Genomic DNA, 288,358 nt, shown 5'->3' with positions numbered 1-288,358 from the left:
TTCTTTGGAAATATCCAACAATGAGTCTAACATGTCATTCATTGAGACATAATCTTCACTTTGTCTTAGCTTCATTCTTTTCTCAATTATGACATCAAAGGCATAAAACACTTTTGCAAAATATTTATCAGTGTGCCTTCTAATACCTTGTGGGTCAAGAATCTTCAATATAGGGAAATGATCAGCAATGTTTGGTGTTCCAACAGAACTCAAGAGAGTTGACACTATATACTTATATTCATCATCCAAAGACTCAACAAAATCTTGAGACACAAAAGTATATGACAAAAAATTAATGCAAGCTTTAAAAGCAGCTCTTCCAATATCAACAGTTTCACCAGTTAAGCTGCTTTTATGCATATCATTAAGAAGATCTTTCAATTTCATACGTCTAAGTTCTTGACTTCCATCAAGAGTCTTATTAGAGAGTAAATTATTGTGACATATTTTTCTAAGGTGTTGCCAAAGAGGTGAATATGGGAGAAAGACTACGCTAAAATTGTCGTGATTATGAGTAGTTGCGTTATCAGGAACAGATCTATCTGTGAACAAAGAATCATTAGTATGGAGAATTTCTTTGGCCATATCTGATGATGAAATAATCACAGTGGTCTCAGTGCATAATTTAATAAGCATAACAGGACCATAAAACTTAGCAAATTTAGCAAGTGTTTGTTGTGGCTTATAGTATAATTCAAAAACATGTGACATGATAGTGAAAATGGAAGGTCCTGGTGGAAGCTTATTTGAATTTTTGCTTCTTGCATAAAGTGAACCAAGAAAGTATGTGACAACGCATGTCATCAAAAGGATCATTGTACTACTGACATAATCCATATCTGTAATCAATAGAGGAATGTTAATTAAGTACATGTACATCATTATTAATTAACATGTAATTAAAGGCAGAGTAAATATTGATTAAAGCTTGTAATAATTAATCAGAAAGAATAGCTGATAAAGGACTTACTTAAGTACTTCTCAAAGGCGAACTAAGAAATTATGACTTCTTGGAAGGACTTCTTGGAAGGACTTCTTGCAATTTACTCTCTTTGTTCACCCCAATTTATAGGAGGAGATTGGGTATACGGGTCCACTTCAAAACAAATTAGAAAAGCTACAACTTTTACCATGTCATCTTACATGCCATGTAACAAAAGAAACATACTAATTAAATGTGGATCATGATTGCAAAGCTTTTATGCAGTTTTATATGGTAATGAATATTAGTCGTTGATTTAAAATGATCTCAGTCATCGTTTTAAATCGGATGGTTGAAAGTTGTAACTGTATTACGCAGTTAAAACAAGAAATATAATCCCCTAAGCTATGTACTATTATAATGCATCATACTAATTCTGCCCCAAATTAAGTCGTTTTGACTATTTTCATAAATTAAGAAATGTACTTAATTTTATATGAGAAAAAAAAATTATAAGTTATTTTTCAAATTTATCCTCTATTATTGATATAAACAAGATAAATTAAAAATTTAAAGAAGAGAGGGATAATAAATGATTAAAGGTATTGCCAAAAAAAAAATGATTAAAGGTATGTTAAGAAAAATAGCATTAAGCCATTGATACTTCATTGATATTTTTCTTAACATACCTTTAATCATACATTTGGTCCTTTACGTTTATTTTAGGTTTCAATTTGGTCCCTTACTTTTAAAAAGTATCAATTTGGTCCCTTACGTTTATTTTAGGTTTCAAGTTAGTCCTTTCTGTTAGTTTTTTCACTAACACCGTTTGAACAGTACACGTGTCAACAGAAAGGACTAACTTGAAACCTAAAATAAACGTAAGGGACCAAATTGATACTTTTTAAACGTAAGGGACCAAATTGAAACCTAAAATAAACGTAAGGGACCAAATGTATAGTTAAGCCATATTTAAAAAGACTTGAGAAATTTGATAAAATGATTTATAAAAAGACTTGATATTTAATGAACTTCAACTCTCCTAATAATATCTCTAGTAACATTGTTCTCACGTTTTGTCTTTACTCGAAACCATTACCAATTTTTTTTTTTTTTTTTGATAATAAACCATTACCAATTTTCAACTACTATAGAAACTATAACCCTAAAACCATATCTAACGGGTTTCGGACATCTCCGTCCCACCCTACATGAACGATGCATGTATATATAATTGATGACCCACCAGTCCTACCTATCGTTCTTTAGAGGTCCACATGAAAGTTATCCCGGCCCATTACAAACTATGACTAACCATTAGGCATGGAAACATGTAGAGGAATCGAGGTTGTTGTTAAAAGTGTGAAAAACATGGGAAATTTCTTATGTTAAGGGTTCGTTTGGTGCGCAGGATAGCATAGTGACAGGATAGGATATAAAACAGGATAAGGATATGATAGGATAACAGCAGGATAACAATTATACTCAGTTATCATATCCTATGTTTGGTGCACACAAGATAACAAACATGATAACTATTATATTTTGTTTTTAATACATATTTGCTTATAATAATATGATAAGATATATAACATATTTAATTGACAAAATTACTCTTATAAAACAATTGTTATTTTTTTAAAATTATTTTGTAATACTTTGAATTTTATAAATAAAAAATATAAATAAGTAATCAAATAACTTTATATAATTTAAAATAAAAATCATGAGAAAATAATCAAGTTTAATTTTTTATATGAATCATGATCAAATAAATAACTCAATAATATATACATGTTAGATAAGCCAAATAAATATATGATATATCTCATACGTAAATAATAAAACTACTATTGCAAAAAAATTATATTTAATTTTTTATAAAATTTAAATTAATATCCCTATTTGTCAATTTTTTAATAATCATTTTACTTTAAAATATTGTAATTTTAGTAAAATTTTGATTTTTTAGAATATATAAATTACAAAATTACCCCTGTGAGAAAATCACATATATATTTAAAAATTAATTATTTTATTATTTATATTTTATTAATTTTATTTTATGTATTTTAAAATATGTTTTATAAAATAAATCAGTAATTTTTTTTCTTCTTATCCTATCCTGCTGGTAACCCAGCTCAAATTCAGGATAAGAATTATAACTAGAGAGACAGGATAGGATAAACTTCAGGATTAACTTATCATATCCTACTGTATCATCAAACATTGGATTGCGGCAGGATATGATACAGTTATCCTATTCTGTCTCTTATCCTATACACCAAACGAGCCCTAAATATCTGATAAATATGTCAAGGAAGGAAAAAGATATTATTGCCGATATTATTTTGTGAGAGAAGAAGACGGATATGGATAATCAGTAATTTGAATTCAAGCCCAAGCCTGGCGAGACGGACGGCAGCAGCGGCGCGCATGTGTGTGTGATATTCAACATGGTGTGCCCCGTTTATAAAACAGGGTAATCTTTAAGGCGTACATATAAACACTACCAAAGTGTGTGTTTTATCCAATGTGAGACTCGAAGTAAAGTTTTTTAAATTCATAAACTCTAGTTCTTCACTTGTGTTTATTTCTATACAAAATTCTTCATACTAATTAAGTTGCTAACTTGTTCCTGTTAATTCAGAGATACAAACTAGAGAAAGATAAAGACGGCTAGGGTTTCAATAGAATACCATTAGCTTAACATTACAAAAAGTTACTAGAGAATATATATAAAACCTAATGGACTCTAAACTAACAGACTCAATAACATAGCCTATTATTTTATTATCTAACAGTTCCAACTTCCAACATAATCCAATCATAATCCAATTAGAGTAATCCGCACGCACTCCACACTCTGTGAGTTGCCACTAAACCAAAATCATGTGCATGTAATATCTTCTTTATCCATGCAGCCATTTTTTATTGTTATGGAAATGTCTTTTCATTGAAAAGATACTTTGATGTCTTGCTTTTCAAATGGATCAAATGCAATGGAGTATGTATCCATATTGACTGTATTATGTAGTATTAATCTATTCTATTTCTAGTCAGCATCCGTGTGCTTTGATAATTTAAAGATGTACATATACCGTATAATTTAAAGATGAACTTTTAATAAAATAAAAAACAATGTTGTTTTTTTTTTTCTCTTCTTTTAAGTTCTTACTAGCCGTCATCACTTTTAAGTTTTTCTTAGTTTATATAAGATGGATGATTTCAGGTCAAATCACCCATCCAAAGTAGTTTTTCTTTGTTGTTATATTAAATAAGTGTGATATTCACATATTTGTGTGTTTTGTTGTATTTTGTTGTTCCGTTTTTGTACGGTGTATTTTGTTGTCTCGTCTTTGCGCGGTGTATTTTGTTTTTCCGTCTTTGTACGATGTTCATTTATTTCAGATTAAAGGATTAGTTTCGATCAAGTGCAAATTCATTCAATATCGACTATCCTAAGGCACCAATTAACATTTTTCATATTATTATGTTTTTTTACTCTGTGTTGAATGCGTTCAAATTAAATATTGATTGCAATATTTAAATGTTGGGTGTAGGGTTCGTTGGATTTTTCTCATCATCAATTCTGCCGAGGATATATATTACTTAGATTTGTTAGGTGACAACCAATAGATCATGGAAGTTGAAAAATGAAAGTTTGGAAAGTGAGTATCAATTCTTTTAATTCAACAGCTTATAAGTATGGTTATTATTTATAATTAATAACTACTCATTTGAAGTTAGTTTAATTTTGTTAGTCCATTAAGAATCTACCGTTCCTATTGTGACAATATAACGTCCAAGTCGAGGTTTGCTAAAATCAAATGGAATAAAATAAAGGTTTTTTTTTAGTAAAAAAAAATGTATTTTTCAAATTATTGTTAATTTTAAATAATAATTACGGTAATATAATTTATCGTTGTAAATGTTTTTTAGTGTCCTCATCAAAGTTTTTTTTTAACGACAAATATATTATTAACTAGGTATCTACACAAGACGAACAAAATTCAGTAAAAAAAGAAATTATATAACAGTGACGCCGTATATATGCGGACACCAAAAATAAACACCAAAAAACAAAATCTCAGCTAGATGAGGTCTTCTCCTAATCTCATAAGAAGGCACACTCAAGTTTCAGGCCACCAGAGATAACACCAACCTAGTAAAAAAATAGTCACTAGACACTAACTTCCGATTTCGAAGCAAAAGTGATCGGTCCGTTAGAATCCAAATAACAACTTTGTCAGACAAAAGGTTGATGGACAATGGTAGAATCAGAACCTAGTTAGACAAATCTCAGCTTGAAGATAACATACACTTCAAAACCCTCCAAATCTCAGCAAACCGACATAGACACCACCACAGCACAAGGGCGCAATGCTAAAACAGCGACAACCAAGCACCTAAGAAACAATCAAACAGACACAATCCAAGGAAAATCAGTCATCACCAGACGGTATAAGGTTAATCAATTCGCTTTCTTGGATGCAAACTACGAACTCAGTTTCAATTCCATTCTATGATGCAAACTCTTTTTTCATGGCTTTTTTCATCTAGTTGAGATACATTGAGTTTGAGTTAAAAATATTATTACTCGTATTTATAGTGCGAAAAATGCTCACATCCTAAAAAGCGAGAGAGTTAATTTGATAATTAAGAACCATGTGAGGGTTTTTTTTAGACGAAAAAAATTAAATCTCACTTATTTATTGTTTCACAATTAACACGATGCATGTACTGCAATGTGAAGTAATGTGAACCAAAAGTCCAAAACTATGCATCAGGTCTTTCCACTAAAAACAAAAACATGCATTATGTCTTATCCAATATCACGTTTTAACGTTGGGTTAAGGAGGGATGTGGACTTGTGCGGACGTGTAGTGGATAGGGCCCGATGGTACAGACTCCCTCACTTGGGAAGGGATAATGTGTAGTTATAGTTTAACCGACAAAAATATTAAAATTATTAGGTTAGATCAAAATTTGAACCCAAACTCTCTTACTTATTGCGTGAGAGTTTATACAATAATAGTTTTGTAATTTCGTAGATCTACCAAAAACAATATATAAAAAACATCTTGCATTATTACAAGTGTGTTTTTCATTTATGCATCACAAACATATGCTAATTCTATTGACTTGGACACTCTGCTACAAATTGTCTTATTGTGAATATGGCACTCTGATCATTGACAAACCCTCTCAAGTGAAGTCTCAATCATATTATGAGTCCGTTTTTTAAAATTCTTAAAAAATTATTTTTTACGTTTTAGTTAGTGTGTAAGTGTTTTTTAAAAAGTGGTTTGTTATCAAAGTTTTTTTTATGCGGAAAATAAAAAGCTATTTGGATTATTTATTGAATAAAACCAATTTTGTTTAATAGAAGAGAGAAATAAAGCATTTCGTTTTATAATTGTAAACTAAACTCACAAAATAGCATAATTTTCTTCAAAATCCCTAAAAAATATAATGTTTAAATTATTCATATCAAAATGATTTAATAGAAAACAACATTCACAAACATAACTAAAACATAAAAAAAATAATCTTTTTTAAGAATGTAAAATAAACGAGCTCTATATTTATACTTTGAGTAGAAGCTGGCTTAATTACCTAAGCATGCCCACCTAAGTTGGTCGTTTCATTTGTATTTGGATTTTAGAGTTCATCAGCATGGGCAGGGCCGGCTCAAGCCAAAAGCAAGTGAAGCTAGGGCTTTAGTTCCCAAAGTTTTGGGCTCTTATGAAGGCCTCAAAATTTAATAATGTATAAATTAGTTCGAAGAGTAAAGCGTCGAGTCTTCAGTAGTCTAGCGGCTGTAGTCCTGTTAATTGATGTTCCTGGTCTTGGGATTAAAAAGCAGGTTTTGCATTTTTTTTCCATTAAATTTGTATTTTCAAATTTCATATTACTTACCAAAATATCAATAACAACCATATAACTTTCAATAATCCCCATTAAATATCAATAATAAAGTTTGCTTTTTTTTCTTTGACAAAAATAAAGTTTGCTTTTTGACATGTATGATTCATCTTTGCATTATAATTTATTGTAAAATGGTTAAATTATTTCTAACTATTTTCTTTGTAAAATTATTTATACTTTTAATATGAGCACATCACTTTATTTAATTATTTTATCTCTTTTAAAGAAATTGGTCAAACTCAATTATAGTCTAAGACTCTAAGATAGCAAAAAAAAATATAGAAATAAGTATGATAATTATATTTTTAAATATATAAAAATTAAGAATAATGATAAAATACAGCCTCTCAATTCCACAATAATCTATTTCTAATATATTAAAATCGATTACCATCAAATTTATTAATTTATCCTTAGTAGTTTTAACCACGTTCCAGATTTTATATCCTTAAGAGGCTCAGCAAATTCATTACTTCACATGTTGGACAAGATCAAGTCTTTTTCTTATAGGTGGTTGAAAGCGACGAGCAGTTCCTTAACTTCAAATTGTCATAGCTGGTGATCTAGTGCTATGCTTTACTTGGGCTTTGTGTAATTTCTTTATGGTTTTTGTATCTTGACTCTCTTGTAACCTTTATTAGTCTTCCTTGACACGTCTTGTGCTGATGAGGCTTCTTGTTTTATATATATATATATATATCTATCTCATTTTGGCTTGTTCAAAAAAAAATTATATCCTTAATTGTAATTTCACTAAAAAAAATATAGAAAGAATATAAGATAAATACAATAAAAAGATTATATATTAATCTATGTATAAAAATAGGAGCAAAACAGAAACAATAAAAAGATTATAGAAATTATAAAAAAAATTATAGAAAGTTTAGTCAATAAAAATTTTTTAGAAAGAATAAGATAAATACAACAAAGAGATTATATATTAATTTGTACTTTTTTTCTATACATAAAAATAGGAACACAACAGAAACAATAAAAAGATTATAGAAAGTTTAGTTAATAAAAAAAATTATAGAAAAAATAAGAAGAATACAATAAAAATAGTATATATGATTCTATACATAAAAATAGGAACAAAACAATAAAAAGATTATAAAAAATTTAGTCAATAAAAAAAATTAAGGAAAAAATATAGAAAAATAAGATGAATATGCATAAAAATAAGAATATAGAAATAGAAACATTATGCAAAAAAAAAAATAGAAACATAAACAATATTTTTTATTAAAAAAAATATTGTCAATTATTCCGAATAATTGACAATATTTTTAATATTTCTAGTGATTATGTTGTTTTCCCAACGACAATGTGATTATTGTTGTGAAAAAAAAAATATTATAAGGACTGATGAATCCTCATCATTACATGTTATCTAAGCATATTTAAGGCAATTTGTAGGTAATAATGTAAAGAAGTTGATCACAATGAGTGAAAAAGGAGCTGAATCGAAGATTGAGTGCTGCACAAGTAAAACAGGGAAAATTTGAATTCAAGCTGCGCCATGGCGCAGGAGTGTTGCGCATGGCGCAATGGAGCAAGAATTGGAAGCTCAAGTTCTATGTGGGGTGCGCCATGGCGCCATAGGGCTGCGCATGGCGCAAATAAGAGCCATTTTGGTAGGATTTTCTCTGAGATCTGTGCCATGGCGTCACAGGGTTGCGCATGGCGCAAATGAGGATGCAATTGTTGGAGTTCCTCGCTGGGTTCTGCGCCGTGGCGCAGAAGTGTTGCACATGGCGCAATTGAGGCTTAAACTGGAAGATTTGATCGTTGTAAGCTGCGACATGGCGTAGAGGAGCTGCGCATGGTGCAAGATGAATTTTTGGGATTTGGATCGTGATCTGGAAGCTGCGCCATGGCGCGAGAGGCCTGCGCCACTGCGCAGCTGTAACTGCCTCTTTGCGCCAAGGCGCAAGGGCCTGCGCATGGCGTAGGTTAGTGAAATTATAAAAGAAAACAGAGCTTCCAGTGCAGGGGTCGACTTTTTGGATCAAGAATTGACTACTGAAGGTGGTCTCGTGATTTTTTCCTCCCTTCCAGCTGAAGAACCTTGAAAAGATGCTAGGATTGAGAAGATAAACCGCGAAGGTGTTGAAGTGCAAGATTAGGATGGCACACTAGGCATCTTGGTTGGAGGTTTTTAGGTGAGATTATGTAGCAGCATTGATGTAACTTTGGTACCTTCTTGTAATCAATTGAATTCACTTAATCAAACTTCTTTATGTGTAATGCTTCATGTTTCCTAGCTAGCTATGTGATGATTTGTATGATTGATTTGCTATGAGAATAGAAATTAATTGTTGAACTAGGAATGTTTGAATAGTTGATTGTGTTTAAGAGATTAAGCATAATTGATTATGATTGTAGAATCTGTGTTGAAAACCTCGATGAATCACCAATCACCTAAGAGATTAGGGAATTGTGGTATTCAAAAACTAACCTTGGGAATGTGGTTGTGTAATTAATGCATAACATTGGAACGAGTTGCATTTTATACAATTTAATAAGGGTATACAAGAGATTATCTATTTAATAAAGAATAAATTTAAAGAGTGTTTCTTATAAAAAAGACAAAAAAAAAAAATTCAAAGTGTTCCTTATATATATAGGACCGGAGGGAGTACTAATTTTTTTTTTCCATTGATTAATATTTTATTAATTAATAAATTAGTTGAAAGATTTGTTTATTCGAGCAAGTCCATTTACTTTTATTTGATATTTAAGTTCTTCATTATACTCGCTCCGATCCTATATAAAATTGATGAATATTGTCTAGATTCATCAATTTTACAATGAATCTAAAAAGTAAATTATTTCATACATAAATGTGATTTTAGTTGCGTAAACCAGTGCCTTCAGAACACTCTTCAAGCATCTTAAATAGTAAATTTTTATTAAAATTTATTGAAAATATGTGAAGTCAATGTATTATATTTGCTTTTATTTAAATAAGTGAAATTTCACCTAGATTAGAGTTTTCCTATTTTATTTTGTGATTTCTTTACCTAAGTGCGTCTCGTCTTCGTGCTGTATTTGTTTGATCGCCGTCTTTTATAATGATTTTAATTGGTTATATAAACACTTACATATATGATCCTATTTATAGGATAGGACATGACCTTCAAATTGTCAAACCAAGAAAATAAAACGTGATGCAAAATTAAAATTATAACAAACAAAACAAGTAAATAGATTACGAAAACAGTAAATAATCTAAAACAAAGTTTGATAAAATTCAACTAGAGTGTGCAATATAATAAGGGAAAAAAACAGAAATCCAGCAAGTTGGGAAATAATATTTTCCGAAATTTAATAGCTGAAGTCAAATATGTACATTTTGATAGTGTGTGACACTACACTACTACAGCTTGCTCTTTTCAAGCTTTAGCTTGTTAGTGATGTGATGATATTTCCCACTTGCGCAGCCTGTTAAGACTAATTACTTCTCTTGCTTTGAAAAGAAAAACATAATTAGTATTTCATACATAAAAAATAAATTATGGATATATATTTTCCACGACACAAATTAAGAGTTTAACTTTGTAATCTTAAATGACAGATATAGTTGCTAGTTTATATATATATTTTACTTGACAATATATTTGTTCAAAATTATCAAACTTTTCTTTGATTTGGAAACAAATTAACATTCAAGAATATATATGGTTGCTAGTATACATATTCAAATGTTAAAAGTTTCTAATGATTATTTAAATATACATAATTAGTATTTCAACATTTTTTTTCAACGATAAAGATGCTAGAGAAACACGGGGATATTAGGGATTGAGATTTCCTCCAATCGAAAACAATACAGTTTTCACACAGTTTCAGATCTCAGTCAATAATCTTCAAAAGTTTTCTCAGTCAATGATGAGAGTCTTTAAACAAATTTCTTCTTCTTAAAAAGTTTTAACTTAAAAAACTCTGGATAATCTTCAAATCACCACATTAAAAATCTAAGAAGTATATCGACATATGGAAGGAAAAAGAAAACACAACAAAAAATAAATAGACAAACAATGAAATTCTCAGCATTTTAAATTTTATTAGCCAACTCTAATTTACATCCCCATACAAAGGCTTCAAACTCTGGGAGGCACTTAAGCCGACTCAAACAACAAACTAAATTGGCTTACATCAAAATAAAGAAAGACAATTGCACAAAGAGATTACATTCATTAGTTAATCACTTAATATACTTTGTTTAGTGCAACTGGAATAGCTCTTAGAGGTTTGTCCAAGTTCATGCCCTTAGCTTCCATATTATTTTCAAGTTTCCAATCAAAGGAATTGATTAATGATCCCAACATCAAATGTAACATTCTAACAGCAAGTGGTGAGCCGGGACATATTCGTCTTCCACTACCAAACGGTGTAAGCTTAAAGTGTCGACCTTTGACATCGATTTCAGATCCTAAAAATCTTTCAGGTGAAAACGAATGAGCATCATCCCATATGTCTGTTCTACCTATAGCCCATTCATTTATCAGAACTTGTGCACCTTTTGGAATTGTGTAACCTGATATTTCCACATCTACTCTTGCTTTTCGAGGAAGCAACATTGGAGCTGGAGGGTGTAAGCGCAAGCTCTCTTTTACCACTGCTTGTAAGTATGGTAGCCTAGGAATGTCGGATTCCTCAATTGGATTCCCAATTCCAATAGTTTCCTCAAGTTCCTTTTTTGCTTTTGACATAGCCTCTGGATCGTGTACTAGACGAGTCATTGCCCTTTCTAATCCAAATGCTGATGTATCTGTTCCTGCCACAAGCAGATCCTATTGAAAGTACAATAGTCACATGTTAGGTCAAAATTTCATGTAAAATATTGTGGAAAAAATAATGATAGAAATGATAAAATTATTTTCTGAGAATTAATAGCATACATAATATAGACAGGGAGAGGAAAATACATACAAGTAATAGATGTTTAATCTGCTTTTTGTCCATCTTTTGGCTATCTTCTTTGGAAATGTCCAACAATGTATCTAACATGTCATTCATTGAGACATAATCTTCACTTTGTCTTAGCTTCATTCTTTTGTCAATTATTATATCTAAGGCATAGAACACTTTTGCAACATATTTAGTAGTGTGCCTTTTAATGCCTTGTGGGTCAAGAATCTTCAATATAGGGAAATGATCAGCAATGTTTGGTGTTCCAACAGCACTTAAGAGAGTGGAAACTATGTCCTTATATTCATCATCCAATGACTCAACAAAATCTTGAGACACAAAAGTATATGACAAAAAATTAATGCAAGCTTTAAAAGCAGCTCTTCCAATATCAACAGTTTCACCTTTTAAGCTGCTTTTATGCATATCATTAAGAAGATCTTTCAATTTCATACGTCTAAGTTCTTGACTTGCATCAAGAGTCTTATTAGAGAATAAATTATTGTGACATATTTTTCTAAGGTGTTGCCAAAGAGGTGAAAATGGGAGAAAGACTAAGCTAAAATTGTTGTGATTATGAGTAGTTGTGTTGTCAGGAACAGATCTATCAGTGAACAAAGAATCATTAGTATGAAGAATTTCTTTGGCCATATCTGATGATGAAATAATCACAGTGGTCTCAGTGCATAATTTAATAAGCATAACAGGACCATAAAACTTAGCAAATTTAGCAAGTGTTTGTTGTGGCTTATAGTATAATTCAAAAACATGTGACATGATAGTGAAAATGGAAGGTCCTGGTGGAAGCTTGTAATTTGATTTTCTGCTTCTTGCATAAAGTGAACCAACAAAGTATGTGACAATGCATGTCACCAAAAGGATCATAGCACTACTGACATAATCCATATCTGTACGTAATCAATAGAGGAATGTTAGTTAAGTACATGGAATTTTACATATAATTAAAGGCAGATGGAAATATTGATTAAAGCTTGAAATAATCAGAAAGAAAAGCTGATTAAAGACTTACTTAAGTACTTCTCAAAAGTGCACTAAGAAATTATGAGTTGTTGGAAGGACTTCTTGCAATTTACACTCTTGTTCATCCCAATTTATAGGAGGAGATAGGGTATACGGGTCCACTTCAAAATACCATGTCATGTAACAAAAAGAAACATATTAGATAAGACTCAATAAGATGTCAAATGATTTTCAATTTTTCTCAATAACATATGAAATGATTTTCAATTTTTCAATGGATGATCTATATGATATAAACTTTCAATCCAACGATGAATTTTGTAAAATTCGTATTCATTATAATGTTTGTTCATGACTGGTCCACCATGAATCACTTGATGAATGAAGTGGTCTATATTAGAATTTACCTAATACATCATACTACTTCCATCCCAAATTCAGTCCTTTTGTCCATTTTCATAAATTAAGAAGTGTACTTAATTTTGTATGAGAAAAAAAAATTATAAGTTATTTTTCAAAATTATCCTCTACTAACAGAGTGCACCATGTGAGATTCTAATTAACAATACAATGTACTATTTACTTAGTGAAAAGCTTAATACACTTCTTAGTGAAAATTTATAATAAAAAAAATAAAAGGACAAGGGTACTCAAATTGCATAATTGAGACCTCCCAAGTTGGTATTATACCCCATTGATATTGTTTAAAGATTAATACATCACTCATAATACATAATATGTTTTCACATACTATAAATGTAGAGAAATGAAAAATTTGAAGTTCGAACTTCAACTCCTCTAATATTGTTTCGGATAAACTATCAACTGAACTATCCTTATATGACGCTATGTTCTCACTTCTCACTAAAAACTATAACCCCAAACTCATATTTAACGGGATTTCGAATATCTATTGTCCCATGCTACATGAATAATGCATGTATATATATAATTGATGACCCACTAGTGCTACCCATCGTTCTATCGAGGTCCCCATGATAGATATCCCGGCCCATGACAAGCTGTACAATTTTTTTCCCAATTATGGCTAATTAACCAGATTATTTCAAAAGTTGTTCTTTTAGCAAATTTTTTAGGACAAGTTGTCAACTTGGTGAAATGTAGAGTGATTAAAGGTAGTGATTATTTGTGTGTTATGTGAGTTGAAGTCTAAATTATCGGAATATCTGTTAATTTCATCATGTAGCCATATTTCACTAGTCTTGTATGGTTTTGAGATTGTGTCTTCTCATGGTAGGGCTTTTTGAAACTCTTTTGGACATGGGTGTGGTTTGAAAAGGTGTCTTGAGGTGTGGTCGTTAATTTGACACATTATTGTGTGGTTAATCTAAAACTTTTGAGATGATTTAATATTTTCGGTGAGAACTTCAGTTGAATATCTAATAGATATGTAAAAAAATGGCAATATTATTATGTATGACCCTTTAAACGGATCCTTATATTTAAAATGACAAACTTTTTGTTAGGTAATCAATGATCCATTGTTTATTCATTAGCAAAGGTTGCCTTATATAGGCTTACAATGTTGGGCCAAGCCCAATCAATCTAGGCCCAAAAGAGCTTCCTAACATACCCTCCCTTAAGCTTGATCATTACAACCTTGATCAACTTAAACCTTCTAAAACAAAATTCAAACATTACAATTAAAACTGAACACAAAAATACAGTGCAAAGAGCTAAGTAACAAAGTTGCAGTCAACAGCTTGTAAGCTTGACACAAGTTGCAGGCACAGGTTGCAGGCACGCCTATGAGCACAAGCAGTGCAGTAATAGGCCAAGCACATGAACCCTGCTGCAAGCCAACACAGTCAAGCAAACCAGCAATTCCATCAGAAACAAGCAATTGCAGCTATAATCCGGCTGCAAGCCAAGCAAACTCACACAACTAACACATGCAGGCCACACCAATATCCACACCAACCCTTAACTCAATTTTGAAAATTCACACATGCCAATTCCCTCCCTTAATTTGCAAAAGCTATCAAGCTTGAGGGGCTTGGTCATGATATCTGCCAGCTGCTCTTGTGACCTGCAAAACTTCAATTCAATCACACCATCTCTGTTTAGATCCCTCAGAAAGTGGAATCTCACATCAATGTGTTTGCTCCTTCCATGCATAATGGGGTTTTTAGACAACTTGATAGTGGAACTATTATCACAGTTAACATTAATGCTGCCAGCTTGCTCAATGTGCAGGTGATCCAAAACATTTCTTAACCACAAACACTGACAAGCACATGAGGCTGCAGCAACATACTCAGCCTCAGTTGTTGATAGAGTAACAATAGGTTGCTTTTTTGAGGACCAGCAAATTGCACTATCCCCTAATGTAAACACATAACCTGAGGTGCTTTTCCTGTCATCATAATCTCCAGCATAATATGAATCACTCCAACCTTGCATAGTTAATCCAATGCTGTTCTTACATTTGTACAAAATACCAAACTTCATTGTTCCTTTCAAGTACCTCATTATTCTTTTCACCACTGCAGCATGCATTTCAGTTGGTCTTTCCATGTATCTAGCAGCCAAACACACAGCAAAGGTCATGTCTGGTCTGGTGGCTAGTAGATACATCAAGCATCCAATCATCTGTTTGTATGTAGTAGCATCAGTAGCTTTCCCATTTTCATCCTTCACTAGCTTGCATCCAGTGACAATTGGGCTACATACTTTGTTGCAGTCCATCATTCCAAACCTTTTCAGAATTTCAGCACTATACTTATGCTGATAAATGAAGATTCCTTGTTCACTCTGACTTACTTCAACTCCTAAGAAATACTTCATTTTCCCAAGGTCTGTCATTGCAAATTTCTCTTTCATTGAAGCTTTGAATTCATTCATCATTAAAGCATCATTACTAGTGTAGATAAGATCATCCACATATATGCTAACTATCAAAAACCTCTGATTACTGCCTTGCTTGACAAACAAGGTAGCTTCATGACTGCATTTTTCAAACTTTTCTGTTATGAAGTGAGATTCTATCTTGCTATACCAAGCTCTGGAAGCTTGCTTTAAACCATACAGGGCCTTTTTAAGCTTGTATACTTCATCACTCCTACCTTTCTGATATCCCAGTGGCTGCATCACATACACATCCTCCATTAGCTCACCATGAAGGAAAGCACTCTTGACATCAAGTTGCAGCACAGGCCATTTTTCATAAGCAGCTAAGCAAAGAATTGTTCTTATAGTATCCCATCTAGCAACAGGTGCATAGACTTCACCATAGTCAACACCATATTTTTGTGAATATCCCTTTGCAACTAGTCTGGCTTTGTACTTCTCTATCTTGCCATTTTCATTAAACTTGGTTTTGAATATCCACTTAACACCTATTGCTTTTGCTCCCTTAGGAAGGGTGGTCAACTCCCAAGTATCATTTGATTCAATTGAGCTGATTTCTGATTCCATTGCTTCTCTCCAAACTTTTAATTTTGCTGCATCTTCATATGTTTGTGGATCCTCACTTGTGCTGAACATAGCTATTGCAAGGTTTTGTAGCTGGTCAATGCTGTCTAGTTCTTCTGTTCTAGTCACATAATCACTGAGATATCCTGGAGGTCTTCTTTGCCTGGGTGAAAGTGATTCATCACTTGTATTTTCTAAGTCCATGTCACTGTCAAAATTTCCATTGACATTTTCATTGTCAATGTTAGCCTCATCATGATTAACACCTTCATTGCCTGCTGCAATATCAACATTATCATCATCATTATCACTTCCATACTGAATGTTCCTTGATCTTTCAGCCTTTTTATCCCAGTTCCAGCTTTTATTTTCTTCAAACACCACATCCCTACTGACAATTATCTTCCTTTCTTTTGGATCATAGAGCTTGTAGGCCTTGGACTCTTCACTAACACCAAGATGAATACATCTGATGCTTTTCTTGTCCAGCTTCTTTCTCTGAGCATCTGGAATGTGCACATGAGCCACACACCCAAATATTCTGAAGTACTTCACTGATGGTTTGTGTCCACTCCATGCTTCTTCTGGTGTGATGTTTTTTACAGCAAAAGTAGGACACCTGTTCATGACATGAGTGGCCCAATTGACTGCTTCTGGCCAGAATCTTTTAGGCACTTCTCTGCAAGATAACATACTTCTCACCATATTTAATAGTGTTCTATTTTTCCTTTCTGAAACTCCATTTTGTTGTGGAGTGTAAGCAGCTGTCAATTGTCTTTTTATACCCTGAGAACTACAGAAATCATTGAACATAGCAGATGTGAATTCACCACCCCTATCAGTTCTAAGACACTTAATCAAGCATCCAGATTCCTTTTCAACTAGGGATTTAAACCTTTGAAACAGTTCTAATGCAGAAGATTTTTCTTGCATAAAGTAAGTCCAAGTTTTTCTAGTGAGATCATCAGTGAAAGTGATAAAATACCTGTTCCCTCCATTGGACTTAGGGTTTAAGGGACCACAGATATCTGAATGCACAAGCTCTAATTTCTCAGAAGCTCTCCAATTTGCCTGCTTTGGAATACTATCTCTGTGTTGCTTCCCTGACAAGCAATCACCACATTTGTCTTCACTATCTTTCAATTCAGGCAAGCCTCTAACCATCTTCTTTCCAGTCAATACCTTCAACCCTCTATGGCTGAGATGTGCATACCTTTTGTGCCATAGATCAGCTTCTTCCTCTTTTGTTATTTGCAAACAGTTTGGAATTATCACAGGTGCATAGATGATGTACATTCTATTTGCAGTCATAGCAGTGCTAATGATCAATCCCTTCTCTTCATGAAACAATTGACACATATTGTTTTTAAAGATAATAGTGATACTCTTCTGCTGTAATTGCCCTATACTAAGCAGATTATTGCTTAAGCCAGGCAAATAATACACATCAGTAATCACTATTATTTTTCCTTCCATATCCAATTTCACATTACCTTTGCCCATTACAGCCATCTTTGAGTCATTCCCAAGCTTCACTGATTCTCTGAAGCTTTCATCAAATTCAAACAGCCAAACTTTGTTGCCAACCATATGATTGCTGCAGCCACTATCAAGATACCAAGCCACATGCTTGTAGTCAGTATCCATACCAGAGAAAGCCATTAGTAACATTTCTTCTTTGCAACCAAACTCAGCATAGTTTGCATTTGTATCCCAATCAGGGCATTCATTCTTGTAGTGTCCCATTTTGTGACACTTGAAGCATTCTACATGTTCTTTATTCTGACTTCCTCTCCCTCTCCCTCTGGAAGAAGAGCCACGACCTCTCCCTCTACCAGCATTGGATACCTTGAGAGCTTGCTCCTCTCCAGCTGTGACACCATGACTCTTCTTGCCTTTCATAAGCTTCTCATGAACAAGGAGACTGCTTTGTAACTCATCTATGGACATAGTAGTTACATCATTGGATTCAGTGATTGAGCACACTACATAGTTGAATTTCTCAGTCATTGATCTGAGAATCTTTTCAACAACTGTCACTTGCTCCATTCTTTCACCATGTGCAGTCATGTTATTTGCAATCTTGAGAGTTCTTGCAAAGAATTCAGTGACAGATTCAGTTTCTTCCATCTCAAGAATCTCAAATTCACGTCTTAGGGATTGCAATTGCGCACGTTTCACCTTGTTTGAACCTTGATACTTGCGTCTCATTGCATCCCAAATGTTCTTTGCAGTGTCACGTTCCAATATGGTTTCCAAAATTGTTCGATCAATAGATTGGAAAAGATAGTTCTTTACCTTCAAATCCATAAGCTTGCTTGCATCTGCAAGCCGTTGTTGTTCTACCGTCGCATTCACCGGAGCTGCAAGCACTCCATGTTCAATCATTGTCCAGTATTCCTTTGATCGGAGAAGATTCTCCATGAGCATAGCCCAATGTTCATAATAACCATCGAACTTAGGGATGGATGGTTGAGCAAAATTGGAGTTTTCTGCCATCGTGATTCAAAGGGAACGGAAGAATTGAGCTGAATGATGATGAATGCGAGCAAGAAAGATGAAGAAACCGGTTAACAACCACCGTAACTTCCTAACAAACCGCCGTAACAGACGCCGGAAAACTGCAGTTTCCGTTGAAAAACGGTTGGCGCGCGCGGGAAAAAAAAAATGAAGGTCTTGGATCAAGGCTTAGCTGATACCACTTGTTAGGTAATCAATGATCCATTGTTTATTCATTAGCAAAGGTTGCCTTATATAGGCTTACAATGTTGGGCCAAGCCCAATCAATCTAGGCCCAAAAGAGCTTCCTAACACTTTTATTGATATGTAAAGAAATGACAATATTATTATTATTTAAAATGGCAAACTTTTATTGATATAAACTTATTACAAAATAAAGTATGATTTCACCTATATTCAGAATCTCAGCAATGCTAATATATAGGCATAGGAGAAACATTCCAGCAATAATATCCTCTCAAGAATGCACTTTTCTTCTTTCTTTTTTTACAAAAGAGAGGGCAAAGTCTGCATGCACTTTTCTTTTTATTATTGAAGATAATCTACTCTTCAACTTTCATTCATTCCTTGAGTAAAAGAAAAAATTCATTCATTTTTCCAATAAAAAAGGTTTAGATGTTTACAGAAGTCTACTTAGGAAAAATAATTAAACCACAAATCATGAAAAAGAATGATTTTTAAGCCTATAAAATTAACCAACTTAAATAAATATTAAAAATATTTTCTTATTATACCATTACTATAAAGTCTACTTTCCCAACTTGAGAGCACACATCCGCTGACAACAAAAAAAGCCTCCATCCAATTATTAGTCTTCTGATGACAGATCAATAACATCAAAATTTTGTCTGACATAAAAGAGTGTGGTTTAATTAAGCACGTTGTATGATGTATAAGTCATGATAATATTATAACGAATACGAATTTTTAAAATTTATCGTTAGATTGAAAATTTATATTATATAAATTATTCATAAAAAAACTTATAAAAACTGAAAGAAAAAAAAAAAAAAAAAACCAACACAACACATATATAGGACCTGTTTGGATTAACTTATTTTTGAGCTTATGCAAACAACTTATGCAATATAAATTAGGTTTTATGCTATGTTATAAGTTCCCAATAGTAAAAATCGTATTTCTATAAGCTATTTTATCATAAACAAATCTATAATAGCAAAATAATCTAATTTATATTGCAAAAACTCAAGCTAATTCAAACGAACCCATAATCCAATTAGAGTAATCCACACTCAACACTATGAGTTGCCACTTGCCGAAAATTTCTCAACGCACCTCAACATTTCTGCCCCACTCCCTAGCGCACCTAAAAAAATTCGGAAAATACGTTCCGAACTGTTTTTTAGTATAAAATTTACACTATAAAAAATTCGGAAAACGTTTTCCGAATTTTTTGGGGAGTGGGGGAGAAAGTGGGTGGGTGCGTTGAGAAATTTTCCCACTTGCCACTTACCACTTGCTACTAAACCAAAATCATGTGCATGTAATATTTTCTTATCCATGCAGCCATTTTTGATTGTTCTACACTAAACTTCAATCGAAATGTCTTTTCAATTTTCATAAAACAAAATGTTTTGTTCTTTTCAAATGGATCAAATGCAATGGAGTATGTATCCATATCCAAAATATATTGACTGTATTATTGATCTATTTCAAGTCAGCATCCGTGTGCTTTGATTAGTTTAGTTCGTGTTAATTAATAGGAGTAAATTTTGTTGTTTAAAAAATGTACATACTGAATAATTGAAAGATGAAATTTTAATAAAAATAAATTTTATAATAATAAAAAATGAAAAACAAAAATAATATTCTCCTTCAATTATTTTTAAAATAGTTGATAACTAGTCGAGTTAAACTAAGTAACACTCTTTTTGAAATAAAATAATCAACCATTTTATAAATTAAAATCAATGGGATATTGAGGGTGTTACAACATTTCTAATTGGGGAGACTCATTTATGTTTTACTCTTCTTTTTTTTTTGTCTAGTAGTCTAGTGGCTAGACTCATACATTTAAATGTGGAGAAATGTGGAATCCGAAGTTCGAACCCCGACCACTCCAATAATGTCTCTGATAGCTATCATTTGAGCTACACTCATGAAACTCTAATAGGGTACCTATTAGATACCAATGTATACAAAAGGCAAAATTACATTGTAGGTCCTTTATCTTATTTTTTTTGTAACATTTTAGTCCTTTATCTTTTTTTTTTTGTAACACTTTGGTCCTTTATCTTTTTTTTGTAACACTATGGTCCTTTTTTTTATTTGTAACATTTAGGTCCTTTATTTTTTATAAATAATTAAGATAAGGACCAAAGTGTTACAAAAAAAAGGACTAAAGTGTTACAAATAAAAAAGATAAATGACCAAAGTGTTGCAAACAAAAGATAAAGACCAAAATATTATAAAAAAAATAAAGGACCAAAGTGTTACAAAAAAATAAAATAAAGGATCTGCAGTGTAATTTTACCTATAAAAAATAAGTATATGCCCAGGTCCGATTTTGGGTCAGGGCAAGCAGGGCCCAAGCTCAGGGCCTCCACATTTTGGGGGCCTCAATAATTTTTTTTTAGCCCACGATAGTCGTTCTAGTTGTTTGTCCGCATACTAATTACATATGCAAAGAGAGAGTGCGTTCAACTCCCACTTGTGACATTTTTTGGTTTGTTTTATTTTGTTTAAATAGATCAGGTTTAATTTCAGCACATGACAATAAATCAAACTATTTCAAAAATTATCACTTTATAACTCATAAATAACTTTACTATTTTATTTTTTAGAGAAAACTACATTATATTATTTCTTTGAAAAATTTCTTTTTTGTTGATAATATTTAAAAAATTTCTTTTTTGTTGGTAAGGGTTGAAAATAAAGAATTGATTTCTAAATTTTTTTTTTTGGTAACTTTACTATTAAATCAATTTATTTCATTTTCAAAGGGTCTCTTTGTCGAATTTACCCAGGGCATCAAATACTCGGAGACGACCCTGTATATGCCATTGAAGATTGTATAATCATCCACCCATGCATGTTTCTTTGTTTTTTTTAATATTGGACTTACTTTTTCCACTTCATTCTTATTATTGGAATCTTCAGCATCTTCCGTTGGATTTATATTATGTGGGCTCGTATCAACTTATCGATTGCTTCACAATTAACACGATGCATGTATTGCATTGCAATGTGAACCAAAAGTTCAAAACATGCATTAGGTCTTTCCACCAAAAACAAAAACATGCATTATGTCTTATCTAATAGCACGTTTTAACGGTTGGGTTGAGGAGGATGTGAACTTGTGCTGATGTGTGGTGGTGGATAGGGTCCGATGGTACTCCTTTTTCTTTATTATTATTGGATCAATTATGACATGACGCTATTAAGTCCACGAGTCATAGTTTAACCAATAAAAATATTAAAATTGTTAGACGGGACGTTAAGATCAATGTTCGAATTCCGACTCCCTCACTTATTGTGAGTTTATAACAGTTTTGTCATTTTGCTTATCTATCCCAAAAAGAAATACAAAATGATAGATTAACCACTATTTTGGTCCTGGATTGAAAATATATCTAGTTGTCATATTAGTTTATGAATGTATTGGAATTGCAATTAGATCTACAAGTGTCTCTCTTTATTAATCATTTTGATCTTTAAATGTGTTCTTAGGTAGTCAATTTTATCGTCAAATGTGTTGTTCGTTAGTAAATTTAGTCTATAAAATTACTAACAAAAAAAGTAATAGGGATGTAGTTGCAATTTTGATATATTTAGGGACCGATATGACATCGTGTTACACTTTCACATACTACAAAATAATGGTTTTTTTGTGTGTACATAATGGTTTGCCCAAAAATTATTTAAGTACCTTAAATTGACTTATTTAGTGGTTCATATTAAATATATGTACTCTCTCTCTCTCTCTCTCTCTCTCTCTCTCTCTCTCTCTCTCTCTCTCTCTCTCTCTCTCTCTATATATATATATATATATATATATATATATATATATATATATATATATATATAGAATAGATGATCTAATAAGGTCGGGCCTCCACACACGTGCCGGAAGTGCGACGGCATCGGCTCAAAATTTTGAGACCCTATAATAATGGATATATATTTCTAATATTCATAAAATATTAGCTATGTACAATAGATTAATTTTGCGGTCTTATAATAATAGTTATATATTGTCAATGTATATTAGATGTGTATCAATAGATTGATGTTAGACGATAATGTTTGTTTGTCGAAGGTCATTGTTTCAACAAATCCCTACATTGTCATTTTTTCTGTATAATTTTAGATATAGTCATTTTAAAGAATTGATAATTTTTTTTTTGGAAAAATCTAATCATAATTTTAGTTCTAGTCATTTTAAATTAAATTAAAACCAATAATTTTTTTTGGAAATCCTGAGGAATTGAAACTATTACATGTTGAACTCATTAACAAACTCAACCACTAAGTCATTTTAATCGTTGCATCAAATTTAATCATTGATTATAATATATCTTTTTGATGTTATATATAATAATTATTTTTTATGTGTTTCTTATATTATTTACAATTTAAATAGATGATAATTCATTTTTTTTTTATCAGGGATCCATTATTAATATTCAACTGAATCTCCAAATAGTCGGAACCGGCCTAAATCTAATTAAAATTATCTTGCATTATTTACAATTGTGTTTTTCATTGATGCATCACAAACATATGCCTCTATTGAGTTGTACACTCGCAGCCGGGTTACCCTCAATTTGTGCTACTAATTGCCTTATTGTGAGTATGACACTTTGATCATTGACAAAGCCCTCTCAAGTGAAGTCTCAATCATATTATGAGTTCGTTTTTTAAAATTCTTAAAAAAAAAAAAAAAAAAAAAAAAAAAACATGTTAGGTAGTGTTTAAGTGTTTTTTAAAGGTGGGTTTGTTATCGAAGTTTTTTTTATGCGCAAAAAAAAAAAAAAAACTATTTGGATAATTTATTGAATAAAACCAATTTGTTTAATAGAAAACAGAAATACTGCATTTCTTTTTATAATTGTAAACTAAACTCACAAAATATCATAATATTCTTTAAAATCTCTAAAAAAAAATAATGTTTAAATTATTTATATCAAAATGACTTAATAAAAAACAGCATACACAAACATAACTAAAATATAAAAATAATCTTTTTAAGCATGTAAAATAAACAAGCTCTATATACTTTGAGAAGAAGCTGGCTTGGTTACCTAAGCATTCTCACCTAAGTTGGTCCTTTCATTTGTTTAACTTGTATTTAATTTAATTGAGTTTTTTTTTTGTTATAATCAATTGGTTCTTAGAGTTTTTTTTTTATAATCAATTGGTTTTTAGAGTTGATCGGTGGTTGTTTGTTGTCTAAATACATTTAACTGCAACGATATGATGAGATCCAATTATTAGGGCTCGTTTGGTGCGCAGGATAGGATAGAGATATGATAGGATAAAAAGCTGGATAAGGATAGGATATGATAGTGGCAGGATAAGCATATATACTGTCATGTGTTTGGTGCACACAGGATAAGAAAGATGATATCTTTATTTTATCATATCATGTGTTTGGTGCAAACTTAATATTGACATGATAAGATACATGTTTATTTAAATGAAAACATGATTCTTGTAAAACAAATATATTTGTTTATAAAAAAATAAATAAATTTATATTTTCAATTAACATAAAATAAGTAATGACAAAATTATCATTGTGAAATAATTTCATTTAATTGTAGAAAAATGCATCGATAAAATTTAAATTGTTATACACATAAAAAACATAAAGAAATATATTGTCAAAATTTAAATTGTATCAAATTAAAACTTTCATAAACATAAGTAGCAAGAAATCAACGAAAATGATAAAGCAACAATATATTGTCAAATATTTTTATCAAACCGTACTTAAATTATATTATCAACTACTTAACAAATACAAGACGAGTAGTATCATGGCAATCCATAAATTAAAAAAATAAACAATAATAATGAATATTTTTTTATAAGAATATTAATGAATATTAATTATAAAATAATAATAACAGGTATCAATTAAAATAAAAATAGAAAAGTATATAAAGATTAGTGTGTGTTGAGCAATCAAGCAACAGGTTCATAGTAATATATCTCAACGGGAATAAAAAAAAATATCACTCTATCTAAAAAAAAGGTTTCAGGTAGTACATATCAAGTATATAAAATTATTTCGTTAAAAAAAGTATATAAAATTATATACGAAGCAAAATATGTACCCAAAAAGTAAAAAAAAAAAATCATGAAAATGCATTCAGTGGGAATCGAAGTGAGGAACATGTTTATTTTATCCTATCATGTTTCTAACCCAGCTTAAAATAAGGATTAAAATAACAAAGGCCAAGTAGAATAGGATAAGCAATAGGTTTATTTTATCCTTTCCAATTGGTGCACCAAACAAGAGATTTGAATATGATAGGATTGTTTTATCATATCATGTCTCCCTATCATGCGCACCAAACGGGCCCTTAGTGTTTTTAATGAAAAATAATTACTGTAGTATATAACTAAAGGAAGGTTCATATATTAATGTTCATATGCTCAAATCTAGAGATATTCATGGCTCGGGTTAGATCAGGTTTAGTCAAATCTGTTATCCCATTTGATTAAATATAATGGGTTAATTTAGTTGGATTGGTTAAAATACTGCATTTTTTTTTTTTTTACAATGAGCTAGGGATCGATCTCAGGACCTATAATACTCAAACCTCTCACCACTAGACCAAACCTATTGACTTTAAAATACTGCATTTTATATCAAATCAAATTTGAACCCAACCTAACTCGATAATGAGCGGGTTAGTTTGGTTTGTTCCGTAGATCGTTAGACATAATTATTTTTAAAAAATTTCTAATAAAATGATTTTTTTTTTTGAAGCAAAATGATATTTTATTTTATGAAAATAATATTCTCATATACACACACTACACCAAAACAAAGAAATTAATACTATTGCCACTTTAACAATACTGCAGTAGACAATAGTGCAGTAAAGGATTCAAATCCATAATACTTCCTCCCTCCGTTGCAATATATAAAACTTTTTTGCAAAATTTTGTTGTCTAATTTTATGAGAATCTTTTTAAAGTTTAAAGGTGCATTAATTAAATTTTTACAAGAATATCCCTAATTAAATGAAGAAAAGTAAAACATCATTATTTCTTTCTCTTAATAAGTGAAGGGTAATTTTAAAAAGAGAGGGTATATATTATTGACAAATTTAATACAAAAACTTAATTTTCTTAATTATAGTGCATTTGTGAAAGAACTCTTATATATTGGGATATATGGAGTATATCTCAAAAGCGTTGTCAAATAAATATAGAACTATATATAGGCAACGCTCATGAATAGATATGTCTATATTACTAATTTGGATCTTGTAAATGTTTGCTTAAAAACACATGTTAAGAGATTTAAAAGTAGGATTATTGTATCGCAAAATACAATAATTTAACTTTTAAAAAGTTAAATATAGAACTTCTAAGAAAAATATGTTTACATTAAGTTGTTTATCATCACATACTCTTAAGGGACATATGTTAACGGTTGCCTTCTAACTTTTTTTTTGTGAATAGGCTAATAACTTTTCTACCAACAAAAGGAAAATAACTTTTTTTATGCTCTTTTCCATTAAAGAGATTTCATAAAATTTTAGCTCTTGACTTTAGCAATTTTGCTAGCAAGGACATTGTCTCCCCTAAAGCCCAAAATATTTTGACAAGTTTTCTTTTTGGTAAAATTGTTCAAGACATGGAAGTTGATTTTGACATGACCACAAGGCAAAAAACAGTTTTTGGGTGTTTGAAAGCATCACATGCTCAAGATTATCTTCTAGTTATCCTCATTGATATGAGTTAAGCCAACACATGTCCTTGGTATAGTATCGTGTTATCCTTAGGTACCGCCTCATGATTCTGTTATTACCTAAGGATGAGGTTTGTCATGTATGTCGTAAAGCGTCCATAGATACTTTTGGGGAGCATGCATCTCATTGTAGGGAGCTTTCAGACTTCAAATACTGTCATGACCTGGTCAGAGATGTGTTTTTTGTTATTTTTCGACTTGTGGGAATTTATGTGAAGAAAGAGGCATCAATGAACTTTTTGACTGACCCACAAGAAGGGAGATCGACACATCACCCAACAGATGTCCTAATGTATGGATAGGTATGTAGGGGAAACTTGCTTGTGTAGATTTGACTAAATTTTTCCCATTTGTGGGACTCGGGTTGAGGATTTTACTCTAGAACGAACATCACTCAAAGCTGCTTCAAGCAAAATGTGCAAACATAAGAAAGCGTGCTTTGACAATCAACACGTTTTTATATCGTTTGGATTTGACAGTTTTAGCTTTCTAGCACCAGAGACTATAGACCTTCTGAAAAGAGTTCAAAAGGATCATGCATAACAATCTTGCGTCACCTAGATCTATGAATATAGTTTTTCAAAGGTTGTATTTTGTTATACATAAAGGTTTAACAACGCAGCTTGTTCGTCTCTCTTTCATTTATGTGTAATTATCTTATATAAGAATATAATATATTTGAATTTCAATTATAATAATAATAATAATATGTAGATGGTGCTTTTACCTTAGATAGCACTTGAAGCATAGTATGTTCCTAGGAAAAAATAATTTGTCTCAAAATATAAATCCTTTTGCAACTAATACTAGCTAGATGTGTTAATTATTCTTTATACAAATTAAGCAAATATATCCCTAATTAATTGATTTTTTTAAGTAAATTAAGAGCTTTAAGACATCGAAGGTGACTAGTAGACATGATATCTAGTAGCACTAATTCTATGTCTCTTTGCTCATATAATATATATTAAAAAAAAGGAGAAACTATACAAAATGGGGGGCCAAACCATACCCAAGAAAAATAAAAAGAAAGAAAATGAAAAACCAAAAAGCAAAAAGAAAAATAAAAAGCTAAAAATTAAAATAGAAAACAACACCAAAATTAAAAGTGTCAATCCCGCAAAAGTTCCAAAAGTTCTTCATAAGGAATGAGGGGGCAGTGAACCCTTAGAGCGGGTGTGATAAGTCCCGACGCTTTTTGCTAGCCATTGTTGATGTTTCTTAGCTTTTTTTGAGATATATGGCGTGAAACCCTTCCTCACATCCTTCACTTGTCCTGTTAGCCCAAGCTTGTTGTATTTTCTCCATATCATCAATTACCATCCGCGACGATTGTATTTCAGAAACAATGTAGGAGTCAACATCAGAATGAACTTGGTGCAACTCGTTCTCGACATAAATCACATGGCCTGCCTCGCGATTTGGTGCAAGTTGAGCAATTTAAGGAACCAACAATATCTCATTGTCTTGCTCTTGTTCCTCATTATCCTTTGTTATAACTTATGAACACTGATAACCTCCCCATCAATAATGGTTGTTAGTGTATTAGAGTCCACAAATCCTAAAAGAGGATTATTATCCATAAATTTGTGAGCAGGTACATTATTGAAATTAACTATATTTTGATGTCATTGATTAACTAAAACTATGACTAAAGAGCAATTTTAGTACATCATCAGTACTTTTTTTTTATAAGGGTTTGTCTAACATGTGCAATATTGCACATGTTAAAGTAACTAAAATAGTAACTATTTAATGAAAAATAATAATAATTTATTATAAAATCAAACATTTAATATGAAATGTACAAGTTATAATACAAACTTACTATTTTGAATTTCTTAACCTGTGCAAAGTTGCACATGATAGAAAAATCCATGATATATCACCAATACTAAAATATGCAAATTTAATAAGTCATGTTAACTATGTTTGGCGTGGACGGAAAACAGAGATGCGGTTACTATTTAATGAAAAATCCATGATATAGTAACTATTTAATGAAAAATAATAATAATTTATTATAAAATCAAACATTTAATATGAAATGTACAAGTTCTAATACAAACTTACTATTTTGAATTTCTTAACCTGTGCAAAGTTGCACATGATAGAAAAATCCATGATATTTCACCAATACTAAAATATGCAAATTTAATAAGTCATGTTAACTATGTTTGGTGTGGACGGAAAACGGAGATGCGGTTACTATTTAATGAAAAATCCATGATATAGTAACTATTTAATGAAAAATAATAATAATTTATTATAAAATCAAACATTTAATATGAAATGTACAAGTTCTAATACAAACTTACTATTTTGAATTTCTTAACCTGTGCAAAGTTGCACATGATAGAAAAATCCATGATATTTCACCAATACTAAAATATGCAAATTTAATAAGTCATGTCAACAATAAGTCATGTTAACTTGTGCCCTAAGGGCACTTGTTAAGCTACCTAAAAATAGAAATATAGCATTTAATGATACAAAGAATTTAATGTTTAGATAATTGAATACACTACAAGTTCAATAAATTTTTTCCACATTTATCTTTTTAACATGTGCCCTTAAGGGCACAAGTTAACATAATTTATCTTCTTCATGTGAGAAACCACCCAAAATTAATTACTTATAAAAAGGGATCGACAATGGTAGCACCATCATCATAAGTAATCGCATTGTCATAGCAATTATTATTGTCTAGGCTTCTAGCTCGGGCTAATTTGCTTAGAAGGGGAGTCTCTCTAATGTTCATTGTTTCTTTGTGTATATGGGGAAGAATGAGTCTTCACTTAGTTCCGTCTGAATCATGTTAAACTATTTTGTATGAGCTAGTAAATATACTATATTTTCAAATAAATCCGTTTTTGTGGTTGAAAATATTAAAGTTATTTCATATATATGGTTTCTAGCAAAGAAAAATTGTGAGAACAGTGTTGTAAGGGTAGTTCAATTGTCTACCAAAGAAAAATAAGGGTAGTTCAATTGGTATATATTAGGGATATTGAGATGTTGAGATTCGAACTATAGATAGATTCTCTACTTCTCCACATTTATGGAGTAATATGTGAGTATACAGGGGGCGGATCAGACATAAATTGGCCTAATATTTTTTGTCCAAAAACTATATTATATTAAATTTATTCGGCATTTATACTAATAATAATAGTTGTGGCAACTAAACTGACAAAGATAATATATATAGTCTCATGCATTTGTTGAAAATGAGCTAAAATTATATCATAGCTAATTCTATTTCAATGTTTTGAAACCATAATCAACAATGATTTACTAGTCTTTCTAAATCCTAATATTTTAAATTAACAATAATGCAGTTACTAGAATGAATTCTAAAAATATTTCAATTTTCATAAATCCTCCTAATATTTCAAATTAACAATAATGCAGTTACTAGTCTTCCTAAAAATATTTCAATATTTCAAAACTAATTAAAATCACATAAATTCTACAAGGAATCGTTATTAATTTCAGAATAAACCAGTGAAATTATTGTTGGCGTGGATAGAAAACGGAGATGCGGTTACTAATTTATGGCTACAACTGGAAGGGGTAAAGCCGTCGTGATGAGAGGAGAAACGAAGAAAGACCGATAGGAGAGGTGAGCTGGTGACCTATTCAGTGGTGAGAGAAAACTAAAGGAAAAAGAAAAGGTAAATGAAATGCGTAAAGTATTTTCGCTATCAAATAATTTATTTTTATTCACTTTACAAAACGACGTCTTTTTAATATTTATTTTTTAAAAAAATAAAATAAAAATAATTGAGTTGGACTAGTGTGACTATAGCCAGCCACACCTAACCTTAAAGTGTTCCCCCATATAGGCTTAATTAGTAAAATGGTCCCTTAAAGACATTTTTGGTTTCATATTGGTCCCTTAAAGAAAAAAAGGTCCAAATAGGTCCCTTAAAGAAAAAAAAGTCCGAATAGGTCCCTTAAAGACATCTCCATTAATCAGTTTGGTCCTATTTAGACCTCTTTTTAGGGACCAAATTGATTAACGGAGATGTCTTTAAGGGACCTATTCGGACTTTTTTTTCTTTAAGGGACCTATTTGGACCTTTTTTTCTTTAAGGGACCAATCCGAAACCAAAAATGTCTTTAAGGGACCATTTTACTAATTAAGGGGCCCATATAAGTATAGTTATTAACCTATTGGAAAAAAACGTATGAACAATATGTATTATGAGTGGTGTACTAGAGACTAATATAGACACCACCATAAATGCATAGTGCTTAAGCACACTCACGTGAATGAATAAAAAAAGGTTCATGTTAACTTGTGCCCTAAGAGCACATGTTAAGCTAGCTAAAAATAGAAATATATAGCATTTAATGATACAAAGAATTTAATGCTTAGAGAATTGAATACAACATAAGTTCAATAAATATTTTTTACATTTATCTTCTTAACATGTGCCTTAAGGGCACAAGTTAACATTCTCCATAAAAAAAATAGGAGAATGTTAACTTGTGCCCTTAAGGCACATGTTAAGGAAGCAAAAATAGAAATTATTAAATGCTAATTTGTGCATTTTGACTTTTGAAGCATTAAATTTCTTGTATTATTAAATGATGAATTTTTATTTTGGTATATCTTAACATGTGTCCATGTGCCCTAAGGGCACATGTTAACAAGACCCAAAAAAATAAAAGAAATTAATAATGAGTATTTTAAAATAAATAAATAAATAAATAAATAAATAAATAAATAAATAATGTGAATATTTATGTGTATCAGTGTATGTGTCTAAACTCTAAACACTGTAAATTTATATTTATGGCAAGACTTTCTCGGTGTGCTAATCCTTATAATAGATAGGTGCTCTTCTGCTGCATTGGCTGCGGTTGATTTCTCCCTTTGTTCAGTTTGTTGCAATTTTGTTATCGGTTGGGAGGTCAATTATGCAATTTGAGTACCCTTGTCCTTTTTCTTTCTGATATTTTCTATGTTGCATGGGTGCGCTGCGGGTACGGTACCGGTACGTGGTACGGCATTTTTAAAAAAACTAAGGTACGGGTACGTTCGTATAATTTTTTTTTAATATAGTTATATAGTTAAAATAATAAAATTATATTCTTAAAACAAATAACTAAACATAAAAAATAGCAATCTTTAAAAATAGTTATATTGTGGTTTACACGTTAGGAAATTAAGAGTAGTTGTAAGACTATGCGGCTCTACTTTTAAAAATAAATAAAAAGGGAAGGAGACTGAATCGATTCTAACTTTAAACTAAAGTGAATCTTTATTAAAAAATAAACAAATAAAAAAAGAATGGGATTGAAAAGTGTTGAAAAAAAAAATGAGAATAGTTTTTGATGAAATATGTATCACGTGTGTACCCTGAGAGTACCACGCGCGTACCCGGCACCGATACTCTGTCTAAAACGGAGTATCCGTGCAACATAGGTTATTTTATATATTTCCACTAAAAAAAATGGACTGAAGTAAATAGTACTATATCCGTTCTTAAATATATATATGATCCTATTGAAAAATTATGGACATTAAAAGAGTGAATTTTAGTATTAAATTTGATGTCAATTGATATTGTAGCTAAAAGAGTGAATTTTAGTATTAAAAAAGAGAATGAGTTAATATTTTTTCTAAAATATTTATTACATCTATACTTACTATATATAATGAGAATATACGAGTTTTGGTGTGAACTTTTCATAATACCAACAATATCCTTGATTTTTTTAGTAGCAACAACAATCTTTTATAAACAAACTCACCATAACATAACTACATAAGGCACATTTTTTTTAGCATCAAAAATTCACCGTAACATAAGGAATATCTTTTTTTTTTTTTGACATAAGTTAGATATAGGCAGGCGCGAAACGCACCCGCCTGGCCACTAGTATTGTATAAAAGAAATGCACTTTAATTAGGATGTTGCTAAAGTAATAATTAATGCCATTGAAAATTTGAAATGACTCTTGTAAAAAGGAACAATAAAAAACTTAAAAAATATCTTATATAATATCAGTCCCCGCCCCATTCTCAAGCCTGGTTAGGGACCAAGTAGTACATTAATTGTACTCTTCACTATGATCTCACATGGTGCACTCTACCATTGGTTTGTATATACATGACCATAAATTAGATTATTCTACTCCTTCCGTATTAAATTATAAGTCATTTTAACGAAATTGTTTTGAAAATGTTCGAAACGACTTAAATTGGGGAGGTAGTATGATTTATTATACGTATACAGCTTAGTATGTTTCTTTTGTCACATGTCATGTAATATATCGTACTACATCATACATGTATGTTTCTTTGGAAGGTAAGTTTAATTATAAAAAACATGTAACATGTTCAAACTAGTGCAGCGTATACCATATACTAGTTTGGAAGGGAAGAAGCCAAGAAGCTTCTTCTCACTACACTTGTCATGTGGAAAAAATAATATGATAAGTACTCAATAATTATAATAAAGAAGACATTGCAATGTTAGATTTAAAGTGTGAGCGATTAATTCTTACATCGGCTATGTATGAGAAGAATGTTGAATTTATAACAGAGGTGACCCATTAACCTAATGTCTTAAGGTTTTGGGTGAAGATGTGGCATCTCCATCTCTTGTGGTCCTGGAGCATTGATCTCATTGTTTCCCCCTGGTTGCCCCCCCGACCCAATAGGGTGGAGATGTGGCGTCTCCCTCTCTTGTGGTCCTGGAGCGTTGACCCCATTGTTTCTCCCGGCTCCCCGAGACTCCCCAACACAATATATGTCATATAGCAAATAGTAAGATGTATTTAATATATATTTGATGTGAACATAACCTTCATGATCTTCTCCTATAAATTGGGGTGAACAATAAAGCAAATAGCAAACCATCCAAGTCTTAATTTATTTCATTGGTGTGCTTTGGAGAAGTGCTAATTCTAAGTAAGTCCTTACTCCTTAGTTACATTCTTTCTGATTATTTCAAGCTTTATTCAATATCCACTAGCTTTTATATGTTTATGTAACTATTATGTCATGAAATAAAATCTACACTGAATGAATGTGTCTCCAATAATTGATTAGTGCTAACACATTTTTTGCTTGCCCTGTTTATCTCAGATAATGGATTATGTTAGCAGTGGAATGCTCCTTTTGTTGACATGCATTGTCACATACTTCATTGGTTCACTTTATGCAAGAAGCAAAAATTCAAATAAGCTTCCACCTGGACCTTCCATTTTTACTATCATGTCACATGTTTTTGAATTATATTATAAGCCACAACAAACACTTGCAAAATTTGCTAAATTCTATGGTCCTGTTATGCTTATTAAGTTATGCACTGAGACCACTGTGATTATTTCATCATCAGCTATGGCCAAAGAAATTCTTCATACTAATGATTCTTTGTTCACTGATAGATCTGTTCCTGATAACACAACTACTCATAATCACAACAATTTTAGCTTAGTCTTTCTCCCATTTTCACCTCTTTGGCAACACCTTAGAAAAATATGTCACAATAATTTATTCTCTAATAAGACTCTTGATGCAAGTCAAGAACTTAGACGTATGAAATTGAAAGATCTTCTTAATGATATGCATAAAAGCAGCTTAAAAGGTGAAACTGTTGATATTGGAAGAGCTGCTTTTAAGGCTTGCATTAATTTTTTGTCATATACTTTTGTGTCTCAAGATTTTGTTGAGTCATTGGATGATGAATATAAGGACATAGTTTCCACTCTCTTGAGTGCTGTTGGAACACCAAACATTGCTGATCATTTCCCTATATTGAAGATTCTTGACCCACAAGGCATTAAAAGGCACACTACTAAATATGTTGCAAAAGTGTTCTATGCCTTAGATATAATAATTGACCAAAGAATGAAGCTCAGACAAAGTGAAGATTATGTATCAAAGAATGACATGTTAGACTCATTGTTGGACATTTCCAAAGAAGATAGCCAAAAGATGGACAAAAAACAGATTAAACATCTATTACTTGTATGTATTTTTCTCTCCCTATCTATATTATGTATGCTATTTTTTCCACAATATTTTACTTGAAATTTTGACCTAACATGTGACTATTGTAATTTTAATAGGATCTGCTTGTGGCGGGAACAGAGACATCAGCATATGGATTAGAAAGGGCAATGACACGATTAGTACACGATCCAAAGGCTATGTCAAAAGCAAGAAAGGAACTTGAGGAAACTATTGGATTAGGAAATCCAATTGAGGAATCCGACATTGACAGACTTCCATACTTAAACGCGGTTATAAAAGAGAGTTTGCGTTTACACCCTCCAGCTCCAATGTTGCTTCCTCGAAAAGCAAGAGTAGATGTGGAAATATCAGGTTACACAATTCCAAAAGGTGCACAAGTTCTGATCAATGAATGGGCTATCGGTAGAACAGACATATGGGATGATGCTCATTTGTTTTCACCCGAAAGATTTTTAGGATCTGAAATCGATGTCAAAGGTCGACACTTTAAACTTACTCCGTTTGGTAGTGGAAGACGAATATGTCCCGGCTCACCACTTGCTGTTAGGATGTTACATTTGATGTTGGGGTCATTAATCAATTCCTTTGATTGGAAACTTGAAAATAATATGGAGCCTAAGGATATGAACTTGGACAAACCTCTGAGAGCTATTCCAGTTGTTCTAAACAACATTAAGTAAACATACCAATGTATGTTGGTTTGAATGTATTTTACTGTTTAACTTTCAAATTTCAAAGTCCGGAGATGTAAGCTTAATATCGTAACAATAAATTTGCTTCAATTTCCAATTTTCTATAGTTAATATTTATTTTCGTTTAACAATTATATTTAATATTTATTTTTCGTTTAACAATTTTTATGTTTGATAGTAAATACTTTTTATTTAATTTTCAGGACTTCAGATGATTATTGAAAATGAGTATTACTAATGATTTTCTTAGCATGCACGTGTTTTCTAGGGTGTTCAATTCATAGGTTCGGGATCAACTCAAACCAACCTCTTTAAGTTTAAAGTGATTTGGTTCAAGTGATGAGTTTATGATTTCAAATTCGTGAACTCCGCGAATTCAACTCGTAAAACAAACTCTTAATTTATTTATTTATTTTTATAAAATTGTTGATGATATTCAGCCATATTAAGATTTTAATTGTAATTTAAAAACTTTATATGTTAATCTTGAAGTGTTTCCTGTAAATTCAAGCTGTAAATTTTTTTCGAAGTAAATGTTAAAATTTTAATTAGTAAAATTTAATCTCGAATTTTTTATGAGAAATAGGATGTGGTTTAATTATTTGTATTTATTTTGTGAAAAAACAAAAAGTCTAACGATCTAGTACCCAAACCAACCTGCTTATCATCTAATTGAGTTGCTTTGGGTTTAACATGAAAAATATAGATTTATTCTAAACCTAAATTAAATTTAATTAGATCAGAGATAATAGGTTTGGCTAAAATGTTCCAATCCGACCTATGAACACTCCAATATTATTTAAAATGGTAGTACCATTTTTATTTATTTTTGGTACATTGGCAAAATGATAGTAGCATTTAGTAATATGAGATGAGATGACACAAAGTGAGTGTATTTTGGTTATAGAACTCGTTGGTCATTTGTACGTTTCTTCTCATATTGGAATAATTTGTTGGAACTAATTAGACTTAAAAATATAAAACTTGTGAAAGTTAGTTCAAATGTTACTTCTTTTGGTTCATTATAATCCAAAAAAAAAAATACTCCTTCATCTCATATTAAATGTTTTATTTAGAAAATTTGTATGCTTCAAAAAATTATTTGTTAATTTAAAATATAAAAAGAATTGCTTTTATAAATAGATTCCAAATGTTTTCTAAAGAAATTAAATCTCCGTTGACCACAGTAAGCTCACGTTTCCAACATTGTACAAAACATGCATTACTCCGTTGACCATACTATGTGTTAGAGGTTGGGTTAAGGAGGGATGAAGACATGCATGTGGTGGCATATGGATGGGGTCCAATGGTACATTAATGCTTGTCTTTTTTTTTTATGCATATTTAAAAAATATTTTTCTTGACTAATCGTTAGTTGGTTTAGTGGTGATTGACGCTGAACTTTATAGGGAGAACCACGGTTCGATCACCTGCAACTGGGATCGAGAGAAGAGTAGAATCACTTGACATCATAACTGACCTCCAAACTAAACTAAAGTGATGGTGAAAACCAAAATAAAAAAAAAAATATCTAATTGTCTTGTCTTTTTCCTAATCATGTTGTTAATATGACCATCGATATCAATGTATCTTGTGATTTAATTATTAGTGTTTATTTTGGGAAAAAAAAGAAAAATTGCCCAACCCTCTGTAATATTATTAGTGTTTATCATGTTGTTAATTGATCTTACCATTACTATCTAGTTTTTATTTTATTTTTGGCTTAATTACACATTTGGTCTCTTACGTTTATTTTAGGTTTCAATTTGGTGTCTTACGTTTAAAAAGTATTAATTTGGTCTCTTACGTTTAATTTAGGTTTCAAGTTAGTCCTTTCCGTTAGTTTTGTCACTAACATCGTTTGAACAGTACACGTGTCAGTGTGTCAAAGTGTCACGTGTCAGTCCACATATGCAAATTGGCTGCTACATGTGACAAAATTGACGAAAAAGAATAACTTGAAACATAAAATAAACGTAAGGGACCAAATTGATACTTTTTAAACGTAAGAGACTAAATTGAAACCTAAAATAAACGTAAGGGACCAAATGTATAGTTAAGCCTTTATTTTTTTTGACAAAACTAGTACTATCTATTCTAATAGCATGTTTCTTTTTTAGGTTTATTTGTCGGTTTGTTTACGTGTTTTACCTTAAATTGATTGCGTTTTGGTGGAGTGTACTTCTAATATCTCTTTAGTTTTTTAAACCTCCTCTTATACTTTTTTTATATTTTATGTTAATATATAATATATTTGCTATTTAAAAAAATAAATTATCTAATAGTAAGTTTTCATAATACCAACAATACCCTTAATCTTTTTTTTAGCAATAAAATTTTTTATTAACAAATTCGTCATATTATTTTTGTTTTACATAAGTTTGCATAATAGACACCTTGACAGCGGAACGCGCCTATCTGGATGCTATATATGCATAAAAAAAATATGCTTGTGTTGATTTGTACATTCCGTAGTCGGGTTACCCCTCAATTAGTTGTTCCACTTGCCTTGCCTAATCATGCTGTTAATATGACCAAATCCCTATCAATCAGAGTATTTGAGAAAGAGATGGCTTAATTACCTATAATTGGTCCTTTTCATTTGCTTAATTATCTTATTTTAAGAGTTGAGTTTAATTTCGTTGTTTGTTACCATGATGAGTTTTATTTATCTTTAATATAATAGTTGACATTTATTATTTTGTTAACAAAATCATTATTCCTTTTAATATATTATTTTATTTAAACAGCTCATACTAATTTTTACTATTGCAATTCAAGTTTTGATAGTTTATTTAGATGAAAAATTAAAATTAGCATTTGTTAGTTAAAATATTTATTAAAGCTTAATATGATATATTGTTTAATAATTTTAATTTACAAACTGTAATCATTTTCATATGATATATATATATATATGGGGGCTGCTAACTTAGACCCAGTTGGGTCTAAGTTAGCAAGGTGCACCTTTTCAGTTGGACAAAAATATCCATTTTTTTAATTTTTGAAAGAATAGAGCAACAGGGGCATTTCTGTAATTTACCCAACAGTACACGCGCCCCCACCTTCTTTTCCCACCCCCCAGGACACGTGGCAGCGTGTGATTGCACAAAATCCAAGCGCGTGCATCACACGCGCCGACAGGCGCGCGTGGGTGAAGGCCACACGCGGAGAGAGAAACCTTTTAAAAAAGAAAGGCCACGTGTCAGCATATGATTGGCTGCGTTAATTTTTTTTTCATTTAATACTTTAAACTCAATTATTTCATTGTAAATTAATTTTTTATTTTTTTATTTTTATACCAAAATTCATAATTTTTTTTTCTCTACAAATAGAGACTTGGTTCGTTTGATTTGGACACAGAAAAAAAAACCCAATTTTTCACTACCTTAATCTCATTTTTCACTACCTTACATCAACTCACTGAAACCATTCTACCAGGAAAATGGTTTCAGAGTACAAATCTCTGAAACCATTCTACAAGCTAAATGGTTTCAGAAGCAAATAACTAATAATCAACTTACTGAAACCATTCTACCAGCAAAATGGTTTCAGATTACAACTCTCTGAAACCATTGTACCAGATAAATGGTTTCAGAAGCAAACACAATTAATAAATTACTCACTGAAACCATTCTACCAGTAAAATGGTTTCAGAATACAACTATGTGCAACCATTCTACAAGCTAAATGGTTTCAGAAGCAAATAACTAATAATCAACTTACTGAAACCATTCTACCAGCAAAATGGTTTCAGATTACAACTCTCTGAAACCATTGTACCAGATAAATGGTTTCAGAAGCAAACACAATTAATAAATTACTCATTGAAACCATTCTACCAGTAAAATGGTTTCAGAATACAACTATGTGCAACCATTCTACCAGTAAAATGGTTTCAGAAGCAAACATTAGTTTTTAATTACCGTTTTATCTCATTTAATTAACTAAAAATAGTTTCAGGTCTCCAAAAATTTCATAAAATATACCAAAAGTTCCAGAATATTATCTACTATTTTCCTGGTATAATGGTTTCAGTGAGTTGGTTGAGTGGTGCGTGTTAAATTACAACACACAAGTAACGTATTTAGTAGACAAAAAATGAGATTAAGGTAGTGAAAAATTGCGTTTTTTTTTCGGTGTCCAAATCAAACGAACCAAGTCTCTATTTGTAGACAAAAAAAAATTATGAATTTTGGTATAAAAATAAAAAAATAAAAAATTAATTTACAACGAAATAATTGAGTTCAAAGTATTAAATGAACAAAAATCACGTCCAGCCAACCATTTTCTGACACGTGTCCTACTTTTAAAAAGCAAATGTTTCTCTCTCCAGGTTGTAATCCAGTGTGTCGCAGGCGCTGGAATCTGATGGATCAGGATGATCTGGGCTGTCTGATTGATCAGACAGTCTTGATGAGATCAGATCTTGGCTGTCTGATGGAAATCAACGGTCTGTAACCATGGTCCTTCGGTACGCGCGCGACACTGGATCCGCGTCTATTAATGGTTTCGGACGGTGGGGCGCGTGTATATGGTTGGTAAAATTACAGAAATGCCCCTGTTGCTCTATTCTTTCAAAAATTAAAAGAATAAGTATTTTGGTCCAATTGAAAAGGTGCACCTTGCTAACTTAGACCTAACTAGGGTCTAAGTTAGAAAACCCCTATATATATATATATATATATATATATATATATATATATATATATATATACTCCCTTTTTGGTCTCAATTTTAAGAAGAAAAAAAAACCACACTTTTTATAAGTTGAATAAATAACTTATATATGTCTGATCAATAATTAGGGGCATCGAAAAAGATCTATTTAACAAGGTCCTATATTTTGTTCTTAAAATTGAGATTTTTGTTCTACTTTATGATCCTTTCGTGAGATTTTTGTTCGTCATAGCAATATTGTTGTTAAACCTAAAATCATTTTCTTCTTTGGATTTACGATGGATCTGAGAATGAACTTAATACTACTCAAATCTCTTATCACTAAACTAAATCTAATGGCTTAATTTAAAATCGTTTTTTTTTTTTGAACCAAACAAACTTACTGCATTTCATTAATTATCAAAAGTTCAATACATGAAGGAATAATCTCAAATCTATGGAAACTAGTCCAAGAATTGGCCGCCCTAGCTAAGGTGTGAGCAACCGAATTCACTTGTCTCCTAATAAACTTAACTTCAAAGTTCACACATGATAACATAACAAGAATAATTTCATTAACGATTGAAAGAAACTCTAAATTGCCTCGCCGTTTGGTACGAATAGCATCAACCAACACTTGAGAGTCACTTTCAAACTGGACGCTTTCAAAACCTCTACTCTTAGCTTCATTCATAGCTTGCAATAGTGCCCATGCTTCACCCTCCTCTGTTGATAAAGTCAGTTGTTGCCACTGCGTAATTCCAGCCATAAACTCACCAGAATTATTACGAAAACAAGCACCCATCGCGGTCCTACCTGCACCGACAAAAAATGCTGCATCTACATTGCACTTTAACCATCCTATACGAGGTTTTTCCCACCGAATGGTGCTGACAAGCGGAACATCATGATCATCGTTACTTCGCAACTTATGGACGGCAATCCACTCGTTCCACTGATCAAACGCAGCCCGGCCAATTTGGTTTGGGCTTCTAACATTATCGTTCCAAATTTTATCATTCCGGTTATGCCATATACTCCATAACAGCATAGTCACTCTACCTATAGTAGCGTAATTTAAAATCGTTTTAAACAACTAAATGTGGGGAAGGACTTGGCCTGGTGGAAGAAGACCAACGTACCATTTGAATGAGATCGTCCACTTAATAAGATCCATGTATACCCACATTATTGGACATCGACGTCCTTATTTATAGCATCATTTTTTTTTTACAATAAAATAAACTTCGTTCTCATGGCAAAAAAAATAAACTTCGTTCATATGCTAAATAGAAACAATACAAGAGATGAAAATAGTTAAATACTCAATAGAGATACATATAAAAAAATTAGCCGACAATATAGCGTTAACAAACCTAAATCTTAACAACCAGACTAAATTTTTCCATCTTCTTATTTCTCTCTTTTGTAAATCTACCTAAATAAACATAGTGTGTCAAAAATAATTTGAGATCCACAGTCTTTGATGGCATCCAACTTCGGAAAAATGATATTTGCATGTGTTCGCACAAAAGTTCGACTTTATGTGGTCTTTGAGATGACCGATTCTGCCACATTCTAACAAAAAATTTGCGAAGTTCAGAGAAAATCCTCGGTGATAACAACCATAAGCCTCACTCGAACTATTGTATCTATGCCTCTAAATTTGTATATCATTATTTAATTTGAACATGTATAACGAGTCAATGTTTATCTATCACTTTGATCAAACAAAACACCGCACTAAGACGGGATAACCAAAAAAATGTCACACAAAACGACGAACAAACCAAACAACGTTAGGTGACAAAAATAGAAAAATAATAATTCAAATATATGTGAATTACACTTATTTAAATGGATAACGATAAGAAACGATGAAGAGGGTGATTTCGGATTAAAAAAAAATGACCAAAATCACCCCCTCTCCAATGGATGAATGACAAAGAAAGGTTAGAGAGTAAAAAAAAATTAGGGCCGATAGTGAGAAAGCACCAAGTCACACTCGAGTATTTGTTGTGTATTTCATTAGCTAATTCTACCTTATAATCCTTTCATAAGATTTTAGTTCACTTATTGTTGTTAAACTTAAAATCGTTTTTTATTTTATTTTTTATAATGAAACTGAGAATTAAACTCAGAATCTTTTATAATACTCAATTCTTTCATCATTAAATCAAACCTAATTATTTAATTTAAAATCGTATTAAATAAACAATCGTTAGTTGCATAGTGATTGACACTGAATTTTGTATAGAGAATTACGATTTAATCCTCACCACTTGATGTCAGAACTGATCCTAAATTATATATATTAAACGGTTCAATGAACCGAATACTAATAGTTAACAAAAAAAATAATCGTTTTAAACAACTAAATGCGTGCAGGGAAGGACTTGGCCCGATGGAAGAGCAACGTACCATTCGAATGAGACCATCTACTTATTAAGATCCATGTAAGTATACCCACACATTATTAGACATCGACCTTATAGCGTCACATGTTGCCTATTTATTTTATTTACGGTATAAAAAAATTGGACCTCATGGAAAGCGTGATCAAGATATATCAAAGTACGGTAAAAGACAACAATAACAATGATATTCAATTATTTTATCACTCATTACTTTAATATTATTGTGAAAGAAAAAAAACTTTTCATAATTTCTTTTGTCTATATATTGTGGGTAAATTCTAATATGAATCACTTCATCAAGTGGTTCATGGTGGACCAGTCACAAATAACATTATAATAAATACGAATTTTATAAAATTTACCGTTGAATTGAAAGTTTAGATCATATCGATCATCCATAGACAAATTTAGAAAAATTGAAAATCATTTGATATGTTATTGAGACACATCAAAATTAACGGTTTATTAAATAACGTAAATCTTGATGATTCTCAATTACATATCAAATGATTTTCAAAAATATTTAAAAAATTTATGGATAATCTATAGGATATAAACTTTCAATCCAATAATAAATTTTGTAAAATTCATATTCGATATATCACTTGTCTATGATAGACTAATTATAAAGGTGGTACACCATGCATAATGGTTAATTATATGTGACGGCACATATTGTTGTTTTTGTGACGGCATATATGTACGTCATAGACTCCTAGGTTGATTTGAAATCACATGCCCTGGAAAGTACAAATTAGGTCACTTGGTTGAGGAGTTGTTTCACAACCTAGAGAAACTTGGTTCGAGATCCGGTACCGAGAGAATTCATCTTTTTATTTTATGGATCTTTTAATGGATAATAGTCACTGTTAATTATACGACGTTAAAAATTTATTACATATAACATAATAATAAACCTAAAAAATTAATTAATTATTTTATATGATTGGTTTAATATTTGAATTATATATTCTTATCAACAAAAATATTTGAATTAAGAGGAGGGATCCGTTGACTCTTAAAGTAAATGTATTGAGTTACTCCAAATCACAACCATCTATTTTATTTTAATCTAATGATCGAAATTAATTATTAATCATGTTATGTAAACCCTAGATTATACTATCCCACACTCACTACTAAATTATACTACTATTTTTCTCGGAATCTGCGACTCACATGGTCCTCTTTCGAGTCTCTTCTTCCTCCTAAGGGGTATGGTTATGGTGCATAAGCCCAAACTTATGCACCATGCATAAACTTGCTTCCTACACCCACCATATTTGCTTCCTACACCAAAAGTCAACCAAAGGTCAGCTCAAGCCCAAAATTAGGCAATCCATTACTCGCACGCCCCCCATATACTACCCCATTACTTGTGCCCCCCCTTTTGCTTAGCGTACCCCCCAATTTTTTTCTTCCTTTTTCTCCTAAATTTTCTTGTGAGACCCCAATTTTTTTTCCTCCCCTAGATTTCTAGCGCGCCCCCAATTTTTTTCCCTCCTCCAAACTTCTAGCGCATCCCTCCAAATTTCTAGCGCGCCCCCCGTTTCCAATTAAATAATAATTTTTGTTCCTTTGAAGTATATATTATAAAAATCCATTTTTAATTAATTTTCGTCATACACCCCCTCGAAGCTCAACATAATAACGAATGGTTCATGTATATATAAAACATACTTGTCAAACATACAATTTAATTTTAAGTTTTATCAATCATAATCACAATATAAATAAAATTTCATACATTAATTACATATATATATATATATATCGATTTTTCTTTACAATAAAAAAATGATCGAATCTAATATCTCATGCATACTATCCAAATTTTTTTCAACTAAACTAACCTTAATTGCTTTATATGATTTTTTGCTTTATGTAGCATGATTTTGTAAAATGGTTATGTGATGTTTTACTTAATAACAATGGTTTCAATGTATAACATCTTGACACTAATGCTCATATGAAACAATTTAACTAAAATAATGGTTTCAGTGTATAACGCTATGAAACCATTTAACTAGACTAATGGTTTCAGTGTATAACATCTTGAAACCAAATAACAAGACTAATGGTTTCAGTGTATAACGCTATGAAACCATTTAACTAGAATAATGGTTTCAGTGTATAACAATATGAAACCATTTAACTAGACAAATGGTTTTAGTGTATAACATCTTGAAACCAATTAAAAGGACTAATGGTTTCAATGTATAACATATTGGCACTAATGCTCATATAAAACCATTTAACTATAATAATGGTTTCAGTGTATAACAGTATCAAACCATTTAACTAGACAAATGGTTTCAGTGTATAACATCTTGAAACCAATTAACAAGACTAATGGTTTCAGTGTATAACATCTTGACACTAATAGGCATGGCAATAAAACCCATACCCGCGGGTACCCACCCAAACCATACCCGCTTTGACGGGAAAAACCCGAGTTGACTGGGTTTGGGTTTGGGTTTTCCCCGATTTCAAAAGATGGGTTTGGGGCGGGTAATGGGTACATTGATACCCAGCTCGAACCCGTCCCCGAACCCGCCCCGCTTATACTAAAAATTAGATTTCACCTAATTTAAATTAGAAACGTTTAAACAATCTATTAAATTACGTTCATATATTTATTTTTTATTTTAATTTGAGTATTAAACAATCTATTTTCTCTATTTTTTTTCTTTATTTAAAAAAATATTGTTGAGAGAAAATAATTTTGGACATTTAACTTTTTTTCTTAATAAAAAAATACTAAAATATAATCTAAATTCATGTGGAAATGGGCGTAATGGGGATACCCGAAACCCGATGGGGATACCCGATCCCCGTTGGGTATGGGTTTGGGATAATCATTTTTATCCTCGCTCGAATTTGGGATGGGTTTGGGGAAACCCGAACTTTATGGGTTTGGGTTTGAGGAGGGCAAAACCCGTCCCCGCCCCGCCCCATTGTCATGCCTAGACACTAATGCTCATATAAAACCATTTAACTATAATAATGGTTTCGGTGTATAACGCCATGAAACCATTTAACTAGACTAATGGTTTCAGTGTATAACGGTATAAAACCATGTTTGCTGTGGAATGGTTTCAAAGAGTTGTTCTCCAAAAACATATTTAACCCTTAATAAAAATTGTGAAATAAATTTAAATTTTTAAGACGATATAAAACCGAAGAGAGTGAGGTACCCCCAACCGTTCCAAATAATTCAAAATACCCTAAATAAAATTTTGGGAAAATTTTATTAATATCTTATATTTATAAAAGTATATTTACCTCATTTAATTAACTACAAATAGTTCCAGGTCTCAGAAAAATACCAAACTGGTCCCAAAATTCTCAGAAAATTATTTACTATTTTTATGTAAAAATAATAAAAAAATTTGGAGTCTCCTTGGCACCGCACGCGCCCCCACGCACCTCCAGTGAGAGTGGGCGTGGACGCGCGTCACTGTTCATCATCTTCTTCACCCATTTTCTGCAGAAACGGGTCACAACGACCCGGTTCGTCGACCCGGTTCGTTCTCCCTCAATAATCAACGAAACTCGACGTTCTTTATACCGTTTTGATCGTCGTTCGATTTTATGAATGTTTCCGGTATTAATTTTCGAAATCGGTGATCGAATCGCATGTAAAATGTGGCTGAATTGAGCGAGCAAAAATATAAAGTTCTTTGGTTATGATTATTACATGTGTAAAATCATCTGATGGCTGTGAATGACTTATGCACCATACATAAGAAAAGACTTATGCATATTTAACTATTGTCCCTCCTAAGCATGTTCTTATTACATATCTCTTCTTTGTAGACGCGGCGGTGCCCTAACTCCATTACATATCTATACGTCTCTATAATTCTCTCAAGGTTGTTCCGTTGTTGCCACATCCATTGTTCCCATCCCATAAAAAGTAAAAATATTTCTTCCACTTTTCTTTTATAATAATCGATTAAAGAAAACAAGGGATAGCTAGTCTCTAAAAAATTATAATGTAAAGGTCAATACTAGAATTCATCAATCAATAGTTATTGGAACAATGATAGCCTCCAAAAAACTCAATAAACTTACTCTTGGAGTCAATTGATCCTTCCTCTCTCTCTCTCTCTCTCTCTCTCTCTCTCTCTATATATATATATATATATATATATATATATATATATATATATGTTGTACAATATATTATATTATATATTAATTAATACAAAAACGGAAACCGTACAAGAGAATCTTCAGAACAATAAAGAGGTAAATTTTCAATATTTATTGATTAAAGCCGAACCTGTTTTACATCCCATACAAAGGCTTCAAACTCTGGGAGTGGGATGTTAGAATTAACTTAATAATTTAATCATATACATGCTCTTAATAACAAAGATTAAATCTATAATCTTACTTTAGTGCGGAAGCCAAATAAATACAAGCATGTATATAAAATAGGATCTACGACATGTTGATTTATCAAAGATCATAGTAATAGGAATACCTGGATGACGAATCCATTAGATGAACTAACCGTTGTAATCCTGAAACACAAAGAGAGAGAGACGGACGACGAGCATCCGTTGGCTTGTGGTTCTTCCTCAACCAGGACTCCTTATGCCTTTAGGACTCTTCTGATGGGGAGAAGAGTCAATATGCAGTGTGTCCGGTATATTGGGGACCATAGCCTATATATAGTGTGATGGCCAATTAGGGTTCCCATTATTCCGAAATGGGCCATCCTGACATCCACTCATATTGAGACCATATCCAATTAATTAATTACTTAATTAATTCTAAATAGAAATCTAATTAGCCTTTTAACTTTATTTGATCACTTAATCAATTAAGGCTCCTAATTGATAAATAGCTAATATAATTATATAAAGATATTTGCCCACATAATATTATTGGAATACTGTAAAATATTCCAACAATCTCCCACTTGGGCTACATATCGTTATAATTATATCATTGTTCCTTAGGCGCGCATCCGAATGCTATTTATCTTTAGATTTCAACTTTACAATCTGGTCCATCTCATACACCAATAATGGGACCACCGCGGCTGTCGTCACTGACGTATAACGTGACGGAACCCCGACGACCACCACATCAATGTACTTGACGACATAGATCTGATATGGATGAGTGGCATGGAAATTTCATGCAATGTGATCTCTATATCATGCCTATTTCCAACTGGTCCAACTGAAAACTTTAGTGAGATCAAACTGAAGTTTGCAAATTCAATATTTGCACCAATGATACAAAACCGATTATTAACAATAATAACCTCAAACTTTATTTCTGCAGAAAACCTTAACAAAATCTGTATCAGTATCAAAAACCAAAGTTAGAACACAACAAATTAAAGACTCCCACTAATCCAAGACATCCTTAGTGACAAAAATAATATGAAAGACCTTAGGTGTCACGTCTTTGATTAGTGAGTCAGCTAGCATAAATTTTATCTTTGTATGTTCTATCATTCAACAACAACATTATCTGACTAATTTATGTCACCATATAACTTAATTTGTCTTTCAAAACCTTTTACTTTATGCAACCAAGTGACATAAATACCAATAGTCATTTCTTGAGGTAGAATGTCCATTAAATATAGACATTCTAAAAGGATCGGAGTCAAACATCCTAATGATCTCCAAATTGTTAGATCTCCGATATGTGAGCATAAATTATCGTTCTCTATAACAATCCTTATGGTTGCCACATTTCAACAATTCAAATTTAGAATTGCTCAAGTATCTGCCAAATGATCTTATTATATACACTATTTCCGAATGTGTATAAGTAAGACCGTATATAAGTTTCTCAATGCTAAAGCATATGAAAAAATACTTTATTTTCTAAATTTCCAGATTTTCTTTTGATCAATAATTGAGACTAAATAGTCTCCCTTAATGATTAAGGCAATTCCTTAGTTTGTTGACTTTCATGTCGAATTTATTTTCAACTTTATTGATATAACTCTTTTGTGATAACCGAATGATACATTGAGAATTCTAAGTATCAAAATGCCCAATACAAAAGAGATGTGCCCAAGATCTTTTGTCACTAAACTTTTGTTAGTGATTTCTTGATTTTGCACAACAATCATATATCACTGTTGACTAAATAAAATAAATTCAACACATTAAATTTGGAATATAAACATACTCCCACTGAACCTGTATAATCCACAACTCTCCATAATATACATCTCAAAAACCAAATGAGACAATCACCTTATGAGACTTTTGTGGTATCAATAATGAGACAACTTTCTTAACAAATTAATGGATTTCTTTTGTTTGCACATTATCTACTTTGTGTCTATTGACATAAAGTTTCATCTGATTGCACTTTATTGTGTTTCTTGATGTTGCCATTGAGAAACACTATCTTGATATCCATCTTATTTAGCTCCAAAAAACTATAATAAGTAACAAGTGTCGTGACTGTCCTAATAGAGTTTTCAAAATAAAACGAATATGATGTCTCTTTTCAATCAATACTTTATGACACTTGATACTTTAATTCTTGAAGGTATTGAGTTTGATCTTCATGAATTAATCTCTTAACTTAATTGAGAGAAAGAACATTAATGTCCTTATGAGGATCCAAATTTACTATATAAATAGTAACTATATGAATTGATTTAGAACCAATTCTTCCTCACTCAATTTTGTTCTTTTACCATATCTCTCCCCCAAACTCAATATCTTCAAGAGACTTGTAGTTTTTGTCTCAAAATGTTCCTTAACTTGGGACCAAAGTTTATATTTCTCAAGATTTTCAACAATTATAGATTGTCACAAGTCATAACTGAATTGATTATAATAATATTTGAATTTAAAAGACAAATTGAATCCCTCGTTTAAAATAATAATAAAGAATATATAACATTAAAGCAAAGCTTAATTCACATGATGATTCACCAAATTGTCTTTTAAATACAAATATAAGTTAGTAACAACAATCTAACAAATAGTTAAAAAACCATCAATCTTCACCGACTTATTTCCCCGCCAGATTAATGTGTCTTTCAACATCATTGGAAATTTGTCAGTTTAGATCAAATTTTCTTATTATTCTTTATTTGCCTTTATCCTTTGCGGTATTTACATAATGAGCACTATTTTATTTTCTCTTGCTTCAACTGTTTCTTTATTGCACACTTTATGAAATGTTTCTATTAAAGAAACATTTCTAACTTTAATAGTTATAAGACTAATTGTGCAAATAGAACACTATATGCTAAATTTTTGACAAAGTAACTTGATTGTCAAAATTATATCGCTTTATCAAGATTAAATAGTTACCTAATGTGCTCTTGAGATTTTCTTTGCATAATGATCCGAATGAAATATTATCTCTTCGACGAGAGCTTATTTTTCCCTTTATTGCTTTAGAAGCACTTTAATTTAAGCAAAGAAAATATGACAAAAAATTGTGTCATCTTAAATAATACCTCAAATGTCTCTGGGATTCAAAACTTTATGATCATGACCTATATCATTCGGAGTATACTCGCCTTTTATACTTGAGTCTCACTTTAAGGTTACCGAATAGTGAGAGAATTTGAGTTTCTCCATCTTGACATAAGTTTAGATCCAAGAACACAATATTCTTCCTTTATTTCTAAGCGCTAGAATTTTAAGAATTTAAAATTCTAACATGATTTTGCAGATACATAAACTATATTAGTTTATAGAGAACTAAAAAATTACTCACCAAAATACCTAATACACCATTGATGTCAAGCCCTTAAAAAATAACATCAATTGCTAGTGGTATTTCATGACAATGATCAAACACTGACGATCAATATTAAAAAATAATAAATCCTTATAATCGTCACATGTTTACCATTATAAGTGTGAATGCAATTCACTAAATACTTATGTGGATTTACACTAACACGTCTTTATTAGGCACATCAATAAATTATGATAGAGACATGCTCAACTTTATTTGTAAATTATAAGACAAACAAGATACCAAACGCACCATCAATCCCCAATCTTTGATTGTAAGAATTAACTGCAAGCGGTACTCTCAACGTAATGATCAAATGTTGGTAATAAGTCCTGTCAGATAATGTGCGTCTTTGACACCAACCATTACCCACATGGATAAACTTAATAATTACTACACATTTATCATCACAGGTATGTATATTATTCGGCCAAACTGCACGTCTTCCTTTTGGCCGACTGTAACAGCTCGCATGAATAATCTCATACTAAATCTTTCATAATTTCAATTGAATATAGTCTACGCACCGGAGGTTGCTTTAGGCAACTTTTTTTTTTTTTTTTTGTTTCAACCAGCTCAATCAAAATTACTAGACAATTTAATAAATTGAATATATATGTATGTAATTATTCGGCCGAACTGTGTCTACCTTTTGGTAGACCAAACTAGTTTGCATGAATAATTTTATACATCCTTATGTGATTCTAACTGAATCAAATCTACGCAACAGAGGTTACTTTTGCAACTTGTTGTTTCAACCAAGACAGTTAAAATTACCTGACAATTTATTAAATCAAATGGGAAAAGTCTTAAATTTACAAGGCACTACCCACAAAATGTAGGCATTTTCCTTATGATGTCACCTGATAATCACAAGATTAAAAGACATCCCTTAGTGTGAGAACAAACTCACAAGCAACCTAAATTAGCATGAAATATATCCAAAGAGCATGATAAAAGAAAATTATTGTAGAAACTTATAACAATAAACTCAAACATGCTATAAATCAAATATTTAATTTAGAATTAAATTAAATCTTTATATATACCAAAAAATATTCATGCTACAATTGATTCACATATACTAAATGATTCTTTAAATAAATGAATGAAAATTCTATACTTGTGTTTTCCAAAACAGAAGAAAACCAAAACTTTATATTCTATAAATAAACAAATAATTATAGAATCTATATTTTCCCAAAAATTTAAAGAATCAAAAACTTTATTTTTTGTACATATCAAATTGGATCAAAATATTTTGAGAATCCTTATTAATTGCTATTTGACGGCAATTATTCTTATACAAAAATATAATAATCAAATATTTATATATATTTACTAAATCTTGATATACCTTATTTCTCAAAATAAACTTTAAGTACAAAATTAATGTGAATAAATAGATATGTCAAATAGGAAATTAAACTTCGAATCATATTCAAAACCTTATTTTCAAACTTAATTGATCGGATCATAATAAATACCGAATAATTACAATTCCTTAAATTTTGAACCTAAATAAAGCCACCGATTCACGTTTGCTCAAAAAATTGCCAAAGACCAAATGGCATAAACCAAAACCAAAATTTGAGACTTCTGTAATAAAATCCTTATTACTTATAGTTACACAAAATTATGATCATGACAACCAAACCTAATCAAAAGAAACAAACGTGTAAACTCTGAAATAGAATATAAATGAACCGAATTTTATTTTCCATAGCTTTATAAAAGCAACTCAAAATCCAAATATGCTTATATATATCTTTATACTCAAAATTTTACAGGATTTATATAAGACTATATACATATGAAATTATGTATTAATCCAAAAAGCTGTAATCACAAAAGAAGATGTGATTACAAATAAATTAATCTTCAAAATTAAAGCAAAACTTTATGCTTGATGTAGAAAAGCTTAATTCTCATCAAACTGAACTACTTCACGTTCATGATCATAACCAAAAATACTTTCTTGTTATCTCCTAATTTTCCATGATTCGAATTGCCTTTAAATTGCCTACAGTCGATACTTATTTCTTTAACTAAATGAAAATAAGTAAATTTAATTGAAACACAAGACCCCCAAAAAATTGGAGTATTTGTACAGAACAAAAAATACACATGAACAATATCATGTATGCAACAAATAATTGTGCTAAAGATTGACGACTGGACTTTACAAAATAGAAAGAATGCATACACAGCCATATCGATTACCCGAAAGTTAGAGTTCACGAGGAGATTTATTAACCCAAGCAATTACCGCAAGCATAAATTATGCATAATCCCAAAAAATCAAACATGAAGACCCGCTCTGATACCACTTGTTAGAATTAACTTAATAATTTAATCATATACATGCTCTTAATAACAAAGATTAAATCTATAATCTTACTTTAGTGCGGAAGCCAAATAAATACAAGCATGTATATAAAATAGGATCTACGACATGTTGATTTATCAAAGATCATAGTAATAGGAATACCTGGATGACGAATCCATTAGATGAACTAACCGTTGTAATCCTGAAACACAAAGAGAGAGAGACGGACGACGAGCATCCGTTGGCTTGTGGTTCTTCCTCAACCAGGACTCCTTATGCCTTTAGGACTCTTCTGATGGGGAGAAGAGTCAATATGCAGTGTGTCCGGTATATTGGGGACCATAGCCTATATATAGTGTGATGGCCAATTAGGGTTCCCATTATTCCGAAATGGGCCATCCTGACATCCACTCATATTGAGACCATATCCAATTAATTAATTACTTAATTAATTCTAAATAGAAATCTAATTAGCCTTTTAACTTTATTTGATCACTTAATCAATTAAGGCTCCTAATTGATAAATAGCTAATATAATTATATAAAGATATTTGCCCACATAATATTATTGGAATACTGTAAAATATTCCAACATGGGAGGCACATAAGCCGACTCAAACAACAAACTAAATTGGCTTAGATCAAAATAAAGAAAGACAATTGCACACCTTAAAGTAGAGGTGTTACACAAAGAGATTACATTCATTAGTTAATCACTTAATATACTTTGTTTAGTGCAACTGGAATAGCTCTTAGAGGTTTGTCCAAGTTCATATCCTTTGCTTCCATATTATTTTCAAGTTTCCAATCAAAGGAATTGATTAATGATCCCAACATCAAATGTAACATTCTAACAGCAAGTGGTGAGCCGGGACATATTCGTCTTCCACTACCAAACGGAGTAAGTTTAAAGTGGCGACCTTTGACATCGATTTCAGATCCTAAAAATCTTTCAGGTGAAAACGAATCAGCATCATCCCATATGTCTGTTCTACCAATAGCCCATTCATTGATCAGAACTTGTGCACCTTTTGGAATTGTGTAACCTGATATTTCCACATCTACTCTTGCTTTTCGAGGAAGCAACATTGGAGCTGGAGGGTGTAAACGCAAACTCTCTTTTATCACTGCGTTTAAGTATGGAAGTCTGTCAATGTCGGATTCCTCAATTGGATTTCCTAATCCAATAGTTTCCTCAAGTTCCTTTCTTGCTTTTGACATAGCCTTTGGATCGTGTACTAATCGAGTCATTGCCCTTTCTAATCCATATGCTGATGTCTCTGTTCCAGCCACAAGCAGATCCTATTAAAAGTACAATAGTTACATGTTAGGTCATTATTTCAAGTAAAATATTATGGAAAAAATAGCATACATAATATAGATAGGGAGAGAAAAATACATACAAGTAATAGATGTTTAATCTGTTTTTTGTCCATCTTTTGGCTATCTTCTTTGGAAATGTCCAACAATGAGTCTAACATGTCATTCTTTGATACATAATCTTCACTTTGTCTTAGCTTCATTCTTTGGTCAATTATGATATCTAAGGCATGGAACACTTTTGCAACATATTTAGTAGTGTGCCTTTTAATGCCTTGTGGGTCAAGAATCTTCAATATAGGGAAATGATCAGCAATGTTTGGTGTTCCAACAGCACTCAATAAAGTGGAAACTATGTCCTTATATTCATCATCCAATGACTCAACAAAATCTTGAGACACAAAAGTATATGACAAAAAATTAATGCAAGCTTTAAAAGCAGCTCTTCCAATATCAACAGTTTCACCTTTTAAGCTGCTTTTATGCATATCATTAAGAAGATCTTTCAATTTCATACGTCTAAGTTCTTGACTTCCATCAAGAGTCTTATTAGAGAATAAATTATTGTGACATATTTTTCTAAGGTGTTGCCAAAGAGGTGAAAATGGGAGAAAGACTAAGCTAAAATTGTTGTGATTATGAGTAGTTGTGTTATCAGGAACAGATCTATCAGTGAACAAAGAATCATTAGTATGAAGAATTTCTTTGGCCATATCTGATGATGAAATAATCACAGTGGTCTCAGTGCATAACTTAATAAGCATAACAGGACCATAAAACATAGCAAATTTAGCAAGTGTTTGTTGTGGCTTATAGTATAATTCAAAAACATGCGACATAATAGTGAAAATGGAAGGTCCAGGTGGAAGTCTGTAGTTTGATTTTCTGCTTCTTGCATAAAGTGAACCAATGAAGCATGCGACAATGCATGTCAACAAAAGAAGCATTCCACTGCCAACATAATCCATTGTCTGAGATAAACAGAGCAACCAAGTATTGTGTTAGCACTAGGGGGGCAAGAACTTTGAATTTATTGTTACATTAATTAATTAATTAATAGTTAATAATATATGATATTGAATATTATAGCCAGAGATTAGGACTTGTCACATAAGTTTAAGTATAGTACATATATTGTATATATGAGAATCTAAAAAGAGAGATGAGAGGTATAATAAGGTAAGAGTTTACCTTTGAGAAGCTTGATATCAATCAAGAGGGATGCCAAACTACCAAAGGACTTGTTACTCTTGGTTTGCTACTCACGCACTTATCATATTATATAGAATGGGAATGAGATAAGGTTACCGGGTTTTACCGTAAGTTCAGTAAAAAAAAAATTGGTTTTACCGTAAACAAATGTAGGGACTAATAATATTAAGGTTGTGTTTGGCAAAAATAGCGGATAGTTGATAAGGTAGTTTATGTCTGGTGATCGACTGATACCTTATAGCTGATGACTGATGATTGGTAGCAGGCTAGCTGCTAAGCCAATTAAAGTGTTTGGTAAAATTAACGGTTCAACTAACTGATAAACGTAAAATGACATAAAAAGATATTTTTATTTCATAATAAAATTGATATTAATTTAATATTTAAGAAACTTTATTTATTTATAATTATTTATTTATTTTAATTATTTATTTATACTTAATTTTTAAACAGTTATATCCTATTTTAATTTTATTTCAGATCAAATCAATATTAATCTTCATTATTTTTACGTAAGATATTTATTTTCATTATATGTAAACTAATATTGTATATACATGTATTTTTCTATATTTATGAGTAGTAAATATTATCTTTGAAATGTAAGCAATGGCAATTGCATTTTCTTTCAGTTTATTATGACGTGGTCGAAGTTTCGAACAATGAATTTAGTACAAGTATAGATATTGAAATTGAAATATATAGTGTCAAAATATAAACGTAAAAAATATAAGCCCCGGAAGTAAAGGAATCGAACATGTACATGACTATATTATATAAGTAAAATGATAAGGGTAGAAATGGAAGAAAAAACGATGAAATATAAGTTATAAGTCCATAAGTTACTTGAAATAGTATCTGAAAAATAAGATATAAGTCAGTAAAATAAGTTAAAAGCTTGTGGTGAAAAGATTGTTACCAAACAGATCTTAATCCATATTCACCCACTTGTCTGACCCACCCCAATTTTTTGAATTGGATTAAGTGGGTTTGACCGGATCGACTAGATTTGCTCAATCGATATACACCCTCATAATGAGACGAAATCACTCTAATCTATAAGTTTGATAAAAAATATCTTTGAACATGTTTTTTTTATTACTAGTCATTTGATGAAATAAAATACTCCATCAGTTCCTTTTTAAGTGTTCGTTTAGAATAGTAACATCAAATTAAGAAAGTGTTCCTTTTTAAGTGTTTTTGCAGTTACTGTAATTTTATTATTGTTTTTGTCAAGTGGCTTAGTGATTAGAAATTTCACTCATAAACTAAATAAGTGTGATGACCAGGGTTCAAACTCCAAATCTCCGACCTCTACATATATAATACAATATCCTGCAATTAAAATAAGCTAACCGGACAAAATTTTAACTGCATTTAATCCGGACCATATATATTATTTATTTTTTGGTTAGAAAAGAGAAAAAACCATATACATTATGAACAACCAGGTATTCTTACTTGGACACAGATACAAGAAAAAAATATTTAGTCACACACATGTACAAAAAAATTTAAATGAAAAATGATTAAATGATGTAACAATTAAAATTTTATCTTAACTTTTTATCATTTTTATGTGTGTGTCTAAAAATATTTTTTTTGGGTTTGTACCCAATAAGCATTTCTCTGTGAACAACATGTTACATGGACCACGCATTTAAATATTAAAATGACTATTTTCACATGCATGTATAAATGATTGCTGGCTTACCAACCCTACCTTTGCCCTTTTAGGTCCACAGCCCGGACCATTACACCCTGTATACATTTTTTATGTTTATAATAATTGATCGTGCATTAGATATACGTAGAATTTTAATTCTAACATGCACAAGTGCATCATGTATTTTATGGTGTATAAGTTTATGATATAATTATAACGAATACGAATTTTATAAAATATATTGTTGAATTGATAGTTTAAATCATATAGATCATCCATATCAAATTTTAAAGAAATTGAAAATCATATGATATGTCATTGAGACCCATCAAAATTAACTGTTTATGAGTTTTATTAAATACCGTTAATTTTATAACTCTCGTACTCATTAGCATTGTGATTCTATGAAACTCTAATCTCCATTTGTCTTCTCTATACTTTATATCTCTGATTCTAACACTACTCGCATATAGTAATCATATACTTTTATTTGTCAAAAAAATAAAGTAATCATATACTTTTATGTTATTTTGTACTTATAACAGTTAAATTTATCAAACACTTTAATTTTATTCTACTAATTTTTTAGCTATTAACTAATTTATAGTTTAATTTTGTCAATATAAACTAAATGGACTTGACCCAAAAATGTTCAATTATATTTTGGATTATGTTTTCTAGGCCCGACTCATCCAAGACCGTGAGCTAGTGGACCGGACATCAACCTGACATTTTTGACAGCTCTATTATACAAAGATAAATTTAGTCGTACAATCATTATAAAAGTAACTCTGATCTGACACTATAATAATGTATATATGTTGTCATCGTCGAGTCTGAGGACACAATAAATAGTAGTGGCCGTATATTGAGATCATAGACTATTATGCAGGTAAAGTTTTATAAAGGATGAACTTGCATTGCATGTGATGTGATGTGATGAGAGACTATTCTGCAGGTAAAGTACTTCAAACACTAAGACTATGTACAATGGTCTCAACACCATTTTACATTCAACACCCACTTTTTCACTCTATATCATTTTCTCTTTCTTCCACCTAATCATTCAACACACATTCAACTTTTACCCTCTCCAATGGTTTTTCTATTCAACACCATACCCCACCACTTTCTCTACCCCACCACTTTCTATTTCATATTCTTATTTAAATTTTAATTTTTGTTTTTATGATTAAATAAAATTATAATTATCGATTAAAATTAAATTAAAATAATACACTTAACAAAATTTATTTAAATATTTTTTTATTTTCTTAATTTAAAATCCAATACATCACACAAATAACGTAATTAGTACGATACAAATTAACTTAAAATGCAATACAACACACAAGTTACGTAATTAATACGATGCAAATTAACTTAAAATACGAAACAACACACAAATACGAAACAAATCATCTTTAATCCTGAAACATTCCAAATTTTGTCCATATGTGCTTCACTAGATCTGCTTGCAATTCGTGATGAGCTTTTTGATCATGGAACTCAGATCTAGCACGCACATGATTTGCAAAAGCGGGTAATACCTCGGTTGAATATGCTCGGGTACTATAACGTGGTTGATCACGGAGAGCATTCCATTCTTCCATTAAAGTGAACCGAACATTCTTCCCACATGCATATATTTCCTGCGCTTTTGCCAAAACATCATTCTCGGACCAACCACTTCCTTGGAGACGCTTAGCGCCATCATAAGCGCCAATCCATTTACCCAGTATTTTGTTCATATAATTAAAACGGTTTCGGCATGCAACTCCATCACGCGGAGGATCGAATGAGCAATGCTCATTACAATAGTCAGCAATTTGACCCCAATATGTTTCACATTTCTGGTTTTTCCCGACAACACTGCTTGTTCCAAATTTGATCCACCCACTAATTAGCACCAAATTTTGTTCAGTGTTCCATGATGGTTGCTGGTTTTTCTTGCTCTTAGGAGTTGAATCTTCATTAGCAATAGTTATTTGTGTTGAAAATTCGGGAAAGTTAGTTGTACCACCACTCGAAAAAATTTCATTAACCATCGGCATGTAACCATTAAACGGGGGTGTTTGAGATAGATTTCTCAGCATAGTTCCATAATATGGATGAAAGTTTGGAACAAAGGATGATTGGTTGAAATTTGGGGTTAAACCAAAATTAGGTATGTTTTGAGGATGTTGATTGAAAAATTGATTTGAATTTTGATAATTGTTGGGATTTTGATAATTGTTGGGATTTTGATAATTGATGGAGTTTTGATAATTGTTGGGATTTTGAGAATTGTTGGGATAATTAGAAGAATTGTTGGGATCCATTTCACTAAAAAAAGATTAAAACTTCAAAAGAAAGACCAATTAGAAAGATAATAATAGATTAAAATAGTGAAAAATTTGGTTTTTTTTTTCTGTGTCCAAATGAAATGAACCAAGTCTCTATTTGTAGAGGAAAAAAAATCACGAATTTTGGTAAAAAAATAAAAAATTAATTTGCAATGAGATAATTGAGTTCAAAGGATAAAAATCATAAAAATCCACCGGACCAATCAGCAGCAGCCACGTGGCTGCCTTTTATCCAAATTCAGTTTCTCTCTCCGCATTCCCTGCCTTCCACGCTCCCTGTCCGCGCGTGTTTCACACGCGCCAGTCCTGGCCAACGAAAAATCGCCACGCGTCCCCCATGTCAGGATTCAACATGTTGAATGGATTCATCTTCTCCCTCCGCCAGCAAGGTTTCAACAGGTTCCCCACAATGGTTTCAACACCCATATTCACCTTCAACACCCACAATTCAACACCATTGTGGGTAGTCTAAGATATGCTCATATATGCAAATCTATCTATAATATAAACCAAAATGAGTCCTATTATTACGTACAAGGTCTCAATAAATAGAAAGGTACAATATGGGGCTATGTATAAGCGGAAAAATTCAATTAAACCAGATCCAATTTGGAAAAAACCAATTTTTATGGTTCGGATTAAAAATCAACCTAATTAAAAACCGATGTGATTTAGTTCGATTCTCGATTTCAGTTTTAAGAATCAATTGAAAACTTATATTATTAAGTTCATAATTTGTTTTAGGCAGCCCATATCTATTAAAAAATAAAACATGTCCAACTACTTATAAAAAATACAAATAAAAAATGCTCACTCACATCAGTATCACAATACAAACCTTAACTTCAAAAATCTTAGATTTTCTCTCCCTTACCGTCATAGCCGCAAACAACCTCACGCTGCTCTCACCTCATTTCCAAGCTTCTCTCAACATTGCGCAAACGACTTATGAACTTAGACTTGAAGTTTTATTTTTGTTGTACTTTATTATTTGAAGAACTTATGAACTTAATTTTAATATGGTTGTATTTTGTATTTGATGAATTTATGAACTTAATTTCAATATGGTTGTATTATGTATTTGATGACCTTATGGGAAAATAATTGTATTTTTTTTTATGAACTTACTTGATGAATTGTATTTTGTATTCGATAAACTCATGAGAAAAATAATAGCATGGAATACATCGGAAAATAATGCATTGTAAAATTGATTAAAGTATCCGAACCAAACCAATCAATAACTCATTGGTTCGAACATTGGATTCACTCAAAATCAATCCAAACCGATCCAATTACACCTCTAGCTATGTATGTCTTCTTTTATTAAAAAAAACTATAGAAAGTCATAAAATTCGATGAAATTACAATAATACTCATTAAGAACTTCGGTTTTCAATTTCAAAAATTATTCACTTTTATAATTTAATTAATCAATATCATTAAGTCGTATGTCATGTCATTTAAAATATATTAAATTATAATTTTTAAGTATAATTTTCTTTTTTGACTAAAGTACTGACGGTGGTTCTGCAAGTGTATATAATCGCTACAAAGTAATAAAGTGATAATTTTATCGTTATCCACAAGGATTGTGCCAAGGTTACTAGTTTCGCTTAAGAATATGATAGTTGTCTTCGCTTTGTTTGTTTGGAAAGGTATCTTTGCGGGTAATTAGTAAATTGCAGGAAATAAAATGCTGAAAGTAAATGACAAAAAATAAATGGTGTGTGTGTGACCACACGGGGTGGTTAAGTGTCGGATCCCTCCCTTGCTCCTGCTTGGTGGTTATTCAATTCTTTCCCTCTATCAGGAATTAGACTATTGAAAATAGGTTTGAAGCAATATCTGTTTTTGTTTCTATTACAAGCTGTACATAGTCTAGTTAAAGGTTATTTAAGCATCATCGCCCCAAAGTTCCACTTTTTTGTATATAAGGTTGGTATCATTACCTCGGTGACTCCGTGTGTCATAAGCCATCACACGTGTGTCTCTAACTAGTTATAACTTTGTAAGGTAGAAATTATCGTGCGTTCTAACCCTATACTAAGGCCTCAAATACTGAATTTAATGGTCGCATGTTTGGCCCTAGCATACCGTCCTTCATTCGGGATTACTAGCTTTGTTTCCTATGCGATATCTACTAGGTCCTTAGATTTTATTCTAATGTGATCAATATTAAAATAAATATAAAACCATACGATAAAAGAGTTTGCAATAAGAAAGCAATTGAATTTATACCCAAATTGTACAATATACAAAACCAAGCATTCGTAAGGGAGTTCCTCGACTCCATCTAACCTAAGAAAAATAAATTACAAAGACAAAAAGAAAAGAACCTTGTTGGCCTTGGATTTCTTTGGTCTCCTTGCCTTCTCCTTAGAGTTCTCCTACTCTAGAGTGAATATTCAATGTCTCTGAATATTTTAGAATGAATTGGAATGAATAATAGTGGATGAATGAGACTCTATTTATAGTTTTTCAGCTAAGTTTGAGCTTTTTCTGCGCACCCATCGTGGCCACGATGGCGTGTATTTTCGCCTCATCGTGGCCATGATGGATCTTATCGTGGTGCGATGGAAGATTTTTTCAGGATTTTCTGCGTGTTTTTCAAGTCATCATCGTACCACGATGACAAGCCATCGTGCCACGATGGAAAGATTTTCTGCAGATTTTCTTCAATTAAACCGCATTCTCATTGCGCCACGCTGAGGTTCATCGTAGGTACGATGGTTGCGCTGTCTTATTACATTTTTGCACTTTTTTGCCGTTTTTTCCACTTTTCTTGCTTCTGAGCCTTGTAACTTCACTTTTCCAGATATTTGCTTGCTTTTGGGCTTTAATTGTAATTAAAACTACTCAAATTTACTACTAAAAACATCATATAATTGACTGTCAACAAGTATAAAAAATTTATGGATGAACTAAAATTGAATGATTTTAAAAGTAGGAAGACCAATTTTATAAATAAATGAAAATAGAGAGAGCAAAACCGTAATAAGCCAAAGGTAAAATATGGCCCCGTTTGGATTAGCTTATTTTGGAGCTTATGCAAACAGCTTATACTATTTTTATTAATTATTTTAAGTTTGTCAAGACAGTTTATGATAAAATAGCTTATAAAAATACAATTTTCACTAGTATGAACTTATAAAACAGCATAAAACCTAATTTATAAAGCTGTTTGCATAAGCTCAAAAATAAGCTAATCAAAACGAAATTTATGACCATCAAGAAATTGGTACGGAATCTGATGAGCAATGAGTGAATAAGATAATAACATTTTAAGTGATTTTTTGGTAAGTGGGAAAACACATCTATATTTTGGCCCAATATAGTGGATTGTGGTAGTATTAATTGAAAGTGATGAAACACATTCTATAATTTAAGGGCACATGTTAAGATATTTCAATATAGAAACTCAATATTTAATTATACAAAAAATTTAATACTTCGAAAGTTAAAATGCACAAATTAACATTTAATAATTTCTATTTTTGTTTCTTTAACATGTGTCTTAAGGGACATGTTAACATTCTCTTTAAAAAAAATACTACTCCTTGTTATTAAATTTGTACTGAAATTATGCAATCATATTAAAAAGTAAAATAATGAATAAGGGTACTTTTGGAAAAATAATATTAAATAAAGTTAATTTTAATAACTTTTGCTTATATTTGAGGCCATTTAAAAAAATTGCTTATAAATAAGGTCGGAGGAAGTAATTCAAAAAGTCTAACTCAATTGAAAATACTGATATTATTAGGCTGAACATTTCACTCAATACTTCTCAACTACACATGTAAATTTCAAATTGTGTTTATCATTTTGCCTAAAAAAAAAGTTGAAACATTACTAGAAAAAAATTTAGGTCGGGTTTAACTAATGGGTGTCACATTAACTCACGGGCTTTGTATAAGGTAAATGCGAAATATTATCTTTCCCCTCCACTTCAATACTCTTTTATCCCTTTCGAAATTAAATCTTTTTCCCATGCAAATAAAGTTTGGAATGTATTTTTCAAACTTTTCCAAGTAATAAAATTATTTTTAACGGAATTTTTTTTTCCAAAAAAAACGTTTTGAACTTTATTCATATTGTCAAAAATATAATTTTGGAGGGATACAAATACAATAGTGTTAGGATGGGGAAGAGAATTTTTTGGCAAATGCAAAACCAAAAGAGGTTGGCCCATCTATTGTTATGGATAGGATGGCATGTTATGGACTCGTAGAGACTGGTTTATAGTGTATGTAGGGGGTGTAAAAGTAGCTCTCCAAATCTAACACGTCAAGAAAATTTATGTGAAAAAGAAAAAGAAAGACTTTAATGCACTTTTAATCCCCCTATTTTGAAAAACCTAAATTTTTGATCCCCTTATTTTAAAAGTCAACTTTTTGATCCCCCTATTTTGAAAAACTTGAACTTTTGATCCCCTATTTTAAAAGTCAAGTTTTTGATCCCCTATTTTGAAAAACCTGAACTTTTTATCCTCTATTTTAGATTTTTCTGAATTTTAGTCGCCGAACTCAATTTGATCAAGTTTTTGTTGATGTGTCAATCTCATTAATGATGTGGCAGTGTCCATGTTGACAAAAGTATTAAACAATTAAATAATTAATAATAATTAAAAAAACACAAGAAAATTAACCGCTATACATATATATAATTAAAAATCCTTACAAAAAATATATATAATTAAAAATCAATAAATTACCAAAAAAAAACGATTGAGAACAAAGTCAATGAACGATTGAAAGTGAGTGAACAAAGACGAAGGATGTTAACACAAGCGTGGTGATTTTTATTTCTGACTTCTTTGAATAATTTACTGATTTTTAGTTATATAATAATAATGTAAAGAGGTTTACTTTAGTTTTAATTATATAACGTAAAGAGATTTATTTTACTGTTTTTTAATTATCATTAATTATTTTAATATTTGTTTTTTAAAAAAGATTAATGACATGAAAATGTTATGTCAACATAAAAACTGCTACGTCATTAATGAGATTGACACATCAACAAAATTTTGACCAAATTGAATTGAGGGACTAAAATTTAGAAAAATCTAAAATCGGGGATCAAAAAGTTGGCTTTTAATATAGGGGGGGTCAAAAGTTCAGGTTTTTTAAAATTGAGGATAAAAAAGTTGGCTTTTAAAATAAGGGGATCAAAAGTTCAGATTTTTCAAAACAGGGGGATCAAAAGTGCATTAAAGCCAAAAAGAAAAGAAAAAAATATACTCTCAAAACTTCAATTTTATCCTTTCGTGTATTATTTAAAAAAAAAAATTATATTTATACCTATATATAAAGAGGATACAAAAATGTTTTTTAAAAAAAAAGATACAAAAACTTTTGGTGTGGATGAGTGTGGAGTGTTGAATGAGTGTTGAATTATTAGGTGGAAGAAAGAGAAAATGATGTGGAGTGTTGGAAATTGAAAAAGTTGGTGTTGAAACCATTGTAAATGGTCTAACATAAGTCATGTCTGTTTTTTTTTTATTAGCAGCAAATTTTTTTTATTAACAAACTCATCTTAACATAAGACATAAATTTGCATAATAGACACAGACTGGCGTGAAACACGTCTGTCTGGCGGCTAGTACACCATAAATAATAGTAGTTTATGATAAACAAAATGTATTTGTTAGCTACAAACTAAGTGAAATAGTTAGATTTTTTTATCTTGAAGAATAATTTGTTAGTTATATATTCAAGATATTATACATGAATGGAAGGCAAATAGGTAACAAGTTGCGCCGTTAATTTCTTTAGATGACAAAATTAATCTTTTTGAACACAATATTGAGATATCTAGGAGATACAATATTACTATGCATATGACTCTTTAGACTCTTTTCAGAAGATCCACAACTTGTGTTATGAAGTTAAAAGTATCAAACGCAAATGGTATAAAAACATCTTGATCACCCGAATACGTTTTATCGTATTTGACCATTTTACTTAAAACAACTTCGAGGACTACATGTTTCACGTTAAAATTCTCATTCCTTAATCTCATGTTAGATTTTTTTTTAGCCAAGAATGAAAACACTAATAAAATTCACAATGAAACTTTATATAGGTGATCAACAATATATATATATATATATATATATATATATATATATATATATATATATATATATATATATCAACCATGCAACCATGCATTGCTATTGATTTATCACAAACCTAAACAATTTTCAACACGCATGCATCAATATTCACAAAATTTTTATCCTCAGTCATGGTTAAGCCTACAAAATAACAACAACAAATGGCTCTGGTCAAACATTTAGGCCAGTGTTAATTTTAAGCCTCTGAGCATTTAGTGTTATATTGTTTTTTATACCAACTCTTCAAGTTCAATTGTCCCATAAGGTTTTACCTTTGTTGGATATGCCTTGAAATCTCGGTAACAAGAAGTCAGAAAATCATGTTTTTGGGAGATTCTGCCTGCTCACGCCCAGGCGTGGGAGCTGACGCCCAAGCGTGCAGAACTGGGATCAATTCTGCCTTCTCACGCCTAGGCGTGGGAGCTCACGCCCAGGCGCAGCGCGTTTTGACAGCATGTGTTGTTTTGCTGTTTTTTTTGGAAAAATCTTTTCTTGGAGGGTATTCTGACTTTGATTTGTTTTATTTTAAAATAGATTTGTTACTAGTTTTTTGGCATATATTTTTCTATAAATAGGGATCACTTTATTCATAGAAAAATTGAGTAGAGATGTAGAGACAAGGATTAGGGTTTGCCACCACACAAGGGCTAGGGTTTTAGAGAGGAAAAAGAGTTTTCTCTTGGTACAACTCTAGGGTGGGCAAACTATCTTTGTGGTACACCTTGGGAAACACTTATCAAATTGAGTCTCTTGGCCACGGGAAGAGATTCGGGTTTTTGGGTAGAATTAGGATTAATTCTTGTAACTCAATTGGAACTCTTTGTAAAGTTACTTGTTTGATATAGTGGAACGGAGGGGCTGCTCTCTCCCCCAGACTAGGTCATTATTGGACCGAACTGGGTAAACAAATTATCGTCTTCTTTCTTCTCCTTTATCTTGTTTATCGGTTATTATTATTATTATTGCTTATTCCGCTTGTTATTGGTTGCCGTTCTATTGCTCCACACATCAAGTTATTCATTGGTGTGATTTTACGACGAATTCACAACAATTGGCGCCCACCGTGGGGCAATTGGAACAATTTAAAGCGAGCGCCATGGGTTCTAAGTCGGATATCGAGGGACTTTTCGAAAGCAATTTGGAATTGTGGAAAGTGAAGATGGAAGCAATTTTAATGTTCGGGATGATGGGTAAAACATGGAGTGTTGTTACCCGGTGCCTCGAAGATAAAGAGTTAATGGAGATTGCGAAGAAGGTCGGCCTGGAGAGGCGGTGGTAATAATACTCGGGTTACTTCTGAAACAACAACTTTATTATGAGGATGCGGAGGTGCTAGTGGAAGTTGGGAATCGTTGGAGTGTTGAGTCATCGACATTGGATGCTCCAATCACATGTGGTCAAAGAATGAATACTTTGAGACTCTAGAGTTAGTTCAAGGTGGATTCGTTCATCTTGAAAACGGAAAGCTTGAAGGTTCAAGGTATGGGTTCAGTTTGTCTTACGAAGTTTGACAATCGTGAGTTTCTTTACACGATGTGAGGTATGTTTCTGAACTTAGATGCAAAGATAGTTGGTCATGCATCTATAACTAGTGGTGATTCTCATAATGTAGTTGAGTTGTGGGACTTCGGGTGGACCTGTTAGTGACATGAGTTTAGTTGGACTAGTGAACAAGGTTTACTAGGTGTTGAACTGAACTGGAATTGTTGGAGACTAACAATAGCTTGAAGTATGTTTCAGAGGAGTTGAAGAGGTCTTGCGTGTTACAAGGTGGAGATCATGGTGGGTATACTTTGGTGGAAACTCAGTTTGAGGTGGAGTCTTCCAATAGTGGTAGACAGTCAACATTAGCTCTTGGCTATCTAATCGGAGATAGGGAGGAGAGTGGTATTGTTGAACCAAAGGGGGATGACCATGGAGACCTTGTGGATTATGTTTCAATTGTGGCTGAAGAAGTGCAAGACCTTGAGAGGATCTTCAGGGAGGCAATTGAAAGCAACAGGTGATCAGACTTGCTAACTTGTGAGACTGCTGGAGGTAGTTGGATACAAGGAGAGTTTGATGTTGCAGCTTGTGGAACCGCCTAAAATTCCAAGGTTGGTTTGGAGCCAAGCAAAACTTCGAAAGTACGGAAGGCATTCCGGGGTCGAAGAGTGGTGAAGGCTTGTAGGGCTATCACAAAAATCCATGGATAGTCGGAGGCAAGCGATTCTTCAGGAGGACGGAAAAGGCACAATCCGGGGGCTGAAGAGGGATGGTGGAGCTTGTTAAGCTATCTAAAATGCCGATGATAGTGGGGAACAAGCGTTTCTTCAGGGTGGTACGGACTTGACCAGTTCGGAGTCTGAAGAGGGTGCGGTGAATCTTGTGGGGCTACCTAAAATCCTATGGTAGTGGGATGCAAGATCTTCATGAGAGCGGAAGGCATTCCGAGGATGAAGAGGGAGGTACAATCCGGTGATCTTGAATAGAAGATTCAAGATGGAGAGAGCAGCACGGTGGTTGATGGGATCACCATCGATTTAAAGGCAAGGTGGAGAATTGTTGGATATGCCTTGAAATCTCGGTAACAAGAAGTCAGAAAATCATGTTTTTGGGAGATTCTGCCTGCTCACGCCCAGGCGTGGGAGCTGACGCCCAAGCGTGCAGAACTGGGATCAATTCTGCCTTCTCACGCCTAGGCGTGGGAGCTCACGCCCAGGCGCAGCGCGTTTTGACAGCATGTGTTGTTTTGCTGTTTTTTTTGGAAAAATCTTTTCTTGGAGGGTATTCTGACTTTGATTTGTTTTATTTTAAAATAGATTTGTTACTAGTTTTTTGGCATATATTTTTCTATAAATAGGGATCACTTTATTCATAGAAAAATTGAGTAGAGATGTAGAGACAAGGATTAGGGTTTGCCACCACACAAGGGCTAGGGTTTTAGAGAGGAAAAAGAGTTTTCTCTTGATACAACTCTAGGGTGGGCAAACTATCTTTGTGGTACACCTTGGGAAACACTTATCAAATTGAGTCTCTTGGCCACGGGAAGAGATTCGGGTTTTTGGGTAGAATTAGGATTAATTCTTGTAACTCAATTGGAACTCTTTGTAAAGTTACTTGTTTGATATAGTGGAACGGAGGGGCTGCTCTCTCCCCCAGACTAGGTCATTATTGGACCGAACTGGGTAAACAAATTATCGTCTTCTTTCTTCTCCTTTATCTTGTTTATCGGTTATTATTATTATTATTGCTTATTCCGCTTGTTATTGGTTGCCGTTCTATTGCTCCACACATCAAGTTATTCATTGGTGTGATTTTACGACGAATTCACAACAACCTTTCTCACAATGAAGGGTCTTGATCATTTGAATTACAATTTTGCAGGGAACAGTGTTAACCTTGAATTAAACAACAACACTTGTTGATCTTCTTATCATGATAACCTTTTACCTTTTCTTTGTACTATTTGGATTTGGATGATCCATAAGCATTGAGTCTTAATTCTTCATGTAACTGAAATTTACTTTGATCTTTATCTACTTTTTCATCAAAGTTAAGAAACATTATTGCTGTTTTATATTCTAGCTCAATTTTTTTTGTCGAGTAGTATAACGGCTATAAAATCCACCTTAAAAGTGAATAAGTGGAGTGTCCCGGGTTCAAATTTGGGCTCCTGCACATATAGTGTGATATTCATATCAATTGAGCTAAACTCACGGAGACTATATTCTAGCTCAATTAATAGATGGTAAACTCTCTCGTATACCATCTGAAATGGAGTTAGTCCGAGGAAACTTAGAAACGAAATATCTTATCCGTAAAAAAAAAGTAAAAAAAAAGACAAAGAAATGTCTTGTATGCAACTTTAACGACCAATCTTTTTGTAATGACGATACTATTTTCTTGTCGGGCTCTACTTCGGTTGGTTCGGCTCTTTCTCCTTTCTTTCTAGTTGAGTTAGGGCCTTCTCCCAGGTCAGGGTGTGCTTGCCCTTGATGTTTGGTGTTTTTAGTTTGCTTTCTCCCCATCCCCCCCTCCCCCCTCCATCTTTTTTGTTGTATTTGAGGAGTATTTCTTATACTTTCATTGTTTTTTTTTGTTCTTTTATTGTACTCGATTGTCGTATTCTTAATTTCTTTATATATATATATATATATATATTGTCATTCAAAAATGAAAATAAAAGTGAGAGTTCACCATATTCGTAACCAATAAAAGCCTACAATTAATAATGATAGTCCTAAAATTGAAGGTATAAGTTTTAGAACTATAAAAGTTATCTACTGCCTGTCATATTTTTGCCCACAAAACTTTTTTAATCATCTCTAATACACATTCTTATTTTCATTTTATTTTTTTGACAAATATTTTCATTTTATTTTAGATAATCGAAAAGGACGTATCAACACTGCAATTAAAAAAAAGTTAAAAAAAGAAAATTTTGGTTGAAATTTGTTGAGTTACACCTTGATTACAATTAATTAAGTATGATATGATATTTTACTATATGTGCGGAATCATATTAATTACTAAATGTGTAAAAAACATATTATTAATTAATTATAAAATAATACTAACCTCGCCTACCACTAAAAAGTGATTATGAATGATTAATTATTATTATGTGCTGAACAACAAATACAATACAACCCTCTTTTCTCTTCTTACACACAACACAATAATCGAATCAACCAAACACATTTTGGGATTTTGATTTTCTTCCATGGCACTCTCGCGTCTTCGTCAACCCATCATCTCTCATTCTCTTCGTATCCTCACTTCTTCCACCAGATCCATTTCGAGGTACTCTCTCCAAAATCATGCTACGCAGTTTTTTTTTTTTTTTTTTTTCAATTAGTAAATTTTTGATTTTTATTTGATTTTCCTTTCATTTGCTCGAAGTATCTTAATGGGGTTTTGAGTTTTTAGCTAATGGATTAGTTGGTAGGTTGCTTTTGTTTTTGATATTCAGTTAGGGGATTTATGAATTATGGACATTGATTTTGTGATTGTGATTTCAACTTATTAGGTTTCTTATACTTTTTAGTATTGTAGTTGAAGTGTATTTTGTGATGCTTTCCGTTTGAATTTGCTTTGTGAGTTTTTTTTGTACTCAACTAGATGATTATAGTGCTGAGTGTAGACCCTTTTTTGATTAAAAAATGGTTCTTTTTCATTTGTATAAGTTTAGGTGTAGCATTTATCATGTGAAATTTAGAGGACTGGTTAGTAGTTTAGGGGTTTATTCTCCATTTGGATGATCACCAAACTGAAATAGTGCCATTGATCACTTAGTGTTAGGGTGCGTTTGATTTGCTAAAAAATAAGGGACTCGACAGGACAACTCCAGTTGTGCTGTGTTTGAATTTAAAACTCTTATTGAGAGGCAAGAGACTGGACAAAAACTGAAATTCTTGTCCGTCACTAAACTACGGGACAACCTTTTGTCTTAAGTACAAGTTGTCTAAATTACCAAGAAAACATTTTGTCCACCAAATATGTACAAGACAAAAAGTTGTTCAATACCATAAAGTTTTGTGTTGTTCTGTTTTGTCCTGTACTTACCTTTTGCAAATCAAACGTATCCTTAACATTTTATATTCATGTATACTATAGACGAGTCATTGTCCTGGCTTCCATTAAGTGAATTGATACTAATCTGAGATGTTGCTAGCAAGTGCTCAGTGTTGACATTTTGTCAGTCGTGTTTACTTTTTTGTATTTGATGAATCCATCCATAATTGATAATATCATTTGGTGGCATAGCATCTTTTGCTTATGATATGCCATTTATGAATTGCTTTCATTACTTGAAAGAATGGTAGGCTTTTTTAATTTTCTTAGATTCTTTTTTTTTTTTTTTTGATAAGCAATGTTCTTAGATTCTTAATTATTGCAATTCTACTTTGGTGCATTTTTCTTCTACTTCTTAGAATGTTGCTTCCAAGTTTTAACACACCGTTTTTGTTTATCATCTTGGCACAGAACTCCTAATTCAAGGATTTATTCTGTCGTTGGTAATGGGAATCTAAGGTTTGCATCCATTAACCTTTTAATGTTATTTCATTTTTCTTTGTATGAATTGTTTATACTTAGAAAATTGGGCTGGACAGAAAAATAGGGAAATATCTTATTATGTCTATTTGGATAAACGGTGTCCCCTTTTTCGACCACCAATCACTATTCTGCATTAAAAAGTCTATCTGTCTCTTTAAAGCCATTTTCCTGGATTGAGCATCTGAAATAAAAATATAACATCTTTCTCTATTTCTCTCTAGTTCACCCTCCTTCCTTGTCTTTGTACGATCTAATTGGCAGTTTACTAATATGATGATGATGATGATGTTTATCAGGCCTGCATCTTGGTCTGGGCTTACTGGAGTTCGTGATAGACCTTTGAAGTCAAAGGTTAGTATTTAAATAGATAAAAAAATTTCCAATCATGACTATGATATTCTCTGACAACAACCGTCAATATTTTTGGCAGTGGATTGATGTCAAATTCTTCTCATCTTCAGGTACTTAATGTTCCAGTTAGCTAATTTTGAAAGCTTCTACTTGTTTAGGCTTTTTGTTTTATGGTTTATCTTTTAAGTTTAATAGCTAGTTAATGGAAGCTTCTATTTTGTGTTGAGAGATTACAATGTATTTGTATTGGATGTTTGCATTCTTTTTCATGACATATTTAATATGTAATTATCATCCGTCATAAATCTAATAAGTAGCAGTACCATCGTGTTGAACAACTTCCAGTCTTATTTATGCTTTTGTATCTTTACAAAACATAATATTAGAGAACCTTATGCTTAGAAAAGTAAAGAGACTATGGTAGTTTGTTCATATACAATAGACGGATATTTAGTTGGGGGTGGGATAGGAGGAAAATGACACAGCATGTTGTTTTGGCTGTTAAAGAATGTGATGTAAATAATTTTTCGTTTTTCATAGGTGTTAGTAATTGCTGCTTCAAGGCAATTATGATCTATGATTTGCAAAGATATTGGGCATTCTTGGTATATTCCTCCTTCTTGTTGTACCTTCCCCACTAATAATTTTTTTCCTGGCTGATGAGGTTGTTTAATATCTTTTTATCTCGAGTAAAGAACTATAAAATTTAAAAGGCCTTCTAGGGTTTTCTTAGGAAACCCATATATTTTCTGTTTTTCCATTAGGTCATAATGAATTGCAGCTTTGGATGCAATCCAACCCAAGAAAGTGCATGCTTTCTTTTACTAGATACCTATATGTGAAATACACCTTAGTCTAAGGTGCAACCCATTCCAAAGGGTACGCAAGTGATTCTCTTTCATTACCATTGATTTAATATTCACAAAAGATTGAAATTTGCATTGGCAATTTTTAATCATAACCATCTGTGGTTTTTAACATAGTCTGATGATTATATACAAGGGAACACTGATGATCTCCTTATTATGAGTGAACAACGTGGATATTTCCTGTGAACTATTGATAGCTCTTCTCTATAACTATTCTTGAACTTATGTAAAAAAAAAAAATTATTGTTGAATTCTTTTTTTTGGGTGAGGGGCGGCTTCATAAAAGGTTGTTTTGGAAACCATAATATCAAGTTTATCTGATTTACCAAAAAAGGTTAAAATTAATATTTAGGTGCCGAAACTATTTGGGAATTTGCAATTAGCTCCTGTATTTTGAAGTTCCCCAAATCGATAATGCTGCACCAGATGGGGTAGAGTTAAGAATGATAGTGTTAAGAGTCCCACGTTGGATGAAATATAGCCTAAACATAAGTAAGTGTGGGTAGTCCTCACCTTACAAGCGGGTTTTCTAGGGACGATTTAGACCCAATATAAAAATCTAAGATGGTATTAAAGCTATCCCAGATCCCGTTGGGCTACCTTCTATCAGGTCACTGCTATTGGGCCACCTGAGTCATGCTTTAGATGTCCAATCGTTAGCGTGGGGTGTGTGTGTTATGAGTCCCATATTGAATGAGAGATGGCATGAACATAAGTTTATAAGTTGGGACAGTCCTCACCTTACAAGCCGATTTTGTAAGGATGAGTTAAACCCAATAGAAAAATTGAAGAGATAGCATTGGAGGGAGTTGTTTTTTGTTTCATTCATATGTTTTGGAAGATTCTTCGACCTCGATTCTCTTTTCTTTTTTTTGTTTCATTCATTTGTTTTGGAAGATTCTTCGACCTCGATTCTCTTTTTAATCTACTCTTTTCATTTCAATAAATTTCTTCTTTTGTACAAAAAGTTTCTTGATAGTTTTACCATTTTAACTAAATTTTGTGATTAAAAGAGGATAATCTGCAAATTAAGTCGCACACATCTGGTTATGTTTTGATCATTTTCCCTCCCTCATTTGATAGATTTTCCGCACGAAGTCCTTGGGATGCCAGCTTTATCTCCTACAATGGTGAGCTTGGGAAACAAATAGTTTTTTTTCCTCCCTTTTTTGATCTCTTTTTGTTTAGGGCTTCCATGGAATTTTGACCTCTTCTCTTGATTTCAGACCCAAGGTAATATTGCAAAATGGAGGAAAAAAGAAGGGGATAAGGTCGGTTAGTACAGAGTTTTTCAGATCATAATTCTGTTTGCTTTGATACTTCCATTTTGGAAATTGACTTCTTTGAATTAATAAGTTTCTCCTACTGTTTAATCTTACAGATAGCAGTGGGTGATATACTATGTGAAATTGAAACTGACAAAGCTACACTTGAATTTGAAAGTCTTGAAGAAGGGTATTTTTTTTCTTCTATTTACTTTTTTCTTCTTAAGTTCTGGATGACGTTTAAAATTTGTAACTTGAGTTTCTTACTGTTGAGGTTAAAGGGTAAAGAAAGACGGAAGATAGATAATAAAGATTTTGAATTATAATAATTTTTTGATTGATATTTTATGATACAAAAGACTAACCCTTGTTCATACTAAAACTAAACTCCTAGTCCTAAGAAAAATGGGAACTAATCATGACAATTACTAGACTAGTAGACTCCTAATTCTAATTAAATAAGGGAAAAATCATGAAATATAAAGAAATGTGAAAACTAATTCTTAGAATGATATTTGTTGTGATCAAACACAGCTTAAAGAACACTTTTGGTAGAGTATAATATAAACACAGCTTAAGGGTGTCCTACTTGTTGCTTATAACACATGTCGCATTAACTGAAACTAGAACATTAGAGAGTTGGTGGCAAAGATCAAAACCTTAAGATTACTTGGTGCTATATGAACATCACAATAATACTCATCTAACAGGTAAGAATAAACACGGAGATAACCACCTAGGAATCGTAGTCACTCACTGTTTCTCCACCTCACTGTCTTCTGCACTTTATGTGTTAGACATCTATCTACGTGTCTGTTTAAGACAAATATAGTGTCTTTGATGTTCTTTTTTTCTTTTTTCTTTCTTTTTCTAATTGTTATTTTGTATTTATGCCTATGTTGGCCTTCTATTATATCTGGTTCACTACAACTGAACTGATTTTGACCCCAGAATGTAGATCATATGAAATATACAAACTTTTGCGCACAATTAAAATGTGTTGTAGTGATTCGATTATTCCTGCAGATTTCTGGCAAAGATATTGGTACCTGAAGGTTCAAAGGATGTGCCAGTTGGACAACCAATTGCAGTAACAGTAAGCCAAACCACCATTAAGTTCCAACTCTTGTATTGTTATTTGTTACTGTTATGTGGAGGCCATTGCAATCTTCACTTCCAATATTATTGGATTCTGAAGATGAAAGTAGCTTTCATAGACAAAAAAATTAGTATTGTAATTTTGTCCTTCCTTCAACATTTCTTTAGCCAAATGGATTTATTTAATCCCTTTTGACTAAATTGACTCAACAATTGTTTTCGTTGTGTGTTCCAATGTACACCTTCGTGTTTTTTAAGCTGCTAATGAAAACTTTGCAATTTATCCGTTGCCCACTTCATCTGAAACATGATCTGCTTTTACTTCTTTGTCTTCTCCAATTTAATAAAGTTGTATTACACACTAACTATCATTGGCTTAAATATAATAAGCCTTTTTTATAATATACTTGCAATAGGAAGTTTATTCCAGATTCTACTTGTTTAATGGAAAAATATAAACTTTAAATGTTTTGATTTTGGTAAATATTAAATCTAGCAACTTTTTCCACTCATTTAATTGTTAACTTAATAATTCTAACCTACAATTTTTAGAGTTCAAGTGATATTTGTATTAAATATTTGATATGTTAGCTCTAACGGTGGGCCTTGACAAGGTTGAGGATGAAAGCGACATTCAAAATGTTTCTGCTGCTTCCGTGGGGGGTGAGAGCGGAGTTGAAGAGAAGAAACCAACACATCAGGATGTCGCAGATGAGGAGAGTAAACCAGAATCAACTTCTACAATTGATACATCAGATCTTCCACCTCACGCCGTTCTTGGAATGCCTGCTTTGTCCCCAACAATGGTAAGACCATTTTGACGCTACTTGTAACTATTTCCAACATGTATTTTCTTTCTATCCATGAAATGATTTTCAATTTTTTCTGCACAGAACCAAGGAAACATTGCTAAGTGGAATAAAAAGGAAGGAGACAAGGTTAGTTATGTTTTCAATATAAGGTTTAAAGTGAGATTTCCTTTTTAATGTATTTTTGAATATTTTAAAATTCGAAGAATGCGAGTAAGTCATTAGCATTCATTTTATTTATTGTCTGCCATGAATTAACATCTAATTATGTAACAGATTGAAGTTGGTGACATATTATGCGAGATAGAGACAGACAAAGCTACCCTTGAATTTGAAAGTCTCGAAGAGGGGTAGGTATCTTTCCTTTAACTAAAAGCCATTCATTATGAATAGTGTTGGGTATAGTTGCTTGCTCGCATTGCAACGTGTGTTATTGGACAAAGTTTTTAGGCCAAGCTGTTGCGTCTTAAATAATGTTTTCACACAGAATGAAGACTTGCGACGTATGTAAACATATTTATTGCATAACTTACCTAAGTGTTCACCGACATGCCTAGTACTAATCAGTTTCCTTCTGCAATTTCTGGTAGATTATAATCTCTTTCATTTTAATCTTGCCAATTATAATGTCAAATTACTGACCAGTTTTTAGCACAAAGCTGACATTCTATTTGGTCTATTTTATAGACGAACTCTATTTGTTCTTTTTCTTCTTCCCGATAAACTTTTGCCATCTAGCTCACCAATTTATGTGTGGCATTGGGGTGGACTAGGTACCTTGCTAAGATAGTTGCACCAGAAGGTTCAAAAGAAGTGGCAGTTGGACAGCCTATTGCAATAACAGTAAGTGTGAAAATACTTTATAATTTCTTCTACCAACACAATGTGAGGTCTAACGATCTGACATCTACTTTGAAATACAAACTAAGCAAATCTCTGATGATGTTCAATAAATTTTGTCACTTTTTGCTTTTCTCTTGAAAAGCACTGGAGTGTATAAATACTTACGTTGCCTGTCATTCCACAAGGTTGAAGATGCAGGTGATATTGAAGCTGTAAAGAATTCTATTAGCAGCAGCTCAGTTAACCAAAAGGAGAAGGCCACCCAACAGGGCACTAAAAGTGAGGTCAAAACTCAAAAAAACAATACCTCACGAATCAGTCCAGCTGCGAAGTTGCTAATTTTGGAATATGGATTGGATGCATCAACATTGAATGCAACTGGTCCCCATGGCACCCTACTGAAAGGCGATGTTCTTTCTGCAATTAAATCAGGAAAATTGTCTCCAAAACCTGCTTCATCTAAAGCAAAGGCATCGTCATCATCTCAGAGTCATCAAGTTGCGGCTTCACAAGAGTCAAAGTCTAACTTAAAGCAATCAGATGCTTATGAAGATTTTCCTAATAGTCAAATTCGCAAGGTGGGTCCATGAAAATTCTGTTAAATATGAATATAAGGTTCTTCAATTCTTGCACAGAATATGTTGCATGGTAATGAAAATATGAAAAGTATTCAAAATGGATTCAGGGCAGCCATTATTTGGTGTCTATTGTTGGGAGTTGAATGCTCAAAAATCTTAAGGAAAACCAATTTTATTTGACCTAATACGGGGTCAGAATTGTTTTTGTCGGCTCTATATAGTGCATCCAGCATATTGTTTTTTGATAACACTTGGCCATTCTTGTAGATGCAGAGCTCCGTTTAGTGATGTTTTTGTTTGTGCCTATCTATTTACATCTCTACTACCTGAATACTTTGGAAAATTGATAGTTAATGAAAGACGAAATTTAAAGTCTGCTTCCTTCCACTCATTTCATCAATGTATATCCTTACCTGTATATATTTTTTACTGTTTTGTAGGTGATTGCCAAGAGGTTATTGGAATCAAAACAAAATACGCCACACTTATATTTATCATCAGGTTTTAATCCCTTTATCCCACACATATTATTGAAAACCAATATATTTGTGTACTAACTAATTCATGAGTTTTTATTGGAATGTGTTAGATGTTACACTGGATCCACTTCTTTCCCTTAGAAAGGATCTTAAAGGTATGGACTTGATATTAATTTTTTACTGGCACATGTTTGATTTATGCTCTTCGTCCTTGTACACCTGCAATCCAATTTAATCTTTATCTGCTCCTGGATTGCAGAGCAGTATGACGTTAAAGTTTCAGTGAATGACATTATTATCAAAGTTGTAGCGGCCGCTCTCAGAAATGTACCAGAAGCGAACGGTAAATAATTTCCTCTTATTGTTCTATCCATTTGTGTTGTATTTACCTTAATTATCTTAGGTGGCAAAAGCCATGACAGATTCAGAAGGTGCACATATATAAATTTATAGCTATTAAAAATATAAATAGCAATTTTTGAAACAAATATACTAAAGTATTATATACAATACTGTGAATGTTGACGAATTGTTGACTTAGGTGTTTCACCTACAAAATCACACCTGCAAAATCTGTTTCAAACAAACTCAGGTAGTATACTATAAACTAACCTGGACTCCCTGAACTGAATAACCATGTGGCCAGATGGCTGTTGGCGATAGGTCGCTAATGGTAGAAGTAGAACATAGAAAGGCTTACTGGTCTGATACTTTAAGCACCTATAGTTTGGAACATTCAGAGTCCGACTGTAGGATCATATTGGCAGTCAAACCTGAGTACATGTAAGAAGTGGAGACGGAAACTGTGGCAGACAATGACCGTCGCCAAAGAGTAAAAAGTAGGTCGAAAACAGATGACACAAAACAATAAAACTCCTTATTTTTTAAACTTAATAATAGAAGAATAAGAATGGATTAGATCATGGAGAATTGTTCTGGCGGATACCAGGTTGAAATCAGATTTTTTTTAATCCTCCAAAAAGTTAACTTTAAGATTTGATTGAAAAAGAAGGGATGAAAGAAACATTATATGTCACTGATAAGAGGTTCTCAAAATATAATAAGTATCAAATACAAAGCATCGACATTTATAGTTGTTGGAAATTTGCCTTAATTGCAGCAACTTTAAACTGCCTTTATTGCAATCTCCAGCCCCTTCTTTGTGCTAGATATGGCCTAAGTAGTGCATAAGGCTTGAGCGTTCCTCATCTTACAAGCCGTTCTGTGAGGATTAGTTAGGTCTTAAGCCTAAATTGTCTGTAAAATGATCTAGGCCAAACGTAACTAACACAAGTAACCTAACCCAATAAGATTAATAAAATAACTAGGTAACTAAACACGAATAACCTAATACTCTTACAGATGCCTATTGATTTTTAATTAAGATTTGTGTAGCCAAATCATATTTCCTTTTAAATTGGTGCATATGGATCTATCTACTTTTTGTTTAATACTCGGCCACAGTGATGTAATCCAGTGTTAAAAGTTATTGCACCATAAGTATATAATTGTCTGAAGAATTTGGTGCTTTTTTCCTAGGTTTGGGATATAAAGTCATGGTGCATTGTATATTGTCATATGTCTATTATTCCTATGTACATTATGTCCATTTCTTTTGATTTTATACCCAATATACCATGACTGTTTCGAATGACGGGAGCCTACATCATCATGTATAAATCAGCCGGCCAATGTTTATTTTACCACAGGCTACTAAATACAAGTTTCAAAATATTTTAAGATGTTTTCTCTCCCGACCCTCGCCTTTCTTTTCTACCCCCCAAATTTCCGTTTTTGCCCTTGGGGGTACTTTGGTATGTATGAACTGAATTTTTTGTCATGCTAAAAAATTTCGGTTAATAAAAACCGAAATTTTGTGTTCCAAATTTTGCGTTTCGTCTGCGTTCCAGATTTCCTGCATAAATTCAGCATCAGACCCTCAACTTCCACAATTTATTTGAAATACTAAACGATGTCCGATTTGAGTAAACGACCACTCGTTGGAAAGCTTAGGGTGTCAAGATTACAAATATAATTTTTGTTTTGAGGGTTAACAATCCAATTGGTTCAGTTTAACCAAATAATGGATACTGATACAGAAACAGAGCAGAAACTTTTCTCAAACTTGTAGGTAGATTTTCTCATACTATACTTAATGAAATTTAACAATTCCGGTGTCAATCCTGTAGTAAATTTTGTCTTCTTTACACTAGATTAAAAATCATTAGCATACGACTTATATTCAGAGAGATATGCTAAATTTACCACAGGTAGCTCTACACGAATTTTCACATAAATCTTTCTTCTTTTCTTAACACTTACGGTATTTCGGTTTATATAAACCGATTTTTTTTCCATGCTAAATTTCGGTTTGTAGAAACCGAAATAAGTTGGCCAAATTTTTTCAAAATACGAGGGGCAAAATGGGATTTTATGGGGGTATAAAAGAAACCCTGGGGTCGGGAGAGAAAACGTCATATTTTAAATTAGATGTATAACCGAAGTCAAGTGCTCAATACTTGATTGTGCTATATTTCTTGGTTCATTCTTTAGGGTTGTTATGTTTATTCCTACAATTTCCTTACCTATTCTTAGAACTGAATTTTTCTCTATAGAAGTCTCTAATGCTTAAATCCAACTTACATTTTGGCAGCTTACTGGAATGAAGAGAAAGGCGAGGCCATCTTATGTGATTCTGTTGACATATCAATAGCAGTTGCCACTGAGAAGGTAATTGGTGGTTGTTTAGCAGTCATTATCATTTTACAAAGCACTCAAACTTTTTGTGTTGCTTTAGGGCTTGATGACTCCAATATTAAAAAATGCCGATCACAAGACAATATCTGCCATCTCCTCAGAGGTAATTTTATGTCATTGACGTAGGTTCCTAGTTAATGTCTTTTTTTAGGACTCTTCAGCTGTTTGTGTTTATGCATTTTTATTTGAAAATAAATTAAAATATTGGAAAGTGATGTTCTTTTTTTTTCTTAATCAACTTTAATACACTATCGGTACTTTAGGTCAAGGAACTTGCTGCAAAAGCACGTGAAGGCAAGTTGAAGCCGCAAGAATTCCAAGGGGGCACTTTTAGGTGAGTTTACTACAATATACGTATATTGTCGTGCAAGCTAGGAAATTCCCCTATTTATCATTTTTTTTCGCCAAAACCAATAACTCCGAACTTTGTACAATGCCTTGCAGTATTTCAAACTTGGGAATGTATCCCGTGGATAAATTCTGTGCTATTATAAATCCCCCACAGGTTCTCTCTCTCTCTCTCTCTCTCTCTCTCTCTCTCTCTCTCTCTCTCTCTCTCTCTCTCTCCTCTCTTTGTCTCATACACATTCGCACACAAACCAACATTTATAACATCTAATTTACTGGACTTGTGTAAATGTCAAATTGGTCAACTTTTTACTACTTTGTATTAGGGGTGAATGTTGGCAGTTAAGAGACAATAAGCAAATAAGCTTACTGTCACAGAGAAGAGAATGTTACAATGAATAAGTAATTAGTTACACAAGATACTGTTACTTACATATACAATCGTTAAAGAGAATGTTGGGTGGCTCCCATTATTGCAAATATAATTGAGTCTTCTCTTAGGTGGTTTGGGTGTGTGTGGAGACCGAAGAAGACCCAGTGAAGCACCAATAAGAAGAGTTGATTAGATAGAAGATTGTCCAATAATTAAAAGTAGATGAATTTTAAAAAGAAAAAGACAAGACATTATTACACTGTAACTGTATAATTTCATGTACCCAATCCGGTAAAGTCTTAGTTGTTGTCATTGTTGTAGTGAATATAGTTGAAAGGATTGTGAATCTGCCTTGTGCAGGTCCAATTCCATTCAAATGCCCATAAATAGACTAATGAATATATACAACTTTTTATTAAAAGTAAGACTTTTTTCCATAATGAATAAGTTTCTACAGAATTATGTTACATTTTGCTTGTGATCTCAGTTAATTTCTTCTATTCTTTTAATACCAATGTTTATTCATTCGTTTTTTAAAGATGATATGATAAACCAATTTATATCTTTTTGCATTCGGCTATTTACCATTTCAACGAAGCAGAAAACTATCATGGTGATCCAAGGATGTTTTTCACCCAATTTTATGTTCTTTAATAGAAAGAAGAATGCGTCAAAAAAAAAAAAAAAAAAGAAGAAAGTAAATAATAACTGAAAAGTTTGGTTTTAGAGATATCTTAATAGTCAATTAGTCGCAGACCTTTCATGAAATTATTCCTGTTTTTTGACTTATTTCCCTATTTTGTAATCCTATCTTCAAAGAGGTTGTATTTCGAATGCCTGTTTTATCGTTATTCTGAGAAACAGTTACCTGAGTAGTCTGGATTTTAAAATGATCAAAGTGTTCTGTTGCTTTGTATTAATGTTTTATTATATTCTATATCATGTGCTGCAGGCTTGCATTCTTGCCGTAGGGAGAGGCATCAAAGTTGTGGAACCAGTAATCGGAGCTGATGGTATAAATTTTATTGATGTTTCTCTATACCATTTATGCTTAAACTTAAGTTGTTTTGATATTGATTTTTCTTTGCTACTAGGAATTGAGAAGCCGTCAGTTGCTACCAAGTTGAACTTAACATTGTCTGCCGATCATCGCGTCTTTGATGGCAAAGTAGGAGGTATGTGTAATTATAATACTTCAATTTACCCAAATGGCATGTAATACTTTACCAAGCCACATAAAATGTTACTTTCCCCTTCTATTTTGCAGGTGCATTTCTCTCTGCTTTGCAGTCAAACTTCAGTGATATAAGACGACTTCTTTTATAATGACACAACAAACTTTCTTAGTGTTTGATTAGTGTGATTCTCATGACAAATCATGTGGATTAACCACAACATGGCTTCGAGTTGCATAACAATCATTTTTGTCCTACTTATATCTTCGCGGAAACAGTTTTCGACTGTTGTACATTTATCGGTTTTTGTAAAATAATATCTTGGGTGTCATAACCCATCATATCTTGAGGAAATACCCACCAAGGTACTGTCTAACATTAGGCTTCCAACAAATGAGATTCCAACAATTGAGATTATGTTGGTAATTTTCTTCATTTGGCAATTTGCTGCCCTCTGATGATTAATAATTTTTTATGAACAATTTTGTATAGACTGAATAAATATCAACATTATTTTGATGAATAAAACTTCCATTCATGTGTAGCATGCCTTACCTAAGGTGATGCTACTATTTGCCAGTTATTGGTGTTTCAATGTTCAGTTTTTGTACCAGGATTAGGGATTTTTTTTTATTGGATATTGGATTTGATACATTGTTTCAATACATTCATCTTAGTTTTTGTACCGGTAGTTGACCTCCCGCTGTGGTAGATAAACTCTCCAAATGTAAGCTTTGAACGTGCGTTCATGAAACAAAATCACAGTTTGCACGCACTTAGCATCCGTTTGGAGCAGTGTCTAATATGTACAAAATCACGATGAATTATCACAGAAGCGCAAAATCTTCATATAGTAGCTTTAGGAATTTCACGCTGAACATGCATCGGCACGCATGTTTGAATGTAACACACAAATCCAAACAGGCTATTAGATGTTGAATAGGACATTCGAATATGAAAATTTTTGGTATTCAGTTTTTCAATATGCATCTGCAGATTATAGTTGTAGATTTGACCTTAGCTAGTTCATTGGTGTTCCTAGACATTTGTTGTCTCTTTATAGCTTTTTATTTTTTAGTTTATTAGCAATATAAAGCTGAGCCAACATTCATAATTCTGAACTTCTGAATAAACTTCCTGAGTGTTAATATTCAAAACCTAAAAGTGTAAGTAAATAAAACATAATTTTAGGAACAAGATTGATATATGTTTCGATTATCATACCATTTTATTTCAAAACTATAGTAGCCTCTTAAGCAAAACAAACAACAAAGGAGAAGCTGCAAAACCATTTTATCACTCAACAACTAGAAGTCTATTACATGAGTCAAATTAGCAAAATGAAGGATACCACACTATGTCTATAAGACTATAATGTCCATCTTTGGTATATATTAAATGAGTTTTATTATGCATTCTTCAAATGAGAAAATTTCTAATCTTCAAGCTCAATAATCTTCACAACTGACGAGTCACCAACTTTCTGACAAACAACAACTCGGTCATGTGACTTTATGACGCCAAGAGCCTTGCCGTGGTCTAAAGCGACCTTCAAAATTGATTCATTCGTTGCGCTACTTGACTCAGACTGCATGCAAAAGACAAATTCACTTGAGGTTAACAACTATAATCTAAAGTGAAAAATGAAAAACACAACTCTGTTCCATTTGAGGTTTTAATATTGTTCACTTACGGGGTGTCGAGGATCTGCCAACATAGGGAAAAGACCTCTCACAATAAGTGATTGCCTAGCCTGCGACAAGGTCATAAAATGAAACAGATAGCAACAGAAACTTGTTAATTTCAATGTCAAATAATGTTAAGCAAGTCGTGCAAAGACAGGCTTGTTGATTATATACCTGAAAAGCGCCGGTGAATGTCCATCGAAGTTGATTTGTCTTCAATTGAGGAACGACAACAGATATCACAGGCATGGTTGGTCTGTACTTAGCAAGCAACCTACATAAATACACAAAAAAACAAGTAATTAATTATATGTCAGCAAGATATGAAAATCGCACTGGAATCGAACATGAATGTCATTTCTCACTAATATGAGAAGTTATTTTAATAAAGAGAAGTCATAGGAGATAAAATGAAACCTTGCTGCCCTTCCAGATGAGGTGAAGCAAATGATAACCGAGGCCTTAACCTTGACGGCTGCTCGAACCTGTATGTTTTGGCAAAAACAAGTTTACTTACGTATATTGTTACTTGAGCAAGTGAAAGAATTTTTAGTAATGAAAATAAGAAACGTACCGCAGAGGAAGCTATTGATTCTATGTGGCTCATTGGCTCTCCCACATATTTAACAGTCTTCTTAAAATACAAATCTTGATTGTAAACTTTCTCTGCCTGAAAAGAATAGCAGAATAATCAGTTTACATTTATCATAGATCTATTTCAGTTTACCATAATGATAAAATCATAATGTAATTTCAAACTCAACATGCTGTTTCGATATCTAAACTCTCCGCCTCTCCGGTAAATATGAGATGGGTTGACAATAGGAAAGCTTTTATGAATGAAATTGAACATACTTTTACTCCAAATAACTAACTGACAGGAATAAATTTGTCGTGGCAAAAAGTGTGAAAGAAGTGTTGTTTAAAGGGAAAGCATGAACTTACTTCGGCACAAATTTTTCCGACTGTAGATATGGTTTCTACAGGGTATAATCCCGTTAGGGTCTCAGCTCCAAGGAGAATTGCATCAGTGCCTGATATAAAAGAAAGAACAATTTAGACAGGAAAGTTGCAATACAAGGCATTTTTATGCATAATGTGATGAACACCATAAACTAATGGAATATTGACGAGTAGTAATAAATAAGAGAAACGTGCACGTGTATCATGTAAGAGTTTAGATAGACAAATTGTTACCGCAGTCATAATCAAATAAATGATACAGGACTCTTCAAATATGATAAAAAGGAACTTAGATCAGGGAAAAAATTACCATCCAACACTGCATTGGCAACATCGGTTGCTTCAGCACGAGTAGGCCTCAAATTATCAGTCATAGTGTCCACCACACGTGTGACAACAACCGGCTTTCCAGCCATGTTACACTTATAAATAGCTGCTTTTTGGAATAAAAACACCTGTCAAATCAATAGACACATATTCAGCATTCTATTCAAACGTACAGTATACCAGAGAGAGTAAGGATTCTGAGAATCTGACCTTCTCAGGTGGGAGATCTATCCCTAAATTTCCACGAGAGACGATGATACCATCTGCTTCTCTCAATATCTCGTCAAAATGTTTTAATCCCTATACAAATTTCACAGAAGAAAGATTAACTTTACAATCACAATTGAGCACACTCATAAAAAAGTTTGAAGACAGCATTTGAACTACAGAATTAGTATAAAAGACGAGAGTCTATTGTTCAAGGAACATCAGGTTTCTTACCTCTACATTTTCGATCTTTGCAAAAATATGTGTCTGCTTGAGATCTTCGAATTTGGAGATAAATTCACGGGCCTGCAAATGAAAATTGGAGGTATTGTTTGAGTTTTTAAGGGTGAGTAATACAAAAATGCAAATGATTCACTTCATTAACAATGTTATAAAATCTAAGCAAAGTTATAATTTGAAAGTTAAAACCAATCAGGTATATCTCTTACATGGCGAACATCTTCAGCGTGCCGGGTGTATAACACAAGGAAGTCTATTTTGTTTTGAACACCCCATGTGCGTATTACCTGAGTTAGAGAGTAAAATGTCAAGAGGAACATTATGTGAATTTCACTACTTTATGTACACAAAGTTCTTTTCTTACCTGTTTATCCTTATCAGTAAGAGTAGGAAGATCAATACGAATCTGAGAGACATGTAAAGTATACAATGATCCAGAAAGTGTAGCGTCGTTTTTTATGACACAAGTTACATCATCACCATCCACTTTACTGACCTGCATTGCAAAACAGATACTACTTAGAGTACAAAATAGAATGGTTTTGATTTTGAGTATCAGCGATATTCTGCATTCTGTGTCCTATAGTGGTTCCTAGAAAGCTAACTAACTGTAAATACAATATAGTTATTGCAATAATATATAAAAATGAAATTATTAAGATAATCATATAATCAGAATAAACAATCTAGAATTAATGCATTGAAGATTGAACTATGACTGCGTTGCGTTACCTCCAACCATACAGAAGTTGTTTCACTTCCTGTAAACAGGTATTTACCAATAAAAATAGTATCACCCTTCTTAACAGCCTGCATAATAATGGATACCTTAGTTAAAGCGGGTATCACGCCGTAGTACACATAATCAAGGCTAATATGAAAGTAAAGTACCAAAAAGTAAACATGTAGTCCGAAAAACTCTCGTAATAACGAAAAACATGGAAATGGTATACTGACTGACCTTTGATAGTCCGCTAAAATTTACTGGTAAGAGATTTGAAGTAGCTTCTTTGTTTTGATCCGGAGTTAAGACAAGTAATGTGTCTGCTTCGAGTGTAATTGGTCGATCAGTTTTATTCACAACTTGTAATTCTGGACCTACAACATCTAGCATAATCTGAAATTGGACCAAAATGTGTTACATTAATTACCCTTCAGAGGTATTTGCACATACGGAAAATAAATTGGATAGAAGCTAATGTATTAAAATTACAATCATTTAATAATATGTCACAACTCACAAGTCATCATATACATGTATGTCACACTATGAAGCACAGACACGGACACGGAAAACGGACACGACACTGACACGACGACACCGATGATAATTTGAGAAAATGACACAATTCAATGTAATTATAAGTCTAGGTGTAGGTGTCCGACACCAGGACACACTTGATCTGCGGAGTGTCTGTGCTTCATAGATGTCACATAAACAAGTAAAATAACAGCAAACATGTGGCAAGTTTACCGCGCAAAGTTTTTTTGTGCCTTTGATAGCAGCCCTTAAATTTTCCAATGTCTCTTGGTGGTAGTCTGGATCACCCCATGAGAAATCAAACCTTGCCACTAGCACATGGTGAGAAAAGAAAAATAAGATGACAAAACAAGTTACTCTGATTACAAACAATGAAAGGTTTTAATGGAATCATACCTGACATTCCTGCATCCAGGCATCGAGTAATTGTATCAACCGATCGTGACTTCGGACCAAGTGTGCCTACAATTTTTGTCATAGCTGGAAAGAAAGTCTACAGAAAGCACATTTTAAACTTTAATCACAATCTTGACAAACACTGAAAATCTTCATTGAATAAAAAGACAGTAAAAATTTGTTTATGAAATGCATATAATATAAGCCTTAATTTAAGTTTCTTAAAACTCCATACTTAATTTCCATAACACAGACTAATTGTTTTCTTGATTTACCATAACTAATGTATAAAACAATGAAACAACCTAAAAACACCAAAAACAAAACTCTCTTAGCAATCAAAGCTTAGCAAAGAAAACCAGTCACATGTATGTATGGTTTCTGCTGTGAGAAGAATTGATTTTGAATTAATTGATTCTGACTAAAATTGAGTTGAAGGTAAAGTGATTTATGCTTCAATACATTCATGTAAAATTGAGTTTGAAGTTTGAACAATAAAAATTTGAGCCTAAAAATCAATTATAGAATCAGAAGCTACAATTTTTAGCTTCAAGTATAATCAAGAAGGTAAAACAAAACAAACATGTCGAACCAAACATACACAAAATTCCTTAGCAGTCAAAAACAGCTGCACCAATTGGAATACCAAAAACTGATTTTTTATTTATCTATCATAATCTCAGAATCTGAGTTATTAAATTATTAAATGAAGGGAAGATCAACTGAAACAAAACACAACCCATCTTAGCTAAGATACCAACAAAACCAAACTAGCATTATCAAACTTGATCTACCACACTATAAAACAAAAACCACAAATGGGTCACACAAAGTATATCTTTCTCAATTCTCATAATCAACATCAAAGAAAGTAAAAACAAAACCAAACAAAAAACATCAGAGAGAGAGAGAGAGAGAGAGATACTGACAGGTTTGGATGGCTCTAGGATGGATGCCATCCTAATTGGTTCCTCAAGAAGCAAAGGACTTGACTGCATTTTTGTTGTTTGAAAGTGTGAACTGTGAAAGCAGTGATGAAGGAGAAAGAGAGAGTAAATATAAGAAGAAGGTAGAGTAATAAGAAAGAATGCAAGAGTTTTCAATCAAACCAAACCAACTGTGACTGAAAAGGAAACTTAAACTAAACTAATCAATACTAATGAATCAATGAATGAATATATAACCAATCTTGTCAATCATGTAGGGAACACTTGTTCAAATGGAAAGAAAACTACTACTACATCAAACGGTGATCGATGTAAAAAACCATTTTTTCTAAAATAATTTTACTGCATAGTTTATTATTGTCTTATTACATAGGCTTCTACCTACCCTACTTAAAAACTCGTCGTTTTTACAAGAGACAAGAGACGGCTGAATCAATAAAAATTGATATATCTGATCACATCAACTTTTAAAGTTTTGAATGTTGGAATATTTTATGACATTCCAATAATATTATGTAGGCAAATATCTTTATATAATTATATTAGCTATTTATTAATTGAGTCTTAATTGATTAAGTGATTAAATAAAGTTAAAAGGCTGATTAGATTTCTATTTAAAAATTAATTAATTAATTAATTAATTGGATATGAGTTCAATATGAGTGGATGTCGGAACCCTAATTGGTCACCACACTATATAAAGGTTATGATCCCCAATATACCAGGCACACTGCATATCACCTCTTATTCCTATCTGAAGAGTGCTTAGGGCATAAGGAGTCCCGGTTGAGGAAGAACCACAAGTCAACGGATGCTCGTCGTCCGCCTCTCTCTTTGTGTTTCAGGATTGCTACCGAGAGACTATGCGGTTAGTTCATCTAATGGATTCATCATACATATATTCTTAATACTAATTCTTGATAAAATCAACTTGTCGTAGATCTTATTTTATATATATATATATATGCTCATGTTTATTAGGCCTTCGCACTAAAATAAAATTATAGATTTATAATCTTTATTGTTGTGCATATAATTAATATTAAATTAATTCCAACGTCGAAATGAAACTATTATTAAGTACACATGTCGGTAAACCATATATCAAAATGATCTACTAGTAGTAAATAAATACATACTAGTAATTTGTTACTATATAATAATAATATAATAAATGTGTGTGTACGAGTGTCCATTACCAGTGGCGACAGAGCGTGTGCCTTGGTTTTATATGTGGGAGTGAGAGCTACGTCCACGATATTTGACTCACTCATAACATCATCACTAATTAAACAACGGATGTAAAGAAAACGGTATTGTTATGTTAGCTAGCAAAGATCTAGAATGACCAGCTTTTTCTTGCAACCAAAAATTTTGAGCGCATCTCTTTTGTTTGTTTGTTTTGGATTGGACCACAACACAAACGTGCTGCAAATAGTACTATATATACTTTCCATTTTTTAAAGGGGTGTACTCAAGGTATGTGGTTTGATTTTTACAGAAGATAAAAACTCTATTAATGAGAGGATAAATAGATATATTGTCGGGATTGTCTACTAAATACGTAGAAAATGGGTCTAGGATGTTACAATAACCATATTTAGAGGGTGTATAACATAGCAGTTTTTATACAGTGGAGTAGAAAATCGAAAGAGTATAATCGAAGTTGTTTTTATTATGAAGACATACCACAAAACATCTTAAAGGGAGCGATTTAGTCTACAACTTAGCCTAGTAATATCTTTACTTGCTAAAAATATTTTCAAAATTCAAAAAACAACAATTAATGGGGCAAAAGCCTAAACTAGAAATACGTTAAAATCCCCAAGAAATGGTAATAGTTAGAGATGCCCTGATTGGCGCTAGGCAACAATGAGGACACCTTGATTATTAAGTAAGAGATTATCACAACTCATAAGACTCACAATTCACAAACTTTTTTAGCCGGTAGATGTGAAACAAATCTATATGTATTAATTTTAATCCAAAAATTAGGTGGATGAGACCAACAAATTGCATTTGACATAGAAGTCTATGTAGAAGTCTTTTTAACCCTTAAGCAAACATTAATACTAATACTCATGATTATTGGACTAAACACGTTTCATTTTCTTTCAAATTCCCCTCTGGAGATTTAAAGCACTAGTCACATGACTCGCATCTCTTATTTTCGGGACAAGGGTATTGACCACATTTGTACTTGGATTGAAGAACTTGAAACCACAACCACAAGGCATCATTCTTTCATATTCCATCTCCTAAATGTTTGTTTATCATATGAGAAAGTATTTCCACATATACAAAGGACAAATAGGTAAAGAGATAATGTGTCTCCTCTCCTTGCCTAATGCCTCTTTGAAGGAGAAAACTCATCAATGGTCTCACACTCTCACCTAAAAATTTATATGAAGGAAGGTGTTTCATGGTTGCTTGGTGGAGCTATGTGAGACTTATGAGATGAACCTCGTATACATGGTCCGTTTGGTGGTCAGGATAAAAAATAAGATAAGATTTTCTCGATAAAAGAAAATATAAACTTTTCTGATTATAGGATAAGATTTTTTTAACTGATTATTAGTCATACATTTATTAAGATAAAATTTCCAACACATGCTTCCCGTGAGTTTAACCTAATTAGTAAAGAACATTATATTATATTATACAGAGGCCGAGTTCGAACCTTGAATACACTACTTATTCACCTAAAGGATGTAATTTCTAATCACAAGACTACTTAAAATAAGTTTTCAACCTATGAAAAGTAAAAGTCGTGCGGTAAATTACGTTAAGATACATGGATGCAGGCCCGGTCCAGACACATGTACAACATAACTCTTCTCTTCCGACCCCCCTCATTTCTTTTCTACCCCCTGAATTTCCGTTTTTGCCCTTGGGGGTACTTCGGTTTATACGAACCGAATTTTGTGTCATGCTAAAAAATTTTGGTTTATATAAAGCGAAATATTGTGTTCCAAATTTTTTTCCAGCTTTCCTACATAAATTCTTTATGAGACCCTCAACTTCCACAATTTATTTGAAATACTAAACGATGTCCGATTTGAGTAAACGACCACTCGTTGGAAAGCTTAGGGTGTCAAGAATACAAATATAATTTTGTTTTGAGGGTTAACTATTCAATTGGTTCAGTTTGACCAAATAATGAGTACTGGTACAGAAACAGAGCATAAACTTTTCTCAAACTTGCAGGTAGATTTTCTCATACTATACTTAATGAAATTTAACAATTTCGGTGTCAATCTTGTAGTAAATTTTGTCTTCTTTACACTGGATTAAAAATCATTAGCATATGACGTATATTCAGAGAGCTATGATAAATTTACCACATGTATCTCTACAACATTTTCCAGAAACTTTTCTCAAACTTGTAGGAAGATTTTCTCACACTATACTTAATGAAATGTAACAATTCCAGTATCAATCTTGTAGTAAATTTTGTCTTTTTACACTGGATTAAAAATCATTAGCATACGACTTATATTCAGAGAGATATGCTAAATTTACCATAGGTAGCTCTACACGAATTTTCACATAAAGTTTCTTCTTTTTGGGGGTATATGTTATTTCGGTTTATATAAACCGAATTTTTTTTCATGTTTAAAAACTTCGGTCTGTAAAAACCCAAGTTTGTTGGCAAAAATTTTTCAAACCGCAAGGGGCAAAATTGAAGTTTTGGGGGGTAGAAAAGAAATGAGGGGGGTCGGGAGAGAAAAGTTAAGTGCAACATGTACTGTGGCATCGGGCCTCCTAAAAATGAAAGCCTCAATTTTTTTTAAATGTAGTAGTATTAGTAAATTAGGGGTGCAAAAATTAATATATTATACAACAAATTGCAAAAGTCCAATTGTTACACTCATAATATCTTTTATGGAGTTGTAGTTTTAATAAATTAGGGAGTGTAAAATTTAATAGATTACTTAATTGACGAATTTTCTTCAAAAAAATATTTCAAAATGACTTATTTTATTGTTTTTTTTTTAACGTAACTTATTTTATTGTTTTTGATAGAGAAAAATTACTCGTTTTAAGTAGTTAGAAAATATTTTTTTTATTATTATTGATTAAACTATGACTTTTTTTACGTTAATTGCATTGATGATTATTTTTTATGCTATTTATAATTTAAATTAAGGATAATATTTTTTAAACAAAATTGCATTTTTATTTATTAAAGAATCATTTTTATATTTGCATATAACCTCCAAAAACTCAGGACCGACCCTGCATGGATGCAATTGAATGCGAGTGTTTGCAGTAATGTCTTAACGAGGCTATATTAGTAAAAGCATGCAATTCCGTGTGATTGCCACTGAAAATAAATGATTCAATAAGCACCAATTACAATTGCATTACGCAACTGCAATTTAACTTTCAAACACTTTATCTTTTCCGTCGACACGTCCATGCAATTGAATTGAACATTTCAACTTAGTTTTTTTTGGACAAAATTTCAATTAAATAATATTATTACTAGTATGTTCATTACTAGTAATATGGGAATGGGAAAGGTGCTTTATTTTATTTTTTATTTTTTCAATCAAAATCAAATGTCCATAAGTATTTTGTAATTTCATGTTGACTTAGACAATTATCCATTGACTGACCATAACTACGGACATCAATGCTAAGTATTCATTTTTAAGGTTGCTTTCACAGAATTATAAATCCCATTCATTAATATTTGAAAAATATTATATAAAGAAAAATAGTACGGTGAATTAATTTCATCGCCATCAAATATAAGAGTTTAAATGGATATGTAATGTTGTATAAATTAATTTTATACTCACGTTCGGTAAGAATTATTTATAGGTGAAATGAGTAGTTCAACTAGTTTAATTAATTAAGGTTAAAGAAATTTGAGGTCAAGGGTTCAAGTATTGACAAGGTGTAAAAAAAACTAATATAACAATTAATATACTAAATATTTGTCATTAAAAAAAATATGAATCATAAAATTCTCTATGTCATACATAACAGGATATAGTAGAATCATTTGGCAGAATACACAAATGTTTTTTTTTTTTTACAATGAGTTGAGAATCGAACTTAGGACATATATCGTACTACCTAAATCTTTCACCACTAGACCAAACTCAGTGTGACTTATTGGTCCAATATTGAATGATCGTGTAAAATAATCTTACATTATCGTATAGTGAATATATATACATGTACCATTATAGTGGATATCGTGGAATCATTTGGACCTTTCTTTTAAATAATATTGGATGATCGAGTAAAATAATCTTACATTTTCGGTGCGTATTCTATTTTCTCCAAATATTCTTACACCATGATCAGCTAAATTCAATTGTTTATTGTTTATGTTTTAACCCTATTTTTAGGACCAATATTAATAAGTTGAGATCTACCGTAAGGTACCTATTGATAATTTGAGAATATTAACAAGTTATCAAAGTAAATTTACAACTTATCGCCTTTTAACTGGTATTCTATGTGTACAATTGTAAAACCTAATCTCTCGAATCAGGTAATTAATACTGCAAACTTCCCCTCGAAAGATATATATATATATATATATATATATATATATATATATATATATATATATATATATATATATATATGGGAGAGATCAAATTACATCGGTGTAACATTTGAGTAATGTTACACCGCTCAATAACGTTTTAACGAATACAAATTTTACAAAATCCACCGTTTGATTTAAAGTTTATATCTTATAGATCGTCTATGTTAAATTTTACAAAAATATAAAATCGTTTGATATGTTATTGAGATCGATGAAGATTAATGGTTTATACGTTTTTATTGAATACCGTTAATCTTGATCTATCACAAAAACATATCAAACGATTTTATATTTTTATAAAATTTAACATAGCTAATCTATACGATATAAAATTTCAATAAAATGTTGGATTTTGTAAAATTTATATCCATTAAAGCGTTATTGAGTAGTGTAACATTCGATTTAATTTGATTCATCCCCTGTATAAGTGCTAAGAGATTTGAATTCTTTAAACAAATGATCATAAACTTAATTTTTAGCTTGTACTTATTATGGAGAAAATTGGGTTGAAATGACAGAACTTATTTTATATGTCTAAGAGACTTCAATAAAAACAATAGTAATAAATAGATACTTCATACTTATAACAAGATAATAAATTTTCTAATTTTATTTGTAATATTTAAAACTAAAATTTAAGGAAAAAAAAACCAGTATAAATTAATTGACATTGTCGACAAAAAAAAATTATAACTTAATTGAATATAATGTGTGAACAGGGAATAATAAAATAACAGAAATTAAATTTCTTTTCTTTTGGTCAAGTAGGTTAGTGACTAGAAAATTCACCTTAAATATGAATTAGTGGAGTGTCTCAGGTTCGAATCCAGACTCTGCACATATAATACGATATTCATACCAACTGAGCTAAACTCGTGGAGAAAAATTAAAATTCATTTTATATACTACTATACAGTACTACTGTAATTTCTGTTTATTTATTAGTATTTTGTTGACACGCTCACTTTCTTTCTATTTCTGAGCAATTTCCGCTAAATTTTCCATTCACTGCACATTTTGCATACACTTCTCTTTCTCTCTCTCTTTCTCACAGTTCCCATTTTCCACTTGTGACCTCTCACCTCAACGATTCGTGCGTGTTTGTAATCGGTGAGTTTCACTTTCTGGGTCTTCTCTTTTTGTTTCCATTATTATTTCACTAGCTCAACTGTTTTTTATGTAAATTAAATGCTTCACAATTTCAAAATTATGCTTTTTATATCTTTTTTATGAAAATTAAGCTTTTTTGGAATCTGGGTTTTGCTGATTTACATGATTTTTTTTTTTTTTTTGTGATTGGAGTGAGAATTTGTTGTGGCTCAAAAAGAAACAATTGAATCTTCAAAATTTTGTCCATGTCATGTTGTTCCTTTTTTATTTATTTAGTATATTCTTCAATAATATTACCATAAAAGAACTTCAAGAGTTGATGTAACAAATTTACTAATTTTGTTCAGAATGATATATGTTCATGTAAAAACATATAAAATAAAATGGAAACTATATTTAGTTGTTTTTTTTTTTTACTGGCCTATTTAATACTATATTTTTATTTTCCTAATTTTTTAATTCACAAGTCACTCATTCTCTAATATTTTTATTTTTAGTCTAGCATCATGGTTGATAATTTTACAATATTATGATTAATCTTAAGTTAAATTGAATATTTTTAGCCAAATTTGAAGTCAAAATTAAGAACTTTAAGGGGATTATTCAATATTTTTTTCAGCCTCACATTCAACAAGTAAAGATGGATTGGTTTGCAAGAGGAAAATGATGTATTTTAATTCCCAAATAATTGTTGTGCTTTGAAACATGAAATTTTCAAACCTACAAAAGATAATATATTCAACTTTTAAACAAACAAAAAAAAAAAGGAATAGTTTGGCATGGGTTGATGTATATTAGTAGCTCTATATTAATATTTTTTTGGTATTAACCCTCTGGTTCTCTGGGGAAGGGGGTTGCAGTAATTTAGAGTCCGACCGTGAGGTAAGTAAAGTCTGGGCCAGAATTGTTCTCACCAGGAATCGATATTAGTAGCTCTATATTTAGTCGACTTTTTATCGATATTTTGTTGCCTGTTATTACAAAGGACTTTTCTTAAAGGATTTTTTGTTTACGGTTCTTAGGTAAGCGATGGTAGCTGCTGAATCATGGTTTCGAAATCTATGGAAGACTCATCGTAAAGATGATTCTAATTCTGAGAAAGCAGTGATTGGAGTGTTGGCATTTGAAGCTGCGAAATTGATGTCTAAGCTTGTTAATGTGTGGCAGTCATTGAGTGATAAACAGGTTGCCAAGTTGAGAGACGAGATTTCAAATTCGGTTGGGATCAAGAAGCTTGTTTCAGATGATGAGAATTTTATCGTTCGTCTAATCAGTCAAGAGATGCTTGAGAGTATGGCATATGTTGCCGAATCTGTGGCTAGGCTTGCGAAGAAATGCAGCGATACGAGACTGAAGGATTTCGAGAAGGCCTTCGATAGGTATATAACCCGCGGTTTTGATTCATATGGGTGGGTAATGTCTTCTAAAAAAATGGAAAAAAAGGTTAAAAGGATGGAAAAGTTTGTATCGATTAATGCAGGCTTGTACCAAGAGATGGAAATGCTCACTGATCTTGAGCATACACTTAAAAGAATGAAGAATTACAGTGAGTCGGACGGCCCGAATTTAATCGAGTATCAGAAGCAGGTTGCGTGGAAGAGGCTCGAGGTGAAGAACTTGAAGTCTAATTCTGTGTGGAACAGGACATATGATTACACTGTACACTTTTTAGCGAGATCTTTATTTACAATATTCAGTAGGATCAACAATGTCTTTGGAATTCCCGAGATAACAAATGTTGGTAGCATAAATCGCAGTCTTCCAAATTCTGGTCACATTCGCAGCAGTCATTCGGTCTCGGAATTATTGCAATCTTCAGGCCATCCATCCCAAAATAATGTTGCCAGATTTGCTTCAGGACCCCTTGGTCCTTCTACTGCTAAATCAGATCAAAATGTTAGAGCAAATAAAACTAGCATTTTTCATTCTGTTGCCGACTCATCCACAAAGTCAGGCCCGATTTCAGGAAAGTATAGAGGCATCAATTTTTTCTCAGGTCCTCTTGGAAGGAGTTCGAAAAAACCAGTCCCGGATAATGGAACAAGTAAAAACAACAAGTTTTGGAAGTTTAATAATGGCCACTCAACCACTGCAAGTGGGAAGGAAAATAGCATAAGGCACAGTCGAGCGACTCAAGTAGGACCGTTCAAAGGCTGTATAGCTGAAGATAGTTCCTCGGTCATCGACTGTCACACAAACCTAAATGATATTCCCTTAGAAACTAAGAATCACAAAGGTGCTGATTCAGAACTTCTTACTCCTGGAAACGTGACTCATTCTACTAAACCGACATTCAGTTCTCTTTGCAAGTTAAAGCCTCCGTCTGAATCCCTCGGCGCTGCTTCTTTAGCGCTTCACTATGCAAATGTTATTGTTGTGATTGAGAAGCTAGCAGCCTCTCCGCACTTGATTGGGCTCGATGCAAGGGATGACCTATATAACATGCTACCGAGACGTGTAAGAGCTTCCCTCAGAACTAGGCTTAAGCCGTATTCCATGGCCGCAGCTGTCTACGATGCAAGTCTAGCAGAAGAATGGAGCGAAGCAATGACAAAAATATTAGAATGGTTAGCACCACTTGCTCACAACATGTTAAGATGGCAATCCGAGAGAAGTTACGAGCAGCTGAGCTTTGTTTCGCGAACAAACGTGTTGCTGGTACAAACCCTTTACTTTGCAAATCAAGAAAAAACAGAAGCGATAATCACTGAACTTCTCGTCGGTCTGAATTATGTATGGAGATATGTTAAGGAGCTCAATTCAGGTATCTTTGAGATTGGTAATAGTGTAGTAGATAATGGATATCTTCATCTGAATGCATAAAGAAGTTTTCAACAAGCTCATGACAGCTTTCAACAGGTATTATGAGTATGAAAGAAGTACTCACATAATCTATGATAGAATTTGTGTTAGAATGCATTAATGATGAGGAATGTGATTATGTTTTAAACATTTAGCATTATTTTTTATTCGATGAGATCCAAGCTGATTTAACATGATCACCGGTCTTATCTTTGAAAGGTTGACCTATGGTTCCTTCCTGCTGTTGAGAGTGTGCATATATGTTAATTAATTGTATAGCTTTTATTACCATAATGGTTATTTCTATATGATATTTGAGTGGTTGGACATGATAATTTGGAAATGCCAGTTTGCAAATTTTAGTTGCAAGTATTGACGCTTGTTTTGTCCATGTATATCTACAATTATTGTCATTAATTGATTATGTGTACATTAAATTCAACACAAATTTTGTAAAAACAACAACACTATAACCAATAACCAATAGTTAATTAGTTGGTTCAGTGGTGATTGACACTGAACTTGGTAGGAGGACCACAGTTTGATATCCCGCAACTGCGGAGGGGTCTGGAACCACTTGATGCCAGAACTGACCTTTGAACCAGATTAAACCGGTGGTGAAAGAAAAAAATAAACTATAATATTTTGTCAAATAGAAAAACTATAATATTGTGTGTTTGGAAGCATATTTGTCCTTTATAAAATAAAATAAAAAAGTCGTTTCATATTTTTCCATTTAACCAATTGAATGGAGAGAGTTCAATACTTTTAGCTGAATGCATTTTATTTTAAAGAATTAATTCATTTGAAATCAATTTTTATCACTGCACAACCAAATAACATAAGTATATGCAAATTCTTTGCAAGAGTGAATGTACCATAACACACGTGGATATTTGACCCTTTCAAAATTCAAATATATTGACTGTTATTGAGTGTAGTGGACTAGTGGCATATTAAAGTTGTGTGGCCATGAATGAAGCATTATCTTCTCTTGAATGAAAGGATTGAACTTTTTTGCTACACCATTTCACGTGGCTTACGGAGAACGATATTCTTTTACCATGTAAAAATAAAAGTAGTAAGCTTTGTATTAAAAATAATATTTTTTTATATTTTTGAAAAGTTGAATATATAAATTTCAAGATAATTTTATCATATTTAATTTTTTTTAATTAGTGTTCGGAGATAGTAGTTAGCATTTTCTATAAATTAATTAATATTCTCTACCAAATTTAGATGGTATGTCCAAAATATGCCGACTGAGTTCAGTTATAAAAGTTTGACATGATTGTTATAAAACAAAGATAGTTTTAAAAGAAATTGAAAATTTTCAAAATAAAGAAAGATATATAGTGCATTTGATTTTAAAGTAAAAAAATGTAAACATGTCCCTTTGATCATAACTCGATTAGTAGAAACATTGTAATATACAAAGTTTGAAGTTTGAATTTAAAATTCTTCATTTATTTACCTCAAGGGATGCAATTCTATTCAATAAACTATTTAACAGAAGAGAAAAAATTAGTTCATTTCAAAAGGAAATTTTTTAACTTAAGTAAATAAAGATGATGACTAATTTAGGCAGAGTTATTACTTATTAATAATGTTTTTTTTTTAACTTAAAAATTACTTATTAATAAAAATGAGGCAGATGTCATGTCATATCCACATGATGTTTTGGCATTATGATTTTAGCTTAAGAAAATTACTTATTAGGAGTAGTATTTTGGAATAACGTGGGAAGAAAGTTTTAGCATATGAGAGGAACAAGATTCATCAAGACTCCAAGAGTATCATTAATTCTTTGCCACAAAGTGACATTATCTTAAGTAAACTATGAATCAATGATCTAATGATCAACTGATCATTTCTTAAACTAAGGAAAATATTTAAATACCCAAAACACTAAGTATATATATGATTTTTTTAATAAATATAAAAGTTTACATGATTATTACACAATATGCATGTATAAGTAGTTGATATATAGTGGTATTGGTGTTGGGTTTCAAGTGGAAGTGGCTAAGTTCCACATCGACTATGTATGGAAAAAATATTGAATTTATAAGAGATATGACTCATTAACCTAATGCCTTAAGATTTTGGATGGAGATGTAAAATCTCTCTCTCTTGTGGTCCTTAAGCAATGACTCATTGTTTCTCCTTAGCTTCCCCAGACTCCCCAACAAGTGATATCAGAGCTGTGGTCGACTTGGTGGGACATGTGACCTATTAACCTAATTTCTTAAGATTTTGGATGGATATATGAAGTTTCCCTTTCTTGTGATCCTGAAACATTGACTCATTGTTTCTCGATAGCTCCATGACTCCCCCAACAACCATTAACAATATGTATGATTGATAAATTGGTTAGGAAGGAAGAGTTGTGTGGTATGATCCTTGCATATACTCTAAATAGTATGGCACGTGCTTTTAAGTTCTGCCAACTACCCTCATACATTTGTATTTTTATGAACACCCTATACAATTTATGTCCTTACTTACTCCTTAGCAATTGGTTGGGGAATTACCAATGTGTAGTTGTCATTCTTATTTGATTATTGAGACTGAGAGATCACTTTGTTCAAATTCAAAGGAGGCAATATATATTTGCCAGATGGAAATTAAGTGGGGGAACATATTCTCTCCATTAATTTTTTTATTGAAATCATAGCCATTCACTATTTTTGTTTGCAGGTTATACAATCCTTGTCTTTTTTGACTTTTATAAAAAAATAAAATGGATAATGTACATTAAATTAAAACATATACTAGTATATTTTAAGAATTAACATTTTTTTCCAGTTAATTTAGTAACTAGAATTTTTCTACCTTTAGATAAATATGTAGAGTGTTTTACTTCAACAAAAAAATATACGTAGAGTGTTCAAAATTCGAACTCCAACTTTATTAGTATGCTTTAAATATATCACAAAGACTTTTAATAATTAACTTTATTAGTATGCTTTAAATATTTTGAATCAAAAAATATGCTTGAAGTATTTAATTTAAATACAATTATTAATAAATTGAAATTTCTAATATTTTCACAAATTTCAAGTGTTTTTTTTAAATCAAATGTAACTGAGATCCATTTAAAGGTTGATCTCTCTCAACAAATGTTTTACCGCATACACTGATCGGGGATCAAACACATGATCAAATTAAGAAGCTCAAACATTTACTACTTGTGTCAGACTATGTTACGTTGGTATTTGTTTTAACGATGTACCAAAAAAAAAAAAAAAGTACTACTAATGTACCCCAAAAAAGGTACTAGTTGTAATGAAAAGTGATGTGGCAGAATTGATTAATTCATAATTACAAAATCAATCGGTTTATGATCAGTTTGGTGACACACACACAAAGAACGTTCGGTAATCTCCAATTCAACACAACGCAACAAACCCTCTCTTTCTCTCTCTCAACCCTCGCCGGAGTTGCACCTCCTCCGCCGTCGCCGGCATGGACTTGCCGAAACACCGTCCCACACCAACTACCTCTTTAAGGGACGCATCAGACTCCTCCACTGGTAGCTGGGACGCTCTCGAATGGACCAAAATTGAGGTTCCTTTTTTCAATTCAATCCCTTCTTCTTTTTCCTTCGACATTCATGATTCTTCATTTCATTGATTTTTTCGTTCTTGTTTATCTATTTGCAGCCAATTGCGCGTTTCGTCTCTCCTGCGAATCTCGATTTCTTGCTCGATGATGAACAAGTTGTTGCCGAAGTATGTAAACGCTACTTTCATTTTTTTTTGTTTTACCTTTCATATGATATTGTAAATTCATCGTTTGTTTTAGTAATCGCGGTTAATTATAATGTCGTTCCTAGAGTGGTTATGGTAATGTTTTTCCCTTCAATTTTCTTACTGAATTGATTAATTTTTTAGGGCGAATTGGTGAAAATATGTAGAAGTAAGAATAGTGATATACATGTATGTAAGGTTTGGTGTGCCAGTTTCTCAAAATTTCAACTTCATATGTTATTTGCATAACAAGTTAACTAAGTTCGTTTCCCAAAAGTTTGATTAGGGTTTGTAGTTTTGTCATGTTTGTTATCGCTATGTGTGAATTCCATACATTGTGTGAACTCAGCAAGCTGAGTCTGACACACGTTGCATTATATCACTGGTACTGTTATTATCGAATATAGTAGTACAAACAATGGTCAGATATCTCATATCTGGCATCTGTTTTGAGTTGGTGGTATCTGATGAATGTCTCTTACGGTTTTCTGGGTTATTCGAAACTTGTTTATATATGATGTCATTTCTTTAGATACGGGTTCACGTGATCTCTGAGAAGGTATTAAATGAAACTTGGTGGCTGGTGGCCCGTATAGAACAAATATTGCATGAGATTGGGAGATAAATTATTAATTTTTTTTAAACGGGCATGTGAGATAAATGGCGGCCAGAAAACGCCCAAGTGGGCTTGCTGGCATTCCAAATGTGGCGCGCTGAACTTAGTTGCAGTACCTAACGTTATCAATGTTGGAATTTTACATCTAACGTCACCCTATCTTGTGATTATTTTTTACCGACATTCTTGGTCACATCCACTGTGTCACTGGCGAGACCGGGTAACATTGCCGAGCAACATCAGAAGCACAGAAACAGATTTTGGTGTGCTTCCATTTAAGTGGCTAATCGAACCAAATAGGGAACGAAAAACTGAGGCCCACCCAAACTCTGAAGTCTCGCTTGACTTTACGTTTTCATGTCTCTTTTGTGATTCGTTTTTCCAACATCTTTGCTTCTATTTGGTGATTTGACTTCGGGCTTAGGTCCATTCATCTTTGATATGTAGGTGGTTCATTCTTGCTAAAAACTGGGGGGTGGCCTGTGGGTTACAATTGGTTTGGTAGTTCAAATCTATTTGTGCCTTGCGGCTGCGGTTAATAATTGTACCTTTTGTATTACGAGTTATAACTTTAATTTAAAGTTGCGAGGTGTGGCTTTCTTATTCATTTTCAGTTAAAGTTTGCTTAATTGTTAGTTATATTTTAAGGTTATTTTTACTATATTATTTAATGTCAGTGTGTATACAGTTGTTTAAATACAACTTTTCATTTTAGGTAGAATCTTATGATCCATGTTAGTAGTTACTATTTGATTAAAGAACAGATCCAAGTTACTATCACTATCACACATATGGCCTATTTTTCTCCCCTTTCCTATCTTCGTTAGGATTTTAATTTTGACAACTTCGTCAGTAGTATTGCAGTATCACAAGTGTCAGTCCTTCTAGAAGATGCTGAAACTTCCTTTAACAATGTTAAGGTTTCAAGTACGTCTCTCACATTTAGGTTTCCGACTTCCTGGGACTCTTAGGACATGAATTATCAGCAAAAGAAGACATTCCAAAGAAGAAAAGAAGCCACATGGTCTTGTCTATCTACGAGACCGTTTTCTCTAGTTGCAAATATATATTTCCTTAGCCTCGTGTGGTAACCCTCTCCTCTTCTAGGGAATCTTATGTCAAGCATTCAAATAAGAGATCAAATGGGGATGACAATGACACAGTGCTTTAACTTAGGTTAAATGGGGTACAATTGACTTTGGAGCATATCCACACAGACTAGACTCCCAGGCTGGGGATAGAACTCCCTGTGTCAATTTTTATATGACAAAAAAAAAAAAAACTATCAAATGTTGGGTGCCTTCTTCATCCCATACTACTTGCATGAAAGCCTCAAGCTCATATTGTTAAGGATGATGTTACTTCCAAAACAGACGTATACATGTAATTCAAGACAGTGAATTGGGGTGTTGATTTATCTAGAAACTAGAAATATTATGCCTAAATATCGTATAAATGGCTTCCAAAATACTCTGGAAAATAAAATATTTTCTAACCAAATGCCTCCTATATATGTTCATTACTTTGCTTGACACTGCTGCTATCATTCATAGACTTTATTGAGATAGGTAAACCAAGGGACCCCCCTGAGATACTTTGCTCGACACCGCTTCTATCCACTAACCAATTAGGCAGTTAAAGAGCTAAATTTCTCCTCAAATATGAATTGGTTGGATGCAAACTGTACATTAGCCATTATATTAACATCTGACACATAACTTATTGTCTTCTGTGTGTGTATCTTTTGCTAATTTTTACTTCTCACACAAGTCTTAATGTTTTAATTTACATTTATCCAGTTTTAATCTATTGTATAGAATTAAGTTGGTATATGGTGTTTACTTGCAGGGGCATGGTGTTGTTCTTGTCAATACAGATGATGCAGGTGTCTTGATTGTAACAAACTTTCGTCTAATATTTTTGGTAAGCTCCTTTATGTAAAATTTCCTACACTGCTTCTGTGTTCTAGGTTTTTTCCAGGTATTAGGATGACGAAAGATTCCCAAGTTAGTGATTTAGAAATGCCCACAGTCTTCAAAACTGACTGAATATGCATAAGAAATACAGTACAAATGGTTTCATAACCAAGGTTTTTGGATAAAGTATATGGATAAAGTATATTTTTGTCAGAAAAGAGACGAAGTTCTTCAACTTCTAATTTACCCAAACCTAACATTTGCAGTCATCATTCATCTCGTCAAAATGTTTGTTGATTATTCCTTCTATTTTCCCTAAAACCCACCAAGCTTGAAATTAGATACTTTAAACCCAGAAATTGAACACTGATGTGAGTTCTGTTGCTGACATGTGCCGTCTTCAGGTGTTTGTCTGAGACATTTAGTTACCTGCCTATTTATCTTCTGTATTGACTATATTCACTGATTTACTTCATCACATTTTCTAGAGTGAGGGAACAAGAAAAGTTATTGCCCTTGGAACAATACCACTAGCAACTATTGAGAAGTTTAACAAGACAGTAAGTTCTTGCAATATTTTTACATTTTTTTTTTTTTGTGTTTACTGTTATTTACTTTGGATATCTAGTGCTAGATTGACCTGAACAATCTTGGGTGACTATTTTGACATACTACTCAATTATTGTATAACATTTACAGTCTTCAAATATTCACCAGTTCTTGTGATTACTCTAAGTATGACACTGGAATATTTACAAAGTATGGACTTAGATTGATTCATGAAGGGAAAATAGGAATTTGATATTTTAATCGTTTCTTTTGCAAAAAAATTGTTCTAATTTTCTTTTTATTTAATTGTTGATCTGCCAACAAGAAAAACTTGTGCTACTAGCTCAGTGGTCATTGTCAACTCAGCCAAAAGATTGAATATTTGTAGTATATTCTATTAATGTTGTGAAATTTTGAACTATGTTTATGATGTGGTATGCTATCAACCAATTTGTGGAGTGCAATTTGTGGTGATTCTTTAGAACCTCATGCTGCTCTCACTTAAATGTAGGCTGTAAAGGTTCAGTCAAATACTCATCAATCAGACAAGACACCAACACAAAGACTTCTGCAGGTGATTGGTATGCTTTCAGTAAGCTCCTTTTATTAATATTTGTTTTTTTGAATATTTTTGGTAACCTCCTCTTATTAATATTTTCTTTGAATATGCATAGTTAATTTTTTATTTTCACGTAATGTGTCCTCAGTGTTTGAAACTTTTTAATGTTATAAAACAACCTCCTTTAATTGGAAGTAAAATAGTTTGAGTTTGGGCATAGAACTAGATGTAATTTGATAAAATTCTTACTGTTCATGACTTTATTTTCATAAATTCTATATGTTTTCTAGCACATGGTTTTTTTTTTTTAAAGGGATTCTTTATTCTTCTTCCATATTCATCGTAAATCTTCATAAATTTCTTCTTTTGTTAAAGACTGGATTTATCTTTGATCTTCTATGCAGGGAAAGATATGAGAATTATAGTCTTTGGTTTTAGGCCTCGTACAAAACAGGTAATTCTTCTTTGACAGCAGTCTTGCCCTACTTTTAAAACAAAAAGTCTCAGTGTTTGCTCAAGTTTATCAAATATGTGACATTTATTTTTTGGAGATTAGGGCTCGTTTGGCGGCTAGGATAAGAAACAAGATAGTATAACTATATCATATCTTGTCGTAATCTAGTGTTTGATGAGACAATAGTCATATCCTACCTCTTTAGTGAGATATCTGAAGTAGCCTTGCAACCTGCATTTTTAAACTGTTGCGATCTAGTGAGATTTTTTCATGAACATCTGTAGAGAAGCCTTTATATTCTTTTAGCATGTTTCGGATCTAATGTTGGTTATTTAATCTTACAGAGACGTGCAATATATGATGCACTACTGAAGTGTACGAAGCCACCAGTATTATGGGATCTTTATGCTTTTACATCTGGGCCTTCCAGTTTCAAGAACACCTCTCCAATGGTGCGTTTATTGGATGAGTATTTTCGACTTATTGGCAAAGCTTCTCATCGTGCTTCAATGGACATGATTGAAAGTGGGTCCTTCACCTTGTCAAATGACTTATGGAGAATAAGTAGTGTGAATTCCAGTTATACAATGTGCCAGAGTTATCCATTTGCTTTGGTTGTTCCAAAGAGCATTAGGTAATTTATTGAGAACCATACTTCCTACTTTTGCCTAGTTATGGCTATATTGATAATGTTGAATCTACTGAGCCATTCCTTTGATAACTTTGCATTGTCCTGATGTAAGTGATGATGAAGTACTCCAGGCTTGCAAATTCCGTGCAAGATGCCGACTGCCTGTAATTTCTTGGTGTCATCCTGGTATGTACAATATCTTCATGTCATTTCCTTAAAATATTTGTACAGTTCCATGCTTCCTATTTTCATTCTTTTGCATTTTATTATTGTAATGTGAGGATGCACCTCTAACATAATGGAACTGTTGACTATAGTTACTGGCGCAGTTCTTGCACGTTCTTCCCAACCTTTAGTTGGTCTCATGATGAATATGAGGAGGTAATGCAAATTATTTAATCAAATATACATTATTATTAAATGCAAAATATAGATTGTTTGTTTTTTATCAGATGTAACGATAACAATATAGGATATATTAAGTTAATTCCCCAGGTTGGAAGTTTTGACAATGTTCTTTATATTATATAAACAGTGTATAATTCAACACGATAGAAGGAAGAATTGTAAACCCGTTTATCAGCGTATTCTTTTATTGACACTATAACAGTGACTGGAGTGATGCTTGGTTTTTTCTGTATATAGATTATAGATTTTTTTTTTTGGGTGGGTGGGTGGTTTGAACTCTGTTGAGCTAATACCTTTTTTTTTTTTAATCTTTTTATTCCTGGTCCTTGATTAGTTGGCTGATTTTTTAAAAATATCCCTTATTATATATGAAATGAACATAACAATATCTGTTTTCATGCAGCAACATGGACGAAAAACTTGTGGCTGCACTTTGCAGCAACCGTGATGGCTCAAGGAGGTGAGATTTGTATGTTACATTCCTCCACTGTAAACATATTTTGGTAAAATTCAACAGGAATTATGCAACCACATAAAACATGAATTATTTTTGCACTTTACTTATTATCTTGGTAAAAACATGAATTATGCATCCACATTAAGCATCAATCAGAAGTGAATCAAGGATGACCTCTCATAAAAACATAAGCTGTTTGGGTGAAAGGTTCAAGATTGGTTCTCATATCTCTACCATGCTCCCTACTGCAATGAACATATCTCTAACAACCTCTTCCTAAAATCTTAGCTGTTACGTGAAGGCTAAGTTTTCATTTTTCATCGAATTATAGTACAATTTAAATATTTAATTGCTAGGTGCTATTCTCTGGTAGTTTATGCATTGTTGTGTTTGGGTGCATTCCTGCATGCATATTTTTAAAACATTCTGAAATTGTATTTCTCTTTTAGAAAGCTATATATCGCTGATGCGAGACCAAGGAAAAACGCATTAGCTAATGGAGCCATGGGAGGTGGTTCAGAATCATCATCAAACTATTTTCAATCTGAGGTCTGTAATAGGCTTTTTAATTGTCCACTTGTTTTTTCATTTTTAACTTTTGGCTTCATTTTTAAGCGTCTAAGTTCTTAATTTATATATTGTCAGATAATCTTTTTTGGTATAGACAACATTCATGCAATGAGAGAGAGCTTTGTTCGGCTCCGAGAATTCATGGACACTCATGGCAGAACATCATCAGATGGAATGTCATCTTTTTTGGTCAGTATCTGAATGTTAAAATGTTTTTGCTATTTGTGTTCTCAATGTACTGAGTGGATTTTCAAAATGGCTAGATTTACCGTCGTGGATAAATTCAGTCCTAATAATTATAGCGTTGGAAGTTATACTTTTTTGACATTTTTTGGTTGGTTTAAGAAAAAGCTGAATATGGACTGTGGTGTAAGCATAAAAGTAAAACTATCATTCCCTCTCAAATCATCCCGTAGCATGGTCTGTTTACAAGACTTTGATACAAATAATGAATGATGCTTGCTTGGTAGTACTTTTTCATAATTTTATTATACCAAAATTGTTTTGTGATGACTGTTTAACTTGGCAAGTTTTCCAATTAATGGCATTTTAATACATGTTCAACTGAACTGGTTTATGATTGGCTAGAGTGACTTTTGTTTGGGATCACTTAATGGAGTCTGTGTCTCTAACTTTGTGAGTTGTATTAAGATTGTTTTTATGAGTTCTGTTTAGAGACATGGCGGGTCAATATGGGGTGGTGGCAATTTAAGTAGTATGTCTGCTTCAGTATCAACCCTTGGGGACAGTGGATGGTTATTGCATGTTCAGAATGTCTTAGCTGGTGCAGCTTGGATTGCTGCCCGTGTTGCTATGGAAAAGGCTTCTGTTCTTGTACATTGCAGGTACTATGATGGTGTATTTCTCACTATTCTAAACTTGTGAAAAAAAAAATTACAGTCTTTCATATTGTTAACTTGTATGATGAGCATACTTTTTTACTTTGGTAGTGATGGATGGGATAGGACAAGCCAGTTAGTTTCACTTGCTAATTTGTTGCTTGATCCATATTATCGGACATTCAGAGGGTTTCAGGTATGGAATTGCCATTACTAAACTATTTGAATATCTCTACATCAATGTTACCGTATGAAGATACACAAGTTATCCTCCTATGAACCTGTCTTTTATTTGTGCTTATACAATATCCTTCCTTATACAGGCACTTGTTGAAAAAGACTGGCTAGCATTTGGTCATCCATTTTCTGATCGTGTGGGAACACCATCTATCTCTGGAAGTGGCAACATGTCTTTCGAGTTACCTAGGCAGCAGTCTTCAACTAGCATTATCCCATCATCACCAATGCGCCAGCCATCAGGGACATTCGTGTCTCAACCTCCAGTTTCATCTCATGCACATAACTCAAACAACTACTCTCCCATTTTTTTGCAGGTTTGTTCCTTGAATAAGCTCTAGGTTTCTCTCTGGATGTTTCCTTCCTAATAATTTGAGGCTTCAATATGTACTTAATTTTTTAAATTTTATTCCATTTTTTTTAGTACCTTGACCTTGAGCTAATAATTTGAAGGCAAATCACTACAAATTTGGTGATGTGGTATTGTCAATAGGTATTGACATCACAATTAATAAGAGGTTGATTGTTGGACCAATATAGACCCAAAACTTGGCTAATCCAAGAGCAGTTTCCTTGTGAAAGTAAAATATATAACAAGGCTAGGTAAAACGATATTGAAATTTTTTGCACCGATGAACCAATGATGATAATATTAGTTTTAACTTTTAAGATATTATTATTGTTTCCTGTTTGTTAAATTGATATATTTTCTCTATTGTGACATATTTTTATTTTATTTTATTTAAATTGTGACATTTTTAATTGCAAGGGCGATGTATATTATTTCTTTTGACTAAATGGTTGGTTCATAATTTTTTTGGGGGACATCAGCATTCATTACCATGCATTGAATTAGAGACTTTGTAACCAAATCCATGTTTTTTATTATGTATATTCGTAAAACAATTACTGTTATGTATGCATAAAAATATACTTTCATCTATTTAGCTTATCATTTACTATCTGAAGAATTGCATTTCTAGGTTTAGATAATTGATCTGGATGGCTATATTATTGCAACTATTTTATCTATGCTTTTAGAGTTGGTGATTGAATTAGGTTTGAATATATGTTTTGTTTTTCGTATAATACTTAGGTTTATTGTCCATGTTTATTATGAACTCAGCCAGTTATATTTTTTCAGTGGGCTGATTGTGTGTCACAACTGCTGCGGATGTATCCTTTTGCTTTTGAGTTTTCTGCGGTATGTGTCCTTGAATATTTATTATATTTCTCTATTTGTTTTATTGTAAAACTTTCTTTCTGTGTATCTTTCTGACCGGTAACTTATACTATTTCATTATTAAGGCTTTCCTGGTGGACTTCTTAGACTGCATGCTTTCTTCTCGCTTTGGAAACTTCTTCTTTAATAGGTATTTCTTTTTGTTATCGATTTGTTCCATGGAATAGATGTAGTTAATTGGCATGCAGTTTCCTGACACGGCCATCTCATTTTGAACACAGTGAAACACTGAAGCCCATCAGCAGTGAAATATTATTTACATGAGTAGACTTCGTAGTGGATGTGAGATAGGTTGCATTTGTGAGACATAATTTAGACCGATGCATTTAAAGAGAAGAGATACGGAAATTTATGTTTCATTGTTCTCCCCAGAAAAATTCTTATTTAACCACAACAAAAGTCTTGTTATGCGAGTGTATGATTTGTATGTGTATAACCAACACCTAGCAACATACTTCAACATTTTGTCAGTTGATCTTCAAATCATATAGCATTTCTCTACCTGTTTATGCTCAAAATTTATCAAACTGCTTATTGTTATACTCACATTTCCGTGATTTGATGCCATTCTTATTGATTTTGGCATTATCTTCTGTTATCATTATTACATTTTCCTTTATTGTTGAGTCTTAAAGATGATTGATGTGCTGTCAGCAATATATTCGTTTACTTTTATGATGATCCCTGTTACACTAACAGCCAACCTATACAATTTTCCTTTGATGGTGTATCATGTATGTCTATACCATAACTATACTATAAAGGTATTTAACCCAACCTAACAAAGAGATAACGTGTGTAGTAGTAGTAAGTGATACTGGTCTGGTCTCTGATGGTTCATTCTAAGTAGCCCCTTTATGCATGAAGACTAGAAAATAGACCAGATAGCTTTAAAAAACATTTGTTAAATAATACTCCCTCCGGTTCTTAATATAAGAAAAATTTTACTTTTTAGATTAATTGAGAATCTAATGTATCTAGTCCATATTATTGACTAGATACATTAGATTTGCAATGAATCTAAAAAGCAAACTGTCTCTTATATTAAGGACCGGAGGGAGTAAATGTATTACAATGAAGTATGGGAAATTTTATGTGCATCAAGAGAATTGCAGTTGCCATGTTGCTGATTATTGTATTTTGTACTGATTGCATATTTTTTCAGTGAGAAGGAGAGGCTGCAGTGCAATGTGTTTGAAAGTTGTGGATGTTTGTGGGCATACTTGGCTGACAGGCGGACATCAGAAGGAAGTAGTACCCATGCACATTGTAATCCCTTTTATGATCCACTGAAGTACAGCGGTCCTCTTCTTCCCCCAGCAGCAGCGTTAGCCCCAACTATATGGCCCCAATTCCACCTTCGTTGGGCCTGCCCAGAAGAAGCACAGGGTGGAGAGCTTGAAGCACAATGTCGGAAGATAATACTGAAAAACTCTGAGATGCAGAAGGTAGTTATATTCCTCAATTTTATAATTTTTACTGTTATATTAAAAAGCCATTGCCTTTCTCCATTTGTCGATGGGCATTACTCATCTTCACATGCTTTTTTGTAAACTTATCAATTATCAGAACAAATCTATATTTTGTTTACATTGTCCAAAATGAATTGAATTGTTGATCTGTTAGGATTTTCCTTTTAATGCTATTGGTGCTGTGTGGGATGGTAACAGGCTAAAGAAGTGGCAGAAAGGAAAGCTAGAGAATATACAATTGCTATGGAATCGTTGAATGCTGAATTACGACGTGAGAAACTGTTAAACATCTCATCTATGAACACGGCCAAGAGGATAACCAAAGAAAATACGGACATAAAGCGTGCAATTCGATCAATTGGGTGCAAGATTCACATTTCTAGTAGTGGTGATTGCATTGTTGACATTGAAAACAACCCAGTGGAAGCACGTCCAAACTTGTATTGTTCATCTAGGCAAGGATCTAGGCAAGGATCTAGGCAAGGATCAAGGCAAGGATCAAGTAGTGCTCTGATTAATGATAAAAAGGATCTATCTGTTTCTGTAACAGAAGATGACGATGATGATGATGATGATGGGAACAATGTTATTGGTCGAATTTGTGAATCTCTATGCCCATTTCGCACCGGAGATGGAGGCTGCAGGTGGCCAAATGGTGGTTGTGCTCAACTAGGTAGCCAGTTTGTTGGTTTGAAAGCAAATTTTGATGCATTTGACCAACTTTCGATTGATGACAGTTATTTCAAGCCCAAGTGAACCGAGAATTTTCTTCCTAATTAGACTTCGATAGTGAACGGCCGGCCATATCAACCAATTTTGGTTTTCTTTCTGATCGTGGCATTTTTGGGTCTCCGGAATTGTACAGGCTATTAGAGTCAGGTTGATTGAAATTATTGAATCATAGTGGTCCTCATTATTATATTCATGTATATTCATGTGTATAATTGTAAATTTAGGGACAACAATAGTAGCCAATTACATTCGAATCATTTTCAATAAGATCAATTTTGTAGAGATGATCATGTTTTGATCTCATTAACATTTTTGCTACATCTTACTGAAGACAATCAATCGTTGTCATGTAATTACATTAATGTACCAATTCCTTTCTGTTCACAATTTGATAGAGGTTCAACATATACTATGGGTGTCCTGAAATCATGAGGTGTGTTATTTGAACATCAAAAAATTGACAACATATTTGACAACGTAGAATATGTTTATTTTTATCTCTTTTTTTTACATATTTCAAAAATATGCAAAACATTTATCCAAATATCATTTCTTAAAATCGTAGTGCCAGTCTATTGAAGTTTTGAAGTTTCAGAATTTTGGATGACATGATTAAAAGCTGCAGAGGTAAAAAAATGGAGTTAATTGTTATTTTGAACCTTAAAAGAAATTCCAATTAACAAGACTCCAAGCAGCTATCCAATAAATGAGTGCTACCTACTGTATGAGAGATTTTTTTGGCATCCCAGGGTTTTCTTGCGCGACTTGCTAAATTATCAAAATACTCTTGTCCGTCACTTGACAGGCCTTTGACTAATGCAGAAGATCTGACCACCGACTGATTCGCTATTTAAGTAACAGACAGTGTTCGCAAGATAGATAGCGGATGGCGTTTTAGTGTTCGCAAGATAGATAGCGGATGGCGTTTTTAATTTTTTTTTAAATTTTTATAACACCTGTTACTTAAATAACAAAAGAGTAAATTAAAAAACAAACAAGTACGCGAGAAGCACAAGGCAAGCCAAAAGAAATTCTCCCACAATTAAGGAGGTAACAGGTCCACCATTTGACAAGGAACACTCTTACTATTTAAGATCCGTTTAAAAGTTTTGGAAAAACATGCATTACATAATAAGAATGATTACATCTCCATTATCAAAAAAATAAATAATACATCCATCTTTAAATATAAACCTTCTTAAGAAATTTACTTGTCCTTTTTAATAGATTCCCTTTCAAATTTTTAAATACATTGATTATTTCTTCATTAACATATCTGTAATTATTTTATATTTTTTCCCTAACCAACAATATATTCTATGACGACATCAAAAAGAGGTAAGCCGCACAAAATAATTAAACTATATCTGACACAAAGTCATGACCAGCAACTACCACTTGAAAAAAGTTTATTGTCATATTCATATTTTATGTTTGATTATTCAGGAAATAAGATGAGCAAAAAAGTATTTTAAGTGTTAGTTGTTGTAACCTCCTAATATTCTAGAAATGCATAGAAAGATTATTTTGGAGTTAATCTCTAAACTATTGACTTGTGATGATGATAAATCAAATATATTCCAACCCTTGGTAAATAACAATGAGCATCTCCAACAATATTTAAATCTTTAAAATGAAACAATTTTTCCTTTCAAACATAAAATGTGAAAATATTGAAGTAGCATTGTATAAATCTAACTAATAAAAATTCTATTTATTGTCCTGAGGTCCACGACCTTCGTCATCGGGAGACCCTCCGCGAGCCTTCCTCTCATTCCACCTTGCCCAAATCCATTGTGAAAGAAAGAATGCTCCTATTGCATAAACCTGGAACAAATGGATAAAAGAAAAAACACATTATCACTTACCACTATATTGAAAGTATAACAAGGTTAGTTAGTTAAATAGTGAAACAGAACAACCATCCGTGTAATCGGAGTTTTTCTTTTGATCTTCATCATAAGACCATCAAGCTGTCCGTGAAATAAAACTAAAAATTAGAGCGAAAGGTCTAAATTCGAATTATCTAACACCTTTCCCAAAGGCTGGTTTTTTTGGACTTCAAACTAAACCAAGAACCGCTTGTTTTTGTTATCACCAATCACCACAGAGACACAATCAGGATGAGGCCTAGGTTTGGCAATCGCAATGATAGGGGATGAACGTACTCTTAATTAAAGACATCCAATCGACCAATCCATAGATAGATTTGTCCATATACATACGGTACTTGAAGAAATATCAGAATGAAAGCAAGTAACCTTAGAAGTATATTAGGCGCAACTTTTAACCATGAAATTTCAAAACAAATCTTCACCTAATCATATACTACTAGATAAGTAGATATACTATGTTCTGCTATCCCACCGTAACTAACTCAAGTCTCCGGCTCCCTAGTGAATGCCTTAGAGTATCCTCATAAACTCGAGTCTCCGGTTCCCTACAAACTATGTTGTTTCTTTGTGTTGATAAATTGATGATTTGTGAAAAATCAGTTTTTTGGGTGTATATGTATAGTTATAAAAACAAAAGACAAAGGATTCATGAAGAAACAGATGGACCCCATGAAGGGCCCAAGTTTTCTTTTCAAACAAACATTGTTTTCATCATCCAAACCCCAATGTATTCATAGGAAACACCAACTAAATTGATTTGAGTGAATCCTTATCTATCTAAAGGAAAAAGAGCCAGCAACAACACACGGGCTTTAGTCTATGAAGCGCAGACATGGACACCGAACACGACACAAAGACGTTGACACCAGTAATAATTTGAGAAAATTATATAATCCACTATAATCATATGTTTTGGTGTGTGCTGGTGTCCGACCTGACGATCGGACACACATATGCCTAATCCGAGGAGTATGTGATTCAAAGGTTACATCACATATTTCATTACCCTTTATCACTTTCAAAACAAAAACCACACCTTTGAAGCAGTTAGTTCACTAATTTTCCAAATTTTTAAGCTTCTAAAAAACACCTCAAAACCCTAATCTCATCATAAACACATGATTGCAATTTCCCTTAGAATAAAAATTCAAACTTTAACCTAACCCACAATCTAAAATCAATTAAGTTCCTTAAACTTTGAAAGAAAATCATAAAAAAACAAAAGGGTTGCAAAAATACCTGATAAATTACAATAGGATGGGAAGTTTTAGCAGTAGAACTGTTAGCATCAGCCTCAGCCTGAAGAGGTGAAGGAACAACAACTTGTTGGCTTTTAGGAAAAGTTACAACGTTAGGACCAGGTTGTCCTCCCTCACTCTGCAGTTGTGGTGTTTCATTGTTTTTATCAGCACCACCAGCATCATCATGACGATGATTTTTTGGTAGGAATTGTGGGAATGGAAACTGAGGAATTTGGAAGTTGAAATTGAAATTGGGAAAGAAAGGGATAATGGGTTTTTTGGATGGCTCTGAAAATTCAACAACTTGTTGAGAAGTTACCATTGTTGTTGTTTCAGTGGTTTCGTTGGTCATATTTTTTTCTGAGTTTTTTGAGAGCGGCGGAGAAGGCAATAGGAGAAGAAGAAGTGACTCTGAATTTTGGTTTGGTGATTCAAATTAAAATAGAGATTCGTTTATATATATATAGATCGATGGGAAATTTTTTTAATTTTTTTTTTGGAGGACAAAGGGGTAAGTCCAAGGAAATAAATTAATTTTAGGCTTTTTTGTTGCTATATTTTTAGGGTTACGTTAAATAGTGGCAGTGTAAAGGTTAAGAAAAAAAAATTAAGTAGAAAAAAAATTCTATTTTAAAATTTCAAAGAATCTTAAAAAAAAAATTTACTACTATTTTTTAAGATTATATTATTATTTTTATTTCTTTAATCATTATAACAAAGATATTGTTTAATATTTTTTATATTAAACAAATTTTATTTTTTATATTTGTCAAAAAACAATTTCATTTTTTTTTACTAGAGTACTATTTTTTAAGATTATATTTTTATTTTTATTTCTTTAATCATTACAGAGATATTGTGTAATATTTTTTTATATTTTTATTCACTTGTGAAATTGGTCCCCTATTTATATTTCACATAGCTTTGTTCCTTTAATGTAATTTTTATATTTAAAAATAGTAATTTAATTAAAAAATGAATAATTTTTAAAATTGAAATTAAACCTTTTAATGAGTTTTCTTGTAATTTAATAATTTTTTATTATTTAATATCATCAAATTGTGCATGTAATATTATATCTAATAGAGGACCCAAAATTGCGTGATTTAAAAATAAGTGGATTAATTCAATAAATAAATAAAAATAACAGGATTAAAATATTATAAAAAAAAAGTGTATATAATAGTATTTGAGAGAGTTTTAAAAAAATATATATATATTCTCAAATATTAATTTTTTTTTTTTAGATATTCTACTTCTCAAATATTATTATTTTTTTGGTAGAAAATTTCTCAAATATTATATATACTTTTTTTTTGAAAAATCTCTCAAATATTATAATATTTTTTATAGAAACTCTCAAATAAATATATTTCATCTTTTATTAAAAATATTCTCTCACCTCCCTTTTCCTCCGTTCCATCTACTTCGAACCAAACATACCTAAGAATTTTAACACTAATACATTCTCAAGTTAAGAATCAGACCCAAAACAAAACTTTGGTTAGTCTAAAAGAGACCATTGTTATCTCATCGAAGTTCTTAAATTTTATCCATTATTAACTTTGTGCAATTTAGTCTTACATTTCTAGTAAATAGTCAAATTCCCCTTTTTAAAATTGTAAAGATGTTTCATTTATTCTCATAAAATTTTAGAATTGGCAAGCAAATCTCTTTAATTTGTTTGACGTTTGTCAAAACATTCCAAACAAAACAAACCTTAGCATTTTGTTTGAGCTATCTTACTAAGGTTTAACTTATCATTTTGCTCTTTACTTTGTGCCATAATTAATCCGAACAATCACCAATACTTATTAATCGTTGAAAAGGAAGCAACCATTGTCGTTCACTGCAAAATTGACATTCCCTTGTCACAATGTCACACGTAACAGTTGAGTGTAGGACAACTTCATTTTCATTCAAGATAAGTTCAATACAACATTGCTTCCTTCTGCTATTTCTCATGACTAATTTTTTCATTTACTACTCCTTTAGTTTTATACTTTTAAATTTATCAATCCGTGTAAATATTGTCTTGAGTTGATTAATAAAAAAGTGTCAAAATTGTCTGATACTCCCTCTATTTCTTAATATAAGAGAAGTTTTACTTTTTACATTCATTGAGAATCTAATATATGTAGTCCATAATATAGACGAGATACATTGAATTTTCAATGAATCTAAACATAAATATTTTCTTATATTAAAGACGGAAAGAAGTATCAAGTAGAGTTGCCAATTTTATTGGTCTATAAGTTTGGTCCCCAATGCACATGTCAACGGGGCAAAGAAACACCAAACTCCTTTCACATAACCTTCAAAGAAAAAGAAAATTGTTCTTTAAATAAGGGAACTGTAATTATAGGATTTAGTAGGGTTGGTAAGTGGAAACCTCCAACCCATCCCGATTGGAAGTTTAGATATTTAACGAAATTAAGCGTTCTCACGGTGAAGAGATAGTTGGAAAAAATTCGAAGGTTGAAGATGATAAAAAGGTTGAACATGTTGAGAAGATTATCATTGATGTAGAAGTTGAAGATTCTGTGTTGAGGGTAGACCTCGCCAGAGATTAGTTAAAATGTACAGGATTAGGGGATTAAATATGTTTTATATATGAAAGTATATTTTGATAAAATGTGTATGTTATTTTCATATTGTATAAAATATTTCACGCCGCTGTTTCAATTTTCTAGTTCCCAATTCTTTTATATTATAGAATTCAGATGTAAAAAATACTTAATTTTAAGTAAAATTAATATTTATAAGGTTCGAATTATAGAATTCAGATGTAAGAAAATACTACATTTTAAGTAAAAGTCATATTTATAACATTCGAATCTTAAAATATAGAAATAGAAATGTGTTCATAATCTATAATTTCACTTTAATCATAAGCAGATAAAAGTAGCTTTCTTTCCAAGATACACTACAATAGAACTCTGAATGAGAATGTGGGCCTAAATAGGCAATTAGCAGACAGCCTAGCCCATTATGTGTATATTTTAGAATTTCAAAATTATAGTGTGTGATTGAATCCTTAATATTTTCTGCAGCATGTCAGGGCAAGAAGTCAGCCAAGACAAAACTAGTGTGACTAGAAGCTTGAGGTCTAAGTTATTGAACATTACTGGTTTTAAAGAAACTAGTACTTAGGGGTTCCTTGGCATGGTAGAGCGCCTAAAAGAACGAATTTTCAATATCTGCTTGACTAGGTTGGTGCGAAGTTATCAATGTGGAAAACTACTCATCTTTCATTTGCAGGAAAGGTAACTTTGGCAAAGAGTGTTATTGAAGCGGTCCCTATTTATCCTATGATGTCCACTGCTATTCCAAAGGAAGGCTTGTTTGGATGCCATAAAAGGATGCAACGAAACTTTATTTGGGAAGATACTGAGAATAAGAGGAGATTTCATGTTGTTGGGTGGGACAAGATTACTGCGCCAAAATGGAAGGGAGGTTTAGGGATGAGAAAATTGGAGGTTATGAATAAGGCTTGCTTGTGTAAGCTTGGATGGAAGATGCAGACGGTTAGTAAGGAGCTCTGGTGCAACGTGTTACGCGGTAAATACAGTAGAGATGCTGTGTTGAATAATAGAATGAGCAAGGCTACTGATTCAAGTCTTTGCAAACCGCTGGAAAATGTAAGGCCTTTAATAGAAAGAGCGAGCTATTGGAGTATTGGGAATGGAAGGTGTATTGATGCATGGAGTGAAGCTTGGATTGAAGATGGTATTGTTTTGGACCAGATAGTTGTAATTCCACATCATCTTCATGGCAGAAAGTTATTTGAGCTGGTGGATGGGCAAGGGAAGTGGGATTGGGGAGTATTGGAAAATTGGATGCCTGATGTATTATTAAAGAAAATAGCAACAGTGCTTCCTCCCATATGATCATGGTAATGATGAGCGCATGATGACTGGTGACAACAGCGATACTTTCTCTGTATCCGATATGTACAAGAAGTTGTGTGGCTATATATCATGGTGATGAAGAGAACACAAATTGGAGGAGAATCTGGAGACTGAATGTTCCAGAGAGGGTGAGGGCTTTTATGTGGATGATGCTGGATGATAGAATGCTAACAAGCTCTTTAAAAAGTAAAATGGGTTTGAACCATGCAATGTGTACATTCTGTAGGGATGTGGAGGAAACAATTATTCATGTGATGAGAGATTGTCCAAGAGCCATGGAGTTATGCAGGTGTGTAATCCCAATGCACGATACAGCAAGCATCTACATGGGTGATTTACAACATTGGATTGATTTGAATCTTAATAACTCAATTCAATGGAATGGAAATGGAAATTGGTGAGTTTACAACATTGGGTGATTTGAATCTTATTGGGAAGCTAATAAGTGTGCGGATGCTTTGGCTAATATAGGATGTTCGTTAGATTATAACATTGTTTTTTATGATAGTTGTCCATCCCAAATTAGGGACATGTATAATTTTGATCTGTTGGAGAACTCCACCCCTAGATTGATTAGTTTGTAATTTTCTTTTCCTGGGCTTTTTCCCTCTTCATCATCAAAAAAATTATAGTGTTATCATAGTTCCGTCAAACTCAATATGATTCCAAACATGCACCGAATCACCTGCATAAATATCAACCTGTAGAACATAATGTCTCACATATGATATATATATATATATAGTAGTTAATAGAATAAGAAGTAAACTTAGAAATGAATTGTGTATTGCTTCTCACTATATTGCCATTAAGATTTTTACATATTCAAGAATAAGAATCAGAAAATAAACTATAATTTTTAGCATCAAGAGCTATTTGTCTAATAGCTGCAATTCCACCTATCACAACTAAAATTGAGGATCCTCCTCCAATCAATGTATTCAACCAAAATATTATGCTTTGTTTTGAAGGCTTGAAAGTTATATTGTAAAAAACCATTGGCAAAATGAAATCAAGAGGAATGAATGCAAATGCTCCAAACAATGCCATTATATCTGCAAAGAATGGTAACATAGCAGCAAAAACTGTCGCTGCTGCTACTGATATTGACCTTGACAGTATCCTTGGTATAACATTGCGCATCGAAAATTGTTCCTTCTTTGGATCTCCGAAAATTGTTTCAAATAATTCATTTGTTGGTTGCAAATATACCTGCAACATAACATAACCAACTTGAGTAATTAGCTAAATTAAGCGCTTGTTTAAGCTTATTGAAATAAGCTGAAAATAGTTTATAAAATATATTACAAGCTATATTTATAGCTCTCTCAAACACCGAGTGTTTATGTCATAAGTCCAATTAAACTATACCGTCGTGTTTGGATAAAAAGCTTAATTGAACAAACTTGTAGCATAATCGTTTATCATATAAGATAAATTAAAGTCCAATAGTTTTCATATAAGTTGTTTTCATAAGTTTGGTGAGCTTTTGAAAATAAACTGAAAACAATTTATGGACATATCTTAAGCTGTTTTCAGACGCTTTTCCAAACAGTCTGACAAATACTTATATAAGTAGATAAGCTCAGATAATTCAATTAAACAAACGCACTAGAAGTCGATTTGCAAACCGTTTAAGTGTTCTTACCGCAGTCAATCCAAACACTTGAAGAAGGATGAGTATATTAGTCATCAAGAAAAACCATTTAGGTAGCAATAGCTTTAGCTCTCCAAGCTTTGTCACTTCAATGTAGTTAGAAAGAACTGTTGCACCAGCTGCATTGCCAAATGCCCAATATCCAGAGATAGCAACACTGAAATATGTAGCTACTATAACAGAATAACACACACATAGTCCTTTGAACATTTTTCCCTTCACAGGAGGTGCCAAAGTTGCCTAAAAAATTGCACAAGTATAGTAATTAGTCACTTGACAAGTGCATATCAATTGATTCTTATTCTGTTACAAGTAAATAAGTTGCCTAGCACTATTGCGCTTGAGGCGCAGATATCAATTGTGGATGACCCGTTCAGAAACTTGATATCCAACGGATCATAGAGGAGAGACTCTGATACCATCTTAGAATTGGGAGTTGAGCATAACTCAACCCTACAAAATCTGTTTGTAAGGTGAGGATTGTCTCTACTTTACAAACATATGTTCAGGCCATCTCGCAACCGATGTGGGACTTCTCAACAATAACATTTGTTCTATGAGAAAGACTAATAAGATGCTAAACAAACCTGTATTTCTGGAATAATCCCACTAGCATATGTGGTAGCAATGATTGAAATACCATTGAAGACACCAAACAGTTTATCTGCATCAGAACCTTTTACAGAATAATGTCTCGGCGGCGCGTTTTTCGAATGACCTACATTGAATCATACAACTAACACAGTCAATTGAATGAATCCCATTACAAGTTTCTGTCATACATTGCCAATGCCATTCTGTTTTTCTTTTCCTTACCGACGTATATCGAACCGACGGTTAAACATGTTGAATAAGTCACACAGAGAATCAGAGAAATCAGATTAATGTGTCTCAAAGAGTGAAATGATGGAAGCTGAGCTAAAAGCATTGTTACAACTCCACATATAATTATAAATTGGTAAAGCTTCATTGATCCTTCTGGATGGTAGAGTCCGTAAATGAACTGCAATGGAAAAGGAAAATGTAGCACCTCAATGTAAACTATAGTATAAAAGGGTGGAAAAATTCATAAGCTATAAAGTTAAAATAAAATGAACCTTTTATGTTATTACCTTGAGACTCTTTCCTCCCACAAGAGGACCACCAATTACCGTCCCAAAGCATATGATAAATTGTAGAGGGCCTATATAGTATTTTGCCCATTTAGGACCTGCCACAACATTTTCAACCAAATCATGAATGTCAAAACACTAACACGACACTGATAATAATTTGAAAAAAATGAATTAATTGAATGTAATCACATGTGTCAGTGTTGAACACTGAACACATTTTTTATAAGAAGTGTCAATGCTACACTCACAACCCATTTAAGGTACACAAGTCCTTCAAAAAGAGTCGATCACCAATTTAGCCTCTAAAATTGAATGAAGTCGGCAATTTGGTCTTTAAAAGTTAAAATCACAATTTCAAAACAGTTTCTAAAATTAGAAATTCTTAATTACATTAGTCTTTTTGAGCGAGTTAACTTGGTCTATAACATCATTTTAGAAAGACTAATATAATTAAGAATTTTCAATTTCGACACTCATTTTCAAAAACTAAATTGTAACTTAAGAGACTAAATCAGTGATTCATTCGGTCCAATCAAAGATATCCTACTTTTACAGCACTCACACACACTGCACACTGACCACTTGCGCTAGACCTCACTATTGGACCAACAATCAGGGATATTCTGCTTTTTCGAGTAAGAATCAAACTCAGTACCATAATGTTTACAACTCTCAGACACACTGCACACCGACCACTTGCGCTAAACCTCACTAGTGACCAATAAGTGATAACATAACAACAATGAAAAAGAAAGTAAAGTACTAAAAGAAAGTGATCATTCACCTAAAATATCTCTAGCCATATCTCTGAATCTAAGCTGGCGGCGACCAAGCTGAGCATGATGTTCTAAGACAATAGATAAAAGATTATATGAATAAAATGTGATTACTCCTGCAAGAACCAACCATATTATTCCTCCAAACCAACCCAAAAGAGTGAATGAAAATGGAAGTGTAAGAATCACTGGTCCCACAATAGATGTTGTCAAATGATAACCACAGTGTAACCATGATCCTACAAAACATACAAAACCAAACCATATACTAAATTAATAATTAAACAAAACACAAAACACCCTTTTCTTATTTATCTCAAAAAATCACACTTTTTTTTTACCTCTAGATACTAAAACAAACTTTGCTCCTGCATCTAACTCAGATGAAGTAGAAGAGTGATTACTGACAGCAAAACCCTTTTCACTATCACTTGTATAGATTTCTGAAGAACTTTGAGCAGCAGTTCCCATATTAATCTCTTCTTGATTTAATTTCTCTGTGATGCTAATATTATTATAATTCATATGTATAAGTTGTACCTTGAGCAAGCAAATGATTATGATATACTAACAGAAATATCTTATCTTATACACAAATGAGTAAGAAAATTGGATGCAAGTTGACATAAATGTTGAAAAAGACTTAAATTAGTTTAGATGTAGAAACATGTTTGAATGATGATGGTCAAAGAAAAGAACCAAAATTACTATGAATTGTTGTTGGAAAATTCAATTGGACTAGTACAATTTTTTTAAATTTTTAATATGCCTAACAACAACTTGCATCATTATTAGTTTTATTTTATGATATTTTGATGTGGGGTAATGTGTGTGACATATATAATTAAAAAGAATTGAAGGTGGCTAAGGGATTCGTCCTATGTGAATATAAAAGTCAATTAAATCAGCTGTATAATAATTTAATTAAAAAAACATATGCTAAATACTATGTATGTATGTTTGCACAAAAAATATGTTGACTAGATCCAGCCTGTCCAATGACTTCACACATGCCACAATCAAAGTACAGGTGTATAACTAAATTCTTATGATAATTTTATTTTGTTTCTTAGTTACAAGTATAGTGTAACCAATGTATTATAAATTAGAAAAATATATATATATAGTGTAACCACTGACCAATAAGGATATAAATTTGATTATTTGATATGTTTTATGGGATTATATAATCATTTGTTAATATATTAATTTTTTGATATTTTTAATACATTTTATATGTAATTTTTAAGATGATGTTATTGGTGTGGGGGTGAAGTATTGAATTGACCTCCCTTCATCTAGTCAAACAAAAGTCATTGATGTGCAGATTTGAAATCTATGGAGAAAAAATTTATGAGTTTGATATTGGAAAATTCAACAAAAAATATTTTGGATTCTTTTAAACAATGTGTCTCACAGGTATCATAATGTTTTCTTGATTTTGTGATTTTGAATGTTCAAAATATACTATCTTTTTGTGAAATTTTCTTGAAATTACTTAATGACTATATATGTCAATTTTCAGAAGAAAATAATTTTTGACTGAAACTTTTCAGCAAAGTTGGATGCCAATATATTTGTAATCTTATGTATTTAATTATCTTTGAAATATATATGTTGAAATGAGGTAACCATGAAGTATCAATTATCAATTTCTAAAATTTATAAAATTTGGTACACTTGATATATTTAAATAGAACTTATAGAAATTGTTTTTGAAAAATGTTTTATGGTCAAAATTCAAGACCTTAAAACTATGTATTTGTCGAATATTTGAGTATCTTAAGAGATTAACTTTCATATGAAGTGCCCATAGAGATACTCAATTCACACAATAAAAAACTATCTCAAAACGTATACATTTCAACTATTTTTTCTTGAATAATGGTGTAAATCATGTAGATTTTAATTTTTTTAATCGGGAGTTGAGCTTAACTCAACCTACAAACCGACTTGTAAAGTGAGAATTATCTTTTACCATCGCGCCCAAAGCTGCGCGGATGTAAATAGTGGATAACCGGATCAGAAACTTGATAGCAGGTGGTCCAACAAATCATGAAGAAGCTCTGATACCAACTTAGAATTAAGTATATTGGACCTAATGCATCCTTACAAAATCGGTTTGTAAGGTAATGATTGCCCTCCCGATATTAGAAACCTGATAGCAGGTGGTCCAACGGATCATTGAGGGGGCTTAATACCATCTTAGAATTAGGAGTTGAGTCTAACTCAACCTTACAAATTTGACTTATAAAATTAGTATTGTCTATTACTTATAAACACATATTCAGATCATGTGAAATTTCTTAACCTAATTTATCTTTAGTGTGAAATCTAGTGGAGTGTGCTCTCTCATTCACATTTTTTCTTATTTAAAAATATATTGAATTTGACATCTCACTTAAAAGAATGAACTAAATTCTATTAGAACCAATGCAATGTGTACAAAAAACATCCCCTCCCCTAGTCCCCTTAATTGTTTTTTAGCAAAAAATAAAAGCATCATATATTTTTTTGAAGAAATTAAAACAAAGTAAAAAAGCAGCGCACTAACTGTTTTGGTGAATTTTCCACGCACTCATTCAATCAAAGCTTTTCCTTTCCTTTTTGTGTCGGCTCATTCATGAATCCTCTTTGTGGGATCTTTAACTAACAAACTCCAAAATGTGTATCATACTCTTACTCATTCTTTCCCTTTTAAATCTAATTCAAAATTTAATATAATAAAGTCTAAATCAACATAATGCAGAACAATGTTTGATCCTTTAATTATTAGTTTAGAGTTCCTTGATCAATATCTATATAAAAACATGGTAAATTCTAAGCCTAAATTTTAATATGACCACTTCATCAAGGGTCCATGGTGGACCAGTAATGAATAACATTATAACAAATATGAAATAATACTATACCTATAGGCTGGATTAAGGTGTTCCACCGAATATTGATAGATGAGTGAAACCGTCGAAAATGAAAGGTCAACCATCGAGTCGGTGCCAATACAGTAAAAGTCATCATAGACATGCGCTTTTAAAGGGCATGACAATATTATGAATCTCACATCGAGTATATCAAAATATTCAATGTGGTACTTAAGCCGTGAGGCTCTTCCATCTATTGGACTTAAGCTGGTGGGGTATATTAAATTTAAAAAGAAAAATGCCAGTCTAAAATCTCATACGCAAGCAAGCCTAATTTTCTGCCCTCAACCATAGTCTAAAAATGAAAAATCAATGAAATAGTTTGAAAAGTTGGTCCACTATTTATTAGACACTATACTTTGACTTTATAAAGATGAATAACAAGACTAATCCCATGTCACAAAAATTATAGTATATATCCTATATGACTTCTTTTTATGCAGTCTTATATTATAACTAACTAACTAGACTAAAAATATAATTATATTTTAATTAGATGTTTAATTAACATAAGATCTTATCCAACAACAAAAAAAATTAACACAAGATTTTAGTAATTAGAGATGCAGTTGCTGAGATATTTGTGGATGGAAAGAAAAAGTCTTCCTCAAAAAATACAGGACAACTAATGTTTAATCAAATGCAGTTCATAAAATAAAGCACTAAAAACTCAATTCCTTAATTTTTCTTCTCACTGAAATTGAAAAGATGCAAACAAATTTAGTTGTTAGAGAATAAAAACTATACACAAAGAACAAAAGTGCTTATGTGGGCAAATAAATCAAAAAAGTGCTTATATGGAGGTGTAATTAAAATTGTCAATGTAAATTGTTGACTAATTCCCGTAGACAAATTGAGTGGATTTGTTTTGCTGACAGTTTTGTTTACTTGCAGCTCAAGGAAGAGACAGCTAATCCATGCACCTCAAGAATTAGATACTTGAGGTATATTCAGTTTTGCTTATGTTGTAAACATTGAAGATTTGAAATTGAAAATGACATATTTGGATATTTTGTTTGGTAAAGAGCCAATGCAATGCAATATGGATGGCAGCAAATTGAGGATAATCAAGTAATTAGTGGCGGCCCTTAGAATATTTGGGATGAGCCACTACACAAGGATTTTTTTTTATTGAACTCGTGTTGGAACTTTCGGGCGAGCCTGACTAATAGTAATAACACAAGTGATTTTGATATCATATTTTTTTACTTAAAATTAGGTATATGAGTCTTTTGTTACTGATTTTTATGTGCAAGTTGAAATTCATTGAAGTCTTACATTTGAATCATGATTTTGAAGTGGAGTTGGGTTAAATTCGTGCCAATTGGTATTAGAGCATGTTCGATTATTGGACGCTGAGACTAAATGGGAAGAATGAATCCTGTGAAAGAATAAAAGAAAGGGGAAGAATGAACCGTCGGGACGCCGATTGTTCATAGGGAGGATTTGTTATCGATTTCCATAACCCAACTTAGAATCTTACATTTGAAGTCATGGACCCGTTATGAGGATTTATACAAATTTAAACAATTCTTCTTTTTAAATCTTGATTTTGAGGTAAAATTAAATTCAATTTGTATCAATTACACTTATAAGTTGCCCAACAGATAATCTTCCATCTAACATGAGACTAACTATAGTAAGTAGATTATTCTAGTAAGTAGATTATTTGACACAATTTTTTTTCTTCTAAATATAAACCAATTTATTTTTTAAACATATAATTATTTCATTTCAAAATAAACTCTCTTAACATGATCAATTCATTCAAACTCAAATTTTAACAAAACTATAAACAAAACATACCATTAATCATGAATTGGAAAACACATACAGATGAGGGAGCTTCCAACACTTGATTGAGCTATGTCTCTCTTCAAAATCCCTTTGCTCCTCTTGTAGGGTTTTTTTCCTTTGACAAATTTGGTAAGCTTTAAGTAGTTACTAATTATCCTGTTTAGCTTAATTAGATACAATATTAATAATATCTAAATGTTTTGGAGTTCTTTACGTATGCCTTTCGTACCATGAGGTCCTGAATATCAACAAAAACAATTATAAAACAGACTGTACAATTCATCTCCCAAACCTTTTGTAACACTCTTACACAAGTAATTGGCCAATACCTTACTTGCACTATAATTTTTTTCGTCATTTTGTCTGCACACTTCTTTACTTACAATAAGGTTGGATCAACTTCTCAATAAACATTTGTGTTAATGGAGTAACATACTAGAGACGTCACTTCTCCACTTAAAATATTAAGTCATTAAGTTCTAACATATATTCGATATTTTATTCACTCATAGTCGATGTGCCAATCACTACTCACACTTAAACTCAACAAGTTACCCTCAAGTGTGAGTCTCTCAAATCCTATATTTGCACCACTATTATTAAAAATAAAGCACGCTTCGTGATTACACCGCAAAGAAGACTTTCCATACAATAATCTAATACTAGGATATCTCTTCCGCTCCTCCACCAACTTGATATACTTCTTGTTGTGAGAGTCCAAGGAAGCACAAGCGAGCAATAACAAGTCAATGTTTCAGGACTATAAGTGAGAGGACGTCAATCTTTACCAAAAAATTTAAGGCATTATGGTCACCTATCTTATATTTCTAACATTTTGTTCATTCATAATCATTGTGAAACTAATCACTCACATTTAAACCTAATAATTTGTGAAAAAGAACATTTTACGAAATGTCTTAAAACTCAATAAAAGACTTATAAAGAGATTAACATTTAAATCTCTCCAATGAGAGACTCAAATCCGAAACCTCTAAATCAAAGATTTTTACCACTAGTCGGTAGACTGACCTTTCAGAGTAATATTAACCTCTTTTCAAAATATTATCTCATACTCTCTCTGTCCCAAAACTTGATAATATAGAATTGTCCCCTAAAACTATAATTGATATCCATTATGAATTATTATTTTTAGACGTACAAGGTGCATTCTCTCTTAATATGTTTGAATTTCAGACTGTTTATTAGCGGTGTCTAAGTCTCTAGAGAATCACATGTTTATAATTGAATGAACCAATTGTACACTTGTACAAAATACATCTATTAGTGTTAATCATCATCTCATGATTCTTATACATAAAAACATGTTTAATGTTGATTAATATAGTGACTTGATATAACTTTCTTCAAATAACTAGTACGTGTCTTCATGGTCCAAAACATCTAATTACACCAAATCTCAAACCTAGCTAGATTGATAGGAAATAATGACTCTCTTTGTAGAAAGCACTACTCTATATTTTTAATTTTCTGTTAGGTACCTAAAACTAGTTCTAGATTATGTTTGTTACACTTTTATAGGATTTCTTACTTTAGAGATTTATGTCTCTTTTCCTTAGATTTAAAAACCAAACAATATAAAAGAAAAAACATTGCAATATACGTTTGCTCCATTTGGCATCACAATAATTGGTTTTGTCTAAATGTGGCACATGGAACATAACTTGAACTAGCTACTTCAAAGTGTGTTTGAATTTTCCACTCCACTCACTTTATCTTTTCACCTTATTGCCTTGAAGTAACTCCTAAGCCACAATCAATGAATTATCCTAAAGTGGAAAATAAAACTTCAAACCATTCGTGTTCTTTTCGCAAAGACAACACAACAAAGTGTTACAAATACCAAGTGCATGTTACTTACCAAATTCTCTTATATATATAGTCACAATTCTAAGTATAATTTATCTAGCTTCTTAAGATGGATACATTTGAAGGTGTACATTATGGTATTGTAAGCCAAATGAATTTCATTTGGCAACAAGCTAGAGTGCCCCTTATTGTTCCAATGCTGAAAATTTTAGTGTTTTTGTGTTTGGCCATGTCAATTATGCTTTTTGTGGAGAGAGTTTATATGGGTATAGTCATTGTTTTTCTTAAGTTATTTGGTCATAAACCAGAGAAACATTACAAATGGGAGCCACTTAAGGATCATGACATTGAGCTTGGAAATTCTGCTTTTCCTATGGTTTTGGTGCAAATCCCAATGTATAATGAAAAAGAGGTATATATCACTCTAAAGCATAGTATAAAATTAAAATCAAGTGTTATTATGTTATGACCTATATATTGTTGAAATAGAGATAAGTTTTTGGTTTAAATGTCTTTTTTTCCGATAAATATATCATACTTTGTTTTTAGTCTTGCAAACTATGAAGCACACGGACACTCTCGCGTGTCCAGGTGTCGGACATGCGTCAGTGTCCAACATTGATACGACACCGATACTTATGATTATATTGAATTATGTCATTTTTTTAAATTAGATTTAAATGCAATTTTGATCCCCTATTTTGAATTATTTGAAGTTTTGGTTCCCCTATTTCAAAAACCAACTTTTCAGTCCCCCTGTTTTATTTTTTTTGTACTTTTGGTCCCCCACTTCATTTTGAGACAATTTTCATGATGTGACAGATGACACATGAACACTACAATTACACGTGGCATTATTATTTATTTTATTTCAATAAATCATATTATTAAAAATTATTTTGATTACAGTAAAAAAAATTATTTTGATTAATAAAATATTAAATAAATAAATTAAAAGAGATTAATCCCAAAAATCCCTAATTTTTCTAGAATTCTTCACCATCATAGTTGTGTTCATCCTCTCATCTCCAAATTCAAATTTATTCATCTATCAACAAAAAAAATCCAAATTTATTCAACTTCATCACCAACCCCACCAAAACCATTCTCCGTTTCTTCCACTTAACTCCTTGTAACCAAAAATCTCACTAATGTTTTTCAATCGGGAAATCGTTCATTGTTTCCCAATATCAATAAAATTGCCTATTTTTCGTCCAACTATATTTGTTCTATAACTTTCCTCGTAGCATAAAACTCCAGACCTAAAGGGAAACCAACTCAACAAAGCATTCCCTAATTTTGAAGATGAGATGAGGAAGAAATCTAGATTTGAGATGAGATGATGATCGTAGATGAAAAAATCTAGGAAAATTAGGGATTTTTGGGATTAATCTCTTTTAATTAATTTATTTATTATTTTATTAATCAAAATAAATTTTAATAATATGATTTATTGAAATAAAATAAACAATAATGCCACGTGTAATTGTAGTGTCCATGTGTCATTTGTCACATCATAAAAATTGACTCAAAATGAAGTGGGGGACCAAAAGTACAAAAAATCTAAAATAGGGAGACTCAAAAGTTGGTTTTTGAAATAGGGGGACCAAAACTTCAAAAAATTCAAAATAGAGGGATCAAAACTGCATTTAAGCCTTCAAATTATTATATGTGTCGACGTGTCAGTGTCATATTCGGTGTCTGCTTTCCTAGCTTGAAAATTTACATTTTTGTTTATGTTTTTGGTCCTTGTTTTAATTTTATCCACAAAATTTAATCATATTGAGGTACTGTTCCATTGCTTGCAGGTGTATCAATTATCAATTGGAGCTGCATGTGGGTTATCATGGCCATCTGATAGAATTATTATTCAAGTTCTTGATGACTCAACAGATCCAATCATTAAGGTAATTTGAAATCATTCCTTGCTGATAATAACGTTATATCTTGCATAATTAAAAAAATGTTACTAATTAAACCTTTTTGTTTGTTTGTAATGAAAACATGATAGAATTTGGTGGAGGTGGAATGTGAGAGATGGAGAAGGAAAGGCATAAACATAAAATATGAGATAAGGGAAAACAGAAATGGATACAAAGCTGGTGCTCTTAAAGAAGGAATGAAACATAGTTATGTCAAACTTTGTGACTATGTTGCTATCTTTGATGCTGATTTTCAACCTGAGTCTAACTATCTTTACCGTACTATCCCATTTCTTGATCAAAATCCGCAAGTTGGTCTAGTCCAAGCTCGTTGGAAATTCGGTAATTTTTTAGATTAATTGTTATGCACTGTTATGTTAGCTCAATCAGATCACATTTTGATGCTATTCATAATGAGTTGATTATTCTCAATTTTAGAACTTGAAATTGCGTAAAGGACAATTGTATATAGTTTGTAAATAATTTTTAGAGTATAGTGTAATATTTTGAATAAAAGTTCAAAAGTTTGCACCCTTTGAACCAGGGTCCTGACAACGCCACTAATGCTACTTTGTTATGTTAGTTCTCAAAACATCTGCACAAATAACTATAAGATTTGATTAGGATGCATGTGTAGATGTTTTAGACAGATAGTGGATACAAGTTTTTATTGATTAGTGCATGTTTGCAGTTAATGCTGATGAATGCTTAATGACAAGAATGCAAGAGATGTCATTGGACTATCATTTCCTTGTGGAACAAGAAGTTGGATCCTCAACTCATGCTTTCTTTGGTTTCAATGGTAAGTATCATTAAGTTCTCTAATACAGATTGTAAGATCTAGTAAATTGTATTAGAACAACTAACTTATCATGTGAGATTAGATGATAATAATAATGATATGGTATATATGCAGGCACAGCTGGTGTTTGGAGAATTTCAGCACTAAATGAAGCCGGTGGATGGAAGGATCGCACTACGGTGGAAGATATGGATTTGGCGGTACGAGCTAGTCTCAAAGGGTGGAAATTTGTGTACCTTAGTGACCTCAAGGTATCTTCAATCACAAGTTATCCCCTTTAATTGCATGCCTTTAATTAAGATTCTTTTTAACCTTGAACCTAATTAGCTAACTTAGATAGTTAATCATTTAGATTATTTTTTTATTTTTATTTTACCTATAAATTAGATTTATTTAAATAAATTTAGGTGAAAAGTGAATTGCCAAGTACCTTCAAAGCCTACCGATATCAGCAACACAGATGGTCATGTGGTCCGGCTAATCTTTTCAGGAAAATGGCTATGGAAATCTTAAGAAACAAGGTATCAAAACCTTGCAATTTTATCTATATTTATCTTAACTGCTCAAACCATTGTTATTATTCTAATTCATTTTTTACCATATGATGCAGAGAGTCACAATGTGGAAGAAATTTTATGTGATATATAGTTTTTTCTTCGTCCGGAAAATCATAGCCCATGTTGTCACATTTACATTCTACTGTGTCATTTTACCTGCAACTGTTTTAGTTCCAGAAGTAGAAGTCCCTAAATGGGGTGCTGTTTATATACCTTCCATCATTACACTTCTTAATGCTGTTGGAACTCCAAGGTAATTCAACATTTTTACTAATATTACCAAAAAACTTAATGTACTTATAAGTTAATTAATTTTCATGTACCTATTTTTTCAGGTCATTCCACTTATTGGTATTGTGGATACTTTTTGAAAATGTTATGTCAATGCATAGGACCAAGGCAACAATTATAGGTTTGTTTGAGGCAGGTAGAGTAAATGAATGGGTAGTTACTGAGAAATTAGGTGATGCTCTCAAAACAAAATCAGGCGGTAAAGCAGTTAAAAAACCTCGTATCAGGATCGATGGAAGGTAACGTTTTCTACCCTCATAAGGAAGATCATATTTGTATCTGGATTTGAGTACCTCTTATATTTACGCGTTAATATATTTTTATTTGTTGTCTAAAAGAAAAACTCTTTTTTTTTTATGATATATAGGCTTCATTTCCTAGAACTTGGTGTTGGAGCTTACCTCTTTTTATGTGGATGTTATGATCTTGCATTTGGGAAGAATCACTACTTCATATATCTTTTTCTGCAATCTTTTGCCTTCTTTGTTGTGGGGGTTGGCTATGTTGGAATCTATGTTCCTAGTTCTTAGAGAACCTGACTTTTGCATCGTGTGCAATGCGCGCAAGTGGTGTAAACATTGGAGTACTGAGTTCGGTTTCTACTGATAAAAAGATGAATCATATCAAATGGTTGAGGATTTGGCGTCCCGATCACTATACGAAGGAAGAAAATGTAGTAGTGGCAGCAACTTCTGCTGCAGCTATACCATTGTTTTAGTACCATAAATTATTTTACAATTATTTGTAATAGTTTGAATTGTTTTGTCAAGGAAATAGACAATGAATATAAAAGAAACAAAGAAAGATGGTTTGTTACTTGAAAATAATGTATTGGAAAGAAACATTACTAGTTAATCAATAAATTGGAAAATTGGAATATAGAAGCAAGATGAAATAGACTGTATGACAAATTAAGTCATTCTTTACTTCGAGGATTAATCTTTACAGTTGCGCGAACCATCGATTTACCAACAAAAAAAATCCAAACAATTTAATGAGTGTTTCTAGTCCAAGTGCCATGCCAAACTTGTATATATGAGTCCCTGAACGGCTGAACTAATGGACCAACATGAACCCTCGTGTAATATGGGAAGAGTTATAATGAGTTGAAAAGTATGGATCAAGATAGTAGCCATGGTTGAAAGATTCTTCAATATTAGCCTATGTGGGGTATTTCAGAATTACAAAAATCCACCGTGATTTTTTAAATTTTCGTGGATTACGCGTATCCACCATGATAAATATACGGTTAATTGAATTATAGCTTCTACTCAATCACAAGTGATTATAATATCGGTGGAGACAAGACTCCTCTAAACTGACTATTGATAAGTGAGTAATACGAACGAACATTGATAAATAAATCAATGCACATGCATAACAAATAATAAGTGATTATAATATGAAACTTTGATTTTCTCACTATACAAAATCAACATTTTGATGTCACTCCGATTCTTGAGTAAGTGAAAATAGGACCAAATGATTTTTAAGTATAAAATCTAATGAAAAATTAAAATTGGATGATTTTAAAATCGATAATCAATTTTGTAAATAAGTGAAAATAAAAGAATAAGATATGTTTGGATTGACTTATTTTTAGTTTATGTGGAATTATCTATTGATATAAGTCATTATAGCAGTGTTTGGGTAAATTAATAAAAAATTATTACCACAATTTTATAAGCTATTTATGTCATATTTTAATGGGCTATGTTTATCATTGCGTAAAAAAAAAATGCTTATCATTGGACTTAATAAAAAGCTTATTAAAAAATATCTCACTTCAATTTCCGCATGGTCCATTCTAAACAATATTAACATATTTTTTAAAATTAATTCCCGGTATGGGAGTACTAGTAGTTGGTGGTGAAGACAATGATAATTGTCGTGGGGGCTATTACTCTTGAGTCAATCTTAAACTTATCTTCTTGTTTTTATACGATTATTTTCTTCCTTCTTCACACTTATCTTTTTAAAATTTATTTTTTTAAATCAACCTTAAATTTATAATTGCTTATATATTGACACACTTATCCAAACTCTTCGATTTATGTAAGTATTTTTAGTGTATACATACAAACATAAAGAGCTTATTTAGTATAAAAACTCATGATGTAAACACTTTTGTGTTATAAGCTTTAATATTATAAGTATTTGTATATGTTGTTTATCCAGCTGCTAAAATTATAAAAGTCGTGCTAAACAGTCTTCCGGATTAGCATTTTCCAAATTACTATAATTGAGCCAAAAAATACAAAATTTACTGTATTGTATAATTTGTATGAATGAATAAACTAAATAAAATCGTCGGTAGAAACTTAATTTTGATAATTTGATCCTCTGTTTTCCTCTGCCCCAGTCATCCTTTTCCTCCAACAATTCAATGTCGAACAAATAATAAACCCCAACCACCATTCACCGCCACCAACCACCATGAGAGTCACAACTCCTCCGGCAGGTGCCACACCTCACGCCGACGACCACCGCATTTCCACTACAGGCTACCGCGATGCCGAATCTCTCTTCCGTTCCAAACCCATTGCCGAGATCCGTAACACCGAATCCGCAACTCGTAAACAGATCGACGACAAAAAAGAAGAACTCCGTCAACTCGTCGGTAACCGTTACCGTGATCTCATCGACTCCGCTGACTCCATCGTTAACATGAAAGCTTCATGCAACGCAATTTCCGCTAACATAACCGCTGTTCACGATCGCATTCGTTCTCTTTCGCAATCTCAATCTCAATCCCAAACCAAACTCCATTCCCAATCCCGAGCCTGGACTTACGGTATTGCTTGCCGTGTTAAGTATCTTGTTGATACGCCGGAGAATATTTGGGGGTGTCTTGATGAAGGAATGTTTCTTGAAGCTGCTTCACGTTATGTTCGTGCTAAGCACGTGCATCAACGTTTGTTTCTAGATTCTGATGAGCAGAAGATTAAGATCTTGTCTAATTTTCCTCTTCTTCAGCATCAGTGGCAAATTGTTGAGAGTTTTAGAGCTCAGATCTCGCAACGTAGCCGTGACCGTTTGCTTGATCGTGGTCTTCGTATTGATGCATATGCTGATGCACTTGCTGCTGTAGCTGTTATCGATGAGTTTCAGCCGGAGAAGGTAAATTTTGTTATTCTTTTTATTAGTTCAATTATGGATTTAGGTTGGGTATAGGGAGCTAGAGTGTGTTTAATTGCTTTGAATTTGTGAACTTATGTGATTTGAGCAATGTTGTCGAATAGTAGCTATAGCAATTTGAATAGATCAGTATTGTTCCGCAACATGCTATTTAGGACAAAGTGATATCAAATACTCTGTAGTAGTGTATTATTATTATAGGAGAATTTGAACAAACAACTATTATCTGCAATCGGCAATTGACCACTAAGATTTGAGATGTGTTTAGTTAGTTGCTTAGTTAGGTGGATAGATTTTAGTTTGATGGGTGTACTGTACTCTGATTTGTTGATGAAAAACAGGTTGGTGTGGAGTTGTTTTGGGTTTGGAATTTGGTTTGAGTGTTTGATTGGATATGGTGTGTCATTTGGTGGTTTTATAGTTTGTAGATTTGAGTGATTTTCGATCTGGGCAGTTGGTTAATTCTTCTTTGTTTGGTGGGTATAAACTGATTTGTTGATGAAAAACAGGTGTTGGACTTGTTTCTGGAATCAAGGAAGTCATGGATATCGCAAGTTTTGGGTAATGCTGGTGCTGGAGATGATTCCTCTTTGGTGGTTTCTGTACTTTGTGATGTGTTGGGAATAATTCAGGTCAGTGTGGGTCAGGTGGGGGAGTCGTTTTTGCAAGTGTTGAATGATATGCCCCTTTTCTACAAAGTCATTTTGGGATCTCCTCCAGCTTCACAATTGTTTGGTGGGATTCCCAATCCTGAAGAGGAAGTTAAGCTTTGGAAGTCGTTTAGAGATAATTTGGAATCGGTTATGGTAATGCTTGACAAGCGTTACATTGCTGATACTTGTTTTGCTTGGTTGAAGGAATGTGTAAATAAGATAAGTGGAAGAAATTTGATTGATGCCATTGGCAGTGGCCAGGAGCTTGCTTCTGCTGAGAAATCAATAAGGGAGACAATGGAAAGTAAACAAGTTCTACAGGGGAGTCTAGAATGGCTGAAGAGTGTTTTCGGATCCGAGATTGAGTTGCCTTGGAGTAGGATTCGGGAACTCGTTTTGGAAGATGATTCTGATCTTTGGGATGAGATATTTGAGGGGGCTTTTCTTGGTAGGATGAAAGCAATCATTGACTTGAGATTTAGGGACCTAACAGGCACTGTTGATGTCGTGAACACAATTTCTGCAGTAGTTGACTCTTTCACCACACAGAATGATGTTCAGAGGTACTTGATCAGACCTTATGCAGCAGGTGGTGTCTGGTTTCTAGAATCCAATGCCAAAAAAACTGGAGTTTCTTCTGGGTTCAAAGTCCACCCTGAAGAGAGCGAATTCCAGTCTTGTCTTAATGCCTATTTTGGTCCTGAAGTAAGTCGAATCAGGGATGCAGTGGACGTTTCTTGTCAGAGCATCCTTGAGGATCTATTAAGTTTCTTAGAATCTCCAAAGGCCTCTCAAAGATTAAAGGATCTTGCACCATATCTGCAAAGTAAATGTTATGAAAACGTGTCTACTATTTTGATGGCATTGCAAACAGAACTTGATAGTTTATATGGCTCAATGGAAAATGGTAACAAGGAGGTACCAACAACTGTTACTGTTGAAAAATCCCTTTTCATTGGGAGGTTATTGTTTGCATTCCAAAACCATTCTAAACATATACCGTTGATACTTGGTTCACCCAGATTCTGGGCCAGTGGGAATGCATCTACAGTTGGGAAATTACCATCTCTGGTGAAACATTCTCGTTTTGGATCTGATTCTTCTGTCTGTGATAGTCCAGGAAGACAAACAAACCTTGGCTCTAAAAGGCAAAATTCTTCTGTTACCGCTGCCTTGTTTGGAGCAAGAGAAGGTGCGAGCCATGAATTGGAAGAACTAAATAAGACTATAGGGGATCTTTGCATTAGAGCCTACAACTTATGGATACTATGGATGTCAGATGAGCTTGCTGCTATTGTCTCTCAGGATCTTAAACAAGATGATGCCTTAACTTTGAGCACGCCTGGGAGGGTAAGTACCATTTTCTGTTTTTTTTTTATATTTAATTTTCCATGAATTTTGATGCTTTTGTCTTATTGTTATATCTTATTATTAGTTTTCCTCTGGTCAACCTTTAATTTTCGGAGAACCGTTATCTTGTCCAAGCACAATCAAGAGTAAAATTTTGACTTATATATAAAGAGTAAAATGAAAACATAAATCATTAGAAAGGAAAAGGAAATCCTTTTAAAATATATTGGTCAAATAAAACTTGTCTATTATTCCCATTTGGCCGATTATATAACACAGTATACCGCACAATCATATTCTGATCCAATAAAAAAACTCTACTGAAACATATATTTGAATTACTAAGAAATGTGATTTATACTGTGTGAAACTTGGAGCTGATATTATGGAGGAAGCAGTGAAGCACTATACCATAATTCATAAATAAATATTATTTATTTTTGTTAAGTAAATCTTGCAGTGATACATGCACACAAGTAGAGAACCTTCCTTTAGTTAAGAGTTGCTTGGATGATATATTATGTATATCCCTTAAGTTGATTTATTCTACCAGTTAGCAATTGACTGAGATTAGCCACATTAAGACCAAAACAATTGAAATGAATTGAAAATTTGTTAAGGAAGTACATGCCCACTTCGATATTCTGCTTTGCAGTTTATGTTAACAATAGATATGACAAAATAGGGGAAGGACAAAAGAGACCAGAGCTTCAATAGAATACCATAACTGACTGAACTCAATCATAAATCAAGAACAAATCATTATAAAAATAAACAATAAAAAATCTTAATCCTAAGGAGATAGTCTAAGTTACTCTAATATAATATAAAAGATACTAAAGATATTTTCTAATATTCTAACTTATATCAATGAATCTTTTGTTGTTTTTTTAATATTTAACGTGCATCCTGTGTTTGCTTTGGAAGAAGTATAATATATTATGATATTAAAAACCTTGCTTTAAATGGATTTACTGGAAAATTGGTTTTTGTCAGAGCTCACTAGCTTTACTCGGCGCTTCTAGCAAATCATACTTTCTAGGACGATTTAGTGATGCCAGTTTAGTTAGCATTATGAGTCTTTATTATCATTGTCGACATCATATTTTCTTTCTCTATACGGAACCTTAAGCCTTCTGAAAACTTGTGCCCTTTCAATATTGAACTAGATATTTTGCTTATCTTTTTGAAGGGGTAGTAGGTGCCATAAAATTGTAATGTTATCATCATTGCTAATACGTCTACCACTACTACTATTCTTTTTATCGACCGATGGTACAAACAACCAAGATTCCATAGCCTTTAATCTAGAAGTTGCTCATTTATTTTTGTTTACTAAACAGGGATGGGAGGATATCGCAGTCAAGCAAGATCAGTCTGATGAGAACCAATCAGAGATGAAAATATCTCTTCCATCTATGCCTTCACTATATATAATCTCATTTCTATTTAGAGCCTGTGAAGAAGTTCATCGAGTTGGAGGTCATGTACTTGACAAGAAGATTTTGCATAAACTTGCATCAAGATTATTGGAAAAGGTAGGTTTTCTGTGGATATGTTAGTCCATTTAATCATAAGTCCATCAGTGTGGCTGTTTTTAATCCACAGCATAGCCTTCTGCTGACAATTTTTTTCTAGAAAATTAATTTTCATTTAAGAAAAAGGAATAAATGATGGAAGGGGATTATATATCCTCAAACTAATGGAATACAAAAATACAATAATGAGAAGTGAACTAAGAATGCAGCAAAGGCTGTATAACCTCTGCAGTTTTTTATTTTGTTACGTACTGTTGTTTTTTGGCCTTCTGGTGGTTTTAATTTATTGCTGTCCCATTAAATTGCTATGATGTTTGAGTGTCTTTTTATTTGTGGATCCCCAAGTTAAGAATATACAGAAGTTAGTCTGTGGTATCTGATCTTTTCTTTGTCAGCTTACTTAAAATGGAGATACAGAAGTTTTTTTTTATCTTTGATTAGTTCCTGGTAGAAAATGTAGTGGTATTCTTGGATTTACACATCCATTGTCAAATTTTATACCTACTCAGGAATTTGGACACGTGACACTAAAATTTCAGAGTAATAGGGATAATCATAATGTCCCCAAGGCCATACTATTCCGCCTTAAAAAGATTATCTGTAAATGAGCTATTGAAACACTAGAATGAATTATGAGCAAGTGGCCAAAGAGAAATGAAAAATAGAAATATTCAGTTTCAACGAGGCCCTCTAAGCACCAGACGATGGATTATCAAGCAAATGCCTATGTGCTTGGCTTCTTGTACATCTGTATTTACAATAACTGTATTTTATTGTACAGGTAGTTGGAATTTTTGAGGCCTTCCTTTCCACTGAAGTGGGTGGTTCTCCTCAAGTGACAGAAAAAGGAGTTTTGCAGCTCTTGTTAGATGTCAAATTTGTCATTGATGTTCTCTCTGGTGGTGATTCAAATTCGGTTGGGGAATTATCTAGTAACCCAAAGGCAAAGCCATCTCTCAGAAGAAAGCAGGGCCAAAGTTTGACAATCTCAGCCATTAGAGAACGCTCTAATCAGTTGTTAAACCGGCTTTCTCAGAAACTGGATCCTATAGACTGGCTTACGTGAGTTTCTCATTATTCTGTTCAAGGTTTTGTTTTCTTTGTTTCTTTAGATGACATTACATCAGAAGGACCATTTGGAGCCCAATTCATGGCGGCTTATTGAATAATAACTAAATTAGGGAAAATGTAGAAAAAAAGACCGTGTAGACTGTAGTGTGTGTTTCTTGTGCAAGGTTAAATTAGTGTTGGGCGATAGTGTTTCCTTTTAGTGATTCTGTGCTGTCATCTCAAGTCTTCCTCTTTTAATCTGACAATGATTTCTTATTTACACGTGTAAAGGTATGAACCATATCTCTGGGAGAATGAGAGGCAGTCATATCTACGGCATGCTGTTCTTTTTGGTTTCTTTGTGCAACTTAATCGAATGTATACAGATACTGTTCAGAAACTGCCTACTAATTCAGAATCTAATACCTTGAGGTGTTCTACAGTTCCCCGGTTTAAATACCTCCCCATCAGGTCAGTTTGATATTGTCATTTCTTTATTCTTTGTCCATCTTTTTATAATACACTGCTTTTTGCATGTCTCTCTTACCATCATTCTCTATTTTATAATTTAAATCTAATTATCTACATTTTTCCTTATTATTTTGTTCTTTTTATCATTTGATGTGATATAGTTTCCAAAGATAGAGTAGATATACCCTCATATACCAGAGCTTCCTTTTTCTCTACTGCATATGTATATACTTTATATTTTATCATTCCTGATTTAACGAGATAAGAAATTAATCAGTTTCGAGTTATTCAATGACTATTTTTATGGCAGTTTTGCTAAGAAACCTATTAATGTACCAAAGCTTGTAATTGGCAACCTAAAATGTATTTTCTTATTTACAAACTTACATCTTAATCTTGGTAATTCCAGTGCTCCAGCATTGTCCTCTAGGGGGCCAAAGAAGACATTCACCCCATCTTCAAATGAAATCTCTGCAAGAAGTTCATGGAATTCAATTACAAATGGAGAACTTTCTCCAAAGATAAATTTGGATGACAGCTCAAGTCTTGGGGTGGCAGCACCATTTTTGAAGTCTTTCATGCAAGTAAGTTTTTATCAAATTCTGGTACTATTTTCTGCCTCATTGCAATCTAATGCCTGACACTAATATTCTTTGAATAACAAATCACAAGATGTCAAAATATTCCGCAACTTCATGATTTTGTATACATGGTGGATCATTCTTGTCACGTGTTGGCCTTATATTTTGTCTACATGGTGGATCAACTGTTTTACGAAATTTCAATCCTTTAGCCAAATAAATATATGCAGTACAAATTGCTCAAAATATGAAGAATACCTCAATTATTTTATTTGGAGTGTACTGATACAGTATCCATTCAACATGATTAACACCAAGTCTTTCTAAGTATTTGATGGCACAATTATCTCTGATTACTTGTATCATGCACCGCTCTAGCCTAGAAAAGGTGTATCAAATCAGTTGTACACCAGTAGGACTACCCAATTAACACCTATTTGCAGTAAGATTATTTAGTACCAAAATGAATCTGATGTAGAGATAAGAACAACGTTAAAAAATAAGATCGCAGAATACCTTCTATGAAATGTCATATGAATCTTAGGTTTGCAGCTATACTGAACTGCCTGTCGACTACATTTTTATGGAATTTTGTTTAACCCCACTGGATATTGCTTTGATATAGAGAAAAGCATTTGATAGAACCTTGCCTATCCTCTGCCCTCCTCTATGCCTTTTCAAATCCTTCATTAATTAAGCAACCATAAAATACTGTTGCTGCCCATGAGGGCAGTAGGACACAATTAACCAAAATCTCGCATTAGCCAGAGTAGAGGGGCCTTAAAATACAATTAATTTTAGATTAGAATGTGTCAATTTGAGGATAAAATTCCTCACCTTGAACTCTTAACAAAGTGAACTTGCTATAAAACCACTCGTTAATTATTTAGTAATCCCATTATTCATCTATTGGATATAGCTTAGCCATTAGCCTTTACTGTTTTTCTGATTCTCTATTGCATGTATTGATGATACCTGAATCTTTTAATGGTTTAATAATATTCGAAGTGCTAGTAATTTTTTTGGGCTCAGAGCTGAGCATATGCTTTTAAATTATTTGAAAGCTATCTGTTTTGTTCCTGATGTGCTGAGGAAATCTTTTATAAGCTTTAGCAAATTATGGATAATTTTTCTTCTAATGATCTTTGGTTGAGCAGTTATACCTTTCTACTTGACCAAGTAGATTTCAATATGGATTGTTTGCAATGTTCGCTGGAACTCCTAAGCAATATCACCTCACCTGTTATATGAATGATGTTTATAAAATTAACTGAATTATTGTGTCTTAAATGCATTTGCATTTTGTGTCAAAAAAAAAATGCATTTGCATACTGATATTTCATCATTCTTACATATTTAAAATCTGATTAGAATATGCTGTTTGTTTAACTGGCATAGTCTTAGAGACGTCATACATCATATTTCTTTTTCTAGGTTGGAAGCAGGTTTGGGGAGAGTACTTTTAAACTGGGATCAATGCTAACTGATGGGCAAGTTGGTATTTTTAAGGATAGATCTGCATCAGCGATGTCCACATTTGGAGATATTCTACCTGCTCAGGCCGCTGGTCTTCTTTCATCATTTACAGCTCCCAGATCAGATTCATGATGACCCATTGATTGAAAGGCACCCCTAGTTGCCGTTTTGCAAAGTCTTCTTATCAGAAAGTGTGACGTCTAATATCAAATTTTCAACACTCTGTCCCTCCTCGTACACGACACTACTGTAATTAGAGAAACATTAGAATCATATTTGAAGCTCCGAATATTCAAAATATGCAAAGCAAATGGATACATATAAACCGGTGATGAGGATTCTTAATGTTGACTGCCGTGGTTAACGCCATTTGGCTTGAAAATGGTTGTGAAATAAATGCCCAAGCTATAAGCATGAGGAAATTTGAGTACAGATTGAAGAGCAAAAGTAGTGTTTATGGTAAGCTATATATTCCCTTGTCATTTGGTTCAAGGAAGCTGAAATTTGGGGTCATGCTAAATTTCAGAGTTGAGAGCAGATATAATTTGGTGGATATTGTTCAGTTATTCTTCTAAGTTTTGGTCCCTCTGTCTATAGTTGATAAAATTATTCTGTGTTAGATTTTATATTTCTTTTAACAAAGGTTCTCATTACAATGTAACTTTGTATTGTAAGCTTATATTCATTCAATGGACTGAGATCATATAGATTATTTTTTTACGAGACTGAATTCATAACAGAGTAGTTTTTGTGTGAACACAAGGATTTAGACACATCTTTTTTTAAAGTATTTAATCTATTTCCAAAATACATTTTCAAAACCTTTCAAAATGAAATAACAAAGGCCAAAATAAATAGGTACTTAGTCTAATTTTCTTCTTATCCATTTTCGTCCAAATTTGGTTAACATTCATGTTTCTTGCCAATTTGGCTTCTTTCACTGCGTCAATGTCTTTCACTTTTCTAGTTTTCTTCCAACAACCACAAAGTTGGTTGTTTAGTTGTTCACTTTATTTGTTGATATTGATGTATACATGTATAAGTTTGTAAACTTGTCTTTGATGTGTCACGTGTCCCAGAGTCGTGCAAGCAATTTATGCAGGGTAAAAATATTTCATGATCATGAAAGGTTCAAGTATTTTTGACAGGGGTGGACAATAAGTAAAATTTGGCAAGATATTATTTTAATTAAGATTTTTTTTTGTTGTTGTTATGCTACTGATTTTTATTTGTGTTAGAAGTTTTCTGTTTCTACTGCCTTGCCTCCATTTTTCTGGTTTTTGGTTCTCTCCTTTCCCCTTGAAATGTTGCTCTATTTATACTAGAAAATTAGGGTTTTAGGTGAATAAAATGACAAAATTGAAAGGTGGGATGATTGTGACGTAAGAGAGCTTCAATTTGCATAAACACACACAAGAATGGCAAAGAAGAGAGTCAATGAGAAAAAAAAAAGATAGAAAGACTAAAGCTCAAAGAAGGAGAGGAGATGCAGCGCCGCAGCAGCAACAACTGCTGCTCTGTTTGTTTGTTTTTTGTCCTTTTTGATTTTATTAAATATAAATTATTAATAATAATGATATTTTTAATTAAGATTTAAAATTGTTTTCTGAAATGATTAAAAATATTTTGTTTTGTCCCTATCAGCTTGACTCGATTGGTAGGGACATAGCGTTATAAATGCAGGAGCCGGAGTTCGAATCTCGCACACGAATTTATCATTTTAGTCAATGAAATTATTCCGTGTAATACAAAAATATTTTATATACCCAATGATATTAACATGTTTTTCATGTTCTTTTTTTAAGACAAGGGCAAAATACGAAACATAAATATTTTTTTCATCACATAAACACAACCATGTTTCTCATGTTCTTATTTCAAGACAAGGGCAAAATACAAAACACGGATTTTTTTTTCATCATTTAAACACAATTAACCAATTTTTTTTAAAGAGTGTGCTTTTTATTTTGTTGCTTAAATATATCCAGAAGGGGCAAATGATTAATTCAATTCACCTTAAAATCACAATTTCAACCGTAAATTAAATTAACTATCTAATCATTTTTATTTTGGCTTTCACCACTAGTTTAATATGATTTAGGATCAGTTCTGGCATCAAGTGATTATAGCCTTCTCTCAATCGCAGTTGCAGGGGTCGAACCGTGTTCTTTCCTACCAAGTTCATCGTCAATCACCACTGAACCAACTAACGATTTAATCATTTTAATTAACCACATTTTTAAGCATAATTAATCAAGTGTGATTAAATGTCAAATTGTATTTATTGTATAAAAAATTAAACCCTAAATTACAAAATTCACATGCCGTGAAAGGAATATTCTTATTGTCTATGAGGACCTAACTTGGCATAAACTTTTTTTCTTCTAAAATAAAAATAAAAAAAAAAAAAAAAAAAAAAATAGCATAGGAAAACTGGACCTTGTTTGGTTCGAAACAAAAGAGTATACTACTAATACTAAGAGAGTGGCCTTATAACACCCACGCGTCTCTCTTTCTTCTTATTGGTCGGTCCATTCCAATTCCACTCTTCTTGCAACTATTTCACTTCTGTTCTGTTCTAACAAACTATAACCCTTATTCACACAACACACCAAAATTTTCATTCTCATGCAAATAAACGGTTATGGGTGCGTAGGATAATATCAAAAAACACCATCCACAGCGTACAATAGCAACAACCTCTCCACTCATTCATTCATCCATGCTCGGTGTACTCTGCGCCACTCGCTCCCGTCCTTGGATCTTCTCTTTCCTTCATCACTCTTCCTCTCATCATCATCACACCGCTCGTCTCGCTCACATCACCGTCGCTTCTTCTTCTTCTTCTCTTTCTCCTACCTTCTTCTCCGCTCGTCGAAACCATTCCAGTCAATGTAAACTTCAAATCTCCGCCGGCGGTGGTGCCGCTTCTATATGGCATGCGATTATGCCTTGCGGCGGTGATGGATTTCAACGTGGTGCTTTTATGGTTCATCATGACCACGAACTTAAAGGTGAAGGATCGTGGAACGTTGCGTGGGATGCTCGTCCTGCTAGGTGGCTTCATCGTTCTGACTCCGCTTGGCTTTTGTTTGGTGTCCGTGCTTGGCTTGCGCCGCCGCCTGTTGTAGTCGACGTTGATCCCGAGGTTCCGCTGCCGACTTCGGTGATTTCTCCGGACGAGATTTCTCGTTCCGAAGGACTTGAAATAAAAGATGCCAAATCCGATAAACCAAATGATGAACTCTCCGCTGATTACAGAGTCACAGGTTTGTTTGTTTTTAATATTAATCTTTCTCTTTGTGCGTAGATAATAAAGTGTTTAATTTGATAAGAAAAAAGTGAATAGTGATTTTTGCTTTTACTTTGAGAAAAACAAAAAATACTTTTGAAAAAGATTAGTACATTATGAAAAATAATACAACTTTATTTTTTGTCTTTGATGAATGATATTTATATATATTTTTGTCTTCATACAAGTACAGGAATTGGTTGGTGGTGGTGTTTGGTTTGATGATTTTGTTGTTTCAACATAGTGTGAAAATTACTAAAACAATGCCAGCAAGGTCAATCAAATTTATTGTTAATGTTACCTTGTCAACAACTTAAGCAAAATGAGAAGTTTTATATTTGTAACCAAGTGTTTGATGTTATGTCACACCTATACCTGGAAAGCACGGACACATACACGAACTCCTGCTTAATATTGATAACATAGACACTAATAATAATAATAATAATAATAATAATATGAATAAAACTACATATATTGATATCTTTATTGGTGTCACACGCTGGACACACACACAATTGAAAGTGTCAATGTTGCATATCTCTTTGTTTTTGCTTTTAACTTGTTATTGTTCAGTTATTATCTTATTTATGAGTGTTTGATGGTGTGTTTAGTAGTAACAAACATGAGTTAGAGAATGTGTTGATAGTTTTATATCACTGAATGTTATAGGGGTGCTTGCTGACGGTCGGTGTCTGTTCAGAGCACTAGCTCATGGAGCTTGCTTAAAAAATGGAGAGGAAGCGCCTAATGAAAATCGACAAAGGGAACTAGCTGACGAATTAAGAGCTAAAGTAAGATCATCTTTTGCATATCAACATTGTTTTTCTTCAACGATTTTTATAACCCTGTTATGATGTTTTATTTAGGTTGCTGAAGAACTGTTGAAAAGACGCAAGGAAACAGAATGGTGAGCTTTGTCATATGAATGAAGATATACAATATTACTTGGTTTCTTTTCTATTTTTGTTTACATGGTAAACTGATTAGTGATTATTATATCTGTTGTGTCTATAGGTTTATAGAAGGGGATTTTGACACATATGTGACCAGAATTCAACAGAGTTTTGTCTGGGGAGGGGAACCTGAGCTATTAATGGCTTCTCATGTTTTGAAGTGAGTTTTAATCAATTAACTTTCTTGTTTTCAATTACATTGATTTGATTTGATGATGACTGTTAAATTTTAAATTTTGATGACTGATGACTAATATATGACAGATTATTGTAGCATACACATTAACAATTTAACATAAACAAAATCTTCAGGACATTATATCTTACAGCAAAGGTTTTACTTACTGTGTTACTTTTCAGAACATACATACTACTAGAATTACTTGGAAAGATGAGAATTGATCGATATAAAAAAAGCATTTAGATGAGTCAGACAAGCATGAGTACAATAATAAAATCTGAAAACTTTTGGCGAAACAAATTTTCAGTACATTTTGTGATAATAATTGCATATCGTGTCATGTGAAACCAATATTTTTGCATTAGTTTTTTATATGGATATTGGTTGTTGTTACGAACACTTGAAACTATCTTACCCGATGATTTTCAACCCCACACGGCCAGGATTTATGTTAAATACATAATTAATAGTTTTTTATATCTTTAAATAAGCGCACAACATATTCTTGTGTCTTATGCGTCGTGCAATTTAGCAATGCCCTTTTTATATATGTTCTTCCATTGATTTGTATCTAATGTTGTCTCCATAACTTACCAGGACTCCAATATTTGTCTTCATGAGAGATCCAAACTCCATTGATTTGGTAAATATAGCAAAATATGGTGAAGAATATATGAATGATGAGGGGATTTCCATCAATGTGCTATTTCATCGTCATGGTCACTATGAACTATTAGAGACCTTATGCCCAAAATTGTCTCAAAAACAATAAACATTTAGTGTTAGTACAGAACTTAGTTTATTTAATCATCATGCGGTTTAAGTCTTCTGACATAAAGAGCTTTTTTTGTCAATTTGGGAATTGTTTTAGTGAATTTAGTTGTTTTTTTGGCAACTATAATTTCAGTTGCAGGGAACTTCAATTTAATCCAATTAAAGCAATAGGCTTTTGCAATTTTTGTACTTTGCAATATACCATATTTATCGTAGTGAGAAATGATAATATTACTTTTGTGTGTTTGTCTGGTTTCACTTTTAGAGGAAATAAAATTGATTTTAGAGGTGTAGAATTTATTTGAACATGTTTGATTGTTTTTAAGTAGAATTAATTTCAACTTAACTAGAATCTGTAGTTTTTGCCTTTATAATTGGTTTAGTCTCACATTTATTATTTAACTCACTCTTATATGAATGTCCTTTGAATATAAATTATAAGTTATTTTGCATTTAACACACTTTTAGTTGGATTACTTTTATAAAATTAATTAAATCAAAATTAATTTTGTAACAGTTGAATCAATTATTTAGGCTCAATGATCATTTGGTTGAGAGTTTGATTTGTTACGTGTGTATGTGTTGAAGATAATTTATTTTGTCATCTTACCATCTTCTCGCGCACCTTTTTAATTTTCATGTTATGAAGGTGTTTGTTTCTCAAAATTTTCATTTTTATAATATTTGCTGCTTAAGTTCTTCGCGTGCCACCTCTCAACAAATGCACTGATCATGGCTGGATTCAGAAACATGTAACCGGTAGTGGAGAGGTTCGCCAATCTTCGTCGGGAGTCTCAAACATCGTGACCTTTCTCATGTGACTGACAGGGGTAAGAATCTCACAAACCTACAAAGAAAAAACCAACAGACACAATTAAATAAATTAGAATTATGTAAAGAATAAAAAAAATTGTCAAATTTTAAAAATTAAATTTGTAACTTACATGGCCCCGTCAAAGATATGTCGGGCAAGGCGTACGCCTTGTCCGATGGCCCTCTTGGAAATTCATCTGGCTCTTCGGCTCCTCCTCTTCACCTTCACCCTCCTCCTCTCACTAGCATATACCATATTTCCCCCTCCTTTGGCTCATCAACCTCAGGCTTAGGCTCAGGCTAAAGCTGAGGCTCAGGCCGAACGCATTGTTCAAGCTTATGTTGTTGTGTCATTTCCCTTTCTTGCCATGAAGACGCGGTGGCAGGTTGACCCCTATTTTCTCCAACACTCTTCAAACCAGGCTCCATTTACGAACAAATATCAAACATCATAACAATAATTCAAACATCAAAAGAATTTAAGAAAAAAATATATTCAACATGTATTAAACAGATCCGCTGCTTAAGTAGCAAATTTTACCGGTTATAAAAAAAATGCGAAGACAAAAAAATTTGATGAAATGTGACAATATATACTAATCTCGTCGTTGAAGTTGGTTGGAGTTATTTTTTAGTAGATTTTGACCACAAATGCGAAGAAATCACTGGATTTGAAGTTGATTTTGCGTTTTGGGGTTTTACAACTTTTCTGGAAGTGGTTTTTATTTTGAAACTGATGGAGTGAGGGGGAAAGATGGCGGGTTTCCTTATATACGTTGGAACAGTAAGTAGCGGACAATTTCACTTGGTTCGCTCTTAAGTAGCGGATGAGATAAAATTTCAAAATTTTGACTTGAGGTTTCTAGAAGGCGCGAAATCTTATAAGTTAGTGAATTTGAATATTTTTTACACAATCGCTACTTATATAGCAGATTATATTTATTAGCTGACATGGGTATTTGAAAATTTAGCAAGGTGCATGAGAAGATTTATGGGGTGGTAAAAGAAGTTATCTCTATGTGAAAGTATATGGTGTCAAAGTCACTTATGTGGTTGCTCATAGTCCAATGATGGAAGATATGACAACCACTTAACAGAGTACACTACCTTTCATTATTATTATTATAAGAGAATATTTACTTTTTAGATTCATCGTAAAATTGATATATCTAAATAAAATTATAATCTATATACGTATTAAATCTAAAATAAATATAAAAAGGGAATATTTTCTTATAATAAAGATCGGAAGAGTGCCATTTGAATATGTTGGTAATGTCTTCATTTCTACAACGATATTCTTAGAAGAAATGTTTCCATAAGAGACGTCTCCAAATTTTCATAAATCTCTTTGATCGCCTTGTTTTTTGGCATCCACGTTTTTTCATATGTAATTGAAACCCATGCTGGTATGTGCCTATTCATGTGACAGATATGCATGGTCCTCACCTATCTACATAGATTCATTTTTACTACTTATAGCAAGTTGATTATCCTAATATACGTAATGCTCACGGAGACTCAACCTGAAGAAGCTTCACCAAAAAATATCCCCTAGTTGTTGTAAAAGTAAAAGAAAAGTACAGAGAATCAAGGAATAAAGTCCTAAAGGGTGCCATCTATCATTGCATTCTTTTCCTTTCCCATCCCATTGTGCTTCCATCTTCTCGTGTCCTTACAATGCTAAACATACAATGGTACGAAATTTCCACGCATTTAGTAATGATTAATTTTTGTTGAGAAATTTGTGAGACAAATAAAGTAGATTCTTTCCTTCCAACCGAATTTTTTTCATACGTATGAGCAAAGAATCGAATTCCTGACCACGTGTTTAAAGGAACCAAAACTCTTATCATTTGGATCAATTTATTGTTAATAACTTATACGTATTTTAACACATTTTCTATTGATCATGATATAATTCATTGTATAACATAATATGTGTATGAATTTTGCTTCCACTGTTAACTTTTCATCAAATATATCAAAGCTCAAATTTTCCTCAATAATTAGTTTATATTTCATCTTAACCTTCCGATTCATAAGAAAATGCTTATAATAAGGAGAATGTTAACATCTGCCCGATAAATGTTAAGGAAGTAAATTTAAAAACTATTTATTGAAAGTTGTTGTGCATTTTATCTCTCAAGCATTAAATTCTTACATCATTAATGTAAATTTTTTATATTAAGGTATCTTAATATGTGTCCTTAGGGTACAGTGTGCCCTTAGGGCACACGTTAACCTGACCCTAATAATAATTTGGAATTCAGTTGTGAGATAATTAAAATCTAACTAATTATTATTTCGTTCAAAACGTAAATATGGATTCTTTCTAATGATCTCCTCAATTATTATTGAGCGCCTATCTCAAGGCTAGAATGAAATTTTATCTTAAAAATATAAGTCAAAAATACATCATTTATTTATATAAAATTTCTGCTTTAATTATTTAATCAAGGTTAGGCCTTAATATCATTTGAAAATTGTGAGTAATTTATTATCCAACACGAATATTGAAAATTAGCCACTTACATCTCACATTCATAAAACTGATTTTTTTTGGTACATCATAAAACTGATTTTTATTAGATGCTAGATAAATTACTAATCTGCGATGGTCAACCTAGAAAAAACTATTTGCATTCTTCAATTGAAATTGCCAAAGTATTAAAAATATAGGGAAAATTATAAACTTTTTCAAAATTTAGAAAAATATAGGGTAATTTGCAAATTTTGAAAATCAGTAGGGTCTAATGTATAAATTTTGAAATATTTAGGATCAAATTTGATATTTAAATTTTATATTGTAAGAAAGGGATTTCAATTTTTGATTTATAGGTGGTGTTTAAAATTTACTAAATTTAACTTTAGTAAAATATATTTTTCGTTTTTGATTTTTTCCTAAATTTAGCTTTACAATTTTCATTTTTTACTAATAATATCTTAATGTCTTATCAATGACATGTCATAAAAAATACTTCTTCCGTTCATTTTCAAGTATCATTTTAAATCACTGCACACGTGTCAATAAACAACTTTTATCACTATTATCTTTAATTAGCTATTATAAAAAAATATGAAAATTTTATATTTTAAAAGTACTCGTTGAGACAAATTGAACGACATCTTATATACTAATATTTATTTTTATATATTAATAAAAAAAATTACGATCAAAGTAGATCATATGAACAATGCACACGATTCTCAAACGACACTTAAAAAAGAACGAAGAGAGTAGTTGCTTGAAGTATGCGACGTGAACTTTTATAAAAAGAGACTAAAATTGAAAATATAAAATGTAGAGAGATCAAAGTTCAAAGAAAAAATTTAGAGGGACTAAAAATAAAAATTAGTATATTTATATGGACCGAAAATATATTTGACCCTTTAATTTAAATTGAAGAATTTTAATTATCCTATAAGTTTATGTTTATCTCACTCAAGAGAAAATTAAAATACTTGATCTTTTAATCTTTTAAAAATGTTACTCTATTTAAGGAATTTTAAGCTCACACCTAACAAAAGGAATTGACAATTTTATCCTTCATATTCATTATATATAGAGTTCGATCTGAGAAACCCTAATCCCAACCTAACCTTCGCAACTTTGGTACCTTCGGCGTCATTGATTCATCTGCCATGAATTCACCTTCATAAATTATCTTTTCCTTTATAATACTTATCCCAACCTAACCTTCGCAATTTTGGTACCTTCGGCGTCATTGATTCATCTGCCATGAATTCGCCTTCATAAATTATCTTTTCCTTTATAATACTTAGGGTTTCTCCTTCACAGAAACCGCGCCTTCATATTTTGCACAACTCATTATTATTTTTATTTAGGTTCGTTTTTTCTCCTTTCTTCTCATCTCGTGGCTTTACACTCGTGATTAAATTTTATAAATTTTCGTTTTGGATTTGATTCGTAAAATTTACGGTTTAAATTTCTTTTAATTAATTTCTCACTCTTTTTGTTGATCTCCTTGTTTAATATGAAATATCATGTGTATTGTTTTTAGGCAATATACTATGTGTATTTGATGTATGGCCTAAATCATAGATAGATCTGTAGTGAAGTTGATATTTATGAGTCTATTGTTTGTTTTATATGTCTTAATGTTTTCTTGAACTAGCAAAATTTGCATGCACATATATATAAGGCCAGGGGTGTACACGGATCGGACAAATTCAGTCGATTTGGTCAAATACATCCAATTCAACCTAAAAAATTAAGTTTGGTCGGGTAATCGGGTGCATATAAATTTTAAAAATTAAAAATCGATTAAAAAATATTGGGTTCCGGATAAAACCAGATCCAACCAAAAAATAACCCACTGACCCAATACTAAATGTTTTTTCGTTTGATAGTTAAATATTTTTTATAGTGAAAATATTTTACATCATTTTTAAGAAAATAAAAAGATCGAGTAGTTTTTATTAAAAATATGATGATTCGTCATTTAGTCATTTAATATTAAAAAACAAAAAAATCATTCGGGTAACCGCCATCAAACCTGGAAATAAGTGGGTTTACCCGACCAAAATGGGTGGTTATTTCTCGTAGTGAAAATAGGCTACACTTTTTTAAGAAAATACAATGTTTGAGTTATTTATATTAAAAAAATATAATGATTTGTCATTTAGTTATTTAATTTTATAAAAAAATAATAATAATAATTTGGGTAACTCACTACCCAACACAATCCAAAAATTATTTGGTTTACCCAACCTGGTCCAACGTTGTAACGGGTGGTTATTTCATTGGACTCATTCTGAAGTATCCAAATGTGATTTGAGTTTTGATTTTGGTCAATCTCAACTCAATTCAGCCCATGTACACCCCCTATACAAGGTCACATGTAGAGCTGTCAAATAGGTCGGCTCGACCCAGCCCGATCCGACCTAGTGGGCCAAACTATATCTATATATATATATATATATATATATATATATATATATATATATATATATATATATATATATATATATATATATATATATATATATATAGGTCAGTCTGGCCACAGTTATTATTGGGTTTCACATTAACGAGTCCGATCCCATATGGGCCATGTGGGCTAATGGGTCAGTCTGGCCCATTTCATTTTATTTTTTCCGTTTATTCCATCTTTTTCATGTCACTTTGAGGTATTAGTTCCTCATAATTTTCAATTTTATTGAGATATAATTGTATGCAAATGTAAATGATTTTTACATCAGCAGCAAATATAAATTAAACTCTTGTTTGATTCCCATAAAAAAATTAAGGTAAATATAACAATTTTTTTTATTAAGCTTACACATTTAACTATATTTTTTATAATAATTTTTTATGCTTTTTTTAATATCAATTTTACAAAAAATTACATTTTTTTATAATAGGCCGGCCTAAAGGTCAATGGGCTAGCCCGGCCCATCCCAGTTTTTATAGAGATTTTCTTTTGCCAACCTACGAGTTTCTCGCGCGCCTTATGCCTATCTCATTTTACCATTCTACTACTTAAGTAGAGGTCGTTATAAAAATGAGAAATTTTTGTAAATGTCATCAGCTACTTATGTAGCGGACGTTATAAAAGGTAGGGTATTTTTTGGGGGTGTCCGCTGCCTAAGTAGCGGAGGGGAGTATTTTGTTAAATTTGTAGGGCGCGCGAGAAAATGGGTAGAATGGTAAAAGAAAATTCAATTTTTATATGGGTTACATGGGTTTGGGTCATAAATGCCCGAATGCATTTGGGCTAGATTTTTTTAGTCTAGATTTTTTGTTTTTACACAAAAAATTAGGATGTCAATTTGCATCCGTCAGAGCGGATCTCCGTGGGAATTGCCCCGTTTGGAGCTCCGAAAATGAAGATTTTTTCCCCGTGGGGATGGAGGCAAAATTTCCTCCTGGATACTTCGGGGCGGGGATCGGGAAAGGCGCATCCGTCCCCATGGATTCCCCGAATCTATCCATATATACTTAACTTAACAATATTTACCAATTACCAACAGTTTTGAGATATTTTGGTTATGAATTTTTGTATGATTATGTATATTTTTCTATATACATTATGGAATATTTTGGCTATTAGGTTTTGTATGATTATTAGTAGCCAAATATTTTTGCGATATTTTTTGCTTATTAATGTATTATGTGTTGTTTTTATTTTTTAAAATAAAAAAGGAAAAATAATGTCATATTATAGTCATAATTTTGACCAAAAAATATAGAAATTTTGTTAATGTTCGATGTCCGTGGATCTCCACGGGTACCGTGGGGATCTGTGAGGATGGGGATGAGGACAAATATTCCCCCATGGAAATGAGAATGGAGGCAAAAAAATCCCCGCATACACACACTTCGGGGCGGGGAATGGGGAAGCTTCCTCCGCACATTCCCCCGTTGACATCCCTACAAAAAATCATTCCTTTTTTTATTTTATTTTATTTTATTTTATTTTATTTCATAATTATTGGCGAAGTTTAATTTGATCATTCTAAATTATTGTCCCATAAGAAAACTAGACTAAAGAGTTTGAGTGAAGATAAAAACTAGAAGTATTGTTATCCCTATTTAATTAGCTCTTTTTAATTTATTCACTTTTCCTTTTTTCCCTTCATTATGTAAGAAAAAATAAACCTTTATCGAATGGTAATTTATACGTTTTTATTTATTTCTAGGTGTTTCTTTGTAATTGAAGAAGATATAAGGGCTATTATCAAAAAACAAAAAAAGAAGGAAAAAAAAAAAGAAGATATAAGAGCTTGATTTACTTTCAGGTGATTTATATTCAGGTATTTCTTCATTTCTAAAGCATATAATAAATATGATAAAAAATACTTCAAGAGTATTTGGTGTGGTTTTCTAAATTATGCATTTATGTTTGTGTTATATCGAAAATGAATTTTCTCTCCCACGTATTTGCATATCATACTTAGTATGAAGTTAAGGATAGGTCATGAATTGAACTTGCAAATTAGTCAATAATTTGGTTAACAGGAATTTTATGTAAACACAAAACTGACAAATATGTCATTTTACAATTTTTTTAATGTTATGTAAACACAAAGCTGACAAATATGTTATTTTACAATTTTTTAATCTATTTCGATATGTGTATACAGACTCAATTTATCTACGATGTCAAATACGTGTTTAAAAAAACTGTGTTGAAATAACACAGTTCTTTGGTTAAACATAAGTTGTTGTGTTTTTGATAACTAAACTAGCGAAAACATGTGGGTAGTGTATATTTGTATTGTTTAAGTCTCTTATCAAACTTGAATAATCCTAATTGAGAATTTAAATTTGAACTTTAAAGAGAATTTTACTTTTAATTTTAAAATTTCAGTGGTATATATTTTAATTAAAAAAATATGAAAACACAAATAATATACGATGAAGTTTATATAAAATAAACAAATTGAATATTAGATAAATAGTATATAGTTTATTTTCCCTCATTCTCATGTATTAAATATGACTCTTGTAGTCATTCATGTCAAACACCAAGAGCACTACCAACCGACTATATGTATGACAAAATCAATATTGTATATTATAAAGTTTAAATTAAAAAATTAAATAAATTTTGAATACTAATAAATCATAAACAATGGATTATCTCTCATTTTTATGTATTAAATATAATTTTAGGAGGCATGCATATCAATCATCAAGAACACCTCCAACTAGCTAGATGCATAACACCACCAAATTTATTTTTAAAAGAATTCATACTCCCTAAGTTTTCATGTATTAAATAACTCTTAGATTCATACGTGTCATATGATAATCAATAGTATATATGTTAGCAATATAAAATAATTGTAAAGTCCAACATTTATTACATTTATGTGTTATGTACCTATTATTTATCAAATAATTGGATTTTTTTAAAATGATTGAATACAATTTTGTAGCATTCTATTATATTTTAGATAGATTATAAATTTCAACAATCGCCGCCTTGAAGTAAGATAAGAAACATTGTAAATATTAATTATTTCTTTGATATTGTATTTCTCTTTTCCTTTCTTTCACTCTTTGCACAAATTATAAAAATAAGAGACACTTGTGCAGACTCAAGGTTACTAATATGAAAACAAAAATCAATACACTTTTAACTATTTACGCCAAATATTTATACATATTAAAATATTTTGTGCCCCTTTAAATGTGAGGTATATGCTTTAACCATGGTTGAGATCATTGTCCACATCATCATCTTCAAATACGAATAATCCTTTCATATTGGCTCTCATCGTAATACTTAAGTGACCTTTTGTTGACAATGGTCTCCACTAAAAAGAGAGAAAATCGTTAATCTCCAGTTGATAAAAAAATTCTCATCCCAAATCATCATTATTTTATTCTCTTGTATTTTTTCCACTTCATAGTTATGACAAGACCTCTTAAATGACTGAAATTGAAGTTGTATTCACATAGATCAAGCTCAAATAGGATTTCCATTTGAATTTCTTATAAACATATTAAAACTCATAGCTCTCACATACGAGAAGAATGAGACATTGTCATTTCAATTTAAGTCCCATTAAAGGTGATTTTCTAGACAAGACTGTTACTAGTAGGTTGGATAGAATAACTTGATACGAGTACTGTATCCAGTTATTTGCTAAGAACTGTTTTGTGTCTCCATAACACATGGCATGAGGATTCAACTTTAATCTTGAGAGAACATTGTTTCGCATTGACCAAATGCTTCAAAGAAGCATGAAAACTAAAGTTTTATGGGAGTTTTGAGGGGATCCATAATTTCAAAGAGAACGTATACAAGAGACACAAAATTGATCAACTGGAAATCAATAAATTTTTTTATCTTACAACATACACATAGCAGTACATTGTTCAACTTAACCTTGAAATTATTTTAGTATAAGTACAATTTGTACCACTAAGTGTCAAAATGAAACTCTTCGGTTTCGGTTTAACTTGAATGTTCCATGTTAGATTATAATTTCATGTAACCCATAAATGAGTTTCATAAGTTAGAATCTCCATATTCAAATTGTTCGTAGATTTGAAGGAATGTATACACATTTTTTACTTGACATGGGAACCATCTAAACCGTGTGGATCAATTGGAAAAGGTGAGTTGTCGAAACTGTAGTTGGATCGTTTTGAGTGAATATGAATTACACCAAATCAACATCTCAAACCATACAATTAGTAGAAGAAAATCATTGACAAAGGAGTCACCATCTATGGGGATGTTTTGGATAGGATGAATACACTTATTAGCATACCTCACCCATGAATCACCTTAAATGTGAATGCTAACTCCTTTCTTGCAAAGTTGCTTCACATATAATCCACTCGTAGCCTTCTTTTAACAATGTCAGTTAACTGCAAAGACCCCTCCAACAATAGATTAGATTCTGGCCTAAATGTGCCTCCAAGAATAACCCCTTTGAAAGTATTTAGCTTTGATGATACAATAAACAAAAGCATTAGGGCTTATTATGAATTACCGACTTACTTTCCAACCATTGCGAAAGTGAAAACTACAAGATAAACTTCTCAAAGAGAATGATTACTTAGTACTATTTTTTTTTGCTTTCGCGATACATGCACTCGGGGATAAATCTCTAGTGAAAAAAATGCGATCTTTGTTGTCTAATAGAACAAACACGAAGGAATTGTTATCTATGTAATTACGGTCTTTGTTGGCCGTTTATGTTTTATGTTACCACTTTGTTTTATCTTTGGGTATGCTTAGTAATTGGCACCCCTAGTGAAATTTATTTTCATCGGCCCCTTGCTAAGAGACCTTCAATACAAATGATAAAAGGGTACAAATTAAGAGAGAGAATCTTCTTACCCAAGACCTCTCCTAAAAATAATAGGGTCTCCAAAAACTGAGTATCAAATTTCACATACTATATAATTCACATAATTCATTTCATATATAATCTCAACTTGTCCAAAATTCATCTCAAATATTCCAGTCAACCTTATCAAACATTTTATTAATGTCAAACTATAAACAACTTTAACTATTTTACCAGCTCTCTTACATAAACTTTAATAAGAGAAATTCTATTAAAGAAAAACTTCACAACAATATGAGAAACTCTTATTTCTTGTTAACACACTATTGACTTAATGAAATGATATTAATATTTACTTTGTAAGCTTATATACTTTAAATAATTAATTAAGTAGACTCATATGTGGTAAGCTAGGGGGTAGTATGGTCCAACTGAAAGTGGTCATAAGTTTTTCCATTATATTCAAAAGCTTTTGTTCAAATAGTAATGGTGGCTGCCCATTCTTTATTCTATCCCCCATCACACGGCTCGACTACATAAAAGTTTATTGAAAGTCATTGAGGCCACATTAAAACGTAATGCACATTGCAAGTAGAATAATGTAAAACATCAAATAATTTATTTAAAAAATTTGTAAAACTCTTCTTCTTTCTTAATTATATTCAAAACACTGTCAAACACTAAATATATAAGTATTCTTCTTATCTACCTTCCGTTAGATTTAAATCCCTATTGATAAAAATATGTAAAAATTAATGTCTAATGTTTTCACATTATAAAAATGTGCTTAACTTTTGAACAATGATGAAAGTAAGATATAGAAAATTGTACTACTAACAAACTCAAACTAATTTCATTAAGTATAGTTTCTACATAATTTGTTTTTCACGTGTTTAGATTCTAGAGTCTCAAGAAATGTTTTAGTTTGTTTTTGAATATTTCTTTTTTGCATGCTTTTCTTGTTTGTGTTTATCATACTTTTCACACTAGAGATATATAGTAGTTTTTTTTCTTTCTTTGAATTGTATTAGGATTGTTAATTACTGTAATTACATTGTCAATCAAATAGTGTGATAGTATGATACGACTTCATGAGATTATTTTTCTTCTATTGATATCACTTTAATTATCTGTCCAAAAAATATCTTCAAAATCTTGATAATTGCAAAGTGCAAGCCGCATCTTATTCATTATTGACAATGCCTTATATAGGCTTATTACAAACTAAGTGCTTAAGCTAGTTTCACTTGTTCAAGCCAAGTTTGCTCGAAGCCTTGCCTGACTAGGCCTGACTAGGCACGCGCGCTACACAACAATACACACCGCACATTATTTCGACTAAGCACATTACATGATTATACCTAACATACCTTCCCTTAAATTGAACACACTAACAAAGTATTCGATTTAGTGAACAAAAACTACTTACACAAACACAATGCTTAAGCATCTACCCCAACAATTCTAGCTTCAGTGGCTTAGTGAAGATGTCTGCTAGCTGATCATTACTTCAACAGTACACAAGTTCAATTGTTCCATCCTTAGTGAGCTCTCTAAGGAAGTGACACCTCGTACATCTTCCATGCATGATAAGGTTCTTAGAAAGCTTGATGGAGGAGCTATTATCCAGTAGATCACAGTGCATCCTGATGGCTTCAGCTTCAAGTAACTCCACACATTCTTCAACCATATTCCTTGACAAGCATAAGAAACAGCAGATGCATTCTCTTGACCAGTTGTGCTTTTCCCGTCATCTAAATTTCCTACATAATCAGAATTGCACCATTCCTTAAGACACGTATCAGTGTTGGAATTTGGCTGGTACATGCTTCCAAAATTTTATATTATCAACACTGCATTTGCTCCATTGTCTTCAACAATGTTGGCTTCTTGTTGATCTGTCTCTGACCAACACTCATAAGCAAAGTGACCATATTTTTCACAATTATAGCACTTTACCTTACTCTTATCAAAGCTCTTCTTTTTCTTGTTTTGATTCTTAACAAACCCTCCTCCTTTGGAAGATTCAGGTTTATCATCTATCTTGGATTTAAAACCATTTGCCCAGCTACTCTTTCCCTTTCCTTTCTTCTTGAAATCTGGTAGACCCTTAACCATTTGCTTCTTAGACAAGGTATTCAACCTTTTGTAACTCAAGTGACCATATCTACCATGCCATAACTGTATGGACTCTTGTTTTGCAGTAATTAGGCACATAGGATTGATCACAATACATTCTGTTATTTGACATAGCAGAGGTGAACAACAATCCTTTATTTTCATGATAACTTTTGCACATATCATCTTTAAAAATGACAGTAAGTTGTTTTTGTTGTAATTGACCAATACTCAAAAGATTGGTTCTTAAACCAGGAAAAAAATAGACATTGGTAATTACATGAACAATTTGGTTTATCTTTAATTTGACACTACCTTTCCCCATAACTGCCATTCTAGAATCATCACCCATCTTGACAGAATCTCTATAGTTATTATCAAAATCAAAGAACCATTCTTTATGTCCTATCATATGATTGCTACAGCCAGAATCTAAAAACCACATTTCATTCTTATTACTTGGTATTTGATCATTTTTAGCCACTAGAAGCATTTCTTCATCATCATTATATTCTGCATAATTGGCATTACCTTCCAATTCTGAGCACTCATTTTGGTATTGGCCAAATTTGTGACATTTGAAGCATTCTACAAATTCTTTGGTTTGTCTTCCTCTGCCACGACCTCTTCCTCTCCCAAATCCTATGCCTGGATTTGATACCTTCAAGGCTTGTTCCTCTCCTGATTCAACTTGCCTTTTCATTCTACTTTCTTGCACAATAAGACTGCTTTGCAAAGCATCAATGGACATAGTAGTTACATCGTTCGATTCCTCAATCGAGCAAACAACATAGTTGAATCTTGCAAGCATTGATCTTAAGATCTTCTCAACAACTTGCAGTTCTTGCAGTGTTTCACCTTGTGCTAACATTCGATTTGCTATAGCCAATGTTCTTGCGAAGTATTGATTCACAGTTTCAGTTTCTTTCATCTCAAGAACCTCGAATTCACGCCTCAGTGCTTGCAAGTGAGCACGTTTCACCTTTGTTGATCCTTGGTACTTTCTCCTCATCGCATCCCAAATATCTTTGGTCGTTTCACGAATAAGAATCGTTTCAATAATGGATCTTTCAATTGATTGAAAGAGATAATTCTTCACCTTCAAATCTTTCAGTTTGTTGGCTTCAGCTGCTTGTTGTTGTTCAACGGTGGCGTTTGCCGGTGTCAAGGTGACTCCGTTTTCAATCAATGACCATAGCTCCTTCGATCGAATGAGATTTTCCATCAACATGGCCCAATGTTCGTAATAACCATCAAATTGGGGTATTGGAGTATATAGAAACTTGTTTTCTTCTGTCATGGTCGATCGGAGAAGATGATCGAAAAGAAAGAGAAATCGACGGGAACGACGGTTGTAACTAAATTTGCGATTTTCACTCACAGGTCCCAGCGCGTGTACAACCGGAAACTGATACCACTTGATAATTGCAAAGTGCAAGCCACATCTTATTCATTATTGACAATGCCTTATATAGGCTTATTACAAACTAAGTGCTTAAGCTAGTTTCACTTGGTCAAGCCAAGTTTGCACGAAGCCTTGCCTGACTAAGCGCGCGCTACACAACAATACACACTGCACATTATTTCGACTAAGCACATTACATGATTATACCTAACAAATTTTCCTTATTTATGCTATACAAAATAGGGTACAAGTTGTAACAAAAACAAATCGAGTACAAATTCATTTTCCCTTAATGTCTATGCACTTTAGTGCATGCATTGCAAGAAATTATCCTATACAATGAAAAAATTATCCTACATTTTCACATTTAATATTTATCAAAATAAAGATTATTTTATCCCTTAAAAATTATTTAATATATATATAATTTATTTATTATGGTCCAGAATTAATATATTATTTTATCTTAAGGTAATATCAGAAAACAAAAGGCATGTCAATCATACTTTTAATAATATTGAAAATATTATTACTTTATTATAGTCTATCAAAAAATTATTATTCCTATAAACAAACGCATGAAAAATAGCTGTAAAATATATTGTTTAATGTGTTTGCTAGCATATAGTATAGTATCATATCATATAGAAAGGTAAAACAATCGAGCAATAAAACTACAAATTCTATCCATGAATGTTCACCTTATATATCAATCAATGTAGTAACATCCACACATCTTAGATTTTTTTTAACCAGTAATAAAAACATTAATATAACAATAACTAAGATGAGATCGGAACAGTAAATGTTATAAAATATGGCCTGAAAGGGTAGAGACAAGTTGATTCACTGTTTCGTAAAGTTATTAATGACAAATAGAATAAAAACAGAAGCAAAAGGTATTAGAGGATGAAAACATTAATTAAGAGCTTGAGTACTCAATTAAATTAACAAAGATGTTTCATGCACGCATATTCTTTGCTACATCTGCTGCACCTGATTAATCTCATACAAATTTGTCAAGTAATCTAATGACTAGAACTTTCACTCGTAGGTGAATAAATAGAGTGTTTGGAGTTTTGAACGCCGACTCTACATAAATTATAATTAATTCAGTTTGAGTAAATAGTTAATTTAGATCACTTCAAAATTGTGAAATCATAGTCAATTATGCAGTTGAATATCTTATTTATCTTAACAATTTTGACTAAAAACTGAATAATCGTTTACTCAGATGAATTAACTATATTTTTATCGCTATTAATCAGGTGTCGCAGATGTAGAAAAAATGTGTGCGCGCGTAACATTCTCTCTTGAATTAAATTCTTTTATACAAAGGGGTGTTCCATTATTTATTAATTTGTTTATTATATGTAACATATTTTTCATTTTCTCACTCCTCTTCCCTCTCACTCTCTCTCTCTAACTTAACTCTGTTTTGATTCCGGCATTGACTATACTTTGCGTCTTGTGAGGCATTCTGTGTGGGCATTTACCGCTCACAGAGATCGGTGAGCTTAGTTACAAAAGAATATTTTTCTTTAATACAATTTCATATTCATGTTTTGCATAATTAGCATATAATGAATGTGTGAAAAAAAATAAACACCATACAAGTTTTTACGTGTATCATTCATTTCACAGATTCTGAAGATTCTGTATAATCCTCCATTGTGACAAAATCTCATATATTTAAATCAAAATCTCATATATTCATAACCACCCATAAAAATCTTCTTAAGGAATTGTGTGCTGGATACTCGTGTTGCCACTTTTACTGTCCATTTGTTATTCAACAGTTTCCTTGTTCAAGTCATTCATTTCATCATTTAAAGCAGGTCCATCAAATCTTTCATGCTTGAAGTGTGTTACTATTTTTATTCTTTTATATGTTAAGTTGTAACTTTTTATAATGTTGCAACAGCTAAAGTGAGGAATGTGTTGAAAGAATTTTGACATATGGGATTGGTTTATACAATGGGGTAAACACAGAAAGTTTTATGATTGCTTTGGGATTTTGTTGATTTCAGGCAAAATCCAACAAAGGAAAAATAGAGTCTGCAATAGGATTTAGCTTCATTCAGATAATCAACCTTCATCTTCTCGTCGGGCTTCGGCCCTCTTGTAATCCAAAAGAGATAATCAAGCTTAGGAATTTTTTCAGATGAATGAACAACAGCAACAAAACAACAGGTAAGATCCTCTATTGCCTTTGTCCTTTGTCTTTGATGAAATCCATCAGCAGTTATTGATTTCCAAAAATTGAATACATTCCTGCCATTGAGATTATTGATATTTTCTTTAGTACATTAGGAGTAACAAATAACATTGTTTGCAGTTAAATATTGTATATGAACTGGTAAAATGATAAATTAATAGCTGATTAATACTATGTTAGGCATGAAATGTTAGATGGTTTGTCTAGTACAGATAGATGGTATTGGGTAGGTAGGTGGGTTTAGTGTTGGTGGCATCGCTATTGATCACATATAGATTAAAGAACATTAAACCTGAAATCAGTATTCAATACCAATAATTTTTAGGACTGCCACACATCAGAAGATGCAACATCCTATCTTATCACTGCCAATTTATCCTTTTCCCTTCTATGCCTATCATTTTTGGCCTGCTCACTCATTCTTGATTATTTTACATGCACAGTTTTATTGCTAGTAATTGTCGCATGAAGTTATCTTTTGCTCAAAATTGTCGTTCACTGGAATGTTAAAATTATGAGTGTAGTGGTACATTGTTAGGGATATATTAGTTTTTCTAATAGCAAACCTTCAAATGTCGACCTGATATAGCTTGAAGCAGTGTGATGAGTTTGATATGAATATGATGATCTAGGTAGAAATTATGTGCTAATTACTGTTGTAATTCCTTTTGCTAGTTGGCAGTAACACTAGAAAAGACAGCGTGGTCTTAACTGTTGAACCAATTTGTAGGCATAATTAATTAGTGTTGCCTCAAACGTAGAACAGGACCACAATAATATTGTATTGCACATAGCACAGGATGAAAGGCATTATAGAGACTGAAGCTCAAACAGTTTCTTTTAACTGAACTCTTTAGTATAGGCATAGCTCTTATGCACCAAATTACAAAAGTTGCTTAGGAGCAGATAGATACATAAGATAAACAATTCAATAATTTTTTTAAGGTGAGGATTCAAAGACCATTAGACTAAATATATTATTTTGCATAACATTTTTTGGCAAAACTAATTTTATGGTTTCTTTTATGGAATAATTTTATGGTTTTTATATGCTTGATTGATATTGCCTAGTCATAACTATAATTTCCTGGACATTACATTTGAATGTATTTGTCTCTGGCTCAATATTATCACTATGAGTTGTCATATAGAATTAGGATTGTAGTGGTCACCAATACTTGAGCTACAATATTAGCAATATATGTATTTATTAAGCTAACGTTTTGTAAAACATTATTGAAAGCACGATTGTAATATTGTTTCTAACTTGCAGAATTTCAATAATGAACTTCGGAGAACAGCTCCTGGGTCAAGATGGGAAACCATTTCAAATGAACAATACATGGGTACCCATCACCCCTGCGAAGCTCATTCAAGTAAGACCTAACACAGTATCAGGCTGGCCAGCAAACCAAATGAGCAGAGCAGATTATCAAGAATTTCACATACCTGGAAGAGACTACGTGAATGAGATGCTGCTGCATTACCATGGACCATATCAGGATCCCCGTCTGATGGGGCAAACATTTCAAATCGGAGAGCACAGCAATTTTGGTGGCAACTTGGTCAACGGAAACAGTGTTATCAATCACATTGCAGGCTCGTACACTCAGGCACAGCATTATGAGAGCAATAGATTGAACAATAATATGCTGAGCAATGGATTGAACAATAATATGTTGAGCAATGGATTGAACAATAATATGCTGAGCAATGGATTGAACAATAATACGCTGAGCAATGGATTGAACAATTATACGCTGAGCAATGGATTGAACAATAATACGCTGGAACTGCTGCTCAATAGGAATGCAACTAATATTGCTACTGCTAACAGTAATTTGGATACAAGCATCAACATGGCAGCAAGAAATCCACTGCTCCCAAAATTTAATCCTCAGACTAGCAGTGATGTGAGTTATTCTTATGCAGCTTCAGACATTGGGTACAGAGAAGCAAATAGACTTCTCATTCCAAATAGGGTTTCTGAATTTAGTGGCTGCAACACTGACAGTTTGCTCAACAATGATATTCACTGCTCAGTCTCAAACCAACTGAAGGGCATCTTCTCCAATGCATCCTATGGTAACTTCTTTTCTTCTGTAATTCAAATCCAGAGATAAATTAGAGTGGTTACAACGTCTTTCTTATGTTATTTTAATTGAAACACACTGAAGTTTGGACAATAGAATCAGAAACATGCTAAACTGTTCAATTGCATGTCATATCTAGCTAGCTACACAAACTGATACTAAAGAAGTAAATTTATATATGCCTGTTATAGCAGCAATTCAAGGTGTATGCATTTCTACTGTAATTCCAATAATTGAACATATGCAGTAATGCAATGAAAGAGGGGGTAAAAAAACAAAAAACTAGTTTCACTACAACTTGGCATTCACAGTACCGAAATTATTTTCCAATATTTATCATATTGATGAGTAGTTATTTTTTTCAATTGTTAAGACATAAAAACCATGGAGTTAAAAACATAGATAATGAATGAAGACAAAAATTTATCATTTATTTTATTTATTTCTTTTCTGTTTAAACAACACCATCCAGCATACTTTCTGAACTTTTAGCAACAAATTGGTGAATGACAAAAACTGCTATTACAGGTGATACTTACCCTGAGCATTATCTCAACTATGTGCCAACTTCAGAAGCTGATGCTACCACTAGTTTCACCAACTCCCTCCAATCAATACCAAAAGCAATGGATCAGCACAAGTTTGTGGAAAACCAGTTTGCGCACTTTCGTGAGTTGTCGCGTGATCTTGACAACCATGCAATAGCTGAAAGCTCAAGTCATGAGAAAGATTTTGTTCCATGTACAGAGAATGAAATCCAAGATTATAGTGAAGGGCTTCTACAGAAAATTGTAGATTCTTCATCAGCAATAATCTCTACAACACATGGGGATCAAAAGGGATCTGTCAGCAACAACTGTGACAAGGGAAGTAATGAGATTTTGGACCTGAACAAGACACCTGAGCAGAAAGTAACTAGGCGCAGAAAGCATAGGCCAAAGGTAATTAGAGAGGCAAAGCCCAAGAAGAATACAAACCCTGCCAGTCAAAAGACAGAGATGAAGGAAAACTCACGCAAAAAAAGGAAGGGTGTCACAAAAACTGCAGCAACACCGAAGGCAGATGTAATAAAAGATATGTGTGATTCAACTGCAGCACCTACAAAATCCTGCAGGAAAGCTCTAAATTTTGACTTAGAAAATAGTACATATGAAAGTCAGAGCAGCATGGTTTTTCAGCAAGAGATCTACCATATAAATGAGAAAGCTTTTAATACCGCTTCAGACTACAAGGTCAAAGAGATGCATAGTGGAGAAAATATTAAGTATGATGCAGACTCGAGTTTGATGATCAGCCAGCAGGTTGAACTTGCAGTAGAAAACCAACAACCCAGGAACACAGGTGATATTACACTTCCATTGAAAGAAATGGTAACAAATCCTTTCTTGTCGGAAAGGGAATCAACCATAACCTTGTCAGAAACTACAGAACAGCAGAGAGCAAAATTTCCGGTCACTGAGAAAGGCCCAGCCCAAGGAAATACTAGTTTATGGAAGGAAAGAAATAGTGGATGTGTGCAGCAATACATTAATGCAAATGAGATTGGCAACACTCTCTTTCAATCAGAAACATGTTTTGAAAACACTCAGGAGACAGGGGAACTAGTTTTTGAAAATATGTTTCAGTTGCCTAGCATTCTCTCCAATTCCATTGAAGCAAAGGGTTCCAAGAGAAAATATTCCAGCAGCACTAAGAACCGACATAACACAGCCACAAATCCACTTGATACTTCCTTGTGCCAAGATATTTTACAAGTGGATGGAAACATCAAAGGTGCAACTCTTGCCAAAGGTTTCTTTAAAAAAAACAAAAGGAAAAGAACTCAAAATAGACTTGATGCAAAAGTCCGGGGAGGATCTTCCAGCCAAATAAAGCCTAAACATGATTCACAGAAAGTAAGAAAAGAGGGAAAAATTGGGTTTCAATCGCATAAAGAAGAAATCACAAACTGCTGTATTGAAAGCAGTAGATTTGTTGAGAAGCAAAACAGTGGAGCCAGCACCGGTGATTCCTTAGCTATCTCAGGTAACACATGTTTGATAAAGTAAAAGACTTTTGACTAAATAAATAATGATAATAATCAATTTCTTCATTTTCAGGAGAACCAGACCAGATATATTCAACCATGATAGACAAAATAATTTGCCAACTAAATAGTCTCAACTTCAATGAGGGCAACACATCAGAGATGGAAGGGCAAAAGGCACTTGTCCCGTATAAGGGAGATGGTTCTATAGTACCCTACCAGGAATTTGGATTTGAAAAGAAACATAAACCAAGGCCTAAAGTGGACCTTGATCCAGAAACAGAGAGAGCCTGGAAACTGTTGATGGGGAAGGAAGAAAGTGAAGACCTTGGAGAAACTGACAAGGAAAAGGAGAAGTGGTGGGAAGAGGAAAGAAATATATTTCGTGGACGAGCTGATTCCTTCATTGCACGGATGCATCTTGTTCAAGGTACAAAACATCAAATTAAAGTCCCAAAACTTGCTGATAATATGCCCCTGGTTCTCTGCAATTTATGATGTTTGACACCGAACTTGTCATTACAATGTTATTCGTAATATATGTGTGTGTGTGTGTGTGTGTGTGTGTGTGTGTGTGTGTGTGTGTGTGTGTGTGTGTTTAAATGGGTTGGAATCGTAGGTTTTGGTAGGATAGTGTACTGGATATATGATAGAACATGTGTGATAATATGTCAAAGTATGAGAGAACATGTGTGATAATATGTCAAGTATTAGCACTACTAGCACAAGCACACATATTTAATAAGACTAATAACCTTAATATTTCTAACAATGTGAATTCTAACGGTTTGTTACGAAGTTGAGAGGGGAGGGATTGATAGAAAAAGGAGGATAGTCCCTCACCTTTCATGGGGGTTTACTTTTCCTCATAAGACTAAAATTAGGGAACTCAAAATATGAATTGAGGGAGGATTTTGGAGCTTTGAAAATTTTCCCAAATCCTTTTCTACTTTTTATAATACTCTCAAAACAAAGAAAATATTAGTCATAAGCCTTTCTCTCCTCTCCCATGCAAAAACACTCCTAATCACAGTGAGGGATTATCCTTTATTTCTCTACCCTCCCCTCCCCAAAAGTCCTACCATTTGTTTCCCTCCTAACTATCAAACAGAGCCTAAAGAGTGGTTTACTTTGACAGAAAGATAGAAAAATATGCAAAGGCGCGCGGCTAAGAATTGACAATAAAATCGTTAATATTTTATTAGCACCACTTTGGCATCAAGTAGGATTAACACCAAAAACAGAAGCCAGTGATTTGTTGAAACTATTCACTTGATTGCTAAAGTGCTCATTTGTCAGAATATATTTGTAAATCAAATATACCTCTACTATGCAGGAGACAGACGATTTTCAAAGTGGAAAGGATCTGTGGTTGACTCGGTGATTGGTGTTTTCCTCACTCAGAATGTCTCGGACCATCTGTCAAGGTAAGCTCGTACAATAGCTTTAAGTTTTTTCCACTTTTCACCACTAGGGATGTTCTGCCAAATTTGCCTATGCTAGTACACGATGATGTGCAAACCCCGCATAAACATTATGTTTCATTCCTCTTTTTGCAGCTCTGCCTTTATGTCTTTAGCAGCAAGGTTTCCTCTTAAGTCAAAAAGCAACAAGAGAACTTATGATGCTGTTGTCTCAGACACATTGGTTGAAGAGCCACAACACTGCATAGTAAATCCAGCCGACACAATAGCATCATATGGAAGAGGGACATTAAACCCATCAACCTACTATATTGACTTTCAGATGCCACATCATACAGGAGAGTTTTGGAGAGACAGCGAAACTTCAAGGATAAATGAGAGCCTAATAAAGCCAAATAATCATAGCTCAGAGGAAGAGTTCTTATCATCACAAGATTCTCTTGACTCCTCGGTTACTCAAGATACCAGAATTAGATCTAATTCAGAATCGGAAGTACGTAACAGTGGGTGTGACCCCAATAAGGCTCAGTTCTTAACTTCAGCAAATTCTTTACAGGTAGGAAAGGCCACTATGTTTCAGGAATTTTACCACAGTGTAAATGGAGTATCACTGTTTGCAGAGAGAACCAATGGAAATCTGCAACAACATGTGAAACAAAGTTCACAAGTAGGCAGAAATGATAGTCACAGTTTCCAATCAGCATCTGGTCATGCCAGCAGGTTTGGTTATTCACAAAAGCAACAACTACCTGTATCTCCTTCAACAGACTATAAGTCATATTATTCATACATACAAGGTCTGAACACTTTTCAAATGAATGGTGAAGATTTTTCTTGGCCTGAAACTGTTTCCATACACAGTGAATTTCAAGACAACAATTATATGAGATTTGGCAACAAGGGAGTAGGAGATGGTATGGATAAACCCACTGAGAAGCAGCGTGGAAATGGAACATTAGGGTCTCCAGAGTTACCAACTATGAACCCTTATGAACCATTAAGCAAGCATTCAGTCCTTGTAGGAGACACTTCTCAATCTAGATCTCGTATAATTTATAATCAACCTTCACCTGACCATCACCTTGTGGGTCAGAAAACCTTCAAACCAGAGCGCAGGACATATGAAGAATCATCAAATACTTCTCACATATTGGGAAAATATTGTGCAGAGAACGATCACAGCAATATACTTGAGCATGCAGAAGAAGTTGTTGACAGTGAAAAAATTATATCCACAGAAACCAGGCAAGTATGCTCTGATAATAGTCACACTGAACCGAAGGCAGAGAAGCAAGTCTATTCTCCAGGCCAAAAAGACAGAGAGAGCAAACTCAAGGCTCGAAAAGCAAGGAAAACGAAACCTGAGACCAAGAAAAAGCATGAAGATGACTGGGACAAACTAAGGAAGGAGGTACGGGAAAATCGAGTGAAGATAGAAAGAGGCAAAGATACAATGGATTCACTGGACTACGAAGCAGTAAGATGTGCCTCTGTTAAAGAGATATCTGATGCTATCAAAGAACGAGGGATGAACAACATGCTAGCAGAACGAATCAAGGTATGTTATTTTTCAACCACTCAAGTTGGTAGAAAGCTGAATTTTAACTAAAATAAAATATGCGGACTTCTATTGTATTTCAGGAATTCTTGAACAGACTGGTTAAAGAACATGGAAGCATTGACCTTGAATGGTTAAGACATGTTCCCCCGGATAAAGTAAAGTAAGCCGAAATCTTCTATCACCATTAAGTGATGTCCTTAAAACCTATCCTAAAAAGTTTCTATTTAGCAGATACTGCCTGCAAATTAACCATGTCCTTTCTACTGGTTTTCATATTCAACATCAAATGCAGGGACTATCTGCTAAGCATGAGAGGGTTGGGCTTAAAAAGCGTGGAATGTATACGGCTCCTGACACTTCATCATCTTGCTTTCCCAGTAAGACTAATTCAAAATCCATTTCCTGCATTATTAGCATGCAAATCACTAAAAATCTTTGCAATAACATGTTGCTATGCTCGTGCCTTGAAGGTTGACACCAATGTTGGAAGGATAGCCGTTAGACTTGGATGGGTTCCTCTCCAACCACTTCCTGGAGATTTACATATACACCTCCTTGAAATGTAAGTATATTATGCCAACCAGTAAGAAGATAAACATCACAGATAGAAATTTCTAACTACTGTGTCGTGCAGGTATCCAGTGCTGGAGTCTGTTCAAAAGTATCTTTGGCCAAGATTGTGCAAACTTGATCAAAGAACCTTGTAATATCATAACTTCCCTGAAATCTGCAAGAAAATAATAAAAATAACTGCTTTATTATGCTAGCTGAATCTGTAACTAAGAGATATAATATAACTGGATTGCAGGTATGAGCTACACTACCAGATGATTACATTTGGAAAGGTATACATAACTTTCTTCCACATTTAATATGGGGTTTACAAAAACATGGTTTTGGAACTAGCTTTGCTTCACACTCTTGACATAAGAGATTAAAAGTAATTCATGTTCCAAATATGTAGGTTTTCTGCACAAAGAAAAATCCAAATTGCAATGCATGCCCAATGCGAGCAGAGTGCAGACATTTTGCCAGTGCTTTTGCAAGGTTAGCTACTCATTATGTCAGTTGCTTTACATACTGCCATCAACTTGATGCAAAATGCATGTGAAGCTAATATATCAACCCATTTCATATTCTTAAAAAAAAAAAAAAAAAAAACTCAAATCACAGAAGTCTTTAAAATTACATCTGAAACTTTGAAGGCATGGCCAGTTTAAAAGAACAAATGCCAATGTGTAAAAATAGAATAAAATAACCATGTCAGTTTAATGAGTTGATTCTTTTAACTACATTATTCTAGTATGAATTGCATGAGGAACTTATTATATTTTATAAGTCAGCTAACCCTTTCAGTACAGTGCACGACTTGCCTTGCCAGGACCAGAAGAGAAGCAAATTGTGAGCATGCCTGTTCCCATTGCAGATGAAAGACACCCTCCACATTTGAACCCGGTGATCCTACCTCTCCCTGCGAACAACATGAGCATAGAAGCATGTCCTCAAAGTAGGCAGTGTGAGCCAATCATTGAAGAGCCGGCAACACCAGAACATAGTACAGAGGCATTAGAAAGTGACATTGAGGACTTCTTTTGGGAGGATCCTGATGAAATCCCTACTATCAATATCAATTTTGAAGTGTTGGCAAAAAATGTACAGAACCAGATGCAAGAACATGAGGGTGACCAGTCTAAGGCCCTTGTTGCCTGGAATCCAGAGTCTGCTTCTATCCCTACAGCAAAACTGAAGAATGTGAGCCGGCTAAGAACAGAACACCAAGTGTAAGTACATGCATTGTATGCAGCATCTCTAATTTCTAGAAGACGTTCTTAAAAAACATCACAGTAGTCATTGCCATAAGTAAACTTGTTATAAATTCCTTGACTCTCTAGACTATATGACTGATCTATTTTTTTAATGGAAATCTAAATTCTGCTTTATAACACTGATTGATGCAGATATGAACTTCCAGATTCACACCCTCTGTTGGAAAAGGTTAGTTATTCTTTTCTTTGTACTGAAACACGCAGTTATCAGCTTGGTATATTTTTTTATATTTGTTTGTTTACGAAAATTTACAGATGGATAAGCGGGAACCTGATGACCCAAGTCCGTATCTTCTTGCAATATGGTCACCAGGTTAGCAGATGATACCTGTAATAATCTCAATTAATAATTAACATATGCAAACAATAGTCGCCCAATAGCTACCAGTATACTAAAATCAATGCACAAGTACATCTAAAAGAGACAGATTAAAAAGCAAAAATGAAGCATAGGCAAGATCATATTACATATATGCTAGGTCAAAGTCAGATAATATGTTGACACCCGTATTTATGATATTTGAATACTAGGTGAGACTGCAAATTCCATTGAACCACCACAAAGGAAGTGTGGATCGCAAGACTCGACCAACTTGTGCAATGACAAGACATGCCTTTCATGCAACAGCATTAAAGAAGCTAATTCACAAATTGTGAGAGGAACACTTCTGGTAATGATTAATTCATGGATACAGACAAGATCATGAAAGACACTCCATTTTCTAGCCTTATATTAATTTCAATAACTATCACAAATGTTATTCCATATACAGATACCGTGTCGAACAGCAATGAGGGGAAGCTTTCCACTCAATGGGACATACTTCCAAGTTAATGAGGTAAGTGTAATCTAGGTTTTGTTACTGTTCAATTGCCTTAACAGATACCCCTTATTTTAAATTTCAATATTCACCATCAAGGGTCTATAAAACCTTTTTTTATCATGAAGTTATTTGCGGACCACGCATCCAGCGTTAAACCCATAGATATCCCTAGGGAATGGATATGGAATTTGCCAAGGAGGACGGTATACTTCGGAACCTCTGTATCGTCAATTTTCAAAGGTAGGAAGAAAAAAAACTCCACATATACATCTACTAATATCTATTCTAAACCAGTTTTTCCAAGAAGTTAAAAGTACTCACTAAAAACTCTTATGTCTACTAGGTCTCTCAACGCAAGAAATTCAGCATTGCTTTTGGAGAGGTATGCAGACTATTTTAAATTATTTGTTTTATTTCTTCTCTTATCACACTTCAAAATTTTAATAGCAGAGCAAAGAATAAAACATTTCAATTGGTTGCCTCAAAGGAAATACATGATGATCTACTAACCCGGTGGATATACTGAGCCTTGGTGAATTTTTTTTGGTTGTCAAAAGTGTGTTTCATATCTGTTTTCAGCCTCAGCTCCTTTTTACCGGGCCATGTTTTCCAACAGCACATTAAACCGTCACCTACACAAACATAACGATTCCAAAAGCAAACAATAAGCCTCATCAATCAAAAGATTGATCCAAATATGTGTGTATGCGCACACACATGCAACATTCTGAAGTGATTCAATACCAGACTAGTCAGCCAATAGTTCCCTAAAAACATCATGAGTACCATCACACATTACAATAAGTGTAGTTCCCATATACATCTAGGAAATATTAATGTTCAATCTTGCCATGCCTATTAACATTTTGATGCTTCATTTCAGGATTTGTTTGTGTTAGGGGATTTGATCAACAAGAACGTGCACCTCGTCCACTTTGTGCCAGATTGCATTTTATAGAAAGTAGAGTTGCAAAGACAAAAAAGTGAAAACAAGAATAACGGGACATGTTGCTAGGAAATTTACTGGCAAAAGCTAATTTTGAAGATCAAACTTTCCCAACACCAGATGGGATTGCCGCCAGAGTGACAGGAGATCAACAACTTGCATACTTTTGTATCTTCAACTATTTTTTTCCCAACATGAAACAAGCACACAGCAAGGAATGAAAAAAGTACAGTGTTTTTCTGTTTAGAATGTGAAATCTTGCAACTAGTGGCATTGACCTGTATATCATTCCTGTTCAAGCACAAAACAGCAATTCATTGACCTTAGTTATTGCATTATTATCAATAGAACAATTCATTGATAATGAACATAAATTGCAGAAATGAGAAATCAATCAAGAGTAGTTCACTCGTGTGTGTTAAGTAGTTTGTTTATTTTAATAAAATATGCATAGTAAGTGGTAGGAAATATCACAAGCGGTAGAAATAAATATTACCCCTATCAACAGAGATATTTCATATGTGAGGATTAGATCATCACAGTGGTAGACAAGTCAGTCAGGGCCAGTCCTAAGAATTTGGGTGCTCTAGGCAAACAAAAAAGATGGTGCCCTTATAACTATTTAAATAGCATCCACTTTGCACTTTTTGTTGCAAAATCATAAAAAATTCCTTCACAGTCCGGATTCTTTAAAAAATTAGTGAGAATACTAGAATACCATTTGGTTTTATTGGTCTTATTCAGTTCAACTCGCTTCAAACACAAGCTTAAATCCTAATTTTAACTATTATTTACATTTACACAGACAAGGGCCACTACTAGTATAGAACATTAAACAGCATAAAATGGCATGAATTCAAAAATTTAATGTCAATTATTTATATATTAATTAATGCATTCATAACTCATAACACATCTAGTAGATTTGCCATATCAGGATTAAAAAACATCACTCACAATTTTATTCACAGCTTCGCGTCTATACACAACCGAAGTTGTTCTTCCAAATAAGAAAACGCCTGCATCAGTAGTGGTAGTAGTATCAATCTCAAAACCCTGATTTACCTGCAATTAGAACCAGTTGAAATTTAGAAAAAATATCTATAAATTATGTAAAACGCAAATCGCGATAAACATATTTAACTAAATCACCGTCAAACAAACACGAGTGCAAAAACAAAAATATGAAGCTATGTGAAAAGAGAATGGAGAGAGATAAGAAATGTTAAATTTACCGGGATCTTGAGTCTGAGATCTTCGATTTCGAATTCGAGAGAGAGAGAGAGAGAGAGAGAGAGAGAGAGAGAGAGAGAGAGAGAGAGAGAGAGGAAGAAGTGAAAGAATTAGGGTTTGGAAGTGGAAATCGTGGAATGGAGATATGAAGTGGAAGACATTGGGAATGAAAAAGAGTGAAAAGTGGCGCAAAACATGTGTCGTTACTCTTTGCATTTCCTACTTTGCCGCCACTTTCTATTTTCCCTAACTATTTTTTTTTATAGTCATATATAACTATTTTCCCAAACTATTTTTTTTTTATTTCTTTTGGCCTATAAATTGTTCAGGCTAAATTGTATTTTTTTGGTATTAACTTATTTCTTTGTTTTATTTTAGTACCTTAATTAATTTTCGTTAAGTTATTTTTTCATTAATTTTTGTGGAAAAATATTAAGTGACAAAAAGGATTAAAATGATGCAAAAAAAATAATAATAATAAATTGTTGTCTGAAATTAAGTTAATGGATTAAATATGTAATTTTTTCTAGTTTATATTAGTGAAGGGTATTTTTATTTTTATTTTAATGATTCGATTGAAGTTGAGAATGAAGAAAGTTTGTGAGTTTCATTATAGAAAGGATTTGATATCTATAGTGTAATTGGAGCAGGTGAACCAATTTCCAACACACACACAAAAATATCAAATGGGTTAATTTTGTTGCTTTGTTATTTAGAGTCTTAATTCAACATTTTCTTTTTCTTTTTTTTTTACAATTAAGTCAATATTTTTTATGAGGGGATAAAGCAGACAATTTTCACATAACAAAGAGTAATAAAAAAAAAATTGCAGTGGATAAACCAAAAATTGCTTATTTTGCGGGGGATAAAAACCTATTTAGTTTTTTTTTTAAGCAACTAGAAGGGACCAATATAATGGACATAAATATAATTAAGGGACCAAAATGGAACAAAAATTAATGAAGGGCCAAAATGAAATCAAAAAATAAGTTAAGTGACTAAAAGAGATTTTTTTTTTTTTTTAAGAAACTAAAATGAAATTTCGCCTATTGTTTAGGTTTCATTTGATTGTGTTTTGCTTTTTATATTTTTTTTAGATTAATTTATTTTTTTGTTTACAATGTGTTGGGATCGAACTCAGAACCTACAACGTACTATTCAAACCTCTCACCACTAGACTAAACCTAGTGATTTTTTTATATTAGTTTAGGAAGCCTCTAATATGAGCCTGAAAAATTACCTACTATAGCTAGTCACCCTCTCAATTTAGTTAATAATTTTAATTCTTATAATTATAGTGACCTTAAATAATTAGACAGTGTACCCTCAAAATGTTGAATTTTCATCGATCGCTTTAGCTATCATTATATCCTTACCAAACGCCTCGCTCTTGGCCAAACATTCACCAGCGTAACAAGATATGCAGCATAATTACTCGAGAAGTTTACCGATACAACGAGAGAAACTTTATAATACAATGGCTCCAATCTGACATGAAAAGTTATGATTTAACCATCGAACTAAGTGATATTTGGTTGCATATTTCTTCTTAATTCTTCCATGAAAAACGTAAAAACACTTATATATAAACGACATTGAAATTAACATAACAAAAATATTGTTTGCTTTTTGTTTTAGTCGTGCAGCCAAGAGATAACCAAGGCGACAAAGAATCAGGCCTATCATATATGAGTTAAAGGTTTATTTTCATGAAACGATTTTGGCGACTAGAAAAGGAAAAAGAAAAGTTCGAAATTTATGTACAAAATGCAATAGTGATGATGCGTGTCCAATCTTAGTGGATATTTGTAGATTTTTTTTTTATGGTTAATTCTTGTCTGCTTCAAGCAAAAAAACATTGGAGAGAACACAACTTTGCCTAATTGTTTTTGTCAGACTCTACCAATCTCGAGGCAAAAACCCATTCTTCTTCGTTCTTCCATACCATCGACCCTCACAAGCTAGTGAAGTCTTCATTATAACAATAAATATATTTTAAGATTAATATTAAAATTAAAAGAGTTTTATTGTCTAAAACAAATAAACTCTAAGATAAACTCGAATTAACACTTCACACTAAAATAGTTCAAGCTCGCAACAAGAATTATCAATAAATATGAATAAAGAAATCTTTTTCAACTATACCAAAAAAAAAAAAAAAAAGAAATCTTTTTCATACAAGAAATCTAATACAACAAGGTTTCGAAAGGTGTTCGAGAAGAACGACCGCGTAGAACACTATAATTTTAGGAGAAACAATTTTTTTTACATGTGCGTGCACTCGCATGTGCGTGCGTGTTTAAATAAATAAATTATATAATTATTATAATTAAATTTTAAAATAGAGTTATACTCTTATGATGTTTATAATGAAATATATTTGAAGAATGAAAAGTTATCGGAGAATATGGAAGACCAGAAGAAAAACTATGCTAGCAAAAAAAATCATAGCATGTTTGATTATCTTTTGCTTTTTATAATTTTTTTTAATATGGACCTCAATAATAAGGCTTCACTAGTAGACCCGTGTAAATTACCTACTAACATCGGTCACCCTCTCAGTTTAGCTAATAATTTAAATTCTATTATAATTAAAGTGACCTTAAATAATTACACATGTGTACCCTCAACTATAATAAATTTCATGGTCTTCCTTTTTTATTACACGGTCACGTTACATTTTCAGTGTTGAATCTTCATCGATTGCTTCACTTATCATTAATTCCTCGCCAAACACCTTGCTCTTGGCCAAACATTCGCCAGCGTGACACGATATGTAGCATACTTACTTGAGAAGTTTACAGATACAACAAGAGAGAAACTTTCTAATACAACGGCTCCAGTCTGACAGGGAAATCTATGATTTAACCATCGAACTAAGTGATTTGTAATTCTTGATTTCTTTTTAAATTTTTGATGAAAATCGTAAAAAAATTATATATAAATGACATTGAAAATTAACATAACAAAATAATTATTTGGCTTTTTGTTTCAGTCGTGCAGCCAAGAGATAACGCAAGGCGACATAGAATTAGGCCGATCATATATAAGTTAAAAGTTTATTTTCATGAATCGATTTTGGCGACTGGAAAAGAAAATAAAAAGTTCAAAATTTATGTACAAAATGCAATAGTGATGATAACGGTCCAATCTTAGTGGATATTTCTAGAAATTATTTTAGGTCAACTTTTGTTTGATTCAATAAAAAAATATTGGAGAGAACACAACTTTACCTGATTATTTTCGTCAGACTCTACTGATCTGGCGGTAAAAACTCATTCTTCTTCCATACCATCGACCCTCACAAGTGACGTCCTCATTGCAGATCTATGTTTTTTGAGATGATTAGAAGAATATGAATCATTTTTTATGTTGATCTCACGGAGGCTACTTTAGATCAAAATAAACCCCATTAATTATTAACTAAATTCAAATGTTCTTGCTTTTTATTTTGTTGCGCAATTATCTAATTCGTCCTCATTGCAAAGATAAAAAAGAAAATAATCAGGGTAGGTGCTAACTAGTTGTAGGCTATTTACACAAAGTCCACTATAGACCTTTATTTTTGGGGTCACATTAGGAACTTCCGAAATTTTATATTTATTTTTTATATTATAATTTTTTATGACAATAAATATATTGTAAGATTATTAAATTTAAAAGAGTTATATTGTCTAAAACAAATAAACTCTAAGATAAACTCAAACCAAGAATTATCATCAAAATATTAATAAAGAAATCATTTTCATATGAAAAATCTAAGACACTTTACACAAGAAGGTTTTGAAAGGTTTTTGAGATGAACGACCGCATAGAGCACTGACATTTTAGGGACATCAATTTTATTTTTTTACTCAGTGTGTGCGCGTGCGTGCATGTTAAAATAAATAAACTATATGAGATTTTTTAGGAAGCCTCGAATCCACACACCCATATGAGTTCTTTAAGTGAGTCATATTTAATTTTATATTATGTAACACTTCATAATTATTTAAACAACTCAATCACATTTCTTAAATATCTATATAACCTATTAAAAACTCTAAAATGAGTCCTACCAAATCCCACAATATTTCCTACATTCGTACCGTTTACAATATGATTTGAATATTGTCATCAAGCATCAAACCACCCTTCACAAACAGAGGAACTAAGCAAAATAATGAACGACCATTATTATACATCAAATATCCAGGCTAATATGCTACGGTGGACCACCTTCACAAGTTGTTCACTGTGGACAAGTGATCTACTGAATATGAATTTTACGAAATTCACTGTTTGATTGAAAGATTATATCGTATAGATCATCCATAAATTTTTTAAAATTTTTTGAAAATCATTTGATATATTATTGAGACCCATCAAGATTTACGTTATTTAATAAACCGTTAATCTTGATGTGTCTCGATAACATATCAAATTATTTTTAATTTTTCTAAATTTTTTTATGGATGATCTATATGATATAAACTTTCAATCCAACGATAGATTTTATAAAATTCGTATTCGTTATAATGTTATTCATAACTAATCCACCATGGACCACTTGATGAAGTGGTCCATATTAAAATTTACCCATTTGCCTCTGACAACTTTCAATTAGGAACAGTGTAGGAACGATTTTGCTAAGGCGATATTTATGCTCTAATATGACCTAAAAAAAAAAAGATCCACTAGTATACCTGTGTAAATTATTACAACCGGTCACCCTCTTAATTTAGTTAATAATTTTAATTTTACAATAATATTAATAGGGGTGACCTTAAATAATTAGACAATGTATCCTCAAATATCACGCCCTTTCCCAACCCCTTTTTCTTTCATTACACAATTACATTACATTACAACCGTTGGATCTTTATTGCTTTACCATTCATTGAATCCTCACAAACTCTTCTATTGTCCAAATCCAAACATTCCTTAGCGTGACATGATATGCCACATAATTACTTCACCGCTCGTTGAATCCTCGCCAAAAATTGTTGGAGAAAATGTTAAAACATTTCAACATTATGGTAATATTTTGGGGACTTCTAGTATACGATAGAAATATTATCATGTACTCCGGGGGCGGACTTGTATGAGGCATGGTGTGGCTATAGCCACATCAGTCCAACCCAAATTTTTTCTAAAAATAATAATAATAATTTTATAAATAATTTCAAGTTATTATTTATACATATTCATACAAATATTAATGTAAATATTATTTTAGAGTTTATTATTAATGACCGTAAGTTTCTCCGCACACATTAATTTAAGTATTAGTGTAAATATTAGTTTATAGTCTATTATTGTTGATTTCAAGTAATTGGTTATACATAATGTATTATTTTTAGTTATATATTTTTATGTTTATAAGAATCAACTTTGACTTTGTCAAAAAATTGTGGATAACTAATTGAAGTTGTAGTACCGAGTGAAATTAACGATTGAACTGGCATAAAACAATAGATTTAAGTTTTTCAATTAGTAGATTTTTTTTTCGTCAATTTTTTTTCTTCCAATTAGTAGATGATATAGGTAAAATTGGAATAAAAACTAATAAGTTATAAGCTAATTAAATTAGTTTATCAAAATAAACTATAAGCTAGTATAATTTTGGGTTTTATATATCCTGGTCCAAGGTAGAATCTTGTGAAGTATCAAACAATAGTAATATGTATGATTTAACATATATTCAATAAGTTATATCCTTGTTTTTCGAATAGAAATTTTGTGGTTTTATGGATATAGTTAGTTAGTTTATTGATTTTTTTTTAATAGAAATTTTATGGATTATTGATGTTCTTTTTTTGGATATACATATTATTATATTAGTAGTAATTTTATATATTGTTTGTTGTTTAACTGGATTATTGGATGATGATGAATTTTTTTAGTAATGCTAAAAAACTTAGTCACACTAATAATTCATGGCTGGGTCCGCCCCTGATGTACCGGTACAATAAAATGTATTGACCAATAGTTACTTGTGATGTTGTAATAGTATTTGACAGATATAACAATTAAATTTGATCAATATTTTATTTTAACACCACGAAACATTTACATTTTGCAATTTTCACCGATCAATTTACTTCTTCATCAAACCACATAGAGTTATTAAACTTGATTTACTTCTTCTTGGAACAGAGCAGCAAACAAAGCAAAAACCAGTAGAGAAAAATACAGACCGAACTTTTAACTCAGTTTCTAATTAAAAACGATTTACTAATTTTGTAAAAAAAAAACGGTTACCAATATGTTGTTATTACTTGTAGAATGAGAATAATAACCCTTCTCAAATGGCTATGAAAACCTAAGGAAATCCTATTACTCGTACAAAGGGGAAGGTGGCAAATTTCCTACCATATTATATTGTGCTCATTTCTTTCTTCAACCATTCATTAAATTTTTTGTTAAACTCGGTGTGTGTATGTGTGACTATTTCGGTGTTTTCAATATTCATCAAAATTATCGAAGATGAATTGTTGAATTGGTTGTTTTAATATACGGGGTGAAGATGAACTCGACACCGACGACCGCAATTCGTTCTTCATAGATGAAGATGAATTGGTTGTGTTTTTTATTTACCGGATGAAGATGAATTGATTTTTTAAAATTATTAAATATAGAAATACAATTTGTATGATTTATGAGGTTAAATTGTGTAGATAAAAAATGTACAGGTACAATTAATCTGGTCAACTTTTAAAATATAATATATAAATGATGATGTGGACAAAAATTACTTTTTTATTGGTTAAATCTTTTATAGTATCGGTACATTAAGTTTTGGCAAAAGTACCATAGAATTTTCCTAACATCATTGATAAAAATTCTCTTTATTTTTTTTGTGATATAAAAATACTAAATGAAATTAAAATTATTAAAATCTACAATTCATAATGACATAATGAAAATACTAAAAAGATGTTGATTTTCTCTTTTATAATACTAAAAATCAAAACAAATTTTGAAAAGGACAAAACTCATATGCATTTTTTTAGATGCAGTTTTTCTTGTTCCTCTAACAAAAAGGTAGTTATTTATATTTTTTAATTAAAAAAAGAAAAAGAAAATTGTTTTTAAATAAAAAGAACATCCCCCATGTATTATCTAGCACAATAAAAATAACTTCCCTCATGTATATATTCAATCAGGTTTTCATTTTTTTAAATAAATTTGAAAACTAAAATGCAATTTATAGAGTTTAGTTTTAAAATTTTTAAAACTAAAATACAATTTTCAAAAACTAAATCAAACATACTCGATCATATAAGACAATGACTATGTCTTATGGACCAAGTTGAAAAAAAAAATTAATAACATCTTTAATTTAGGAAAATGTTAATTAGTGCATCTGGTGCACTAGTTAAACATACAAAAAAAATAAAATTTTGTCTTGAAATTCGTGTATTCAATGTATTGAAAGTGTAAAACTATACTTTTACCAAAAATCCTAAAGCATTAGGTTTATGAGTCATCTCACTTATAAAATCATCCACCTCCGCATTTTTTGCATTTAGTCTATTAATCTCATTATTTTCTCGTTGTTTAAATTTGTTAGGATTGGAGTTGCAAAATTGTTATCCCATTTATCAAATGTATTTATGTTTTCTCTCGAGATCTTTTTCCTACCGTGGATTATATTATTCACCATCTTATGACATTTGAGGATACAAGGAACAAAAGACAGAGGGGTACAGGGACTACCACTTATTTTGATTTATGTTACTAATGAATTGCAGATGTTCAAATATCACTTACACATCTCATCAGTTATACACTTATACTAGTATAGTATTTAAATGACATATTTTACTCCATTTGCTCTTTCACAAATTAAGACATTGATTTTTACCTTCCCAGTCCCATTAATTGTTGGTACAAAAATAAATAATATTGGGCAATTGTTTTGACGCATTAGTTCTGGGGAATTAAAATGTCTGTTGAGAGAGAAGGAAATGAAAAAGGAAAAAATATAACAAAGCGACCACAGTGGGAGTCGAACCCACGACCTTTTGATCCGAAGTCAAACGCGCTAATCCACTGCGCTATGCGGTCTTCTTGGATACGGAATTCAACACACGATACTTAAAGTAGATATACATAGTATCAAATAGCTCAACTTAATTAATCTCTATTCTGATTGGATGAAGTAATTAGGATTTGGGTCATATAACGTTCAATGAAAACTGTACAACATTTTAAATAAAAAATTGTGTAGAGAAAAATTATAATTAAATTTTTTTTCTTAATATTTTATAAACTTAATTGTGTAAAGTTTTTTTTTTAACAAGTCACAATGAGATATATTAACAAACAAGTCTCCTTAGCACAAAATGTGCCAAGATAGACTAGCTGTTAGTATACATAGTCAAATCTCCCCGTAATGATTATAAATAGTTATTAGTATGGTTTTAATTTTTTTTTCCATTTTAGAGTTTTTCATAAAAAAGTAGTATTTTATAATATTTTGTCAATAATTTTTATTTTATTTCAAGGAGCTTAACGACAAAACTCACATAGACTAAATACAATATTGATGGTTCGAACCTAGATCTTAAGAGTTGGGACAAAAGTTAATTTGTACTTGGACTCCCGTAAGAGACTAAAATTAATTTTGCCTATAGCACTAATTTCTATTTGAAGTTGAAAATTATAGATTATAATTTATTTTTTTTTTAAAAAAAACTGAACAGACAAAAATGAAATATATACTATTAAACCAAATAATTTCATCAGGACAAGATGTGCCGAAAAAATTATAAAAATTACAAAACATCAAAACGAAATAACAACATAAATACTATTAGACACATAAATAGTGGCGTGAGATTTGGTGTAGATACAAAAATGTTCTTTAGTGAGACATCAAAATAGTATTAGATTAATGTTCAAGATTCTAGATTTAAAATTGATTTTTATACTGAAATAAATTTAAAAAATACCCAAATACAAATGACTTTACATTCAACTAAATTTTAATCAAAGTCAATTCTACAAAATCAAACATATAAACGATTTTACTGTCTCACTAAAGAACATTTTTATATCTGCACCAAATCTCACGCCACTACTTATGTGTCTAATAGTATTTTCCATGATGAGATTCTTCCTTATATGAATTGACAATGGACCCATGAAAATGAAGAAGAATGAAGAACGGTTGGAAATTCTCAATACGAGATTATCCAATGATGTAAATCAAGAAAGATGTCCCTAACCTTTGTTTTATGATCTTTATATAATTAATCATCATGCAAATCCATCATATAGTCCTCCATTTCCCCATCATGACCCTACCATTCTCTAATTTTCCGTACAATTGTGATAAACAAACCATGTTGTCCAGCTGGCATTTTGTATACCTTTCCTATTTAGGCAAGATGAAACTCATCTTTACCATCTTAGACCACACAAAAGGAACACTTCCCATTTTCTCTTTTTCGACCTTTTAATTATGCATGCACACTTATGAAATTTAATTCAATTATACATATAAAAATAGGTGAATCTAATCATCTATTGTGAAATACTTAAATATATGGTTCACACTTCACACGGCTACATCATGTTTCAAAGCCGTCAAATTTATTGTATACTCCTCATTTGTGAGTTGAGCTTGGAAAGTACAAATTAATTATCAATGTAGGGTACTCATCCGTCTTAAAATATACTAAGTAAAAATCAGTTAAAAAATTGAACTAAATTCATTTATTATTTCTAACTAATTTTTACATTAATAGATTTAAAAGATACTGTCCATTTAGAGAATGTTGGACAATTGTGGGTTGGTCCAACATTATTCGAGGTTTGGGGAAAAACTAATAAGAATAAGTTCCAGGCTTTGACTTCAAACAACCATCTTGAGTTCATTGCAATCCAAGAAACCATCTTGAGTTCATTGCAATCCAAGAAATAGAATGGAAGTAGTGAAGAAATACCGGTGTCATTTCTTATGGGTACGTAATTAATTTTTGTGATTGTGTGAAATAGTAATATACTTCTCTTCGTACAGTGTAAGTCTAGATTTTTTTTTCTTTTTCGAGTTAGGTTATCTAGGTTTATTTGGTTTGGGATGTCCGTCAAATTTGGTACTTGTTAATGTTCACCATATATGAGTGTGCTTTTTGGTTTTTGTAAGGGGAAAAGATGGGGGACTAATGTGGACAGGAAAAAAGTGGACCGAAGAAATCGAGGAGTTTGGCAATTTTATATATTTATAATTTCTAATGGGTTTAATTAACTTTCCCTGCTTAGATAGAAGATTTACTTGATTACAGCTTAATAGTCGCATTATATGTCGCTTTGACTGCAACCTTGTGTCTCATGGATAGTGGATGATAACCCACTTTATGTGACGTGTTTAGACCTTTAATACCCACCAAGTCTTCGTTGCATTGTGGTGAGTGTATTTGATTACCCTTTTATTTCTTCATGTTTTTAGACCTTTAATACTCACCAAGTCTTGATGTCGATTGTGTAGAATTGTTGTTGTTGATGATGTTGTTGTGATATATGAATTAAAAGGGTTGGTTTTTGTTAGAGTAGGTTTAATTTTGGGGGAAAATTAATTTTTTGACATGTTTCTATAGGTTGATGATTGCATATTTTATTCTTAAGTAGTTGAGTTGATTCTTGAGTATTGTAACTTTGGATTTGAAAGGTAAGTTCAAATAACCTCATTTGTCTATTAAATTATAAAAATTAGTTTTTTTATTTTATTGTTGGGTCATTAGGGGGAGTCTCACTAGGTTGAATTAAAACATTGAGCATTGAGTAATCACATAAGTGACTTTGACACCATACTTTCACCTAAAATCTTAATGCATTAGGTTTGTGGGTCATCTCACTTATATATTGTTTAATCTCAACTCTTCCAATGTGGTACTTAACTCACACTACTTGATAGATTTTAACATCTCTCTTCAAGTGTGAGTCTCTCTGTGTCCACAATCCATCACACCACTCACATATTGCTCCCCCCAATTGGACTCTGATACCACGTTGGGCTGTGAGGGAGGAGCATCACTGAGTTGGATCAATACATTGGACATCGAACAACCACACAAGTCACTTGTATATTGCTCAATCTCAACTATTTTAACCAACGTGTGACTTAACTCCCTTGATAAATCTCAACAATAATAATGTCTTTATTGTATGTTTAAACTATAGTAACAAAGATGGGCTACTATTTTCTTAAAAAAAAAAAAACCAGAGACCCATTAAGTTGGTTAAGCTGGTTGGTTAACCTTTTAACCGACTTAAAAAGTACTTTCTTAAGTTGGGTAAAAGCTAACTTAACAAAGTAAAACTTCTTCCGTTGTCAATTCTTAAGTCAGATACGAAACTCACATAAAAACTTGTTTATAATTGACTTAAAAAACTTTTTTTACACTAGTTGTGGTTTTTGCAAAATGTTACCACTCTTTCAATAATTTTTTTTTGGATAATATATAATTATATATGATGAAGATGTTTTTGCCTCAATAATAATTGGTGGTCTTAAATTCATGTTTTTATGTTCTCATACAGACTTTTAGTACATGTTAATTGATCGTATTTCACAATATTTTGGCCTTGTCTAGAATACATAATATTTGATAAATATGTGCATATGCTTAATCACAGCACAAACGCTTTAAGCCAAGTAAGAACTAAGCTAAGTATCCTAAACAAAGATGCTACTGTGTATAAAAAGGGTTAGGACCATGCTAACATTTTTTAAGGACATGTGTTAACAATTAACATCTATTTTAAAAGCATACATCAAGATATCTTATTATAAAAATTATGTATTTAATAATTTTAAAAAATTAATACATATAAAAAGTTAAAATGTACTATAAATTTTGAAAAAAAATAAATTACACGTTAACATTCTCCAAGAGGTTAAGCTTGAAATACTGTAGAAACGTCACTCGACCAAGTAAGTAGCAATACAATAAAAAAAGGTTAAGCTTGAAATACTGTACACACGTCACTCGACCAATGCAGTAGTATGGTGCAGTATATATGCAGGCACATAAAAATTTCATCGTGTGATGCTCTGACACCTGTCTCTTTCCCATTGGTGATATAACATTAAAATCATAACATATGCCACTATCCTACTCAATCACTTATTTTTTTTTGTGAAAAATGATGAGGAGTGTCATTGGGGCCTTGGGGGATTTATTTATTATTAGTATTTTTTTTAATGAAAGTGTATACTACTCCGTCCGATCCTAATTATAACAATATATTCACTTTTTAAATACATTGAAAGTTTAATGTATGTAGTCTATATTATTGTATAGATGCATCAAATTTTGAATGTATCTAAAAAGTGAATGTTTTCTTATAATTAGGACTGAAGGGAGTATATTTGAAATAAATGTAATTAATTGATTTTTTAAAACAAGTGTAATTAAGTTTTTGATTATTTTTTTTTTTATTAACAGATGATCAAACCTATCACGGTATCACCTCTATAACATATATACTACTTAAATGTATCACTACTAGACCAAACCTAGTGACTTTGATTAAATATATTTTTGATCACTATAAAATGAAGATTGTTTTAATGGATTTAGAAGATTTTAAAAATTGAAAGAACTTCATAAACGATTTCTTTTCTTGAATGACAAATATATAATATATAAAAAAAAGAAAAAGAAAAACGGTACAAAAGAAAGTTCAGAAAAATAAAGAGGTACTAGAAGTACACTCCACCAAAACATAAAAATAAAAATACAAAGAAACAAGGATACACACCACCACTAAACTAAAGCCCCGCTTAAAGGAATGAGAAGAAAAAACCTCACAGGAAGAGAGAGATAGAGAAGGGTTAACCACATGCAGGACAAAGCAAAAAAGAGTTTCCAATCCTCTTGATCCATCAAGTCCCAACATGACACTCCAACAAACAATATCGGTTCCAACATAAAGTAGGATGGATACCCCACTCGTAAACCACTTCCAAGATAAAAGTTTCACCCTATCAACCAGACACTCGACAGAAAAAACTCATTTCGAAAAGAAGACGTCATTTAGACTATCCTTTTATCCACCGCTTCTAATTCACTAGTAAAAAAAAAAAAAACTACCCTTCTGATCCATTTAGAATTTTTTTTATAATAGAAATATTTTATAATTATTCCTGTAATTTATAAATGAAAAATACTTTTTTTTTTTTTACTTTTTTCCCTTTCAAAACCAAACTATCATACATAACCTAAAATAATTCAACAGTAATTTTCCATATTTGTACAAAGAGTTTTAAGGACTACATTGTTCACTTGTATAAAAATTATCTAAATTATCATTGGCACCGATTCTTTTATTGAACTGGAAAGTGTGCGTGTGTAACATGGTAAAAGGAAAAAAAAAAAAAGACTCAACTAAAATCATCATACTATCATAGAAGGAAAAAGCTAAATAGTACGAGAGCATAGATGACGAAAAACGACGAATGAACAATTGCCGTTGGATTACAATTTGTGTTTAGTCATGTTTTACTTTTTTTCTTAATAAAAACTATAAAATCACTGCCACGTGTATCCGTATACAGTCGTGCTTGTATTCCTTCGCACCACATAGCATTTCTCATCATAGAAAACTATCGGCCCAAACAAAATATATAAAAGTTTAAACCCATTCATATATTCATATAAGGTACAAGAGTAACAAAAGTAATATTTTTATGGTGACAAATATTTGGGTCATTCTATTTAGTCACATTCATATAAAATTACATATTATTTTATTTAAAAAATACATCTTACTGAAATATTTTTCCTTTTAATCTTGTATCAAACATTTGTGTACAATTAAATAGAATGATTAAATTCTTGTGACGACCTAAGTTTTTTTTCAAGAATAATTTAAAGTCTTCGCATAAACTATTTCTATCTAAAAGTAGAATTTGATTATATCTACCAATTGTTCAACCGTCCCCAACTTCACCTAACTAGATGGTACTATTATAGGATTTTCAAATGGACCTCGTCACTAAATGTCAAATCATTATCAATCCCTTACTTAGGAATAAATTTGTTCAATCAAGATATTGAATTCAAGTGATTAATAAACTCTGCATAGGACGAATTGTTTGAGAGAATCCAAATTCAAATTCAATTATTGGTAAAAAAAAATTATTAGCGATATTTTACTTACTCGAAGCTAAACTCTTAATTACTGTAACCTTGGCAAAAGATTAATGCAAAAAAAGTACAGACCCAGTCCAAAACACCCAAAAACTGTAAAAAGACAAGTCTCAGGGGCATTGATAATTATCACACACACCCCACCCCCAACTGCCTAATTAAACAGATAATACCAAAAGCCACAAATAACAATGGCGGAGTGCGGTTTGAACATGACATGCAATTGCAAGTGAAAGCGTTGAAAAAGATTGTGACGACCAATTTTTGTTAGCTAGAAGTAGAAGCTTATGAAAAACTCTCTTCATCTTCATGATGGAGACAATGACCTAATTGGTTACAAAATGACAAAAGGAAAAGACAAAATATGAATTGAGTTTGGAGGTACACATATCCTTGCTTATAAAATTTTATGATATCAAAGATTTTTCATTTATAATAAGCGTTTGCTAACACGTGCACTATGTTAAAGAAATTTAAAAATGAACAAATTTATATTAAAAAAAAAAAAATTTTAGTTTTCACAAAGTTGAATGCATAGATCTTTAGATAAATTTCTATATTGAGTTTTTTAACATGTGCATTTAGGATTTTCGGAGCACTTGTTAAACATACCGAAATAGAAAATTAAAGAAAAAAAATATTACGAATTACTTTTTATATTTTTAAGGTATTGAATGAACAAGTTTTAAGATAATTTTTTTTATCAATATACTCCTTTCGGTCCTATATGTATAAGAAAAAAATTACTTTTTAGATTATTATAGTCTAGATACATATTCTACAATAAATCTAAAAAGTAAATTTTTTCTTATATATAAGATCAGAGGAAATACTTAACTAGTGCTCGAAGACGCTGTTTAACATTTCTCTAATTAGAAATATAGCGAAATAAGTTACAAATATAGTATAGTCATACATAATTATAAACAAAGTCATGTTAACATGAGTTCTTAAAACACATATTAAAAATTCTACTGTTTTGTTTTTTCTATAAATAGTAATTATTTTTTAAAACAATCAACTTTTTACTTTTTTAAAAATAAAATACGTATACAAATTTTAATACTTCTATAAAATTTCTTTCTATTGTTGATACATTAAAATCAAGAACATATGTTAACTTTTTAGTTTTTCCAACAAATCATTAGTTGGTCTAGTGGTGATTAGCGCCGGACTTGATAGGAAGGATCACAGTTCAATCTCCTGCAACTGTAATTAAGAGAGAGTTGAAACTACTTGATGTCAAAAATGTCCATCACATCAAATTAGACAGTCCAACGAATCCGATAAACTTTTCCCTAATAATGTCTTACTAGGTTTGAAAAGGATGGCTGAAAGAAGAAATTGTAATAAATTAAGCTTTCCATAGAAACCAATACAAAGTAGTCGAGTATTTTTCTACTCTCTCTCTCTCTCTACATAATAATACTCTGTCTGAGACTGAGCTAGAGAGATAGATATGAGTCTAACTTTATAAGACTAGCGGTAGACTCGGATCCTGTCTCCTTTCACTTCACACCAAAAATTAAAAAACTCATTTCTTCTTCTTCACACCCTTCTCTCTCTCTCTCTCAACTCAGAAGTAAAAATAATAAACAAGATATGAACAACACTAACCCATATGGTTTACCGGAAGATCTCCGCCGGTTAATATCATCATCATCATCATCAAGAAACACCAATACACAACATCTATCTGCAGCAGAACCACCGTGTCAATACGGTGGTTCTGCTTCTGGTTCTTTTCCACCACCACCACAAAATTACTGCTATGACCCTCCTCCTATCATTGTTGGTGATGTTTTCTACCCTCGTAGTAGTAACAACACCTTCCCTCATAACTATGACTACTCTTCTACTGTTAACCCTACTACAACTATTTCTACTGCTAATTCAGATCATGCTACTGCTTCTGCTTCAGCATTTTGTGTTGGTTTAGAAACTTGTTCTATAGATATTAATAATAAAGGATGGTTTGGTAATTTTGATTCTTCTAACAATAGATGGCCTAGACAAGAAACTCTTTCTCTTCTTGAAATCAGATCTCGTCTTGATTCTAAGTTCAGAGAGAATAATCAAAAAGCACCCTTATGGAATGAAATTTCTAGGTATAGTACTATATATCTTACTAATATCTTTACTTTTTGTCTTAATCACTTGCTTAGCAAAAAAAAAAGCTTCTTTTTTATTTTATTTTATGATAATAATTTCCTTTTTTTCATTGAAAATGACAGGCTATGTATAAGGGTTTACAGCTATAACTGAAGATCCATGTGTTTTTTTTTTTTTTGTCTAAGAAATTTCTTTCACTGACTTTTTAGTATGAAAACTTTAAACTTGCATTGATATGATAAATGAATTTGCAGGTACAAATTAAGGATTTCTTTCTCTCATCATACAGTTGAAAGACTGACTTTGTTTTGTATATTGACTTGTTAACCTAATTTTGTTTATAGCTCAGCTAGCTATATAGCTAGGGCTATTGGAATTTTGATAATTCAAATGCATAGATTTGATGTTTTCTGACATCTTTAATGAAGAGATCAGAATGTTTTTATTATTTTAATTCAATTATTTTAGAATATAATTATAGTAGTAGTACTAGTACTACCAATATTAATCATATCACATGATTTCAAAACAAATTTGAAAATATCATTATGTGTGGTGTTTTATATACTTCATTAATTTATACTAGTAGTACATGTTTTTTTGCTTCAAAAGATGGCATTATTATAGTACAATTTTTTACCCAAGGTTATATGACAGTCACATATTTCCTATTTCTTTTTTCAATAATAATATATTTCCTATTTCTCATATCCCATAAAATCTCTCTAGCAATGGGAGAGAGAGGAAAGGGTTTTGTGAGAGATTTAATTTGTTCAAAATTTTATTTTTTTATAATATTGTAGAAAATTGTAACAAATGTGGTTGATATATAGTTGATATTGATCTCAATTGCAGTTGTGTTTTCGGGGCAGCTCCAAGCAAAAACATCAAAGATGTATTATCATTAAAATGATACTAATTAATAACCATTTTACGACTGTTTTAAGGTAGATTTGATTTTGTCCGTCTTTGATATTACAAAGTCAAACTATTACTACTGAGTTGATACTTTTTAAACAACTCGTGTTCTTCTATTAACAACATCGAAAATCATTTTGTCGCTGTCTAATTTATTTATTTTTGAATGACAAATATACTATATAAATGTACTTCTCATATCTCTTTATTTTTCTGAATTTTCTCTTGTGTCTGTCTAATTATATATTGATCTGACAAAATCTTTTCAACTTTTTTAACTCATAATTTGGTGATGTTTTGGGTGTATAATATAATATATAACATAATAGCTTGTGATCTCCTTGTGAAATTTAGGATAATGGCTGAGGAATTTGGGTACCAAAGAAGTGGAAAGAAATGCAAAGAAAAGTTTGAGAATTTGTACAAGTATTACAAGAAAACCAAGGAAGGTAAAGCTAGTAGACAAGATGGTAAACACTATAGATTCTTCAGACAGCTTGAAGCAATATGTGGAGAAGCCTCAACTTCAGACAAAAATACACCTCATGTTGATGCTGTTGTTGCTACTCAAACTCCAAATTTCACAATCAACCAAGAAAATATCAATGGTGTAGTTGATCATAATTTGATCAATAACCTCAAGTACTCGGAGAGTCTAAGTTTCTCGAATTCATCTGAATTCGAGACATCTTCATCTGAAAACAATGACGAGGATCTCTCGGCCATTGCACACACGATGAAGACATCAAAGCAGAAAGGGGTGGATAAAAGTGATAGGAGGGGGAGGAAAAGTTGGAGAGGTAAAGTGGAGGAGATTGTTGATTCTCATATGAAGAAGATTATAGAGACTCAAGATGCTTGGATGGAGAGAATGTTAAGTGTTGTTGAACAAAGAGAACAAGAGATGGCTTTAAGAGAAGAAGAAAGGAAGAGAAAAGAGTCAATGAGGTTTGATCAAGAAATACATGAACTTTGGGCTAAAGAAAAAGCTTGGGTTGAAGCAAGAGATTCAGCATTGTTAGAAGTTGTAAGAAAACACATTGGAGTTGAAGCATCAAGTAAGAATGAAAGTAATACAAATTATGAACACCCTTTTGGAAATGTGGATCATGGATGGACAGAAATGGAGATTTCAAGTTTGATACAATTAAGGACTAGTTTTGAACATCAAGTAAGAGAAAAAGGGTATTTGGATGATTGTGTTTGGGATGAAATAGGTGAAAAAATGGTGTATATGGGATTTAATAGGAATGGTGTTGAGTGCAAGAAAATATGGGATGAGATTAGTATGTCTCTAAGAAGGTCAGTGGATTGTGGAGTCAAAATTACAAGACCTTGGTGTTTGGGACTTAAGGTGACAGATGATGATGACCTTTGAAACATATGCATGCATATCAGAGTTTTTGGGTTCTGAGCATGAAAAAGGGTGATTATTAACTTGCAAATTTGGCCTATTTTAAAATCACAAGGTGTAAGACTATGAGTATCTTTTGTATGTTTTCAATTATGTTATGTATTCACTGTAATTTTATAGAAGCTATATAGTGTAGTTTTTACAAAATTACGGTGAATACTGTGATTTTAAAATACTCACCGTTATATTAAACATAAGTTATATAATTATAGGCCAATTGTTTTAAGTCTAAATTCTAAACTCATCAAGTTATTATATTGGTGACTGTTTGATTAAGAACGGATACGATAAATTTTAAATTTTAAGGTTGAAATTTCATTTCTTTAAAAATAAAATATCTACTTGAGATATGCAATGTTTCATCTTAATACAACAATCACCAATGTAGTAATGGCTAGAATGCCAAATTTTGACTACAGGGAAAAATTCAATTTGCAAGTGTGTCATAAGCAAGCTCATTGGCATTTATTGTTTATTTTTATTGACATCAAATGCTTGATCAGTTTGTTAATTATGAATTATATATCTCTAAGTTCGGATGTTTGAATTGTTTATTATTTATGTATGTGATTTTGTAACATACTATATGGCCATATTTTTATCAAATTTTCAGTTTGACAGAACTATAATGTGTACTTGTAATTTTGATAGAAAATTCTAAAACTTGAACAAAATCAAATTTATTGTTACTACAAATATTCAATATATATAGAAGGGAGTTTTATGTCGAGTGTCTAGTTGATAGGGTTAAATTTTTATTTTAGAAGTGGATTTTAGGTAAAAATTCATGCTCCCTCTGTACCTTTTACGAGTGGGATATCCACCATACTTTATGCTGAAATCAATAGAGTTTGTTTGGGTGTCGTGTTGGGTCTCGGTGGCTCAGGGGAATTAGAGGTCTTCTTGTTGCTTTGTCCTACCCGTGGTTGATCCTAGTTTCTCTCTCTTCCTGACGAGTGTTATTCTTCTCATGGTGGTGCTTTCGAGAGGTTCTAGTTTATTGATAGTGTGTCTTCTTATTTTCCTAATACTCTTATTTTGTTTTCTTGTCTTAGAAATTGTTTTGTTTTAGTAGAGTGTAATTTTTGTACACAATAAGGTTTACTATATATGAATATGGTCTAAAGGTGAAACTTACTATATTTAATAAAAAATTTAGGGAGTTGTAGTGTAGACTATCCCCATTTTATTAAACTTTTAACAAAATATTATTTTTGTTCTCAATTTTGTTTTTATAAAATTCTTATAATTTATTTTGGTCAAGTAGCTTAGTGGCTATAATTTCACTTTTTTAAAGTAAATAAGTGGGAGTACCGGGGTTCGAACCCCAATTACTACAATAACATGAAATGTCTCTGAGAACTAACTTATGTTTACAGGAACTATAAAATTCTTTTTTAAATAAAAGTATATTACCTTTAAAATATTTTTGAGAAGTTCATATAAAGTAGACACATGCATGGTGGGGAATAAATTCTATGCAGTGACATTGTTTTTTTTACTGTGCATTTCAACCATTCATCATGTTAACTTCATGTGGTGTAGATTGAAGAAGATTTGAATAGTGTAGATTTTCATTGAACTCTCTTCAATAAAATTCTATCACGAGAGAAATTCTCTATTCTTCACGGTGCTTGCTCTCAACTCTCAATTAAGCTTGGACTTCTTAAAATAAAAGTGACCGTGACATTATATATTCCCCATTTATAATAAAATATAAGAAAAATGTACTTGTATTTGTTCTAAAATTTAAACTTGATACTTTTTCACATATATATTAATTTATTTTTTTTTTGAAACAAAACCTATTACAATCAAAGATAATCATAGTAAATCAAATGTAAAAAAAAATAAAAATCTATTTTTTTTATCCCAAAAACTCTCACCTCATGTCGTCTCCACCAAACTCGCAAATTAAACAAAACTTAAGAAATGAGGTATCACCTCACATACCCCTTATTCCAATTTTAATCTCCAGGCCAGTCACATGTTTGTTTTCATTAAAGATGGGATAAAAGATATATTTTAATTTCTTCCTTTATTTGGTTAAATAGGATGGAATAATTAAGTTATCCTATGCATAATTTTTATGTGAATGTGCATAATTTGGGTTTCTAAGCCAACCAACATCATGTTAATGATTACATAAATCTAAACACAATAATAATCTCTGCTATTAGTAAATAAATAAATAATAATCTCAGCTAAGACATTGTGAATCGTAAGGAACAAAGAAGTGGAAGAACTAGACATTAGCGTTTTCTGAAGGGGAAAAGGAAGTTTAAAAAAGAAAGAAAAAAAAAATAAGAAAGCGACCACAGTGGGAGTCGAACCCACGACCTTTTGATCCGAAGTCAAACGCGCTAATCCACTGCGCTATGCGGTCTTTCTTGTTGTATTGTTGCACATACCATATTTAGTAATAAAGGTATGAACATGTTTCTATTATTCTATGTATCAAATTCCACATTCAATATACAGAATTAATATGTGGGCCTTTGATTGAGTGTTCATTATTTTACTTTTTTTACAATGACATTGGTACAAACTTTTCATCACCGATAACGATGACTAATCTTCGTCAGAGAATTTATGAGAAATATAAGATGAGTTATTCCTTCTCAACCGAATTTTCTCTTTTAGTTTATTTTTTAATAACTTTTTGATGTGTTTATGATTCCACGTATCAGATTTTTCTAAATTTACCTCTTATTCTCTCCTATTATACCTCCACCTCTTATATTTTCAGTAAATCGACCACTCTGTTGTTAATTGTTAAATAGTATAAACTAAAGGGTTTTGCTAATGGTTAGTTTTAGCGCATTCTTTAAGAATTTCATTTAAATAAATTATTTATTTAAAAAGATAAACAATTCAATTTTAAATACATTGACTCTACATATATATTTTCATAAAAATTTACTATTTAAGATCCTTGAAGAGTAGTCAGAACCCTCATTAACATTTTTCAAAACTAAAATAATTCATTTTTCGTACAAAATTACTCGAAGAGTTTCATTTTTTTTTGTGCTTCAAAGAGTTTCGGTTTACTAGAGAGAAATAGAGAGAACATTGTCTATTAATGAGTGTTACGATTTGCAAAATTCTATCGGAATACTTTCTATGAATGTTTTGCTTTGCAAAACTCTATTGGAAGACTGTCTATTAGTGTTATGGTTTTGAAAAATCTACCGGAGAACTTATAATACGTGTTTCAATGTACAATTTCTAAAATTGAAATTGGTAAAAATTAACAAATCGAAACACATTAAAAGTATTTCAGATTTTTTTTTATAAATCGGAACACTTTATTATACATATTAGAACAATTGATGTTGCGTGACCGCAAAAGTTGAAAAGAAAAAAGTGTACAGAGTTAAATGCAAAAATTGTAAAATTATAAAGGTGGGGAGGTATATAATTTTCCAAATTTTATGTGTTATTTAAGTGTTATTTGCCTTCTAAGTCAATCTCAGAATTCCACATTTAACACTTTGGGCCTGGTCCAAATATTTTCTGTGTCATTCATGCCATGCCCCAAACACGTGAGAGATATTTTCTGATAGTGCAAATTTTACTGGGAGATATATCCTAATAGCGCAAATTTTATCGGGAAATAACTCCCGATAGTGTAAATCCTATCAACAGATTTCTTTTGATAGTATGTTTTTTTAGTGTGAGCAATTCAGGAATTGCGAAGTGCAATCATTCAAAGTATAAAGGTATATTGAACAATTCTCAACAATCAATTAAGTAAAGCCCAACACTGTTTCTTTCTAATTGTACCCCAACAATTTGGAAAATTTCTCAACGCACCCACTCACTTTCTCCCCCACTCTCCAAAAAATTCGGAAAACGTTTTCCGAATTTTTTATAGTGTAAATTTTACACTAAAAAACAGTTCGGAACGTATTTTCCGAATTTTTTTAGGTGCGCTAGGGAGTGGGGGAAAAATGTTGAGGTGCGTTGAGAAATTTTCAACAATTTGAACCCATAACCCATTTTTTCCATACTGGGCAAACATATTGAATTATATGTTATGAAAAATACATGGTCGGGATATGAGTGAAAATAAAATAGGAGTAGGCATTTTTCTCCAAGATGAAAAAATGTAGCGTATTATTCAGGTACAATAATATTTCCCTCTTCTACGTGCAAGTCTATGCCTGTGTTATATATGTATTTTGGCCTTCAAATATACTTATTTATTAGTGTTTCCATTTATATTCTTCCGCTACTCATCAAATGATGGAACATCACACTTTCATGGACATTTACTCTCATGTCCTAAAAAGAAGCTTTTGAATATAACAGATAAAGGACAAACATTTCTTAGTGCTGAAAATGCTAAAAATAGTGGATCATACTGGTGTAGAAGATACTCTGCTTCTCTCCAATCCATTCTCCATTTGGGCTAGGGGTGAGTATTCAATTGTTACCCCCAACAGGGTTTGGGGGCGGGTTGGTAATGCTTAAACCCGCCCCCGTCCCTTACCTAATTTCAAAGTATGTTAATACGAGTCTTTTGTTTTTTCTTTTATGATGAACATATTAATATGAATGAACCCTTATCTATCAAATACATGTATATAGTTATCTACCAAAAAAATACATGTATATAATTGTCTCCTTGCATTGAACTGCCTCCCCTAAAATTTTATGTTAAAATAGTAGTTCACCACAAAATGCACATTGGTTTGTTAAAGGTACAATAAATTTTTTCCAAATGTGAAGCACTCTTTTATGTATAGGGGTTGAGGATTATTGTACAAAGTGCTTTACGATAGGTACTTGTTTTCAAGAGAGGAATAACCCTTTAAAGTAGTTACAAATTGTTAGTATTGTAAAGGCAAAGACAACCTGTTAAAGGGAGGTATTTTTATTTAAGGAAAAGAAATTACAAGTGTTAGATAATAGTAATTATATTATTATGTAAGGGTAGTGTGGTCTTTTCAAATCTTTAGTTTATATACTCTATTGTAACTCCTTTGTTTCTAAGTTTTGTTATTCTATTGAAACCCTAAGTTTAAGGGTCTTTCTCTTTCTCTATGTTTCTATATGTTCAATCTTGTTAACATGGTATCAAAGAGCTTGGTTTGATTTTGGAAACGACGTAGTCCAACGACTTTACAAGTTTGTAGTAGCGATTTTGCTTGATTAATTTTGTTTTGCAATTTGAATTGGAAGATCCTTTTGGAACGGTGCCGCCTCACTTGATCCGATTTCATTAGTAATTGGTATGATGCCTTTTCTTATTTGCTTTCACTCTTCGTCCATTCCTTTTGATTGTGATTGGTGACAAATTGAAAACAAATTATATAATTTTGTTGAACGGTGGAGTGGAACAATTGAGAAATTGGATTAGGCCTCTGCAAATTGTTTAACAAAGCATCAAAATTGGAGCAGATATAACCGAATAAGAAGATTGTATTTATCTCTTATTTCCAGCAGCAGCACCCTTACTAAATCCACCAAAATCATTAGTTGTGTCAGCTGTATTCTGCAAATTGTTTTGGTTGATCAATAATTAAAGGTTGGTACAATCAGTAGGAAGTCAATTTGTATAAAGTTGTTTGCAATTTGTTGGTGACCACCGATTCCATTCGGTTATATCTGCATAATTTGTTAATGAGTATAGTTAAAAGGGGCACTTGAAGTATAACTAGTGGTATATGATTCATTGGATTCTTGGATTTATCATTGTGGATACTTGGTTGGACTTTTAGTATTGTGGATATTTGGTTGGATTTTCCTGTGATTGATTTATTGTTGGTGGATTCATTGAGTGTTTGATATGGCTATGACTCATTCTTTGGTTGCTCCTCTTCCTATTAGTTCTGGTATTGATTGTGTATATCCATATGAGACTACTTCACGAGTATTTGATCTTGCTAAGCAGTTCCAAAAGTTTCTTGCAGCTCAGCCACATGCTACATCTGTCTCGTCTATTAAAGGTTTAACCCCATCTAATTTGTCAGGTATCTCTTCTTCCATATGGATCATTGATTCTGGAGCATCACATCATATGTCATATGATCATAAGTCTTTTTTGTATTTAAATTCTAAATCATCCATGTCAGTTATGACGGCTGATGGCACTCCTATGCCAGTAGCAGGAATTGGATCAGTGTCCACATCTAATTTGTTTCTTTCTGATGTTTATTACATTCCTAATCTCACGTTGAGTCTTGTTTCTGTTAGCCAATTGTGTGATTCTGGTTACTCGGTTATGTTTTCTTCCACTCATTGTTATGTGCAGGATCCACAATCTGGGAGGTTGATTGGGACTGGTCGTAGACATGGGGGACTTTATGTTTTGGATGAGCTGAAAGTTCCAGATACCGCAGCCTCAACTTCTACTTCCTCTATTGATTTATCATCTTTTCGTTTGAATTTATCATCTTCTAAATTTTATTTGTGGCATTCTCGTCTTGGTCATGTTTCAGCATCTAGATTAAAATATTTAGCCTCTACTGGAGCTTTAGGAAAATTGCAAATTAATGATATTTCTGATTGTTGTGGTTGCAAACTTGCCAAATTTTCTGCCTTGCCTTTTAACAAAAGTGTTTCGGTGTCCAAAGCACCTTTTGATTTGGTTCATTCTGATGTGTGGGGTCCATCACCGATTCTTACCAAAGGTGGGTCAAAATATTATGTCTCCTTTATTGATGATCATACTCGTTATTGTTGGGTTTATCTTATGAAAAATCGTTCTGAGTTCTTTGATATTTATCATATGTTTCGTGCTATGGTTAAAACCCAACATAATGCTGTCATAAAGTGTTTCCGTTGTGATTTAGGTGGTGAGTATACTTCTAATAAATTCTCTGAGTTACTTGCTTATGATGGTACTATTCATCAAACTTCTTGTACTGATACTCCTCAACAAAATGGCGTTGCTGAAAGGAAACATCGTCATATTGTTGAAACTGCTCGTTCACTTTTGTTGTCTGCTTCAGTTCCATGTGAGTTTTGGGGCGAAGCAATTCGCACAGCTGTTCATGCTATTAATAGAATTCCGTCATCAATCACCTCAGGTTTGTCTCCCTTTGAAAAGTTGTATGGTTCCACTCCTGATTATTCATCTTTGAAAGTCTTTGGTTCTACTTGTTTTGTTCTTCTTCCACAAGTAGAACGTAATAAATTGTCTCCTCGTTCAACAATATGTGTTTTTCTTGGTTACGGTGAAGGTCAAAAGGGTTATCGTTGTTTTGATCCTTCGAGAAAAAAAACTGTATGTTTCTCGTCATGTTGTGTTTCTTGAGCACATGCCTTTTTTTTCTCTTTCCTCTGATTCGAATACTCCTAACAGGTCTGAACTAACTAATATTGATCCTTTTGGCATTGATGATGATATTTCTAGTGACTGTAATTTTGAGAACTGCAGGGATGGTACTAGTGCTACTCCAGATACATATGTCCCTTCTGCCCCAACGACTACTCAACAACCTCCTGTGAATGTTGTTCCTACTGCACCTCCTCCGTCACCACCACCACCACCTCCTCCTTCACCACCACATCCTCCTCGTTATCCTCTTCGTGATCGTAAGTCTACTCAGTTGCCTGATTTTGTTTATTCAACTTATTCTGCTTCTTTTGCTTCTTTCCTAACCTCTGTTCACAGTTTATTTGAGCCATCTTCCTATAAAGAAGCTATTCTTGATCCCCTTTGGCAGAAGGCTATGAATGAGGAACTTGCTGCTTTGCACAAGACAGATACTTGGGACATAGTACCTCTTCCACCAGGAAAACGTGCTATTGGGTCTCGTTGGGTATACAAGATTAAAACCAAGTCTGATGGGTCAGTTGAGCGCTACAAAGCTCGTTTGGTGGCTAAGGGATTCTCTCAACAATATGGTATAGATTATGAAGAAACATTTGCTCCTGTGGCCAAGATGACTACTATCCGCACTCTTATTGCTGTTGCATCTGTTCGTCAGTGGCATATTTCCCAAATGGATGTTAAAAATGCTTTTCTAAATGGTGATCTTCAGGAGGAAGTTTATATGGTACCTCCAGAAGGTGTTTCTCATAATCAGGGGGAAGTGTGTAAGTTGAAGAAAGCTCTATATGGTCTAAAACAAGCTCCCCGTGCTTGGTTTGAAAAGTTCTCTGCTGTGATTATATCTCTTGGATTTTGCTCTAGTGATCATGATTCTGCTTTATTTGTTAGGACAACTTCTCATGGTCGTATTATACTCTCCTTATATGTCGATGATATGATTATTACAGGTGATGATGTTGATGGAATTGATGAATTGAAATTACAATTAGCAAAAATATTTGAGATGAAGGATTTGGGCCCTCTTCGCTATTTCTTGGGAATTGAAGTTGCCTACTCTCCTAGGGGTTATCTTCTATCTCAATCCAAGTATATTGCCAACATTCTTGAGCAAGCTCGCCTCTCTGAGACTCGAGCTGTAGATAGTCCGCTAGAGTTGAATGTGAAATATGTTCAATCTGATGGCGTTCCTCTATCAGATCCCACTTTGTATCGTACTTTGGTTGGAAGCTTGGTGTATCTTACTATTACTAGACCTGATATTGCTTATGCAGTGCATGTTGTGAGTCAATTTGTTGTTTCTCCTACTACTGTGCATTGGGCAGCGGTGCTTCGTATTCTTCGTTATCTTCGGGGAACTCAGTTTCAAAGCCTTTTGTTTCCATCATCTTCTTCCTTAGAGTTACGTGCTTACTCTGATGCAGATTGGGCTGGTGATCCTACTGACCGTAAGTCTACCACAGGGTTTTGTATCTTTCTTGGAGATTCTCTCATTTCTTGGAAGAGCAAAAAGCAGGACATTGTCTCCCGCTCTTCTACAGAAGCTGAATATCGTGCTATGGCATCCACGACAACTGAAATTGTTTGGTTGCGTTGGTTACTTTCTGATATGGGTGTTGCTCTTTCTGAACCAACTCCTATGTATTGTGACAACAAAAGTGCCATTCAAATTGCCCACAACTCAGTATTTCATGAACGCACTAAGCACATTGAAATTGATTGTCATTTTACACGTCATCATCTTCAGCATGGCACCATTACTTTGCCTTTTATTTCTTCCTCCTTGCAGATTGCTGATTTGTTCACGAAGACGCATTCTATTAAACGTTTTCGTTTCTTGATTGACAAACTCTCGATGCTCCCTATCACTGCATCGTGAGTTTGAGGGGAGATGTTAGATAATAGTAATTATATTATTATGTAAGGGTAGTGTGGTCTTTTCAAATCTTTAGTTTATATACTCTATTGTAACTCCTTTGTTTCTAAGTTTTGTTATTCTATTGAAACCCTAAGTTTAAGGGTCTTTCTCTTTCTCTATGTTTCTATATGTTCAATCTTGTTAACAACAAGAACCTAGTGAAGCTGCATGTTATAGTACTATTTTTTTCTTGGTCCCAAAGTTGTGTTGTGTTTCTGCCTAAACTGTGTTGCACCAAACTTAGTGACTTTGATTATGGACAGGGACGTATATATCAAAGCAGCTATAATTAAAAGCCGCTTTAATAGCTTATATCAATAGTTAGAGTCATTAAGCAAGCAATCCAAAAGGGGAACAAAATAGAATTATATTAAACAATGATTTTTTTAGGCAAAAGGAGATAGCTTAGCAATAAAATTAAACACATCTCAACTAGGTTGGCACTTCTTTATTCATCCACAAATAAGCTAACTCTCAAATTTATCAAAAAAGAGAAAAAAAAACATATACAAGAGAACTTGAGGGGACTAGACGGATACTCAAGTGAGAGCGAACAAAACAACTATCTCATTAAAAACCTTACATGTAAAACCCGTAGGAAAAACTATGTGAAGGGAAAAAGAGTGCAGCGCTCCAAAAAAGATTAACAAAATATATATTTAGGAAAATCAAATCAATTTCTAGTGAAAATATGCCTTATACTATTAGGGATCGTGTCCCACCATTGAAATTCTTGAATTTGCAATCCAAGAATAGCAATATCATCAACACAGTGATTGCCTTATCTATAAATATATGAGATAATGAAAAAATATGCTTTGTGAGCTCAACACAATTTAACAAATAATTATGATGGATCCAAGGATTCATAACTAGAATAGAATCAGTCTCAATCGAAAGTAAATTTCAACTCTTTCTATTAACAATCTCTATAGCTAACATCACTCCAACAATCTTAGCCTGAAAAACATAGATAACACCAAGATATAAAGTAGAAATTTACATAGAAAATATATTTTTTGTTTAACAAGATTATTTTCACAATGCAATTGTAAAAATGAACTCATCGAGGTTGACATTTCAGAAGATTAATTTGTTAAAATCAATGGAATATGTTTATAAATTTTAGTTCAATCAACATAAATGCTAAAATTGTTAAGACAGACGCTGTGATCGGAGTTCAAACCCCAACTCCCCCACTTGTGTTGTAAGTTTTCAATGGTTATTGTCATTTTATCTATATATCCAAAAAAAAAAAAATCAGTCGAATATTTTTAAAATTTTTTTTATAAAAAATGATTTAATGCTACTATCATTGTGAGATGGAGAGTGATTATTACAAATGAAAGTCCGAAACATATTCTCTATTGTACTTTTTCCCACAATTTTCATGCAATTTTGCCTTAGGACCGTCCAATTTATATTTCATGGTCGAGATAAATTTAAGTAATTTTATAATAGCATCAATATGTACGGTCCGATTTATAATTAATAGCTCAGATTAAAAACAGTGCGAAAACTATATAAAAACCCACTTCACCAAATCTTAATCCATGAAAGTGTATATGAACCATAGAATCTTAATCAAACACTGTTAGGACTAGTACTAGCTGAAAAATGTGATTCCATTGATTATTGTACTTGATAAGAGGAGAGGCACAATAAAGGATGTGTCGTTGACCTCAAATTTCAAAGAAGCAATTTCATTACCGCAATTACTGTTGCATTAAATGTTTTAACCATTTTTAACAGTTAGCCGCTCCATCTGTTAATTCTAGTTAGCCATAAATTAGTTCAACAAAAGTTGTTGAGACCATTAACTACCTATCAACATCATAAATTCATAACCCATCTTACACACTCTACAATTCCCTGAATAAATCCCATTTTTTCAGTAACTTCCAAGTACAACTAACCTATGTGTCCAGAGTACATAACATCAAGTGTATTTTTAATTTGCAGTGGAAAAAAATTAATTTTGAATAAATTAATTATTGTTATGTTTACTTTGGTGTTAAATGGGTCTTTCTCGCGTTTTGATGCAATATTCTGCTGTGATATTACGAAGCTAATATTTGGAGTTTCACTCCAAGCGTATGTTTTTTCCCCCATCCACTTGCTAACACAAAAAGACACGGTGTAAAATTGATTCTTGTTAAAACTGAGTGGAAAATAAAAATGATTTATGTTCGAATACATTCAATAAAAGTGAGTTGAATATCAAATTTGAATGTAAAAATCAATTATAGAACTAACTTCAAGCAGAAACAATTTTATACCTCTAAAATTAATTTTAGTCTCTCTAAAAATGAAATTGGAGGGTCACATAATTAATTGTGTGAATTCATGCAGTCAATAACTACCAGGAATCCCAATCCATACAAAAGAGTACTCCATGTAATTCAGTTTACTTGTTTTTATAGGAAAGATGTACTAGTACTACGTATGAGTAAACGATTACTCCATTACATTCTAAATATAAAGCAAAAAAAATTTGTGGCACACAAATTAAAAATTCTTGTTTTTTTTTTTTTTTTTTTTGCTTTAGGTACAATATACTGATATAGATTTGCATAAGGGCTTAGGAGTAAGCTATAAAGTGATTATGCTCATGTTTTCAAGAAACTACTTATTTTCAGAGCTAAACTTCGGATAATTAGAACTCATTTTCCTAGGAATCGGAGAATTTTATAAAAAAAATTGGTGTCCCTTAGCTCAAACATCAAACTAATTACTTTTTATTTTCTTTCCTTTTCAAAGAGTTTGATGACGAAACTCAAATATACTAAATGGACAAGAGATTGCTGATTCGAACTAGCGTCCAACACATCAAATGTCTCCTCCGCCTTTTATCATATGAATGAACAACATTTACATGACACAATTAATCATCTTTTTTAGACACAACACATCTATGTTTGTCAATTAGTATGAATTATCTATCATGTTGAAAGCACAATATGAATTCTCCTCTCTCTACAACATTTTTCTCAATACACAAAAGTCAGAATTCGAACTCATAATCACTTACGTAAGGTGCTCAAATCTCACACAACTAGTACATGGTATTGCAGCTATATAAACTGTTAGATTTAGAGAGAGACAATTCATTCTCTAAATCCAACGGTTCCTACAACTGCAACACCGTACCGCATCCGTAAGGTATGCAGGTCCCTCATACAGGTGCTCATTTCAAAGTTCAACCAATCATGCTGGCTAACTTGAAAGTGCTTTTATTAAACCCACCTAAAATTTCACACTACCTTCCATTCTTATAACCATCTATCATGTCTCCTCCATTCTTATAATAAACTCTGCCAATCTCTTCTTTAATTTACCTCTCTCATTCCAAACCATAATGACTTCTCTTTTTTCATCCAGTGCCTCTCTTTCTTCTCACTACCATCTCATCTTCACTGTCTTAGCCTTTCTCTTATCAGCCCTTATTTTCTTCCTCACACAAAAAACCAAATCCAAAAGCCATAACCTTCCACCAGGTCCACCAGGATGGCCAATTGTTGGCAACCTTTTCCAAGTTGCGCGTTCGGGTAAACAATTCTTTGAGTATGTGAAAGAAATGAAAGCACAATATGGTTCAATCTTCACACTCAAGATGGGAACAAGGACAATGATAATTCTCACTGATGCAAAACTTGTTCATGAAGCTATGATTCAAAAGGGTGCTATCTATGCAACTAGACCACCTGAGAATCCAACAAGGAACATATTCAGTGCTAACAAGTTCACTGTGAATGCAGCACTTTATGGTCCTGTTTGGAAATCACTGAGAAGAAACATGGTACAGAACATGCTGAGCTCAACTAGACTCAAAGAGTTTAAAAGTGTTAGAGAAGATGCAATGGATAAATTCATCAATAGGCTTAAAGTTAATGCAGAGAAGAATAATGATGTTGTTGTGGTTGTTAGAGATGCAAGGTTTGCTGCTTTTTCCATACTGGTTGTTATGTGTTTTGGTTTAGAAATGGATGAAGAAAAACTTGAAAGAATAGATCAAGTTATGAAAAATGTTCTAATGGTTTTAGATCCAAGAATTGATGATTATCTACCAATCCTAAGCATGTTTTTCTCTAAACAAAGAAAACGAGCTTTAGAAGTTCGCAAAGAACAAATCGACTTCCTAGTTCCTTTCATCGAACAAAGAAGGAGAGCAATTCAAAATCCAGGATCAGATCAAACAGCTATAACTTTTTCATATTTAGACACACTTTTTGATGTCAAAGTTCATGAAGGTAAAAAATCATCACCTTCTAATGAAGAATTGGTTTCACTTATCTCGGAGTTTCTCAATGGAGGAACAGATACAACAGCAACTGCGGTTGAATGGGGGATAGCACAACTCATTGACAATCCTGAAGTTCAAACAAAACTTTATCAAGAAATTAATATGACAGTTGGAGATAAAAAAGTGGATGAAAAAGATATAGAGAAAATGCCTTATTTACAAGCTGTGGTGAAAGAGTTATTAAGGAAGCATCCTCCAACACATTTTGTACTAACACATTCTGTGACTGAACCTACCACATTAGGAGGATATGATATACCAACTGAAACAAATGTTGAGGTTTATATAGCTGGCATAAGTGACGACCCTAAACTGTGGTCCAACCCTGAAAAGTTTGATCCTGAAAGGTTCATTTCTAAAGGTGAGGATGCTGATATAACTGGTGTAAAAGGAGTGAGAATGATGCCTTTTGGTGTTGGTAGAAGGATATGTCCTGGTTTGGCTATTGGTACTCTGCATATTAGTTTGATGTTGGCTAGGATGGTTCAGGAGTTTGAATGGACTGCTTATCCACCAGGGAAGAAGATAGATTTCACTGGAAAGTTGGAATTTACTGTTGTGATGAAAGAGTCTTTAAGAGCAGTTATCAAGCCAAGAGAATAAACTGTGTAGTAGTTGTATAATTTTTGTTGGTTATTTCTGGTTTATTTCTACAAAGTTTTTATATCTTTTTTTTACATATACATCATGTAATAATTTCTGTGTTTTGATTTGTGATCTTAACCAGTACTCTTGTTTGTTTCATATATAAATTTGTTTTGTAGCTGTCATAATTGTATCTTTTATAAATAAGTTATAAATAAACGAATTAATTAAGGAACTCTTTTCTTGACTGATTTTTCCCCTTAATAATGGACCATAAGAATCTAGTACTTTCTAATTGTTATAAGATTCATAAGAATTTATTGAAAGAGTATGTTCTAAAGTGTCTTTTGTGCATATATATTGGTCTCTTTGGGGTGAATATGGATGTGTAAGTTCCAGCCATCACAGAAGAATATAATGAGGAATCAACAAGGACATGCAGATAGCAATAGTTGAATTGATTCATATCATATGACAGGATCACAAGTTTCTTACTGACAGGTTAAATGTTTTGCAGAAATGTGATGTGCACGTACATATGCACTTGTACATATAAAAGGAGTAATTCAAAAGAATTTTACAACAGAAAATGTAATAAATCCTTAATTATGTACCAGTACTTTCTAAGAATATTATATAAAAGACTCTTTAATATGGCCCATTATATAGGTGGTGTATCACTTTTTTTTTAACTAAACACCATTAGATCAATATCTAATCCCTGTAGTAAACCAGTAATACAGTACAATAAATCCTATACACAATACTGTATCTTCTCAAACCCCTCTCTCCACTTGTCACCACCAGTACCACCCTTTATTTCATTTTGCACATATCTGAGCTCAAACTTACTAGGTTCAGTCCATTTATACATCTACAAATTCACCTCAGTATGTCATAATTAATGACAGACTGTAGTAAGTAACAAATACTACTACATTGTACTGACACATGCTTGTCAGACTTCAGACTCAATTTGGACTCTCAAAATTAAGTTCAGTTTTGACACTACAACATATTTTATTTTTCAAGTATTGACCAATGACCAAAAAAACTAGTTACTACTATATCCCAAAGTATTGACCAAAAAAACCAATGTTTATTTGAGCTAAACAATAAAAGGCAAGTCTTTTCCTAAATACATTTGACTTGAGCATTTAAGTCAATTTTTCCATTTCCAAGCATAGTCATACTAGTAGCTCTTTAGTTCTATTCCCAAGCTTTGGCCTACATTTCACAGTCATTGCTTCAGCACTCAGCAGTTAAACTGAATCTACTGTAGTTCTATACTATTTCAAAGGGAGCAACAAAAATCCATATAGGAGCAAAGAAAATGGTAAGATGGTTATTTCTGACTATGATTTAGTCTCGTTACCTACTGCAAGCATAATTTTTTTTTCCTGAGAGTGAAAATGGTGAGATGATAGAAATTGGAAAAATGACGAAAAATGACGAAAATGGTAAGATGATTTAGTCTCGTTATAAGCAAAGATAGATGAAATTCCGTACGCGTGACCTTATTTGAAATGCAACCCAGAGTTTTGCATATGCTTTCGCAATCAACAACGGTATTGTAAATACAACACACCAGACATTACAGAACGGAAGTCAGGGGAAAATTGAAAGTAAAAAAGACATTACAAAGCAACAGCAAAAGAAAGGCATAAAAATGTGAAAAAATTACCACAATCAACAGAATTGGCTGAAGAGAAAAATGGAGGTGATGTAACCTGTTAAAGGTTTTGACTCTTCTATTCTATTACCAAGTAAAGCAAGACATCTAAACCATTATTTACTAACTTTACCCCCCATCTAAACCTTTTTAATACTTTTAGTACCTGCAATTTCCTGATCACAAACAAACAAGTGGATTCTAGGGTGCACATGATATAATCTTTTCACAACAAACCATGGAAACCATATAATCATTGAAGTTTCCTTCAAAAACATTACATAAAAATAAATGAAAAATGAAGGGAAATAATCACCAAGACACTTGCTAGGACAACACATGTACAGTATCACAATAAAAGGATAGTAAATTGTGGACAAAAGGACATGATACATTAATGGCAATGTGTGAATCTGAATTGCATTAATACAATGGTCTGCAGGGACAAAGACAGCTGTATCGCAACTAACTCTAGTTCTAGTCTTTAACAACAATTACAGCAAGGAAAATGAGAGAGATGGGGAGAGAGTTTCAAATCCTAGCTTTGTTGAAGATCAAGAACAGACCAAAGGAGGAGACAGCAAAGGGTGGCCCCGTGAGAGGGGGCAAAAATTCTTTGCTATATTTACAGTAAAATAAAAGTAAAGAAAATAACCATCTTTCAACATGCTAATACATTTCATTCCAATTTTGGGACATGAGCTTTACGCAATTAGTGATTTGAAAGGAACCAATCAGACCTATAAATTTGATGGGCTCTCGACATGCTTCTTCTCTTCATCTTTAATGAAATCACCCTGACTTAAGGAGGTGATGCTGTCCATGTCAACTGCTCCACCATCCTCAGATGGAAAGTGATCCTCTTGTATAGGGTTAACCCCACGGTTATCAGAGGTTCTTGTCAATAATCCATTATCGGTCATGATACAGTGATAATGATGAGTGTCAAAGGACTCCATCCCGTAATAGGAGCTATATACAGGTTGCATTGATCGCGTTCTCTCTGAAAATTCACGCAATGATATTCGACAAACAGGACAAGTGGCATTCTGCTGCAGCCATAAGTCTATGCAGGCCATATGGAAGGAGTGTCCACAATGAGGGAGGATACGCAGTGTATCTTCACCTTGGTACTCTGAGAGACAGACTGTGCATCTGCAAGTACAACAAAATTGAATGTTGAGTACCACAAAGTAATTATTTGAATAAGTATATGTCTAAAATTATTTGAGCATAATCCAATACCTAATGCACGACCCACAATTACGTTCCTGACATCATAAACTACTTACAAAGCACTTTCATATTAGATAGGTATCGATAAGTAATCACTATTGTTAGTTTGTTAGTTAGCCAGTTAGATGCGAATTATATAAATAGAGAAAGGGGGTTAGACAAAAGCCGGCTTGTCATTTTAGAGAAATAGGCCCTTTAGGCATTGGAAGATGCGGAAGGTGCAGATCCTCAAAATTCTGCAAAATTTTATCCCTGTAACTGGGATTTAAGAATTACACGAAACAATGGGGCTTGACCACTTCCCAAGCTATATGCCATATTACCACTATGATGATCAAGGTTGGAATAATTCTTCTTTTATTAATTTAGGAGAAAGACATACAAAAAATACTTATAACAAGCATTAATTGCCCGACCTCCCACGAGGTTTGCATAAGTTTCTATATCATCCCCCCACTGCCCGCTCGTGTCACAACGCATGACAGGTTCTTACAAAGGGAGTATGCATATCTAGAAAGAAAATAAAATAGATTTATACTATAAACGGATTGGAAGTTCATTAAAGAAAATGTCGGGGGTAATTAGCTCCGGTAAAAATGGCAAAACAATCCAATCCATACACACGCACATTCACGTGAGCAAGCAGGTACAGAAAGAGAACTACACTCTGTTGAGTTGAAATCTCATTACAAACTCCTGTAACTGTCTCTACAATTTCATTTTCTTTAGCTTAACTACCAAATTGGGAAGAAACGGCATTATAATTATAATATTATTTCACTAAGCAAGTGTTATATAGTGATTAACAATAAAGTTTTACTACTTAATCCATACTGTTTCAGCTCATTGATCATGCAAAAAATTTAGGGTAAACTAAACAAATTAACATCACAAAATATATTGGATATGAAATGAAATTAATACATACTGAGAATTTTCTCCAGCAGCAAAAAACTTGTCACTGTACTTCTTAACTGGAAATTTAGCTACATCAATGCGTTCAAGACCTTGACAACCCCTTTCCATCTGCAAAAAAATTCCCAAATCATAAATCCAAAAAAACCATTTTTCAATTGCATAAACTATTTTACAAAGAAAAAAAAACATTTTTTTTTTACCAACCAAGCTGAGATTGGATCTAGAAGCAATGAGAAAAGATCTTCTAGAAGCATTCAAGTGAATTCGAGCACAAATGAGTCTTGTGCAGACAAAAACAATGAACATTGTGCTAACAGCAAAACCAATTATAGTCATAACCAAGTTGATTCCAGATGAAATCATCGTGAAGAATTAACCTAAATAGAAAGAAGGTGAATTGGGTTTTTGAGAAAAAGAAGAAGGGTGATTTTATTATTATGAGAGTGGGAATTGAGAGTGGTGTGATTTTGTGATGAGAGTGAGAAAGAGGATTGAATTTGAAACCCTAGAAGACATGGTTGGTGGGTTGAAGAAAGAAAGATTGCTTCTCCTAGATTTGAGTGTGAGTGTATGATAAAGGTTTTTGAGATCTACAAAATCTAGCTATGATATGACTATTTTTTGTTGTTGGTAAGATTGATAATGACTTGTTCATATGCAAAAAGGTTTTTATCCTATTCTCCATAGTTAAGTAAAAATTGATAGTAGTATTAATTAAATATTAATTATTCAATTCAATGAACACCTAAAATGAATTTTTGTTTGTAATAATAGTGAATTAGTGATAAGAGGAGTAATTAATTCATTCAACAAAAAAAAAAGAAGAGTAATTAATTCATTTTTTATATATTTATTATTGTATTTATTGTACCCTTTGTCGTTTAATATAGTTTTAAAGATAAATTAAAATTGTTAGTTAATTCAGTGGTAATTGATGCTGAACTTGATAGAAAGGAACACAGACGTTGAACTTGGTAGGAAGAATCACAGTTTGATTCCCGCAACTGCATCAAAAAGGAGCTGAAACTACTTGATACCAAAACTGACCCCGAATCAAATTAGGCGGTCCACTGAGCCGGATACCAGTGGTGAAAACAAAAACGAAAAAATGGTTAATAACACAACTCAATTTTTGTTACAAATTAAAAAAATTGTCAATAAAAAAAGCTTTTTTTTTAACATAACAATAAAAAAAAAAAGTATTTTTCACACAAGAGGTGGGTATTTGATGTCACATTGTGTTCCAATGGTATATCTCTCAACCTTATACTCTCCCAATTTGGTAACCAATTCTTGGTTAAATAAGGTCTCAAGTTCGAGATTTGTGGATGCAAAAATATGATTAGGAGGAGTCAAGTATCCTGCAGAGATTAGTCGTCGACAAAATCGGTAAATACTTCACACCAATACCATAGTTAAACACAGTCTCTTTGGTGCGTAGCGTAGCATATGATATCACTATATTCATTCACTTAGCTTCCTCTTTTTGGATTACATATTGATGAGATAGCTTTTGTTCCTAAGTATAAATTCATTTCACAAATTCACAAAAGAATTAAAAATAGAACTAGATAGATGACAAAGAGAGTTTTCAGTGCCGCAGAATGTGGCACGCAATATGATTACAATACATAGCATCACCTGCAAGATACATACATGATACATGACAATAACACCATCGCATTAACACAATGGTTGAAGCTGCTAGCAAACTAATGGAATTATATACATGGTTCATTTTAAATGGTCGCCATTAAATGAGAACCGATCAGCAAGAGGAACCCCCGCTGTTCTACTTGAATAGGGTCTTGAAAGTTCGCCACCAAATTCCATCTGCGGCGATGTAATTTGATAGGATGGATTGATGGGATAAGGTCTTGAAAGTTCGCCACCAAATTCCATCTGCGGCGATGTAAGTTGATAGGATGGATTGACGGGATAAGGTCTTGAAAGTTCACCACCAAACTCCATCTGCGGCGATGTCATTTGATAGGATGGCTTGATGGGAAACGAGGGATACATTTGTTTACCAGAGTAGGGTGGGCCTCCGTTCGAAAAAGGATCAAACGGAGGCTTTATAGAATCATATACCGGTCCATTTTCCAAGTATCGGGTCCCGTGAGATTGATCATTTGCAGATAAGCTCATCGTTGTTCCGTAATAGGGCTTGGTGACAAATTGACCGTCATAAGTTCTAGATATGCCTCTATTATTGTGATAAAAGTTTGCACCAAATCCACCAGTTGAATCATGAACACCAAATCTAGAAGTTGCTTCATCAGTAAAATCTGTTGGTACTCTGAAGAGACCAGAAAATCCAACAGGAATGTCAAATCTACCCTCACTTTTAGCGACAATAGCAGACGGTGTAATGGCTTTACTGCTCTCTACCAGTGGCAACCTATTGAGCTGCTGTTGTAGGGATATCTTAGCTTGTTTAAGTGATTCAAGTACCCCATTGAATTCATGAGATTTTTCGCGAGAAACCAATGCATAGCGGTCACTTTTGTTTCTTGAAGCATCATTTTGGTGTAGACCGCCCTGACTATCAGTAGGAAAGGAATAAGATGGCTTGGAACCAGGGTAACCATGGCCACGCGCATCATCTTGTTTCGTCTCAGTAGACTGATAATGACGATTTACCGATCTTTCGTTTTGGTTTCCATTAAGTGGTGAATGGGAATTTTCTTGACCAAGCAAATCGGAAGTGCGCAAAGTTGTGTTATTATGGTTGGTGTAAGCTCTTGTGTCATATGATTTTGGCATAACGTCTCTGGCCTCAGATTTTAATATTTCTTCAGATGAGTTGACAATTCCGCGCTCTGATTTATCCTCTTGAGCATTTGATGTGACCGCCTTAGAAGAGTACAGGATCTGATCCTTGCTTTCCTCTTTATCCTCTGTCATATCTGAGTGATTGCCTGGATCACATGAATCCTGGAAAGTTTACGACACAAATCAATTTTTGAGACTTCAGGAATTCTAAACAGACACCGAACACAACACTAACACATCAACACCGGAAACAATTTTAAAAAATGGAATGATTGAAGTTAAACACATATGTCGGTGTTGTGTCAGTACCGAAGACCGATACACATTAGAAACCAAACACATCTTCAATATAGTGTCGGTGCTACATAGATAGATAACCTACTATGAATAATAAAATCAATTGACTTAAGAAAGCATATATGACGAATTGACGATAATGTTGCACATCTGTTACTAAATTGAAACAATAAAACCTATAACTCTTGCTTGCTGTGTCTAATGAAAGGAGCGACTTCTTGGAAGTTAACATCAAACTAAATGAAGCCTAAATTCATATTTCAACATTCCTACCAATGTCATACATGCAACAACCAAACAACAACAGGTTTCAAGAAAGAGCACTTGGAATATGATAAGTCCAGGAGAAGTATACCGGTGTTGTGCTGCTGTTATTCTCTCTAAATTTCTCTTCCCATTGTCTTTGAGCCTTCTCCATTGCTTCAAACCGGTCAATAAGTCGGGCTTGGTGTTCAAGTGCCTTTTCCATGTCCTCTTTATCATATATATCTACATGATGATTTTTGTTAACTAGGTTCACCTCTGATTCATTCTCTTCTGGAATTTTAGATTCTATTCTTGGAATGTTAGACCCAGCAACTGATAATTTTGGATATCCTTCGGAAGAGAAAACAAATTCATTTTCTTGAAAGTTACCATTGACAGACTTATCTTTGGATTCCTCCCCCACTGACCTGAGAAAACACAAACCATATATTATTGACTTCATAAGAAATCAGAAAGAGAACAAAAAATAAATGTTTACATTGGGGGGTTATGCATATTTTGAAGTTAGAGCAGAAAGGACTGGACTACAAAAACCTAACGCACTCCATTACGATCTTAATTCTTATTAATATTTATACAGCTTCATATTTTTGATCGAACCAATGGTTTTCTGAAAGACCCGCTACCTTAAAGGTATAAAATGAAACAGAACCATCAACATACCAAAAGAAATGGTAGACATATATCAGAATAAATGGGTTCAAACAACATGGAGCTTGCCATGTGTATGAGAGGATATCGGAAAATTTCAGTCGGATTTTATTGTATAGATAGAAACAAAAAGGGGTATAACCTTGATGCTCTCATGCTCCAAAGACCCTAAGCCTAATCACCTTTAAAACTAAAATCATCTCAACATTCAAACTGAAAAAAATGTAGATTAATGATAATCATATGAACCGAGATCCTCCTCCATTCTACGAAAGACTTTTTTTTAATCAAAAGACTGTGCTATATGACCTTGATATTGTATTGGACAAAATGTTGGACACTAGAGAGGGGAACATGATACCAAGTTTATTTTGCGCATGTAGGGTGCAGACACGTGAGAAACCCAATTAGGAATGTATATAAAATGGTGTGTCTTTAGTCATAATTTATGACAATATATTATGATGTCATTTAATCCATGTAGTCAACCCGACCTAGAGGTGAAAAAAAAATTTGTTGCCATTATTAACTCCCCATAACAAGTTAAACCAAACTAAGATATCATACACTTAAGTAAGTATTCAGAGTGGAGCTAGATCATGTTGGCATTCTACTTTACCTGGATTCACAGGTCAAACAAATGAGTTCACACACCCAATTGCGCATAATAAATAAGAGGAAAAAATGTTAGACACATACCTGCTTTGTCTATGTCTTATCTTGCGACATGACTTTCCTTGGTTATGCTTTGGAGAAGAACTGACAGGTGAAAAACTGTTTTGCCTTCTCATATTAGAACTCTTGTATTTTTCAAGAGAACGGGGAGAATCATGACGTCCTTTCCAAGACAAACTTGTACTGAATTCTGGTGTAGAATCCATATGAGAATCATACGGTTCATCTGATCCGTTGTGTCTCCCTTTCGAGCTCGTATACCTCTCCTCACCCTCCTTTGAATTTGAAGACTCATTACTAACACCAGATTCACAAGGAATGTCAAGGTCTGAGCCTGAATCTAATTCTTCAGATAGATCACTTATCCCGCGATCCTCCAAAATGGCAAGAACATCTGCAGTAGCCTTCTCAGCCATCTTCCTCTGAAGGGTTACCGTCCTAAGCTGTTCCTCCAATTCCAAAACCTGGTAAATTTTCCGAAAAAATTGAAGTTATAAAAAGATATTAAAAAAAATCACAAAATTTTGATTCCATGAACTAGCAATCGTAAACTTGGCATACCCTTTTTTCCAGTTCATCAGTTCTCTGTCTGGCACTTCTTGAGATGGACCTTTCAGAAAGCAACCTTGCTCGCAGGAATTCAATAGTCATTGCAGTGGAATCCTCGATGCTGGAAGTAACCCTAAAGGGCACACACACACATCTAATTAATATACCTCAATTGAAAATCTACTACAGAAAAAAAGAGAGAATAAATCTAATACCAATTCAAACAAACCTAGTAACAAACAAATCTTAAATAACTACCATTCATTTATCAATTTACTTCGATAAAACTAGGATGGACGAAGGACCTACACCGTGACATGTGAACCACATGTCTCCACTGTCCAGTAAATTGAGATCAAGACTTGAACTACTAAGTTGATTAGTCGAAGAGTTCAATCACTAACTTCGACGAATTTGTCAAAACCAATGTTATCAATTGCAGATCACAAATAACAACACTTTGTTCAAATTCCTTTACGCTATAGCGCCATTATCGCCGCAGTTTGACAACACTTTGTACTAAATAGCATACCAGAGAATAATATAATTTGTTTAAATTCCTCTATGCTATAGCCGCTATTTGACAACACCATATTCAATTGATTCACAATTCAAAAGTAAACAAATAAATAACCTCACATCAATACATATGGAAATTCACTCACAGAACAAAAACATCATTATTAACATCAAAGAGGAACATAACACAATATATTGTTTAATTACTGAACTATATGAGTAACCAATAAAACTATATAAAAAATAAATAAAAGCAAAACCCAATTAAATTAAATACATGAAACAGTTAAAAATGGAAAATTTAATAAAAGGGTAGTTGAAATAACCTCTGATCTTGCGGATCCAGCACGGGAGTTTGCATGATGATGAAGAAAATTTCAAGTCCAGCTTGTTAGAAGAATTGAGCAAAACCCAAATAGAGAAACAAGTTTTGAGTGTGATTTGAGTTGTTGGGTCATCTCAGAAGGAACAAAGGAAAGTTCTTTCTTCCCTTCGGACACCATTAATACAACCGACCCTACCTTCTTCCATTATTTCCTATTTTTTTTATCAAATTTTTTTCTTTTCCTTTTATTTTTTTATTATTTATTTCTTATTTATCAAATCTCTTCTTTCTTTTTTTTTTGGTAATTTTTATTTATTTATTATCTCTATTTTATTTTTTTGAACAAGTATCTCTATTTTATTTTATTTTATTTACTACTATTACTTTCTTTGGTGTTTGTAAAGTCTTTTTTCTTTCTACATGATCTATTAACTGCATAGGGTAAAAATTAAACAACCAGTTTTACATTAAAATCCGTGAAAACCAAAATAAAAAATGTTTTTAGTCCTTATAAATATCTCAAATTTTATTTTTAAATTCTATAAAAAAAATTCAGTAACTTTTGGTCCTAAATTATTTATGTCATGATTTTTAGTCCGTACATTTTAGTCAACTCGTGCATATTATTTAAAAAAATTAAAAAATTTGAGATATTTATAAGGACCAAAAGTTGTGATGGAAAAAATTTGAGAGATTAAAAGTTGCTGAAAATTTTTATAAAGACTAAAAACAAAATTCGAGATATTTATACAGACAAAAAATTTATTTATCCCAAAAAGAAAAAGTTGATGGAGCCTTTAACTCAGTCACACCTTCTCGTTGAGGTGTCTTTAGAAATCATCAATTTGAGTTTGTTGTTGCCTTTGCAGAAAAAGTTGATTTTCAATCATCTTTCATTAGCTAATGTTCACAATTGGTTGAATTTTTGGATTTTGAAAGAAAATATATATATATATATCCCAAAAAGAAAATCCAAATATCTAGAAAATGATGATTTTTTAAGGAAAATAAAAACGTATTTTATTAATGTATTAGGCGAATAGCTTATAAAAAAATGTATTAGTGTCGCGAAGCGAAAAAATATCCTCGGGTGTGAACACTAGAAAAATAACAGAGTCGCCACCGAATTTTATTTATCCCAAAGAAGGGAAAGGAAAATATCGAGAAAACCTTGAAGGGTAGAGAAATGGATTCGGGAGTTGGTTATGCGAGGGGAAGGTATTAACACCCCTCACATCCGTTGTACTCAACGGGAACCGTTTAGAGGAAAATGTTTGTTTGTTTTAATGTGTTTTTTTTAATGTTTGCTTGATTACTTATTTCTTGCTTCATCGATAGAATATTTTTTTTATTTATTACTATTATTGGGAGTATGGATATGGGGAAAAAATGTTTTTTTTTTTATTTTTTATTATTGTGCCCGACAAGATGTTGAATTCTGCTCCTACGTATTCCCAGGTGCAACGGGAAAATCAGAGTTTCGTAGTTCAGGGTAAAAAATGTTTGTGGGTTGGTTATTTCTAGACGCATGACGTCTAAGTCGCATTCTCGTATTTAAACGCTGCTTGTATGCTCGCACTTTGGAGGCTTAAGCGTGGTTTGTATTACGAAGAATGTTGCATTCTCGTATTTAAACGCTACTTGTATGCTCGCAAAGTGGAGGCTTAAGCGTTTGTGTTACGGAGAAAGTACGAAAACGTCGCTCGTTTTATGAAAAGAGTTTTACTTTTACTGCGCGCATGGGCAGAGAAAAGGTTTGAGTGTGTTGAGTTGATTTTAGGAGTTTTAATGAAAACGTCCGAGAATGAGGATAATTTGAGTCACGAGCCATACGTCAGGGTCTCGAACTATCCGCAGAAGAAAGCCATACGTCATACTAGCCCCTTTTCATTCTGATTATGCTTAAATTCTTTTATTTGATTTAAGAAAATAAAAAGAAAAGATGAAGCGGATGACAAAGTGTTTTAATGTTTTTTAGCGTTGGGGAATGAGAATGATTCAAGTCACGAGCCATACGTCAGAGTCTCGAATCATTCAGAGAAAGAAAGCCATACGCCAGACTAACCCTTTTTCATTCCAATTATGATTTAGTTTGATATGTTTAAGCAAGATAGCCAAGAAACAAAGCAAACAGAAAGCAAACATATATAATATAACAATAAATATATGCATGGACCGAAGCTTTTATCAACCGGTCAATTTTGCTTAATCGTGATTGTTTAGAGAAAAGAAATAAGAATGAGAATAATTCGAGTCACGAGCCATACGTCAGGGTCTTGAATTATTCGGGGAAGAAAGTCATACGTCAGACTAACCCTTTTTCATTCAATTTATTTTAGTTACGGGGTTCTTTTTCACACTTCATCGTTCCATAGCGGCACCGCCCATAGTCATGCAGCCAATCATGCAGTTGTCGTTGTTGCACTTCGCATCTACGTATGGTTGTTGCTACATCTTCTTTACGCCGTCATATTTATTCCGTCGTCGCTGAATCCATGTTCCCCTTTTGTTTCAATTGTATAAGAGATTCAGAGGTGGACAATCAATTGGTTTGTTTGAAGCAATTTGAAGCATTTCCCATCTCAATTGTCCCTTAAAGAAAAAAAATGTTCATTTTGGTCCCTTAAAGACATTTTGTTAGTCAGAATGGTCCCTTCCGTCTAATTTTCGCAGAAACTGTTAAATTGTGATGACGTGGCAAGTCATTTTCCAAGAAATAAAAAAGAAAAACAAAGGAATTGTGATGACTAAAACGCTCTCCGCAGCCGAAGTCGCAGCCGCTAACCAACAAAGAAATTCAAGATCGTCGATTGACTCTCCGGCTATTGATACTACAACGACTACAAGAACGTCAATTCACTCTTCGACTACCGATGCTACAATGTCGATTCCCTCTCCGACGATTGACGCTAGAGCTACAACTACTACAAGAACGTCGGTTCCCTCTTAGAGTATTGGTGCTACAACTACAACTACAAGATCGTCGGAACAGATCATCGTCGTCGTTGCCGCCTTACGGAGGGAGCAGCAACGTGCCTTTCAAGCTAAGTGCATGAAATACGACCTTGATGTCTCAACCCTAGGTGTATCCTCAACCCATAGGATAATTCAGTTCTTGGAAAAATCGGAAGATCGATGCATTACGAATCCCTATATGAAAATCGACAAAGATTACAAGGATCTTGGGTATGTATATTTGGACGAACTTCTTGGTCTTTTGGATAATTATTGTTTGTATGAGATTGATTCGGCTAAACCGAAGTTATTGAAGAATTTGATCCCAAAACTTCATTGCCATGCTTTGGGATGGGATTGGATCGATAGTCTTGAAAGTGCTTTAGCCACAGATAACATGGCAGAGATTGAGAAATTGACCAAAGAATTATCTGTGGTTGAAGGAAATTTCTTGTTCTACGACAAGACGTCTGAGAGAATGAAGAACATAGCAACTGGGCTGAACACCAATCTTGAAGAAAGTATCAAAAAGGTAACTCAAAATCTTAAAAGGAATTTTCCTTTTAGATAATTTAATTTGGGGCATTCAAAGTTCTTTATGTAGATTCATCATGTATTCATCTTGAAAGACATAGCATAGGAGATATAGGCCTCTCTGAAGATTAGGTTTTAATTTGGCCGGGCTGCCCGTTTTGACAACTCTAGTATTATGCTCCCAATCAAGAAATGCTAGGAAGAAGCTCACGCGACTAATGTAGCTGAAGCTCAATCACTTCTCGTAGCTGCTCATGTATATGTTGTAGAAAACACGAAGGAAGATGTTTGACTCCTCCAAGTGTAACAATCAGGATTTTTAACAATTAAATAACAAACAAAAAGACTTTATTTCATTAAAATGTGTGACTATTTTTTTCTTCAAAGGATATTAAGCAATTGAAATTATAACTAATAACTATACAATAGAAAAAAAACTCAAATTTGTTTATCCCGGCACACGCATCAAACAAAAGCACCAATCATGATTATCTCATTGAGTACCTAAAATGTTAATCGTAAGAGTCAATTTCCTTATTCAAATTGAATCATACTCACCATAAAAAAAAATGTCACAAAATAACAACAAAACACTCCACCAATCTTAAAAATAATTATTTATTTATTTTTTTTAAAAAAGGCGGATAACTCGTCAACAAATAAACAATTAAGAACATCATCAAATACTTTCAAAGAAACACACTAATGCAACAACTTGAAGATAACAAACATACACACCATTAAAACATTACATATGAAATGCAATCCTATACTCTAAATGCATGTGGTACCAAGGGTCAGAAGTCAAAGTTTTGTTATTGAAAATTCTTCAAAGGCGAACAACGGCGATTTATCAACGACATGAACTTGACTCATGAATGAATGCATGACATATCAAGACTCGACAGTCAGCAAACTCCAAACTTTGAATGTCAGCGGTAAATCGTCGAGTGATCTTAAGAAGGAACTTGATTCCGGTTTTACAGCTAGGGAGCTTGAAAAGTTAAAAGACGTTGAATCAATATTGAGTATTTCGAAGAAACTGTTCATCGATATTTTCGCAGCTATAGAAAATGCCAAAAACTATCCTTTGATTCTTCAGTTTCTTGTGAAGATAGAAACATAACAACATTTTCACGAAACATCTTCATAAAATCTGCCCTAAAACAGGCATCAATAATAAAAAAAATTAATTGAATCTTGAGGCAATTTTTTTACTGCTTCCACGATATTATCAACTACACATGACAAATAAAATAAATTAATGACACTCTCAAGAAAATATTATACATTAACAACAAAAATTAAAATCAAGATTACTTTTAACGACTTTATAATCAACTACTGAAAGTAATCTAGGACCTTTCTTAGACTTTGGGTGTCATTCATCAAAAGGTGTTTCACTTCGTGACAGTCTTGGTATGTATACAACATTTGTGGTTATTGTTGTTGTAGTATTGTTTTATTGTTTACACGCACAAAGGTTTATGTCGGACAACTTCAAACCGCTCAACAACCCGCTTAAACCGCAAACCCGAACCAGTGAACTGTTTCTCATTTTTCGGGCGGATTAGGCCTTAAATTTTGACTCTATGGTTTAGACCGGATGACAACTTTGTGAGAGATAGAGAGCCTTTTTTCTGAGTTTTACATAACCCACGGGGTGTTTGTTCGATACCCAAATATCTAATTTTTTTTTTTTAATAAGTTCTTGGCAAAAAAATTCTAATAAATCTTCTATTGGTGTCTCATGATCTCTCTTAACAAAGTGTAAGAAAGCATTTGTAAAGTGAGAACTATGCCAAAAACTATCCTTTGATTCTTCAGTTTCTTGTGAAGATAGCAGCATAACAACATTTTCATGAAACATCTTCATAAAATCTGCCATAAAACAGGCATCAATAATAAAAAGAAATTTTGAATCTTGAGGCAATTTTTTTATCGATGCATGTTATGGGGCAAATTTTATGAGTATGTTTAATGAAAAAATTGTAATTCTCATATCTTCACAAAAAAAATGAAGAAACAACTTTTAGTACTTTGAATGGTTATCACTTCATCAACTCTTTCCTCCACTTTGTTGACATAACAAAACAACACAAAAGATGTATTTAAAGTTATTAAGAAAAATCACAAATGAAAAAACTTTAATACTCTTAAATATTTATATAGAAATGCCGGGAAGATATTTGTGAAGATTCAAAGGTCTATTTTAACAGTCACCAGTGTTCCAATCAATTTCATATGTCGTCATGCTGATGAAAATACTGAAAAATTTCTCGCTGTTGCTAAAGCTTTGGAAGAAGAAGCTCACGCAACTAACGTAACTGTTAGCTCAATCACTTCTCGTAGCTGCTCTTGTGGATGCTGTTGCAAAGACAAAAAAAGATGCTCGACTCCAAGGAATCCAAACGAATATGCTGCTGTAGAAGCTTTACGAGTACTAGTCTCAATTTCGTATTGTTTTCTTTCTTTTGTTTTTATCTTTATTATTATGTTGAATTAAATATTTGATGAATGTGACTTTGAGTTTGTATCCATTTTATGTTTTGAAGAGGAGTATCCATTTTATGTTAAATTAAATGAGACTAGTACACTCTGTTGTGAGAGGCCCCGTCAGGTGAACGTGTGGTAGATTCTTCTCCAGTTCAATCTTGTCTTCAATGCTACCAAATTGTTGTTTTTTTTTTTGACGGAATGCTACCAAATTGTTGATCCACCGAATTAAATACTTTATTTTTTTTAACAATTAAATAACTTAAAAAAAATACTTTAACAATTAGACTAAGTGTAACAACCAGGATTTTTAACAATTAAATAACTTTAAAAAATACTTTATTTCTTTAAAATGTGTGACTATATATTTTTTTTCAAAGGATAATAACCAATTAAAATTACAACTAATAACTTACAATAGAAAAGATGTATTATCTAAATTACAATTAATAAAAATTCATATTTGTTTATCCCCACGTACACATCAAGCAAAAGCGATCTCATTGAGTACCTAAAACGTTAATTGTAAGAATCAATTTCCTTATTCAAATTGAATCATACCCACTCTAAGAAAAATGTCATAAAATAACAATAAAACACCACACCAATCAAAAGATTTATTTTTAAAAATATAATTATTATTTTTTATTTTAAAAAATAGGCGGATAACTCGTCAACAAATAAAAAATTAAGCACATCATCAAAACTTTCAAAGAAACACATTAATGCAACAACTTGAAGACAACAAACATACACAACATTACATATGAGATGCAATCCTAAACTCTAAATGCATGTGGTACAAAGGGTCAGAAGTCAAAATTTTGTTATTGAACATTCATCAACGACAAACACGACGATTTATCAACAGCGAGGACTCGACAGTCAGCAAACTCCAAGCTTTGAATGTCAGCGGTAAATCTTTAAGTGATCTTGAGAAGGAACTCCAGTTTCACAGCTGAGAAGCTTGAAAGGTTAATAGACGCTGAATCAGCTCTCTAACATGATACCGAGTATTTTGAAGAAACTGTTCATCGATATTTTCGCAGCTAGAGAAAATGCCAAGGCAAGACACGCCTTCGTGCACAAGCGAATGATGGCTGTATTTAAGGGCTTAAACGCCCAAAAACGAAAGTTTCAATTTGTGAATTGATTCACAATATGTCATCCATTTAAACCATTCTTTTATATTTGGATACATAATTTCATAAACTAAGCCGTAATAATAATAATAATAATAATAATAATAATTTTTTTCCAGGTATCACCAAACCCTTTTATTTACGGGATTGTGTACATTGTTTCTTTGATGTCTCACATCGTACACTCTGACGACAAATATTGTTTGATCGATCTTCTACTTAACTTTAGATTTTACTAGATTACACTCTTTTCTTTGGTTAGGCGACAAATATATGTTGATCGATCTTCTACTTAACTATAATAATATATTTGCAATTTGTGCCCAGAAAATACAGTAGCTAAGAACGAAAGAAGTTGTTATTCGTTGAAGCAGTAGAACACAACAACGGTGGAAGCAGCGTTGATTCGATATCGTGATCGGAATCGGAAATTGATTCAAAACAAGAAATGTATTACTGGGTTGGAGCTACATCTTCTGATTACGCAGGAACACCTCCCCAACCACGCAGTGGTCATTCTACTGTTAATATCGGAAAATCCAAGGTTGTTGTCTTCGGTGGTCTTGTCGATAAGAAATTTCTCACTGATATCCTTGTCTATGATATTGGTTGGTAACCCTTTTCTCTCTTTTTTTGTGGGTTATCATCAAAATTGTGTATTTGATTCATTTTGTTTTGTTGCAATTTTCTTTCAGAGGCTAAGCTATGGTATAAACCAGAATGCACTGGAAGTGATTCAGATGGACATGTGGGTCCCAGTCCACGAGCATTTCATGTTGCTGTTTCTATTGATTGTCATATGTTCATTTTTGGTGGTCGTTCTGGTGGTCAAAGGTCTTGTTTATGTTTTGCTTATCACTATCATTCCATGTTTTGTGTATATGTGAGAAAGAGTTGATCTTGATTGTACTCATATAAGTGCTTATCATGCATAAGCTATTTCTATAAAATAAAGTCAAACTGTTTTCATATATAAGATAGAAATATAATCTGTTTTCATATGCTATTTTGGAGAGGGTATGGAAATAAAGTCAAACTGTCATAAGTTGTTTCCACGAGCTTTCAAACAGATCACAAGTGTTTATGCCGGTAGATACACTCAAATAAGCCAATCCAAAGACCCTATATCATAAGCGGGTTGTTAATGTTAGATTTAAGTAAAACAGTTTCAGCTGTTATAGTTTTGCAGTGAAGATTGATGCATCTTAACTCTCATGCTCTTACACTTTATATGTCTGATTGTCTGTGTGTATTTGCTTCTCACTATTATGTCTGAATTTTACAGGTTGGGGGACTTTTGGGTTTTGGATACAGGTATGGCATTTTGTATTATATCTGTTGGGTTTTTGTTCTCGTATAACTTTCATTTTGTGAGACATGACATGTCTGGGGCTATTGCTTTTTTGGCATGTTGGCACTTGGAATGAATGATGTTGTTCAAGATATATGGCAATGGTCTGAGCTAACTGGTTTTGGTGATTTGCCTTCGCCGCGAGATTTTGCTGCAGCTTCTTCTATTGGGAACCGGAAAATTGTCATGTAAGGCCTATAAGATTTGATTTGACTACTTATCAGAGTTGGTTGGATTGGGAATTAGGATTAAATGTGAAATGTTTGATAATGATGCAGGTATGGTGGATGGGATGGGAAAAAGTGGCTATCTGATGTTTATGTCTTGGACACTAGTATTTTCCTTTCTTGGATTGAATTTTTTCTCTTAAAAATACAATTGTTTTTTTTTTTTTTATGCAATTTAAACAAGTGGTAACTCCATCGTCTTACTTTCATAGTATCCCTTGAGTGGACGGAGCTCTCAGTTTCTGGAACATTGCCACAACCTAGATGTGGGCATACTGCAACAATGGTCGAAAAACGGTTGCTTGTTTATGGTGGAAGAGGTGAAGTCTCATAATTCTCCTTGTTATGAATTGATTTGCTTGTATGCATCTTTTATGAGTTTATATCAAACCTTTTATCTAAATTTAAAAGGCAAACATGTACGGGTGCCGTTCGGGCATTTTCTAAGAAATCAAAAGCAGAATGTATTTATTGAAATGGACATCTTTTAAAGATACCAATGTTTCAAATGTTTTAGTTCTCCATACATACTTGCAAGCTGGACTGAAAAATACATTTTAGGAGAAGATTTGACACCTCCCTTTAGGTTTGACTTTAGAGGCAAGATTGATGAAATTTCAAATAAGACTTACGTGCAAAATTTCCTTAATGGAGCTAATAAAATTGAACTTGGAAGTGTTGTCAATTTATATTCAAAGTATGCTGCTGTGCTGACCTCATAAACCCATCTGGAACTCCAAAGTCCATTCTAAGGCGTAGCCTCTTTTCCCCTGCACGCATGTCATGGTAAAGTTAACTTCTGATAGTCTCTTTGGGTTTTTTTATTAACACTTTGTGTGTCCTGCTCTGGATACTGGAATAACCCTGCAGTCCGAATAATCACGTTGCTGTGATTTCTCTAACTTGCAAGTAAATAAAACTTTTGTGAATAAGTGGAGGGAGCATATATTAGTTGCCATGGATGCAATTTCAATCTCATACGAAGTTATTAATTGAAATGAGTGCTCTTGCCTGACTTTGACAGGAGGAGGTGGACCAATTATGGGTGATTTGTGGGCCTTGAAGGGCCTTATTGATGAAGGTATGTATATACATATATTTTTACCATATTTATATGTTTATTAAGTATGATGTAGTTTATTTATGTATTTAGTTGTAGGCTGTAATTTGTCAGTCACATATGATTTATATTGGTTGCTAAATCTTCCATTCTTATGAAAGTTGTTAATTTTATTCAAGTTTAAATGCGATCCCTTGTTAGTATTAAACTTTTTACACTATTTAGTTTGCCTCAATATTTTGCTTTTGCACTTGACATGCCAACACCTCGCTTCTTACTTATCCAAAATATATCAATCTGTCTCTATTAATAAGAACTTAAAACCCTGCTGTAGAATATCACATAGAAGGTTGTACATTATTGGAGTATGTCCTATCGTCCTCTATCTTCACATAGAAATTCCTGGCTTGATTCCCATTTAGTATCCAAGTATGAATATCACATGAAGCTTGTAGAATTGATTCAGCACACTTACAGTGAAGAATATATATGTTCAAGTGGTGATAGTTTCCGAACAAGTCTTCAGTCCATTTAGGGGTGGAAAGGGCTTCCATTTTACAGATAAATGCTTGAATTTTTTATCCATAGGTGTGTCCATAAGTTGGCAGTTTGATTTGACATGTCCCTTCCTCGGTCCCTAATTATAAACACCCATTGAGAAGAAAAAAATTGTTCCTAAATATAAGCCCCCTTTCAAATTGCTAGATGCATTTATTATTTTTTTACAAACATAACCCTAATTAAGACTATTAATTTGCATTGTAATATGAAAAGTCAATATTGAACCCATCTATACACAAAAGGTAATTTAGTAATATTACACATAACGTACACCATTAATTATACTACCAACTTTTCTTAATATATGTTGAAATATGCAATGAGTGCTTATAAAAAGGGACAGAGGGAGTATTTAGGGCATATTTTTCCTCTAGATGATTTCAATATTGGTAGAAATCCGAATCAAAATTTCCATTTCATCCAACTTAGCAGTTCATTGCCCAAGATGGGATAGTGCCTCACCTTTAGTCATAGAAATGGAGATAGAGGACGTAGTGGGCATAGAACAGATTCAATAGAATATAGAGAAGGTGGACAATGATAGTTAAAAAGCATAAGTGGGTGAGGATTACGAGTTGAACACGTGGCAAAGGGTCACTAGAGGATTGGCAACAAAGGGCCTGTATTCTGTAATGTGTTTTCAGTTGCAATTTACAAGATATCATCTGCATTTCTTTGTCTCATTTTTTATTAGAGCCGGATTATCTTTGCACTATTTAATTTTGGTTCCTATTGTTTCCGGGGAGGCGGGGACTATACATGTTTGACATACAAATTGATGTGACAGTGTTTTGACTTATTGTTGATTCTTTGTTTTGTTTTATCTTCTTTGGAGCAAATCTTATTGTGCACTTATACTTTCTCTCATCTTTCTTACACTTTTATATTCTACGTCTCCTTATTCAATTGGGTTATGTACTTATAGTTTGTATGTGTTGTGGAGGGAAGAGATCGAAACACCTGGGTGGACTCAATTAAAGCTTCCAGGTCAAGCTCCTTCTCCCCGCTGTGGCCATTCAGTTACAAATGCGGGACACTATGTAATGACACTTGCACAATCCTTATTTCTCCTTCTAGTTTTGTTAATTTTTTTATTGTTTTAGTCTTTGTAAAAAATAGATGTTTGTACTGTTCCTAGTTCCTACCTCAGCCTGTAATAGAATAATCTACATTATTTAATCTTTTTTTACGGTAGGCTGGGTATTACGGTAGTGTTTGGCCCTACTTTTTTTACGACTTAATTGCTTTTCTAAAGTTAAATATGACATAAGAGCTTCAAAAGTAAAGTTAAAGGTGTTTGGTAGTTTTCAGTTTTTCAGCTTTAAAACCATTTGAAAGTTAGAAGTTGTTTGGTAAATTTTAAATATTTTTGTAAATAAGTAATTATTGTTTAAATATTTTTTGTAAATAAGTAATTATTGTTCTAGGCACATATTATGTAAAATTAGCTTATTTGTATTAAGCCCATTAATCAAGCCCATTAGTTAGAGCTTAGTCTACATATTCAGATTAGAGCTAATGAAATTTACAAAACTAACACTAACAGCCACACCTACTGACTATACTATCTAATAAGTACTGTTGATAACTGATTGTCAGTTGTGTCAAGCTAGAATAACTGATTGGAATCTTCTAGAACACTTCACAGTGTTTCTGTTCTGTGTATGTGAGACATGTGTTGATATAGAACAGATTATATGCATGTTGACGAGTAAGAGAGATAATTTGGTCTGTTGCGTAATAGAAAAAAATTTCAATCCTTATCTCACAAAACCTGTTAATCCATCCATATGATTATATAAATTTACGCTTTAACTTCGAATCCTGTCATTTGGTTGTTTATTTTATTTATGTTGGAGTGGATTTTGCAGTTGTTGATGTTTGGAGGGCATGGGACCGGTGGATGGTTGAGTCGTTATGATATCTACTACAATGATTGTGTTGTATTGGACAGAGGTGAGAACTTCCACTCTGCCTATCTGGTATGATGGCAGGCTTATGCTTATCCATACCATTCTTGTTTTTAAAACTGTTAAATTATTTTGTCGTTGTTAGTTGTTACTTTTTTTTTTTTTGAAGAAGCTTAGTTGTTACTTGTTAATCTGTTCCATTTAAAGTCGACTTGTTAATGATTTCTGGCATCATTGCACACTATAGTTAGGATTTGCAAAATTCTTTGAGTGAGAAAACTGGATGATGCATGTTAGTTACATGAAGGGCGGTGGTGTCTTTTGCTATTTTGTTTCTTATGTGGTTGGAAATTCAGAGATTCTGGTTTCATGAATCAGAAATCTAAGTCGTGCAGAATATTTAATACTTGATAATAAACCTTAGTCTTGCTAATGATGCAAAACCATGTCTTTGAATGAAAATCAGTGTATTAACATGTTTCTTTAACTTTTGCTGAAGAGTGAAGTTTGGAAAATATGGTATTTGGATACATAATTTTGAAACAAACCATATATATTAGCCTTCCTTTTGGTTTAAATCATGGCAAAGTCATGCAGTCAATCAAAGATTTTATTGGAGAAATGGCCTATAGTCCTATACTAAGTCAATTAATTATACATTGTTGAGTAAGCTAATTTTGTTCTTCTGCTTGTATAGTTTCAGCGCAGTGGAAGCGGTTATCCATAGGCAATGAACCCCCTCCGGCCCGAGCATACCACTCTATGACAGCAATTGGTTCACGATATCTGCTTATCGGTGGCTTTGATGGGAAATCAACTTACGGAGAGCCATGGTGGTTAGTCCCTCAAGGTATTCATTGTGCTTACAAGGATTGTTGTTTTTGAGTTTACGGGACGGAATATTCTAACCATGGAACTTTCTAATATGTCTTGTGCTTTGATTTAAATACTCAGAGAGTCTTTTCAACAAATACTGTATAATGGAGAAGATTTAGAAGCAGAAACCTTTCAATCTCATAAGATAAATGTTTAAAGAACTGAACAGTCAAGAGTCAGACGCGCGCAAAAAACTAAAATCCCCTCACTTTGCTTGTTTTGCAGACGACCCAATTGCAACTAGGTTAACTGCAGCTCCACCAAGAAATATTCCTGAAAGTAAGGATGCAGCGTCACTTAATGGTAATTTTCAACCTCAATTCAAGGTATTGGTTAAACTTGTTTTGCCTTATCTTAATTAATTTGAACTGAATAATTACTGTCATTTAATAGATCCAGCTTGTCGTGAATTAATTTACTCCCATCGTCTTTGTCAGGAAAACCAATCAGAGAAATTTCCTCTGGCAGAATTGCAACGAAGGTTGCAAATATCAGTTTCACAGCCCAATTCTAGGATTCCGATTGTGAATGAGTTGGAGGATAAAGAGCTTCTTGAATTAGCATCAAGATTAGCAGGTGAAAATGTTTCTGCAAATTCACCGGTAAAGTAAAATGTTCCTTTAGTTATGTAAAACTTTTCTGTATCTTTGGTATCATAGTAGTAATTTGATTGAATTAGTATTTCATTTTTCCAATTAGAAGGCAATTGAGGCACTTCGTGAATACTGGAAGAAGGCTGAACCAAATACGATCAAATTCAAAGAGCTTGGACCATTGCTTCGGGATTACCAACGTTTAATTCACCGCCTTCATTTGTAAGAACTAATTGTTTTGCATCTATACATTATTCATTCCCATTTTTATTCATAATTATATTTTAGTTTGCAAGTAATTAATCTTTTTTCAAAGCTGACTAATAAATAGTTTGGCTGATGTTTTTTTTTTCTTCCTTTCTTTCTTAACTTCGTCAGAGAAAAGAGTGCCTCTGACCAGCAACCTGGTTTTGATGAACATGTGATTTATCAATTTTATCATGTCAAAAATGTTTCTCAGGTATGCTTTTTGTGGTTAAATAGATTATACTTTTTCATTCTAAAATAAGAATTAATTGCTATATATTTTATCAGTAATATTCTGAGGGCAAAGTCTAATGTGAAATACCTTACCAAGGTCTTCCACGGTGCAAGAGTACAGTTTATCGTTGGATTAATTGTTGGTCACAACAATACCTACCACACATCTGATTTCTCTCTCCAACTCCATTCCAACCCTTCTTCGCCCAGTGGTTTGTCACCCACTGTACAACAGCGATATCATTTTGACTGTTGCCACCATCACCTCGCCGTATATCCCTCCGCCTAACTTTATCTCGTCAAACTTCATAGGAACGAACAGTCGCCTACATGTCACACCGTCAACCATCACCACCCACTACATTGTTGTAAGCTACACAGCAACATCCCATGTTCCTTCCTCCTCCCAAACCTATATGAGCATTGATGTGGTGAAAATTTTAACTGAAGGCACATTATGTTGTTTGGTATTGCATTTTGTCTAGGCAATGTTGCAGACTGTTGGTTATTAAAAGGAATGTAGATGTATAGAACAAGAGAGAACACAGAGTTTTATTTTTGTGGAAGGTTATATTTTATTCAATTACTAATCATACATATTTAAAGAGGAATAAGAAGACCAAAGAACATAAAAAACTGCTATTCAAAACATAACAGATGCCTATGTAATTGAACAGCTATTTGACTCTTTATTTCCTAATAATTATGAAAATTAAAACTTGATCTGGAAGCTTCACATGTCATTGCAATTAACACTCCTCCTTGACATTGAAGCTGCATATCCCAAGTCTTTTCCTCAAAAACTCAAATCTGCCTGTAGGTAGGGCCTTTGTTAGGATGTCAGCATTTTGATGTTCAGTTCTACAATAAACAAGCTGGACATCTCCATCTTTCTGAAGTTCTCTCAGAAAGAAAAATTTGATCTTGAAGTGTTTTGTTCTGCCATTGAACACCGGATCATTAGCAATTGAAATTGCAGCTTGATTGTCCACAAATATCTGGGTACTTTCTATTTGTTCCATGTACAAGTCTGTCATGAGTTTTCTGATCCAGTGTTTGGTTCACAGCAGCAACAGCAGCTATATACTCTGCCTCTGCTGTTGATTGAGCTATAACTTCTTGCTTTTTAGAACACCATGAAAACACACCAGAACCCAGTGTGAAGCAATAACCTGAGGTACTTCTCATATCATCAACACAACCTGCCCAATCACTATCAGAGTAACCAAGAAGCCTGAAATTTTGAACTTGATTGAATCTTTATTCCATAATCAACCGTGCCTTTAACATATCTAAGAATTCTTTTGGCTGCTTGAAAATGAATTTCACTTGCACAGTGCATGTATCTTGATAGTAAGCTCACAGCATACATAATATCTGGCCTGGTTGCTGTTAAATACAACAAGCATCCTATTAAACTTCTGTACAAATTTTCGTCAATCCTTTCAGCTCCGTCTTCTTTGGAAAACTTCTCCTTTTGATTCATTGGAGCTGCAACTGGTTTGCAATTTTCCATATTGAACTTTTTGAGGACTTCTTTTGCATATTTTTGCTGACAGACAAATATTTCATCTTGCTTTGATTGCACCTGCATACCTAGAAAGAATGACATTTCCGAGGTCTGTCATCTCAAAAGCATCTTTCATTCTTTCAACTCCCTATGACTTCCTGTGACAAACAAATCATCAACATAAAGGGACACCACAAGTATTCCATTATCAACCTTTTTAACATAAAGAGTAAATTCACTTGGACTTTTTTCAAAGCCTAAGTTCACCGAGTGATCAATTCTGCTATATCATGATCCTGGTGCTTGTTTTAGCCCGTACAGAGCCTTATTCAATTTATACACCTTCTCCTCATGTCCTTGAACAATAAATCCCTCTGGTTGTTCAACAAAGATTTCTTCCTCCAAGTATCCATTCAAAAAAGCTGACTTGACATCCATTTGATGTATAACCCAACCATTTTGTGCTGCAAGTGCGAACAATATTCTTATGGTATCTAACCTTGCCACTGGAGCAAAAGTTTCAAAACAATCTACTCCAAAGATTTGAGCATATCCCTTAACAAGCCTTGCCTTATATTTGTTTACAGAACCATCCATCAGGATTAAGCTTGGTCCTATAAACCCACTTAACTCCAATAGCTTTCTTATGATCAGGTCTGTCCACCAATTCCCATGTCTGTTTTTTTTTTCAATCATCTTGAGCTCCTCCTCCATTGCATCTATCCATTTTTTATCATTTGCTGCTTCTGAATATCCAGCAGGTTCCATGATTGCAACATTACACCTTTGATAGATATCAGAAAGTGATCTTGTTCCTCTGACAGGTTCATCATCTATGGCCTCATTCTACTCCTGAAATTCAATATTCTTGCCGTCTTTCCAATTCCAGCTATCCAACTCCAAGAATTTCACATCCCTGCTGACAATTAATTTGTCATTGTGCGGTAAATAGATCCTGTAGGCCTTTGAGATTAAGCTATAGCCTACAAAGATTGCAGGTTCTGCTTTCTTGTCTAGTTTGTCTCTCTTAACCTTAGGAATGTAAGAGAAACACAAACAACCAAATATCTTCAAATTAAGCAACTCAGGTTTGTAACCGTACCATGCTTCAAATGGTGTCTTTTTTTGCAAAGCTTTTGTTGGCAGCCTGTTCAGCAAAAAAACTGCAGTATTTGCAGCTTCCGCCCAGAATTTCTTTGGCAATTCTTTTTCATGAAGCAAGCACCTAGCCATCTCCATAATTGTCCTATTCTTCCTTTCTGCAGTCCCATTTTGTTGAGGTGAATACGGTGCTGTCAACTGGTGTTCTATGCCTGCATCTTCACAAAACTTGTTAAATTGTTCACAGGTATATTCAGTTCCATTGTCAGATCTGATAACCTGCAGTTTGCACTTGCTTTGAGTTTCTATCCAAGCTTTGAACTTCCAAAAGATGTGAGCAACTTCAGATTTAAACTTCATAAAATAAATCCAACACATTCTTGTGTTATCATCAATGAATACAATATAATACTTACTCCCATTCAGTGATGGTGTTCTCATGGGTCCTCCGACATCTGTGTGTATTAATTGTAGTCTTTTTGTAGCCCTCCAAGCCAATTCTTTTGGAAAAGGGAGTCTTTTTTGCTTTCCATATTGGCAGACATCACATGCTGGAAGTTCTTCTAATTCAAGGGAATTCTTTGCAAGGTTGTTCTTTTTCAAATACATTAGAGCATTGTGATGGAAATGCCCCAACCTCTTGTGCCAAAGTGTTGTACTGTTGACCTCTTTGTGCACTGCAGCTTGCTGCTTGTTCATAAAATCTAAGGCAAAGCTTTTGCCTTTCATTTGAACATTGAACACCTCTCTGCCTTCTGGATGTTTAATCATGCAATTTTTGTCTTCAAACAGCACCTTATAACCTTTTTCTAGTAACTGAGAAACACTCAAAAGGTTCTGATTGATTTCAGGGACATACAAAACATCAGAAATTAGTTTCAAACCTGTGTGACCTTCAATTGCCACTGTTCCTCTGCCTTTTACTTCAATATATGCTCCATTTCCAATCTTGACTTTAGAGAAAACAGCTTCATCAAGCTCTCTAAAAAGCTCACGATCATAGGTCATGTGGTTTGTACAATCACTATCAATAAGCCAACTTTCTGTAGAACTATGTGTAGCATAACATGATACTGCAAACAATTGCTCCTCCTGTGATAGATCCTCAGCAACCTTGACTTCTTCTTGCTGTTGTTGTGATTTGCATATCCTTTCCATCTGCCCTAACTGACCGCACCTGTGACACCTTGCATCTGGCCTCCACCAACATTTTTTTTGTAGATGATTAGTTTTTTTGCAGTGAGGACATGGTGGATATATGTTGCTATTTTGATTGTTGTTTTTATTGTGAGTAAAAACTTGAGGTTTGTTGCTGAAACTTTTCCCATTATTGTTGATCTGCAACTTGGCTTGAAATGCACTCTCCATCGATCCCTCTTGTCTCATAAGCCTTCGCTGCTCTTGTGCCTTCAAAGCATGCAAAACTTCTGCCAAAGTTATGTTGGATAGATCCTTTGTGTTCTCCAAAGTTGTTAATAGTGGATTCATATTTTTCCGGCACTGTCACAAGAATTTTTTGTACAATTCTTGAGTCTGCAAATTCAGTGCCTAATAATCTCACCTTGTTAGCAATGGCAAGTAGTTTGTCTGAGTACTCTTTGATTGTCTCAGATTCCTTCATCCTTTGCAATTCGAATTCTCGAATCAAATTCAGAACCTGCATATTCCGTATCCGATCATCTCCTGCGTACTCCTCCTTCAGATAGTTCCAGATTTCTCTTGCAGTTTTAAGACTCATGATTCTTGTGAAAATTGTTTTTGAAACTCCAGCAAATAAACAAGATTTTGTGTTTGCCTTTTTGGTTTTTTTCTGTCTGTGAATTTTCAACTGGGCTATTGTGGGATTGTCTGGTAGTGGAAGAATTTTAAAATCCTCTTCTACAACTTCCCAGAGATCTAAAGCTTCTAAATAGGTCTCCATTCTTACCGCCCAAAGCTCATAGTTTTCTCCATCAAATATAGGAAGCGCAGCCTGTGAAAAACTTGCTTCAGCATCCATGACAAACAGGTCCCGTAAGAAATCTGCTCTGATTGCCAATTTGTTGGTTATTAAAAGGAATGTAGATGTATAGAACAAGAGAGAACAGAGTTTTATTTTTGTGGAAGGTTATATTTTATTGAATTGCTAATCATACATATTTAAAGAGGAATAAGAAGACCAAAGAACATAAAAAACTGCTATTCAAAACATAACAGATGCCTATGTAACTGAACAGCTATTTGACTCTTTATTTCCTAATAATTATGAAAATTAAAACTTGATCTGGAAGCTTCACATGTCATTGAAATTAACACAGACCCTTTTAACTTAAATTTGGTTAACTATTATTATGAATCAATTACTCCAAAAGTTCAAGTTATTAGGCAAAGATGCTGAATAGACTTTATACTATTATTATATTTCTAACAATTACAATACCATCTTTTATTTTCTGATTGTCTTCTGTTATTCCTGTTGCAGTTGCGCCTGGATGATATACCAAAACTTTTGGCCGAGTACAAACAGCTTCCTATATTATATTTCTGATTGTCTCACTCAAGTTTTGTTTCCTTCAATTTGTTCAAGTTTGGTATAAAAAACACACATAGAAAGACCATAAAAGACCTACTTTGAAATGATTATTATCATTTTCATTTATGTAACTTAAAATTAGCATATTTATTTAATCTATAATATCTATATTTTCAGCTAATTTTATCTAATATCAGCTTACTCAAAGAAAAATATCATAATTTTTTTTGTAGTTGTGCCAAATTTTGACTTTTGATTCAAGAATCGCTAATTTTGACTTTTGTAAAATATATGTCAATAGTAACTTTTAGTTTTATTGATACTCACTATCATGCTCATAATACTTGTTTTCTCCATAAACCAACTCTGACTAATTGATTATGAAATTATAATCATTACTTTCAACATGCAAATACGATAATCAAACACTACTCCTATTACTGAGTGGTATTTAGAAGTTTAGACACTACTGACTAGAAATAATGCGTACAAAATGTTATTGTAGAGAGTGATGCACATAATATGATTTAAAGTGGAGTGTCTACCTCTAAGTGAGATTCATTATCTTATCTCTAAATTATTGAGCTTAGCATGTTGTGTGTAATATCAAGTGAATGTGATACCTGAGACTAACTAGGACGGAGTGATCGTTGGTGCGCAGCGCATGTATAGACAATGACTTATGATCGCTTCTGGTAAAAAAAGGACACATGAATGAATCAAATCCACGTTGGAATGAGAGAAATCTTGATGCTGTGCAGGTATGAGACGGAAGATTTATAAGAGTTGATTTGCACTACCTATATTAATAAGATGCATTTTCATTTTGGTAGCACATTTCATACGAACTCCATAGTTAAGCATGCTTGACTTGGAACACTCTTTGTATGAGTGACCATATGAGAAGTTATCAGAAAATGCGCAAGTGAAGACGAAAATATTGAAAAGACTCTGTTTGGTTTGCAAAAACATTCAACAATTCTTAAAAATAGTATAATTATGTTACAATTTATGTTTGTCGCGAAAGCAAGAGTAAGAGTTGATGCTCTTACAAACCAACCAATTTATGTCTTCGTGAAGCCAACCAATTTAATTCTCATTTTTTTCCACTGGTATTCGGCATAATCTGGTTTGATGGTCAGTTATGACATTAAGTGGTTCATTCCAGCCCACTTCGGGATCGTAGTCGCAGGTAATCGAACCGTGATTTTTTTTCTTCTCCAAATCCAGCGTCAATCACTACTTAAATAACTAACAATTTATTATTCTCAAGAGTATTTGATTTGAAAAGACTTAATATTTTTTTTACAAAAGATTTGAAAAGAAGAATTCAAAAAAAAAAAAGATTTGAAAAAGAAAAAAAGTTTAATTTTGATATATATTTTCCGCTCTGCAACGGCACTGAACTGAATCAACTATTATCAAGTGCGTAAAAGTTCCGTCAAAATACAAAAAAAACGCTGCGTAAGTTTTAGGCGGAGACACTGTTTAAAACCCCTATTCCAACCTCTTTCTCTCTTCACTCACCGCAAATCCAATCCTCTCTGTTTCTCTCTCTCTCTCTCGGAACGATTTGATCAACACCATGTCAGGTTTCGGAGCCACAAACGCAAATCCAAACAAATCCCACGAGGTAATCGATTATTTATCAAAGCTTTTTCAATCTTTTTCAATTTATATATGATTTACAACAAATAACGCTTCAATTTTCAGGTTACGCAACCACCAACTGATTCTGTTTCGAGTCTTGCTTTCAGTCCCAAAGCCAATTTCCTCATTGCTACTTCTTGGGACAATCAGGTGAATGATTTCTTTGAATAACTACTTCTCTTTCATTCAATCATGATTTCTTTCATTCACTAACCATTTCTTTCATAGGTTCGATGTTGGGAGGTTTCGAAGAATGGAACTGCTCTTAACACTACACCCAAAGCTTCTATTTCTCATGATCACCCCGTAAGTACTACTACTCTTTTATATTATTATTCCATACCTATGAAGTACTGACACAGACACAAACACCGGACATGACATTCACAATGACACGTCAACATCATTGATAATCAGAGAAAATATAAGTAATGGAATATAATTATGACCCTTTTTGGATAATGATTTGATTTTCGACTTATCCTATAAGCACTATTACTTTTATAGCAAAACCTAAGATAAAGTTAAATTCTTTTTGTATAAGGTATAAACTCTTTTCATAAGCTATCTTAGAAAACTTATGAACATGTCATAAATTGTTTTCGTAAGTTCTCCCAAATAGTCTCATAAGTTGTTTGGATAGACTTATTTTTGCTTATGCGAAACAACTTATGCAAATAAATAAGTTTTTATGTATTATTATAACTTTTTCAATGTAGTTTATGAGAAAACAGTTTATAAAGATACAATTTTTGTTAGTGAAAACTTATAAATTAACATAAAAGTTTATTTATCTGCATAAGCTATTTTCATAAGCTAAAAAATAAGCCAAATCCAAACAGGCCCAAGTTCAAATAAAGTCGATTCAAATGGACCTTATATGTGTTGTTGTTATTGTTGTGTTGGTGTTAGACACCAATACGTGTCAATTAGTGGACACGTCTTTAAATTAAAGTGTTAGTGGCTCGAGTTGTGTTGGTTGCAGTTGCTAATAGTTTGAGACTCGAGTTGTTTTTAATTGAAACCAAATTTATGTTTGTTGTTGAAGGTCTTGTGCTCTGCTTGGAAGGATGATGGAACCACAGTTTTTTCTGGAGGTTGTGACAAGCAGGTCAAGATGTGGTCGCTTTTGTCTGGAGGGCAACCAGTGACTGTTGCCATGCATGATGCGCCCATCAAAGAAGTTGCGTGGATACCCGAGATGAATCTCTTAGCCACAGGAAGCTGGGACAAAACCGTAAAGTATGTATATTCATTCCTTTTATTCAGTTACTGTCTAAAGAGCCTAGGCTTTTTTTTTGTATTAACAACTGGAATTTGCTGTTTCGCAAATTATTTTATGCTTTATTTTCTGCTTGTTAGGTATTGGGATACTAGGCAGTCCAATCCAGTGCATACTCAGCAACTCCCTGATCGCTGTTATTCGATGTCAGTGAGACATCCTCTGATGGTTGTGGGAACTGCAGATAGGAATCTGATTATCTTCAACTTGCAGAATCCACAGGTGATATTTTATTCTAAAATAAATTTTCATAATGTGTTGTTTGTAGCTTTGTAAGGAGTACGTTGGTGTTCTAATGTAAACTATGAGTTTTATACTTAAGAGATGAAGTTGCAACCGTGAATTCTATTCAGTTTCCAATTGGGTTAACGGGTTCCTGCTTGTAATTTTTCATCATCATGTGAAATCTTATATGTTTGTTATCGACTCAAGAGTAATCTGTGGTTTATAATATTTTTATTAATATAGGAATTTAGACAAGTGAACTACTGTTTTGTGGCAATCCCTTGATTTCTCAAAATTTTCACTTGCATATCTGAATGCTCTTTACCAGAACTGAATCCAGATTATTCAAACTTAGTAGTATCACACCTAGGAAAAAACCCTAGATAACAATTAAATTATTCAGTACAAGGAATTCATTATGCTAAAATAACTTGGTAGTTGTCTTGATACCCATGTTTTTCCATACTACCATGATTAAAATTTTATTATCTACTCATAGCATATGGATTACACCTTATGTCTTTAAGAAGCCTAAAAGAAAACATATGGAATTTTTACATAATTGCTTATTAGAGAAAATTGAGTAAACATATAGTGAACTCATGGAACATGCAACCCAAGCTGAACATGAGTGTCCTCGTTGCCACTTTTTTGTTTTATCAATAATGGTTTTATATTAATTCAATTTTGTTTAATGGTTTTATATGTCTGATTGTCTGTTAAAAACAGTTTTGTTCTTCTTTCCAAATTTACCGTGTTTTTATATTTCACTTTTTCTATGATTTCTAGTTTTCATCGATTTATAATATTTGAAGAGCTATTGATTTCAATGAATGTCGATTTTAATTGTTTTATTTTCTCGTAACTTGTGTGGAATTCTCAACAGACTGAGTACAAAAGAATAGTATCACCCCTGAAATACCAGACAAGATGTGTTGCTGCATTTCCAGATCAACAAGGCTTTTTGGTATGCATTCACTCCTCACTTACACTGTATTGCAGTATTTAGACAATTGGGTTATCAGTCACTATTTGCTTGAAAACGTTTGCACTGATACTATCAAATGACAAATTGAGGTCTTATTTATCGAAATAGAACCATATAGGGAGTGAAAATTGAACTTTATGCGCACATACATTTCAAAACTCAAACACCATTTTAATCAAACAGTTCCATATATCGCTTTTACGCCATTAGGTTTTTTCTTGGTTTCATTATCACATAGATCATTGCTGTATACACACTGATCTCCAGGCTGATACTATTGTGTATTGTTTCTCTGCAGGTTGGCTCAATAGAAGGAAGGGTTGGAGTACATCACCTTGATGATGCACAGCAAAGCAAGAATTTTACTTTTAAATGCCACAGAGAAAGCAATGACATATATTCAGTCAATTCCTTAAATTTCCATCCTGTAATACACATTATAATATCAAAATTAGTTAAATTTCATTTGGAAATGTGCATTCAATATCCTTTTGTATAGGACCTTATTGATGTCTTTGTGTTCAGGTACATCACACTTTTGCAACTGCTGGATCTGATGGTGCTTTTAATTTCTGGGATAAGGACAGTAAACAAAGACTCAAGGTTCTACATTTTTTCTAAACTCTCCTTCTCACTTGTCTTTTCTCTCTGAATACAAATTATGTAATTCCAAAACACTAATTTTTTGCATGGTCGGGCATAATATGATCGGTAACTCCTTATTAGTTTTGAATTAATTAGAATGTTAGTCTATGACGTATTTAAATAAGAGGAAGGGATTTGACAGGTGAGAAGGAGGTGCAAACCCTTGAAGGTCTGTCTGTAGTTCATACCATAACAAGGGGACTCTTCCCTAGTTTTTTCTAATAAAGATACTGATTTCTTCCGTAGTTCTGTCTGTTATTATTCCTCTTGCTAGTATTTTTCACGGTGGGGTTGTGTGGACACTTGATCTCTAATTTTCTTTTTATCACTTCATAGGAAAATGGAAGGAGGAATCCTTTCAATATCAGATATAGGTGTTTGCATTTCTGTCTGGGTTCTTAAAGCCCTAATTACTGTATTGACCATGTATCAATCTAGAAAGAAATACAGTCTTCTTTCCGCATTTGGCTATCCATTTAAAGTTATTTACTGATATTTCATTTTATAATGTGTTTTTGTAGGCTATGCAAAGGTGTAATCAGCCCATACCCTGCGGTGCATTCAATAATGATGGTTCCATATATGCTTACGCGGTAAGCTTCGTATTGCTGGTTTTAAAATTGTAGTTATTTACTTTCTATGCAATTTTTTTGGTTCTGTATTTACTATAATCAAATAACCAAGTAAAGAAAGAAATTGTATGTATTGATGGGTTCACAGTTACTAGCTTTATAATTGGATCATCAGAATAATTTCAAAATCTTAATTCATAATTATCAGTGGGCCATTTTGCAATAACATCATGTTCCACACTTGTCCTAGCCATTTTTTAATTAATTTTCTGCTGATTGAGTGTATGCAAATATGCCCATTTGTCACTTGGATTAGATTTTGAAGCTTAAACTGTAAGTTTTACTTTTATGCATATGCAATAGAGTGATTAGTTGATTCCTGTTAAACGAAGAAATTTGGCATGTTGTTCTCTATGAACAATCCTTTAAAAACATCACAAGTTTCTTGCTTTTTACGGACATGTTTGATATGTCCCTTCAATTCAGTTACCATAATTCAGCTCTGAAACAACTTTTACACATGTCTACAGGTTTGTTATGATTGGAGCAAAGGTGCAGAAAATCACAATCCGACTACCGCAAAGAACTACATTTATTTGCACTTACCACAGGTAACTTGTGCATGCATGCTTACAGATGTGCATACTTGTGTTTAAATTTTTGAAGGATCTTCCAATGCACAAATTTAAACTAATTGGATGGATGAAAATGAATGAATATGTAATCTAATGTATAATCTGTACAAGAGTCAATTGCTTCTTAATCGTAAATTAGTTGCACAAATAATATTCTTTCATTTGGTGTATCTTAAGTACTTGGAAATAATGATATATCTGCTCGTAACATTTTATTAGACTTTTCAGAAGGTATCCTCCCCTCTCTCCAAAACTAAAAACAAGTTGAGAAAAGCTTCATTAATCTTAGTTTTCATTCGCCTTTATTTATCATAATGCAATGCAATGGACCAGCAAGTTTATTCTTGTATAGTTTCCTTTCCATTTTCCCATTGAAAAAGCTAGACAGTTCAGGATTAACTGTTTTTCTCATTGGAGCAGGACACTGAGGTTAAAGGCAAGCCACGAGCTGCATCGGGCAAAAGATGAAGTTTGGTGTTAAAGGTTCTGTGTTTTCAGTGCATTCATATCAGGGATTGGACACAAGAAGAAACATATCAGTCGTTTAGTGTTTTGGTGCAACAGTTAAAATGATTAGATTCTAACTCATTCTTTGGTTTTCATCTCAAGTTGTCTTTCTTTTATCATGAATCGTAAATTCGTAATGTCTTTTCTCTTACATAGAGAAACAATGTAGGAGGCTTGCCTTGCCGTTTTTTGTTATGAATGTTATCGTCGTTTAATGATATATATTTCATCATGTTTTACCTTTTCGAAAATTGGTGATGCTGTTGAATTAAGGTATAAAATTAAAAGGACCAATCATATGGGAAATTACCTTTCATAAAATATTATTAAAAGTGGCTCTAAATATCATCTGCAACTATGATAAGTATTCAAATAATTATTTGACATTTGGAAAGAAAAATTATGGTAGGTGTATTTCTAACGGATTTAGATTCTTGAGTAAAGTGAAAAAAATTAAGGGTGTTATAACGTACTAATAATATTTACCTTTGATTTATTAATTAAAAGTTAATATTACTTACTTTACATTCTAAAGTGAATCACTCACTTTAGAGTAGTCGGATCCATTTCTAACATGACTTGAATATCTATCGAAGAATTTAAATTTGTTTGTAATAGAAGTATTTGGACATAAGCAATTGGGGGTAGGGGGCAAAATTGCAATAAACATTAAAATGGAGGCCCAAAATATTTGATTTTAAAATGCAGGGACCAATTTCGTTAGTATGGTAAAATAGGAGAACTAAAAGTTTAATTAAAGAGTAATGCTATATAAAGCGAAAATATTTTCGCAAATTTCCACGAACCGCTTGAATATCCTCTCTTTTATCCGCTTGAATAGAGACCCACCGTTCATCAGAATTTATCAATACTCACTCCTCTAAATATGCTCATCACTCCTATAAAGCACATATTAGAACAAACAATACCAGATTTTACACACACAAAGATTTAACTACACCAGATATGTTTCAAGATTTCAAGGAACAAATAGGATCAAAACAGAGAGTTCACGAGACTTGTAATTATAAATGTTTTAATTCAAGAAAAGCTCAAAACAATTCCAATTTTTAATCACTCGTGAATCGGAAATTGGTTCTTATTACAGATCAGTAGAGTTTGTTAGGCAGATCAACAACAATTTCTTCATTTTTTTTATTTTGTTTTTAATTCCGAACCATATTTACACTTGTCTTTGAATAAGAAACCTTCATTTTGTAATCGTAGTGTTGCCAATTTTAGTGATAAAAATGAGTTTATCCTGATGGAAAACAAAACCAGGAGCTTTACTTGATGAATGTTTAGTGAGAAGAAGAGATAGGTAATGTTGAAGAGATATGAAAATTAGAAGAAAATAAAAAACAAGCATAGGAGTGTTGGACAGAGAAGGATAGAAATAGAAATTGGAGACACGTCATTCGCGATGAGGCTTCGTGATAAATAATTCGCTGTATGTAGCATTTTCCTTAATTAAATCTTTTAAAGGATTTACACCATCAATGTAAATTAATTTTATACTGACAACCAATAAGAATGATTCAATCTTCCAATTATATCAAGAAAGTGAGATGAATTGACGGACAACATGACTATTATTAATTGATAACATAAAAAAATATTACACTATTAATACATATTCTTTTTTCTCAAATATATTATCGACATACTTCATTTGTCGGATTGCAACACATTTGGAGCATTAGCTGTTTAAAATTCTCTTTTATATATTTTTCAAAACGTTTGTTTATAGACCAGTTACCTATTTTATCCTCTCCAAACTTATTTTTTTGGACAAATTATCCTCTGCAAACTTAATAATCTTTCTAATCTACTATCATTCATATCTACTATCATTCTATGTAATTTTACTCTAATAATAATTTTCAGCAGTTGTAGAATATATATATATATATATATATATATATATATATATATATATATATATATATATATATATATATATATATATATATATATATATATATATATATATATTTCCTCCGGTTTCAAATATAAGAAAAAAATATCTTTCTAGGTTCATTGAATCATGTATTTGGTCTACACAAATGATTCAATGAACCTAGCATATTTGAGACCAGAATGAGTATATAAGAAAAAAAACAATAAAGAATTATGTCCAAAGAATAAGAAGAAAACACATAAAAATAAGAACAAAACAATAAAAGATTATGCAAAATATTTTATTTTTTTTGGTTTACAATGTTGTCACTTGTCAATGAGGATCGAACCAAAGACCTCATGCATATACTAACCAAATTCCTCACCACTAAACCAAACTCACTACAAAATAAGAAGAATGCACATCAAAATAGTATAATTATTGAAGTCTATATATACTAATTACTATTAAATTTACCAAATTACCCTAAATATTTCTAATTTAATAGTAACTATCTTATTCCACTAAACATGCAAAAAATTATAATCCTTATTTGAATTTTCCTCAATTTTAGAAACAAACAACACTTTTCCCCCCTCAATTTTCCTAAATATTTGTCACTAAAACATAAAAAAATTGGATAAATATTTGTGATTGATAATTATAATTTATTACAAAATTCAAACACAAAACATATGTTTATCACAAATTAATAAGTTAAATATATTAATTTCTTCATATTTTTTAAATTAAATTTTAAATAATTTGAACATATCAATTATATATTTTTTTTTATAGTTAATTATTTAAAAAATATACAGGGACAATAATTTTAATAAAATTGATTTTTTAATAAGTTTTACAAATTTACTGAGTTAGAGTTAGCAGCTATGTGACTTGATTTACACGCGATTCAAATAATAATAATAATAATTTGAAATATTTAGTAGCTTAAAAGTTCCGTCGTTCGTAAAAGTTAAGTCAAAAACCGCGTAAATTATAAGGCGCAGAGACTTGTTTAAATAACCAGAGTCTCATCTCTTTCTTTCTTCAAACATCTCTCTCTCTCTCTCTCTCTCTCTGTATTGCAGCAGTTGTTGAACAACAGAACAACAAACATGTCTGCAAACAATAATCCAAACGAATCGTACGAGGTAATTACTAACCGTTGAATGTGTTGTTGTGTTGTTTGAAGTCCCACATTGCTTAGGTGAAGTGTATAAATATGTAAGGGAAACTCACGATATGAGCTAGCTTTTGGGAATGAGATACGAACATATTAACACTAACAAACAACATTATTATTATTATTATTATTATTATTATTATTATTATTATTATTATTATGCATGCGTTTTAATTAAATCTCTATTAATGTGTTGTTTCCTATTCAATATTCAGGTTACGCAATCACTTGCTGATTCTGTTTCAAGTCTTGCTTTCAGTCCTAAAGCCAATTTCCTCATTGCTACTTCTTGGGACAATCAGGTTTGAGTGATTTCTTCTTTCTTTCATTCTTTCTTCATGGTTTCTTTCATTCATCATTCACATTATCTTTCATAATAGGTTCGCTGTTGGGAGATTTCAAAGAATGGTATAACTAAAACTGCTCTTAACACTACACTCAAAGCTTCTATTTCTCATGATCACCCTGTAAGTACTTAATTATTACTAGTATTGCTTTTCTATTTCAATGCTTTTACATCAATTATCGTCATTATCAAGACCTACGACTGACACAAACACCGGACATGACATTGACACATCGACATAAGTAAGTAATTGAGAAAATACACATAATGCCTTTTTGGATAAACAACTTAATTTGTAGCTTATAGCATAAGCGCTTATGTAGAAGCTATTTCAATAGTAAAAGATAAAATTAAGTTAAATTGTTTTTGTATATATAAGCTATCTTGGAGACCATATGAAAATAAACAAAAACCGTTGGGTTTCAAGTGTGAGTGGTTGAGTCTCATATCGACTATATGAATGGGAAGAATGTTGGATTTATAAGAGAGGTGACCTATTAACCTAATGCCTTAGGGTTTTGGATAGAGATGTGACGTCTCTCTCTTGTGGTCTTGGATGTTTCTACCGAGCTCCCTCGAACTCCCCAACAAAAACAACTTATGAACATGTCATAAGCTATTTTCATGAGTTATCTCAAACAGTCTCACATTTGTTTATGCTAGAAGATAAACTCAAATAAGCCAATTCAAACAGATCTTGTATGTTTTTTTTGTTGTTTCGGTGTCAGACAGGTGAAATAATGGACGCGTTTTTAATTTTAAAGTGTTGGTGCTACATAGTTTTGAGACTCGAGTTGTTTTTAATTGAAACCAAATTTATGTTTGTTGTTGAAGGTTTTGTGCTCCGCTTGGAAGGATGATGGAATTACAGTATTTTCTGGAGGTTGTGACAAACAAGTCAAGATGTGGCCGCTTTTGTCCGGAGGGCAACCAATGACTGTTGCCATGCATGATGGGCCCATCAAAGATATTGCATGGATACCAGAGATGAATCTTTTAGCCACAGGAAGCTGGGACAAAACCGTAAAGTATGCATATTTATTCTTTTTATTCAGTTACGATCTAAAGATTCTTCGGTCTTCTTCGAATTAACAACAAATTTGCGCGACATTTCATTTATTATATTCTGTGTTAGGTATTGGGATACTAGGCAGGCCAATCCAGTGCATACTCAGCAACTCCCTGATCGCTGTTATGCGATGTCAGTGAAACACCATCTGATGGTTGTGGGAACTGCAGATATGAATATGATTGTCTTCAACTTGAAGAATCCTCAGGTGATATTATTTGAAGAGTTATTAATTTCATTGAATGTCGATTTTAGTTGTTTTATTTTCTCGTAACTCGTAACTTATCTGGAATTCTCAACAGACTGAGTACAAAAGAATAGTATCACCCCTGAAATACCAGACAAGATGTGTTGCTGCATTTCCAGATCAACAAGGTTTTTTGGTATGCATTCACTCCTCACTTACATTGTATTTGCTTGAATTTTTTTGCACTGATACCATCAAATGACAACATCTAGGTCTTATTTATCGAAATAGAACCATATAGTAGTAAGTGAAAATTGTACTTTATGCTCACATACATTACAAAACTCAAACACTAAACAGTTCTGTGTATTGCTTTTACGCCAATAGGTTCTTTCTTGCTTCCATGCCGATACTATTGAGTATTGACTATTGTTTCTCTGTAGGTTGGTTCAATAGAAGGAAGGGTTGGAGTACATCACCTTGATAATGCACAACAAAGCAATAATTTTTCTTTTAAATGCCACAGACAAAACGATGACTTTTATTCAGTCAACTCCTTAAATTTCCATCCGGTAATACTCTTTATAATATCAAAATTAGTTAAATCTCATTTGAAAAGTTGCGTATTTAAAATCTTTTTGTATAAGATCTTATTGATGTCTTTGTGTTTAGGTACATCACACTATTGCAAGTGCTGGATCTGATGGTGCTTTTAATTTCTGGGATAAGGACAGTAGACAAAGACTCAAGGTTCTACATTTTTCCTAAACTCTCCTTCTCACTTGTCTTTTCTTTCTGCTATTTCATTTTATAATGTGTTTTTGTAGGCTATGAAAAGGTGCAGTCAGCCTATACCTTGCGCTGCGTTCAATAATGATGGTTCCATATATGCTTACGCGGTATGCTTCATATTGCTATTTTACAAATTGTAGTTATTTACTTTCTATGCAATGCAATTCAGTTACCGTAACTCGGCTCTGAAACAACTTTTATGCGTGTCTACAGGTTTGTTATGATTGGAACAAAGGTGCAGAAAATCACAATCCAACTACTGCAAAGAACTACATTTATTTGCACTTAACACAGGTAGACTTGTGCATGCATTCGACTGACAAACTTTATTCTTGTATAGTTTCCTTTCCATTTTCCCATTGAAAAAGCTAGACAGTTCAGGATTAACTGTTTTTCTTATCGGAGCAGGATGATGAGGTTAAGGGCAGGCCAAAACCTAGAACAACGGGTAGAAGATGAAGTTTGGTGTTAAAGGTTCTGTGTTTTCGGTGCATTCATAGCAAGGATTGGATACAAGAAGCAACATATCAGTCGTTTAGTGTTTTGACGCAACAGCTAAAATGATTAGATTCTAACTCATTCTTTAGTTTTCATCTCAAGTTTTCTTTCTTAGGTTTGCGTATTTTGCTATTCAGCGGGTGTACTTTTATCATGACTTACGGAGAATTGATGTAAGAGGCTTGCCTCGTTTTTTGTTATGAATGTTATCATCGTTCAATGATATATATCTCATCATGTTTACCTTTCGAGCTATCCTTTAGAATATATATGGAAACATGTAAAGATTAATCACATTCCATTCCGCAAAATATGATGAAGTTGAATTAAGGGATAAAATTAAAAGGACCAATCATACTAATTTTGAAATTCTTTTTTACAATCAATCAAATGTGAGAATGTTATATTTTATTTTGTCAAGTCCACAAACAAAGCAATCTGACTAATATTTAAATACACGCGAGTAACATTTAAATACACGCAATTGCAAATTGAATAAACCAAGCTAGTAATTAAACAAAACACACACTGCCAGAGATTATTGTTTTAGTGACACAGACTCTATGGTCTTGCATAGCTCCTCCAGTTTCTTGATCCTCATTCTTTCACTTTCTGTCAGCATCTATTAATAGGAAAAAATTTTCAAATTGGTAAAGGCATACATTACATTGTTACCATAGTAGTTAGAAACATGAAATAACATCGTAAGAGTTGAGTACTATACCTCAGTTAGCGTCGCTACCAAATGATTCTTCTCTTTGTTCTTGTCGTTGAAAGTATCTAAGGCTTCTTTATACTCTTTCTCCTATTTAGTGAAATTTTAACAGGTTAGTTTTCACTCTTACTTTGTCATATATGAACAAATTTGTTCCAAAATTTCCACGAAAAACAATGCAGAATAGTAAAAGCTTGATTCTGATGGTATTAAAAAAGTTATGGACATGTATGTAAGCATCATACCTTTTTCTGGTAATTCTGTCCGAGTTGCTTTAAATCTTTGTTAGCCAAGTCAATCTTCTTACGTACCATTGCAACTTCCTTTCTCATAGGATCTTCCATAACTTCAAGCTCCTAGTAGATTATTAAAAGACAAAAAGAACAAATGACTTTAATGATTCGTGTAACTGATACAATTGAACTTCAAGAACTGAAGTTTTCTGCTATCAACAATATGGAAATATAAAGAAGTAATAGAAGAACGGTTTACAAAAATGACAGTCCGCTCAAGAAATTTTGTTCAGAAAGTGATAGTAAGCAATCTTGATTGGATTGCTCATAATTTAAGTTCGGTAAATCGTGCTTAAAGAAATTTTTAAAATAAACTTTAAATTTGAGTTGTCTAATGTTTATCGAGCAATCCAACTTGCTGACTGCGTGACTGCATGTATTTCCTAAACAAGGAACTTACTTCCCAAATGTGAGCCAAACGCCTCGTCTCTTCTTCAGCGCGTCCAAGTTGAAGTTCAACTCTCTCTTTCACCTCCATCTTTCTCCTCTCAATCTCTTCTTCCTTAGCTTGAAATGTCGAAATGGCCAGCTTCGAAACATCCTCATCTTCACATTCTTCTGTTGAAAATCTCCCACTGCTTCCAATACTTCCAAGGTTCTTCATTTTCTGCATTTTGCCTCTCTTTCTACAAATTAGACACATATTCAAAACTTACTCCTATTCTTGTCTTATGTTTATGTCTGTTAGCATCTGATTGTTTTGCTTTCACTTCAACATTCCTTCTATCCATCTCAACTACTAGTTTTCTCTTGTGACTTATAAAAGAAGTAAAGAGATTTTCAGAAACTCTTTGCCTTTATTATGATAATCTCTGTTATAGTAATATTGGTCATGTATTAATCTGCTATTGAATCCATATTAATACTTACTTTATGATGAGGTTTTATATAGTTGGCCACTATGAGATACTTTAAAACCTTTGCTTTTCTCAAAAAGGAAGTTACAATCTTATATTCAAAGTCAGATAATAGGCACCAACTTCTATTCCTTCAAGTTCAAGCTAAAGATATGTATTTAATTATTTTTGTCATAATTTACTTACCTCACGACCGAACTCTAGATTACCAATTTTTTAATCAATATACTTAAGTTTCTTTGCTTAGCATTATAGACAGGAAAATATAATAACTTTTTGTTAATTAGACTAAGTTTTGTCATTTAAGTAATTTTTTTTTTATCTATTCAAATGAATGAGTATTTTTTTTTAGTAAATTAAGAAAAATTAATTACCAACTTGGTTTTTTTAGTCACAATGCTCTGATTCTTAACATTGTAAATAAAGTATGGTAAGAATTTTTCCTTGTCAAGAAAGGTTAAATCCAATTACCTTTTTTTTTTTTTTTTTTTTTTCATACTGTATTTTTTTTAAATGAATTGGATCTCGAGAACTCATTAGAATCATGAAAAGACTCATACTCAAATAACGCTTATAAAACTACTTACATATTATTCACCAACAAGTCCTCATACCGATATCGAGATATGAACTCACCGAATTCCTTGTAAAATATAAACGAAGTCCTTATATTATTATTATTATTATTATTATTATTATTATGTGAATGATTAAATTATGACGAATTCGAAGTATTTTGTCAATAAAATACACTTTAAAATTTCAACAAAAATTATAGTATTAGCACATTTTTGTCAAAATCAATTAAGTAATTCTAAATACTCCTATGCACTTAGAAGGTGAAATTAAGTTTAATCAATGATAAGAGAAAATGGGCGTGATAGATTATTATAGAAAGAGATTATAAATAGAAGAAAAAGAGATTATTATGGAAAGAGGATTCGTCTGACCTTGTTAGATAAGCTTATAAAGAACGTGTATAAAAGTATCTCCAAAGTCGTCCCCATGAGCTTAGCTCAATTGGTTGGGACATCAGCATTTTATATGCAGGAGCCAGGGTTCGAACCCTGGACACTCCACTTATCCATCTTTAAAGGTGGAATTTCAAGCCACTAGGCTACCTGACCAAAAAAAAAAAAAAAAAAAGTATCTCCAAAGTCCAAACTCACGTCTATAATGTGATACTCCCTTAGATAAACTTATACTCTCTCGGACACAAGCAAAATTCATTTTTTTCTTATAATTGTCTCCGGGATGAAGTATTAAAGAACATGTATAGCACTTTCTCTTTAGTCTTTTATTCTTTTATAAGAAAATTTGTACTTTTTAGATTTATGGATCGATTAATGTATCTAGTTTATTTTTTAGACCAAATACATCAACCATTCTATGAATATAAAAGCTCAGTTTGGTAAAAATAAGTTATAAGCTAGCTGATAGTTGATAAGCTAGCTTATAGCTGAAAAGCTAGCTTATAGCTGATAACTGATGGCTGATAGCTTATAGCTGAAAAGCTAGTAGAATAAAATTAAAGTGTTTGGCAAATTTAGCTGTTGTAAATGACATAAAAATACATGATTAGTGGGTAGTTTTTTTTGGTAAGTGTTAGTGGGTAGTTATTATAATTTTTAAAAAATAAAAAAATTAAATTAATGAGGGTAAATATGGAATAAAATGAAAAAACTATAAGCTATAAACTCATACGCTATTTGAAATAGCATCTCAAAAAACGCTATAAGCTAGTTAAAGAAACTCGTTACCAAACACTTCACATTTTTTTCAAACAAGCTTATAAACTAGTTCAATAAGCTATAAGCTAACTTATTGGACTTACTTGAAAAAATTTTTTTTTTATAAACTAGCTTATAAAAAGGATAAGGGAGTAATTGATTGTGCAAGTGGACTTATATAATTATTATTTTCCATTTTAATATTCGCATAAACAAAAAGTCTGTGAGTCGAAACAAAACAAGTTGTACTTGTGATTTTCATTTCCATTTTGAGTTAACACAGCAGTTACACATATTCATTCACTTCACACTTTGACTGTTGAATTCCAGATTCAGATTATTCTTCGACCATGATTCTCATACTTCGCGTTTTCCCAAACAAGGTTTGACAACAACAACAACTACAATAATCTCAATCGCTTCTTCAATTTTTACTACTTCATCACTATCTTAATCCTCATATAAACATCTTTCTAGGGTTAGGGTTTTGGGATTCTTTTTTTCAAAGTTCCTCTTTTTATCGATTTATACCAAAATTCAACCAAAAGGGTATTTAGGGTTTGCGTTTGTTTAGTCAATTAACCATGCAATTCAGGCGGGGCGAAGAAGATTCGGGTCCTGATCCATTTAGGAGAAACCGCCTTGATGGGTTGGATCGGTCTCCGGTTCAGCAGAGGAAATTGAGTCCTCTGAAGGTGGATGGAGTTAGAAGGGTTAGTGGTGTTGGCAACAAAAGGGGTGGTGATGGATTTGAAGTAAGGGATTCTGATTGGCATTTGAGTAGTCGAAGAAGCGTTAGGGTTCAATCGAGGTCCCCTCCTGTTGATCGGGCAAGGAAAAGGTCACATTTTGATGATGGGGTTGGCAATAGAAGTTCTTCACCACCACCTTTGGGGTTGAGACCAAGATATGAGTATTCAAAAACCATGGATTACTGTGGTGTTGATGACGAAAAATTGGACGTGAAGCGTGTTTATCTCAATAGAGAAAAGGACTTGATTGATAGCAGATTAGGTGGTGGAAAGAGTATTGTGGATCAGAGGTTTTTGAGAAGTGAAAATGAAGTAGGAGGTTCATATAGGTCTACTATTCCGGATATCAGTGCAAGTGAAGTATCACGATATGAGGAAGACGGTGGGAACTTGCCTCCGCCGTCAAGGAGTGTGCCAACTGGGAGATTTGAGCATGAAAGGCTTCATCACCGAGAGCATTTGCCTGTGGATAAAGTACCCATCAGTGCAAGTGCAGCATCAGGATACGAGGAAGACGGTGGGCACTTGCCTCCACCATCAAGGAGTGTCCCAACTGGGAGATTTGAGCATGAAAGGATGCATCACCGAGATCATTTGCCTATGGATAGCATACCCATCAGTGCAAGTGCAGCATCACAATATAAGGAAGAAGGTGAGCACCTGCCTCCACCATCAAGGAGTATCCCAACTGGGAGATTTAACCATGAAAGGCTACATCACCGAGAGCATTTGCCTGTGGATAAGGTACCCATCCGTGCAAGTGCAGCATCACGATCTGAGGAAGACGGTGAGCACCTGCCTCCGCCATCAAGGAGTGTCCCAACTGGCAGATTTGAGCATGAAAGGCTACATCACCGAGAGCATTTGCCTGCGGATAAGGTACCCATCACAGAATCCCACGGTGGGGCTGATAAAACAATGTTTCATACAAGGGATGTTTCCTATTTCAAAGCATCTCCCTCTTATGCAAAGGATTTTGCAGGAACTTCTCACTTGAGGGATTATGGCAGCTCCTCCGTGGAAATGAGGAGGAGCGATTTTCTATGCTCGCGTGGTGACTGTGTCTGTTCGCTTACATCTTATGATGATCAGCCTAGGAGCAGCGGAAAGCTTGCAGAAGGTGAAGGATTTAGTGGGCATGGCCAAAGGCTACCCATAGACACTAGTAGAGGTCCTGAAATTGGGCAGAGGAATATTATGTGCGGTCATCGATGTGAGTATAGTCCTGCCAGGACGGATCATATGGATTATTTTAATTCCAGATTACATACAAGAGCAGCACAAGATGAGTATTTATATCAGTATGATGAGATACCTAGAAGGGTAGCTCCTCATGGTCGATTGGACTATGAGCAAGCTGTAATTGAATATGATAATAGGGAGTTGTCCAGAAAATATAATTCACATCCAGATTTAGATAGAACTGGTGAGAGTGAAGATTATTATTATCATGGAAATCAAAGAAGGGGTATTATGCATGAGCATGACTACCCTGCATCACAGAATCCAAAATATGTTGACTATCACGATATGAGAAGAACATCAATTGCACCAAAACAGGGTGTGGGGTATTTGCATTCTGGATATAATCATAGTGAAATTGGGAAAAGAATGCCAAATGATTATGAAGTTTCATATATGGATGCACCAGATGCTGGTTATCAAAAATCAAGTTTAAGAATAGAATATGAATCTCGAAGAGATGGCAATCCAGGGCTTCATCAAGAAAGGTTTCAGAGTTCACCACTGCCTAAGCATGATTCAGAAACCTACAGACAAGCTGTAAGAGTGCAGGAAATGAATCAGGATGTTGGCCTTCATAATTCCGATAGACTTATGAAAAGAAAATACTATGCCAATGAAGAAATAGATGGGCATGATTTGAGAACAATGAAATCAAGTAAATGGGGTGCAACTGAAGAATATCAAGATTATTATGAATGTGAAGAGTGGGTAGATGATGAAGATACGGTGTATTCATATGATAATGTTGGATCCAACCATAAGATATACAGGAAGCATACGAATAAATACAATGAGTTGGAGAATGAAGAAGGTTTTCCTTCTGATAAGAGGATATCGCCTCAAGTTTCTATGGGACATGTACAAAGACCATCATTTCGATCTCAGAAGTATTCCAGTCAAAATATAAGGCATCATTCAAAGTCCAGTTCATCAAACTGGTATAAATCTCAGCATTTTTCTAGAAGAAATGCAAATCAAAAACAACCTAAAGGTTGGAAAAAGTATCATGGACATTATGAGCACAATCATACAACTAATGACGAGTCATATGAAGATTTGGCAAGTGCTGCAGAACCTGAGCCAGCTGAGGGTTCTGAGGAGTTTTTACAAATGGTACATGAGAATTTCTTAACGTACTCCAAGACATTGAATCTGAACTTATCTGTCCAAAGAAGGTACCAGAAACAAGGAAAAGCTGGTTGTTTGTACTGCATCGTATGCGGTAAAAGGTCTGTTTTCTTTTCTATAATGCTCTTTTATCAAATGGAGCACTTCTCTAAACATATTGAATCAGGAGGTCCCTAGTATTTAACTTACAAGTGGAGTCAAGTACGTGTAATATTATTCTTGGGATCATGCTTTAGGGCAAATGTTCTTGGGATCACACTTTAGGTTATCAGACATAATTGTTGTACTTCATTAAGGGGAATGCATGGACAGTTCGATGGCACCAATCTCATGCCAATAAGATCAAACATATGGTGAACTGTTCTACGGATGAACATGAGTCACAAATCTTGCAGAAGTGGTGTACATGCTGTCGATGGTGCACATCAAATATAGTTTTGCTAACTGCTGTGTCGCATAGTTTTGAAGCTAGGTTTAATGTTTGTTAGAGCTGGCATTTAACTATAATTTTGTGCTAATGTACATGATTTAAGTAATTATTTTAGCCTCTGGATGCCTTTGAAATTTTAGACTATATATATTTGGGAAGGTTTGCTAGGATAACTTGGGACCCGAAAAGTTTATATGGCCTACGATCTTCGTAAAAAGGATTGCTTTGACATGCCATGGGGGAGAAATTCCACCCTCATTATGGTCCGTCTAATTGCGGCATTTGGGTTGTTTCATTGCAGCTTCCAACACCTGTATTTGGGTGTGAAAGGATGGATTTAGTCCCATGTTGCCTAGAGATATGACATATGTAGTGTTCAGAAAGCTTGGGCTGCCCTCACCTTACAAGCTGGTTTTATAAGGTTGAGTTAGGCCCAACCCAAATTTTAAGACATGGGATAGTAATTAGTAATACGAAGAGAATACAGGTAGGTTAAACTACTTAGGAAATTAGGATTGCTGATCATATAAATTGAATTTCCTACTAGAAGTATTGCTGCAAGTAATTTTAGGTTTTAGATTTTTAGTGGAACTAGGTGGAGGTATACAGTCCTCAAATAGATATGCTGCATATGTATAACAATTAAGATTAGGATTAATCTGAATCTGGAAATGTCAATAGAGGTTTTAAACTATTTTACTTGCAAGCATTATTCTAGTGAAGTTTTACAAAATCTATTATAGTTGTTTTTTCATCTCTCTCTTTTCCTTGAGGGAATTTATGGTTGGAAGTACTGGAGTCCCTAATCTTAGCTACTCCAAGGAAGTTGATGATATGCAAGTGGTTGTGCTCTGTTATTAGCTTTGACGGATCAGAAGGCTAATTATTATGCTGCCATATTCATTGTTGCATTATAAAACAATAATTTTGAGGCTATTTCTGACAACTGTTGGAGATTATAATATTCTAAATATGATCTTTAGTTATTTTCCTGATGGCTTCAATTATTACCATGACAAGCACCACCAAGTTTTATTTTATAATGCATGCATTTATTTAATACTTGAACTTTGTATACATTATAATGAAAATAGTGGTTTTTTATCTTTCTAAATTTCTTCTATACATTTTTATGCTTGAGAGAAGTTTATAATATATAAGTTATCAGTAAGTTTCATTTCTTAAGATTAATTGTAACATTTTCATAGACTCGTAACATGTTTTTATGTCCTGTTTATTTTTCTTTATGATACAGTTCCTCAAAGGAATTCATGGACACTCGAAGCTTAGTAACTCATGCTTTTATGTCCCATAAGGCTGGGCTGAGAGCTAAACACATGGGTCTTCACAAAGCCATATGTGTTATGATGGGATGGGATACTGCTGTTCCTCAAGATACAGTAACTTGGGTTCCCCAGGTCTTGCCCCATGCTGAAGCTTTGGCTCAAAAGGAGGATTTGATTCTTTGGCCGCCAATTGTTATCATTCATAATATTTCAATGTCTGATGACAATCCTCAAAACTGGAAGGTTATAAGTATGGAAACAATTGAGGCGTTTATAAGAGGTGAGTTTTTGTTTGAATGTTGACTCAGTTGAGATACTGTGCGATAATAAATATTCAAACTCAATATGATTTTTAATGAACCATGTATTTCTTAGTTTTATGGTTGATTTTATACATAAATACCCCATTTAAATATGTATGTTTAGCATAATAGATGTTATATTTATACCATCTACATGAACCCGTTATTCTTCCTTGGTTTCTTTACTCACCAATTGTGGCCTTATGAAAAATGCATATTTGGCAATTTTTTGTTTCTTTTCATGTTTGCAGGTAAAGGTTTTGTGAGGGGACGAATCAAATTATGCTTAGGCAAGCCTTCAGACCAAAGTACTATTCTGGTGAAGTTCTTGGGCACATTTGTTGGGCTGGGAGACGCAGAGAGGATTGGTAAATATCTTTCTGATAGCAACCGGGGGAGAGCTGATTATGGGAGGGTAAAATCCGAAGGTGTCAAAAATTGTAACATCGGAGATACAGATCAGGCAGACGAAGTGGAGAATTTACTTTATGGTTATGTGGCAATTGCAGAGGACTTCGAGAAACTAGATTTCAATAGCAAGAATTGGAGTTCGGTGAAGAGCAGGAAGGACATTGATGACCTGGATAAAGATCCTGTTAAAACCGACGAGAGGCGCTGATTATAATATACTTGACGGCTCTTTCAAGAATTTCATGGTTCCTGGTGCTTTAATTCGAGTGCTCTAATTGCATAATTTGTCCTTCCCTATGCTTATGTTAGTAGTTCTTGTATATAGGACAGGATCTGCAATTGTAAGAGTTCTTTTTCTGTTTGTGAATTCATATAACTGATTTGACTGAAAGCTGATGCAGAATCATGTGTTTCTGTGCTTTAGCAATATAGGCGTTTTATATGACCGTTCAGGATGAATGTATCCAAATGTTCTTAATATTATTTCATTTAAATACAATGGTTAAGGAGGAAAAGGCAGTAACTAAGGTCGTCCACAATGGATGATACTTAACCCATGATTTTATGTGTGGGAGAGTGCCAATTTGTTCCTTGCATTGTGAGCCTATGCATGAGTATCTCTTTGGAATGATTACCTTTTTATCTCTCCTTTGAAATGCAGGGTCAATTTAATAATTTTGGTTAAATGTGAAGTTGTTGGAGTATTTAGTAAATTTATTGTCCAACAACTTTACTAGATATTGAAACTGAAGAAAAAAGTTATTGGACAGTAAATTCTATTGAAGACTCTACCATCAAAGGTTTTGGGAATTACATAAAATGTATTTATTGTCTTATGAAATATTAAATGAGTAAATTTTACTAAGTTTGCAAGATGCTGCACTTATTTATTTTTTATTTTTTTTACTATATTATTACATCTAAATCAGTTCATTGCAATATTTCTGTATTAGTTATTACTGGCAATCACAAATACACACTTGATACAGGAGAGGGGGAAAATCCAATCCAATGCTTGTCTAATGTCGGTTGCCCTTTTCGTTTTTAATTCTTTTTTTTTTCTTTCTTGAAATGCATTTTCTGATCTTAAGTGTCCAACCATGGATGCTGCTTATGGTTTTTCTGATTCTGCTGTTCTTTCTTCTTTAAATGAAACAGTCTACCATGAAGATTCTGTGCTTTTAAATGAATTTGTCTAACAATAAAACAGACCGATATTTGTCTAAAAGAGGTCGCAATGGCTTTACAATCAAGAATTATCGGTTCAATGACTGTAATACATGATGCAGTCTACAACTGCCATGTATTTGTTTGGATCGTGATGCTCTGCAGGTTCATTTCTTGGGGAACTTTGAGACACCCAGCTTAGTTCAGCAGTGCAAATTTTGTCCCCAGCCTGGCATTTAAAAACACAGCTCCATGCGGTTGAATTATCACTACAAGACAATCATTTCAGCAGCCAAGAATTAAAACCTAAATGCTCAGGGGCATTGGATGTGCTCTTTTTCACATTGCATCTATCAGGTAAACAATGAAATCGGATTTTCAATGACTTTTGCCTCCCTTACATTTTGAGTTTGTTTACGCTTTAAAAAGGAAGTCTCTCTCAATGTACATAAGCAACATATGAACTGTACTTTTAAAATTAATTGAGAACTGAATAATTTAGAAATTAGATTTTACAGGCTTATGTACATTTGATGCAATTTCATCACTGAAGATTTCCAACACAAATAAAAATAATAGTTCTATTATATTCTTCGGTTTTGAGGTAAATTTTGTTCAATGTGCACTCTATTAAGATAAGTCAAATTCTCTGAAATTACTTGTACATTCCAACAATTGTCTGAGGTTAGGCAGCAACTTTGAAGGACAAATAATGAATCATTTTCTTCTTCACAGGTCTTAAGCTTGTTTGAAAAATGGTCCATTTTTCACAGTAATAACTGCAACTTCTTTTAAAATATTTTCAATTGTAACATGCACATGAATCATTATCATCTCAAATGTGATAATTTGGGAGAACAATAGATAAATACAAGCGAAAGAGCATTGAAAGCCAAAGTTGTATTTGTTTATACTAGCTATTTATGGTACAGAAGCATTTAAGTTTAAATATACCTCTTTACTTTGTTCTTCATTTATATTAGCTCTTTCTGTTTTTAATTCTGTATTATTTACCTCTTCTGGAAATTAAGGACTTTGATGCCATAAGCAAATACAAAAAGAAACACAAGAACAAAAACAATATGAGCCACAGCAACAACTCCAAGGAAGTCATATTCAAAGCCCATTTGTTCATTGAGATATGATTTTACAGATATTGTTCCAGCTCCAGGTACCTCAATTAGAGTCTCTTTGTCACCCAACTGTGAGGTCACTAGACCATATACAGTCCAAGCAGTTGGGCACGCCCAATAATACCATCTCCACCATATCGGAATTTGCTGCAAAAGGAGAAACTGAATATTAAGAACTATAATTACCAATTCTTTGCAAAGATTCTTAGTTATCAAGTTATCAAATTGGATTGGATTGCAGAAAGATTTCAATATATGTGCTTAATAATGTGAGAACTATATTCCTTAAATCATATAGGCTAATGTGAAATTTGTCCTGTCACTCCTTGAGTATAAATATATTTGAACTTTTCTTTGCTATACATACCGATTTGGGGATAACGAAACCCGAGAATATGTTCCAGAACACTAGAAAGAAAGACATAACAATTGCAGCAATCTGATGGTTTGGAGTCAGAGCAACAGTCATCATTCCATAAAGTGTGAAGTAGACGAAGGACATGAATATGAAGTAGTAGAACCAGATGAACTTGTCAGCTTGCCAAGGGAACCCCATCATCGAGTAAAGGATAAGGGTATAGGCAAGTGTTTGGATTGCAACGTATATACATTCTATTGCTACCTGCACGTCAATGCTTGTAAATTTCATAAGTTTGCTCAGTTATTGGGAATTCAATAAACTGTTGTTTTTCTGTTTCTTGTTTGTGTGTGAGAAAGGGTCAGCTTCATTTACCTGAGCAATTGTATAAGGGAGAGCTGAGTACATTCCGGCTGCTCTTTCACGGTAGAAGACTGTTCTTTCTACTGCTACTACAGGTTGAACTGAGGCAGTGTTGGTGGATCCAAGAAATAAAATAGCTGAATACATAGCTCCCATTAAATTCATAAGATCTTGTTCCTTGTGTCTGCAGCCAAGAAATAATTTTTCACCACATAATTCACCTTATATTCTGATTCTCAACAAGATTTCTTGTAGATGGTTGAACAATCTTATGGTAACTGTTGGTCAAAAACTATCCAACAAGGTATTGACGATTTGTACATATTTTTCATTCAATTTAAAATTTCAATAGAAAGTGTTATCCTATGCGTACAAAGCTTTAAGTTCTAGTATTGTCCAACGAGTAACCTATGATACTCTTGATCTTACTTGATTCATGTGTTTTCATATCAAAGGTTAAAACTTAAAAGTTAACAACTAACATCTCTTTAAGTACAATACCAACTTGGAGAACAAGTAAACTTACAGTTTATCTCCTTTTTTCCAGAAAATGAGTCCAAAAATAACACCTACAGATACCGACAAGAAGAACCGGATGGTATTATATTGGGGATTCCGCCAGTAGGACCATTGCTGTTTCCAGAAGCAAGCTTTGCATTGAGTAGTAAAGGACCGGGAGTGTTTAGTAGCAAAATTAAGATCTTTTGTTCCTGGTAATGGTGTGCTTAGCTCTTTAATAAGTTCTTGATTCGTCCTGAAAAGAGGAGCTTATATCAGAAAGGAACATTGCTGTGCTTAACAAAAAAAAAAGGAACAACAGTAGTAATGCGGGGAAGCAACTTCTACTATTACTTAACTGATACAATTCTGACTTAATATACAATTCTGCAAAATCTACACTAAGCTGAGACTCAACTGTTGGAGAACTGATCTCCAACATCCACGTGGCAGGATTATATCCATCTTTGATTTTAGGAATCCCTGAAATAGCCTGTAAAAGGTTTACATAATTTATAAGATTGCAGAATTTGAGATTTTTTTATATTTTGCAGTGCCACTGCCGAAGTCATACTCACCTCAAAGTACCTGACAAGCTTCTGAGATTGTTGACCAAGGGGACCACTGTATATTATTTGTCCTCCTCTCTTCATCAAAAGCAGCTGAATGAAAGACGAAATTGAGAGAACATTGTTTTTCATTAACTCTCATAGAAGTAAAAGTTCATCTCCCAAATTTTGAGAAGTTATACCTCATCAAAAGATTCAAATATATCAATGCTTGGTTGGTGAATTGTGCAGACCACAGTTCTCCCTGTATTCGCCGTATTTCTGACAGTACGCATAACAATTGCTGCAGCTCTAGCATCAAGGCCTGATGTAGGCTCATCCATAAAGATGATAGAAGGATTGGCAACCAATTCTACAGCAATGGTTAGTCTCTTTCTTTGTTCTGTTGATAAACCATCTATTCCAGGAAGGCCTACTAAAAAATTCCTCACTGGATGTAGCTCAACAAGTTTCATAACTTCCTCAACAAACATCTGTAGTAAGAGAGGATGGTTAAGAATTAATCTGTTCACGAAGTTACATCGCTGGGGATGATTTGGCTAAATATTTTATTGAACAAAGCATGCTGCAAAAAAAAGTTCATGAGGGGGTCTTGCGGAGTTAGATGTAAGAGTTCATTAAAATAAAACAAACCTTCTGTGTTTCTCCGTTGACCTCCTTACCGAGACGTAGCCAAGCTGAAAAAACAATAGATTCATAGACTGTAAGATTTGGAGAGTGGATATCATTCTGTTCACAGTATCCACTTATTCGAGCAAAAGTTGCTTGGTTCTTTGGATAACCGGATACACTAATGCTTCCTTCAATATAACCACCAGTTTTTCTTCCAGCAAGAACATCCATCAGTGTGGTTTTTCCCGCACCAGTTACACCTACTAATGCTGTTAGTACTCCAGGCCTGAAAGCACCACTTACATCTCTTAGTAATTGGAGCCGACTCTCTTCAAATCCTTGTTTTTTGATTTCCTGCTATGAGAATACTATTAAGACATTGTAAAGGCATAAAGAGGAATACTGTAACCCATGAAAGTTGATAATCAACAAAGAAGTTTCTCCTTGGTAGGAAAATAGAGTAGTGAAAAACAATGCTGAAGTGCATAATAATTGTAGGATGATTAAAATGAAGTTAGTGTTTGCAGAACTTACGGCTGGCATATTGATGTAGTAATTCACGTGATCGAAAGCAAGCGATAGTGGCCTAAAGGGTAACACCATTCCCCTCTTGGTTGTTGCATTGAGAATTGGACGCTCTGAGGTATTTCTTTCTTCCATTTCAATGTCTGCATGTATAGTTGTTTTATTTTAGTTTGTGTTTGAAAAGGAAGTATATTATAGCCGATAGATATTTGGTGTGAATATTGAAAAATGACGAAATCCTAGGAGAGCATCAATGGAATATACATTTCATATTGTGCAGGACAAAAATACACATTTCTGATGAAACCAAACTAGATCAAAGAATGAATTTAGAATTTCTCTCACAGCTTGCTATAATATCTAATTATATTCCAGGAGTAAGTTGATATGTTTGTACTTTACCAGAAAGAAGTTTAAGGCTTACCAGAAAGAAAAAAAAAAAGCTTTTAAAATCAAACTGATATTTAGGGCCCGTTTGGCCTAGCTTTTTTTTCTCTTCTTTTGACTTAAAAGTAAAAAGTTAGGCCAAAAAAAGCTATAGTAAAAAAAAAAAACAGTTTCAATATTTTAGAAAAAATAATAATATATTATCAAATATATCTTTTAACCCTATTATTATAATAAAAAACAACAACTTTTAACATTTTTTTTATAAAAAAATTTAAGATTTACCAAACAATTTTAAAAAACTATTATTTCTAGCTTTATGATTAAAAGAGCTTCCACACCTAAAAAAAGCTAGGCCAAACGGGCCCTTAGTTCCTAAGAACATAATCTTTCTATACATTTGACATTAAGAAAATGTTAAGGTTGAGTAATTACTTTCAAATGGATTTTTCTCGTTTTCTTCCTCCAGAACAATGGATTTAGAATCACCAAATGCTGCAATTCAGTGTTAAGTCATTGTTAGAGACAGTCTTATAGCAGAAACAAAATCAGAAACAAGCAGTATGGTGACTTACGATTCAAAAACGTTAGGGCGACAATAAAACAAATGTTGAACAGTAGTGAAAATCCTAAGAGAGCACCAACACAAATCCAGTACCAATAATCTTCTGTAAACATGCTTCTAGCCTTGAGAAGAGCCTTCCCAACTGTAGGTTCAGGAACTCTTGGGTCCAAATTTGGCTGTAACGGATCATTAAAAATATCATATCTATCGTAAAAGTCATGCATAAAATAAGTTGTGATTGATTAGCAGTATAAAAAGTTTTACACTGATAGTGCATCAAAACTAATATCATATGATAAATAAATGAATACAGTTTTGCAAGTAAATGAAATCATGGTGTGTTTTTTTTCTCTCATATGTTAAGGATCTTACAGTACTCCATCTCTCATCTAGGAACTCATTGATGGCAATAGCATTCTGACCATACATCATAGGAGAAGCATAATATCCCCATATCATCCAAGGTTCAATGTCATCTGTAAAGGTCATTATTAAAGATGCATGAGCCATTCATTTCTCTAATACTTTGTTTTCTGCCATGCATTTAAATTTGACCAATGAAGTTTATAAGGTGCAAAAGAATAAATAAGGCTCACCTCTTGCTATAATGAAGCCACCAAGTAAGAAAACAAGTAGCAATATAAAGGTACCAAGTGTATTTGCCACAACTTGTGTTCTTCCAAGAGCAGCAATGAATCGGAATAGAGATAGACCCATCTGATGAATGCAGAAGAATGCTAAAAACTGTCGAAAAAATCTGTTACAATTGTACAAATTCAGTTGAGTCAGGTTATCTCTTGTTACTTTCAAGTCAATAAACAAAACATACGCTAAACAAATTATGAAAATGTGTTGAAATATCAACCTTGATTTTATCAATAATGGTTGAGATTGCAAATTCTATGAAGCACGGACACCAGACACAACACAAACACTGACACGTCGACACCGATAATAATTTGAGAAGATGACATAATTCAGTATAATTATAGGTGTCGGTGTCCGACACCGGGACACGCCTAACCTGAGGAGTATCCGTGCTTCATATACTTTACTCTCTACTTATTATAGAAGACTCAAATCCAAAAGGCCATGTAGTTAACAATCATAAACATAAACATAGAAATAATTAACAAATTATGAACATGCAAGGTTTTCACATACTAATTTTCACTCAAGGAATAAAAAAGTTATAGGTCTACTTGTAGCAGTATTTAAAAACTTCTAAAATACAAACAACATTAGTGAATTTTCATACCTGCTTGCAGCTGGAGCAAACCCTATAGTATAATAAGTAAGAACAACCCATAATCCTGACTCAAGGAAAGAGAGAGGGATCCTAAGGATCCATATTGGAAGTGCAAAAGCCCAAGCAGGATAAAATAATAAATCTCTCTGCTTGAAGAAAACAGGAAGTCTAAAAATAGTCATTGCAAGCTCAGCCATTCCATTGAACATTATATTAATCAAACTGAAGAATAGTGCACCATAAAATTTTCTCCCATCTTCAAGTTGACCATATTTCATTTCTGTTCTTAAAAACACTGTCATAGCAATCAAAGACATAATCATAATCTGACTAGTCTTAAATATGTATATAAAAGCGCTTCGCTTTGTCAGTAGCCACTCTCTTGCAAAGCATGCCTTGAAAAGTTCTAGTTTTGTGATTCCATATTTATCCTTAACCAATGCTGCAGGATGAGTTTTCGCGCGGTCATATGGAACCTCTAGCTCTTCAGAAAGTTGTTGTCCAATTCCATAACTTTTGAAGTGAGTTACAAACTCGGTAACACTGATATAATGGTAAGGTTTGTCCCTTATGAACCAGTACTGCTCTTGATCCTTTCTAGAAGTAACCTCTTGTAAGAAATCTGCAACTCCTTTCCTTTCGGGACATTTGAATCCTACACTCTCGAAAAAATCGAGTACATTTTTGCGTGGACCTTGGTAAACAATCTGACCTTCTGAAAGTAATATTATGTCATCAAAAAGATCAAATGTTTCTGGTGCAGGTTGTAAAAGAGAGATTATCATTGTGACATCCATGATATGAACTAGCTGCCTCAAGAACCTGACTATTTGGAAGGTTGTAGAACTATCTAGACCGGTCGAGATCTCATCCATTAAGAAAACTTTTGCAGGTCCTACCAGCATCTCACCTGCATTCGATATAGGAAGGCTACACTGCTTGAGAATTGACAAAGAGGAGATTTGAAATATTGAAAACATTGAAGCATTTGGGTCTGTTTGGATTTATTTGAGCTTGTCTACTAGCGTAAGCACTTGGAAACACCTTATGACATGTTCATTAACCGTTTTCAGTTTATTTTCATAAGCTATCTAAGATAACTTATGAAAACAACTTATGGCTTATATGGAAACAATGACTTTATTTTATCTGTCTTTGATTATAGGAATAACCTATATATATATGTAAGCGCTAAATTAAGTTGTTTATCCAAACATGATCTGACAGTTTGCTAGTTTTCTGGAAAATGTTTTAATTTACTGTTTTCACCATCTCTTGTACAAATCTTTGAAAACAGAAAATAAAACAAATTACAAGGAAAATTTTATAATTAAAAGTGAAAACATAAAATGTTTTCTCAAACCTAACATATCATATTTTCTCTCTTTAGTAACTTCAAAATTTTCTATAACTATTTTCTCATACCAGTAGTTAACCGCTTTTTCTCTCCACCAGATATTCCCCGTCTCATCTCATCTCCCACCAAAGTATCAGCACACATTTCCAATCCAAGAATCTGAGTCCATTTTCATTGATATCAGACAGCAAGAAATATTATAATGCTGATAAAATGTAGAGTATAGTAATAATAATCAAATAGAAATAAATACATCAATTAAACCTTAAGAACATAATCTGTGATGAGACTTGTTTCTTGACCTTCCATTGCAGTGGCTTTCATGAAAGCATCTATATCAGGATCAGGTTTGATTCCTAAACGTTTTTCTCTCCTTGTCAATTCCACAAGTAGATCATGCCTTGTTCCTACTCCCAAGCTTCGTCCTGAAAAGTCTAGTGTCTCTTTTACTGTCATCTCTCCATGATGAAGATTATGTTGACTAATATAAGCACATGTTCTTTCAGGAACAAATTCTGATAACTCATGACCACAGTAAGTCACTCTTCCTGATACCTATTCATATGAAAATTTTGATCATGCAAAATCAAAAACTGAAAAACATATGATAGTATTAAAACATTTTCAGCATGATCTTTAATGTATTTTTATTTATATGTTACAGCATGTTTAACCTTATTTTTTTTCCATCAAATAGCCTAGTGGCTAGAATTTCACTTTTTAAGGTGAATAAGTGTGAGTACCAGGGTTCGAGTCCCGGTCCCTACATATTACATGCAATGTCCCTATCAGGGGCGTCTCCGGATTTTAGGAGGCTCTGTGCAAAATATAAAAGTGACTCCTTAATATAAAAAATATAATTTTTTTAAAAAAAAACTGTCGATTTAAATTGAGTATAATATAAAAAAATTATTTTTATTCTTGTAAACATATAGATTATCAATATTAAACCAATTGCATTAAATCAAGTGGATAAGAAATACAAAATAATTATCTTTGTATATAACGTCAAAAAGGAACCTTCTAATCTGAGGTTAAATTTTATACAAAGATTAAAATGGACTAAAACTATATTTACGAGTATAGATTACTAATCTATTGATACTCATATGATATTATATGAACATTAACGATATATAACTATTAGTTTAGGGCCTAAAAACTAATCTATTAATATACATATGATATTTTATGGGTATAAATAATATATAAGTAATATTATAGGACCTCAAAATTCTGAGCTGAGACCCTCAAAATTTTGAGGCCCGATGTCGTCGCACACCTCGCACATGTGTGCGAGCCGCCACTGGTCCCTATCAACCGAGCTATGCTCACGGGACACTGCATGTTTAACTTTATGATTGGTAATGTGTATAATGTTCTGAATCATATTAATGTTCATGCTCAAGTTATCATTTAAATTAACCATTAAATGTTATGCATATTTTGTTAGAAACTTCAAATGGAAAGGATGGCCAACCAACCCTTAAATCTCTGTCCAGTTTGGCAGCAAGTGCCTGCAGCAGTGTGGTTTTTCCTGATCCGGGAGGTCCCAATAGCAATGTAAGTCTGTACAGCGTTTGAGAAAGATAAATACAAGACAAGAGAAAAAAGAAAGAGTAAGCAATGTATTTCAAAATAAAACATTTATGCTTTTGTAAGGTATTGTTTGGTCAAAAGAAATTGTGAAGTGAGAAATAGGGGGCAAAAACAACTTATACACATTTTAAAAATACACGTAAATCACAGATATTCATAATATTTTGATGTCAAAAAGTTATTTGTCAATAGAAAAATAGAAATGTGTTCTTCACGCAATTTGGAGAAAATAAAAAAGGTGTAGACCCCATAGTAGTGTGTTTTTTCCTCTTCCAAAATTAGGGATGGCAAAAAAACTCAAACCCGAGAGACCCACCCGAACCCAAACCCAAGTCAACGGGCGAAACCCGATTTGACTGGGTTTTGGTTTGAGTTCGGGTGACACCCGATAATATGGGTGTGGGTTTGGTATCAGTCAAACCCACACCCGAAACTCATACACCCACCCGAAAATATTTTATAATTACCTAATTACCCCCATAGTCTCCCTCAATTTCCTTGGAAGACCTTAAATTTTAGTTGTAATTTAATTTCTTGAAAGTCTATGTTGTAATTTCTTGAAAGTCTATGTTTGAATTTCCTTGGAAGACCTTAATTTTAGTTGTAATTTAATTCAAAGTCTATGTTGGAATTTAATTTCTTAAATTTGCAAATTATTTTCAAATGTGCTGCGGGTTTGGGTTTGGGTGGAAAAAACCCGAACCCAATGGGTGTGGGCGTGGGTGTTGTTTTGCCACCCGAACAATCTTTGGGTTTGGGTTTGGGTGATGATTTCGGGTGTGGGTTTGGTAAGTGTCAAACCCGCACCCGTGGGCGCCCGTTGCCATCCCTATCCAAAATAGCCTGTCATTTACTTTTTGCATGTGTGGTGGTGTATCTCTCTTCTGGATTTCTCAATTATCGATCAACTAAATGAACATTTTTCACATGTACTAGTAAATCATAAAAGAATTTTTCACCATGAATCAAATTCGGGTTTTTTCGAACGGTTCATTTTAAAAGGAGTTTATTAGTCACTTAAGTCTATATTTTCGTCAAAAAAAGAGTCTATTATCTTTATTCTTTTATTTCAACTTTTTATTATTTAGACAAAAATTTAGAGTGAGGGGATACTTTGATAGTATGTAGCATTTATGACCTTTTTGTTTTTTGGCAAGTAAAGTCATTCTCATGTCAAATTTTTGCATCAATTGAGACCAAGTTAACACCCTAAAAAAACACTATTATATTGTTTTTGGTTTAGAGAAAACAAAATATATTTATAAACCAACATAAATATCCCAAACATAAATAAAATGTAATAAAAATATAGTAATGTAAAGGGGATATTTTAAACTTTTTCAACCTAAAACAACAAGACTCTAGTCTCCACTAGTTGTGCTCTAGTAGACAAGCTATATAGAATTTTGAGCAGTTTTAAAATTTCACGTGATTTTTTTTTGTCATGTTTCATTTTCTTCTTAATGAAACAAAGTAGACCCTATCAAGACTTTTTCTCTCAAGGAACAGAAGAGATTCCTTTGGAAAAAGAGAAAAATTTCAGTGATATATATATGGTGTGAGATATTTGTAAGGAGTAATAAGCTTGAGTCTCTTAATCATATGATCAAAATTTAACATTTTGATTTATCGATAAATAAACTCAATGAACTAATCAATCTAGCTAGGTTTATCTATATCACCAAATTTATTTTATGATTTTCTCTTTTTAACATTAACCTCATAATACTAGAGAGGATCTGAATTCAATTCAGGTACAATCAATAATAGGTCCAAAGGTGTTTGGAGTTCAGTCCCACTCTAGAGAATATAAAATATTGTTACTTTATCAAATATAGGATTCCCTCTTATAATATAGTATTTTTTTGAAAAAACAAACAAAACAAAATATCTCTGGAAGCAACTACAATAATGATTAAGAGTTCGAACTTTAGACTAAATAGTTAAGAGATTCAATTATTGATCAGTGTCTTTTGAAAGTGGTGACTATCGCAATTGGTCTTCTTTTTCTTAACTTTAGCAACTAAAAAGTGTGCTAACAAACATGGATCCACTATGTAACCAAAAAAAAAAATGGCTCCACAATATTTTTTGTTAAAAAAAACAAAATCTCTCCACGCACAACTGCAGTAATGATCAAGAGAACAAACTCATGATCAAATAGTCAAGATTCAATCATCTATCACTATCTTTTCTTTTTCTTAATTTTGATTAAATAGTCAAGATTCAATCATCTATTAATAAGATTAAGAAGTGTCCTATGTAATGTAACAATATAGTATTAATAAATATGGCCCCATCAATTAATAGTACCTTGCGGGTCTAATAATTCCACTAACATCTTCAAGTATTTTGATAACACTCTTCTTTGAGGGGAGAAGCTTGATTGATCCAAGAACTCCCTGCATGTTTTCAACAAGGACAATATCATTACACAATTAATGCTTTTAGATAAATGCATATATGCTCAACAACTAATTTTAAGGAAATTATTAATGTGGTGGTTGAAAAGGTAATGCGATAGGAGTATGTAACCAATTCAATTTAATACGGTGCTAATTTAAACCATTCGAACTTCGACTCCTACATATAAAAGTACTCCGTAATATCTTTACTAACTAAGTTAAACTCACAGTAACATAAATTGTGAGATTTTATTCATTGTATGGTTCATGTCTTTCTATATTTTCAACATTAATAGAGACATTTAAATTAATTTATATTTCATTATTTAATTTCCAACCATAAGAAGATTTGTAGAGGGAGTTATTGTCAGATTATTCATATATAATATAATCCACGTCATCAAATATAATTATTTTAGTCACTTCACAAAATTTTAATTTTTCATTTCATTCTTTTAATTATTTCATAATTAATCAAAAAATCTTAATCAAAAATCAAAAAATTACGTGAGTGTATCTATAGTCATGTGACTGTGGAAGTCTTGCTCATTATTTGTCTCCCTCCTGATAGTAATGTCTTATTATAGGATAAGTGAGAGTCTTTTGGCTATCTTTACTTTTGGCTATCTAATGGAATGCTTAAATAATATTCCGAAGACACTCGTTAACTATACCCCAACTTTATTACTCTGATAAATAGTACTATTTCACTTTCCAGCCGTCTCCAGTATTGTTCATTTGTAATAATTGGATATGAAATCCATATAAGATTTGGCTGTACTCACCAACTAGACCAAATGACACGCACTGATATATTCTGTATATATAATTCCTAGATAGTTTTCATACTATCCATCTTAACTCTAATCCACATCATCCACTTACATCCAATTAAATCACACAATAATGCCACATCACTTTCTTATATTATATCATTCTCATCTCTATTTTTTTTATATTATATCAATCTCATAATAAATAATAAAGAATTATACTTCTCCAATTATCCAAAAATTGATGTCACAAGATGTTACAGTTTTCTACATTATTATTGAATTATACCTCTCCAATTATCCAAAAATTGATGTCACAAGATGTTACACTTTTTCTAGATTACTATAACATTCCTTAGTGACAATGAAGATGAACATAGTTGGATTCTCTTTCAACATTTATCTCATTTAAATGTCAACCGTTTTTATAGAAACAATAAAGAGTTTATAATTTAGTCACACAAAAAAATACGAAGAGTGTATACATTATTGACTTAATTACATTTCTATTGAGTTTAGTTTTTAGTTAAAACAAATTACATTTTCAAACCATAGCTCCTATCTACCCTCATGTGTCTGCTATAGTAGCTGGAAAAGCAAATCTAAAGTTGAAAGTTCGAATTGTTCATGTGTGGAATGTAACAGACAAATACAAACCAAATTGAGGTTACGTCCATGAATATGTTGTTTGTTGATGAAAAGGTGATGTACTATCTTGATATACTTCTCACATTTTCACAAAATCTCTATTGATGTTTTTTTTTTATTAACTTTTTCCTTTTTTTTTACTTTGATCATCCAGTGTGATAAGATTCTTGCTACTTTGGGAAATAGTTTGGTTTCAAAGATAAAAAAATTGGTTGACGAAGGATCAACATATAAGGTTGAAAATATATTGGTTGGAGGAAGTGATAAGTACATCACTTTATTATTATTATTATTATTATTATTATTATTATTATTATTATTATTATTATTATTATCATTTTCACAACACTTATCGTTACAATTTATATGAATAATTTTTTAACATTATAATATAAAATACCACATAATACCTGTGCATCGCACGGGTGTGGGAGTAGTACTTGGAGATAATTAGATCGTTCATTAATAATTCAAACTCATGCATGTTTTACAAAATTGACGTATTGAGTTGGAAGCATTCAAGGATATTATATATCATATATATTTGGACATTTTTATTATAAAATCTAAAACAATTTAATGTGTCGTCGTTTAATAGTATCATGATTAACAAAAATTGTAGTTTATCACGTTTAGTAAAAATAGTAAGAATTTGTTCAAAAAAATTAGTAAGAGAGTATAGCCATTAATAAAAATTACTGTCTCTGTTTAGGACGAGTGGCATATTTGGAGGTCAGAAGTGAGTCTCATTTTTAATATAATACATACTTGTATTAATTAGTATTGCAAGTTGTAACATGCAGAAGTACCGCACCATATGGTACATGATGCACAAGTTAGCGATTTCATTATAACGAATTTGAATTTTACAAAATTCACTGTTGGATTGAAAGTTTATATCATATAGATCATTCATAATTTTTTTTTTTTTAAAAAATTGAAAATTATCTGATATGTTATTGAGACCCGTCAAAATTAACGGTTTATGAATTTTTATTAAATACCGTTAATTTTTATGAGTCTCAATAACATATCAAATGATTTTTTATTTTTTAATTTTTTTTATGGATGATCTATATAATATAAACTTTCAATCCAATGGTGGATTTTGTAAAATTCGTATTCGTTATGATAAAATCGATGACTTGTGCACCATGCACTATATGGTGCAGTCGTGCATGTTAGTCAAAGCCTTAATTAATAGTATTATTTTTAAGAAAAATGTTAACTAGCGGTCATGAGCTACTAGTTAAGAAATTAAATATGATAAAAATATTTCGAAATTGTTTAGTCCACCTTTTTTTTGGACAAAATATAAGTATAAAAAAATTGTTATTTTCAATACAATATTTTTACTTAAATAGTGTGTTAGGAACATTAGTTCACTGATCTCAAATTAATATTCTCCAGATTTATTTGATCTATAAAATATAAGTATCAGACAAAATAAACTTTTAATGTATTGAATAATTTATTGTCTTTTATGATATTTGGTAGACAAAATGTTATTGTATTTTGGTATTTTAAATACCTTGTATGTGTGGTAAAAATGTGTGGCGATAAAAAATTGTCATGTGAATTAATGAGGAATAAAAATTTCAATTTTTGTTGAGTCTCTTGAACTCCAACTTGTCCGGTCTAAAGATCAATTTTAAAATCAAACACGTTACAACTAGAGTTGTCACATTCAATTACTTATATTTTAGCGGATCAAACACATATTTATAGTTGTATAAAACATCAACACTTTATAGAATTAATTTAATAAAATTATTATTTTTTATATTTTATTTGATAAAAAATATTTGTCTAGTAAGTACAACTAACATTTAATATATTTGGACGTTAGTTCAAATCTTCAATTTATTAGTTTCAATATTTATTGTATTTGAGTATCTTTGAAACCGTCTTTTACAAAAGTTGTAGTTCAACTGACAAAAAAATATTGAAATGGTTAGGTCGAAAGTCATGACCAGAGTTCGAACCATGCTCTCTCACTTGTGTCTAAATTTATGATGACTTTGTCATTTTGTTTATGTAAAAAAAAATATCTTCTATTAATTTATGTAAAATAATCAAATATATTATTTTTTTTAGATTTATTGAATAATTGATATATCTATAATTTAATATAAATCAAATATATGAATTTAAAAAATGAAATATTTATTTATAATTAAGGCAATATTGAGTAACTGTTATCAGAAATAATAAGAATGGTAGGTTGGATAGGTTAAAAAAGACAAATAATTGGAATGGTAGAAGTGTGACCACATGCATATATTGAATAGTTACTGACAAAGATTATAATACCTGTATTGCATTCATGGTTGAGTTCACAAGCGTTGGTAATGCTCTGCTTCCATTAAATGCATCTCCTTCTACACACAATTTCTCAAATCTTACTTCAACCTTTGGAATCTCTATTTCAACCCTGTTCCACAAAAATACAAATCAACCTAACTTATAAGCTACTATTGCAAAAATCATCATAGTATATAGTACTATTACACAATATATCATCCAATTAAAAATAAAACTGAAATCATATATATAACTAATATATGATTACTATTATTATTATTATTTTAAATATAATTAATATTGTACATGATTGAGATACTCTCCAAACTGAAAAATATATAACCCAACCATGATCGATAAATCACTTGAGTGATAAGAATATGACTTATCGATCATGACATATAACTAACAATATTAACATTTTTCGTTTTATAAAAAATTAAAAACTTTTCCAGCAAGAGCATGAACAGCAAAATTAGATTATATATTATATTCTAACTTAAAAAAAATGTAATCTAATTTAAAGAGTTCAGTGATAAGAAATTGATTTTTCGATCACGACATTCAACATGAAAACTAACGATACTAACATCTATCGTTCTATAAAAAAAAGAGAAAATGTTTTCATCAAAAGCATGAACACAACAATTTGGGTCTAGCTAGAAATTTATTATAATTAATATATAAGAAAAGTAATGGAATAAGCATAAAAAAAAAAAAAGCAAAAATAATTTTAAAAAAAAAATGGAAAACCTTTGAATCCTCTCCTTCATCTTAAGGAGAAACTTTTCATTATCTTCTTCAACAGTTCTTAGTATACCATCCATAAGTTTATTCTTATCATGAATACCAAGCTTGGATATATCAATTTCTTCATAACTAAATCCACCACTCTCTATAACTTGTTTCACAATGCTTTTCTTTAGCCTTTCAAAAGTAGGAAGTCTCTCTAAGGCTGCCCACTTAAGTTCTTCTTCATCATCAACATCTTCCTTTTTGTTATTCCTCTCAAAGACATGATCACCACTTGTTGATGGCCAACTTCTCCTACTTGATGAAGATCCAATATTCATCCTTAAGCTACTTATTGACCTTAATACTTCATCACCATCTAACCCTTCTTCCATTTTTATCTAAATTATAAGGTTATACATATAAGCTAATATTTATGGGTGTTTTTGTGTGGTAGTTAATGAAAATTCTTATGGGTAGGTATTGGTAGGGAAATTTGAGAGTACCACAAATGATTTATGTGTGGAAATTGGATGGGTAGAGATGTTTTATTGTCTACATAATTGGACATGAAGTGATGGCTTGGATGAATAATGCTTCTCTTGGCGTCGTGTCTAATGTCTAATTCAATCTAAGTAGTATAGTTTTCTTAAATTCTTAAAATATGTACTTTTTAAGGAGAATGTTTAGTTTATGGTTAAAGAAAAGAAATAAATCTTTAACAAATTTAATAATAAGTTATGAATGTCAAGTTAATCTTGGAGCATATAATTGACTTTACTATCATACTCTCTGATCATTTTTAAAAAGTGAATTGTTTCTTATAAAATAAAAATGATCAGAAAAAATATTATATTATTCGTAGGTTGTGATCAAACTCGAGACCACCTTTATCACTATACTTTTTAATTCTTCTGGCTAGCTCAGTTATACTAAACCAACTTTATAATTCTAATAAAAAATAATTAATTTTATAACTAATAAAATTAAAATATATTATTTTGTTGACGATGACAAAATTCACGCACATTAAATATTAAAAAAAGGAAAAATTGTAATTCAAACTTCAATTACAACCCATGTCAAATCTCTACGTAACCTTTTTATATCATTTTAGTTACATGACAAATATTTTTTGTAAACATCAAGATAAAAAGGGAGAATACATTTATTTTCTTCTTTTGAAAAACAATAACTACGGAAATGGGATTTGGGTAATTTTAGAAATTGAGTTTGAAGATTTTTCATGGAAGTTTCCTATTCAATATCCATGTATGTACAAACCGACACCAATGTGAGAGTCAAAACAAAGCAATGTGTTCCTATTTCGTGATTTCTATATTTAGTATTTGACGCTATCACTATGTTTCGGTGACAGTTAGAATGGTCCTCTGCGTGAATTGGTCCATCATGGTCTAATTAATAACTACCGTTTGATGTACGATTGATGGTTAGGATGGTCCAATGCATGAATTTATCATCATGGTCCAATGAAACCGGTTCATATATATTTTCAACCATTCACCGGATGAAATTGACTAAAGATTACCGAAGAAGTCCGTAACCGTAAGTGGAGCTCAGTTAGCTAGCTATCGGAAATATTGGTGGAGGGGTTAAAGTTCGAATTTTAGATACTCATTTCGCCACACTTAAAATATGTGAGCATAGTTACAAAGTTGATAGACCGAACAAAATACCAAAGACAATTTTATGTAAATTTTGTTAAAGGTTTTTAATGTTGTCGCAGTCCAAGCATGAGTTTAAATTCGGACTTTAATTTGATTAAAAAAGATGAGACTCTAGTCGATTTATCTAAACATTCTTGGCTATTTGAGAAAAAATTATGATATTACATAAATAATTATCTAAACAATATTGGGTATCTTAGTATAAATGAAAATTTATTAGAAAATTTTACGTAAATATTCATCTTTTGTTTTTGTACAACGTAAATATTCATCTTATCTTGTACAACAAACTACTCTCTGTTGTAAAATAAGTGTTGAGATTAGATCGAACAATTTTTTTTTCTCTAAAATAAAAGTTTTATTTTGTTATATGAATACAATAATAAATGAGGGTCTGGGTTCAAATCCTACTTTTATGATAAATTTTTGGAGGGTTTCTTCTGTATGAGTAAAAATAATTTGCATTGACAAGTGGTTGTGAATAAGGGAAACAAGTCCTTAACCACTCATGATTTGGCTCTAAAATTGAATGGAATTTGGAAAGATTTTGGACAATGGAGATTAATCTTGCTGGCTTGGTTTTTTTTTTTTTTTGAATTCCAATTTGCCTCCCCGGAAGATAGGGTAAAAGCTTGGTCTATTGGTACGGTATAGACATAGGGCCAATTCTAGACATGCCGGATTGATGAAACTCTCAAAATGGGTGTGATAGACACACATTGAAGTTTGGATCTGTATCATAGAACATCCTCAAGAATATTGGAGGTGTTGTTCGAAAAAGGAAGCGATGTTGGCACTCTCCATATTAATACATTTTTCATGAGCGGGAACAGCTCACGAATTGAATTTCGCTGTATGTAGCATTATGCTTTTTTTAATCTATGAAGTATCTACCAAAAATCGCATGTTTGCTCCTCCAAAATGTTTTGGCATGCACTTTTGGTATCCTTCTTTTAGATCAACTCTCGTTTGACCAACAAAAATTCACACAAAATTTTACTTTATGAAATAGTGCCGCATAATATAAAAATATTTTATTTATTTGTTTATTTATTTATTAATAAATATATTTTTAGTCTGTATAAAACTCACAATTTTTAGTGTGACCGCTACAAATAAAATTATTCAATTAGGGAGAGAGAGAGGGAGAGGGAGAGAAGTTAGGAGGCAAGTTGAGAGGGGGAGAGCACCCAAGACAATATGTGAACTCCTATTACTTAAATGAGAGTTGATTTAACAATAGAAACTGATACGTGAAATATTTTGGGAGGAATTCTTGTTAAAAATAGCAAAGATAAAAAAAATACACTCACAAATAATATTTTTATTTTTTATTTATTTTATAATTAAACTTTACTATCATTATATGATGGTTCACAAGTGCTAATTAATGCAGTTTGACCAACTATTTAGATATCGAGCAGAGACAAATAGAACAAACTTCATAAGATAAGAATAGTTCGAGACTTCCGTCGATCTTTATAGTAAGATTCTTTTGAAACATTTATTTGTCTTTAAATAAATAATTCTCTATAAATTTTTAAATACATGCAAAATTTAATAATAGTTATTTTTCTAGACTAGATTTTTGAGTTTGACCATGTCCAATGTCACAAACATTGGCTTATATATACAAACAACACTTCACAACCTCACAAGATACGTCGCATTTTAACCTAGAGCTTCTACCTCAAACTTATAATGACTTGCATGTCGAAGTAATTTTCATAGGTAATTTTTATAGGTATATCCCTTTTTATCATCGGCCTCCAGCTCATAACATCTTTTATCGATATAACCTATAGGCACACTGTGAGCCCTTCTCATACGAATAACTTGAATTCCTTTTAGAACAATTATACATTAAGTATACATATTAATTTTATTATTTATCAATTTTTTTAATATGTGTTTGGTGCAAAAAGATTTACGATGATGATGAGGTATTGAAGCAAACAAAAACAAATAAAATGCATAGATTATGTAATTTTGAGGTATATTTGAGTGTACTTTGTTATAAATTAGTAAAGATGATGATGAACATGTTGAAGATGAAGAAGACCAAGACGAAAGTTCAGCATCATTTATGATTCAATAAAAGGTTTTAAACTCTAACATGTGTCTTTGTTTAAAAACTTTTATTATGTTACAAATAAATAAGATAAAAGATTAACTCGTGCACGTTTATAAAGGTAAAGAATGTGTGGAGTAAAACAAAGATAAATGACTTGTTTGGGAAAAACAAAGATAAAAGACGAATTTGTTACAAATAAATAAGATAAAAGACTTCTGGTTTAATTTTGCTAAAAAAACTAACATCAACAATGAATTGATTCGAGTGGTGGTGGCGGCCAAGGGAAGCTTTCGCGTTGACAAATGACGGTTAACAACAAGTAGTGCAGTTCGACTGACCAATTAGATGTTGAGTAGAGAATAATAGAACAAATTGCAAATTACTTCATAAGATAAGAATAGTCTCACTTCTGTCAACCTTTATTGTATGATTCTTTTGAAATATTTATTTGTCATCAAATAAATAATTCTCTATAAATTTTTAAATACATGTAAAATTTAATAATTTTTTTTTGGAAAGGCCAAAATGAATTGCATTAATAAGGTAAAAAGAGACATGAGACATGCCTATAGTACATCTTGAGCTTCTACAAGCCAAACTTGCTGCTAGACCCTAAACAACACTAATCTAAAGAGTTCAAATTTTTGAGTTATTGTTCGACTAGACTTTTTGAGTTTGGCCAAGTCCAATGTCACCTCTCTCAGTCCAATGTCATAAACATTGATTTATATAAACAACCTTCACAACTTAACAAAGTATTTCCTTCCCACTCTAACCTAGTTTTCACCTCAAACTTATAACTTGGATGTTGGAATATTTTTTATAGGTACACCACCCTTTTCATCGTCGGCCTCCAGCTCATAACATATTTCAGCGATCTATGCACACGAGACGAGAGGGAACCCTATAACACTTTTAATTATTAGGAACAATTATACACTAAGTATGCATAATAATTTTATTATACACTAAATATGCATATTAATTTTATTATTTATCAAATTTTTTTAATATGTGTTTGGTGCGAAAAGATTGTTTTAATGACTACTTTGACTTGAGAGGATTTGCTCTCGTGTGATTAAAGTAGTCAAAGTCTACTTGAACCTGACAAAAGGAAGTAGAAAGAATATTAAATGAAAAATTGATTAAGGAGCACCGATTAATAAACTCCCATGCCATTGCCATGCATGTGTCTGTCAGCCATATCATGATAATCCTTTCCAACTGTTTTTCATTAATAAGGTAAACGTACGTGTACAGTTTTTCCTACTTTTTTGTTAGTATTAATTTTGCGGTTTTTCTTTCCATCCAACAAGGTCGACGCACCACTTTTCAATCAAGATCACCATTTCAATTCAAGATAGATCACCTATTTTCTTTTTATTTTTTTAATAGCAAAGATTTATATAATAAATTTAGAAAAAATTCTTATCTAACTTATCAGCCTCAGGTAGAGCAGCAAAGTACAAGTGATGGTACGTCGGCAACAAAGAGAAACACTAGCAGAAAAAAAAAACCTTATTTAATCGTACAATCCAAAAAATTAACATATCATTCATAAAATGAACAAAGCCTCTATTTTGTTCGGCGTTTAGGAGTCATGGACATGCGTTTGGAACATCAAACGTGATTTTGTGTTGTACGAAGGATGTTTGGCAATTAATTAAAAACGTGATTCTCCCTTTTAAAATCAATTCTAGTTAAATCAATTATATGTTATTCATTTACTAATTTTTCTAATTTACCCATTTTCTACAAGGTGTTTTCTAGCTTTACTGTTTATTTGCTACAGTGCCTCTGTCAATGTTAGAGAGAGTCATTGGGCTTTAAGGGTGCGTTTGATTTGCAAAATGATAAATACTTGATACAACAATACAGACAGAATAAGATAATACATGACGGCAGGGCCCTGCCGGCCCTGTGGGTGTGCAAGGTGAGCCACCGCACATGGCCTCAAATATTTAGGGCCTCAAATTGTTTATATCGGTCTATTAAAAAATTTATATATGTAAAAAAAAATAATGACTTTGTTACTACTAAAAATATTTTAGTACTAAAAAAAAATTATTAGGCACACTCTTAATTTTATAAGTAATTTGCGGTTGATTGTAAAAAAAGAAACTAGCATTTCAAGAAAGTTTTTTTTTTACCGAAGGAACCGTAAGTTGATAATTATATTAGATTAAAGATGTATTTTAATGTTATTGATTAAAATATGTCGCTTTTAGATGTTATTTACTATGGTGACTATTTTTTATATTATTTACGATTCAAATAGAGAATAACTTTTAAAAAAAAATTGTATTTTTTATTAAAGATCTATTTTTAATTTTCAAACAGGGCCCCCAAATACTCGGGACCGGCCCTGCATGACGGACAAAATTGTACCGGAGATAATTGACAATAAAATTATATATTTTCAAATGCACCATAAAATTATTATCAAAAGATGTTTTTAATATAATCTACCAAATCATATATGTCATATTGTCGTCTTGCCAGAGAAAATTGAATTATTCCTAACCTTCCAAATTATCCACAAAGTATTGTGGCAAATCAACAGTAGCCACTTGCAACATTTCTTTTGATTGATAAAGAAACAACAACTTTCAAGTAAACTAGATGGATGCCCGTGCGTTGCACGGGTTTTGCGGAACACCCAGTATATATCAATCATGGTTGTAAACAATGAAAGGGGGCAAGCATAAGCATCTATATGTCAATCATGGTTGATATGAGTCAAGAGAGTTAGTCATAAGCATATGGATATTAAGTTAAAGCATGCAAAATACGGTAGTTAAGATAAAGTATAGAAAAATAATATGGGATCATGTTAATTCTTTGATCGAGGAAGAGGCAAGTAGATGAACCAAGGCCACAATGAAGACCTCTCTAGAGATAGGATACTTAACCTCCTCACTCCATCTATATACTTATACTTTAAGCATCTCTATTAAACTCATTGTTTTATTAAACTCATTGTTTTAGCGATTATCTTAAAAATTTAGAACATGTTATTAAAGCCTAATATTTAAGTATTTGGTAAAAATTGATAATTTTTCCGAGATTTAAGTGCTGGTTTTATCTTTTGTAAAAAAAAAGTGCTATTTTTATCTACATGATAGCAAATCATTCCATCTTTTTTCTTAAATTAACTTCACCATGACGCTTATCAATCCATGTTGCTGTAAATATGACATTGTTTAAAACATCAAGTTTAAAACTGTCTTTGCCCAATGATCCTGTTCCACGTGTCTGCCTGCAAGATTTTGTTCATGTGATGCTTGTATCATTATGTAGGAGTATGTATCATCATATGCTAGGTTGACATTCATGAATTGTATATGCATTAGGTTTCTTGGAAATTGATGCACAAAGTCAACTATGATATTATGTCACTACTTACTTCACTTCCTTCACAATGTCAACTATCACGTGATGTAATGATTGTTCTTCCAAAATTCTTATTGGCTGCATATTCTTCTACATCCATTGGGGCTCAATTTTCTGGTTAATGCAAACAATGTTTGATGGTTTACCCAAACAATTAAAATAAATGGAAATAGGATTTAATAGTATTAGTTATAGAATGAAGTTGCTCATATGAGTTGCTTCTATCTTCTAAATTTCTAAAATCAACAATAAAATGTGCAAGAGGAGGCACATAGCCTAACCATGACAGAAGGTATTATGGGAACATCACACATCATATCCATTCAACATTACTATCAAAATAAAATATGACACTACTATCAAAAGTCACATAATAAAGATGAGCAAAAGCCATATTGCAAAAGTTTAACCAAGTACATAGCTTAAGCATTCAACGTTACTATGAAAATAAAACATGACACTCCAATCAAAATTCACATAATAAACCATGAATTCATACATGTGAATCAAAGAAAACAACACAACTCGAACAATTCAAATCATGGTGTGACTGCAAAGAATTGTGTCGCGACCACAGAAGGAACAAACTTTCCATCTATCATTTGCTGCACCAAAGTAGTTTGCATGGAAAAATCAGCAGCAACCTTAACATAAATAACCTGGTTGTCAAGGGGTTTGGTGGCTATAAATTTAACCGGCATCCCTTCAACCAATCTACGTGTTCTACAAAAATCAACCCATCCACCATTGTAGGCATTCATAGTAGCAGTGTCCACTAACATCAGGTTCACTAACATCAGATGATACACTCGCTCTCGAAATGAACTCTGACAAAACTCACGCCATGGAAGAGTCTGTTTTGCACACGAAAACAAAATTAATCAAATGCATAGTGTCATAAAAGATGATTAGTATAAGGTTCAGAAAAAAGAAACGTGTATATATACACACACTAACACTTAGTCCTTAGTATAAGCAAGCTTTTAATGCTCTAATGACACTTAGTCCAACTTGATAAAAGTCATAAAGCTTGGAAAGTGTTGAGTAATAAAGTTGGACTCCAATTCATAATATATACACCATGGAGAAACACCTCTAAATAAGCAAACTTAATAAGCTAACATTTTTGCTTTCTAAAATGAAGTATTGTTATACCTGAATAAATAAGCTAAAAAATTATCAGTTATCACTGATTCTTTCACCTTGAGTGCTCACTTTCACAATCAAAGAGAGTTTTTGAACACAATCAAAGCTATGTACCTTACCAATTGTCACTAAAGTAAGGAATTCAAAGACTGGAAATATTTTTTTCTATCTAAATGAAACTAAAAGTGATTAAAAGTATCAACCTATAAGTGATCTACTTATATGGTGATAGAGGAATCACAAAAACATTATCCACAAACCCAAACAAACTTGACAGCATACACAATACAATTCATTCTATTCATATTTTTATGTGTATATATTTTGAATAAGAAATTGAAACTGCACAAATATTTAAACAATGAGTTCAGAAAAATAATAAATAAAAAAATTCATATTACCTAGAGAGGTCAAGGAATATAAATGCAATTGTTTTTGGATAGAGTTTAGAGCACAAAATCTGCATAGATTATTGTAAAAATTTCAGTAATAATTGTAATGTATCATTGAAAATTTTGATTTCAACATATTCATGATCTTAATTTTGGTTTATCTTGACATTGCAACATTGTTCAATCTACAAAACAAAACAGTTAAAGAGTTAAGAAATCACCTTCTTGTGCTGCTTTCTGTACATGGCAGTCCATGTGAGCTTTGAAGGCTTCAAAGGGTTGTGGAAATACCTTTTGCATTTAACCTCTGATAAGAACATTTAACACCTTTGTGTCAGTGATTTCAAAAGGTAAAATGAACCAATTTCTACGATATATGTACATGATTATAGCTGCAAGAAATACACGGATTGTGATTAATATTGCAAGCATGGTTATAAATTGCAGTTGCATTGCAATCTTTGAAATTGCAGACAAATGCAGTTGAAGAGGCCGCAATTACAGTCACAATGTGTTTGCCAAAACTTTCAAAACCTTTACATTTGTGGCCACAATTGTGGTTGTGAGCCGCAATTTAAAACCATGAGTGCAAGCCAACTAATGATAAACCAAGTCTACGATTCAAAACTTTATAATATGGTGGCATAATACTAACATTGTCCCTGCTATTCGCATGATATGAGTATTTTCTTCTTCATCAAGCTTGGCTAAACCGAAATCAAAGATCTTTGCATTCAGATTCTTATCAAGTAAGACATTGGTCGCCTTAATATCCCTGTGAACTATTTTCAACCTTGATTCTTCATGAAGATAAGCTAAACCTCTTGCTATCCTGACACATATCTTCATTCTCGTGCTCCAGTCCAAGTTCAACTTCTGTTCCGGTTTACCTAGAAGAAAAAATTTCTTTTAAAGTTTGATTTTAACTTAACAGGAACATATAGACACAACCATAAGTAGTTCATAAAGCACTTACTGAAAAGAGCGCGAGCAAGACTATTGTTCTCCATGTACTCATATACAAGCAGCAATTGGTTTCCTTCAATGCAACATCCATAAAGCTTCACAAGATTCAGATGTTGCAAAGACGATATCATACCTATTTCATTAACGAATTCACGGTTTCCTTGCTTTGATTTGGAAGAGAGCTGTTTAACAGCAATGACAGCACCATCTGACAGTAAACCCTGCAAATAAGCAATGCCTTTAGTTAGTATCATGTTTCCATATATATATATATAATAATAATAATAATAATTGAGGAAAACCTTTCAAAACTATATATTTCTCGAGTAAATTTAACATACAGTTTATCGAAATTTACCTTGTAAACAGGACCAAATCCTCCTTCGCCTATCTTACTTTCTGGATCAAAGTTATTAGTAGCAGCTTTAATTTGTCTCAAACTATAATAACCTGTTTTTAATTCTAAGAGTTCTGCAATAAGATAAATGTGGTCAAATCAACAAAAAAAAAAAAACATTTATCAGTACAACAGACATTGAACACATTGCGATTGTAGCAAACACAACAAAGGTATTTAAGTAAAGAAATGCATCAATCTAACATTCTTCCTGAAAATCACTACGAATAAATCTGACGCCTCTTCCTAGGTAGATCTTTGTCGATATAGGAAGAGATGCCAGTTTTAGGACATGAATCAACTCTATATATGACTTATATTGTTATATGCGGTGATATGCAGCCCGGTACTTGCAATTGCCGAATAATACAATGAGAGAAAAAGACATTTCCTCGCCTTCAAGTCTTAGTCCCTGAAAATACGAAAATCTTCAGATTTAACAATCATTGGGCTGTGTATAGTATAACATGTTAAAATTGAAAACAATTTAAAGTGAAATAGAAAGGAGTAATCACTATCCCATCTAACAGTTCCTTTCCAATTTTCATCAGTGGCAAATCCAACAATCTATCAAACTCCACAGTCAAAAAAGAAAAAGAAAAAGCTAAATATCGATCTATATCTACAGGCCATTTATTCATACCATTCAACCCGCCAACAAATAAGTCCGAGTCAGCAATGGCCGCACAGGCATCAGCGCATTATCCTGAATGACAATAAGAAAACGTCAAACCAATGAAATTAAAGCTAAGATCAATTTATGAAATATTAGGAAAATAAATTGGAATTTATGCTTATAGCAATTTACACATACGAGTGGAACAAAATGAACTTGCCATATTGCATATTCTATGTGAAAATCATATGCAGGGATCATATGCAATGTGACAAGCATGTTTTTGAAAACTCTACGAAGAAGCATGAAGTTACCACTTACCAAAAGCATATTGGTCCTTTTGTCCCTCCTTCGAAATCCATGGTGAGTAAAATAAGCAGCCTGTAGTGTTCGATCTAAATAAATATTCATTTCA

The 288,358-nt window shown here is 32.5% G+C and overlaps 26 protein-coding genes, 1 long non-coding RNA gene and 2 other non-coding genes across 36 annotated transcripts in view; 14 read left to right on the top strand and 15 right to left on the bottom strand.

Moving 5' to 3' along the window:
* The window catches only part of LOC123920672 (geraniol 8-hydroxylase-like), a 2,050-nt gene extending 1,010 nt beyond the window's left edge, over positions 1–1,040 (bottom strand). Inside the window, exons 1-2 of the mRNA XM_045972967.1 lie at positions 971–1,040; positions 1–839 (exon numbers count right to left, since the gene is read on the bottom strand). The exon at positions 1–839 is cut by the window's left edge and continues 45 nt beyond it. Of these exons, the coding sequence (XP_045828923.1) occupies positions 1–837 (837 nt within the window). The 5' untranslated portion in view covers positions 838–839; positions 971–1,040. The remainder of the gene's footprint in view (positions 840–970) is intronic.
* A 9,859-nt stretch (positions 1,041–10,899) lies between these two features.
* LOC123920663 (geraniol 8-hydroxylase-like) lies at positions 10,900–12,844 on the bottom strand. The gene is made up of 3 exons (XM_045972960.1): positions 12,798–12,844; positions 11,789–12,675; positions 10,900–11,649 (listed from the first exon to the last, which is right to left on the bottom strand). Exons 2-3 carry the CDS (start codon positions 12,671–12,673, stop codon positions 11,065–11,067), a joined length of 1,470 nt encoding a protein of 489 aa, XP_045828916.1. The 5' UTR covers positions 12,674–12,675; positions 12,798–12,844; the 3' UTR covers positions 10,900–11,064.
* Positions 12,845–33,492: 20,648 nt separating this feature from the next.
* On the top strand, positions 33,493–35,439 carry LOC123920653 (geraniol 8-hydroxylase-like). The gene is made up of 3 exons (XM_045972951.1): positions 33,493–33,582; positions 33,760–34,644; positions 34,746–35,439. The coding sequence occupies exons 2-3, from the start codon at positions 33,763–33,765 to the stop codon at positions 35,328–35,330; spliced, it is 1,467 nt and encodes a 488-aa protein (XP_045828907.1). The 5' UTR covers positions 33,493–33,582; positions 33,760–33,762; the 3' UTR covers positions 35,331–35,439.
* An 11,216-nt stretch (positions 35,440–46,655) lies between these two features.
* On the bottom strand, positions 46,656–55,073 carry LOC123920639 (geraniol 8-hydroxylase-like). Of its 2 annotated transcripts, none has more exons than XM_045972934.1 (4): positions 55,008–55,073; positions 53,900–54,787; positions 53,090–53,798; positions 46,656–46,738 (listed from the first exon to the last, which is right to left on the bottom strand). In XM_045972934.1, the coding sequence occupies exons 2-3, from the start codon at positions 54,782–54,784 to the stop codon at positions 53,214–53,216; spliced, it is 1,470 nt and encodes a 489-aa protein (XP_045828890.1). In that variant the 5' UTR covers positions 54,785–54,787; positions 55,008–55,073; the 3' UTR covers positions 46,656–46,738; positions 53,090–53,213. The 2 variants fall into 2 exon arrangements, with proteins under 2 accessions (XP_045828890.1, XP_045828896.1); XM_045972940.1 differs by lacking the exon at positions 55,008–55,073 and adding an exon at positions 54,912–54,995 and having other exon boundaries at positions 53,900–54,802.
* A 14,657-nt stretch (positions 55,074–69,730) lies between these two features.
* LOC123920623 (dihydrolipoyllysine-residue acetyltransferase component 1 of pyruvate dehydrogenase complex, mitochondrial) lies at positions 69,731–82,778 on the top strand. Of its 2 annotated transcripts, XM_045972925.1 has the most exons (23): positions 69,731–69,948; positions 71,131–71,178; positions 71,499–71,553; positions 71,633–71,663; positions 73,506–73,552; positions 73,649–73,693; positions 73,804–73,877; positions 74,714–74,783; positions 75,400–75,591; positions 75,679–75,723; positions 75,871–75,944; positions 76,368–76,437; positions 76,623–77,015; positions 77,456–77,516; positions 77,605–77,649; positions 77,754–77,837; positions 80,148–80,224; positions 80,292–80,354; positions 80,515–80,585; positions 80,696–80,756; positions 81,925–81,985; positions 82,067–82,147; positions 82,240–82,778. In XM_045972925.1, the coding sequence occupies exons 1-23, from the start codon at positions 69,869–69,871 to the stop codon at positions 82,296–82,298; spliced, it is 1,887 nt and encodes a 628-aa protein (XP_045828881.1). In that variant the 5' UTR covers positions 69,731–69,868; the 3' UTR covers positions 82,299–82,778. The 2 variants fall into 2 exon arrangements, with proteins under 2 accessions (XP_045828881.1, XP_045828873.1); XM_045972917.1 differs by having other exon boundaries at positions 69,760–69,948; positions 81,925–82,147.
* A 640-nt stretch (positions 82,779–83,418) lies between these two features.
* LOC123920613 (pyruvate kinase 1, cytosolic-like) lies at positions 83,419–88,491 on the bottom strand. Its single transcript, XM_045972907.1, has 16 exons — positions 88,156–88,491; positions 87,227–87,323; positions 87,044–87,141; positions 86,531–86,686; positions 86,302–86,379; positions 85,934–86,065; positions 85,779–85,856; positions 85,564–85,635; positions 85,333–85,422; positions 85,106–85,250; positions 84,778–84,866; positions 84,407–84,502; positions 84,250–84,317; positions 84,007–84,106; positions 83,841–83,900; positions 83,419–83,735 (listed from the first exon to the last, which is right to left on the bottom strand). The coding sequence occupies exons 1-16, from the start codon at positions 88,222–88,224 to the stop codon at positions 83,583–83,585; spliced, it is 1,581 nt and encodes a 526-aa protein (XP_045828863.1). The 5' UTR covers positions 88,225–88,491; the 3' UTR covers positions 83,419–83,582.
* Positions 88,492–94,677: 6,186 nt separating this feature from the next.
* Positions 94,678–98,000, top strand: LOC123920605. Its single transcript, XM_045972899.1, has 2 exons — positions 94,678–94,855; positions 95,878–98,000. Exon 2 carries the CDS (start codon positions 95,885–95,887, stop codon positions 97,676–97,678), a length of 1,794 nt encoding a protein of 597 aa, XP_045828855.1. The 5' UTR covers positions 94,678–94,855; positions 95,878–95,884; the 3' UTR covers positions 97,679–98,000.
* A 2,949-nt stretch (positions 98,001–100,949) lies between these two features.
* On the top strand, positions 100,950–112,445 carry LOC123920591 (phosphatidylinositol-3-phosphatase myotubularin-1-like). 2 transcript variants are annotated; one of them, XM_045972881.1, is made up of 19 exons: positions 100,950–101,227; positions 101,323–101,391; positions 103,874–103,948; positions 104,430–104,501; positions 105,002–105,071; positions 105,454–105,503; positions 105,848–106,137; positions 106,247–106,320; positions 106,452–106,515; positions 106,946–107,002; positions 107,449–107,548; positions 107,645–107,758; positions 108,245–108,414; positions 108,520–108,604; positions 108,732–108,962; positions 109,790–109,849; positions 109,954–110,018; positions 111,054–111,336; positions 111,559–112,445. In XM_045972881.1, exons 1-19 carry the CDS (start codon positions 101,126–101,128, stop codon positions 112,114–112,116), a joined length of 2,589 nt encoding a protein of 862 aa, XP_045828837.1. In that variant the 5' UTR covers positions 100,950–101,125; the 3' UTR covers positions 112,117–112,445. The 2 variants fall into 2 exon arrangements, with proteins under 2 accessions (XP_045828837.1, XP_045828845.1); XM_045972889.1 differs by lacking the exons at positions 100,950–101,227; positions 101,323–101,391; positions 103,874–103,948 and having other exon boundaries at positions 104,447–104,501; positions 105,002–105,064.
* A 1,205-nt stretch (positions 112,446–113,650) lies between these two features.
* Positions 113,651–115,678, bottom strand: LOC123920582. Its single transcript, XM_045972870.1, has 2 exons — positions 115,227–115,678; positions 113,651–113,919 (listed from the first exon to the last, which is right to left on the bottom strand). Exons 1-2 carry the CDS (start codon positions 115,578–115,580, stop codon positions 113,803–113,805), a joined length of 471 nt encoding a protein of 156 aa, XP_045828826.1. The 5' UTR covers positions 115,581–115,678; the 3' UTR covers positions 113,651–113,802.
* A 4,225-nt stretch (positions 115,679–119,903) lies between these two features.
* LOC123920574 (GABA transporter 1-like) lies at positions 119,904–123,499 on the bottom strand. Its single transcript, XM_045972858.1, has 7 exons — positions 123,029–123,499; positions 122,696–122,926; positions 121,909–122,006; positions 121,613–121,799; positions 121,384–121,514; positions 120,788–121,036; positions 119,904–120,351 (listed from the first exon to the last, which is right to left on the bottom strand). Exons 1-7 carry the CDS (start codon positions 123,210–123,212, stop codon positions 119,965–119,967), a joined length of 1,467 nt encoding a protein of 488 aa, XP_045828814.1. The 5' UTR covers positions 123,213–123,499; the 3' UTR covers positions 119,904–119,964.
* Positions 123,500–129,275: 5,776 nt separating this feature from the next.
* Positions 129,276–133,687, top strand: LOC123920564 (glucomannan 4-beta-mannosyltransferase 9-like). Its single transcript, XM_045972848.1, has 9 exons — positions 129,276–129,644; positions 131,041–131,139; positions 131,244–131,496; positions 131,846–131,956; positions 132,071–132,207; positions 132,364–132,477; positions 132,567–132,766; positions 132,849–133,043; positions 133,172–133,687. The coding sequence occupies exons 1-9, from the start codon at positions 129,342–129,344 to the stop codon at positions 133,332–133,334; spliced, it is 1,575 nt and encodes a 524-aa protein (XP_045828804.1). The 5' UTR covers positions 129,276–129,341; the 3' UTR covers positions 133,335–133,687.
* Positions 133,688–134,906: 1,219 nt separating this feature from the next.
* Positions 134,907–143,781, top strand: LOC123920555 (conserved oligomeric Golgi complex subunit 1). The gene is made up of 7 exons (XM_045972837.1): positions 134,907–135,924; positions 136,452–137,945; positions 139,289–139,483; positions 140,265–140,545; positions 140,825–141,004; positions 141,414–141,588; positions 143,020–143,781. Exons 1-7 carry the CDS (start codon positions 135,241–135,243, stop codon positions 143,191–143,193), a joined length of 3,183 nt encoding a protein of 1,060 aa, XP_045828793.1. The 5' UTR covers positions 134,907–135,240; the 3' UTR covers positions 143,194–143,781.
* Positions 143,782–145,503: 1,722 nt separating this feature from the next.
* Positions 145,504–148,560, top strand: LOC123920545 (OVARIAN TUMOR DOMAIN-containing deubiquitinating enzyme 3-like). Its single transcript, XM_045972827.1, has 5 exons — positions 145,504–146,330; positions 147,026–147,147; positions 147,223–147,263; positions 147,371–147,469; positions 148,088–148,560. Exons 1-5 carry the CDS (start codon positions 145,784–145,786, stop codon positions 148,260–148,262), a joined length of 984 nt encoding a protein of 327 aa, XP_045828783.1. The 5' UTR covers positions 145,504–145,783; the 3' UTR covers positions 148,263–148,560.
* An 11,788-nt stretch (positions 148,561–160,348) lies between these two features.
* Positions 160,349–162,272, bottom strand: LOC123888071. Its single transcript, XM_045937037.1, has 4 exons — positions 161,504–162,272; positions 161,288–161,404; positions 160,814–161,091; positions 160,349–160,672 (listed from the first exon to the last, which is right to left on the bottom strand). Exons 1-4 carry the CDS (start codon positions 162,270–162,272, stop codon positions 160,349–160,351), a joined length of 1,488 nt encoding a protein of 495 aa, XP_045792993.1.
* Positions 162,273–163,833: 1,561 nt separating this feature from the next.
* LOC123920528 (transcriptional activator DEMETER-like) lies at positions 163,834–175,689 on the top strand. Of its 2 annotated transcripts, XM_045972799.1 has the most exons (21): positions 163,834–163,888; positions 164,408–164,570; positions 165,869–166,680; positions 167,217–168,713; positions 168,788–169,144; positions 170,051–170,141; positions 170,274–171,696; positions 171,780–171,859; positions 171,992–172,076; positions 172,170–172,261; positions 172,334–172,402; positions 172,508–172,544; positions 172,664–172,746; positions 173,061–173,480; positions 173,658–173,694; positions 173,781–173,838; positions 174,057–174,196; positions 174,299–174,364; positions 174,475–174,589; positions 174,693–174,731; positions 175,233–175,689. In XM_045972799.1, exons 2-21 carry the CDS (start codon positions 164,542–164,544, stop codon positions 175,334–175,336), a joined length of 5,634 nt encoding a protein of 1,877 aa, XP_045828755.1. In that variant the 5' UTR covers positions 163,834–163,888; positions 164,408–164,541; the 3' UTR covers positions 175,337–175,689. The 2 variants fall into 2 exon arrangements, with proteins under 2 accessions (XP_045828755.1, XP_045828765.1); XM_045972809.1 differs by lacking the exons at positions 163,834–163,888; positions 173,658–173,694; positions 173,781–173,838; ... (3 more) ...; positions 174,693–174,731; positions 175,233–175,689 and having other exon boundaries at positions 164,436–164,570; positions 173,081–173,267.
* On the bottom strand, positions 173,295–176,734 carry LOC123920537. Its single transcript, XR_006813719.1, has 5 exons — positions 176,531–176,734; positions 176,253–176,360; positions 175,374–175,586; positions 174,860–174,981; positions 173,295–173,431 (listed from the first exon to the last, which is right to left on the bottom strand). It is a non-coding gene; the product is annotated as an uncharacterized LOC123920537 (long non-coding RNA).
* A 7,772-nt stretch (positions 176,735–184,506) lies between these two features.
* TRNAR-UCG lies at positions 184,507–184,580 on the bottom strand. The gene has a single exon. It is a non-coding gene; the product is annotated as a tRNA-Arg (tRNA).
* A 7,469-nt stretch (positions 184,581–192,049) lies between these two features.
* Positions 192,050–195,795, top strand: LOC123920522 (trihelix transcription factor PTL-like). Its single transcript, XM_045972788.1, has 2 exons — positions 192,050–192,780; positions 194,057–195,795. Exons 1-2 carry the CDS (start codon positions 192,275–192,277, stop codon positions 195,078–195,080), a joined length of 1,530 nt encoding a protein of 509 aa, XP_045828744.1. The 5' UTR covers positions 192,050–192,274; the 3' UTR covers positions 195,081–195,795.
* A 1,633-nt stretch (positions 195,796–197,428) lies between these two features.
* Positions 197,429–197,502, bottom strand: TRNAR-UCG. Its single transcript has one exon. It is a non-coding gene; the product is annotated as a tRNA-Arg (tRNA).
* Positions 197,503–207,137: 9,635 nt separating this feature from the next.
* Positions 207,138–209,348, top strand: LOC123920513 (cytochrome P450 77A3-like). Its single transcript, XM_045972778.1, has one exon. It carries the CDS (start codon positions 207,675–207,677, stop codon positions 209,220–209,222), a length of 1,548 nt encoding a protein of 515 aa, XP_045828734.1. The 5' UTR covers positions 207,138–207,674; the 3' UTR covers positions 209,223–209,348.
* Positions 209,349–211,270: 1,922 nt separating this feature from the next.
* Positions 211,271–213,677, bottom strand: LOC123920500 (RING-H2 finger protein ATL74-like). 2 transcript variants are annotated; one of them, XM_045972769.1, is made up of 3 exons: positions 213,231–213,677; positions 213,041–213,138; positions 211,271–212,031 (listed from the first exon to the last, which is right to left on the bottom strand). In XM_045972769.1, the coding sequence occupies exons 1-3, from the start codon at positions 213,282–213,284 to the stop codon at positions 211,617–211,619; spliced, it is 567 nt and encodes a 188-aa protein (XP_045828725.1). In that variant the 5' UTR covers positions 213,285–213,677; the 3' UTR covers positions 211,271–211,616. The 2 variants fall into 2 exon arrangements, with proteins under 2 accessions (XP_045828725.1, XP_045828718.1); XM_045972762.1 differs by having other exon boundaries at positions 213,235–213,675.
* Positions 213,678–214,573: 896 nt separating this feature from the next.
* On the bottom strand, positions 214,574–219,309 carry LOC123920489. The gene is made up of 5 exons (XM_045972754.1): positions 219,090–219,309; positions 218,257–218,377; positions 217,720–218,159; positions 216,458–216,776; positions 214,574–215,967 (listed from the first exon to the last, which is right to left on the bottom strand). Exons 1-5 carry the CDS (start codon positions 219,122–219,124, stop codon positions 214,765–214,767), a joined length of 2,118 nt encoding a protein of 705 aa, XP_045828710.1. The 5' UTR covers positions 219,125–219,309; the 3' UTR covers positions 214,574–214,764.
* Positions 219,310–226,316: 7,007 nt separating this feature from the next.
* LOC123920475 (protein GLUTELIN PRECURSOR ACCUMULATION 3) lies at positions 226,317–238,639 on the top strand. 3 transcript variants are annotated; one of them, XM_045972737.1, is made up of 16 exons: positions 226,317–226,334; positions 226,543–226,823; positions 226,911–227,049; positions 227,501–227,529; positions 227,658–227,754; positions 227,845–227,900; positions 228,006–228,113; positions 228,818–228,874; positions 230,363–230,454; positions 231,286–231,370; positions 232,022–232,174; positions 232,426–232,526; positions 232,638–232,802; positions 232,900–233,015; positions 233,172–233,253; positions 238,346–238,576. In XM_045972737.1, exons 2-16 carry the CDS (start codon positions 226,664–226,666, stop codon positions 238,409–238,411), a joined length of 1,506 nt encoding a protein of 501 aa, XP_045828693.1. In that variant the 5' UTR covers positions 226,317–226,334; positions 226,543–226,663; the 3' UTR covers positions 238,412–238,576. The 3 variants fall into 3 exon arrangements, with proteins under 3 accessions (XP_045828693.1, XP_045828694.1, XP_045828701.1); XM_045972738.1 differs by lacking the exon at positions 226,317–226,334 and having other exon boundaries at positions 226,370–226,823; positions 232,903–233,015; positions 238,346–238,639; XM_045972745.1 differs by lacking the exons at positions 226,317–226,334; positions 233,172–233,253; positions 238,346–238,576 and having other exon boundaries at positions 226,385–226,823; positions 232,638–232,776.
* A 1,155-nt stretch (positions 238,640–239,794) lies between these two features.
* On the top strand, positions 239,795–245,144 carry LOC123920474 (protein RAE1-like). Its single transcript, XM_045972729.1, has 11 exons — positions 239,795–240,029; positions 240,110–240,196; positions 240,275–240,352; positions 241,095–241,288; positions 241,409–241,550; positions 242,440–242,520; positions 242,840–242,968; positions 243,067–243,144; positions 243,708–243,779; positions 244,289–244,369; positions 244,814–245,144. The coding sequence occupies exons 1-11, from the start codon at positions 239,982–239,984 to the stop codon at positions 244,859–244,861; spliced, it is 1,038 nt and encodes a 345-aa protein (XP_045828685.1). The 5' UTR covers positions 239,795–239,981; the 3' UTR covers positions 244,862–245,144.
* A 2,685-nt stretch (positions 245,145–247,829) lies between these two features.
* On the top strand, positions 247,830–251,106 carry LOC123920453 (protein RAE1-like). The gene is made up of 11 exons (XM_045972708.1): positions 247,830–247,954; positions 248,202–248,288; positions 248,367–248,453; positions 249,167–249,360; positions 249,468–249,609; positions 249,704–249,784; positions 250,032–250,160; positions 250,261–250,338; positions 250,416–250,487; positions 250,594–250,674; positions 250,789–251,106. The coding sequence occupies exons 1-11, from the start codon at positions 247,919–247,921 to the stop codon at positions 250,837–250,839; spliced, it is 1,038 nt and encodes a 345-aa protein (XP_045828664.1). The 5' UTR covers positions 247,830–247,918; the 3' UTR covers positions 250,840–251,106.
* Positions 251,107–251,204: 98 nt separating this feature from the next.
* Positions 251,205–252,579, bottom strand: LOC123920464. Its single transcript, XM_045972718.1, has 4 exons — positions 252,287–252,579; positions 251,839–251,949; positions 251,603–251,683; positions 251,205–251,500 (listed from the first exon to the last, which is right to left on the bottom strand). Exons 1-4 carry the CDS (start codon positions 252,527–252,529, stop codon positions 251,417–251,419), a joined length of 519 nt encoding a protein of 172 aa, XP_045828674.1. The 5' UTR covers positions 252,530–252,579; the 3' UTR covers positions 251,205–251,416.
* A 2,058-nt stretch (positions 252,580–254,637) lies between these two features.
* LOC123920441 lies at positions 254,638–260,634 on the top strand. The gene is made up of 3 exons (XM_045972699.1): positions 254,638–257,699; positions 259,284–259,594; positions 259,868–260,634. Exons 1-3 carry the CDS (start codon positions 255,058–255,060, stop codon positions 260,233–260,235), a joined length of 3,321 nt encoding a protein of 1,106 aa, XP_045828655.1. The 5' UTR covers positions 254,638–255,057; the 3' UTR covers positions 260,236–260,634.
* A 1,387-nt stretch (positions 260,635–262,021) lies between these two features.
* Positions 262,022–278,020, bottom strand: LOC123920431 (pleiotropic drug resistance protein 2-like). Its single transcript, XM_045972690.1, has 20 exons — positions 277,293–278,020; positions 276,549–276,669; positions 272,723–272,811; positions 270,295–270,379; positions 269,075–269,365; positions 268,879–268,969; positions 267,463–268,363; positions 266,801–266,961; positions 266,577–266,680; positions 266,215–266,380; positions 266,075–266,134; positions 265,262–265,395; positions 264,749–265,081; positions 264,298–264,588; positions 264,125–264,208; positions 263,906–264,039; positions 263,575–263,802; positions 263,061–263,232; positions 262,695–262,949; positions 262,022–262,474 (listed from the first exon to the last, which is right to left on the bottom strand). Exons 1-20 carry the CDS (start codon positions 277,664–277,666, stop codon positions 262,205–262,207), a joined length of 4,344 nt encoding a protein of 1,447 aa, XP_045828646.1. The 5' UTR covers positions 277,667–278,020; the 3' UTR covers positions 262,022–262,204.
* Positions 278,021–284,800: 6,780 nt separating this feature from the next.
* On the bottom strand, positions 284,801–287,426 carry LOC123888058 (probable LRR receptor-like serine/threonine-protein kinase At1g53440; the record flags this gene model as incomplete). The annotated part of the gene is made up of 6 exons (XM_045937012.1): positions 284,801–285,280; positions 285,974–286,032; positions 286,186–286,271; positions 286,620–286,854; positions 286,941–287,151; positions 287,289–287,426. Coding segments are annotated over 4 exons (591 nt in total), but the record flags the coding sequence as incomplete, so codon positions are not given.
* Positions 287,427–288,358: the final 932 nt, after the last annotated feature.

The sequence above is a fragment of the Trifolium pratense genome, linkage group LG1 (genome assembly GCF_020283565.1).
Source record: "Trifolium pratense cultivar HEN17-A07 linkage group LG1, ARS_RC_1.1, whole genome shotgun sequence".
Lineage (NCBI taxonomy): Eukaryota > Viridiplantae > Streptophyta > Magnoliopsida > Fabales > Fabaceae > Trifolium > Trifolium pratense.
This window is presented reverse-complemented; position numbering and strand designations above follow the sequence as displayed.

Coding starts and splice junctions, on each gene's coding strand:
- LOC123920663 (XM_045972960.1), bottom strand. CDS start 12,673: ATGGATTATGTCAGTAGTGCTATGATCCTTTTGGTGACATGCATTGTC. Junction 11,650..11,788: donor AGATTAAACATCTATTACTT/GTATGTATTTTC, acceptor TACTTTCAATAG/GATCTGCTTGTGGCAGGAAC.
- LOC123920653 (XM_045972951.1), top strand. CDS start 33,763: ATGGATTATGTTAGCAGTGGAATGCTCCTTTTGTTGACATGCATTGTC. Junction 34,645..34,745: donor AGATTAAACATCTATTACTT/GTATGTATTTTT, acceptor TAATTTTAATAG/GATCTGCTTGTGGCGGGAAC.
- LOC123920639 (XM_045972934.1), bottom strand. CDS start 54,784: ATGGATTATGTTGGCAGTGGAATGCTTCTTTTGTTGACATGCATTGTC. Junction 53,799..53,899: donor AGATTAAACATCTATTACTT/GTATGTATTTTT, acceptor TACTTTTAATAG/GATCTGCTTGTGGCTGGAAC.
- LOC123920623 (XM_045972917.1), top strand. CDS start 69,869: ATGGCACTCTCGCGTCTTCGTCAACCCATCATCTCTCATTCTCTTCGT. Junction 75,945..76,367: donor TTTGAAAGTCTCGAAGAGGG/GTAGGTATCTTT, acceptor GGGGTGGACTAG/GTACCTTGCTAAGATAGTTG. Junction 77,517..77,604: donor ACACTTATATTTATCATCAG/GTTTTAATCCCT, acceptor GGAATGTGTTAG/ATGTTACACTGGATCCACTT.
- LOC123920613 (XM_045972907.1), bottom strand. CDS start 88,224: ATGCAGTCAAGTCCTTTGCTTCTTGAGGAACCAATTAGGATGGCATCC. Junction 87,142..87,226: donor CCTGGATGCAGGAATGTCAG/GTATGATTCCAT, acceptor ACCATGTGCTAG/TGGCAAGGTTTGATTTCTCA. Junction 86,687..87,043: donor GCACAAAAAAACTTTGCGCG/GTAAACTTGCCA, acceptor GTCCAATTTCAG/ATTATGCTAGATGTTGTAGG.
- LOC123920605 (XM_045972899.1), top strand. CDS start 95,885: ATGGTAGCTGCTGAATCATGGTTTCGAAATCTATGGAAGACTCATCGT.
- LOC123920591 (XM_045972881.1), top strand. CDS start 101,126: ATGGACTTGCCGAAACACCGTCCCACACCAACTACCTCTTTAAGGGAC. Junction 107,759..108,244: donor ATGGAATGTCATCTTTTTTG/GTCAGTATCTGA, acceptor AGTTCTGTTTAG/AGACATGGCGGGTCAATATG. Junction 108,963..109,789: donor ACTCTCCCATTTTTTTGCAG/GTTTGTTCCTTG, acceptor ATATTTTTTCAG/TGGGCTGATTGTGTGTCACA.
- LOC123920582 (XM_045972870.1), bottom strand. CDS start 115,580: ATGACCAACGAAACCACTGAAACAACAACAATGGTAACTTCTCAACAA. Junction 113,920..115,226: donor ATCCTATTGTAATTTATCAG/GTATTTTTGCAA, acceptor CATTTGTTCCAG/GTTTATGCAATAGGAGCATT.
- LOC123920574 (XM_045972858.1), bottom strand. CDS start 123,212: ATGAATTATAATAATATTAGCATCACAGAGAAATTAAATCAAGAAGAG. Junction 121,800..121,908: donor TGGGAGGAAAGAGTCTCAAG/GTAATAACATAA, acceptor TTTCCATTGCAG/TTCATTTACGGACTCTACCA. Junction 120,352..120,787: donor AAGTGTTTGGATTGACTGCG/GTAAGAACACTT, acceptor GTTATGTTGCAG/GTATATTTGCAACCAACAAA.
- LOC123920564 (XM_045972848.1), top strand. CDS start 129,342: ATGGATACATTTGAAGGTGTACATTATGGTATTGTAAGCCAAATGAAT. Junction 131,497..131,845: donor CCAAGCTCGTTGGAAATTCG/GTAATTTTTTAG, acceptor GCATGTTTGCAG/TTAATGCTGATGAATGCTTA. Junction 133,044..133,171: donor CGTATCAGGATCGATGGAAG/GTAACGTTTTCT, acceptor TATGATATATAG/GCTTCATTTCCTAGAACTTG.
- LOC123920555 (XM_045972837.1), top strand. CDS start 135,241: ATGAGAGTCACAACTCCTCCGGCAGGTGCCACACCTCACGCCGACGAC. Junction 137,946..139,288: donor CTTTGAGCACGCCTGGGAGG/GTAAGTACCATT, acceptor TTTACTAAACAG/GGATGGGAGGATATCGCAGT. Junction 140,546..140,824: donor GATCCTATAGACTGGCTTAC/GTGAGTTTCTCA, acceptor ACACGTGTAAAG/GTATGAACCATATCTCTGGG.
- LOC123920545 (XM_045972827.1), top strand. CDS start 145,784: ATGCTCGGTGTACTCTGCGCCACTCGCTCCCGTCCTTGGATCTTCTCT. Junction 146,331..147,025: donor CGCTGATTACAGAGTCACAG/GTTTGTTTGTTT, acceptor TGAATGTTATAG/GGGTGCTTGCTGACGGTCGG. Junction 147,264..147,370: donor AGACGCAAGGAAACAGAATG/GTGAGCTTTGTC, acceptor TTGTGTCTATAG/GTTTATAGAAGGGGATTTTG.
- LOC123888071 (XM_045937037.1), bottom strand. CDS start 162,272: ATGACAGAAGAAAACAAGTTTCTATATACTCCAATACCCCAATTTGAT. Junction 161,092..161,287: donor AATGGCAGTTATGGGGAAAG/GTAGTGTCAAAT, acceptor GTCAAATAACAG/AATGTATTGTGATCAATCCT. Junction 160,673..160,813: donor AGAGCTTTGATAAGAGTAAG/GTAAAGTGCTAT, acceptor AGCATGTACCAG/CCAAATTCCAACACTGATAC.
- LOC123920528 (XM_045972799.1), top strand. CDS start 164,542: ATGAATGAACAACAGCAACAAAACAACAG. Junction 170,142..170,273: donor GTCTCGGACCATCTGTCAAG/GTAAGCTCGTAC, acceptor CTCTTTTTGCAG/CTCTGCCTTTATGTCTTTAG. Junction 174,732..175,232: donor TCAGCATTGCTTTTGGAGAG/GTATGCAGACTA, acceptor GCTTCATTTCAG/GATTTGTTTGTGTTAGGGGA.
- LOC123920522 (XM_045972788.1), top strand. CDS start 192,275: ATGAACAACACTAACCCATATGGTTTACCGGAAGATCTCCGCCGGTTA. Junction 192,781..194,056: donor TTATGGAATGAAATTTCTAG/GTATAGTACTAT, acceptor TGTGAAATTTAG/GATAATGGCTGAGGAATTTG.
- LOC123920513 (XM_045972778.1), top strand. CDS start 207,675: ATGACTTCTCTTTTTTCATCCAGTGCCTCTCTTTCTTCTCACTACCAT.
- LOC123920500 (XM_045972762.1), bottom strand. CDS start 213,393: ATGATTTCATCTGGAATCAACTTGGTTATGACTATAATTGGTTTTGCT. Junction 213,139..213,234: donor CTAGATCCAATCTCAGCTTG/GTTGGTAAAAAA, acceptor ATTTTTTTGCAG/ATGGAAAGGGGTTGTCAAGG. Junction 212,032..213,040: donor GCTGCTGGAGAAAATTCTCA/GTATGTATTAAT, acceptor TTGTACTTGCAG/ATGCACAGTCTGTCTCTCAG.
- LOC123920489 (XM_045972754.1), bottom strand. CDS start 219,124: ATGCAAACTCCCGTGCTGGATCCGCAAGATCAGAG. Junction 216,777..217,719: donor ATAAGACATAGACAAAGCAG/GTATGTGTCTAA, acceptor GTGTTTTCTCAG/GTCAGTGGGGGAGGAATCCA. Junction 215,968..216,457: donor ATAACAGCAGCACAACACCG/GTATACTTCTCC, acceptor TAAACTTTCCAG/GATTCATGTGATCCAGGCAA.
- LOC123920475 (XM_045972737.1), top strand. CDS start 226,664: ATGTATTACTGGGTTGGAGCTACATCTTCTGATTACGCAGGAACACCT. Junction 232,527..232,637: donor ATTTTCAACCTCAATTCAAG/GTATTGGTTAAA, acceptor CGTCTTTGTCAG/GAAAACCAATCAGAGAAATT. Junction 233,016..233,171: donor TTAATTCACCGCCTTCATTT/GTAAGAACTAAT, acceptor TAACTTCGTCAG/AGAAAAGAGTGCCTCTGACC.
- LOC123920474 (XM_045972729.1), top strand. CDS start 239,982: ATGTCAGGTTTCGGAGCCACAAACGCAAATCCAAACAAATCCCACGAG. Junction 240,197..240,274: donor CTACTTCTTGGGACAATCAG/GTGAATGATTTC, acceptor TTTCTTTCATAG/GTTCGATGTTGGGAGGTTTC. Junction 242,521..242,839: donor CAGATCAACAAGGCTTTTTG/GTATGCATTCAC, acceptor GTTTCTCTGCAG/GTTGGCTCAATAGAAGGAAG.
- LOC123920453 (XM_045972708.1), top strand. CDS start 247,919: ATGTCTGCAAACAATAATCCAAACGAATCGTACGAG. Junction 247,955..248,201: donor ATCCAAACGAATCGTACGAG/GTAATTACTAAC, acceptor TTCAATATTCAG/GTTACGCAATCACTTGCTGA. Junction 249,785..250,031: donor CAGATCAACAAGGTTTTTTG/GTATGCATTCAC, acceptor GTTTCTCTGTAG/GTTGGTTCAATAGAAGGAAG.
- LOC123920464 (XM_045972718.1), bottom strand. CDS start 252,529: ATGTGTCTAATTTGTAGAAAGAGAGGCAAAATGCAGAAAATGAAGAAC. Junction 251,950..252,286: donor GTTTGGCTCACATTTGGGAA/GTAAGTTCCTTG, acceptor ATAATCTACTAG/GAGCTTGAAGTTATGGAAGA. Junction 251,684..251,838: donor GACAGAATTACCAGAAAAAG/GTATGATGCTTA, acceptor TTCACTAAATAG/GAGAAAGAGTATAAAGAAGC.
- LOC123920441 (XM_045972699.1), top strand. CDS start 255,058: ATGCAATTCAGGCGGGGCGAAGAAGATTCGGGTCCTGATCCATTTAGG. Junction 257,700..259,283: donor TGCATCGTATGCGGTAAAAG/GTCTGTTTTCTT, acceptor TTTATGATACAG/TTCCTCAAAGGAATTCATGG. Junction 259,595..259,867: donor AATTGAGGCGTTTATAAGAG/GTGAGTTTTTGT, acceptor TCATGTTTGCAG/GTAAAGGTTTTGTGAGGGGA.
- LOC123920431 (XM_045972690.1), bottom strand. CDS start 277,666: ATGGAAGAAGGGTTAGATGGTGATGAAGTATTAAGGTCAATAAGTAGC. Junction 266,962..267,462: donor TTTGCTCCAGCTGCAAGCAG/GTATGAAAATTC, acceptor CAATTGTAACAG/ATTTTTTCGACAGTTTTTAG. Junction 265,396..266,074: donor CGAGAAAAATCCATTTGAAA/GTAATTACTCAA, acceptor CTATACATGCAG/ACATTGAAATGGAAGAAAGA.